Source organism: Acanthochromis polyacanthus, chromosome 3 (assembly GCF_021347895.1).
Source record: "Acanthochromis polyacanthus isolate Apoly-LR-REF ecotype Palm Island chromosome 3, KAUST_Apoly_ChrSc, whole genome shotgun sequence".
In the NCBI taxonomy this organism is placed as follows: domain Eukaryota; kingdom Metazoa; phylum Chordata; class Actinopteri; family Pomacentridae; genus Acanthochromis; species Acanthochromis polyacanthus.
In genome coordinates, this window is record NC_067115.1 from 38,726,591 (window position 1) to 39,014,948 (window position 288,358).

Sequence of the window (288,358 nt, forward strand, 5' to 3'; positions counted from 1 at the left end):
TTGTTTTTGCTTCTATCTAGACCACTTGTGAAGGCTCTGAATAGAATAGAATAGAATAGAATAGACTTTTATTAGCATATGAGAAGAAGTAAAACTGCACATATTTTGTGGCATACAGACGTTATATTGCATATGTTGGTTTGAAGTAAAAGTGAAGTTTTTCTTTGGTTCATTGCACAACAGTAGTTTTCTATTCAGATAACTGTTTACATTGACTAGTAGTTGGGAGAAAAAGTGCTGTTTACTGGGCACAAGATGAAAGCAGAATTTGCTTGAAGAAAAAAAAAACAGGATGACAGGCTGCACAACTGAGTGCACTGACCAGTACTGGCTGTGGGTGTTTGGCTGCTGACGGCTCAAAGACAGCTGTACGATATGAAAACATGTAATCAAAAAAATCATACAAATTTGCCTAGTGGTGGAAGTCTATAGTATATAAATCTGTGTTTCAGAAACAGGGCTAAAAATAGGTCCAACATAGCCAAAGGCTTGTTTTTCTCAGAACCGCCGAGCTCTTGTGTTGTGGCTCGCCACAGTCGGTTTAATATCAAAGCTGAAACCTGTTTTGATAGCAGCCGGTCATGTGGGGGAGACAGCAAGGTCGTCTGGGTTATAAGTGAATCCAGTGGAGATGCAGCAGTTTGGGGTTTGTTTGTTGTCAGCCAGGTCCATCTGGTGGGCAGCGGAAGGACTGCTCATCGTACATGTTTTGTTGTTGAAACGCTCACCTTCATCGGTTATGCTCCATTTACCCCTTAAGCCATCTCATGACACACTTTCCCACTGCATTAAGGAAAGTGTGTAGTGTTTATATATACATGTGTGTGTGTGTGTGTGTGTGTGTGTGTGTGTGTGTGTGTATGGCAAAATATCAGGACAACAGGCACCCAGGGGAAAATCTTACAGCTCAAAGTTTGCTCTTCTATAGCTTGAGAGACAACATTATGATTCTTATATTAGGTTTGATTTTGTCTGTGTTTCTCGCGTTTTTCTCTGAAAATTCACCAGGAGATGTAGATGAGAAGGGAGGAGAACAGGTGTCAAACTTGAGAGTTAAAGGAGATAAATCAACTAATGGATAATTTTTTTTCCCTCAATGGAGCTACATGTGAGGTGCATATGAGCTTTATTTTATACAAAAGAGGAGTTTGATGAATGTATTGACAGAGGAAGTTAATTGGTGTGAGAGAAAAGGATGCAGAGGACATGGTTAGTTAGAACAAAATTGAAATACTTTATTAATTCCTGTGGGAAAATTTGGTTGTAACAGCAGAGTACAGTTCCCACCACCATACATACACATAAATAAACAAAAATATGCAGTAAATACAAATAAACAAGAAGAAAAAATTTAAGCCTAATATATATATATATATATATACTGTATTTTCACTACCAAAAGGCGCACTGTACCAAAAGGCGCAGTCTCAGTTATGTGTGCCATGACTGTATTTAACACACACATAAGGCGCACCTGATTATATGGCGAGGGTTTTATATACAATCCCACACTTTCCCCTTTAACGTTCTCATGGTGTCCTCTACTACGTCGGCCTTACAACAACAACACACACACAAGCATACAAGTGTGCGTATTTATAAATAGAGCTGGAGCAAAACTGAGTTTGGTTGTGCTTTAAGTATTGATTACAAAGTACTCAATTTTTTTTAAATCATCAATAGGCGCGGGCATGGTAAAACACACGGATAAAACAAGCACACAAGTGTGCATATTTAAAAATAGAGCGGGAGCAAAACTGAGTTTGGTATTCACATTTTTTTTACCGGTAATCGTCATCAATCAAACCCATGGAAGTCCTCATCCTCTGTTTCTGAATTGAACCGCTGCGCTAAACCTCCATCAAACATGCCAGGTTCACTTTCTTCACTGTCAGAGTCACTTTTCGTGCCGTGCGGCGCCTCGGAAATGATGCCGGCTTTTGCGAAAGCTCGAACAACAGTGCCAGCAGACACGTTAGCCCAAGCATCTACAATCCATTCGCAAATTGTGGCGTAACTCGCCCGGCGCTGCCTTCCACTCTTAGTGAAACTGTGGTCTCCATCGGTCATCCATCGCTCCCACGCCGCTCGCAGCCTTACTTTGAACGGCCAGTTCACACCGATGTCCAGCGGTTGGAGTTCCTTTGTCAGGCTTCCCGGAATGACAGCAAGCTCAGAGTTCATTTGCTTCACTTGTTTTTTCACATCGGCTGTGAGATGGGCACGCATAGAGTCACAGATCAACAGCGATGGTGATGCGTGGAAAAAACCACCTGGTTTATGTCCGTCTTACAACAACAACACACAGTACGCACTGCACCATAGGGCGCGCCGCACAATTTGAAGAAAATCTAAGACTTTTATGTGCGCCTTATAATCGTGAAAATACGGTATATATATATATATATATATATGTCAGGGTAGAGACTGCGATTTGGTAGAATTGGAGTTTCTACCAGTAGAGATTGCGATTGGAGTCTCTACCAGTAGAGATTGCGATCGCAACCTCTACCAGTAGAATTGGAGTTTCTACCAGTAGAGATTGCGATTGGAGTCTCTACCAGTAGAGATTGCGATCGCAACCTCTACCAGTAGAATTGGAGTTTCTACCAGTAGAGATTGCGATTGGAGTCTCTACCAGTAGAGATTGCGATCGCAATCTCTATCAGTAGAAACTCCAATCCTACCAGTAGAGATTTGTCAGGGCTAAGGTTAGACTTTTAAGGTTAGGGTCAGGGGTCAGGGCAGGGGTCAGATTTAAAGTTCCATCTCTACTGGTAGGATTGGAGTTTCTACTGGTAGAGATTACAATCGCAAACTCTACTGGTAGAGACTCCAATCGCAATCTCTACTGGTAGAGACTACAATTGCAATCTCTACTGGTAGAAACTCCAATTCTATCAAATCGCAGTCTCTACCCTGACACATATATATGTATGTATGTATGTATGTATGTATGTATGTATATTACAGGCGAAATTAGAATCCAGGCAGATTTAAAATCCGCCGAGGCAGAATTAGAATTTAGATTTTTTGATTTCGCCTACTCGAGATTGAAATTTGAAGGCTTTTGAATATGATATGCTCTGTTAATGTAATTATTTGTTTTCCCTAACATTATGTACCTTGATATTTGGTTTTAGATACAAGGTAAATAATTACTTTAGAAGTAATGTCAACTTTTGTCCTCAACACTTGGCAAAATAAGCAAGGAAAAAATTCTGTTGTCAAAGTAGTTTCTGGGTTGTTTTTTTCATATACTGTATACCAAAATCCTGTTAGAGGGTTAGGGTTAGGGTTATGCTTTCTAAAATACAGGCTATTGATATATCAAGATTGAAATCCATACAGCAACCATGGTAGGAGAATTTTGATTTCACCTAGGCGAAATCAAAATTCTAATTCTGCGTAGGCGGATTTTAAATCTGCTCAGATTCTAATTTGGCCTGTGACATATATCTATATATATATGAGTCAAAATCAGCTAAGGAGTAATAATGTGTAAAAAATCATCTAGACATTCAAATTCTTTTATTGATTAATCAAAGGACATTTTATTATACTTTGACGATTGCCTTAAAGGGGCACCGAGGACCATGTAGCGTTGCCTACATTTCCCGTGAGCCTTGGCGCGCACTGTCGCAAACCGTCATAAACGAGTGAGCGAGCCTCAGGAAAGCCAGCAGAGTTGAAATCATTGTTGAACAATAACGTGTGTAAATGACTCTGCGGTCTAATGTTGTAAAACCGAGTTGTCAAAGCTGCTCCGAGCTACGGAGTTAACCGAACGTTAGCTCGAAGCTAACGTTCGGTTAGCTCCGAGCTAACGTTACATTAGCCAATACCCACACAGTGATTTTGCCACAAAGTTAGTCAACTTACCCATTCACAGTCAAACGAATCCCATAGTCTACTAACCACACATTGCAAGCAACACACACAAAAGACAAAAGAATTGTATCAAACTTACAAAGAGCTAAAGTTACGTACCTGTCTAGGAGAAGCACAGCCAGCTCGGCATCTGTTTGATTCCTTTTTGCTCCCGGAATTCTCTCCACCTCTGAAATGCCTGTCCAAGATGAACTTTTCTTTTGCTTCGTTGTCGATCTGACAACCTTTTTGCTTGCAGACTTTGCTCCATTCACTTCCTTTTGCGCTCTATGTGTGCCGTCTTCTCAACCAACTCTCCACTCTGCTACTGCTAAAAACAACTAGCTCCACTCTGCTACGCTCCGTCAGCGCACGCGCGCCGTATTTGCTGTAAATCGCTCTGTCTCTCACAGGAAATTCTGGACGAGTCGACAAAATATTAATAAAATACAAATATTTACAAAACCAAAATGATTCATGAATTGAAAATGGGGGCATTAATAAGTGTAAATAAAGAAGATTCATCCACATTAATATGAGACTTTGTTACGAGCATAAAAATCTTCCTCGGAGCCCCTTTAACAATAGAAACATATGAAAAGATAGTAAACTAGGCATGTTTTTGACAAATGGCCTATCAAGTTTCCAAAATTACGCTTATGTATTTTACTTTTGTATGCTACTTTTGACGGAAAAAAAGTTCACTTTTTTCTGTCAAAAAGTAATATACATAAGCGTAATTTTGGAAAGTTGATATGCCATTTGTCAAAAATGTGCCTAGTTTACTATTTTTTCATATGTTTCTATTGGTAAGGCAATCATCAAAGTGTGATAAAACGTCCTCTGATTAATCAATAAAAGAATTTGAATGTCTAGATGATTTGTCACACATTATTACTCCTTTGCTGATTTTTACTCATATACATATATACATATATGTATATATATATATATATACATATATATATATAAATGTCACAGGCCAAATTAAAATCCAGGCAGATTTGAAATCCACCAAGGCAGAATTAGAATTTTAATTTCGCCTAGGCGAGATTGAAATTTGAAGGGTTTTGAATATGATATGCTCTGTTAATGTAATTATTTGTTGTATATTAGAAAGAATAACCCTAACCCCAACCCTATCCCTAACCCTAACCAGGCGTGAACTAACCGTGACGTCACCCGTTGGTTTCAACGCTGAGAAAATGAAGCCCAGATTTTGCTACTTCCTGGTCGCCATTTTGGATATTTTGGAGCCAGAGACGTAAAAAGCGTCATCAAACAGGCTGGAAAGAGAACAACTAGGGGCAGGACCAGTCAATGGGCAGGCCAGACTGAAGCCAGACTGCTGAAAGCCTCGCCCTAAAGGATCTGTCAATCATTCCAGACAAGACTGTCTATCAAGTATAGCCATGCCTCCCGGCTCCGCCAACTTTAACGATTTATTTAAAATTCAGTATTGATTTATTTTAAGATCAGCCACCTGATCTCTCATTTTGACCATGAAACCTAACGGGAAAAAAATCCTGAGCTGTAGAAAATCAGTCTATCAAATTTTATTTTTCCAGTGATGAATTGGGGTCTATGGAGCAAAACCTTTTTGGAGTCAACCCTAGCGGACGGCGTGATATTGCAAGTTTTTGACACTTCCAGGTGGGCTTCATTTTTGGAGCCAGGTGCTACGTTCATCTTTATATACAGTCTATGACCCAAACCCTAACCCTCTAACAGGATTTTGGTATACAGTATATGAAAAAATAACCCAGAAACTACTTTAACAACATATTTTTTTGCCTGTTTATTTTCCCAAGTGTTGAGGATAAAAGTTGACATTACTTCTAAAGTAATTATTTACCCTGTATCTAAATCCAAATTTCAAGGTAAATAATTTTAGGGAAAACAAATAATTACATGAACAGAGCATATCATATTCAAAAATTAAAAATTTCAATCTAGCCTAGGCGAAATCAAAATTCTAATTCTGCCTCGGCGGATTTAAAATCTGCCTGGATTCTAATTTGGCCTGTGACATATACATAATATATACATAAGCATACACACGTGGACAAAATTGTTGGTACCTCTCAGTTAAAGAAGGAAAAACCCACAATTCTCACTGAAATCACTTGAAACTCACAAAAGTAACAATAAATAAAAATTTATTGAAAATTAAATAATCAAAATCAGCCATCACTTTTGAATTGTTGATTAACATAATTATTTAAAAAAACAAACTAATGAAATAGGGCTGGACAAAAATGATGGTCCCCATAACTTAATATTTTGTTGCACAACCTTTTGAGGCAATCACTGCAATTAAACGATTTCTGTATTTGTCAATGAGCGTTCTGCAGCTGTCAACAGGTATTTTGGCCCACTCCTCATGAGCAAACAGCTCCAGTTGTCTCAGGTTTGATGGGTGTCTTCTCCAAATGGCATGTTTCAGCTCCTTCCACATATGTTCAGTGGGATTCAGATCTGGGCTCATAGAAGGCCACTTTAGAATAGTCCAACGCTTTTCTCTCAGCCATTCTTGGGTGTTTTTGGCTGTGTGTTTTGGATCGTTGTCCTGTTGGAAGACCCATGACCTGCGACTGAGACCAAGCTTTCTGACACTAGGCAGCACATTTCTCTCCAGAATGCCTTGATAGTCTTCAGATTTCATCGTACCTTGCACACTTTCAAGACACCCTGTGCCAGATGCAGCAAAGCAGCCCCAAAACATTACTGAGCCTCCTCCATGTTTCACCGTAGGGACAGTGTTCTTTTCTTCGTATGCTTGGTTTTTGAGTCTATGATGTGAGTTGATGTGCCTTACCAAAAAGCTCCAGTTTGGTCTCATCTGTCCAAAGGACATTCTCCCAGAAGCTTTGTGGCTTGTCAACATGCATTTTTGCAAATTCCAGTCTGGCTTTTTTATGAGTTTTTTTCAGCAGTGGTGTCCTCCTTGGTCGTCTCCCATGAAGTCCACTTTGGCTCAAACAACGACGAATGGTGCGATCTGACACTGATGTACCTTGGCCTTGGAGTTCACCTTTAATTTCTTTGGAGGTTGCTCTGGGCTCTTTGGATACAATTCGAACGATCCGTCTCTTCAATTTGTCATCAATTTTCCTCTTGCGGCCACGTCCAGGGAGGTTGGCTACTGTCCCGTGGGTCTTGAACTTCTGAATAATATGAGCCACTGTTGTCACAGGAACTTCAAGCTGTTTAGAGATGGTCTTATAGCCTTTACCTTTAAGATGTTTGTCTATAATTTTTTTTCGGATGTCCTGGGACAATTCTCTCCTTCGCTTTCTGTTGTCCATGTTCAGTGTGGTACACACCTTTTCACCAAACAGCAGGGTGACTACTTGTCTCCCTTTAAATAGGCAGACTGACTGATTATGAGTTTGGAAACACCTGTGATGTCAATTAAATGACACACCTGAGTTAATCATGTCACTCTGGTCAAATAGTTTTCAATCTTTTATAGAGGTACCATCATTTTTGTCCAGGCCTGTTTCATTAGTTTGTGTTTTTAAATAATTATGTTAATCAACAATTCAAAAGTAATGGCTGTTCTTGATTATTTAATTTTCAATAAATTTTTATTTATTGTTACTTTTGTGAGTTTCAAGTGATTTCAGTGAGAATTGTGGGTTTTTCCTTCTTTAACTGAGGGGTACCAACAATTTTGTCCACGTGTGTATATAGCTTACAAGGAGAAAAAATAAATCCATTAGTCGAATCTCACTTAAATCTCAAGTTTGATTCCTATTGCTAATTGTTCTTCTCATTTCTCATCTATATCTCTTGGTGAATTACAGGAGAAAATATGACACAAAATAGGAGCTAAAATAAGTATCAAAAACTTGTCCCCCAAGCTGTAGAAGAGTAAACTTTGACCAGTAATATTTTCCTCTGGACGGTTAGCTAGCTAGCTAGCTGCAGAGTAAACAAACTTTCCCCCACTTGTAGGCTAACTGTTTTTTTGCTAGCTGCTGCATTAGGGTAGGCTACACCACTCGGTAGCTCACATTAATTTGGTTATTACTTTCACTAATTATCACTTCAGTGTGGTCAAAGTGCACCTACCTCATTTATTTACCACTACATACACGAGTTGTGTGACTGGTGTTGCCCACCCGCAGAGCTTGTCACTTCTCACCGAAGCGTGTGGAACCCAAGCCCACCGACGGCCGTCGAAGAATAGCGGTCGTTAAATATTCATCCTCGGCTCCCGGCTGGTGGCACAGTTCCCCTCCCTCCTGACCGACCCCTGCTGCTCTGAGCCCGGCCAGAGGAGCAGCAAAGACGCGGGAATATGTGAGTGGTTAGGATTAAGGACATGTAAAGGAGACTTGCTGGTGTTTTTCCTCCTATTTTGCAAGGTAAGAAGATGGGGAAACGTGACTATGGAGCTCCAGTAACGTGAGGACTTCTATAAAAAGGTAGGTATTGCAGGAGCACAGATCAACCCATTCTCCCTCTTCTTTCTTTACATTCAGTGCACTGTCTGTCATCTGCATTTGCTTAGCTTGCCTCTCCTCATGCAAGCTAAATGTTTCTCATCAAATGGACTGCCTGATGAGTCTCTGAGCCACTCATTATGAGACTATTTTAATCCAGAAAAAAAAGAAAAACTTGCAGAATTGTCAGGTAATTGCTGTGTGTTTTGCACCCTATGTGAATTTCTCTTTGGAGATTAATAAAGTATCTATCTATATCTATCTATCTATCTATTGTGCTGCAGGCCTGTAAACCCACCTGATCCAATCAAACTATTAGAAGTGCTGCAAATGTAATGCTGCTCCACTAGATAGCAGCAGATTACTGTGTGTGCGTGCATGCATGCACGCGCGTGTTAGAGACAAAGATGGTCTGTTGCTTCCCCCTCAGGATCTGAATGCTTTTGATGAGCATGATCAAGTCCACCTCTGTTATAAGTCTACTATTTTTTTCTGCCGGGCATGTATCCTAGTTTCCCTCTGTTGTCTCTCCTCTACAAATTCTATCAAAAAATGGAGGACCACCTGCCAGCAGCGATTGCTTTGGGAAGAGGGAAACTGGCTGCAACTCAGAGCTTTTTAGCATTTGATAGGGTCTTTTCATTCCCCTTCAAAGGCACATGGAGACAAACTGTATGAAATCCAGGGAAAAACACTCTTTCATTGCACTCTCCAGTCTTTTTAATGTACACGTGTGCCCACTCAAAGATGTCTTTATGAATGCACTGCACACGCACATACTCTGCATGTGCTCTGATCAGATAGACTTACATGCGAAGACTAAAAGATCATGATCTGGCAACCCAACACCTTTACCCTGTTGTAGGACAGATCTGGAAATCTGACCTGTTCCCTCAGGAAGAGGAATAATTTGGTTGATGGCACTAATAATCACAGCCCTGTTACTGATCCGTCACTGGCTTGTGTGTTTGTGAGAGTCATTCCTCTGTCACTGATACCCAGAGGGAAGACGTCATATATCTTAGTCGTGGGTGTTTCTCCTGCCTCTGCTCCTTCTCCTGCTGTTATGTATGTGAAAGTGGGATGCCTACTTTGCTTATTTACACATACGCAACAGCTTGTTCAAAAATTATTTTATCTTCAGATCTTCACTCATGTAAACACACCTGATACCATTTGTCACTCTGTAGAAAGTAGATTTAAGGTCAGACAGCCTTAATGTGTGTCTTCTCATGCACCAATGTAGAAATTTGAGGATGTTGATTATTGGGTATTTAGAGGTGTGATGACGACCTGCTACCATTCAAGCTTATCCATCTTCTGCATCCCGTTTCTTTCTTTCTTTCTCTCTTTCTTTCTTCTCTCTTTCTCTCTCTCAACCTTTTGTATTATTTATGCCCCGCCCCCTCAGCCACCCAGAGATCTCCAGTTTCACCTGTAGAGCCAGATGACAAATTAAGACTCCTTCTACGAGCCACCGCAAGGAGCTCTTCAAACACGAGTACGCACATTCACATACATATCCACACGCAAACACACACGAGGGGGCGACTCATCTCTCTTTCGTCCTCACACACATACTCATATACTCGCGCACACACACTCGCTGTCACATACTCTGAGGAGGCTGGCGTGAACAGAGTGTCGTGTTGAGTGAGTGAATGTGTTGTAGTGAGCAACAGAGGACAGAATAGGTCAAAGGAAGAAGCTCTGTGACCTAGAGACACTGGCATAGTGTTTTTTTTAACTGCTGAAGAAGAAAACTGGCGCGTGCGACGAAAGAAATTTTGAAGATTGCAGGCCACGAACACCACACTTCCTCTTTTGTTCCATTTGTCATTGCAGCTGAGGTGACTATGATGGAACGCTGTCCTGAAGAAGGAATTCTGTGTTGCTTTCTGCAGGAGAAAGACTGGACCGTAGCACTTGAGCTGGAGAAAGAGCTGCACATTGTGTTTGTGTGTTTTCAGTGCTTGCATCCACTTTTACAGATAGCAAATGCTGTGGAGATCATACTGTGATGGAAATTAGCAAAACCAACACAGTAAAAATATCCTGCGAGAGCTTACTGTGGAGTTGAGCTTCACCATGCTGTGCATACAAAGGCAAATTTAGATTTATAGAAGGTGTTTGGAACTCAGACTCCCTAAACCCACTGACCCCCTAGCCTACTGCTGAGCTGGGCATTGAGGGGTTGAGTTTTGTAATCTTCTGCTATATCTATGCAGAGATCAGAACTCTCAAATAAGAGACTGATGGATAGAAATTGGACATTTCTGGGTCATCTGTATGCATTGCAAATACGTCAGAGCTCTGACAGTCAAAGAACTGTGTGTGGGATCTGGAGCAGGAAAATGGGATTTAGTAGCAGCTTTGAGATCTCTGGATAAGGTAGTAGTTGAACCTGATATGTATAAGACAGTTTGTGGTGCTTAGCTATGGGTTTTGAGTTTTCGTACTGTTCCTGAATGGAGCAGAGATATAAAATGCCAGAGTGAACAGTGCTTAATTTGTTATATTTGTCTGGACAGAAGTCTTCATGGGGACCGGATTGAGGCGGTGTAGAACTGCATTGGCCAAGTGTCACTACACAGACACTGAACCTGCATGTAGTACCTGCACAAAGTCAAGCAGGCATATCTGAATAGGGAATCATTTAAAGGTCAATTTTTTTTCTTTCACTTGAAATCCTACTCTAGCATTGCCTTCAAAGCACTGTAAGGGTAATATCTCTGTGTTTGTGTGTTTGTAGGTTAATTGCATTGCATCCTGTAGAGAGGGAATGGTGTGCTCCTAGCCACTCATCAAAATGCCTGGCAAGAAAGACGCCAAAAAGGACGTAAAGAAGGGTGGAAAACCTGAACCAGAGAAGAAGAAAGAGGAGGAAAAGAAGGGGAAGGAGGACAAGAAGGGAGGAAAAGATGACAAGAAAGCTGGCAAGGATGATAAGAAAGGTGGAAAAGATGATAAGAAAGGTGGAAAGGATGATAAGAAAGGGGGAAAGAAGGGAAAAGAGGAGCCATCCAAGGGGAAGGATGATGGAAAGAAGGGAAAAGACAAAGGTAAAGGTAAAAAAGTAGAGTCTGAGGAAGAAGAGGAGGAGCTCCTGAGTGACGAGGACGAGGATGAAGAGTTCAGTGATGAGGATGAGGAAGAATCTGAGGATGACAGGAGAGGGAAGGGGCGAGGAGGCAAGGGAGCTAAAGGAAAGAAAGGAGGGAAGTCTAGACGTGGGGAAGACTCAGAGGAGAATGAAGAGGAGGATGAAGATGAAGAAGAGGATGATGAAGATGAAGAGGTTTACAGCAAATCCAAGAAAAAATCCAAATATGACCACCACTATAAAGGAGGGAAATCTGATGCTGATACAAAAAAGAAAAAAGGCAAAAAGAAAGAAGAAGCTCCACAGATTCCAATAAAGGAAATTCCAAAGAAAGGTCTGAAGAACATGTCCAGGATGTTCATGAAGTTTTCTGGTATTAAGAGGCGCAGAAACAGCAGGAAGAAGCTGAAAAGTACATCACGTTTGTTCTTGGGTTTAGGGAAGAGAAAGACCCGACTTGCCAAGAAGAAACGGCGGAAGTCTATGCTGAAGAACACATCTAGATTCATGATGAGGTTTAAGGCCAGCAAAAAGAGGAAAAAGGAGAAAGAGGCCAAAGACAAGGAAGCAGCAAATGGTGGGAAGAAGCCAACCTATATGCTGCTTCGTCTAGGGGGAGGGAAAGAATCAAATGACAAGAAGGGTTTCTTCAAAAGTTTGTTTGGAAAAAAGGATAGTGACGGGCCTGCTGATGACTTCAAGAACAGCAGCCTATTACTGGGTAAGGTTGCGGCGGCAACTAATTGGCTGACCAAGCGCTTCCTATCCACCAAAATGCGAGGAAATTCAAGACATCATGGCTGGGGTGGGCGTAGAGCACATAGCCAACAAGCTAGCTCCAGAGGTCACCTCCATGGTTACCATAATGATGGTTTTGAACATGGAGGGGACATGTATGGATATGGTCATTCAGGCCACCAGAAAGGGTATGGAGGGTATGACAATGGTTATGGAGACGAGGGTCAGTTTGATTACTATGACGATAAGGCAAGGGGGGCAGACTATCAGGACCTGGGTTACTATGAAGAAGAAGGACTGTATGATCCAAATGCAGAATATTATAAGGGTGATCTTTATGATGAGGGGATGGGGGATTACTATAACCCTTACTCCCCTGCCCAAAGTTACTATGACAACCAGGAAGCTGATTACTATGATTACCAACAACAACAAGCAATGTATGGTGAGGAGGGTCTGGACTACTATGCACAAATGAGTGAGGACCTCATGTATGGAGGAGAGGTCGATGAATTCCTTGACCCTCAGGCTCATGGTTACTATAATGAAAATGGTGAGACAGTTTACTATGGAGATGGTCAAATGGGTTACTATGACAGTGGACAGGAAGGTTCTTATGAGAACCCTTGTGCAGCAGGTATGGGAATCCAAGGTGTTTTATCACCAGACTATCAACTTAGCTATAACGATGCTGGCATGCCCTACCAAGACTTCAGCTCCCAGCAGACAGTTGGATTCCAATCAGGAGGCCAGCAGTTGTTTGGCTTTGAAGGGCAAGGACTAGGTCAACCACAGGGACTGTTTGGGGATCAGCGTGCTGGACAGTTGGATCAATTTGGGTATGATACTGGTGGAGTTCAGGGAGGGGACGTGACATTCAGAGTTCCTAGACCACAGGTGCGTCTGTTTGGGAGAGAGCGTCTAGATGTTCCCTTGCCTCCTCCACCTACTTTGCCATCAGATCCAGAATTTGAAGACATGTCAGAAATCCAGTATGAAGACCAGTTTCCTCTTGCACTGGGTCAACCTGGTGGCATGATGTCATTACAGCAGCAAATGGCAATGTCACAGCAACAACAACTAATGATGTCTCCTCAGCCGCAAATGATGATGTCCCCACAGCAAACTATATTGCCCCACCAAGAACCAATGATGATACCCCCTCAAATGATGTCACCACACCAACAGATAGTGTTACAAGAGCAAAACATGTCCCCCCAATTGATGCCATCACAGACTTTGACACCCCAGCAACAAATAATGTCACTACAGCAACAGATTTTGCCCCAGCAAATGATGTCCCCACAAGAGCAGATGATGGCACAGCAAATGATGTCGGCACAAGAGCAGGTGATGCCGCAGCAAATGATGTTGCCACAGCAACAGATGATGTCTCCACAGCTGATTTCACCACAGGTAATTCTAGCTGTGCTATGTCACTAATTCTGTTTAACCATACTCTTCAGAGCTGGAGTGAGTTACATGCCTTGTTTTAAGAAATCCCAACAAATGTGGAAGGACACTGTATCTCTACCAACAAAGAAAATCTTGCTTAACATTGGTACCTCTAAAGTAATGAAATCCAAAACTATAGTGCAACACAATTAATGACAGTAGTGCTGGAGTAACTAAAACATTTCTATAATATACTATTAAATAGGAATAATCAGTGGATATTCTTGCAGATTAGAAAATCTCCAAGTTATCTTTTATAACCATCTAATCATTATACTTTTTATTTCTAATTTTCTCCTCAACCACTCACTGTATCTATGACTTGAAGGGAAGAAAAAGTTGGAGAACAGAGGAGTGGTTTAATACCTGTGAAGCTGGAGTATTACTTAAATTCATTTTTGACACAACACACCTGACATCCAGCTCACTTCAGGAACCAACTGCTAACAAACTGCAGCAGATTATGAGGATCGTTTTAAGCATCAGTTGGTTATACAATGTGTAGCAATGGAAGAGTTGCACCTTCTACAGGTGTTTCTCAGCAGCATGGTAATAAATAGTTGGTTTATTAAAATAGTTAGGTACACAATAGTATTTCATCCACTTTCACTCGTAGATGATAACTGCATCCTTAAGCTTGCTAGATTTTTCTGTTTTCCATTTATCATACACTATTTTGTTTTTAACAGCAGCAAATGATGTCTGACCCAGTGATGATTTCGCAGCAGGGTTATGGACTACCATCAATCCCTACTCCAACTGCCATGATAATTAAGCAAGCAAGCATGTCCCCCCTTCCTGCACAGCGCCTGCAACCCTCTCCAACTCCATCCCGCCATTCTGTTATCATGCCCTCCCCACAGATGCAGCGCCATCCTTCTGCAATGGCTTCCCCAATACTCTCTCCTATGCTTGTTCAGAGACACAGACTCTCCCCACAACCATCCATGAGGAGTGGATTCATTAATGCCCAAAGACAACCCTCTGTTATGTCAAGACTGATGTCACCTCCTTCCTCCGCTATGGCCTCCCCACTCGCTCGTCACAGAATGCAGCCTCAAAGATTACCGTCTCCCATAGCTCAAGGATCCTCAACCACCCGCCCCCCCCGTACCTCTGTGATTCAACGTAGTCTTCCACACTCACCAGTAGCATCAATGAGGCAACGCTCTCCACCTCCGTCACCCCGTGCTTCAATGAGGAGGCCAAGTCCCTCAGCATCACCCACTCCTGCCAGCAGCCCATTTGTAGGGAGAAAGATGCATAGGTCTCCCTCCCCTCCTCTCTCCCCTGGTCATGCATCCCCCCCTCACTCTCCACAGCTCAGCAGAAGACCATCTCCCTCTCCTTCCCCATCTCGCCGTAGTTTATCCCCTGCAGGGCCCAGGCCTGCACCAACATCTCCAACCCTGTCTCGACGGTCAACTCGGCTTCTCAGGGACCCCACACCATTGGCCAGGCCTAGATTTGGGGGGAATGTTCCTTTAGGCACTGTTAGACCCTCTCCAATGGGTCTCCGAGGGCGTCCAGTGCCTCCACCGACCCAGAATGTGCGGCCATTCCGTGCCTCCTCTGTAAGAAGCAATAGGTCTTCTGTTCTTACAACTGACTCCTCCCTTAACGCCTCTCCTTTCCACTCACCTCACATGGTCCACCGTGCTCCCCTGAGGAGGAGAGAATCTGGCAGACTTCCTCCACGTCCAATAGCTCGAGGACGCCCCCTAATGGCCCAGCAATCCATAAGAAGGATGCCTCCGGCCTCTCCACAACTCTGTCTTAAACACATGCCCCATCCTGCATCCCCACACCTCTCTCCTCAAGTTTCTCATCAGTCCTCCCCCCAACTGCCCCCTCGTGCTGTCCATCCACCCACTTATAAACCAGAACCTTATGTGTCTGGACAATATGCTGATCCTTACACTGATCAGCCACAACAGTTTGTTGTTTCCTCTTCTCCCATGCTATCTGGTGCTTTACAGAACCAGGCTATCCGACAGGCGTCTTACTCTTCCACCCTTGGACCAGCGTCAACCCAAATTGTAGGTATAGATGACATGGGTACAGAATTAATAGAACCTTATGTTCCCTTGTCTCCTACACTGTCTGGTGCAATACAAAACCAGGTAATTCGGGATGCATCCTATGTTCCTTCACTACAGAGACCAGTGTCTCCTTATGAGCAACCTATGGCCCCTTCATCTCCCGCATTGTCTGGTGCTCTGCAGAATCGCACTATACAAGATGCATCTTTTGCTTCCCATTTACCTAGGCCAGTGTCACCTTATGAGCAGCCTTTGCCCCCCCCTTCCCCAGTGCTGGCCAGTGCTCTGCAAAACCAAGCAGTAAGAGACGCATCCTATGTGTCTCCTCTTCAGAGACCTCAGTCACCATATGCCCGATCTGTACCTTCTACTCCAATACTCTCTGGAGCTATGAGACATGGTCAGGCGCTAAGAGGCATGGCTTCTTATCAGACTCCACAGCTCCGTTCACCGTATGGGCCAACTGTTGTTACTCCATACGATTATATCTCTGAACCTGGCCCAGCACCACTGCTCCACGATGCACTGCAAAACCAATCTGGTTTGCAGAATGTCTCAGCTTTAAGATCCCCTATGATGCAACATCGTAACCCTTATGCACCAGCTGGGCCTCAGCTCCACAGTGCTCTTGAGCAGAGCCCAAACCTTCGCCAAGCATCTTATCAGGCACCTATGCAAATGAGACGGTCCCCATATGGGCCCCAACCACCCTCTTCACCAATGTTAGGAAGTGCCCTGCGAAACCCCCAGTTAATGCAGGCATCATACCGGTTGCCAGATGGAACCTTGGTGTCACCTTATACAGATCCACGCTCCTCCCCTTTGCTTGGTAGTGCATTGCAAAACCAACAAGTCCGTGGAGCCTCATACACCCTGCCTGATGGATCAGTTATTAGGGTCGGTATAAAAGGAGTGTGTCATTCTTACTTTCTCATTTATGTTTGTCTAAAGCAATAGTAACTGTCTTATTACAATAATAATATGACTTTGTAACCCTACCTACATAGGACCCTCGAGTACCCCAGAAGCCAATGTCTCCCAACCTGTCCAGAGCTCTTCAGAACCAGGACCTCAAGTCTGCAACATATACTCTTCCTGATGGCACCATTATAGATCCCAGACAGCAAGTAACCCATAGCTCACAGTCCTTTACTTTAATTGAATTTACCTCTCATTGCAGTAAACCTTTTTTCACTCTACTCCTACCATTGTTAACCATGTATTAGTTAAAACTAATGAATTTTTTTCTCACTTTGTTATGTCTGCTCATTTAGCAAACCATTTCCCCAAACCTGGCTAAGGCCCTAAACAACCCACTCTTGCGTGAAGCCTCCTACTCTCTTCCTGATGGGACAATTGTGATCGACCCTAAAAAACAGAAGTCACCAAACCTTGCAGCAGCGCTTCAAAATCCTTACCTAAAAAGTGCATCTTACACCCTGCCAGATGGCACTATCATCATTGATCCACGGAAGCCTGTCTCTCCAAACCTATCCAACGCCCTTCAAAACTCTGCACTGTGGAGTGCCTCCTTTACACTTCCAGAGGGCGTTCAAGACCCCAATGTACCTGTATCACCCAACCTTGCTAAGGTTAGCTGTGGATTCAGAAATATAAGTGTGTTATCTTCCTCTCCTTCTCCCTCAAGCAGTATGGATTGTGTACATAGGTATGTGTTTGGGCATTTGAAGAAGTCCCCACATGTTGACATAGCTTTGGTTTTGCTAATCACAGCTAGTAACCTAAGCTGCTGCTTTAATTCACTAGAGACTAATTAACTTGCGCTAGTTTAATAATATCACAGGGCGTCCTTAACTGAAACCAGCTGTTGTAATCCTTAGGCTCTCAACAATGCAGCCTTGAAAGGAGCTTCATACACCCTCCCAGATGGAACTATGATCGTGGACCCAAGGAAACCAAAGAGCCCTAATTTGACAGCTGCCCTGCAGAATCCCTATCTAAAGGGTGTGTCCTACACACTGCCTGATGGAACCATCATAATTGACCCACGAAAACCAGTTGGCCCTGACCTGTCTAAAGTATGTACCTATACTATAGTTTACCTTTGCTGCACTATCTTTTTTTGTTTTATTTTCTCTGTTTTCAGTAACTGGGTCCCTATGTTTGTTTAAACTCAAGCATAGCATTCCAACCTACGTGAACTGTACAATCGTAGTTTGCACATTTAAGTGAATTATAGTCATCATAGACTTGAAAAGGTACCTGGTGTCTTTCTCTTGCCATCTCTAGGCTCTTCTGAATGAGAACCTTCGTAATGCGACATATCAGCTTGCTGACGGTTCCCTGGTTATCCCTGGCCAGAAGCCATCATCTCCAAACCTAGCAGCTGCTCTAAGGCAAAACCAGGCACTTCGTTCCGCAGGTCTCTATCATCTGTCTGACAACTCTGTACTGTCAGGTGTGCCTAAACCCACCCCTCCCAATCTTGCCTCTGCACTGCAGAAGGAGGACTTACGGGGTGTCAATTACAGGTAGGAAACTACACTATTAATGGAAGCTAGGACATATTACCCAACTGGCTGCTCTGGGAGTTGCACAGAATTACGTGTTAAGAAAGCCACTATCTGGACATTAACTTTTTACCAATGTAGAAAGAAAAACACAGTAAACCTATCCCAGAAACAAAACAAGATTGTTTGTCTCCAAAGGACTGTAGATGATCCATTGCATCCTAAAGCGGAAATTTCACTATTGAGCAATGTTTGCTGGGAATGTAACAGTGTGCATATTCATCCTGAACCCTCTTGTACACAATAGTCATTTTGGTATGAAACACTCAAATACTTATGCAGTGCTTAATTTGTAAATCATAAGGTACCGGAACACATGGTGCACATGACAGCGTGGTAATGTCAAGACAGATACAGGTCCCGGAATGCATTCAGAAAACAGTGCTGAAAACAACACGCAAATGCCCACGTACCATGCTGTGGCACTTACAAGCCTAAATTTCAAATAGCAACCATAGTATAAATGTTCTGACAATTATTTACTATTATTATTATTATTATAGGGCTATACGCTGCACAGAACAGACACCGTTGAAAGAATGCCCACTTCACCAGAGGTGGGACTTACAGGATATGGTCCGCAATTAACATGAACAACAACACATTAACAGGTCTAACTTGTAAAACTTTTTTTTTTAAAGTTCAGAGCTTCAGAGCTAACAATGGATCACACAAATCTTCTATTGTTATCATTTAAAATCTGGCATGGCGGCCTAATAATAGACAGTGTGCTTACCATATTTAACAGTCCAAAACACCCCACATCACGGCCATGTCCGGATTCTCCTCCTCCTCCCTGTTTCGACATCGACTGCGTGCGTCTGTGGCATCTCTGCGTCCTTTGGCCACCCATGACCTCACATATGGGACCGGATTAAATGTAGCCGGGGGGTCCAACAAGATTTATGAAGAGTAGAGGTGATATGGTGGATGTGAGCAATGAGGCACGGTTAGGAGTGCAAATCAAGTTCATTTGAGAAAATCCGCGCTCACACTCAGCACTTGAAACAGGAATGCTGTTTACAGCAACAAGTAATTCCAGCAGTTCATCAGGGATGTCTTTTCCATCAAAGTCTCTGTACATTCTGTAGGCCCTTATGACTGAGCGTGGGTCTGCAATGTTAAAGCGCTGACACAGCGACTCAACCTCAGTCTCTCCATACAGCGCTCCTGCATCCTCAGGCCAGTACTGAGGGTAAAGCACCTTTAACTCCTCAATAAACTTGTTGTATCCAGTTTTATCTAACAACCGGCCTCCTTGTGATAACATGCGGTCCTCCAAATTTTTAGCCACAGTTAGGAAAAACTGCTTTGGGTCAAGTGTTCTGTCACTTGATTTTCCTTCGTTCAGTGTGACTCTATGGAAACAGTTATCCTCAATTCCTCTCTGGCTGACTGCAGTGTAGCGCCCTGGTCGATCTGACATGGCCTCAAGTACCCTGATTTCCCGACAAATTGTCTTGTGTCCCGAGATGATGGTGATGTCTCATTTTTGAAGCTCAACGGAAAGCTCCGATAATTCTTGCAATGCATCGCACATGATGCCCAAGTTGTTCACAAATGCATGTAAATGGTAAATGGTTGTATTTATATAGCGCTTTTATCCAAAGCGCTTTACATGATACATCACATTCACCCATTCACAAACTGATGGCGGGAGCTGCCATGCAAGACGCTAACCACGACCCACCAGGAGCAATTAGGGGTTAGGTGTCTTGCTCAGGGACACCTCGACATGAGCACGACGGGCCGAGGATCGAACCGGCAACCTTCCAGTTACAAGACGGCCACCCTACCCACTGAGCCGAGCCATGCCATGCACGTGATGATATGCGCATTGCAAGTCCACTGTATATTTGCTTGGTAACACTATCATGGGATGAATCTTCCAATGCAGTTTTGAAATGCTTGTAAAGTGCTGGGTAGTTCTTCCACACTGCTTCAACTGTTCTAAAACTTGATGCCACCCATCTAGTGTCTAAAATCAGACCTATTTTGCATAGCTGGACATCTAGGCTCTCTGCAGACTCTCTCAGCTCCATTCGGTTTATGTTAGATGTGCTATACAGCGCATATAATTTGTCCATCAATATTTTAAAGTGATTTACAGCCCCCATCTCTTTCACTACATCCGCGACAGCGAGCTCAAGTCTGTGGGCTGAGCAGTGCCACACAGTAATGTTGGGGAAAATGGCCTGGAGCCGACTTGCTACTCCGCTTTTGCGTCCTAACATGACAGAAGCACCATCACACGTTATTCCAATTAGGTTTTTAGAGAGGAAATCCTGAGTTAAATGCAGGCTCTCTAACACAGACAATAGTTTATGGACAATACCTTGAGCAGTCAGATCATCTAGCTCTGCGAGATCAGTAAAAATGTTTGTTGGCTTTTCCATATCTGGCAACTGAACTCTGAGGTATATTATCAAGCAACTCTTTTTGCTTAAACTGGTTGACTCATCCAGCATTAGACTGAGTTTGGGTGCGCACTGTACTATTTTTTCAAACAGTTTTTTTTCATTTCTTCAGAAATGTGTTTCGTATGTTTGCACACGCAACGTTGGAATGTAAAATCCTTCCCATATCAAGTCCATTTAACTCTTGACAATCAATCTCATGTTCAAGCCATATGCGGGACGGTGGCGTTTAGCCTCCTTGTACGCAGTGTGAAATATGCGAGCTGTAGTGGCTATCTGTTCAGACTGACTATTAATTAAGACCTGTCCTAAAGTGTCTGATTTAGCCTTCTCAAGAATACTTGCTGCTGCTAGGTGAGCCTTGGTACGGGCATGTTCAAATACTTTTTTTCTGAGTGTGCGCTACTTTTTTAAAAATATCCGTAGCAGATGACGTGACTGTGCATGAGACCCATTCTTTTGCAAGTTTTATCCCCCCTGTCTTCTCTGGTCCCAGAGTTCCCACAGCCTTACATGTTGTGCAGCCCAAATCTGAAGTTTCCATAAGAAGCCAGGGGTAGCAAGTCTGCTTCAGCTTGAACTGAGCTTCTGTCCAAATTGTTTTGTAGCCCATCCCTGACACGTTGCTGGACGTCCCACATTCTTCTCCACTCAATGCGCACTCCTCTGAATCTTCCTGTGGCAAAATTGAGCTAGCTGATGCTGTGGTTCCCGACTCTTGCTCCAGCTCTTCTTCTGCCCTGGGGTTAGCCACGTTAGCCTCCTGAAGCAGTCGGTCAGCATGACCGCTGCAACTGCCCTCGTCCGACTCGGCGTCACTTGCTGGTGTTATTCGGACTCGTTTTGAGTCATCATCGCGTACCCCTTCCTTCTTTTCAAAAAATGACAGTAAATTTAACTGTGATATGTTTGATTAGCCCTTTGCTTACTCTCTTCATGAATAATCTCAGATGCGACAATTTTCTGTCAGAGGCGGGGTTTGATTCAGTGCGTCAGCAGATCTGCGACTCTTTTAAATGACTTTTATTTTTTGACTTTTAATTGTATTAAACAACGTGAAATTAGTAACATTTGTTCTGTGAATTAATATGTTTATATATATATATATATATATATATATATATATATATATACATATATTATTTCATGCAGTTGACATGATGTTTTTTCCTGTGACGGAGGTACCGGATCTGCTCATATAAGTCCCGGAACACAGACAGATCAAAATCAAGAGGTGCCGGATCCTGTTCCGGCAGGATCCAGCACAAATTAACCCCTGTACTTATGGCAATAAATCACAAAAATTTGTGTTTTTGAAAATGAATTTAAACAGTGTTTTTCATTTTTCTGCTTTCTCTACTGTAACTTTTGTTTACACTTACACTCCTAATGTTCAGCCTAACAGACTTATTTACATCTTGGACTAAGTAACTGTGTCCGAAGTTTGTCCAGTTAAAATGCACGTTTCAATTTCAGAGGGTCTCAAAGATTCTTTTTCCCATATCAAAGCTTGTGGACAAGGCACGTGCATTGCAATTGAAATTACATTGACAAAATTGCACAGAGCTATTTAAGCATCATATTTTGCCGAAGTAGTACAACCATGTTAGAATTATTTTTTGTTCACAGGCTGCCTGAGAAGTCTCTTCTCACACGTCGGTTCCACAACCCAAGCCTGTCTGATGCCATCCAAAACCAGCACCTCCGTTATGCCTCATACTTGGTGCCAACAGGACTGCAGGGTGAGGACAATCGCTATGCTGTGATTCCTCCATATGGGCCACGCTCAGGCCACTGGGCCAGGAATGCCCAAGGAGGTGGGGAAGGAGGCGAGGATGTTTGGGCAGCTGAGAGGGTTTTACCACATGGGACGGTCCAGAATTTGTCTAAGTGGTCCATGTACAGAGAAGATGGGGTGTTAGAAAGATATTCACCTACATCTCGAGTTGACGACAGACAGCCTCAAGATCCAGACTGGACTCCTGACAGAGAGGCAATACCAGGTCATAGCTGGCATGACAAGGTATGAAATCATGTGTTTACTAATATGTGTCTGTTCCCTATTTGTAGGAGGATTTATGACCTCTTTTAATTTGTGACTGTTGTTGTGGACACTGGAGAAGTCTGGTTTCCACTAAAGAATTCTCCTGACAAATTACTACTCAGAGTCGTCTCTCAAGTCAAAGCAAAGTTTTACTTGTGCAAGGAATCGACTTGCACAGAGCACAGTCTGGGCAAGTGACTGGTGAAGGGTGAAAAGAGCACAGCTTTTATACAGACACATAAACATGAGTTACACATCTTGGTATGTGTTATCTCTTGGTTGCTACAGGCAGGCGGGTATGACTGGTTTCTTATTCTTCAAACTCCTGTGCAAGCAGCTTGTGTCCTTGTTCCTCTTGTAGAACACATCACACAGTATTACAATGAATAAGAACAGTCAATCATCAAATACAATAATTTTCATAACAGACACTACATTGGAATAGGAATGAGTGCATTATAGACAGTGTGCGAGCAATAACTGTGAAGTATACAAGCTGCATGCCCCACAAAATGTTTTTCCTGTAGAGTTCAGAATCTGTATGTATTACAACAGCTCTGCATCAAGTGTTGACAACATGCCTCAAGCTTTGGCATTGCTACTCGCCAGTGTTGGAGTAATTACATGCCATTATGTGTTTGTGTCCAGATCTACTCTATTTTAAGCATGCCTACAACAGGCCACAGGGTTAAACGCTGGGCGGAGGGAATGGAGGATATGACACAGCTCCCGTAAGCATAATCCACTATTAGCAAACAGCCTCACTGCTCATTCACTCATGTCACACCCTCACAAGCATTTTGTTGCTCCGACACAGAGTAGCACAGTTCATTTCATGGCACTTTCTTCAAGCAGCAATTTGCTGTGTGTCCCAGTGTACCTGTAGGCTTTGGAAGTCTTCAAAAACTGGTGGAGTTCAGAAAGAAAGTTTTATCATTATGTCTGTTAAGTATGAGTATTTTATGAAAATGCAACACTTGCAGATCTGTGTGCAAGTATCATCACTTCAATACCTGAGGAACCCTTGCATTAGATATTTGTGTCACTTCATTGGCTTTTTAGAAATCAGAAAGATCATGATTGCCTTTGAAAAGTAATTAATACTGGATGTCAAAGAGAATGTGGAATGCTATTCCAGTCTGGGAATACATGCTTTACCTTCCTGTCTGTTTAATTTCAGTGAGCTGAATGAGACCACAGTTCTGATGAACCTGAAGAAACGCTATGACCAGGAGCTTGTATACGTATGCTTAATTTCTAATATGCAAACTGATACCATGAAATGACACCGACACTGTCAGCTGTATCCCTTTACTTTCTGTCTTTCCTCTCAGACCTATATTGGCAGTATCCTTGTGTCTGTGAACCCGTACAAGTTGCTCAACATTTACGGCACAGATATGGTGCTTCAGTATGAAGGCCACGGTCTGAATGACAACCCTCCGTAAGTGACACCTGTTCGGTCTTTCTTATGTTCAACAGGAAAGTAATGTTTTCAGTCTTGTTTCTTCTGTTGATAAGAAGAGCATCTAAAAAAGATAGAAACATTAAGACATAAGTTGTTCTCACTTTTCATAGACTGCTGAGCACACTTTAATGGATGCATCTGCTATATTTAACTTATAATGATCTAACTATGTGTGTTTTCGAAAAGAAGGGCCAGATGCTGATTAAGAGCTTCTAATAATTTGGGCTCAGTAAAATGACACGTTTAGAGAATTATGCAGCTTTAGTAGGACTATGAGCTCTCTGAAAGGTTTCTAGTTCTTTCCAGAGACATGATTAATATAACTCTCTGACTGACTGTGTGCTTGTGTATGATTGTGCTGCTGTACAACATCTGTCTACGTGTGTCGTAAGCTGTGCTCTGAGATACAACATCGCGGTGAGTAAAGGTGTAAAATGCCAGCACTCTCAGTAGTAGTGAGGACATCCATAGGCGTAATGCATTTCCTAGAGCCTTACCCTAACCTTAACTATCACAACTGATTGCCTAAACTTAATCCTTACCCTAACCCTAACCAAACCTCAATTCATACCTGTTCTCTAAAAACAAGTCTTCACCCTCAAACATGGCTGTTTCAAAGTGAGGACCAGCCAAAATATCCTCACTTTGTAAAAATGTCCTCACTTTGATAGTTAAATGCAGAAAATGGTACTCACCATGTAGCAAGTACAAGTACACACACACACACACACACACACACACCAGACATGCACACATCACAAACGAGAAAAATGTTTTATTGTGTTGCAGTCATCTTTTTGCCATTGCTAATCTCTCATATACCACCATGATGGATGCCAAAAAGGACCAATGCATTGTGATCAGGTATGAAATTCTGTCACTGTTATAGATCAGCCATTTAACTTGATTTGCAGCTGAAGGCACAAGTGCAAAAAAGGAAAATACAAAATGTTTCCTGTATATACACTGCATAGAGCAATTAAATGCTAAAAGTACTCATGCAAGTTAAGCAAGGTTTTTGCAGAGGAGACTTCTTACTGCTATTGCACTTAGACCAAACTCCAAGTCATTTTTTTTCTTTTCCTGAGATTACTGTTTTAACAACATCCATGTTCTTACCATACTGATTTCCTGCCCAGATTGAATATTTACAAGCACTAAAGAAAATTAAATGAGTTAAAGGCTCATGTTAATGGTCTTTGTTACTCCAGTGGAGAAAGTGGGTCAGGAAAGACTGAAGCCACTAAACTGATCTTGCGTTACCTGACAGCCATACATCACAAACGCAACGTCACACAACAGGTAGATATCCAGTATCTGCTTGTACGTACCTGCAGACACACTTAACTTTTTTGGTTGCAATTTAAACTAATGCTTTGTTCTGTTCTTTTTTGTCATATCTATCATTTGCTTTCAGATCGAGGTAATATGTTCCTCATCTCATGTTGCTCCCATGACAACCTCCAAAGGTTGCAATGATAACATTTCTGTCTGTGATGATTGGTCAGATCCTAGAGGCCACGCCCCTCTTGGAGTCTTTTGGGAATGCCAAAACAGTGTGCAATGACAACTCATCACGCTTTGGCAAATACACGCAGATCTACATGGACGGGTGAGTAGAAACTCACTGACAGCAGCAGTGGAGCTTTTATGGTATTGATTTTAAATGATGTTTAAAGAGTGGATTCCACAATATACAAAAGAAAACACATGAAACTAGATGGGAATCCAACCTTTATCAGGGTCCGAGCACCAAATAGTGCGAAAACCTAAACATACTGCTTAAAAATACTTAAAAACGTGTGAAACTTTGCACACACAACAGGACTGCTGAAAAATTTGATATTTTAGGGGAATTGCATAAAATGGGATTCTACCGTCAAACTTTAAAAGTGTTTAATAAACACCTTAAGTACATATATATTCCATTCTTTCTTGAGTCTTGAAATGTGATTAAAATAGATTAAAAATGAATGATATTTAATTGTGATTATTTGAAATTAATCCACGGCAGCCGTGTGATTAATCTGAGTAATTAATCTGTGTTTTCAAGAATGGTGTAACATTCGAAGCAACACTGTAATGCTATATTTGGATTGTGAATTAGATAAATATTACAGAAATTATATGAAGATCAGTTCGATGTTTTTGTGGGTTAGACCACCCTGCTTCTAACTCCCTCACTTATTCCTATTAAGAATATGTTTTATTCATCTTAATTTGATCACGTGATATTTAAAAGTCATCTTCTCTTCAACCTAAATTTCAAAACACTTAATATTCATTAAATATTCAACCTATTCTTGGTAGGGACAAGAAGATAATCACATTCAGTATTTTCTTCTCTGGTGACATCAGTTGGTTGTGGCTATGGCAACGTGTGACATCATGGATTTCAGCGATATTTCCATTAAAAACCCAGACGCCATTTTCTACATTAGGATGGAGGTTTGCTGTAGTTTTCATTCAATAAATGTGGACCTCTTCAACAGCAACAAACAGCCTATATTTTAGCTAAACTGTGACTAGTCTTTCTCTCGCTCTCTCTCTCTCTCTCTCTCTCGTTCTCTCTCTCTCTCTCTCTCACTCACACTCTCACACACACACATAAACACACACACCTTGATATGCTAACATGTAGCACAGTTTGATAATTAGTTGATTTTCCATTAGTACTATGACAAAGAACATCCAAACACATTAGAAATGCATGACCTGTTACTTTAGAATAGAATAGAATAGAATAGAATCAGGGCTGTAGTACTCGAGTCCGGACTTGAGACGTTTTGTTGTCGTCTCGGACTTGTCTCGGACTCGTTGGTATTTGACTTGGACTTGTCTCGGACTTGGCCATCGGACTCGCAAAATATTTTAATCGTCTCGACCGAGTCCAACCTTGTTTTTATTCCAGGAATTAACTTCCTTCCTTAAAACAAACCTGAAGCCAACTGATTCAGATTTTCAAAATAGACAGGCATTGACATCGGCTGCCCGGTAACCATGGCTACCGGGCAGCCAGGCATGTGATTGGTTTACCTGACTGCAAGCGCCAGAATGCCACTACGCACGCGGTCTTTTTTACTGAAGTCATGTCGGTGATCCAATTTGCTTTTATAAATCACAGAGAGCTGCCGTTAGCAAAAATGTCTTTGAAAAGGAGGAAACATGAAGCAACTTGTAAATTTTGCAGCATAACTATATCGGAATTGTACGGAACAACATCTAACTTTGTGAGACACCTGCAGAGACACCACAAGGAGAGGTAAGCCACCGCCCACTGGTATTCTTTCTTTAAACAGCAAACTCCATGTCTTCATATTTTTACATTTTGATGAATGGAACAAAAGAACAGTTTCACGGGTGGGAAGATTAAACCTCGTGACGGTAGAACTGTGTCCCTGGGTAGATATTTTGCTATAGCTATATTCTTTCCTTTTGGGAAGTGAAGGTGTATTTTCCCAATTTTAGCTATTGATATGTGAGACGTTTGTGAGAGGCAATGACAGTGATTCCAACTCTGGCCCTCAGGGCCCACTGTCCTGCATGGCGTGGATGTTTCCCTCTTTCAACACAACTGATTCAAATGATTAGCTCGTGGTCAAGACGAAGCCAGATAACGACCCATTCATTTTAATCGTGTGTTGAAAGAGGGAAGCATCTAAACAGTTTGCACTGCTCAGTGGCATTGGGCCGCCAAGCCAGACCACGCCAAGCATCTGCCTCCAGCCAACCGAGTTTAATCTCCAGGTAGACTGCAGGCATCCCACACGTTTACCTCTTACCGTATCGGCCTGGCTGCTCAGTAACATTAATTTTTACTATGTTTCACAGTACCAGTCATTTATTTTTGTCTGAATGTTGTTAGCTTTGCAGCAACAACTTTAGCACAGTTTGCTAATCCACAACCGAGCCAGTAGTAGCTAGCTATATTACTGACTGTGTCAGTTTTGTAATTATTGCATTCAACTGTCACTAGTTTTTCCTGTTTTGTTTTTGCATGCTGTGTTCGTATGCTTGCATGTCGGTCGTGTGTTGAGGTTTTATACTAATGTTTGTGCGGCTTCAGCTCTGATAAAGAGACTGTAACTAGGCCAGCAGAATACGGCCATGTTTGTCGTTGCCAAGGCGGTGCACGGAAATTGACAGTTTAAGTGCACTGCACCTACCATGTGGTATGAAACAGAATAGAAACGGTTATCAGCTCCCTCAAAGGTCTACAAAGTGATTTTTAATCAGCCGGTAATACCGTTTACCGTGAAAAAAATGTGCAGAAGGCTTAGGGGTGTTAACGATTGCATACAATCCAAAGCCACTATGTACTAAAGTACTGAATTGTGAAATACTGTAAATGCCTACTGTTACGGTTTACCATTTTTAAGTAAAATGAATTCCTTGCCTATTGTTTGATTCCAGTACTAATAGATTATACTGTATTTCATTCTTCAGAGTGCAGGAGTACCGGACAAGCCAGCAACAGACATGTTCACAGCCGACCATTGAGTCCTTCCAACAGCGGACACCGCAAGTTCAAGTGTATAATATTTCTTCATCAAGGCAAGCTGCCATCAACCAAGCCATCCTCCACGACCTTGTCATTGGCTGTTGCCTGCCCCTATCAATTGTGGAAAATCTACGTTTTCGACATTTTCTATACACCATTGATGAGAGGTACATCCCAGTCCCCAGATCACTATAACTTACAAGCAGATACCTCAACTAGTGACCAGAGTCAAGGCGTGTATCAAGTCCAGTCTGGCAGATCAGAAATTCATCTCAGTAACTGCTGACATCTGGTCAGATCGCAGACTGAGGTCTTACCTGGGTGTAACAGCTCATGCTTGTAGCGCCACAGCTAATGAATACACTCTGAAGTCCTTCCTCCTTGACTGCAAAAGATTCAAAGGTTGTCACACAGCAGAAAACATTGTAGCTGCATTTGACGAAAGAATACAGTATAAGTGACAAGATAGACTTCATTATCACAGATAATGCATCTAACATGAAAAGCACTTTAAAGTGGTGATGACAGACTACTCAGATGAAAGTGAGGATGAGGAGGACATAGCTGGTAAACCACTGGATGAGGACTTTCCCCAAGGATCCCGGCAACAGCTGTCCTGTTTTGCTCACAGTCTTCAGTTAGTAGTGGGTGATGGATTAAAAGAGATGAAGTGCCTTTCTCAAGTAATTTACAAAGTGTCAAAGCTTGCAACTCTACTGCATAGCAGCACAATTTTCAAGGACAAGTTTGAGTCAGTGTTTGGTAGTGGCAAAAGCATCCCAGTGGCCAGTGCAACTCGATGGAACTCAACCTTTAAACAAATACAGGCTGTCACAGAATTGGATCATACTGCTTTGACAGAGATGTGCTCTGTGGACTTTAAGAACGTTGTTATCACATCAAAAGAGTGGGCCCAGTTGAGAGAACTCTGTTTGATTTTTGGACCTTTTTCTGAAGCAACATAATTAAGAGAGGGAGAAAAGATAATCACAATAAGCACGGTTGTTCCAACAGTGCTTGAACTTAACACTCATTTAATTCAGTTGGATTCACCAAAGAGTCTCTGCAAGCCGTTGATCAGGGCGCTTCAAGAGTCACTCAAGCGAAGGTTCTCAGGAATCTTCTTTGTACTTCATATGGCTGATGAGGACCATAGCCATGATAAAGCCTTCAGTCATGACATCTATATGCAAGCTGCCATGCTGGATCCTCAGTTTGGAATGAGCTGGGTTGACATGGATGTGAGGACCAGTGGCAGCACATTCGCCATTAAGAGAGAAAAGTCAAGAGTGCAATCAAAAATAAGACTGAAGACAATGAATTCAAATACGAAAAATGTTTTAAAGCATAAAAAATATACTAATTAAAATCAATTTGTTCAGGGCTGCTACTACTGTTAGTACTATAACCACTGCAGTTACTGCCACATCTAAAATTTGTATTCATATTACATTATATTTTCAAGGTGCCTATGAAGTTGTGTATTTGTTTTCTTTTTTTCCAGAGAGCTTGATAGCTGAAGCAGAAAAGATTGACCTTAATGACCTGGACAACAACCATGCTGGAGAGGAGTCCAGTGCAGAACCATGTCAGGATTCTCCTCCTAGTTCCAAGATTCCACGACTCCTGGCAAAGTATAACCCAACTCAAATCAGCCGTTGTGAAACCGAAAACTCAGAGTTTTCTATCTCAGAGTAGATCAACTCAGAGTTGCGGAAGAAACTCAGAGTTTCTTGAACCTGCTTCGTGAAACAGGCCCCCGATGACTTTAGAGGCACCCTTTAATTTTGAGGTATTCTGTGAGTACTGTTGTGTTCATTTTGACAGACACTTTTGTTTAGCTTATTTTGTTAAAATATGTTTTTGCAAACAAATTTATATTTGAGAAATATAAGATGATTAACTCCATTAAGAAGGCTCTGTTTTCACCTGCCTCTGTTTGTTGGTTTGTTTATGAGGATTACCGAATTTCAACTGATTTTCACTAAAGTTAGTAGAGGGCTGAATGTCATTTCACTTTCTTGCAAACGCTGCAAGATTAGTAATGTTAATTTATCAGTGAATACTGCATGGATCTTGATTTTGAAAAAAAATTACAAACTGACACATTTAGGATGTTATATTAGGATCTATAAAGAAGTATAGTGTGATGTGGGTCCAGATGACATCCTTATATAGCAGATTTGTTTTTGTTCTTTTTGTTTTTTTAAAGATGTTTAAGAGAAATGCTTAATAAAGTAACATTTTGTTTGTATGTTTTTGTTGTTTATCTGCACACACAAGATTATTGTTACATTTTCAATAATCTATTCGGAGTGAGGATTGCATGCTGTCCAAGGAGAGTGAGTACAGTAATGAAATTGCTCTAATTTGATCCTTTTTACACTGTACATCCTCTTGGATAACTATGAATTACAGTGCAACTGAAAACAGATTGTAGCATCACAAAAATTACAAGTGGTCAAGAAAATATATTTTTTTCTGTCTTAGGGTTTAATCTTGATCTCTTGGACTTGGACTCGGACCTTGTGGACTCTGACTTGACTTGGACTCGACAAGTCCAGACTTGGACTTGTCTTGGACTTGATAAAAGTGGACTTGACTACAGCCCTGAATAGAATAGAATGAATTTATTTATCCCCGAAGGGAAATTCAATTGTCTGGTCTCATCTTTTTGCTTTTGAATTAAACAGTCTGATTGCTGATGGCAAGAAAGATTTCCTGAATCTTTCAGTCCTGCAGTGCAGGGATAGGAGCCATCCACCGATGTTTTGTTGTTCACTGAGGCAGATGTGAAGTGGATGATCCATGTTTGTCAGAAGTAATTTAGAAATTTACTCAGTGTGTGTGTGTGTCTATTTTAACCATATTTCTTACATCTCTTTACTTACTATTTTATATTATTTTATCTGTACTTGCACCAAGAGCACCAGAGAAAATTCCTTGTAAGTGTAAAAACCTACTTGGTAATAAAAACCGATTCTGATTCTGATTCTGACATTTACCAGGGGTGTAATCAGCGGTGCCATAACGTCTCAATACTTGTTGGAGAAGTCCCGCATTGTCTTTCAGGTGAAAAACACAAGAACACACTCAGACACACACATGCACAACACAGCAGGTCAGGTGGAGTCTCCTTACACCTGATCCATAGTGAGAAATAAGGGATTGTAGCAGCATCCTTCATTCGAGTCCCTCAGTTACCAATTACTTGGTCAACAGAAAATTCACAAACACGATTCTGATTTGATCACTGTAGCTCAGAAAATAGAATAGAACAACCGCTTTATTTCTATTGATACGGTACAGTAGTTGATGCACATTGGAACAAAATTTCAGTACCTTAGTTTGCCATGGGACTGGAAAATAAAATAATTCCAAAATATATTTATAAATCACAATATATACAATATATAGATTATGTGCATACGGATACAGATCTATACATACAGTACATATATATTGTACATATATGTACACCCATACATATATGCTTACACATATGTATGTGTAAGTGTGTATGAATATGTATGCACGTACGTGATTTGTCTGTCTGTTGCATTATTTATTGACAGGCCAAATCGGAGAGAAACTACCACATCTTCTATGAGATGTTGGCAGGTCTTCCTAATAACGAGAAGCGGTCACTGTATCTGCAGGAGGCTGAGACGTACTACTATCTGAATCAGGTGAGAGAGAGAGAGAGAGAGAGAGAGAGAGAGAGAGAGAGAGAGACCAGGAAACGGAGTTAGTACTAACTGGTACTAACTACACTTCACTGATACCAACGTGTTTTAATACGAAAATTATTAGACCACCCTTGTTTTCTTAAGTTTCTTGTTCATTTTAATGCCTGGTACAACTAAAGGTACATTTTTAGGGACAAATACAATAACAAAAAATATAGCTCGCAAGAGTTTCTTTGTAATAACCAAAATCACCTAAGTTCTTACATCAAAAGCTCAATAGCTATGGCATTGTACTGCCTGAATGTAAGCAGGAAACCACTTTGCATGTGCAGTCCTGCTTATTGCATGAAATGGCCTCTTGTATATCCTGAGAATACAATTAAGCTTGAACATGTCAAATAGGATATAAAGAATTTTGCTTTCAGCTGCATTGTTTGTTGTGTTCATTGTATTCTTCAGGTAATATACCTTTAGTGGGACCAGGCATTGAAATGTCTACATGTTATATATATATATATATACCGGGCTTTGCAAAAGTTCTGTTACACTCAGTTTTGTGATCTTTAGAGACGTTTTCATGTCGGAGTGAAAAATTCCATTAAATAAACTGAAAGTTCTACCTTATAGGCAGGTGTCCTTAATACAAATTTTTTTCTCCGGTGAAGTTGTATCAAGATGGAAGTCAAAAGAGTTGAGATATCTGCTCTCCTTTGTGCTGAACATCAGCCGGATGACCGTCCACAGAGTTGCGGAGAGGCTAAAGAATGGTGAAGATCTTTCAGGTCTTCACCATTCTTGAAAGATCACTGAAAGATCTTCACCATTCTTGTACCTCTCCGCGACTCTGTGGACGGTCATCCGGCTGATGTTCAGCTGCTTGGCTCTGTCACACTTGTTGTGGCCAGCATGAAGGAGAGCAGATATCTCAACTCTTTTGACTTCCATCTTGATGCGACTTCACCGGAGAAAAAAATTGTATTAAGGACACCTGCCTATAAGGTAGAACTTTCAGTTTATTTAATGGAATTTTTTACTCCGACATGTAAACGTCTCTAAAGATCATGAAACCGTGTAACAGAACTTTTGCAAAGCCCGGTATATGTATATATATATGTATATATATATATATATATATATATATATATATATATATTCTCATACACTCTAGAGGCAAGAACTTTTTTAAGAACACCACTGTGAACTCTATTCTCAGTGTCTTTGTTAAAAACCAGTATTAATTCTGTGGATTTTGGGATGTATTTACTGCATTATCAGACTTTGCTTTTATTGATATGCACCATTTTCCTCATTTTAGGTATAATTGATGTTACCAGACAAAAGAAAAGAAGGGCTTAGTTATGGGATTGAGAAGATTTACAAAAGTCACAACTTCAGTACAAAAGTAAAAAAACAAATCTAATCATAGTTTGCATTATTCAGTTTTGCTCTTTGGCTTTTGAGTGTTTGAGGGGCGGCATGGCTCAGTGGGTAGAGTGGCCGTCTTGCAACTGGAAGGTTGCCGGTTCGATCCTTGGCCCGTCGTGCTCATGTCGAAGTGTCCCTGAGCAAGACACCTAACCCCTAATTGCTCCTGATGGGTCGTGGTTAGCGCCTTGCATGGCAGCTTCTGCCATAAGTGTGTGACTGGGTAAATGTGACATATCATGTAAAGCGCTATATAAATACAACCATTTACCATTTAGAAAAATCTCAAGTCTATCTCTTTAACAACCACAGAAACGACTGGAAAGAAACAGCTGAATAAAGAACCAAGAGTACAGATACCAATAACTGTTAATTAGTAGATAATAGTAAAAATGGATTCTGGTGAGTGACCCTTTATAGAATAATCATGTTTACTTTGTTGCAAAGCACACCAATGGAATGATTTTTTTTTTTTTTACAAATTAGATATATATATATATATATATATATAGCTATATATGTATTATGAACTAGAAGAAAGGAACTAAAACTAAGGCAGACATAAAGCTGAATTGAACAATAAATAAAACCCATATAACAATAGCAGCAATAGCCTTAAGGTGGTCAGTGCAGCAATGGCAATGAAGTTTGTGTTTTCAACAGTTTTTTGTTATGGTGTGGGGAAATTTGAACCCAAAGGGAGAGCATTCACAGAGTGCACGGCAGGCAGATCTGAAATAAACAGGTTTTTACTCAGAAATAATCATCAATGCCACTCAGGTCAAACACTCATTACTGGTGAGGGAGGGGAGAAGCCAGGCTCCCAGGGAGCAGCAGTCGAGGGGGCACGCCCCAGTGCTCACGGCCTCCAGCGGAGGCATCTGCAGTGGCCAGAGATGATGCTGGATCCTCTTCGGGGAGTGGGCCGGGTCACCTGGAGCAGTTAGGAGTATACGTCCTCTCACCTGGAGAATGGCGGGGGTCCCAGTCCTCTCCTCCAAGAACTATCGGGGAAGGTCCGCGTTCTCTCACCTGGAGGATGGCTCGGTGAGAAAGGCAGGCTACTCTGGTGCTATATTGCACACTGTGGTCTCTGACAGTGAAACCAACAAGCAGGCAGGATGATCTGCGTGCAGTGCAGCGCCGGCCTTATTGGCAAGTTGATAGCGAGATGAGCTGCAGCTGTGCAGGTCCTGCAGCTGATCTACATCCCTGCTCATCGGGTTCCATGACATTTTTTTATTTGCATTTTTTGGCCTGCTTTTAGCTTATGCAATTATTGGCAATGCTGGATTAGCACCTTTCCTTTAGGACTTTCTACCATGTCATTAAACTTTCCACCATCTGAAGGGAGATGCATGCATGTCAGCATTTTTTGAACGGCCAACTGAAACGAAGGTCTCAGCTTAAATGATCTAAGTTTGGCCAAGTTCTGTCCTTATAGCCTAGATTTTCTGAAGCCACAAAACGGAACCAATAGGAGATGCAGAAGTCTCGCTTCTTCTTCAACTTAAGCAGTTAATATTGTTTCCCCAATGCCAGAAAATAATTACTGCTTACCCCATCTTTGAGCCAAATTTTCTACCTAAAATGTAAAGATTATGCTAAAGACATGTTTTGAAATGGAGTAAATAATTTGTTTCTTGCATAAAAAAGTTTATTCATGTTGTTGGGAATTTTTACAGTAAAATGGCATCCGTGAACTTCCGGCTCAGCGAAGCATGGGGTAGGACGTGTGTAGGGGAGTTCCTGCAAAGAGAATTTATTTAAGTCATTTAGGGTGGGGTGCCCTGGATCTTGGGCTGCGGCGGGGGCGTCGGCCTATGCCGGGTGGCCGTCTGGGGTGGCTGGTTCCCCTGGCGATGTTGACCCTCTGCCTGGGGGGGCGGGGGTTGCCTCTTGGATGCCTGGGGCCCGGGGTCCTGTGCTAGCTTGTTATCTGTTGTGTCAGTTTCAATTGAAAGATAATTGTATTCTTGCACTTTTCCTTTTCTCTTCACTATCCCCCCCTTGTTGTTTTTTCTCCTTTTTTCGTTTCTCTCTTCCTGCCTTTCCCCTGTCAGGTCCGGCAAATTTATGTCTATTTAACTAATCAACAAGTATTCAAACTAAATAAATTACTGTACAGTATCAAGGGGAGTCTTATACTTACGAACTCCCCTTGGAAAAGCAAACTTGTATGGCACAATGCAGCAGCCAGATCCTCATTCTGCCTGCTCTGTTGCCGGACAGGACAAAAAAAAAAAAGGAAAAAAAAGTCATTTAATGGCACAGTTTTCATCACTCCTACAGCTTGGGCTTGGGCTAACCTTTCTTTGACTGTTTAACATCGGCTTTCTACTGTGAATATGCCTCCGAAGAATGCCAAAGCAGGAGCCAATCCGCAGTCTAACCTGCAGCCTGCTGCACTTGCTGACCCCCCGCTCCACAGTGGTTCTCATCCCCCAGAAAATACCTGCTGCACGCCGCCTCCTACTGCAGATTTCACCGTACTCAAATTGGAACTACTTTCCACTCTTCGTAATGATGCTGCAGCTATATTCAAGATGGAGCTTCAAGCAGCACTGAGGGACAATTTAACGTCTATTAAGTCCGAACTGCTCTCTCTTACAAAGGATCTATCTAGCAGCATTTCATCCATGAAATCGGAAGTTGCGGAACTCAAAACTACAGTTACTGAGATGGAGCAACCTCTTTCTACCTGTTCTGATGACATTGTTACTTTTCAGAACAAAGTTGATCATTTGTTAAAAGAATGTGTGAAGTTGGAAAACAGATGTGAGGATCTCGAGTCGAGGGCCCGCTGTGAAAACATACGCATCATTGGTGTCCCGGAGGACGATGCTGCTCTGTCCGCGACCAGTGTGTCCAAGCTGCTGATGGAAGCTTTCTCTAACTTTGAAACTCAGTGGATGATCTCTTACATCTAAGATATATGCACAATTAATGACTTTTGATGGCGGGGTAGCTGGTAAAGCTCGGGTTGGTCGGTCCTGAGAATTGGGTCTGGATCTCACAGATGAGTTGTGCGAAAAACTGTTCTTAGCTGTCCTTAGTTCTAGTCTAGCACACCTTGTGCTAGACTAGAACTCATTCAATTCAAAGTGCTACACAGAGCCCATTTATTGAAATCCCGATTATCTGAAATCTATTTGAATGTTGCAGACCTATGGATTACAGATGCCATGCCTATTCTTGTAAACTAAGCCATATGTTTTTCTCTTGCCCGAGGTTATATAAATTTTGGGGCAATTATTCAACTATCATGTCTACGGTTCTGGGGAAAAACATTGTTATGGGCCCATTCACGGCAATATTTGGGCTATTTGTCGACTCTTTACATGTCAGCCCTTTACAGTCAGATGTATTAGCTTTCACATCTCTTTTAGCAAGATGTCGTATTCTACTTTCATGGAAAGATCCCAGACCTCCATCCATCTCCCTCTGGCTTGGGGATGTTATGTTCTTTCTCAAACTAGAAAAGATAAGACACTCTGTCAAAGGTGCTTCCTCTAAATTTGTACATAAATGGCATTCCGTCATAGATTACTTCAATTTGATGCAAGCCTTACACCCAGACTGATCCTCCTCACCCCCCACCCCCCACCCCTTTTTAAAAAGAAATTCATTAATTTATTCATTTTTTCTGTTCTATTCAATTTTATTTATGTTACATTTTATTTAACTGTACAGAGATTCTGTTCTATTGTTCCTGCCATTGACCCCTCTTGTGAGGGTCTGGTGTTGTTCTGTAAGTTGGGGGAAAAAAGAAAAAAGTGGGAAACATATATTATGTATAACCTCATTTTTTCTGTATCACTATTGTATTTCCACAAAAAAGATAAATAAAAAAAATGGCATCTGTGCCTTCTCCCATACACAAAATATATATGAGCAAAATTTATTTTTTAAAATACTGGATAAAAAAATGGCTCCAGGATCTCTGAAAGATCATTGTCAGTGCTTGTGCGTCATAGTTTTCTAAAGTTTCCTTTTGGACCAGGATTCCAAACTGTCGCTACACACCTGAACCTCAGAATTTAGCTTTGGTCTTATAGAAGCTTTCCGCTTTCAGTAGAAGAGTATGAGAACAGCCTTCTAGCATCAAATGCTGCACATCAGTCTGTACAGTGACGGTCACACATCCAGGTCCTTAGAACATGAGTGATGTTCACACAGGATTGGTAACTGCACTCAGTTTTACGGTCGTTTTTTTTTTTTTAATTTGTGACAGGTCTTTTACAAAGGGATTAATGACACAAACATGAAACTCATGATACAGGGTGAATCATGTGGACATGCATCTTCTTACTGTGTGTGTCTTCACACAAAATGTTTAATCAGAAACCAATTTTATTTTCTCTGATTTAAGAGAGAACGGGCAAAAATCTGAAATAGTTTGAGCTATGCATCAGCATAGCGATGCGTCTCAGATTTCAGCAAAGTGAAATATCTCAGTAATGACCAGAGGTAGGTAGTAACAACTTAAATTTACTTAATTAACTTTTTGAAAAAAAAAAAGTACTTCTGAGAGTGGTTTCTCTGCCTTACTTTTTACTTGAGTAGATGTATGAAGAAGAAACGCTGCCCTTACTGTTGGTTATATATTATAAGCTGTATTGATCAATAAAATAATTACATTAACACACATTAAACAGTTTTCTACCAGCATTCCTGTCATATCATTTTTAGTAGCAGCACTTTTTATCAAATCAAATCAAATTTATTTATAAAGCACCTTCAAAACAACCACAGTTGACCAAGGTGCTGTACATAGGCATAAACAAGATTAAAATAAAAATAATAAAAACAAAGATAAAACATTAACTAGGATAAAAACAAGAAGTAAAAGCAGACTGCACAATAAAAACAAAAACAATAAATAGACTAAACAAACTGGACTGCCCCTCCCAAAAATATATACATGCACATGAAACAACAAACCTATGTGGTGTGAAATGCCAATGAGAAAAGGTGGGTTTTAAGAAGAGTTTTAAAATTGGACAACAAGGAGGCCTGTCTAATGTGCAGTGGCAGCTCATTCCAAAGCTTTGGAGCTGCCACAGAAAATGCTCGATCCCCTCTGAGCTTCAGCCTTGTTTTGGGGATCCTCAGGAGCAGCTGACCTGAGGGAACGGCTCGGAGTATGTGGATGAAGAAGCTCAGACAGGTATTGGGGGGCAAGACCATGTAAAGATTTAAAAGCAAATAAAAGCATTTTAAAATGAATTCTAAAAAGGACAGGGAGCCATTGTAGTGAAGCTAAAAAAAAATCGGTGAAATGTGCTCAAACTTTCTCGTAGCAGTTAAAAGACGTGCAGCGGCATTCTGGACTAGCTGTAGACGAGCAATGGAGGACCCACTAACCCCCATATAAAGTGCATTGCAGTAATCCAGCCGTGTGGTTACAAAGGCATGGATTACGGTACTGTTTCAAATTACTGTCTCAGCAGAATGGGTTTGATTTTTGACAGCTGCCTTAACTGAAAGAAGCCATTTTTCACCACAGCTTTAATCTGGTTGTCCAACTTCAAGTCTGTGTCCACTTTTACCCCTAAATTACTAACAATAGGTTTGGTGTACTGTGCCAAGGAACCCAGATCCATTGAAGGAGTCACAGAACTACCACCAAAGACCATCACTTCAGTCTTTTTTTCCATTAAAACTCAGAAAATTTAGGGACATCCAGGCCTTGAGGTCATCCAAGCAATTTAACAAAGGTTTGAGGGAAGATGACTTGGCCTTACTGAGAGGGACATAAATCTGACAGTCATCAGCATAACAGTGGAACGAAATGCCATGCTTCCTGAGGATTGACTTTTTACCATCATACATTTTTCCATTCCTCATTGTTCTCCATTACAACAACCTGTTGACTGAAGGAGCTGTACAAGATGGTTTTATTTACTGCAGAAGAAGAGTCACGTCTCCATTTATGTGAACAGAGTCTGAAGCAGAAAGTCTGACTTAAAGTTGTGTTAAGATTTCTCAGGGAGGCTCAGGCACAGGAAATGAACGTCAGACAGAGTGCATTTCAATGGGTTTATTAACAGAATCTAAAATACTACAAGCTCAAGTCACAAACTCAAATCTTCCAAACTCAGTGAACAACTAAGTCAAGCACAAGGTGGCTCAGGGAAACTAACTATGAAACAAAGTACACAAATGTAGAACAGGATTACTAGGAGCTTGATAAATCAATTAGGCTAGAAAGCAAAACTCAGATTCAAAGACAAGGCAACAACTAACAATGAGACAAGGTACACTATTGCAAAAACTATAGTTAACAGCTTTAGGTAATTCCAACTTAGCTAGAGACGACTAATAACGGGACGCTTGGACTGGGCTCGGGACTTGGCAGGTGAGGATCTCCAGCTCTGGGCAGGTAGGTGCAGTGGAGGGTGCCTGAGGAAGGAAGACGTCTTCAGTGAGGCAGCCTGCGGCGGTGGTTGTTAGCCAGGGAGGCTGGCTGGCCAGGCAGAATCCAAAACCTGAACGAAGGAGGACAGTCAGAATTAAAAGCTGGCCACACTGACCAACAAACTAGTGAGCACAAGAGGCATTACTAGGTGTGCAACAATCCAGCACTGGGAGATAAAAGGAGTCTGGCTTATATTGTGTTGAAGAGGACTTGATTGGATGCACTTCTCCAGCTGCACCTGATAATGAGAATGAGCCACACCTGCCGCTGTCAGCCTCCCCTGATGATCCTGGAGAGAGAGAAAGGAGGGAGGGAGAGAGAGAGAAAACTAACCAGGCCCGGCTGCTGCCAGCCTGACAAGTAGAGAAGAACCTTCGTTTTTTATTCCCTTTATCTCTGACTGAGATTTAAGTTTTTGTTGAGCCAGTTCACACAAAGTCTGGATGTGTTCAACTGGCTTCATAGTTCATTCACTGCCCGGTGTGATTGAAAGTTTGATCAGAAGTCTGAGCTTTCAGTCCCAGCAGTGATACCACAGTGTACCAACACACCCTAAGATGAAGCTTCAAAACCCTAGAGGTCAACAAAAATATGGCTTTAAGCTACCAATAAGTTCTTTAATTTGAGCTAAATTAGGTGAGGGCAAGCGTGTTGTTGTTGATAACGGGGCTTTTTTGTGTGTCCATGTGTTGCAGGGAGGTAACTGTACCATCGATGGGAAGGACGATGGGGAGGACTTTAGGCGCTTGCTGAGTGCCATGGAGATCCTGTGTTTTACCCCAGAGGAGCAAAACAGTATCTACAGACTTTTGTCCTCTGTCCTTCATCTGGGGAACGTCTACTTCCAGCCACACCAGGTCTCTCTAAAACCAGTTAAATTGCATCAGGTTTCTGAATCATGATGAGTGATAGATGATGGTGATAACAGTTGTGCATGCGTCCGCCTGCAGGCCGAGGGTCAGGAGGTGGCATCAGTGGTGAGCACTCAGGAGATCAGGGTGGTAGCTGAACTGCTGCAGGTCTCACCTGACAGCCTGCAGAAGTCTGTGACCTTCAAACTGATGGTGAGCAGAACACCAACATTAGAACTGTTTCACTATATTGTTATAGCAATGACATCCTCCAAGCGAGAGGAGAGATGTTAGACATCTGATGCATTTGATCCCCAGGATACAGTGCGGGAGAAGATTTACACTCCTTTGACAGTGGAGAGTGCTGTGGATGCCAGGTAAATGACTACATAAAAGCCTCAATATAACCTGTGTTAAATTAAATACGATGCTCCCATTTCTGATCGGAATAACCTGAAATAAAAGCCCATCTGACAGTCTCGTCTGAGGCCCTTTAATGTCCTCGTTTTTTGCTTTACCCTTTCTTTAAAATCACTTCAGAGGACTACCGAGAGGGAGTGAAGAGTCTTTGATATTCTCTTCCAATCTTTGATGGAGGCATGTGAGGACAAAGGACGTCAGGGCTGGGGAGAGATTTTTCGGATGTCCTCTGTTTCCATAGGAACCGGGTTTTCTGTTTCCATAGAAACCTTATTGTGTGTTTTTCATAGAGATGCCATTGCCAAGATCCTGTATTCGCTGCTGTTTAGTTGGCTGACGGAGCACATCAACGGACGAGTTTACCCTCGCAGCGAAGCCCTGTCCATCTCCATATTGGACATATATGGATTTGAGGTCACACTAAAGAACAGTCTCACTTAGTAACATCGTAGCAGTGATATTCAACTTACCAACATGACCCCTTTCAATGTCTCCTCTCTTTACCTTCCAGGAGCTACAAGTGAACAGTTTTGAGCAGCTGTGCATAAACTACGCCAATGAAACTTTGCAGTTCTTCTTTAACAGAGTCATCTTTCAGGAAGAGCAGGTCAGGGAAACACCACTGTTGTCGTACATGTTTTCATTTACACCAGAAAAATAGACCACTTATAGGAGAAATTCAGCAGCATACTTGATTAGAAAAACCTGGTTCCCCAATTTCTGCTGCTGCTCATGTGTATGCATGATCCAGTTTCTGAATGTAAACATTTGCATGACAAACAGGAACAGTTTAGCTTTGACTGCTGAGTGGTGAGATGAAACATCCATTCATGAGAAATCACTTTTATCCAAAGACTGAGTAAAACTTAAAATGACAGAAACAAAACCTTTTAAAGTATAAATGACTCTGCTTCCACACATCCATCGCTCACTGTTGGTAAAAATCCATTTGCGGTGTGAGGAAATGCTGCATGCTGTCACTACAGAGACTTTTACAAAGTCAGTACAGACTCGCAAAGACAAAAAAATAAAAAATAAAAAAAAAATCAGAAAGCAGCATATTGTAGCTGCAAATAAAATATTTAAAACGGTGATACAAAGTGAGGTCAGTAAGAAAACTGAATACTGACATGCTGCAGGTTCAGTAAAAATAGATTTGATGTAACCAGATTTCTACAAGTTATGTAAACATGAGTAAATTCTGACAGCAGATGTTCTGAATGAAACGCTGCTGAAACAGCTGAAATATCTCTCCTAAAAAACATCTTAGTGAATGAAACTTATATATTTAGAAGGTTTTTCCATGAAAATTTCTATGTCCAGCTCAACAACCCACCAAGGACTCCGCTCAGACACTATAAAACTACTCTGTAATTCAGTCTTACATGTTTTTACCAGGGCTGCACAGTACTGTAGTGGTTAGCACTTTCGCCTTGCAGCAAATAGATCCCTGGTTTGTGTCCCACCCTGAGCCTGGGATCTTTCTGCATGGAGTTTGCATGTTCTCCCTGTGCATGCGTGGCTTTTCTCCGGGCACTCCAGCTTCCTCCCACAGTCCAAAAATATGCTAAGGTTGATTGATTACTTTAAATTGTATGGAAGCAAATCAGACTCATCAGATTCTGAATTTTAAAAGCTGCTGAATTTCTTACTTTTAATTTTTTTTGCATCAAAATTATGTATGTGAATTTTCTATGCCTGAATTTAGCTCATCAAAATTCTAAAAAACAGTTAAAAATTCAATGTGTTTATAATTTGCCATCAAAAAATTCAAGGTAAGCCTGACTTTGTTAAACTGCCTTTGTAGTTCAGTCCTCTGATCTGCTAAACGCCATAAACACTAGAAAAGCTGCACCAGTTATATTTGAAGTGTCCCGTCAAATTTAAAATCCCCTTATAATTTATTGATTATTGGTCTGGTTCCATATAGGATGAAGTCTGTGTCCGGACTCAGACCAGTTAGTGACCTGGGGTCTCGTATGTAGTGGATTAAATGAAGCTTTGATTCAGAGAATTTTGCCTTGAGGAATTTTAGTAGTCGAATTACTCGAATAACTCGAGGAATCGTTTCAGCCGTAATCTAATATGCAGTCTCAGTCAAAAGATGGGACGCGCATTCTCCTTCATTTCTCCTTATGCTATATGGAGAAATTAACATTTGCACTCAGACTGAAATCAGACATGTTTGATGAATGTTGGAATGGTTGAACTGAGTTTATCAGCTCGTATTGATCAGATTTTAAATGACATAAAATCAGCTATACTGTGATGCCTCTGGATCTCTGCTACACACATTTTTTACTTATTTTTATTTATTTTTTGAGTGTGTATGAGTGTGTTTGCTTGTTCTGTATGTTTTTTTATGATGTGCGTTTCTAAGGTATATCTGCTGAAAGAAAACCAGAAACAAGCAGAGGTGAGTTGTCAGAATTTTTTGTGCACCAGCCTGGTGAACTTTACAGTTGTTTGTTATGCATTGTGTAGGAAGAATACATGCGGGAGCAGATTGAGTGGCAGCAGCAGCCCTTCAGCCACAACCAAGCATGTCTTGACCTCATTGCTGCTAAACCTCATGGGATCCTGCGCATCCTGGATGACCAGTGTGGTTTCCCTCAGGTATACCAACCCCCTTTATTTCTGCAGTCATAGGAAATAACTACATTTCAGTAGTAACCACACATACATGTATCATGGAGTGAGCAAACCTGAAATACTACAGATGATGTTTAATTAAAGCACAATGAGCTAATATTTCACAACTTCACTTAAAGACTTTCTGTAAGTTTACAAAGAGCCAATCAGCTGAGACGGACTCCTGTGGAGAGCAAACAAATGGAGTTAGATGAAATTACAACAAACTTCTCAATATTATTTAGACACACTGTGAAGAAAAGGCAAATGGACAACAATAACTCAAAATTCAGATGCCTTGTACTTCACTTTTCAGAAGAAACTGAGTTTTAAAATCTCACTGTTGGATTTCTCATTAAGCAGCAGACTGTATTGTTGCCCTCCTCGATCAATAGAAAACTATCCCTGATGCTAGCTTAATCACCGACCTACTACTGTCATTGTTCCCTCCTAATGTGAGATGCTCATATCGAAATAAACGCATTACACATTGCTGAGGCAATCTGCCGAACAGGCAACATTTGTTTGTAGCATAAAGGTTTGGTTTCCATGGCTCACGAACCGCTAACCCTTTCCGATCACTGCTAGGCAACAGATCACACCTTCCTACAGAAGTGCCACTATCACCATGGAAACAGCACACTTTATGCCAGGCCAAAGATGCCGCTGCCAGAGTTCACCCTGAAACACTACGCAGGGAAGGTCACATATCAGGTACTTTCTCCATATATCCTCTTCCTTTGTTTTCCTTCTTCCTTTTTCCTATTCTTTTCTTTCTTTTCTTCCTGTTTTTTCCTCCTTTCTTTGTTTACCCTGTTGCTGCTTCTAATTTCTTTTTCATCCTTGTGTCTATCTTTTTCTGGTGTTTTCTGTTGTTTTTATTTATGGTCAGGCTAGCTTGTCCTTGTTAATCTTTTGTCACTTTTATCGCTGTTTCTTGTTCTGTAGTTTTCTTATCTATGTTTCTGGCTGGACGTTTCAATACAGGACAAACGAGCTCCAACTTTTCTTTCTTTTTTTCTTTCTTTCTTTCAAGAATGAAATAAATCCAATCTCTCATGACCAGTCCACAGCTCATATGTTAAAATTAATTGTAATTAAGAGAGGTGTTTTATTTTCATTACATAATAATCTTTCAAGATACAATTCCTCCAATTTGCTTGTGCTCTGTATAACCTAATATGAACAGAGCTGTGGCACTTCTGTTTGTGCACTGTTTGATATTACAAGTCTCTGCTTGCATTTTTGTTTTAATATTTTTCTTATCATCTGCGCTGTATGCAGGTGCACAAATTCTTGGACAAAAACTTCGACATGGTCCGCCATGATGTTTTAGACCTCTTCATCCAGAGCAAGAACAGAGTGAGATATCCAAATACAGTCTTTTTCTAATGATTTTCTCTATACTTGTGCTTGTTCTGTGTTTTTTTTTACTTCCATTCTCTAATAAATCACAGCTATTCATTCAGATTCAAACGTATCAAAGTCGATGAACATAAATATCTCCTACAATTATCCCCTGTGTCGTATTTGAGCCGGTTCCCTGTGTTAGTTTTTTGCTTTTGGTTAAACTCTGGGTCTTCTGTGTTCACATGGTTTTGTGGTTTTGTGTGTGCAGATGGTGTCGAGCCTCTTCTTGAAGCACTTAGAGTCTGTGTCTCAGCAGCGCTCTAACTCGCAGCACAACAGCACGGGTCGGCGTTATCAGGCCAACACGGTCAGCGCGAAGTTTCAGAACAGCCTACAGCAGCTGCTGGAGAAGATGGAAAGGTTCTCAATAAATTGTCACTCAAACTTTTCAAAACTAGAAATATGGAGTAACAAATGGGCTTTGAATTTGCCAGAGTTGCCCTTGGATTCCCCATGTGGGACAGTGGAAAGGAACCAAAAAAGTCCCTGTAATCGGGAGGAAAAAAATAATACCTTAACCCTCAAGCGACAAAGCTATTTTAGCAACTAAAATGACCGACTGGGGTCATTTATGACCCCACTATATTTTACACAGGAATATGTCTACTTTAGTGCCTCTTTTTGTGCTTTCTTACCTATTCCACTCCTCTGCATTTCAAGATAGATATTCTAAAATAACCTTCTGTAATTATTCATGGATTTTAATCATTTTTGACTCTGAGCTAAAGTTAAACCATATGAACAATATGATGAATTGTAAGAACGCAATAACATTTATTTAGACACGCTTTGTCTGCCACTTCTTCTAAAACTTTTCTCCTTTTGTTTCCTCAATAGTAAATCAAAAGTACAATCTACACAAACATCTTGTCTGTATGTGTGCAATGTAACATGCAGAGAGGTATTTAGATTAGGGGCAGCTGTGGCTCAGGTGGCAGAGTCGTTCGTCCAATGCCAGACAGTTTACCCACCTTACCTCCAGTGCTGCCACTTACACTGGTGTATAAATGTGTATGCTATGTAATGTTGGTGGTGGTCAGAGGGGTTGTAGGAGTGGATTGGCAGCCAGTCAGTCTGCCCCAGGGCAGCTGTGGCTAAAAATGTAGGTCTACCAGCTATAGTGCACAGCAAAACACTGAAATACAGCGATTAGAGGTAAAAATAAATAAATAAAACTAAGGCCTACAATAGTGAAAAACCTATGCATCTTTCTGGGGTCATAAGTGACCCCAGACAAGTTTCCATTATCCTTGTCACACCAGTTGTCACGGGCGGAGCTGGTGGACCAGAGCAGAGAACCACACTACCAGGGCTGGCTGAGTGCAAATGGTTTATTGTGTGGGGTGAAGATGGTGGCTAGGTGGGGGAAAACCAGGGCGTGGGAGCGGGGGGATCCAGGCAGGAGTGGGGGTCCAGGCAGGAGTGGGGGGATCCAGGCAGGAGTGGGGGGATCCAGGCAGGAGTGGGGGGGATCCAGGCAGGAGTGGGGGGGATCCAGGCAGGAGTGGGGGGGATCCAGGCAGGAGTGGGGGGGATCCAGGCAGGAGTGGGGGGGATCCAGGCAGGAGTGGGGGGGATCCAGGCAGGAGTGGGGGGGATCCAGGCAGGAGTGGGGGGTTCCAGGCAGGAGTGGGGGGTTCCCGGGCAGCCGAACTAAACGAAAGCAGGAGGAATAAACAACGTCAAAAAACACGGCAGAACTCAAAATAAAAACTGTTGAAAGCGGCTAGAGACCAAACCGAACTGCATGGTTTCTTGTTCAATACTCTGGCAGGGAGTGGAAGGTTGAGCCGGTCTTTATTGCAGTGGTGAGTCATTAGTGAAATGGTTGTCAGCTGCCCGGGAGACGTGGAGGGAGTTGATTGCCTGAGTGGAGTCAGCTGGAGAAGCTAGACTCCACTCAGGCACCGAGCTGCAGGGGAAAGACAGGACAGGGGAGCAGATGAAAATAGACAGGCCAGGCAGGGCAGAGGAACAGATGAGACAGGTGGGGCAGAGGAGCGGATGAGGGACAGGCAGGGCAGAGGAGCGGATGAGGGACAGGCAGGGCAGAGGAAACAGGAGAGGGGGGAGAAAAGCATATGGGAAAAGGGATATTTTGGGGATGTCAGGTGGGAAGGATGGGGGTGAGGAGGGAGCCCTGACAGCACCCCCCCCTCAATGGGCGCCTCCTGGCGCCCTACGGAACCAGCCGGGGCGAGAACCCACGGCCACCAAGGGCAGCCAGGAGCCCCACAGGAAAAACTAGAAGGGCCCACAGGGGGAAACTGGAAGGGCCCACAGGGGGAAACTGGAAGGGCCCACAGGGGGAAACTGGAAGGGCCCACAGGGGGAAACTGGAAGGGCCCACAGGGGGAAACTGGAAGGGCCCACAGGGGGAAACTGGAAGGGCCCACAGGGGGAAACTGGAAGGGCCCACAGGGGGAAACTTGACTGGGGCAGGATTGGGATTGGGCAGGACTGAACTGAGGGCCGAACTGGGACTGGGTGAAGGGAAGGGCCGGACTGGACTGGGTGAAGGGAAGGGCCGGACTGGACTGGACTGGGTGAAGGGAAGGGCCGGACTGGACTGGACTGGGTGAAGGGAAGGGCCGGACTGGACTGGACTGGGTGAAGGGAAGGGAAGGGCCGGACTGGACTGGACTGGGGGAAGGGAAGGGAAGGGCCGGACTGGACTGGACTGGGGGAAGGGAAGGGAAGGGCCGGACTGGACTGGACTGGGGGAAGGGAAGGGAAGGGCCGGACTGGACTGGACTGGGGGAAGGGAAGGGAAGGGAAGGGCCGGACTGGACTGGGGGAAGGGAAGGGCCGGACTGGACTGGACTGGACTGGGGGAAGGGAAGGGCCGGACTGGACTGGACTGGACTGAGTGAAGGGAAGGGCCGGACTGGACTGAGTGAAGGGAAGGGCCGGACTGGACTGAGTGAAGGGAAGGGCCGGACTGGACTGAGTGAAGGGAAGGGCCGGACTGGACTGAGTGAAGGGAAGGGCCGGACTGGACTGAGTGAAGGGAAGGGCCGGACTGGACTGAGTGAAGGGAAGGGCCGGACTGGACTGAGTGAAGGGAAGGGCCGGACTGGACTGAGTGAAGGGAAGGGCCGGACTGGACTGAGTGAAGGGAAGGGCCGGACTGGACTGGGTGAAGGGAAGGGCCGGACTGGACTGGGTGAAGGGAAGGGCCGGACTGGACTGGGTGAAGGGAAGGGCCGGACTGGACTGGGTGAAGGGAAGGGCCGGACTGGACTGGGTGAAGGGAAGGGCCGGACAGAACGAGCAGGGCAGTAGCTCTGGGGGTCGGCCCGAAGGCTCAACTGGCCGAGGATGGACAGGGCGGAGGGTCCGTTCCGGTGGGTGGCCCGGGGGTCGGGCTGGCCGTGGATGGGCAGGACGGAGTGTCCGTTCCGGTGGGCGGCCCGGTCGAGGCTGGTCAAGTAGAGATAGGACAGGGCGGAAGGCACGCTTCAGAGGGAGGCCTGGAGGCGGGGCCGGCCGAAGCTGGACTCGCCGGAGGGTCCTCCTCTGAGGACGGCCTGGGGCCCAGACAGACATGCGGGGACGGCCCAGGGACTGGGCAGGTAGGGGCCGGACAGACATGCGGGGCCGCTCCGGCGGACGGCCCAGGGACTGGGCAGGTAGGGGCCGGACAGACATGCGGGGCCGCTCCGGCGGACGGCCCGGGGGCCGGACAGACAGGCGGGGCCGCTCCGGCGGACGGCCCGGGGGCCGGACAGACAGGCGGGGCCGCTCCGGCGGACGGCCCGGGGGCCGGACAGACAGGCGGGGCCGCTCCGGCGGACGGCCCGGGGACTGGGCAGGTAGGGGCCGGACAGACAGGCGGGGCCGCTCCGGCGGACGGCCCGGGGGCCGGACAGACAGGCGGGGCCGCTCCGGCGGACGGCCCGGGGACTGGGCAGGTAGGGACCGGACAGACAGGCGGGGCCGCTCCGGCGGACGGCCCGGGGGCCGGACAGACAGGCGGGGCCGCTCCGGCGGACGGCCCGGGGGCCGGACAGACAGGCGGGGCCGCTCCGGCGGACGGCCCGGGGGCCGGACAGACAGGCGGGGCCGCTCCGGCGGACGGCTCCGGGGCCGGACAGACAGGCGGGGCCGCTCCGGCGGACGGCCCGGGGACTGGGCAGGTAGGGACCGGACAGACAGGCGGGGCCGCTCCGGCGGACGGCCCGGGGGCCGGACAGACAGGCGGGGCCGCTCCGGCGGACGGCCCGGGGGCCGGACAGGGCAGAGGGGCCGCTCCGGCGGACGGCTCCGGGGGCCGGACAGGGCAGAGGGGCCGCTCCGGCGGACGGCTCCGGGGGCCGGACAGGGCAGAGGGGCCGCTCCGGCGGACGGCCCGGGGGCCGGACAGGGCAGAGGGGCCCCTCCGGGGGCGGAGCCGGGTCCGGTGGGTCCTCCGGGGGCGGAGCCGGGTCCGGTGGGTCCTCCGGGGGCGGAGCCGGGTCCGGTGGGTCCTCCGGGGGCGGAGCCGGGTCCGGTGGGTCCTCCGGGGGCGGAGCCGGGTCCGGTGGGTCCTCCGGGGGCAGGACCGAACACTGGGCCAGGGGCCCCTCCGGGGGCGGAGCCGGGAGCCCCTCCGGGGGCGGAGCCGGGAGCCCCTCCGGGGGCGGAGCCGGGAGCCCCTCCGGGGGCGGAGCAGGGTCCAGGGGCAGGTCTGGAGGGGAGGCCTTAAGCCCTTCGACGGCTGCCGAAGTCCTGGGGGCCGGAGGCGGTGCGTCGACCACCGCGGGAACTGGAGGCGGTGCGTCGACCACCGCGGGAACTGGAGGCGGTGCGTCGACCACCGCGGGAACTGGAGGCGGTGCGTCGACCACCGCGGGAACTGGAGGCGGTGCGTCGACCACCGCGGGAACTGGAGGCGGTGCGTCGACCACCGCGGGAACTGAAGGCGGGTGGCTGTCATGGGGGAGTGTGATGGAGCTGTCCAGGAAGTCCCGTAGTTCCTGGGGTAGGCGGCAGGCTAGCTCGGGCCTCTGGGCAGCTAACCTGCGCGCCAAGATTACTGAGCTCTCCTTCCCAGACTCCTTCCACTCCCTCCAAAGGTCGCTTACAGCATTAAAAAAAATGCTGTTTTCCTTGCAGGAAAAGAAAAAAACATAGCACGCACCTGCATCCTGGGCCGGCACCTGGCTCAGGGGTACCGAGGACTGGATCGGGGTCCGGTTCTGGGGAGCTGAGGTCGGGGTCCGGTTCTGGGGAGCTGGGGTCGGGGTCCGGTTCTGGGGAGCTGGGGTCGGGGTCGGGGTCCGGTTCTGGGGAGCAGAGGTCGGGGTCGGGGTCCGGTTCTGGGGAGCAGAGGTCGGGGTCGGGGTCCGGTTCTGGGGAGCAGAGGTCGGGGTCCGGTTCTGGGGAGCAGAGGTCGGGGTCCGGTTCTGGGGAGCAGAGGTCGGGGTCCGGTTCTGGGGAGCAGAGGTCGGGGTCCGGTTCTGGGGAGCAGAGGTCGGGGTCCGGTTCTGGGGAGCAGAGGTCGGGGTCCGGTTCTGGGGAGCAGGGGTCAGGAAGATGGCTCCCGTGTGGACTGGAGACGGAGGGCTGGAGTCAGTCATTGACATGGTGGCTGGGAAAGGACTGACGGTGACCAGACGAGGAGCAGAGCAGAGGGATTCCAGCTACGGGGACGGCGAGGGTTGTGAAGGGGAGAGGATGGGTCCAACCCCGGTAGTGGGCTCTCTGGGTCCGTTTGTGGCCAGAGTATTCTGTCACGGGCGGAGCTGGTGGACCAGAGCAGAGAACCACACTACCAGGGCTGGCTGAGTGCAAATGGTTTATTGTGTGGGGTGAAGATGGTGGCTAGGTGGGGGAAAACCAGGGCGTGGGAGCGGGGAGCTCCGGGCAGGAGTGGGGGATCCAGGCAGGAGTGGGGGTCCAGGCAGGAGTGGGGGGTCCAGGCAGGAGTGGGGGGTCCAGGCAGGAGTGGGGGATCCAGGCAGGAGTGGGGGATCCAGGCAGGAGTGGGGGGGTCCAGGCAGGAGTGGGGGTTCCAGGCAGGAGTGGGGGTTCCAGGCAGGAGTGGGGGTTCCAGGCAGGAGTGGGGGGTTCCCGGGCAGGAGTGGGGGGTTCCCGGGCAGCCGAACTAAACGAAAGCAGGAGGAAAAAACAACGTCAAAAAACACGGCAGAACTCAAAATAAAAACTGTTGAAAGCGGCTAGAGACCAAACCGAACTGCATGGTTTCTTGTTCAATACTCTGGCAGGGAGTGGAAGGTTGAGCCGGTCTTTATTGCAGTGGTGAGTCATTAGTGAAATGGTTGTCAGCTGCCCGGGAGACGTGGAGGGAGTTGATTGCCTGAGTGGAGTCAGCTGGAGAAGCTAGACTCCACTCAGGCACCGAGCTGCAGGGGAAAGACAGGACAGGGGAGCAGATGAAAATAGACAGGCCAGGCAGGGCAGAGGAACAGATGAGACAGGTGGGGCAGAGGAGCGGATGAGGGACAGGCAGGGCAGAGGAGCGGATGAGGGACAAGCAGGGCAGAGGAGCGGATGAGGGACAGGCAGGGCAGAGGAAACAGGAGAGGGGGGAGAAAAGCATATGGGAAAAGGGATATTTTGGGGATGTCAGGTGGGAAGGATGGGGGTGAGGAGGGAGCCCTGACACCAGTTGGCCGATCTCTACAAAAAACTATGAGCAGCCGTAGGACAAGTAGATTGACAAATTCATGGTAGGAAACATTTTACGGATAAAAGATATAAAAACGGCAAATATAATTATATGGCTTATGGAAGGTGGCCATCTGCCTCATGGTTGGCGTAAGACTGGGAATGCAGGGGGTGAGGGGATAGCATTAAGTTATTTTTATAGAATGTCCACTTTCATATAATTACTTAATTGAGTTTAAGTAAACATATGAATCAGTTAACAGGAATAAATTCAAAGCTTATCAAAGCTACAACCTTCCCATCCCCTCTTCACCCTCCACCCAAAAAAGACTGATTTGAGATCACTACATCTTGCATTACAGAATTTCTATAAAATATTCACTTTCATGTTCAATAGTGAAAAGTGACATGAAAAAATTAACAGGAATGAATGCAAACCTCATCAAAGCTACCAGACAAATCATTGCATGTAATTCAATTCAATACAGTTTTATTTGTGTAGCGCAAATTCACAATGTGTCATCTTGCAGCACCTAACATACTGTAGTGAAGTAAAGACCTTGTGAATTTTAAACAAGGAACAGAGAACCCAACTATCCAAATTTGATTTTCAATTCCCTAGGAGCGACGGCGGGAGGGAACGCTGGGAGGAAAAACATAAAAACTCTGACAGAACCAGACTCAGGGAAGGCCTAATTTTAATGTGGAGAAGGTGTCTGCCTCCAGAACCCTACCTGAGAGCTATTTCCACAACAGAGGAGCCGATAACTGGAAACTCTGAAACTGCGCACAATCGATCACCGTCATGACTTCCCACATTAACTGTCCACTGTGCTCCTGAAATGTCAGACTTTTGTGACAATACGACTGTCAGTGGTGACACAAAACAATGATTGAGTCACACTGTAAATGTCAAAAACTGACTGTGATGAGATACTACAAGAAACAGAGAGCACATACGATGTGGAGGACAGGAAATGAATGAAAGAGCAAGTGATTTTGTTCAAAGTCGAAATCAGTACTGCATAATAGCTTTCTTCCTACATAGTCACAGATCTGATCAGTTTGTTTGGCCTGGACGTACCATTAAACTCAAGTGATTAGCTCTGACTGGCCTGGCTCTGACTGGCCTCTATCCCGTCTCTAACAGATGAAAACAGAAATCTCTAAAACTGTTAGCATGTGGAGCTGGCTATAAAATGATGCTTTTCCAGTATCATTGTAATTCAGCTTTGATTTATTGATTCATTGCTTATCTGTGACAGGTGTAACCCATATTTTGTGCGATGCATCAAGCCAAACCATCATAAGGTATATTTGCAATTCAATATGATTTTTGCAGTGTTTTTTTCCCTTTTTAATTCATATTTAATACACAGCTGATATATTGTGTGTATATTTGTGCGTCGGTGCAGGAGTCAGGAGTGTTTGATATGGAACTGGTCAACACTCAGCTGCATTATTCTGGGATCATGGAGACCATCTACATCAGGAAGGATGGTTTTCCAGTCAGACTATGCTTTCACAGCTTCCTATCAAGGTTGGTTACTCACTGATTTTCATATTTAGAGTGCTCGAAGAGAAAAAAGCTCATCGTCCTCAACAGTTTCTGCTACCCTCTCCATTCACTGTGTTCAGCTTGTCAAAACTGCTGGAATTATTAGCTTTTTCTGGAGAGAATACATTTCACACACCAATTTTTCTTCGTGCTGAAATAGCCATCTGGCATTTGTCAGCTCCTGCAGTAGGAAAGCAGTCAAGACCAATTGATCTCACAGCACCTCTCACCACTCACTGCCAAAGTAGTCTGACTTACAGTATAACAGAAAGAAAAAAAACAAAGTCAGAGCCCAACATTCACAATGAGATTTTAGAGTGAAACTCCCGAATCCAAACAAATACATTGGAAAAATGCCCCTCTCAAAACAAGAAAAAAATAACTTATTTCAAGGAACTTTTACCTTGAAATAAGTGTAAAAAAAAAAATCTGCCAATAGAGCAAGTGAAAAATGGCTTCATAAGATTTCTTGAAATAAGATAAGATAAGATAAGATAAGATAAGATAAGATAATCCTTTATTGATTCCCAGAGGGGAAATTCAGGTATTGCAGCAGCACAGGGCAAGTACAAGGATACAAGGAATACAAGGCTAATTACACATAGTTTTTAGGACAAACCAAGGGTGACAAATAATAAACAAACAAAATGGGGAAACAATAAACCTACCAGTAGCAGTAAACAGAATGAGGTATTCACAATGTCGAAAAAGTGTAATCCAGGACAATTGAGCTATGCAGTGCAGTGAGGTAAATTGACAGTGATATTAAGTGACAGTGTGAGGGATAACAAGAGTTAAATACAGTAATCAACAGGAGTTATGTACAGTAATTACCGGGGGGTCAGTGCAGTGATGTACTGTGGCCTCCGCTGCTGTTTAAGAGTCTGATGGCGGTGGGCACAAAGGAGCGCCTGAAGCGCTCAATTCTGCTTCTGGGTGGGATGATGCGCTGGCTGAACGAGCTGCCCATGTCCCATAGCTCCTCGTGGAGAGGGTGAGAGGGGTTGTCCAGGATTGCCCTGATTTTGTCCATGATCCTCCTCTCTGCCACGGTCTCCAGATTGTCTAATTGAAGGCCCACAACAGAACGGGCCTTCTTCACCAGTTTGTTAAGCCTGTTGACCTCAACAGTCTTGATGCCACCCCACCAGGACACCACGGCAAAGAAGAGTGCGCTGGCCACCACAGACTGATAGAAGGTCTTCAGGAGCCTGCTGCAGACACCAAACAACCTGAGTCTCCTCAGGAAGAACCACCTGCTCTGTCCCTTCCTGAAGAGGGCGTCCGTGTTGTGGGACCAGTCCAGTTTATAGTTGATGTGGACTCCAAGGTACCGATATGAGTCCACCCTCTCCACTTCCTCCCCCTGGATGATGATGGGGGCAGGGGACCTCCTGCTCCTCCGGTAGTCCACAACCACCTCTTTGGTTTTGCTGATGTTGAGCTTCAGGTTGTTGCTGTCACACCACGTGACGAAGCTCTCAATCAGTCCTCTGTACTCCCCCTCGTCATCATCAGTAATGCATCCAACAATGGAGGAGTCATCGGAAAACTTCTGGAGGTGACAGGAACCAGAGTTGAACCGGAAATCAGAAGTGAAGAGGGTGGAGAGGAAGGGTGCCGGGATGGTTCCTTGGGGTAATCCTGTGCTGCTTGTAACCACCTCAGAGATGCAGCCGTCCACCCTGACATACTGAGGCCAGCCTGTGAGGTAGTCCAGGATCCAAGCTGTGGTGTCGGGGTGCAGTTGCATCTCCAGCAGCTTCTCCCCCAGGAGGCAGGGCCTGATGGTGTTGAAGGCACTGGAGAAGTCAAAGAACATGACTCTCACAGTGCCCCCAGGCCTCTCCAGATGTGACAGGGCACTGTGGGTGAGGAAGATGATAGCATCCAACACGTCGATGTGCTGCTGGTATGCAAACTGCAGGGGGTCCAAGAAAGCAGACAGCAGAGTCCTCAGGTGTTGAAGAACCAGCCTCTCAAAGGTCTTCATGACATGCGACGTCAGTGCCACAGGTCTGTAGTCATTGATGCTTCATTTCCACCAAGGGAACCGGATGAGAACCATTGGTTCAAGGTAACGACTGGTGCGGGTCTGGCTCAGGTCTCTTGCCGCCGAAATCCCCGTTTGCTTTTCCACCGGCTATGAGCTGAGTTGCGGCAGCGTCGTTGTGTCACCGCAAGACGTCAGTACGTCACTGCATGCATAGCCGTTCCGCAATGGTGGCCAACCGTAAACATTGTGGTGCTGTTCCTGAGTTTTACAGCCTACAATGCGATCCAGACACAAATAATCTGGCTGTTAGTAGCTACTTATCTTTGTCGTAGTCACAGGTGACGGCGATTACGTTTGAGATGACAGGTAACTGTCAGAGATGTTTTGATTCTTAACAGTGAAGGTGTTAGCGTTAGCTTAGCTACTTAGCCTCAAATACATTTGCATCCATTACATAGCGGTTAAACAAACGCAATAAATTGATGATAGTATCTATATTTACCTTTATAGATGTTCTTAATTAAGAGATAGAGGTCAGCTGTTGTCTGGGAACATCCGTGATCACCCTACTGGTGGGACACAACTGTACTGGATTTCAGCTGAAGGCTGCTGTTCTATGCAAACTGTCATGAGACATTTTTATTGTGATATACCCTTCACTGCTGTTAGCTTTTGTTTCAATAAATTGTTTAAGATGAGGAAATCACTATTGCATGTTTCTACTTAAATGCCCTACTTTCATGATTTAATATCACCACAGCATTAATTTTTACAATTTTCATACATTTCACCTAAAGTTGAGTAACTTCTTGTGAGTAGTGTATGTAGACATGTAATGTAAGCACACTTAAATAATACATCTGCTGCAGTAGTGCAGTTTATCTAGCTTGGTGTGACATATGTTGTAAGAAACAATATACGTTGCTGATATGTTTCAGATAGAAATCTGCTTGAAAACCACAACTGATTATCTGTCAAAATGTGTGTATGTAGAAGTGTGCACTTAACACTGAATAAAATCTCTGTAGATTATAGACAAAACACGCATCTTTCATCACAAATATATTTGTATTCACCTAAAGTGCAAGAGTAAAATACCAGTGTACTTAAATAGCTAAGAAGGAAAAGAATTTACAAAAAATTATTATTTTTTCTAAAAAAAAAAGGCAGAAATAGTGGACAGTGCAGTTTATTTCTGTGACAGTCCCTCCAGCACCGACACCATGCGTCCCATCAGTCCAGCCAAGGTGTTTGAATTTTCATCCGTCCTCTGGATGTTCTGGAGCAGGGCAGTGGTCGGGTCTCGGTGTCTTCAGATCTGTTCCAAGAACCGTTCCTCTGACATCTCCAGATACTGCAGCAGATCCACAGTAGCATCCTGCTTCCTTTATCCTGCATAAAGCACCCAAGCAGCATTAGTTGTCAGTAATTATTTTCTATATTCATGAAGACAGTTAACTTAAAATAAATGTTGAACTTTGTGATTTTAGGATGGGCCACAAGATAACATATTGATCATGTTGATGTCTGCATAGTCTAAAAAGATCTTACTAGATTTAGTCTGTTGAGAGGAGGACGGCGTGGAGGAGCTGCAGGACGGAACCAGTAAGCTGCAGAGTAGTGATCCTGGTAACCTCATCATCCAAGGCCGACAACTAAATAAAATGAACAAGACATGTTGTTGATAGCATCTGCAATTTCAAACCATTTTCTCAATTAATTATTAATTTGTCCGTACGATGTTAGAAAATGTTACAAAAAAATGTCTGTAATAATTTCCAGCAGTGCTAAATGCCTTGTTATATTTGAGCAACAACTAAAACCATCAAAGAAATCTGTGTATAAGAAATGCATGCATTGAATTTCCACATCTGCAAAGCTGGAAAATCACAGAACAATCAGCATTTTACCTTGAAATTATAAAAATAGCTGCACATTATCAGTACTCCTCACTTCATTGTGTTAATTTGATCTTTTGAATAAGTTTTAGACTCGGATTAATAATGTTAAACAGTTTATTGGTTCTTCAAGGGAAATTTCAATGATTATCATATAGTTCAGCAATATGATTAATGGGTCATTGTGTAACAACGTGGGAGGTTCTGAATACAGGTCTGGTAATGAAATATTGCTGCTGCTTTTCTCAGGTTTTATAAGACGTTTTTCATAGCTTGTTAGCTTAGCAGCGGCTAACTGGTTAGCAAACAATAGTCGACCTCTGATCACTGATCCTGTGTCCGGAGCACGTTAGCTGGCGTAACGTTCATAATATTGATGTGGGAGTGTTGTAGCTAGCGTATTCATAGTCGACTAAAAGCAGGGTGTTTAAGAAATAAAACTTACCAGGATCAGGATCAGTGTACAGCGGCCTGCATCAACTCCTGCTCAGCTGTGGCCGGTTGGACCCGGTTGGAATCACGGAATGCAGCCGGTCAAAATGGGGGCTCTTTTTGGCCAAAAACTGCTGCATCCCGGCTGCCTTTTCTGGTCCTTGTAGTAATTTATGAGCTTTTTAGTTGTTGAGGAGTTAGTCAGGCTCCGTTCGTACAGCTGTAGCCATCTCTGGATTGTTTCGAACACTGGTGTAGTCCAAAAGGCTCCCTCTAACTTCCACTGAATTTCATATGAAGACCACAGTTCCAGGAAGCTTTGGGTCTCCTCCTCAGACCGTTGCTGCTTGGATTCTGCTTCTATATTTACCGGTTTTTAAAACAGAAACACTGAACATTACTGCTGCTCGCTCGGCTGTTTAAAAATGGCGCTTCTGTGTTTCCGCTGTTGACGGTCAGTCACTGTAACACCGCCCCCAGCCCCTGACATACTGGGCTCTCACCTCAGTCCACCTCCAGCCCAACAACGACTTGGGGCCAGTGCGAGTCCCAGTTTTTGGAGCCCGGAGGCGGCCCACCGCCTGTCGAAAAACAAAAACCCGGGGCCGAATCGGGCGCCGACTCCAATCTCGGACCGGAACTGCCTCGGTTGAAAAGGGGGTTGAGAGCGCTGGGATGTCCTTTCTTAGGTACTGGGACAATGCGGGAGGTCTTCCACAGGTTGGGCACCTTCATCAGCCTCAGGGAGAGGTTAAAGAGGTGCTGAAAGACTCCAGCAAGCTGCCCGGCACACGCTCTGAGAACCCTGGGGCTGATGTTGTCCGGCCCGCTGGCTTTGTTGGTGTGGAGTTTGGAGAGCTCCCTCTGTACCTGGCTGGACGTGAGTGTGAGGCAGGGAGAGAGGGAGGGGGAAGGGTGCTGGGTGATGTCAGTGTCCAAGGCGAGTGTGTGGAGGGGTGGGGGTGAACTGTCTGTAGGAGCCACCATAGACATATATAGGTAGACGCCTCATAGGCTGTCGAGAGACGTGCTTACAGCGCCGCCATCTTGGACCGGGGCCAGCCGAGGCAGCGGTGCATAGAAGTCTATGGAGGAGAGAGGTACTGCTGAATCTAAAAGTGGAATTATTCGCCGAATTTTGAACCGATTGCCAAACTGTTTGATTTTTAGAAACGTCACACGTGTAGCTACTATACAAAGTGCTCGGATATTTTTTTACAATGCTGGTTTTGCCACTCAACACTTAGATGCCGGACTTCTGTTCAGCCTATGGATGCTCTAATGAGCGCTGTAAGGAAACAAGAGCTCGTGGGATTACTTTTCACATGTAAGATGTATGTAAGGAATAATATATTGTTAGCAGGTTGTCATAGCTAGAGTGAAATAAATGCCGAGAAGATGGATAGAACCCCTCAGCTCCGTGTCTGGCTTCTACTACCCATGATCTAACCAGCTCTCTGCATCATCCTGTGTATTACACAGCTGCTTACCGGTGAAATAACTAATCTGAGACATTTTTTTGTTTAAAATTCGATGTTATGAATCTAGCGTTCCTAGCAACTTACTGCAGTAATTGGTGGGTTAGAATACAGCATCTGATTGTTCTAATAGCCCTGATTTATGATGGAACTATTTTTGTTGTAGACAATTCTTTATCTCTAGCTACTTTTCTCACATGTTTAAGCTTTCCCAAAGAACGTGATTTATACACGTGATATAATAGTAATAATAACAGTAATAATAATGATAAAAATAATAGTAATAATAGCAGTAATAATAGTAATAATTGATATAATATTAAGAGTAGTAATAATAATAATAATTATTATTAACAGTAGTAATAATAGCAGTATGGCAAAACCTGCATTGTAAAAAAATATCCGAGCACCTTGTATAGTAGCTACAAGTGTGACGTTTCTAAAAATCAAACAGTTTGGCAATCGGTTCAAAATTCGGCGAATAATTCCACTTTTAGATTCAGCAGTACCTCTCTCCTCCATAGATGTCTATGCACAGCTGCCTCGGCTGGCCCCGGTCCAAGATGGCGGCGCTGCAGGCACATCGCTCGAGTGGGCAGCCGCAGTCAATGAGGCGTCTACGTATATATGTCTATGGGAGCCACTAGCCAGCTGAGGGAGGGGGGTGGAGATGTGTCCATGGTGGGGGAGGGGGCAGAGGCAGAGTCTCCAGTCGAGGTGTGAGTGGGGGCTGGGGTGGGGTGTGAAGACCCAGATCCACTCTCTGAGCTCAAAGAGGTGGGGGTTGTGTCGAACCTATAAAAGAATAATTTCTGCTCAGAAGCAAACTCTGGGTCTCCCTCAGTTCTGGGTGCAGGTCTGTTGAAGCCTGTCATCCATTTTATGCCACTCCACAGCTCTCTGGAGTTCTCCTGCCTAACCCTAACCCTATCCTGTAGCTGTTCTTGGCCTCCCTCAGTTTAAATAAGGTATGATATTTAGAATCTTGAGATCTTAAAATTAGCTGCGAAGATTTATTTTCTGCTATATTTTACCAGGATTGTCAAGCTTAGGTGTCTTAACCCTCCTGTTGTCCTCATTTAGGGCACCAACAAATATTTTGCCTTGTCTGACAAAAATCCAAAAATTCAGCAAAAAATTCCCCAAATATATAAAAATTTGCAAAATCTTCAGGAAGAAAATTCCTTAAAAGTTTCCCTTTTATTTAAAAAAATCCCCAAATTAGGCAAGAAATAAAAATTTAATAAATACATAAATAAAATTGCAAATATTTTCAAAAAATAAATAAAAATCTTCAAAAAATCCAAAACAATATCTAAAGTGATTACACATATATCAGTAAAACTTTAATATTTTCTATCTATATTTTCAATTCACTGGATTTTGGTTGATTTTTTTCACGAATGTTCTTAAAGAAACATTTTTTAACATTTCTTTTTTCCGTTCAAGAATTTCCCAAAAATGCTGAAAATGTAAAAGTTTCACTGTGAAAATATATTTTTTTCCCCACATTTTCAAACTTTAAAACGGGTCAATTTGACTCGCAGGATGACACGAGAGTTAAACAAGATAATTTCAAAATTGTTTGACTTAACAAAATATTTAAGATGCGTTGTCCTTAAACAAGTCACTCCATCTTGCTGAAATGTCACTTGTTCAGTGAATTTCTCTTAAATCAAGTGGGATGAGACATTTTGACTAAAAATAAGACAAATACACTTGGCAAGATTTTGAGATTTTGCAGTGTAATACACAGTGAATACTGTGAATACACAGAACTCCAATTAACCTCACATAAGCATTTTCAAGACTTAAGAGATCAGACTCAGAGGTAAGACACAGCTTTAGATTCCACTGATAGTTGTTCACGTTTACTTGAAGTTTCAAATTGAACTGTTACATGTGGAAACAGGTATAAACCCCTGCTCTGCCTGAAGGATTCTCCACCTGCAGATGGAGAGAATTGTCTTGTCATGCTCCACAAACTCGGTCCAGTCAAGAGCGGCTCGTATCAGCTGGGAGTCAGTAAAGTGAGCGTTTTCGGTAATCTGCGCACATGAACAGAATGCACAGTCATACGTAGCATGTCTCTGAATGAGATTTTTGTTTTTAGATTTTCCTGAAAGAGGAGCTGTATCAGCTGCTGGAGGGGAAGCGTGACCGTGTGCTGCACCTCGCCGCCATGACGCTGCAGAGATACGCCCGCATGTGTTTTGTACGAAAGAACTTTGTGAAATTCAGACGCCGTGTGACCCTGTTTGAAGCTCGTTCCAGAGGCTACCTGGCCAGGTGAAGTGTTTATCTGAGTTTTGTCAGCAGCATGCATTTGATGGCTCATAAGTTAAAAAATCTGAAACCCAACCAGCAATATAGAGTTCAGCACCTCTATGGTGACCAGAAGTAAAGATAAATCAAACATGTCTTCTCTTCACCCAGTCCCTTACAACCTCCACGAGCATCGAGTTCAGTTGAGAATGCTTTTTCAACTTTTAATGTTTGGTTTTATAGCTCTTAACAGTCTTGCTCCACTTTATTTATCTGAGCTTTTAACTTTAAGGGACCAAAAAAGAGCTCTGAAGTCATCCAATCAGTGGCTGCTTGAAGTACTGAGGTCTAAATACAAACACTGGGGTGAACGGGTGTTCTCTGTAGCTGCACCCAGGCTCTGGAGCAAGCTCCCCTCTGACATGCACACCATCACTGACCTAGGTCATTTTAAATCACAACTCAAAACTTTCCTCTTTACTCTCACACAGGTCTCATACCAGCGGTGCCTAGGACCCTATTGTAACCTTAGGGTGTTTTATTATTAGGCTCCGAGCACCGAGGGTGCCAAGGACAGGCGGTGCAAGGGCACCAACTGTCCAAGGCACCAGCGGTCCCTCGGACCCTATTGAAACCCTACGGTTTTTTCTTATTATCATTATTAGGGTCCGAGCACCGAGGTTGCCGAGGACAGGCGGTGCAAGGGCACCGACTGTCCAAGGCACCAGCGGTGCCGAGGACCCTATTGGAACATTAGGGTTTTTTAGGTACCGAGTCCCTATTGTATTTGCTCCGTTTCTTATTAGGGACCGAGCCAGCGAAGCAGGCCAGCGGAGCTGGGCAGCGGAGCTGGCGAGTCCCTATTGTATTTGCTTCGTTTCTTATTAGGGACCGAGCCAGCTGGCGAGACCCCATTGTATTTGCTCGGTTTCTTATTAGAGACCGAGCCAGCGGAGCTGGCAAGTCCCTATTGTATTTGCTTCGTTTCTTCTTATTCTTATTATTATTAGGGACCGAGCCAACGAAGCAGGCCAGCAATGCTGGCCAGCGTAGCTGGCGAGACCCTATTGTATTTGCTTCGTTTCTTATTATTAGGGACCGAGCCAGCGGAGCAGGCCAGCAGAGCTGGCCAGCGGAGCTGGCGAGTCCCTATTGTAATTGCTTCGTTTCTTCTTATTATTAGGGACCGAGCCAGCGGAGCTGGCGAGACCCTATTGTATTTGCTCGGTTCCTTATTAGGGACCGAGCCAGTGGAGCAGGCCAGCAGAGCTGGCCAGCTGAGCTGGCGAGTCCCTATTCTATTTGCTTCGTTTCTTAATAGGAACCGAGCCAGCGAAGCAGGCCAGCGGAGCTGGCGAGACCGTATTGTATTTGCTCGGTTTCTTCTTCTTATTATTATTATTATTAGGGACCGAGCCAGCGAAGCAGGCCAGCGGAGCTGGCGAGACCCTATTGTATTTGCTCGGTTTCTTATTAGGGACCGAGCCAGCGAAGCAGGCCAGCGGAGCTGGCCAGCGGAGCTGGCGAGACCCTATTGTATTTGCTCGGTTTCTTATTATTATTAGGGACCAAGCCAGCGAAGCAGGCCAGCCCCCCTAAACGTGCATAACTTTTTGAGAAATTTGGCACGCACGTCGGGTCACGCGAAAAATTCGATATTCTGAAAAAAAATATCTGCAAAAAGTCTGTAGCGCCACCCAGGGACACGACAAACGGCAACAAACCACAAGGGCAACACAAAAGGCTTCAGCTCTTCGCACAGGAATGTCGTAGAGACATGCAACCACCACTCACGTTTGTCCGCTCGAGCTCTTCGAAAACGCGCCTGAACGATTTGAGCTATCTTCAATCTAGGGGGCGCTATAACCCCAAATATGAAAACCCTTAAAACATTATCTCCTCCGAAACCGTACAATATTTCGGCTTCATATTTGCACATATTATAGTGAATATCCAGCCAAACAAAAGTTATCAAAAGAAAAAGGCGAACTTGTCTAGTTTTTCTTTTATAAGCTGTCAAAGTTTGTCTTCACCTGAAACCATGTTTCGCTTCAATTTTGCCGCCTAAACGTGCATGTATTTTGCTGAAATTTGGTACGCAGGTCCGGTCTGCTGAAAATTTCAATATTCTGAAAACAAATTCTGGAAAAACTCTATAGTGCCGCCTCAGGACACAAACAAAACTGTATAAATCACAAATAACCTCAGCTCTTCGCACAGGAATGTCGTAGAGACATGCAACCATCACTCACGCGTTCGTCTACTCGAGCTCTACCAAACCTGTTGGACCGATTTGAGCTATCTTCAATCTAGGGGGCGCTATAATACAAAATATGAAAACCCTTTAAAGATTATCTCCTCTGACACCGTATAATATTCCCACTTCATATTTGGACAGGTTATAGTGAATATCCAGCCAAACAAAAGTTATCAACAGAAAAAGGCTAACTTGTCTAGTTTTTCTTTTATAAGCTGTCAAAGTTTGTGTTCACCTGAAACCATGTTTCGCTTAATTTGACCCCCAAAACATGCATAACTTTTTGTGAAATTTGGCACGCATGTTCACCCACTCAAGCTCTACGAAACACTGTCCAACTAATTTGTGCTATCTTCAATCTAGGGGGCGCTATAATCTGAAATATGCAAACCCTTTAAAGATTATCTCCTCCGACACCGTTCAGTATTCCGGCTTCATATTTGGACAGATTATAGTGAATATCCAGCAAAACAAAAGTTATCAAAAGAAAAAGGCCAACTTGTCTAGTTTTTCTTTTATAAGCTGTCAAAGTTTGTCTTCACCTGAAACCATGTTCCGCTTAATTTGACCCCCTAAACGTGCATGTATTTTGCTGAAATTTGGTACGCAGGTCCGGTCTGCTGAAAATTTCAATATTCTGAAAACAAATTCTGGATAAACTCTATGGCGCCACCTAGGGACACAAAAAACTGTATAAATCACAAAAAAAAAACTCAGCTCTGTGCACAGGAATGTCGTGGAGACATGCAACCACCAGTCACGCGTTCGTCTGCTCGTGCTTTCCGAAAGCCTATAGACGGATTTGAGCTATCTTATACCAAGGGGGCGCTATGACCCAAAATATGAAAACTTTTTAAACATTATCTCCTCCGAAACCGTACAATATTTCGGCTTCATATTTGGACAGATTATAGTGAATATTCATCCAAGCAAAAGTTATCAAAAGAAACACAGTAACTGCTCTAGTTTTTTTAAAATAAGTTGTCAAAGTTTGTCTTCACCTGAAACCATGTTTCGCTTCAATTTCAATCCCTAAACGTTCATGGATTTTGCTGAAATTTGGTACCCAGGTGCAGTCTCCTGAAAATTTCAATATTCTGAAAAGAATCTGGAAAAACTTTATAGCGCCACCTAGGGAAACAAATACTGCAAACATCACAAATGGCCTCTGCTCGTCGCAGGGGAATGTCGTAGAGACATGCAACCAACATTCACGCTTTCATCTGCTCGAGCTCAACACAATCCTGCCTGACTGATTTGAGCTATCTTCAATGTAGGGGGAGCTATAATCTGAATATGCAAACCCTTGAAACATTGTCTCCTCCGAAACGGTACAATATTCCGGCAGAGGAACTCCTCTGGCTTTCATCTTCAGTCATGGATTGGAGCTGCTTGCCGACCGCGTGGGGGGGCGGGGCGAGGTCCCGCCCAATGCTGCTTGCAGCTTTAATTATTAGGGACCGAGCCAGCGGAGCTGGCCAGCGGAGCTGGCGAGACCCTATTGTATTTGCTCGGTTTCTTATTATTATTAGGGACCGAGCCAGCGAAGCAGGCCAGCGGAGCTGGCCAGCGGAGCTGGCGAGACCCTATTGTATTTGCTCGGTTTCTTATTATTAGGGTCCGAGCACCGAGGTGCCGAGGACAGGCGGTGCAAGTGCACCGGCTGTCCAAGGCACCAACGGTGCCGTAGGACCCTATTGTAACCTTAGGGTTTTTTATTATTATTATTATTATTATTATTAGGGTCCGAGCACCGAGGTGCCGAGGACAGGCGGTGCAAGTGCACCGGCTGTCCAAGGCACCAACGGTGCCGTAGGACCCTATTGTAACCTTAGGGGTTTTTTTTATTATTATTATTATTAGGGTCCGAGCACCGAGGGTGTCGAGGACAGGCGGTGCAAGGGCACCAACTGTCCAAGGCACCAGCGGTGCCTAGGACCCTATTGGAACCCTAGGGTTTTTTATTAGGGTCCGAGCACCGAGGGTGCCGAGGACAGGCGGTGCAAGGGCACCGACTGGCCAAGGCACCAGCGGTGCCTATGACCCTATTGGAACCCTAGGGTTTTTTATTTTTCTTCTTTATTATTAGGGTCCGAGCACCGAGGTGCCGAGGACAGGCGGTGCAAGGGCACCGGCTGTCCAAGGCACCAACGGTGCCGTAGGACCCTATTGAAACCCTACGGTTTATTATTATTATTATTACTATTATTATTTGTCTCTCAGAACAACTGCATTTTTGAGGGCCTTCTGGAAAATGGTCAGCCCAGTCTTCACCCCCTGACAATGCCAAAGTGTGAAGATTTTAGCGTTTGATAAAATGCTGTTGCCGTGGCAACGTGTTGTTGTTGTTGTGACAAACAAAGTACTTTTTGACAGGGTTAGAATATTCAACAGCTCACCAAAATTTACACACACATCACAGTCGTTTCAAGGAATAACACTGTATGCATCTCTGCAGGGCATGTGCTATAGCGCCCCCTGCAGTATGTTTAATAAACAGCCCCGGCAGCACGTTTCACCAAGATCCACAAAATTTGGGAGGCCTACAGAGCACACCAGGACACACTAAAAAGCCTCTTGGAGCCATCCCCTAAACTCCACAGGAAGTCCGCCATTTTGAATTACGTGGATAAATTTTCTCTATTTTTTTAATTTTTGAGAGCGAACTCCTCCAAGGAGTTAACTCAAAGAGACCTCAAATTTTCCCAGGATATACAACACGATGTCATGATCAAAAGTATTCTTCCAGAGTCAAAGGGTGTGGACATGGTGGCCTCCCGAATTTTGATGGTTCGCCATGAAACATCAAGTGTTATCTAACTATCCTCTGCATGCTCCAATCTACCTCAGACCTCACATGATTGAACACAGTCCTGTCCTGATCATATTTATAGGCCAAAATACATTCACAGCATGTGCCACAGCGCCCCCTACAGCATTTAAATAAAATAGCCTCCACATAGACTTTCACCTATGACTATGAAATTTGGCATGCATATGTAGCACGTCAGTGTAAACAAAAAAGTCTCTTGAAGTCATTCTCTAAACCCAACAGGAAGTCCGCTATTTTGAATTAAATGTCAGATTTTTGGTCATTTTCCACAATTGATTTCTCACAGGTAATAGCTCCAAAACACCTGAAATTGGGACAAAATATAAAACACGCCTTCAGGTTGCATGTTTGTGAAAATTGTTCACAAAACTCAAAGGGTGTGGCCATGGCAGCCAACTGAACTTTCATGTTACGCCATGACGCAGGGCGTCTTGTGGAAATCCCCTGTACATGCTGCAATCTGCCTCAAAATTTACGTTTGAGCACAGTCCAGTCCTGATGAGTTTCATAGACCAATATACAGTCACAAAGATAGCGCCACCTGGTGGATGGACAGAAAGTGCTGCATAAATAGCCTGTACATGCTCCAATCTGCCTGAAATTTGACCTGTGTGTTCAGAATCCAGCCCTCGTGACATTCATGGGCCTAAATACACTCTCAGTCGCAGCATTGCCTGGTGAAAATGCTTGGGGTCGCCGACCAGCAAGGATGCGAGGACCCGTTCAACGCTGCTTGCAGCTTTAATTATTATTATTATTCTGCCAAAACAATTGCATTTTTCAGGGCCTGAACATGCTCGAAAAGTCATGAAAATTTGCACACACATCAGAACTGGTGAAAAATTTCATATTTTTTAGGGCATGTGGAGGTGTGTGCCAAAATAGCTCCATAGCGCCCCCTACAAAATTTTAAAAAGTGGTATTAGGCCAACTCAGAGGGAATTTGGTCTCGACTTATAAAATTTGGGAGGCATATGCAGCACATCAGGAAACACAAAAAAGTCAATCACAGTCATGCTCTAAACCCAACAGGAAGTGCGCCATCATGCGTTAACTGTACAAAATCTATGATGAACTCCTCCTCGGGGGAAAGTCGTAGCGATCTGAAATTTGGCCAGTACATACAGCAGGCCTTCCTGAGAAAAAGTTATCAAAATCTTCCTCCATAGTTAAAGGGTGTGGTCGTGGCGGCCTGTCGAAATTTGATCCTTCGCCATGAAACAGGAAATGCTGTCTAACTCTCCTGAACATGCTCCGATCTGAATGAAACTTTACATGTATGATCACAGACCTGCCACGATGACATTCAAATAGCAAGATTCATTCACAGTCACAGCGCCACCTTGTGGTATCAAGAATTTGACATTTTTTACACTTTCATGTACTATTCCTAGCCTGTTGCTCAGATTCACCTCAGATGTGGTGACATGAGCCTGAACACATTGATGATGAATCACAGAAAAAATGGTGACGTGTCATAAAAAAGCGTGTCTGTGGCGGGACGGCAAACTTTGATGTTTCGCCATGAAAATTGAAGTGTTCATATCTCAGCTGCAAAGGATCCTATCTGCCCCAAACTTCATGTGCTGGACACCAGAACCAGTTTGAGGACATCCACACTGAAAAATTTAGAAAAAGTCATAGCGCCACCTATTGGTAACAAGCAGTTTAGAATTTACATTTGCGTGCATTGTTGCTCCAAACTTTGTCATATCCTTCTGGAAACTGGTCAGCTCAGTCTTTACCCCCTGACAATGCCACAGTGTGAAGATTTTAGCATTTGATAAAATGCTGTTGCCGTGGCAACGTGTTGTTGTTGTGACAAACAAAGTACTTTTTGATAGGCTTAGAATGTTCAACAGCTCACCAAAATTTACACACACATCACAGTCGTCTCAAGGAATAACACTGTATGCATCTCCACAGGGCATGTGCTATTGCGCCCCCTGCAGTATATTTAATAAACAGCCCCGGCATCACGTTTCACCTACATCCACAAAATTTGGGAGGCCTATAGAGCACACCAGGACACACAAAAAAGCCTCTTGGAACCATCCCCTAAACCCAACAGGAAGTCCGCCATTTTGAATTAAGTGGATAAATTTTCTCTATTTTTTGAATTTTTGAGAGCGAACTCCTCCGAGTTGTTAAGCTCCAGAGAACTGAAATTTTGCCAGGATATACAACACGATGTTATGATCAAAAGTTATTAAAAGATTCTTCCAGAGTCAAAGAGTGTGGACATGGCGACCTCCAGAATTTTGATGGTTCGCCATGAAACATCAAGTGCTACCTAACTATCCTCTGCATGCTCCAATCTACCTCAGACCTCACATGATTAAACACAGTCCTGTCCTGATCACATTTATAGACTAAAATACATTAACAGCATGTACCATAGCGCCCCCTACAGCATTTAAATAATAGCCTCCACACAGACTTTGACCTATAACTATGAAATTTGACATGCATATGTAGCACGTCAGTGCAAACAAAAAAGTCTCTTGGAGTCATTCTCTAAACCCAACAGGAAGTCCGCTATTTTGAATTAAATGTCATATTTTTGGTGTTTTTAGTCATTTTCAACAATTCATTTCTCACAGGAAATAACTCCAAAACACTTGAATTTGGGAAAATATATACAACATGCCTTCAGGTTGCATATTTGTGAAAATTGTTTGCAAAACTAAAAGGGTGTGGCCATGGCGGCCAACTGAACTTTAATGTTACGCCATGAAGCAGCACATCTTGTGTAAATCCCCTGTACATGCTGTAATGTACCTCAACCTTTACACATTTGATCAGAGTCCAGTCCTGATGAGTTTCATAGACCATTATACAGTCACAGAGATAGCGCCACCTGGTGGATGGACAGAAAGTGCTGCAAAAATAGCCTGTACATGCTCCAATCTGCCTGAAATTTGACCTGTGTGCTCAGAATCCAACCTTTGAGACATTCATGGGCCGAAATACACTCTCAGTCGTAGAATTGCCTGGTGGACATGCCTGGGTTCACCGACCAGCAAGGATGCGAGGACCCGTCCAACGCTGCTCGCAGCTTGAATTATTATTATTATCCTGCCAAAAGAACTGCATTTTTCAGGGCCTGAACATGCTCGAAAAGTCATGAAAATTTGCACACACATCAGAACTGGCGAAAAATTTCATATTTTTTAGAGCATGTGGAGGTGTGTCGCAAAATGGCTCCATAGCGCCCCCTCCACTTTCCCACGGCCATCATGTTTCACCTACAGCTACCAAATTTGGTACACATATGAAGCACGTCAGACTGAACAAAAAAGTCAGTGACAGCCATATTCCAAACCCAACAGGAAGTTAACTATTTTGTGTTGAATGTCAGATTTTTCCCATTTTTCATTTTTTTCCAGAGCGAACTCCTCCCAGGGGAAAACTCCAATTCGCCTCAAATTCGACCGGTACATACAGGAGGCCTTAATGAGCAAAAGTTATTAAAATCTTTTTCCAAAATCAAAGGGCGTGTCCGTGGCGGTCTGTGGAATTTTGATCCTTCGCCATGAAATTTCAAGTGCTGTGTAAATGCCCTGAATATGCTCCAATCTGCCTGAAACTTTATATGTATGATCAGATTCCTGCCCTGATCACATCCATATGATGAAATCCATCCACAGTCAGAGCGCCACCTGCTGGCAACAGAAAATGCCATTTTTTACACTTTGATGTATTATTCTTTGTCTCTTGTTCAGATTCACCTCAAATGTGGTGATATAAACCGAAACATGTTGATGATGATTCACAGTTAAAATGGTGATGTGTCATCAAAAGGCGTGTCTGTGGCGGCACGGCGAATTTCGATGTCTCACCATGACTTCTAAAATGCTTATATCTCAGCAAATCCTCATCATATCAGCCCCAAACTTCATGTGCTGGACACCAGGCCCAGTGTGAGGACATCCACGATGAAAATTTTAGAAAAAGTCATAGCGCCACCTATTGGTAACAAGAAGTTTAGAAATTACATTTGCACACACCATTGCTCCAAACTTTTTCATATCATTCTGAAAATTGGTCAGCTGATTCTTCACCCCCAGACAATACCACAGTGTGAAGATTTTGATATTTGATGAAATGCTGTTGCCGTGGCAACGCGTTGTTGTTGTGACAAACAAAGTACTTTTTGACAGGCTTAGAATGTTCAACAGCTCACCAAAATTTACACACACATCACAGTCGTCTCAAGGAATAACACTGTATGCATCTCGACAGGGCATGTGCTAGAGCGCCCCCTGCAGTATGTTTAATAAACAGCCCCAGCAGCACGTTTCACATACATCCACAAAATTTGGGAGGCCTATAGAGCACACCAGGACACACAAAAAAGCCTCTTGGAGCCATTCCCTAAACTCAACAGGAAGTCCGCCATTTTGAATTACGTGGATAAATTTTCTCTATTTTTTGAATTTTTGAGAGCGAACTCCTCCGAGGGGTTAAGGTCTAGAGAGCTGAAATTTTTCCAGGGTATACAACACGATGTTATGATCAAAAGTTATTAAAAGATTCTTCCAGAGTCAAAGGGTGTGGACATGGCGACCTCCAGAATTATGATGTTTCGCCATGAAATATCAAGTGCTACTTAACTATCCTCTGCATGCTCCAATCGACCTCAGACCTCACATGATTAAACACAGTCCTGTCCTGATCACATTTATTGGCCAAAATACATTCACAGCATGTTCCATAGCGCCCCCTAAAGCATTTTTAAGAATAGCCTCCACCGAGACTTTCACCTATGACTATGAAATTGGGCATGCATTTGTTGCACCTCATTGCAAACAAAAAAGTCTCTTGGAGTCATTCTCTAAACCCAATAGGAAGTCCGCTATTTTGAATTAAATGTCAGATTTTTGCTGTTTTTGATCATTTTCAAAAATTCATTTCTCACAGGCAATAGCTCCAAAACACCTGAAATTGGGACAATATATACTACACGCCTTCAGGTTGCATATTTGTGAAAATTGTTCACAACACTCAAAGGGCGTGGCCATGGCGGCCAACTGAACTACAATGTTACGCCATGAAGCAGGACATAATATGTAAATCCCCTGTAAATGCTGCAATTTGCCTGAAACTTTACATGTTTGATCAGAGACCGGTCCTTATGAGTTTCATAGACCAATATACAGTCACAGAGATAGCGCCACCTGGTGGATGGACACAAAGTGCTGCATAAATTGCCTGTACATGCTCCAATCTGCCTGAAATTTGACCTGTGTGCTAAGAATCCAGCCTTTGTGACATTCATGGGCCTACATACACTCTCAGTCGTAGCATTGCCTGGTGGAAAGGCTTGGGGTCGCCGACCAGCAAGGATGCGAGGACCCGTTCAACGCTGCTCGCAGCTTTAATTATTATTATCCTGCCAAAAGAACTGCATTTTTCATGGCCTCAACATGCTCGAAAAGTCATGAAAATTTGCACACACATCAGAACTGGCGAAAAATTTAATATTTTTTCGGGCATGTGGAGGTGTGTGCAAAAATGGCTCCATAGCGCCCCCTACAAAATTTTAAAAAGTGGTATTAGGCCAACTCAGAGGGAATTTGGTCTGGAGCTACAAAATTTGGGAGGCATATGCAGCACATCAGGAAACACAAAAAAGTCAATCACAGCCATGCTCTAAACCCAACAGGAAGTGCACCATCATGCGTTAACTGTACAAAATCTATGATGAACTCCTCCTCGGGGGAAAGTCTGAGCGATCTGAAATTTGGCCAGTACATACAGCCGGCCTTCCTGAGGAAGAGTTATTAAAATCTTCCTCCATAGTTAAAGGGTGTGGTCGTGGCGGCCTGTCGAAATTTGATCCTTCGCCATGAAACAGGAAATGCTGTAGAACTCTCCTGAACATGCTCCAATCTGAATGAAATTTTACATGTATGATCACAGACCTGCCTCGATGACATCCATATAGCAAGAATGATTAACAGTCACAGCGCCACCTTGTGGTATCAAGAATTTGACATTTTTTAGACTTTCATGTACTATTCTTAGCCTGTTGCTCAGATTCACCTCAGATGTTGTGACATAACCCTGAACACATTGATGATGAATCACAGAAAAAATGGTGATGTGTCATGAAAAGGCATGTCTGTGGCGGGACGGCAAAATTTGATGTTTCGCCATGAAAATTGAAGTGTTCATATCTCAGCTGCAAAGGATCCGATCTGCCCCAAACTTCATGTGCTGGACACCAGAACCAGTTTGAGGACATCCACACTGAAAACTTTAGAAAAAGTCATAGCGCCACCTATTGGTAACAAGCAGTTTAGAAATTACATTTGCACACATCATTGCTCCAAACTTTGTCATATCATTCTGAAAATTGGTCAGCTGATTCTTCATCCCCAGACAATACCACAGTGTGAAGATTTTGATATTTGATAAAATGCTGTTGTCGTGGCAACGCGTATTTGTGACAAACAAAGTACTTTTTGACAGGCTTAGAATGTTCAACAGCTCACCAAAATTTACACACACATCACAGTCGTCTCAAGGAATAACACTGTATGCATCTCTGCAGGGCATGTACTATAGCGCCCCTGCAGTATGTTTAATAAACAGCCCCGGCAGCATGTTTCACCTCCATCCACAAAATTTGGGAGGCCTATAGAGCACACCAGGACACACAAAAAAGCCTCTTGGAGCCATCCCCTAAACTCCACAAGAAGTCCGCCATTTTGAATTACGTGGAAAAATTTTCTCTGTTTTTTACTTTTTGAGAGCGAACTCCTGCTATGGGTTAACTCCGAGAGACCTCAAATTTTACCAGGGTATACAACACGATGTTATGATCAAAAGTTATTAAAAGATTCTTCCAGAGTCAAAGGGTGTGGCCATGGCGATATCCAGAATTTTGATGGTTTGCCATGAAACATCAAGTGCTATCTAACTATCCTCTGCATGCTCCAATCTATCTCAGACCTCACATGATTGAACACAGTCCTGTCCTGATCACATTTATAGGCCAAAATACATCCACAGCATGTGTCATAGCGCCCCCAACAGAATTTTAAAAATAGCCTCCATAGAGACTTTCACCTATAACTATGAAATTTGGCATGCATATGTAGCACGTCAGTGCAAACAAAAAAGTCTCTTGGACTCCTTCTCTAAACCCAACAGAAAGTTGGCCATTTTGAATTAAATGTCCAATTTTTGGTGTTTCTTCTGATTTTCAACAATTGATTTCTCACAGGCAATAACTCCAAAACACCTCAAGTTGGAACAATATTTAAAACATGCCTTCATGTTGAGTATTTGTGAAAATTGTTCATATAACTCAAAGGGCATGGCCATGGCGGCCAACTGAACTTTAATGTTACGCCATGAAGCAGGACGTCTTGTGTAAATCCCCTGTACATGTTGTAATCTACCTCAAACTTTACATGTTTGATCAGAGTCCAGTCCTGATGAGTTTCATAGACCACTATACAGTCACAGAGATAGCGTCACCTGGTGGATGGACACAAAGTGCTGCAAATATAGTCTGTACATGCTCCAATCTGTCTGAAATTTGACCTGAGTGCTCAGAATCCAGTCCTCGTTACATCAATGAGCCAAAATACACTTTGTCGCAGCATTTCCTGGTGGACATGCTTGGGGTCGCCGACCAGCAAGGATGCGAGGACCCGTTCAATGCTGCTCGCAGCTGTAATTATTATTATTATTTTACAAATCCACCACGTTTTGCTTAATTTGACCCCCTAAACATGCATAACTTTTTGAGAAAATTGACACGTATGTCGGGTCACGCGAAAAATTCGATATTCTGAAAAAACAATCGACAAAAACTCTATCGCGCCACCTCGGGACACGACAAACGGCAACAAACCATAAGGGCAATACAAAAGGCCGCAGCTCATCGCACCAGAATGTCGTACAGACATGCAACCACCACTCACGCGTTCGTCCGCTCGAGCTCTACGAAAACCTGTCCAACTGATTTGAACTATCCTCAACGTAGGGGGCGCCAGAACCCCAAAAATGAAAACCCTTTAAAGATTATCTCCTCCGAAACCGTACAATATTTCGGCTTCATATTTGCACAGATTATAGTGAATATCCAGCCAAACAAAAGTTATCAAAAGAAAAAGGCTAACTTGTCTGTTTTTTTTTTATAAGCTGTCAAAGTTTGTCTTCACCTGAAACCATGTTTCGCTTCAATTTTGCCCCCTTAACGTCCATGTATTTTGCTGAAACTTGGTACGCAGGTTCAGTCTGCTGAAAATTTCAATATTTCAGAAACAAATTCTGGAAAAACTCTATGGCGCCACCTGGGGACACAAAAAACCTGCATGAATCACAAATAACCTCAGCTCTTCGCACAGGAATGTCGTAGAGACATGCAACCACCACTCACGCGTCCATCTGCTCGAGCCCTATGAAAACCTGTCCAACTAATTTCAGCTATCTTCAATCTAGGGGGCGCTATTACCTGAAATATGAAAACCCTTTAAAGATTATCTCCTCCGAAACCGTACAATATTTCAGCTTCATATTTGCACAGATTATAGTGAATATCCAGCCAAACAAAAGTTATCAAAAGAAAAAGGCTAAGTTGTCTAGTTTTTCTTTTATAAGCTGTCAAAGTTTGTCTTCACTTCAAACATTGTTTTGCTTCAATTTCGCCCCCTAAACGTGCATTTATTTTGCTGAAATCTGGTACGGAGGTTCAGTCTGCTGAAAATTTCAATATTTTGCAAACAAATTCTGGAAAAACTCTATTGCGCCACCTAGGGACACAAATACTGCAAAAATCACAAATGGCCTCAGCTCTTCGCACAGGAATGTTGGACAGACATGCAACCACCACTCACGCGTTCGTCTGCTCGAGCTCTACGAAAACCTGTCGACACATTTCATCTATCTTCAATCGAGGGGGCACTATAACCTGAAATATGCAAACCCTTTAAATATTATCTCCTTCCTAACCATACAATATTCCGGCAGAGGAACTCCTCTGGCTTTCATCTTCGGTCACGGATGGCACTTGCTTGCCGACCGCGCGGGGGGGGCGGGGCGAGGTCCCGCCCAATGCTGCTTGCAGCTTTAATTATTATTATTATTATTATTATTACTATTAGGGACCGAGCCAGCGAAGCAGGCCAGCAGAGCTGGCCAGCGGAGCTGGCGAGACCCTATTGTATTTGCTCGGTTTCTTATTATTATTATTATTATTATGAGGGTCCGAGCACCGAGGGTGCCGAGGACAGGCGGTGCAAGGGCACCGACTGACCAAGGCACCAGCGGTGCCTGGGACCCTATTGGAACCTTAGGGTTTTTTATTTTTCTTTATTATTATTATTATTATTCTGCCAAAACAACTGCATTTTTCAGGGCCTCAACATGCTCGAAAAGTCATCAAAATTTGCACACACATCAGAACTGGCGAAAAATTTCATATTTTGTAGGGCATGTGGAGGTGTGTTGCAAAATGGCTCCATAGCGCCCCCTACAAAATTTTAAAAAGTGGTATTAGGCCAACTCAGAGGACATTTGGTCTAGAGCTACAAAATTTGGGAGGCATATGCAGCACGTCAGGAAACACAAAAAAGCCAATCACAGCCATGCTCTAAACCCAACAGGAAGTGTGCCATCATGCGTTAACTGTACAAAATCTATGATGAACTCCTCCTAGGGGGAAAGTCTGAGCGATCTGAAATTTGGCCAGTACATACAGCAGGCCTTCCTGAGAAAAAATTATCAAAATCTTCCTCCATAGTCAAAGGGTGTGGTCGTGGCGGCCTGTCGAAATTTGATCCTTCGCCATGAAACAGGAAATGCTGTGTAACTCTCCTGAACATGCTCCAATATGAATGAAACTTTACATGTATGATCACAGACCTGCCTCGATGACAGCAAGATTCATTCACAGTCACAGCGCCACCTTGTGGTATCAAGAATTTGACATTTTTTACACTTTCATGGACTATTCTTAGCCTGTTGCTCAGATTCACCTCAGATGTGGTGACATAAGCCTGAACACATTGATGATGAATCACAGAAAAAATGGTGGTGCGTCATGAAAAGACGTGTCTGTGGCGGCACGGCAAAGTTTGATGTTTCGCCATGAAAATTGAAGTGTTCATATCTCAGCTGTAAAAGATCTCATCTGCCCCAAACTTCATGTGCTGGACACCAGGACCAGTCTAAAGACATCCAGACTCATAAATTTGGAAATAGTCATAGCGCCACCTATTGGTAACAGGACATTTAGGCATTACATTTACACATCCCATTGCCCAAAACTTTGTGATATCATTCTGAAAATTGGTCAGCTCAATCGTCATCCCCTGACAATGCCTCAGTGTGAAGATTTTGACATTTGATAAAATGCTGTTGCTGTGGCAACGCGTTGTTGTTGTGACAAACAGAGTTGTTTTTGACAGGCTTAAAATGCTCAACAGCTCACTAAAATTACCACACACATCACTGTCGACTCAAGGAAGAACACGGTATGCATCTCGGCACTGCGCATGCTATAGCGCCCCCTACAGTATGTTTAACAAACAGCCCCCCCAGCACGTTTCACCTACATCCATGAAATTTGGGAGGCTTATAGAGCACATCAGGACGCACAAAAAAGCCTCTTGGAGCCATGTCCTAAACCCAACAGGAAGTCGGCCATCTTGGATTAATTGTGAGATTTTTGATGATTTTTCTCATTTTTGAGAGTTAATACCTCCTAGGGGATAATTCCAGGAGACCTGAAATTTTGTCAGTCCACACAGCAGGACTTGGTGATGAAAAGTTATCAAAAGTTTAACCAGAAGCCAAATGGTGTGGCCATGGCGACCATTAGAGTTTTGATGCTTCGCCTAGAAACATCAACTGCTGTATCACTCTCCTCTGCATGCTCCAATCTGCCTCAAACTTTCCATGTGTGATCACAATCCAATCCTGATCACATCTACAGGCCAACAGACACTCTCAGTTGCAGCGCCACCTGTTGGATGGACAGGAAATGCTGTATAACTGGACTCTACATGATCAAATCAGCCTGAAACTTTACATGAGTGATCAGAGTCCAACCCTCATCACATCCACTGTTTGAAATACACTCTGAGTTGCAGCGCCAGCTGGTGGTGAATGGGCAGGAAATGCTATATAACTAGTCTGAACATGCTCCAATCTGGCTGAAATTTTACGTGTGATTAAACTCTGGTCCAGATGTGATTCAGAGGCCGACACACACTCTCAGTCACAGTGCCACCTGGTGAACGTGCATGGATTCGCCGACCAGCGTGGATGCGAGGACCCGTCCATCGCTGCTTGCAGCTTTAATTATTATTGTTTTTTTTTTTTTCTCCCGTAAAGTAAATTGGCTTTTTGGCGGCCTTATCATACTCCAAAACGCGTGAAATTTGGCATGCACATCAGGACTGGCGAAAAATTTGATATTTTATGGGAGTTGCGCATGTGCGTGGCAAAATGGCTCTATAGCGCCACCTGCAAACTTGAAAAAGTAGTCATTAGGCCAACTGCCACAATGTTTCATGTACAGCTACAATATTTGGTGGGCATATGCAGAACATCTGGACACACCAAAAAGTGAATTACAGCCACGCCCTAAACCCAACAGGAAGTCGGCCATCTTCAATTTGCTGTAAATTTTTCAAACTTAATGACTCCTCGGGAAATGAATTGCTTTTTTGGGGGCCTTATCATGAACCAAAACGTGTGAAATTTGGCGTGCACATCAGGACTGGCGAAAAATTTGATATTTTATGGGAGTTGCGCATGTGTGTGGCAAAATGGCTCTATAGCGCCACCTGCAAAATTGAAAAGTGGTCATTAGGCCAACTTCCACAATGTTTCATTTACAGCTACAATATTTGGTGGGCATATGCACCACATCAGGACACACCAAAAAGTCAATCACAGCCACGCCCTAAACCCAACAGGAAGTCGGCCATCTTCAATTTGCTGTAAATTTGTCAAAATTAATTTCTCCCGGCAAATGAATTGCCTTTTTGGGGGCCTTATCATGAACCAAAACGCGTGAAATTTTGCGTGCACATCAGGACTGGCGAAAAATTTGATATTTTATGGGAGTTGCACATGTGTGTGGAAAAATGGCTCTATAGCGCCACCTGCAAAATTGAAAAAGTGGTCATTAGGCCAACTTCCACAATGTTTTATTTACAGCTACAATATTTGGTGGGCATATGCACCACATCAGGACACACCAAAAAGTCAATCACAGCCACACCCTAAACCCAACAGGAAGTCGGCCATCTTGAATTTGCTGTACATTTGTCAAAATTTATAGCTCCTAGTGGATAAGTCTGAGAGAACTGAAATTTGGCCAGTACCTGCACCAGACCTTTCTGATGAAAAGTTATCAAAAACTCAACCAGAAGCCAAAAGGTGTGGCCATGGCAGAGCCTCAAACAACTGATCCTTCGCCATGAAACAGGAAGTGGTGTCTAATTCTTCTCAACATGCTCCAATCTGCCTGAAACTTTACATGTATGATGACAGTCCTGTCCTGATGTCATCCACATCGGGATATTCATTGACAGTCATAGCGCCACCTTGTGGTTTCAGGAAATAGATATCTTTTACACTTTCATGCCCTATTGTTACCCGGTTGATCATATTCACTTCAAATGCAGTGACAACAGCCTAAACACATTGATGATGCATCCCAGTGAAAATGGTGACTTGTCATCAAAGGGCGTGTCTGTGGCGGCCAAACCAATTTCGATGTTTCGCCATGAAAATTTAACGATTCATATCTCAGCTGAACAAGATCCTATCTGCCCCAAACTTCACATGATGGACACCAGGTCCAGTCTAAACACATCCACACTCATAAATTCTGAAAAAGTCATAGCGCCACCTGTTGGTAATAGTAAGTTTAAGGCCTTATATTTTCAGGTACAATGGCCCCAAACGTGGTGATATCATGCTGGAAATTGGTCAGTCGAGTCTTCACCTCTTGACAATCACACACTGTCAAGGGTGTGACATTTCATGCAACGCTGTTGCTGTAGCAACCAAATATCGCCATGCAAAACAAAGTGCTATTTGACAGGTTAGAAATACTCCAATGCTCACTAAAATTACCACACACATCACCATCGACCCAAGGAACGACACCGTATGCATCTCGGCACTGCACATGCTATAGCGCCCCCTACAGTATTTTTAACAAACAGCCCCCCCAGCACATTTCACCTACATCCATGAAATTTGGGAGGCTTATAGAGCACATCAGGACGCACAAAAAAGCCTCTTGGAGCCATGTCCTAAACCCAACAGGAAGTCGGCCATCTTGGATTAATTGTGAGATTTTTGATGATTTTTCTCTTTTTTGAGAGTTAATACCTCCTAGGGGATAATTCCAGGAGACCTGAAATTTTGTCAGTTCACACAGCAGGACTTGGTGATGAAAAGTTATCAAAAGTTTAACCAGAAGCCAAATGGCGTGGCCATGGCGACCATCAGAGTTTTGATGCTTCGCCTAGAAACATCAACTGCTGTATCACTCTCCTCTGCATGCTCCAATCTGCCTCAAACTTTCCATGTGTGATCACAATCCAATCCTGATCACGTCTACAGGCCAACAGACACTCTCAGTCGCAGCGCCACCTGTTGGAGGGACAGTAAATGCTGTATAACTGGCCTCTACATGATCAAATCAGCCTGAAACTTTTCATGAGTGATCAGAGTCCAACCCTCATCACATCCACTGTGTGAAATACACTCTGAGTTACAGCGCCACCTGGTGGATAGACAGGAAATGCTCCATAACTGCTCTGAACATGCTACAGTCTGGCTGAAATTTTACATGTATGATTGGACTCTGGTCCAGATGCGATTCAGAGGCCGACATACACTCTCAGTCACAGCGCCACCTGGTGGACGTGCGTGGATTCACCGACCAGCGTGGATGCGAGGACCCGTCCATCGCTGCTTGCAGCTTTAATTAGGGTCCGAGCACCGAGGGTGCGAAGGACAGGCGGTGCCAGGGCACCGACTGTCCAAGGCACCAGCGGTGCCAAGGACCCTATTGAAACCCTAGGGTTTATTTATTTATTTATTTTTTCTCCCGTAAAGTAAATTGCCTTTTTGGCGGCCTTATCATACTCCAAAACGTGTGAAATTTGGCATGCACATCAGGACTGGCGAAAAATTTGATATTTTATGGGAGTTGCGCATGTGTGTGGCAAAATGGCTCTATAGCGCCACCTGCAAACTTGAAAAAGTAGTCATTAGGCCAACTGCCACAATGTTTCATGTACAGCTACAATATTTGGTGGGCATATGCACAACATCAGGACACACCAAAAAGTCAATTACAGCCACGCCCTAAACCCAACAGGAAGTCGGCCAATCTTCAATTTGCTGTAGATTTTTCAAACTTAATCGCTCCTCGGCAAATGAATTGCCTTTTTGGCGGCCTTATCATGAACCAAAACGCGTGAAATTTGGCGTGCACATCTGGACTGGCGAAAAATTTGATATTTTATGGGAGTTGCGCATATGTGTGAAAAATGGCTCTATAGCGCCACCTGCAAAATTGAAAAAGTGGTCATTAGGCCAACTTCCACAATGTTTTATTTACAGCTACAATATTTGGTGGGCATATGCACCACATCAGGACGCAATCAAAAAGTCAATCACAGCCACACCCTAAACCCAACAGGAAGTCGGCCATCTTGAATTTGCTGTACATTTGTCAAAATTTATAGCTCCTAGTGGATAAGTCTGAGAGAACTGAAATTTGGCCAGTACATGCACCAGACCTTTCTGATGAAAAGTTATCAAAAACTCAACCAGAAGCCAAAAGGTGTGGCCATGGCGGAGCCTCAAACAACTGATCCTTTGCCATGAAACAGGAAGTGGTGTCTAATTCTTCTCAACATGCTCCAATCTGCCTGAAACTTTACATGTATGATGACAGTCCTGTCCTGATGTCATCCACATAGGGATATTCATTGACAGTCATAGCGCCACCTTGTGGTTTCAGGAAATAGACATCTTTTACACTTTCATGCCCTATTGTTACCCGGTTGATCATATTCACTTCAAATGCAGTGACAACAGCCTAAACACATTGATGATGCATCCCAGTGAAAATGGTGACTTGTCATCAAAGGGCGTGTCTGTGGCGGCCAAACCAATTTCGATGTTTCGCCATGAAAATTTAACGATTCATATCTCAGCTGAACAACATCCTATCTGCCTCAGACTTCACATGCTGGACACCAGGTCCAGTCTGAACACATCCACACTCATAAATTTTGAAAAAGTCATAGCGCCACCTGTTGGTAATAGTAAGTTTAAGGCCTTATATTTTCAGGTACAATGGCCCCAAACTTGGTGATATCATGCTGGAAATTGGTCAGTCGAGTCTTCACCTCTTGACAATCACACACTGTGAAGGGTGTGACATTTCATGCAACGCTGTTGCCGTAGCAACCAAATATCGCCATGAAAAACAAAGCCCTTTCTGACAGGTTAGGAAGACTCCAATGCTCACAAAAATTACCACACACATCACCATTGACCCAAGGAACAACACTGTATGCATCTCGGCACTGCACATGCTATAGCGCCCCCTACAGTATTTTTAACAAACAGCCCCCCCAGCACGTTTCACCTACATCCATGAAATTTGGGAGGCTTATAGAGCACATCAGGACGCACAAAAAAGCCTCTTGGAGCCATGTCCTAAACCCAACAGGAAGTCGGCCATCTTGGATTAATTGTGAGATTTTTGATGATTTTTCTCATTTTTGAGAGTTAATACCTCCTTGGGGATAATTCCAGGAGACCTGAAATTTTGTCAGTCCACACAGCAGGACTTGGTTTGGAAAAGTTATCAAAAGTTTAACCAGAAGCCAAATGGCGTGGCCATGGCGACCATTAGAGTTTTGATGCTTCGCCATGAAACAACAACTGCTGTATAACTCTCCTCTGCATGCTCCAATCTGCCTCAAACTTTCCATGTGTGATCACAATCCAATCCTGATCACATCTACAGGCCAACAGACACTCTCAGTTGCAGCGCCACCTGTTGGAGGGACAATAAATGCTGTATAACCGGCCTCTACATGATCAAATCAGCCTGAAACTTTTCATGAGTGATCAGAGTCCAGCCCTCATCACATCCACTGTTTGAAATACACTCTGAGTTACAGCGCCACCTGGTGGTGGATGGGCAGGAAATGCTGTATAACTAGTCTGAACATGCTCCAATCTGGCTGAAATTTTACATGTGATTAAACTCTGGTCCAGATGTGATTCAGAGGCCAGCACACACTCTCAGTCACAGTGCCACCTGGTGGACGTGCATGGATTCGCCGACCAGCGTGGATGCGAGGACCCGTCCATCGCTGCTTGCAGCTTTAATTATTATTATTATTATTATTCTGCCAAAACAACTGCATTTTTCAGGGCCTGAACATGCTCGAAAAGTCATGAAAATTTGCACACACATCAGAACTGGCAAAAAATTTCATATTTTATAGGACATGTGGAGGTGTGGGCCAAAATGGCTCCATAGCGCCCCCGACAAAATTTTAAAAAGTGGTATTAGGCCAACTCAGAGGGAATTTGGCCTCGAGCTACAAAATTTGGGAGGCATATGCAGCACATCAGGAAACACAAAAAAGTAAATCACAGCCATGCTCTAAACCCAACAGGAAGTGCGCCATCATGTGTTAACTGTACAAAATCTATGATGAACTCCTCCTAGGGGGAAAGTCTGAGCGATCTGAAATTTGGCCAGTACATACAGCAGGCCTTTCTGAGAAAAAGTTATCAAAATCTTCCTCCATAGTTAAAGGGTGTGGTCGTGGTGGCCTGTCGAAATTTGATCTTTCGCCATGAAACAGGAAATGCTGTCTCACTCTCCTGAACATGCTCTGATCTGAATGAAACTTTACATGTATGATCACAGACCTGCCACGATGACATTCAAATAGCAAGATTCATTCACAGTCACAGCGCCACCTTGTGGTATCAAGAATTTGACATTTTTTACACTTTCATGTACTATTCTTAGCCTGTTGCTCAGATTCACCTCAGATGTGGTGACATGAGCCTGAACACATTGATGATGAATCCCAGAAAAAATGGTGACGTGTGATATAAAGGCGTGTCTGTGGCGGGACGGCAAAGTTTGATGTTTCGCCATGAAAATTGAAGTGTTCATATCTCAGCTGCAAAGGATCCGATCTGCCCCAAACTTCATGTGCTGGACACCAGGCCCACTCTGAGGACATTCACACTGAAAAATTTAGAAAAAGTCAGAGCGCCACCTATTGGTAACAAGCAGTTTAGAAATTACATTTGCGTGCATTGTTGCTCCAAACTTTGTCATATCCTTCTGGAAACTGGTCAGCTCAGTCTTCACCCCCTGACAATGCCAAAGTGTGAAGATTTTAGCATTTGATAAAATGCTGTTGCCGTGGCAACGTGTTGTTGTTGTGACAAACAAAGTACTTTTTGACAGGCTTAGAATGTTCAACAGCTCACCAACATTTACACACACATCACAGTCGGCCCAAGGAAGGACACTGTATGCTTCTCAGCACTGCATGTGCTAGAGCGCCCCCTGCAGTATTTTTAATAAGCAGCTCCCGCAGCAAATTTCACCTACATCCACCAAATTTGAAAGGCATATAGACCACACCAGGACACACAAAAAAGCCTCTTGGAGCCATCCCCTAAAACCCACAGGAAGTTCGCCATTTTGAATTAACTGGATGAATTTTCTCTATTTTTTTAATTTTTGAGAGCAAACTCCTCTTTGGGGTTAAGGTCTAGAGAGCTGAAATTTTGCAAGGATATACAACATGATGTTATGATCAAAAGTTATTAAAAAATTCTTGCAGAGTCAAAGAGTGTGGACATGGCGACCTCCAGAATTTTGATGGTTCGCCATGAAACATCAAGTGTTATCTGACTATCCTCTGCATGCTCCAATCTACCTCAGACCTCACATGATTAAACACAGTCCTGTCCTGATCACATTTATTGGCCAAAATACATTCACAGCATCTACCATAGCGCCCCCGACAGCATTTAAAAAATTGCCTCCACACAGACTTTCACCTATGACTATGAAATTTGGCATGCATATGTAGCACAGTGCAAGCAAAAAAGTCTCTTGGAGTCATTCTCTAAACCCAACAGGAAGTTGGCCATTTTGAATTAAATGTCAGATTTTTGGTGTTTTTGGTCATTTTCAACAATTCATTTGTCACTGGCAATAACTCCAAAACACCTGAATTTGGGAAAATATATAAGAAACGCCTTCAGGTTGCATATCTGCAAAAATTGTTCACAAAACTCAAAGGGCGTGGCCATGGCGGCCAACTGAACTTTAATGTTACGCCATGAAGCAGGACGTCTTGTGTAAATCCCCTGTACATGCTGCAATCTGCCTTAAACTTTACATGTTTGATCAGAGTCCAGTCCTGATGAGTTTCATAGACCACTATACAGTCACAGAGATAGCGCCACCTGGTGGATGGACAGAAAGTGTTGCAAAAATAGCCTGTACATGCTCCAATCTGTCTGAAATTTGACCTGAGTGCTCAGAATCCAGCCCTCGTTACATCCATGGGCCTAAATATACTCTGTCGCAGCATTGTCTGGTGGACATGCTTGGGGTCACGGACCAGCAAGGATGCGAGGACCCGTTCAACGCTGCTTGCAGCTTTAATTATTATTATTATTATTATTTTACAAGTCCACCACGTTTTGCTTAATTTGACCCCCTGAACATGCATAACTTTTTGAGAAATTTGGCACATACGTCGGGTCACGCGAAAAATTCGATATTCTGAAAAAAAATCTGCAAAAAGTCTATAGCGCCACCTCGGGACACGACAAACGGCAACAAACCACAAGGGCAACACAAAAGGCTACAGCTCTTCGCACAGGAATGTCGTAGAGACATGCAACCACCACTCACATGTTTGTCCGCTCGAGCTCTACGAAAACCTGTCAGACCGATTTGAGCTATCTTCAATCTCGGGGGCGCTATAACCCCAAATATGAAAACCCTTAAAACATTATCTCCTCCGAAACCGTACAATATTCCGGCTTCATATTTGAACAGATGATAGTGAATATCCAGCCAAACAAAAGTTATCAAAAGAAAAAGGCTAACTTGTCCAGTTTTCCTTTTATAAGCTGTCAAAGTTTGTCTTCACCTGAAACCATGTTTCGCTTCAATTTCAACCCCGAAACGTTCATGGATTTTGCTGAAATTTGGTACACAGGTGCAGTCTCCTGAAAATTTCAATATTCTGAAAAGAATCTGGATCTGGAAAAACTTTATAGCGCCACCTAGGGAAACAAATACTGCAAAAATCACAAATCCTCAGCTCGTCGCAGGGGAATGTCGTAGAGACATGCAACAACAACTCACGCGTTCGTCTGCTCGAGCTCTACGAAAACCTGTCGACGGATTTCAGAAAACCTAGGGGGTGCTATACGCCAAAATATGCAAAACCTTTAAACACTATCTCCTCCTAAACTGTACAACATTCCAGCCGAGGAATTCCTCTGGCTTTCATCTTCGGTCACGGACGGCACTTGCTTGCCGACCGTGCGGGGGCCAGGGCGAGGTCCCGCCCAATGCTGCTTGCAGCTTTAATTATTATTATTATTATTATTTTACAAGTCCACCACGTTTTGCTTAATTTGACCCCCTAAACGTGCATAACTTTTTGAGAAATTTGGCACGTACGTCGGGTCACGCGACAAATTCGATATTCTGAAGAAAAAATTCGGAAAAAGGCTATAGCGCCACCTCAGGACACGAAAAACTGCAACAAACCACAAGGGCAACACAAAAGGCTACAGCTCTTCGCACAGGAATGTCGTAGAGACATGCAACCACCACTTACATGTTTGTCCGCTCGAGCTCTACGAAAACCTGTCTGGCCGATTTGAGCTATCTTCAATCTAGGGGGCGCTATAACCCCAAATATGAAAACCCTTAAAACATTATCTCCTCCGAAACCGTACAATATTTCAGCTTCATATTTGGACAGATTATAGTGAATATCCATCCAAGAAAAAGTTATCAAAAGAAACACAGTAACTTGTCTAGTTTTTTTTTTTATAAGCTGTCAACGTTTGTCTTCAACTGAAACCATGTTTCGCTTCAATTTCGCCCCCTAAACGTGCATGTATTTTGCTGAAATTTGGTATGCAGGTCCGGTCTGCTGAAAATTTCAATATTCTGAAAACAAATTCTGGAAAAACTGTATACCGCCACCTAGAGACACGAAAATTGCAAAAATCACAAATAATCTCAACTCTTCGCACAGGAATGTCGTAGCGACATGCAACCACCACTCACGCGTTCGTCTGCTCGAACTCTACGAAAACCTGTCGACGGATTTGAGCTATCTTCAATCTGGGGGGTGCTATAACCTGAAATATGCAAACCTTTTAAACATTATCTCCTCCGAAACCATACAATATTCCGACAGAGGAACTCCTCTGGTTTTCATCTTTGGTCACGGACGGCACTTGCTTGCTGACCGCGTGGGGGGTGGGGTGAGGTCCCGCCCAATGCTGCTTGCAGCTTTAATTATTATTAAAATGGCTTTTAATACCGAGCAGCATGGTGACATTTTACTACTTTTATTTCTTTTGGATGCATATTTTAGTGCTGTTTTATTTCTGTTTATTTTATCGTTTTGTAGTATATTTTTTGGACTGGACAGTGGCATGGTGGTCAGCACTTTGGCCTTGCAGCTAGAAGTTCCGTGGTTTGTCTCCTGGCCTTCCCACGATCTTTCTGTGTGGAGTTTGCATGTTCTCCCTGTGTGGGTTTCCTCCGGGTACTCTGTTTTCCTCCCAAAGTCCAAAAATGTGCTGAAGTTAATTATTTGATTATTCTAAATTTGCCCATAGTTGTGAGTGCGAGTGTGATTGTTTGTCCTGTCTTAAGTTACTGTCTTGTTTACTCTCTTCTTTTTTCACTGTGAAGCACTTTGGTCACCCTTTGGGCTGTTGTAAAGAGCTATAGAAATAAATTGATGATTGATGAATGATTGATTGATAGTTAACAAACTTAGAACAAAAAGTAGAATTTCTTTGATTATCTATTTAACAAAAACATGAACAAAAACTGAAATCAACATTTACAACCTTGTGCCCATTAGTTTTGGGAAGAAATGCTGGTTCCACCTCAGGAATGTCAAATATCTGGCATATGGGTTAAAATCGGCCCATCAGACAGTTCAATGCCATCATGGAATGACTTTGCAAAGTGTAAATATTACAGAGAAGACATCAACTTCAGACTGTAAATTTGTTAGACCATATATTTAGAGTAATTTCTGGATAGCAACAAGTTGTTTTAAACATAAAGTAAAATACTATGTTGTTCAGTTTCAGATACTTGAGACTATGTTTTTTGTGCCTTTTTTCGATAAATTGGGATCTGTGAGTTCCTCACAAACTGAGGTATAATATTGTTGAAATTGAACTTGTTTTTCTGAAGAAATTTCAGGTTGTTCACAATGTGTTGTAGAAAGATAGCTCCTTAAATGTAAATGATTTCAGAATTTACTTTTTTTTTCACTAAAACAAAGGGAAACATTTGGAGTTGTGGTTATTTGTGGGTTATTGTGCTCTGATTTACTGGTCTTGTATGTGGCACCTGAACTAAAAAACGAGTTAGCACCCCTGCTCTACATACTATACATAATTTACGTCTAGCCTTTTTGATTCCTAACAGCCTGCAGTTCAGCCAAAATGTCCCTGAATGTTTGTCAGTTGGGCATCAACAGTGAAGAATTGTTTTCTTCTTGCAGAATCTGTTTAGTGCAAACTCTTAATTTTTGGTAAATTTGTAAATGTTTATATGTAAATTTGTAAATGTTTATATGTAGAATAAAATTATTTTGATTGTATATATGTGTATGGTTTTTAGCTTAGATTTGGTTCATTTTCTAGACAAATCTGAAAGTCAGACATTTTAGTGATTTAAAAACATAACAATAATAAACCTACCAGTTGATTTTGGGGTTCAGAGGGTTAAATTATTCAACCAAAAATGTGATGCTTATTTATAGCATACTGACTGTATAGAGTGGTAAACAGCTCTGCTAAATGTTCTTTTCCTCTTTAGTGAGTTACACACACTTATGAACTGGAAATTTACTTTAAAAAAAAGAAAGATATGATTTTGTTCTTCTGATCCAAAAACCACCCTACAGTGCTCAGACAGGAAACCAGCATCGGTTTCATCCTGGACTCTTCTGAGCCTTAGCTTTCTTTAATGGGCAACACATCGCCCTACTTGAGTCTGGAGTTTCAGTCCTGAGCACAATTTAGGCTTTAGTGTTTGGTTTCACAGAGCCAAACGGGTCAAACCTTATCGCAGTGAGCCTGTTTCTTTTTTCTTGATGTCAAAAGAGAAGGCCAGAGGGTTGAGGCCATGTGCATCCATCAGAGGTGATACATTTCTTATTCACTGCCAGTTCAACCAGGCCTGTAGATGTGATTTGCATTTTATGCAAGTGTGTAAAAGCTCACTAAAAGGAAGACATTAAATTCAAGGTTAAGAATGTGTAATGACATTTCAGAGATTGCTGGTCACACTCCAACAAATCTGGGTAAATGACCCATTATGAAAAAACATGCTCCAAAACTATAAGTAGGACTTTAATTGTGATTAACACGAATCTTCTATTTGAGTTACAGTGTTCTTAGTTAAAGGGAAGAGAGAGAAGCTTGGAAACATTATTCATGGGGAATTTATATGCCACTGAATGTATATGCACACAAGGTCTTAGTTTTCCACTGCTCTCTGTATCTTTATGAATGATCCATCCTTCGTGCTCTTTGCACACAGAAAAAGGTTTGCTCTGAAAAGGAAGTACCTCATCAGGCTACGCTCCACCGTGCTGCTCATTGTCAACTGCCAGCGTTACATGAGGGTATGCACACAGAGTTTGAGTCGATAGAGAAACTGTCAGAGACATTTACAGTGCGAAAATAAACAAATGTGTAACATGTGATGCTGTTGTCTTTCTGTCAGACAGTGGTAGAGACTGCAAGGAAGGCAGAGGAGGTGAGTGAAGGAGGGAAGTAGGATGGAAGTTGGTTGGGTTATGAGTCGAATGAAGATGTATTGTTAACGTGTGTGGTAAGTGTTTGTGTGTCTGTTTGCAACATGTGCAGGATCGCATCAATCGAGAAGTAGTGAACGTGACAACACTGCCCATCCCCGCTGAGCTGGCTGGACTGCTGCAGGCGGCTGCAGGTGCACGCACACTCACACATTAATACATAGTTTACAGCACACACTGAGCCAGTCTATGCTATAAATATACTTCCATCAAAAGATGTGTTCCATCCTGTTTGCAGGTGGGCTCCACAATATTTACCGTCGCATTTCTATGTTGACACGTAGCCTGCTGTGTGTGTGTGTGTCTGTCTGTGTGTATTTCTTATTTCTTGCAGGTGGTGAGGAGCTGCATTGGGACTGCTTGGCGGTGGTTCAGGCTCCAAAGGTCCAGGTTGACCCTCAGCTGACTCTGCCCTTGGATATCAACAACTACCTCATAACACACTACATCCGGGCCATATTTAGGGTACAAACACACACAGAGGACATCACATTAATTTTATTTTATTTTCTGGACACTTACCCCGAAGTTAAGTAACTTCAGATTTAAGGACTTATATTGTGATCTGTTTTCGTATGGAACTGGCTGAAGCATTAAAATATTTTGTACACTTTGAAATATTCTATCCACTTCGCAAAATTGTCTTAAAGAGCTGATCTCAAATGAATTCAAAGCCACTTCACATGACTCAGAGGTATACCTATATTGGCTGACTCATATTGGCCATCTATGATTATTGACACTGAAGACTTGTACCATATACTTTTACAATTTTAGGATTCATTTTTCTGTAAACCTCAAATCAGTTGTTATTTGTATACATGCCTGTAACCTGTTAAATCGAGCTGTGTGTCTTAGCCAGGGGTTCAGATAAGATAAGCTAAGACAAGACAAGACAAGACAAGACAAGCGACAAGGATAGTTTGCATAATATGACTGAGAGAACAGACTTTAGTCCCCATAATATAACTGAGAGAACAGACTTTAGTCCCCATAATGTGACTGAGAGAATAGACTTTAGTCCCCATAATTCCGAAACCTGCGCCTGTGAAAGTGGCTGCAAAGTTTGGTGTCTCTTAACTGTTTTCAGTTTTTGCTGTATTTTTGCTATTTTTAAAAAAATATTTTGTCGTGTTTTATTGAGTGCTGATAGAGGTTTCTGCTGGGAGAAGAATTTATTCAAGAGAGGAGCTTTTCTCATTGAGACAGAACAAATCTGGACATCAACATCCAATGTCAGTGGACATCTTGAGGCGTTTTCGTGGTTGCCGTGCTGGTGCAAAGGTGAAGGCTAGGAAATGGAGATACAAGCCTTTTCTTCCATCAATCATCATGGGAAACGTCAACTCTTTGCCAAACAAAAGTGACGAGCTGGAGACATTGGTGAAAACGGACAAAACATACCGTGAATGCAGTCTCCTGTGTTTTACTGAGACCTGGTTGAATCAAAACAACTAAGACTCAACTGTGGATCTATCTGGCTTCACCCTCATAAGGTCAAACAGAGATGCTAAAGCTAGTGGCAAGAAGAAAGGAGGCGGTCTGCCTTTATTTGTTAACCAGAGATGGTGTAACTCCTCACACATAACGGTTAAGGAGAAGTTGTGTTGTCCAGATATTGAACTGTTGGCAGTTGGACTTCGGCCATATGATGTTCCAAGGGAGTTCAGTCACATCATAACAATACTTGTATACATTCCACCCAAAGCAACTGACTTGGTTCCATGTGATGTGTTGCATGATACTGTTGCTAGGATACAGACTCAACATCCTGAGGCACTTGTAATAATATCAGGAGATTTCAATCATGTCAGCCTCTCCTCTCACCAGTTTGTTAACTGCCGTACCAGAGAGAATAAAACCCTAGACCTGCTGTATGCCAATGTCAAAGAAGCTTACAGAGCTACTGCCTTACCACCACTGGGCAGGTCAGATCATAACCTGGTTTATCTGCAGACCTGTTACAAACCTTGTGTGCTGAGACAGTCTGCAACTAAAGTCAAAATCAGAAAATGGACTCCTCAAGCTAGTGAACCTCTAAGGGACAGCTTTGAATCAACAGACTGGAATGTGCTTCTGGAAACAGATGAGGACAGTATGAACATTGATAGACAGGTTGATTGTTTTACTGAATACATCAGCTTCTGTAGAGACACAGTCATACCTGCAAAGAATGTTCGCTGTTTCCCCAATAACAAACCATGGATCACAAGCGACATAAAGGCAATCCCCAACCAGAAAAAACAAGCTTTTAGAGATGGTGACAAAGAACAGCTCAAAGAAGTACAACATGAGTTGAAGAGGAGACTGAAAGTAGCAAAGATGGAATACAAAAAGAAGACAGAGGAATTTTCAACACAGTAACATCCGTGATGTGTGGAGAGGAATCAATACCATCTCTTTACACAACAATAAAAAGAGGAGGGAGCCAATAGTGGGTGATGTAGAAAGAGCTGATGAACTCAACTTGTTCTTCAACAGATTTGACACTGTGGACACACCTACTTCCACTGCTACTCCTCCTTCTTCTCCTCAACATATGGAAATCCCCACTATAGCTCCTCCTTCTTCTCCTCCGTCTCCTACATGTCTCCACAGCTGCAGCCACTTCCGTCCCAGCACCTGTATCCATCTCTGTCACAGAGACAGGGGTGATGTTGGAGCATCAGAGACTTTGCTCTGGGAAGGCAGCTGGCCCAGATGGTGTATGTCCAAGACTGCTTAAAGACTGTGCTGCACAACTGTGTCAACCTCTCCACAGGATCTTCAACCTGAGTCTACAGCTGGGGCGGGTGCCTGCTCTATGGAAAACATCCTGTATTGTACCGGTACCAAAAATCAAATGTCCGGCTGAACTAAATGACTACAGACCGATTGCTCTGACCTCACACATCATGAAAACTCTGGAGCGGCTGGTTTTACGTCTACTGAGGCTTGAGGTCAAAGACAAACTAGATTCTCTACAGTTTGCTTACAAAGAACACATTGGAGTGGATGATGCCATCCTCTTCATGCTTCATCGTGCCCTGTCACATCTGGAGGAACCTGGAGTTCATGTGAGAATCTTGCTGTTTGATTTTTCAAATGCATTCAACTCCATCCAACCCACCTTCCTCAAAGACAAGCTCACAGAGATGGGAGTGGATCCTTCTTGTGTTTCATGGATCACAGATTACCTGATAGGAAGGCCGCAGTTTGTCAGGCTGGGAAACTGTGTTTCTGGGACATTAATGAGTAGTACTGGGGCTCCACAAGGAACAATTCTGGCTCCATTATTGTTCACTCTGTATACATCTGACTTCAAATACAGCACTGAGTCCTGCCACATTCAGAAATACTCTGATGACACTGCTATCGTGGCATGTATCAGAAATGGACATGAAGCTGAATACAGAGATCTGATAAGTGCCTTCAGTGACTGGAGTCTCAAAAAGTACCTGCTACACAACGCCTCAAAGACAAAGGAAATGATCATAGATTTCCGCAGATCCAAACCCCCTCTTCAGCCAGTGAACACTTGTGGCGTGGACATCAAGATGGTGACATCATATAAATATTTAGGTGTCCACCTTGATAATAAGTTGGACTGGTCTACAAACATAGACATCGTCTACACAAAGGGCCAGAGCCAACTTTATTGCCTCAGAAGACTGTGATCTTTAGACATCTGCAGTAAGATGCTGCAGATGTTTTATCAGTCTGTGGTAGCAAGTGTCCTGTTTTATGCTGCAGTCTGCTGGGGAGGCAGCATAAAACAGAAGGATGCAAGGCGTCTGAACAAACTGATTAAAAAAGCTGGCTCTGTGGTTGGAATCACATTGAACACATTGGAGGATGAGGTGGAGAGATGGGCACTGAGCAAGATGGAGGTCATTCTTACAAACATGGATCATCCACTTCACATCTGCCTCAATGAACAATGAAACATCAATGGACGGCTCCTATCCCTGCGCTGCAAGACAGAAGGATTTAGGAAATCTTTCTTGCCATCAGCAGTCAGGCTATTCAATTCAAAATTAAACTGATAAGAACCCTGACAACTGAATTTCCCTTCGGGGATGAATAAAGTGATTCTATTCTATTCTATTCTATTCTATAATGTGACTGAGAGAACAGACTTTAATCCCCATAATGTGACTGAGAAAACAGACTTTAGTCCCCATAATGTGTCATGATTCCTCCCTCTCCTGCTCGGCAATCAGACTAATTACCAGCGGCTGTGACTGAGCGCGGCTGCGCTCAATCAATGATCAGCGCAGTATTAAGCCTGGATCGGCCGACAGCTCGATGCTGCATCATTGACCCATCCTCCCCGCTACACAACGCACCATGCTACTCGCTGTTCACCGTCTTCTGCACGTCACTCCCTGGACTCTGTTTTATCCCTGGATAACCTCCGCTACGTCCCCGCTCCTTGGACTCCGTCACCCCCTCGGATGATCTTACCTGTTTCTCAGCCATCGCCACACTCCCCGACCGGCTCTGTCAGCTCTGTCCTTTCCGCCTTCCATAACTCTGGACAATCCATAAGCCACCTTCCCGTTTGATTTAGTTTAGTGTTGTTTTTGTTTTACCTCGGCCTTCGGGTCCGCCCTTTGTTAGTTCAGTTTAGTTCTCCTCTGCCTTTTCCCCTCTTGCTTTAATTGTTAAGAGTTCTCTGTTTTCAATTAAATAATTTAATTATAAATCCACCCTCCTGTCTGTGCCTGCTGCTTGGGTTCAACTCTGCCTGTTCCGTGACAGACCGTGACATAATGTGACTGAGAGAACAGACTTTAGTCCCCATAATGTGACTGAGAAAACAGACTTTAGTCCCTATAATGTGACTGATAGAACAGACTTTAATCCACATAATGTGACTGAGAAAACAGACATTAGTCCCCTTAATGCAGTATTTCTCAAATAGTGGGGCGCGCACCCTGGAGGTCCGTCTTCATGGAATTAATTAGCTGAACTATTGTTTTAATGTTGGCTCGGTTCTCACGGCGCACAAATTGCGCTGGCCGTTGTGAAAGTCCGTAGTTATCAAGTAAGCAAGCACAGACTTGCACGAGAATTCCCGAGAACGGGAGAACGCATCGTTAATGTGCAATTGGAACAACAGCGTACTTAATTTCATCACCACCTCGGCTCATCTATTCTGATTATTTTTACCAGGGGTGTAAAAGATATGGTACAGTTGGTACAGCACTTTGCAAAGTGTAAAAATTCCAAAGACATTAACTGCAAATTGTAAATTTGTAAAACTGTAAATTTTAAATAATTTCTAGACCATGACATGTTGTTTTGATCATACAGTGAAATAATAGATTGTTGAGCTCCAGATACCTGTGACTACACTGTGATCTGTAAGTTGTAATACATCAATAATAAACTGAGGCATCATGTTGCTGAAATTGAATGTATTTTTCTAAAGAAATTTCACATTGTTCATGATGTTTCTAAAAAATAGAATACATTAAACGTGATCATTTTCAGATTGCACTTATTTAAAACTAAAACAAAGGGAGTTGTGGTTATTTGTAGATTATGATACCATGATTATACTGGTGTACTTGTGTGGCTTTATGTGGCCCCTGGACTAAAATGAGTTTTACATCCCTGATCTTTACAGTGAAGAAAAACAAAATGGAATCAGTTAAAATAACACAGCCCTTCATATTCACATTTTGATAATACATTATTACACATTATTATACTATACATACATACATATATATATATGTGTGTGTGTGTGTATATATATATATATATATAGATATATATAGATAGATAGATAGATAGATAGATAGATAGATAGATAGATAGATATAGATATATATATATATGTCAGGGTAGAGACTGCGATTTGGTAGAATTGGAGTTTCTACCAGTAGAGATTGCGATTGGAGTCTCGACCAGTAGAGATTGCGATCGCAATCTCTACCAGTAGAAACTCCAGTCCTACCAGAAAAGATTTGTCAGGGCTAAGGTTAGACTTTTAAGGTTAGGGTCAGGGGTGACGGCAGGGGTCAGATTTAAAGTTACATCTCTATTGGTAGGATTGGAGTTTCTACTGGTAGAGATTACAATCGCAATCTCTACTGGTAGAAACTCCAATTCTACCAAATCGCAGTCTCTACCCTGACACATATATATATATATATATATATATATATATATATATGTAGAGATTGCGATTGGAGTCTCTACCAGTAGAGATTGCGATTGTAATCTCTACCAGTAGAAACTCCAATCCTACCAGTAGAGATTTGTCAGGGCTAAGGTTAGACTTTTAAGGTTAGGGGCAGGGGTCAGGGCAGGGGTTAGATTTAAAGGTCAGGGTCAGTTAAGGTTAGGGTCAGGGGTCAGGGCAGGGGTCAGATTTAAAGTTCCATCTCTACTGGTAGGATTGGAGTTTCTACTGGTAGAGATTACAATCGCGAACTCTACTGGTAGAGACTCCAATCGCAATCTCTACTGGTAGAGACTCCAATCGCAATCTCTACTGGTAGGATTGGAGTTTCTACTGGTAGAGATTACAATCGCAATCTCTACTGGTAGAAACTCCAATTCTACCAAATTGCAGTCTCTACCCTGACATATATATATATATATATATATATATATATATATACATATATATATATATATATATATATATATATATATATATATATATACATATATACATATATATATATATATATATATATATATATATATATGTAGAGATTGCGATTGGAGTCTCTACCAGTAGAGATTGCGATTGTAATCTCTACCAGCAGAAACTCCAATCCTACCAGTAGAGATTTGTCAGGGCTAAGGTTAGACTTTTAAGGTTAGGGGCAGGGGTCAGGGCAGGGGTTAGATTAAAAGGTCAGGGTCAGTTAAGGTTAGGGTCAGGGGTCAGGGCAGGGGTCAGATTTAAAGTTCCATCTCTACTGGTAGGATTGGAGTTTCTACTGGTAGACATTACAATCGCGAACTCTACTGGTAGAGACTCCAATCGCAATCTCTACTGGTAGAGACTCCAATCGCAATCTCTACTGGTAGAGACTCCAATCGCAATCTCTACTGGTAGGATTGGAGTTTCTACTGGTAGAGATTACAATCGCAATCTCTACTGGTAGAGACTCCAATCGCAATCTCTACTGGTAGAAACTCCAATTCTACCAAATCGCAGTCTCTACCCTGACATATATATATATACCGGGCTTTGCAAAAGTTCTGTTAGACTTGTTGAGACATTCACGAAAATGAACACAAAGATTTTTGGTGCAATAAGATAAAACTTTTGGGTGGCCACATTTCTGATTATCATTATCATTATCATTAACACATATATTAAAATATTTGGAAAATAAAAAAATATCTTATTGCACCAAAAAATCTTTGTGTTCATTTTGCTTGCATTTTGCAAGTGTGACAGAACTTTTGCAAAGCCTGGTATGTATATATATATATATATATATATATATATATATATATATATATATATACAGTGCCTTGCGAAAGTATTCGGCCCCCTTGAACTTTTCAACCTTTCACCACATTTCAGGCTTCAAACATAAAGATATAAAATTTTAATTTTTTGTCAAGAATCAACAACAGTTGGGACACAATCGTGAAGTGGAATGAAATTTATTGGATATTTTATATTTTTTAACAAATAAAAAACTGAAAAGTGGGGTGTGCAATATTATTCGGCCCCTTTACTTTCAGTGCAGCAAACTCACTCCAGAAGTTCAGTGAGGATCTCTGAATGATCCAATGTTGTCCTAAATGACTGATGATGATAAATAGAATCCACCTGTGTGTAATCAAGTCTCCGTATAAATGCACCTGCTCTGTGATAGTCTCAGGGTTCTGTTTAAAGTGCAGAGGCAGGTCCCAGACACTGTTGTGGAGAAGTTTAAAGCCGGATTTGGATACAAAAAGATTTCCCAAGCTTTAAACATCTCAAGGAGCACTGTGCAAGCAATCATATTGAAATGGAAGGAGTATCAGACCACTGCAAATCTACCAAGACCCGGCCGTCCCTCTAAACTTTCACCTCCAACAAGGAGAAGACTGATCAGAGATGCAGCCAAGAGGCCCATGATCACTCTGGATGAACTGCAGAGATCTACAGCTGAGGTGGGAGAGTCTGTCCATAGGACAACAATCAGTCGTACACTGCACAAATCTGGCCTTTATGGAAGAGTGGCAAGAAGAAAGCCATTTCTCAAAGATATCCATAAAAAGTCTCATTTAAAGTTCACCACAAACCACCTGGGAGACTCACCAAACATGTGGAAGAAGGTGCTCTGGTCAGATGAAACCAAAATGGAACTTTTTGGCCACAATGCAAAACGATATGTTTGGCGTAAAAGCAACACAGCTCATCACCCTGAACACACCATCCCCACTGTCAAACATGGTGGTGGCAGCCTCATGGTTTGGGCCTGCTTTTCTTCAGCAGGGACAGGGAAGATGGTTAAAATTGATGGGAAGATGAATGGAGCCAAATACAGGACCATTCTGGAAGAAAACCTGTTGGAGTCTGCAAAAGACCTGAGACTGGGAAGGAGATTTATCTTCCAACAGGACAATGATCCAAAACATAAAGCCAAATCTACAATGGAATGGTTCACAAATAAACGTATCCAGGTGTTAGAATGGCCAAGTCAAAGTCCAGACCTGAATCCAATCGAGAATCTGTGGGCAGAGCTGAAGACTGCTGTTCACAAACGCTCTCCATCCAACCTCACTGAGCTCGAGCTGTTTTGCAAGGAAGAATGGGAAAGAATTTCAGTCTCTCGATGTGCAAAACTGATAGAGACATACCCCAAGCGACTTGCAGCTGTAATTGCAGCAAAAGGTGGCGCTACAAAGTATTAATGCAAGGGGGCCGAATAATATTGCACACCCCACTTTTCAGGTTTTTATTTGTTAAAAAAGTTTAAAATATCCAATAAATTTCGTTCCACTTCACGATTGTGTCCCACCTGTTGTTGATTCTTGACAAAAAATTAAAATTTTATATCTTTATGTTTGAAGCCTGAAATGTGGCGAAAGGTTGAAAAGTTCAAGGGGGCCGAATACTTTCACAAGGCACTGTATATATAGATATATAGTTGTTTGGGAAGGGGGTGAAAGTTTCTTTGTCCTCCAAAAAAAAATTGTCTTCCGCAAAATTTGAAAGCCACTGCCTTAATATGACTGACAGAAAGACCCCATAATGAGACAGGAAGCAGACTGAAGTCCCCATAATCTGACTGAGACAACAGAATTTAATCCCCAGAATGTGACCTACAGAACAGACATAAGTCCCCATGATGTGTCTGAGAGAAGAGAGAACCGACTTTAAGTCCCCATAATGTGACTGAGAAAACAGACATAAGTCTCCATAATGTGACTGAGAAAACAGACTTAAGTCTCGATAATGAGACAGAAAACAAACTTTAGTCTTGATAACATGACAGAAAACACTTTGGTCCCTATAATGTACACAAAGTACACAAAGAAAACGCAGTATCTGAATGAGACATTGTGTGAACATGTGAATAGAACATAAAGTGATCTTCACAGGACTAATCTATGTTAGCACAGTAAACAAACACTGTGTGAAATCATTTCTCAGCACTCTGTCTTTGTGTGTGTTTTAGGAGCCGTTGTTCGGGATGCTGACCACGCCACTGGAGAATTCCTTAATTCGACTGGAGGAGGAGCTAAAACATGGAGCCCTCAACATTTTCATTCTGGTACATGTTGCATTTACAGTCAGGTCCATACATTTTTGACCACTGACAGTTTTCAGCATATTAGCTGTGTCCAAAACCACAATGGATTTGAAATGAAACAATCAAGATATGCTTTAAGTGCAGACTTTCAGCTTTAATTTGAAGATATTTACTTCCAAATCATGTCAATGCTGGAGGAATTACAACACATTTTAGGTGTACCTTTCACCTTATTAAGGGACCAAAAGTAATTGGACAAACTAGCATAATCATAAATCAAACTGTCAATGAAGCCTGAAGTCTGGAGCCCATAGACATCACCAGACACGGGGTTTGGTCCCTGGTGATGCTCTGCCAGGCCTCTACCACTGCCGTCTTCACTTTCTGTTTGTTCGTGGTACATTTTCCTTTTGGTTCTGTCTTCAGCAAGTGAAATGCAGAACATTCCACTTTGTTGTTTGTTTTGGGTTAGGGTTAAAATGACAAAAATGATGCTTAAATAACAAGAATGACACAGAAAGACACAAAAATGACAGACAGATGTCAAAACAACGCACAAATTGCACAAAAAGACACAAAAATGACAAACAATACTTAAATAACACGAAAAAGATATAAACCAATGCTTAAGCAACACAAAAAGACACAAAAATGGCACAGAAGTATGCTGAAATAGCCCAAAAATGGTAAAAGAAGAAACAAAAATAGCACAAATTGAGGCTGAAATAACAAAAATTACATAAGGATGCTAAAAAACAAAAAACACAAAAAGCACAAAAATTACACAAAATGATGCTGAAATAATACAAAAATGACACAAACACACAAAGATGGTAAATTAAGAATGACAACATTTTAAAAAGCACAGAAAAATTATGCTAAATTACCACTAAATTACAAAAAGATGCAAAAAAAGACACAGAAGGATGCTACAATAACAAAAAAATGGCACAAAAAGACACAAAAATGGAAACACAATGCTTAAATAAAAACAACACAAAGAGACACAAAAATGACACAAAGGGATGCTAGAATAACACAAAAAGACACAAAAATTAAAAACTTAAAATCTTTGGTTGCTTTCTCAGTATGGTTTGGGTCATTGTCCATTTTCAGAATTCATCCTGCTGCTTTTTTCAGCTGTTGCATCATTAATTAAAGCTGCAAGCAGCATTGGGCGGGACCTCGCACCATCCCCCGCGCGGTCGGCAAGCAAGTGCCGCCCGGGACCGAAGATGAAAGCGACAGGAGTTCCTCTGCCGAAATATTGTATGGTTTCGGAGGAGATAATGTTCAAAGGTTTTGCATATTTTGGTGTTTTGCTCCCCCTAGGTTGAAGATAGCTCAAATCCGTTGACAGGTTTTCATAGAGCTCGGACAGATGAATGCGTGAGTGGTGGTTGCATGTCTGTACAACATTCCTGTGCGAAGAGCTGAGGCCATTTGTGATTTTGCAGTATTTGTGTCCCTAGGTGGCGCTATAAAGTTTTTCCAGATTTTTTTTCAGAATATTGAAATTTTCAGCAGACCGGACTTGCGTACCAAATTTCAGCAAAATACATGCACGTTTAGGGGGTGAAACTGAAGCGAAACATGGTTTCAGGTGAAGACAAACTTTGACAGCTTATAAAAAAACAACTAGAGCAATTACTGTGTTTCTTTTGATAACTTTTGCTTGGTGGGATATTCACTATAATCTGTCCAAATATGAAGCCTGAACATTGTACGGTTTTGGAGGAGATAGTCTTTAAAGGGTTTTCATATTTGGGGTTATAGCGCCCCCTAGATTGAAGATAGCTCAAATCGGTCAGACAGATTTTCGTAGAGCTCGAGCAGACGAACGCGTGAGTGGTGGTTGCATGTCTCTACGACATTCCTGCGCGAAGAGTTGAGGTCATACGTGATTGTTGCAATTTTCGTATCCCTTGGTAGCGCTATAGAGTTTTTCCACAATTTGTTTTCAGAATATTGAAATTTTCAGGAGACTACACCTGCGTAACAAATTTCAGCAAAGTCCATGAACGTTTAGGGGTTGAAATTGAAGCGAAACATGGTTTCAGGTGATGACAAACTTCGACAGCTTATTTAAAAAAACTAGAGCAGTTACTGTGTTTCTTTTGATAACTTTTGCTTGGATGGATATTCACTATAATGTGTGCAACTATTGAGCCGAAATATTCTACGGTTTCGGAGAAGATAATATTTAAAGGGTTTTAATATTTGGGGTTATAACGCCCCCTAGATTGAAGATAGCTCAAATCAGTTGGACAGGTTTTCGTAGAGCTCGAGCGGACAAAAGCGAGAGTGGTGGTTGCGTGTCTCTACGACATTCCTGTGCCAAGAGCTGAGGCCATTTGTGATTTATGCAGTTTTTTGTTTTCCTTGGTGGCGCTATAAATTTTTTCCAGATTTTTTTTTCAGAATATTGAAATTTTCAGGTGACTGCACCTGCGTGCCAAATTTCATAAAGGGTTATGCACGTTTATGGGGTCAAATTAAGGAAAACATGGTTTCAGGTGAAGACAAACTTTGACAGCTTATAAAAAAAAAAACTAGAGCAGTTACTGTGTTTCTTTTGATAACTTTTGCTTGGTGGGATATTCACTATAATCTGTCCAAATACGATGCCGGAATACTGTACGATCTCGGAGGAGATCATCTTTCAAGGGTTTTCATATTTTGGGTTATAGCGCCCCCGAGATTGAAGATAGCTCAAATCAGTCGGACTTTCGTAGAGCTCGAGCGGATGAACGCGAGTGGTGGTTCCATGTCTGTACGACATTCCTGCGCAAAGAGCTGAGGTTATATGTGATTTTTGCAATTTTCGTGTCCCTAGGTGGCGCTATAGAGTTGTTCCAGAATTTGTTTTCAGAATATTGAAATTTTCGCGTGACCCGACGTGCATGCCAAATTTCATAAAAAGTTATGCACGTTTAGGGGGTCAAATTAAGCTTAACGTGCGGCGTAGAATAATAATAATATAAGAAACGGAGCAAATACAATAGGGACTCGCCAGCTCCGCTGGCCAGCCAGCTTCACTGTCTCAGTCCCTAATAAGAAACGGAGCAAATACAATAGGGACTCTCCAGCTCCGCTGGCCAGCTCCACTGGCCACTTCGCTGGCTCGGTCCCTAATAATAATAAGAAACGGAGCAAATACAATAGGGACTCGCCAGCTCCGCTGGCCGCTTCGCTGGCTCGGTCCCTAATAAATGTCAGAGAACCAGCTCCATTGGAATTGTACAGAGTGGAAATGCTGAAATTGTGTCAGTGTCCAAATATTTATGAACCAAACTGTATATATGGCAGGGAAAGTCAAACGGTCTGAATGAAAGTTTGTGATTTTACCATCATCTAATCTCTTCAGAACTCCAGTAGTGATATTTTTTTTGGCCAAGCTTGTACATTTGGAGGAAATAATTTATAAAGCCACAGTGTGTGCTATAAATAAATTGCTATTTTTGGTAGATTCTCCGGTTCATGGGTGATCCAAACCTGAATGGGGCTCAAGAGAACTTGTTTGGGAACTACATCATCCAGAGGGGACTCGCTAATCCCAGCCTCAGAGATGAGATCCTGGCTCAGGTAGCCAACCAGGTAAATGACAGCTATATTTTTAACTAGTGTGGCTTATTAGTTAAACATTTTTTATTTCAGTGTTGTCTGTTTCATCACTAGGTGTGGAGGAATCCTAACATCCTGAATTCAGAGCGTGGTTGGCTGCTCCTCTCCTCCTGCCTTTCTGCCTTCCTGCCCTCACAGAGGATGGCTAAATACCTGCTGAAGTAAAACACACTTAAATGTGACAATTAAATGTGAACAGTACTGTGTACTGAAAGAACATTTTAAGTATCTTCAGTTTGTGAATTTCTTTTGCTGCATACCTGACACCTGTTCTATGAAGTCACTTCAACATATTCAGGCTTTCTTTGTGTGAATTGGCTTGACAAATCCTCAGTCAGAGTTAGCCGGTATCTGAAGGGGGTTATCAACTTTCTTTGTTAACTCAGACTTTCTGCTTCATACTCTGTTCACAATAAAGGAGGAGTTAAAGGCTTCATGTGACTTTTCTGCAGTAAATTAACTGATTGTGTGCAGCTGCTTCAGTCGACAGGTTGCTTTAATGGAGAACAATTAGGAATATAAAAATGTATGATGGTAAAAAGCTGCAACTGGAAATGATGTGACAGGAATGCTGGAAGAAAACTGTTAAATGTTTGTTAATTTATTTATTTTACTGATCAATGCAGCTGTTTATTGCTCAATGAAAGCTGTGCAATATAGTTATTAAACTTTAAACTTCACCAGTGTTCTATCAGCTGCAGAACCAGCAGAGTAAACGGACCAAACATAAAAACATATTTATATGATTTCTGCATCACGTTGGAGTAGCAACACGATGCACACAGTGCGTGATAGTGTAGCTACACAGTTTCATATAGTGGTTTTAGTATTGTACAGATCAGCATGTTTACAGATAAAACATTTTCCCTCAGCTGAAAATCTGTATCGCTCATAAATTATTTGGTTGAATTGAGATGCTTCTTACAGCCAATTTCAATCTGAAACTCTGAACAAAACCTGGAGCAGGTAAGCTCCACAGCATCAGTTACCATGGAGATCTATACTACCGTTACCATGGAGATCTACACTGCAGGCCAAACGTTTGGAAGCAAGACCAAATTTGTAGAAAAAAAAATCTTTCACTGACATATTTTGCAACAAATTAAACATGATTTATATGTAAGCATTCGCTCATCAGAATATATTTTTCATTATCATTATCAGGTATTTGTATCTGTATACTTGTTTCTTTTACTCAGCTGTTTCTTTCTAGTTACTTCTGTGACACTTACAGAGATATGGACATTTATTCAACAATTGTATGGTAACATCAATGTATACCTAAAGGTACATTGAGGAAAATGGTGCATATCAATGAAAGTAAAGTCTGATCATGCAGTAAATACATCCCAAAATCCACAGAATTCATACCGGTTTTTAAGAAAGACATTGTGAACAGAAACTTGAAGTCGTTTATAAATGTTTGGCCTCCCCAGCATCAGTTACCCCGGAGATCTAGCAGGTAAAAAGAGAGACACCTTCTTGATACTGAAGATTCAGACTTTCGGCTTAACATACCTGCTAAAACACTAATCTTGCTTCGTACTGCACCCCTCTGTGCTCCTTTGAAAAATTTGCAGTAGTTGTGCAAACTTGTGCGTGTGTCTGTTCATGCTTGTTGTTGTCGCTTTAGGTTTGTGTCTGACTACGGCCCAGAGGGCTACCGCTGTGTATGTCAGCACCGTCTGCTTCAGGCTCTGCAGCAGCTCAGCGTCAGGCCAGAGTATGCGCGGACCTACCCACCCTGTCTGCTGGAGTGGACGGCCAATCGCAAGCGAGCTCATACTGTTCTGCACATACACTGTTTTGATGGTGAGTAAACAAACAAAAGCACACGAGGCACAATGGTCACGGACGTGAATTTAACAGATTGTAAATTCCAGTACAGGCCTGATAAATTTTGAGTGCAGTGAGAGAACAAAATTACCTCTTTCTTTAGAATCTGCTATTAAATTGAGCAATACACAAGGCCAGCAACTGCATTTGTAGTTAGCACCTTAAATTGCTTTGAATTCATTTCAATTCGCCATCATCATAACTGCATGCACAACATGTCATCTGAAGATATGGCAACTTGCTAAGAAAAGCAAATTAAGCAAAATTGCTGTATTAAGAAGCATGTTGCACTTGAAAGCATTTTTACTCCATCTATTTTGCATCACATTTATCTCAGGATATGAAGTCATCTCCATAAATGTTTGGACCTGACCGGTTTTTCTTGACCAGGGAAAGGATTCTTCTGTCGTCCACCACATTTGAAGGGTTTGGAAGCAGAGTGGTTTGACCCACTTTCTGTAGTTTCTGAGAAAAATGGGTTCAGAGTTTTGTGTTTTCAAGAATGGTCTAACATTCAGAGCGCCACTGTAACACTACAGCCTATTTAAAGTTATTATGCAAGTATGACATTTGAGTAGTTCATTAGGTTCTGATGGAAGGAATTAAAAGCAAGTTTGATTGTAGCATTGTATGATTAGAGTCAGTATATGATTCGATTATTGAGTAATTTTATCCAATACTCCGAGCAGTATTACTACTTTTATGACAAGCTATATAAAGCCAGTGTTTAAAGTTATTATGCAGTCACTTCTTAGACGCAATATGGGGAAGAAGAAAGACTTGACGAAAGACGAAAAGGACAGAATAACCAGGGAGTTGTCGGAAGGGAAGACATTAGTCCAGATTTCGCACCTACTCCACCGAGATCCCCAGACTATCAAGAAGTTTGTAGCTGCAAGTCAGCAGGGTCGAAAGAAGCGGGTTCAGAAGAAGTTCGCGAAGCTCACTAACCGCCAGTTGCGACAGATTCATCGACAAGTGGTCAAGACACCCCTGGCTTCAAGCAGAGCCATCTTCGAGGCTTGTGACTTACCCAATATGAGTCGCGCAACAAGGTGCAAGGCCCTTCAATCAGCATCAAACATGAAGTCAGCCACGAGAAAGCCACCTCTGAACAACAAACACAAGTCTCAACGGATGGAATGGGCCACGAAGTATATGAAAACAGACTTTTCGAAGGTGATCTTCACAGACGAGTGCCGGGTGACACTTGATGGTCCAGACGGATGGGCGCGAGGCTGGGTCAGCTCACAGCATGCAGCACCAACACGTCTCCGTCGTCAACAGGGAGGCGGAGGTGTCATGTTCTGGGGCGCCATTGTTGGGGACAGTCTGGTGTGTCTTGCCCGAGTAGAAGATGGCGTAAAGATCAACTCAGAGGGGTACTGCAAGTTTCTGGAAAAAAACTTCTTCACTTGGTGGAAGAAGCAACCAGTGAGGATCCGGAAATCACTGATGTTCATGCACGACAACGCTCCATCACATGCTTCTGCATATACCAAAGACTGGCTCAAGAAACACGGCATCAAAGATGAACAGCACACCCCATCGAGAATATGTGGTCCATCATCAAACAGTCTGTGTCCGCAAACGGAAATCAGTACACCTCCAAGGATGAACTCTAGCGCACGGTGAAAGCTGCCACAGATGGAGTAAGCAAAGAGACCATCAAAGAACTGACCAGTTCGGTTGACAGGCGTCTGATAGCTGTGATCCAGAAGAAAGGTGGATATGTCAGCAAGTGATCTCCTGAACATTGTGTACCAGTAAATGGGACTTGTTGCTGAATATTTATGGTTATTTGTTGGTTAATAAATATATTTTGGTTCGTTTTCAGTAGTTTTGGTTTCATCTTCGCCCGATAAATATGAAAACTCTGATCTGCATAATAACTTTAAACACTTCTTATATAGCATTTTCCTTAAATTATTCTAAAATACCTTTAATTTTTGCGTATAAATATCACTGGGCTTTTTACAGTTTTAGTTCTTCAATATAAATCAAACTTCCAAATTTGAGCGAATGAACATTAATATTTCCTTCGATATTCTCTTATGACATACTTGCATAATAACTTTAAACAGGCTGTATATTTGTGTTGTGGGTTAGACACCAATCTAGACCACAAAATATTGCAGAAATTATATAAAACTCAGTTTGAATTTTGTGGGTTAGACCATTCTGCTTCTAACCCCCGTATTTGTTTTCCTGGTTTTCCAGGGTTTTTTTTTTGTTTGTTTGTTTTTTGTTTTTTAGCTTTGCTGTGTTCGCCAGGTCGTTCTTTTCTTTTAAAAATGTACCAAACAGTTGATTTGGCCACACCTCCTGTTTTTCTGTCTTTCTGATGGGTTTGTTTGGATTTTTCAGCCTATAATGTCTTGCTTCACTTATAGTGACAGCTTTTTAGACTTCATACTGAGAATTGGCCTCACCAGATTCCAGATACCACACTTGAAATGAACTCTAGACCTTTTATCTTCTTGTTTTCCTTTGGGTTTTTCTTTTCAGGGATCCCCACAGCAAATCATCTGCTTCCATCTAATACTATCCTCTGCATCCTCTTCTCTCACACCAGCTAATGTCCTCTTTCAGTACATCTATAAATTTCCTCTTTGGTCTTCCTCCAGGCCTCCTGCCTGGCAGGAGGTATGTGAAAGTCTGGATGTAAATACCCTCAAATTAAAGCTGAAAGTCTGCACTTAAAGCACATCTTGATTGTTTCATTTCAAATCCATTGTGGTGGTGGTGTACAGAGCCCGAATGCTGAATATTGTGGCCAAATATTTATGGGCCTGACTGTACTTCAGACTGAGTTCTCTCAGTCTGTAAGTACATTGAAGTACCTCATTTAAATCTTGACTTCGACTCCTTCTTGCTGACCCAACCTCACCTCTCCCTTTATTTTTCTTCGCCTAAGCCCAGTTAATGTGGGCACTATTCAGCACCAAAGACTTATCTGTCCTCTCTCATCCAGCTAATCTGTCCTGTGGCCTTTATGTAAGTCCACTCAGGATTAGACAACACCTGATACTCACTCTGGTTCACTAGCTGTGTTTGTGTTTGTTTGTGGTGCTGTGAAAATCCTCATAGACCAACCAGGTAGACTGCCACCCACTTTGTTTACATGACGGAGTAGAGAATCATGTCATAATCTAACTGAAATGGCTGTTAATGTAGTATTGTTGTAATGTTAAAAACAAACCGCTTTACAACCATAGTTATTGTTGAGTTGTTTTTGTACTGACATATTGCTTCCTCCTTCAGGTGTGTCGTTCCTGTGTCCTCTACACTCATGGACGACGGGAGAAGAGATGGCTAAAGACATCTTACAACACAGGTATCATTATTACTGAATGTATGGATTGCAAGGAGATGGTATGACAGAAGTGTTAAGTTTTAGACAACAAACGGGCATACCATTGTGACCACTGACAGGTGAAGTGAAAAACACAGATTATCTCTTCATCATGGCCCCTATTGCTGTGTTGGATATATTAGGAAGCAAGTGAACAGTTTGTCCTCAAAGTTGATGTTAGAAGCAGGAAATTGGGCAAGCGTAAGGACTTGATCCAGTTTCACAAAAGCCAAAGTGTGATGGCTAGATGACTGGGTCAGAACATCTCCAAAACAGAAGCTCTTGTGGGGTGTCCTGGTCTGCGGTGATCAGTATCTATCAAAAGTGGTCCAAGGAATGAACAGTGGGGAACCAGCAACAGGGTCATGGGCCAAGGCTCATTGATGCACGTGGGGAGGAAGGCTGGCCTGTGTGGTCCAATCCAACAGATGAACTACTGTTGCTCAAACTGCTGAAGAAGTTAATGCTGATTCTGATAGAAAGGTGTCAGAATACACAGTGCATCACAGTTTGTTGTGTATGGGGCCGCATAGCTGCAGACCAGTCAAGGTGTCCATGCTGACCTCACCACCAAAAGACCAACAGTGGACATGTGAACATCAGAATTGGACTACGGAGCAATGGAAGAAGGTGGCCTAGTCTGATGAATCATGTTTTCTTTGACATCCTGTGGATGGCCTTGGAACACATGGCACCATGATGCACTATGGGAAAAGCCAAGCCGGCAGAGGCAGTGTGATGCTTTGGGCAATGTTCTGCTGGGAAACCTTGGGTTCTACTATCCATGTGGTTGTTACTTTCACATGTACCACCTTCCTAATCATTGTTTTAGACCATGTACAAAATTTTGTGGAAATACTATTCCCTGATGGTTGTGTCTCTCTCAGCAGGATAATTTTACCACAAAACAAAAATGATTCAGTAATGGTTTGAGGAGCACAACAATCAGTTTGAGGTGTTGACTTGGTCTCCAAATTCCCCAGATCTCAATCCAATGGAGCATCTGTGGGATGTGCTAGACAAACAAGTCCGATCCATTGAGGCCACATCTCGCACCTTCCAGGATTTAAAGGATCTGCTGCTAACATCTTGGTGCCAGATACCACAGCACACCTTCAGGGGTCTAGTGGAGTCCATGACTTAATAGGTCAGGGTTGTTTAGGTAGCAAAAAGGGACCAACCCAATAATGTTTTGCCCGATCGGTCTATATCTGTGTCAACACATGTCAACACGTTTGAAAATGTTCTTGTGCTGTGTTGTGCATATGTGTGCAGGGGTGTGGTGGAAGGGCGTCGAGGCTGGTCGGTGCTGCTGAAGGAGCCGGCTCAGTGGGCGGAACTCGAGGGGTCAGACTATGTTCTGGACTTGATGTCGGACCTAGAACTTCCTGCTGACTTCCCCAAACACAGCAGCTACTTTATCATCTCTGCACAGGAGCCAACTAAAGTGCGACCTAATGCCAGCATGTGAGGCATACACACACACACACACACACACACACACACACACACACACACACACACACACACACACAAGTTTGGGCTCCTATCTTCATGGGGACTTACCATTGACTCCCATTCATATCTAACCCCTAACCCTTACCCTAACCCTAACCTTAACCCAGACCAAAACAATGCCTAACCCTAAAGAAACGTTTTTGCACTTTTACTTTTTCAGTAACAACACATGGCCAAGAAAACACTGTTTCCCCTCGTGGGGACCTCATTTTTGGTCCCCACCGTGACACAAGTCTCCACCGGGTTGTGTGTAGTCATGTCAAAGTCCCCACCGAGTTAGCAGAAACACGCCCACACACACACACACACACACACACACACACACACACACACACACACACACACACACACACACACCACACACACACACACACACACACAGATTTCATGAACCCATTCAGCCATTAGTGTCACGCCCCTCTTGCTGCAGCGAACCGGCTCATCAGTCTGATGACACCCGGCTGTGCGGAGAAGCACAGCCGGCTGAGATTACAATCAGCGCTGCATAAAGCCTGATGCTCTCCCTCACTCCGATGCTGCATCATTGACTTTTCCTCCCCGCCACAAGACGCACCCTGCCATATGCAACACGCCGTTTTCTCCATCTTCTGTGTATTACCCCTTGGACTCTGTTTTCCCCCCCTGGACTATCTTCGCGATGTCCCGATCCTCGGACCCCGTTGCCCCTCCAGGAGAACCTTGCCAGCTCCCGGCCATCACCACATTCCCCGCCGGCTTGGTCAACTCAGCCTTTTCCCGTCCTACATAACCCGGACAATCAGTAAGCCACCTTCCCCTCACTCTAGTTAGTTTTATGTTTGGTTTAATCTCGGCCTTCGGGTCCATCCTTTGTTTAGTTCAGTTCTGTTTTATTTTATAGTTTTACCTTGACCGTCTGGTCCTCCCTTAGTTGGTTTAATTCGGTTTAGTTCTCCCTCCTGCTCTCTCCCCTCCGCTTTGTTTAAGATGAGTCTTTGTTTATCTGTTTTCTTTAATTAAATCATTATTAATTCACCCTTCCGTCTGTGCATGCTGCTTGGGTTCTACTCTGTTTCATGACTGAATGATGCAGCCACCTCAGAACCCAGCAGGCACCTCGCCCAGTACCCTGAGCTCTCCCCTGGAGGTTTTTTCCTCCAGTGTGGAGAACCATACTTATTTTAAGATAATTACAGACTTATGGCAGAAATGGAGGAAGGAGAGAGAGAATATTACGGTCACCTTGGGTCGCAGAGTAGCAGCCCAGCGTTCCTGGTTGATGTGCCATCTACCGGTAGAGATTAAGGAGTTCTTGGAGACTCCCTTACCCTACTTGACCGTTCCGAGTTACATATTTCGCCATCCCAGCTCCGAACCCTCCAGTCCGCCTGTCTCCGGGCTGGCCAACCCTTTGGGCGCTAGCATATCAACCAGCATTCAATCAGAACCTGTTTCCCTACCAGCCACAGCACTACCTGCAAAGAAGCCAACCCAGAACCCAGCTGGCTCTGGAATTTTTTTCAAATTTCCCTCCTCGCCCACAGAGACACTCGCGGGCGCCTCTGCAATAGTGGAGAGAATGGCGGAGTGTCTCGGGGTGATGGGGTCTGAGGCGCCCTCCGCAGCCTATGAGATTTTCCACGCTGCCTCCGGAGGCCTGAAGCTCCTTAGCCTGGACTGGCTGTGACAGGTCCCGGGATCTCTCTCGAGATCCTGGAGCCCGAGAATCATTCATGGGGTTTCTCGAGTGGCTCGAGACTCCTGGGGCAACCTTAGAAGGGCTCACCGCTCCATTCTCCGACGGCTCCCTTGGCAGCCAATCGGGCCCTGTTTCCCCACGAGCCGCTGAACCACCTGCCCGGAAGACGCCGTAGCTCCCCTACGTCTGCCCTGAAGGAGCCCAGTGTCGCCTCCTCTGCGGTGCTGGAGGGGCCCTGTGCCTCCTCGCCTGCAGTGTTAGAGGGGCCTTGTGCTGCCTCATCTTCCGAGCAGGTCGACGCCGCCACTATCTCCGAGCAGGTCGATGCTGTCTCACTCTCGCCTGAGGAGAGGCCCCGTGCCGCCTCACTCCTTGCTGAGGAGAGGCCTCGTGCCGTTACACTCCCGGCAGAAGAGAGGCCCTGTGCCGGTTCTACTCTGTTTCATGACAATTAGATGGATGAGTCCGTCTCGGTTTCAGTACTTTCACTCAAACCGTAATAATAAATATCATTTTAAAGTACTCATATCGTTTTCTGTTACTTATTGCTTCTACCCACTACATCTCTGTCAAAAATAATCGATCTTTTACTTCACTAGTGCAGAAGCTCTTATGAAAATGCAGCGGCTACTTGAGCCCCTTGCCAGGAATCCTTGCATTTTGACGAATCCAAACTATTGACGAATCCCATGGATTCAGATATTTGTTGTTAGCAGTTCTGCTAAATGGTAATGTCCCCTCTAAGCTTCTCAGACATTCCATTTAAAAGAGCTTTTCAAGAGGGAATACAATTAAATACTTCACAAAAGCAAAGATCAGAAGAAACATCCAAACAATGAACACAGATTTGTGGAGCACTATTTAGAGTTCCTTGTTTACTCTCCTATTAATTATCCCACAACCGCTCAAGTTTTGCTTGAGACCACTTGAAGGGACCATGAATCTCAGCTTGGGAACCACTGGATGAAGCTACCTGGCTGTAAATAAAGTAGTTAAACCTTTGTAGCTCTTGTGAAATTATATTATACATGATGTATGACATGAGCTACAGCTGTTATTTTACATGTGACAGAGGATATTACTAAACTCTTTCTTTATTCTTTGTCTTTTTGTCTACTTTCATTGCTCCTACAGGATTGTTTTCAGTGGCAGAAGGCAGCTATTTTCAGAAAAAAAAAACCAAAATCAATTGAAAAACTGTAAAATTCCACTGTACGCTACCTGCTTAACATCATTCAGACATAGTTAAGAACTAGTCGCTGAGCACAAAGGAGCATTTAGCAGATAAAACGATCAAAATCACTGCTAAAAGACAGCAAATATTGGGCTCGCATTGATTGTCACAAACACGACACCAACTCAGTGGTAATGTGTTGGATGTTTTCAGGTTCAGTACATATTAATATTATGTTCATATCTTGTTTCTACAGCTTTCAAAGTGGCCAAAAATCAGTTATTTGCTGGTTATGTTAAATCCTTTGAGTATGTCTTCCACCCCTGCTTGGTTTTTGGCGCTACTGAAGAGTCTGTTTTTTGTTTGACAGAAGCCTGCTGGGAGGTAGGTTTGATATGAGCGATGATGTCATATCTTCCGCCATACCTGGGTCTGATGGATTCGGTCAAGGTAAGTTATTAACGCTGATTCTGATCAGAGTAGACCGTAGAAGTCCTCACTTCATGTCCCCACCTCTCCTTTCCCTCAGATTTGGAGCCTCAGAGAGGGATGGATCACTATCTTGACAGCCTGTTTGACCCTGTACTGTCCTGACAGAAATGGGTAAGTTACAATAATTCCACCACTGTGACTTACTTGGCCACATTAACCAACACTCCTCCATCAAACCACTTAATGTCAGTTACTGTAAAACTCTGTAGGGCCCTGTATTTTTTAAAGAGTTAACGTGGAGGCATGAATGCTAAATAGCAATTTCAATTATACGTTGATAGATTGCATGGTTTTGCCACTAACATACATCATATGCAGCCAGTTATACAACCTTATATCTAGTCTAATGCCTCAAATGGAAATCAATCTTTTCTGTAAGTAAAACTCTGAGATTAAAGAAAAGAGAAGTCTCCTTCAGTGCTGAAGGGAAAGCCTCACAGAATATTTGTCAGAGTCTGCAGCTATGATGTCAGATTTTTGGACACAATGCACAGTGTGACAGGGTATGCAGTAGTTTCAGTAGTAACAGACCTATCCTGGCTTGCTAGCTGCACATTTAAGCACAGATTGTATAAATATGTACCCGGCAGCAGATGTAGTGTTTACTGTCAGCTTCCTTCAACACCTACTAATTCTCACATACATTTACTCTACGGTATTGCCTCCACCGCATATATTACACTTCTCCTGTGATAAAAAAAAAAAAAAAAAAAAAAAAAAACTGTGTTGGCTATCTGAATGATTGAGTTAACTCCCTGGCATGTTTTAGCTGGGGCATTGATGTGGTGAACAGCGGCTATGTTGGATCTATCAGTCCTCAGCTGTGATGGCGACGTGGGTAAATGTTAGCTCTGCTATCGGTGTGGCTGACAGGAATTAGCAATGTTATCAGATGTTGTTTCCTACAGACCTCTCCCATCCCCAGCACCTATTACGTTACCCAGTTACCGTAACTGTCACAGCCACCAGATCGCCACGGTGGATTTTCCCACCTGGGCAACGTGGGGATCTGCCTTACAGGCGGACTGCCCACTTTGGCAATGAAGGGCTTTACTATTTAATTGAGACATGGCCTACAAACACCACTCTCCTGAGGATTTACGGGTCAGCAGCTGATTTCTGATGGAACGGCTGCACATTCCTCTGATTGGATGCCCTGAAAGTCACATCTCCTTGTGAGATGCCACAGAGCAAGAATACATGAATCAAATATATAGAACTCCTTTTAGGACCAAATATTTGCTGCCTGTCGCAACTCCTGGTTGAAATTTTGTGATAGTGGTGATGCAATACTTCATCTTTAGAAAGCAAACTTAAAAAACCTAAGAATATAATGACTTTATTTATATAGCATCCTTAAAAATAGTATTCACAAGGTGCTTGACATTCAAAACAAGCAGAGACAATCAAGACATAAGGAGGCAAGGCAGAGCAATCAAATAAAATAAGTTAAATGAGAATTTGCTAGATTAGGATGCATATGCAAGAAAGGAACTAGACAGTTTAGAAAGTTAAAAATAAGAGTTAAGATTAAAACTTTAAAATTTAAACTCCAAAAATTAGAGCTGGCTCACAAACAGCTGACCCACAGCAGGTAAAACCTGAGTAGGAGAACTAACCTGAGAAACAAGGATAACTTTAGACTATAGTATCTTCACTAGGATTCAACAAGAGCTAAATAACAAACTAATAAGCAAAAGAGCTTTAGCGCTCACCAAGTAATCTACAGAATAAACTCTAGATTGTAGTTTCCAACTCTAGGATTCAACAACAGCTAAAGAACTTTCTACAAGGCAAAAGAGCTTTTAACACTCAAAGACATCTGGTAACAATTATAACCAACTAGAACTTCAAATAAAACCTAAAACAAGCCTACTCGGACTGGAGCTCAGCTGAAGACTGGAGCTCAACGTGTGGCTGAAGCTCAGAAGAGGGAAAGGTGACTCAGACAGGTGTCTGCAGGCAGCGACGGTAGATGAGGGCAGAGGTAGGTACTTTGGAGGACGGCGGAGGGAATGGTTGGATATGGACCAGGTGACTTTTCCAGAGGGTGAGGGGTGGCTGGTGAGTCCGAGTCTGGGAGGCAGCTGAACGCAAACGGGTAGCAGTTGGTTGCTTCTTTACAAGCCGGCATTGAACTGAGGAGTAGAGTCAGGTTACATTGTGCAGGAGAAGCGAACTGATTGGCTCTGAAACATCTGCTCCCACTTCTGCTGATTGTCCTGAAGACTGTCCACACCTGCTGCTGCCATCTCAACATCACACACATTCCTAAAAAGGAAAAAACACACACAATGGAGAACGGAACATAGCCAGAGCCTGCAGGGCAGGCCTGAACACTAAGTAAGAAGAGGCCAAGTCTTTGTTAAATAAATTTTCTTAAATTGCCATAAAAGCTTTATTAAATCGAGAATCACCTGATCAAAGAAAATGTGATGAACTAAGTAGATTTTTTGGTAAGAGTTTTGCTTGATCTGTTTTCTTTTATTTCGCTTATGCCTTCATCGTGTAGTTAAATGTCAGTTTTAAAAGTCTGCCTATTTCTTCTCACAGGACACTGAATCAGCTGCAGGACTGTCGAGCCGGATGAAGGGGCTGGAGGAGTCGGTGGGGCCTGGCAACAGCAAGGCCAGTCCACCGGGCCTCCACTTCCACCTGGAGGGTCTGTCACCAATGCAGACACACATGGCTGAACATTTACACTTCACTCTTCTCACAGATAATAGTGAGCATAAAACAAACACGCTTAAAACCTGGACAGGAATTTGATGTCTATGTGCATTTGTGTCTGCAGCTGTGAGAGTCCTTCCTGTGGGAAGGTGTGATGTCGCCTCTTGTTGCCGCAGTGGCACCTGCAACACCTGGTTCGTATTGAACATGAATGACAAATGTGAGAAAGAGGAAGAAAAAGCATACAAGCGCAATTGTCCATCTCTGTTTCCTGTTTACTGTGTTTCTCCTCCAGATGCCAGCAGGCTGCTTTGGCCCAGCAGCAGCAGGCAATTGTGAACCAGCAGGCCATCATCATGGTGACTCCTCAGTTTGGATTCTGTTTGTCTGTTCCAATTCTCTTGTTTTGGGTGTAATGCATCGATTTCTTGTTTCTCAGGCTCAGCAGATGACCATGCAGGCCATGGCCATGGTCGGCAGCCCGTGACGAGTCCCCAACGTCCCCGATCACAAGCCCTCCCATGAGTCCTCTGCTCCATCACCCTCCGAGCCATATGCCCACTAGCCATACTCCATCATACCTCCAAGTCCATATGCGAACATTCGCCGAGCCCCTATGCTAACTTCACTCCTTCTCCGTACGCTGCAGCAGACACCGCGCCAGCCCCTATCCCTCCTTGGTCAACAAGTCCATCGCAGTCTGCAACCTCCAGCTGGTCTCCAGACTCAGCCTCAGGCCTCCCAAACCATCCTCATCAAACTCCACCAAAAGTGACAGAGCTGAGCCAGCACAGCTGTAGCTAACCCCACTGCACAGGTCAGTAACTCGGAGACATGTGAGGTAACAGCTCACACTGGCACATTGCATAATGATTCTGCACTGCTGAGACTATGAAAGATGTTGTTTTTGTTGTAAGCTCCAAGCGATATACAAAATATGTACACAAAATGAGATGCAGTTTTCTTTTTTTGTGGAAAGAATAAATAGTTTGTAACAATGCAGCTTGAATAATGAGTAGTAGCTGGTTGAACAAAAAATCCAGAATTGGAAACAGACTAATTTCTACACCTAATCACTGTAGTGTATTAGGAAGGGGAACAAAAATCCTCAGACTAGAGTAGAACAGGCCCAAGGGGTGATGTGATGAGTCTGGTGCAACTTTTTTGGTCTCAATCTTAGTTTTCTTTCCTTTAAGTACTCAGTAGTCTTCAGTAATAAATGTTTGCTGATTGCAGCAGCGGCTTTCTTCCAGAGCAATAACAATTTATCTGATGTATTAGTTTATTGAAGCTCTCTGCTATGCAGAATTGGCAAGTGATCACTTGCACATTTGTCAATAGGGGCGGCCTGGCTCAGTGGGTAGAGTGGCCGTCTTATAACTGGAAGGTTGCCGGTTTCGATCCTCGGCCCGTCGTGCTTATGTCGAGGTGTCCCTGAGCAAGACACCGAACCCCTAATTTGCTCCTGATGGGTTGTGGTTAGTGCCGTGCATGGCAGCTTCCGCTATCAGAGTGTGAATGGGTAAATGTGACATATCATGTAAAGCGCTATATAAATACAACCATTTACCATTTTGTTGTCTGTAACAGAATCGGTGTTATTTTCTTTGCTCCTACACTGACCTCTGCAGGCAGAAATCCAGGAGAACAATGTCTGCTGAATCTCCAGTTCAAACTCTCTGCTCTTTGTGTGACTGTTTCAGGGTCAATCAGGTAAGGACAGCATCACTGGGAAAAAGGCTCCAGACATCCCATAAACAAGGACAAACCAGCGAAGAAATTTGGTAAGAGAGAGGCAGAGAAAGCCTGAGCAAGTGAGCAAAATAGAAACAGAAAGTCCCTCCAACTGAAAGCCTTATTTAAGACATCATCACACAGCAGAGAAGAGCTTACTGTGCTTTGTGGGTCCTTTAGCTCCAGTGGCGATGTCTCCTCCCCGCCCCCTGCTGGTGAGATGGTGAATACTCAGCTCAGGCTCAGATCACATTGTCCCCAGCCAAGATATCCAAGGTAGCTGCACTTAACAGCTTAATAATAGTGGATGTCATCATTTACTGAACATGAATGAATGATCCTGTCTGAATGTGTGTCTCCTGCCAGGGTTATTCAATTCCTAGATTGCACTTGAAACATACGAAGAAAATGTAATGTGTAATACTCATAATTATTTTAAAGAAATCATCAAAGGTACAACTCCCCACCACCACCACCTGAGCCGCTGCCACTTGGAAAGAGGTGAGGACATGAAAACACAAAGACAAACTGATCCGGGTTGAAGAGTCAGATCAGAAATCATAGTTTCTCCAGAAGCATTACAGTAAACTTTTTTGTCTGCAGCACAGCAGCTGATGCAATCTGCAGCTACAGAATTAACTGTGCAAGCTGTAAAGCCCAGGCTAAAACAAACTGCCAACAGATACTGACAGAATGATTTTATTTACACATAAAACAAAAGCACAAACATGGATCATGCAGTACATTACGTCTGTTGTAGAAAAACCCTGCTGATGTTGACACTGTATGAGTGTGTTTAGGAGACCAGAGGGGAAGTTTAAGAGAAGCAAACACCTCGTGATGAAGCTCTACAGATCCTCAAACCCCAGATGGGACAATCCTCCTGCTCCTCAGGTAACCACACACAATGCTAGATCACAGAGTCACAGATTACTGTTAACAGCATGTTATGCAATGTGGACGTCAGCCAACATAGATGTTTTTGTCTCTCCAGCCAAATGTCCTGTTACCCCTTCACCCTCTGCTTCTGCAATTAAAGAGGCAAGTTTTAAACCGGCCAAGACCACAAAGATAAGGGTGTCTAATCGTCCCCCTACTCCTCTTCCTCCAGGTATTCACAGCCACACAGCATTTTCAAGACAAAGCTAAATCACTTTGCAGAGTAAAGAATCTTGTGTAGTTTCCTGGTTTGTTTAGATCACTCTTTCCCTGTAGAACAGATAGCGTGAGGCGTTATGTTGAATGTGTTTACTTCCTCACAAAAAGCCCACAGAGCCTTGTTTTGAAGATGTCAGTGTTTTCATTTATGGTTTATTCTTTTCTTTTTCCTTTTAACCTCACAGCTCTGAAACTCGGAAAAATAATCCACAGAGCGAAAGAAAAACAGCGTATATTAGTTTATGAGTTTACCTGTTCTCTCAATCTCAAGCAAGTCTGTTTATTATATGGTTATTTTAAAATCAAACATATACTTCAGGATATGCTTTGTGTTCTTGAAGAATTTTTGTAGTTTAGACCCAACACAAATTAAGTCATCCTTCAGCAGTTTACAGCGCCCTTGTGCTGCCTGGTCAGCCCTGTTTTACCTGCTTTTGTCTTGATATAATCTGGGAAGCACTGATGTACTAAATATCACTTTGCTGGCTTCTATCTGGGCTGCACAGTGGGTAGTGGTTAGCACTTTTGCCTTGCAGCAAGAAAATCCCCAGTTCAAATCCCGGGGTGGGCCTAGGATCTTTCTGCATGGAGTTTGCATGTTCTCCCTGTGCATGCGTGGGTTTTCTCCGGGCACTCCGGCTTCCTCCCACAGTCCAAAAATATACTGAGGTGACAGTCTGGTGTCTGCTGGTGACTCACTTTGTTTATATTCTGGCCTGTTCTATCCGCCATTCTAAATAGTTGGATAACTGTGTAAGTTTGTCATCAACTGCTCTCAACTATGCTGGGCTAGTGGAATTTAAACTGATAAGTTTTATGTTCTCTCTTTTCATTCTGTGCATATCTGTTTATTGCACATTATACATGTCCATCATGACATTCACCTTGTCTTGCATTTATGTTTACTGGTTTATATAAGCAACGTGGACTGTGATAGGTTAGTCTACAGACCTGTTAAAAGGGGAAGATAGCTACACCAAGTTCGGGGAGGTGTACGGGAGGGAGGGAGTTTTATATATTTTTTCTATTATGTTTGTGTCTCTACTTTGACTTCTGTATGCAGACTTAATGTGCTACTTGGCAGTGCTTTCTACATCTGGTGCCGACGTTGACAATGGTAGTCATAATTTCAAGCATATATGGCTTCGGTTAATCACAACCTGACTTCTGGAACAGCGGGGATGTCTGTGACATTTGCTAGCTGGAATGTTAGGGATCTAGGTAAGCCCACAAAGCCTTACAAAGTATTATGTCACCTCAATAGCCTGGGCGCACAGATTGTGTTCCTCCAAGAAACACATCTGAATATAGTTGGCCACACTAGAATTCACAGACAATGGGTCTCTCAGTCCTTCCACTCACTATTTAACAGCAAAGCACGAGGTTTATTCTCATTCATTGCTCCATTCCATTTATTTCTTCAAATATAATAGCGGACCGCAACGGGCGCTACATTATTGTGACAGGAACACTATACAACATCCCACTGATTTTAGCAAGTGTGTACGCTCCTAACCATGATGATGAGCAGTTTTTTACTTTGTTATTTTACTCCTTACCTAATATTGACTCACATCATCTCATTATTGGGGAGACCTGAATTGTTATCTCCAAAATTTGGACACATCTTCAACAAAACAACCTGCTAATTCTAGATCTGCAAAGTGATAAATACATTCCTCAGAGACTATGCTATTACAGATGTGTGGTGCTGCCTGAACCCCAACACTCAAGGATTTCTTTTTCTCTCCTGTCCACATTCTCCCGTATAGATTACTTCTGGCTGATAACAAATTACTACCATTTATTCATAGTTGCAGTTATCATGCCAGAGTCATTTCTGATCACTTACCCTGGTAATGCACATGAAGATTACTAACAAGTTTACCTCCCGCCCACCCTGGAGATTCAATACACGCCTGTTATCTGATGTTAATTTTGCTGAATTTGTATCTAAACAAATAGATTTTTTTATTGAAACCAACACAACGTCTGAAGTAAATCATAGCACACTATGGGAGACCTTTAAAGTATACATGAGAGGTCAGCTAATATCCTATGCATCCCATGAAAAGCAACAACGCACTTTCAGTCTTACTAACCTTACCAATCGCATTCTACATTAGAGAATGAATATACAACATCCCATCTCCTGACTTATATAAAGAAATACTTCTCCTTAAAACAGAATTCGACAACCTCTCTACTGTCAATGCAGAAGAAATGCTTTTTAAGTCCAGACACACCTATTATGAATATGGTGACAAACCAAGTAGACTTTTGTCACACCAACTCAGACAGTCTTCTGCTTCCCAGCTAATTTCGGAAATTAACACTAGCAGTGGTCTTACTCGTGACGCCCAGGAGATCAACGATGCATTTCACAATTTCTATGCCTCATTTCTATGAAAACAGGTTTTCATTTTTCAATGTGAGACGGCTGTTTAATGTCATATATCACCCATCGCACCATCCTATTCCTGAGGTAGTTGTCTCCTTAGACGCCGAAAAAGCTTTCGATAGGGTTGAATGGAGCTACTTGTTCTGTGCCCTTGAAACCTTTGGCTTTGGCAAGAAGATTATGTCACTTATGAAGCTACTGTACACATCTCCAGTCTCCTCGATACACACCAATCATACCTTTTCTAGGTATTTCCAGGTAGGCCGTGGCACAAGACAAGGGTGCCCTCTTTCACCCTTACTTTTTAATATCGCCATTGAACCTCTCGCACTTAAACTCCATCAAAACGCACAAATAGCAGGTATCATTAGGAAAGGACAAGAACAAAAACTCTCCTTATACGCAGATGATTTGCTGCTACATATCTCTGATCCGGCGAACTCCCTACCGCACGTCTTTCATATCCTTGACCAGTTTCATGACCTCTCAGGCTACAAGCTAAATCTACAGAAAAGTGAGTTGTTTCCCATTAATGAGGCGGCCCGCCAATACTCATTCTCATCTCTTCCATTTAAGGTAACGCATAAGTTTATATATGCAGACAAATTTTCCAATCTTTTCTCAGCTAATTTTCTCCCTCTTATAGGTCAGACAGAGCTCACTCTTCAACGTTGGAGGCCTCTGCCACTCTCTACTGCAGGTCGCATCAACTCAATTCGAATGAATATTCTCCCTAAATTCACCTATCTATTTCAGACTATCCCAATATTTATACCTAAATCATTCTTTTGTAGACTAGATTCCACTTTATCCTCGTTCATTTGGAATGGTAAAACTCCCCGAATAGCAAGAAACATCCTTCGTGTTAGGGTTTTTCAGAGAGGCTCAGGTGCAGGAAATGGACGTCAGACAAAGAACGTTTCAAAAGGGGTTTATTAACAGAATCCAAATACTACAGGCTGAAGTCAAAAACTCAAATATTCCAAACTCGGTGACAACTAAGAGTGAAGCACAAGGTGGCTTTGGGACTACTCAACTACAAGACAAAGTACGCTAACGTAGAACAAGATTACTAGTTGCTAGATTCATCAATTAGGCTAGAGAGCGAAACTCAAAGTCAAAGACAAGGCACGCTATTGCAAAAACTATAGTTTGAAGCCTTATTAAGCCTTATAAATTTAAACTTAGCTAGAGACAGCTAAATGGGACGCTCGGACTGGGCTCAGGGCTTAGCAGGTGAGGATCTTTCGGCTCCAGGTAGGTGCGGTGAGTGTGCCAGAAGTAGGAAGAAGTCTTCAGCGAAACAGCTTGAGGCAGCGGTTGTTTGCCAGGGAGGCTGGCTAGCCAGGCGGAATCCAAACTAGGAGTGCAACGATCCAGCAATGGGAGATGGAAGGAGTCTGGCTTATACTGTGGTGAAGAGGGCTTGATTGGATGCACTCCTCCAGCTGCACCTGATAATTAGAATGAGCCACACCTGCTGCTGTCAGCCTCCCTTAATGATCCTGGAGAGAGAGAGAGAGAGAGAGAGAGAGAGAGAGAGAGAGAGAGAGAGAGAGAGAGAGAGAGAGAGAGAGAGAGAGAGAGAGAGAGAGAGAGAGAGAGAGAGAGAGAGAGAGAGAGAGAGAGAGAGAGAGAGAGAGAGAGAGAGAGAAAACTAACCAAGCTCGGCTGCTGCCAGCCTGACACTTCGGTGGTATGGCAGCGCCAAACTTCTTAGCATATTACTGGGCAGCTAACATCCGTCCCATCGTGCACTGGCTTTATGAAGACCCCGGTGCAGATGCACCATCATGGTATACTCTTGAATCCTCGTCATGCCTACCCTCCTCTCTGCCAGCTTTAGTGTACGGCCCAGTCGCTACTCCATCGGCAGGATTCATCAAAAACAAAGTTGTAAGGTCAAGCATTAAAATCTGGACACAGATGCGACGTCATCTTGGATGGCTGTCCTCCTTGAAATCCCTTATTCGCTCAACTCACTTTTTTAAACCTTCTTTGTTAGATAACACATTTACACATTGGCAGACAACAGGTATCAAATCGTTCATTGACTTGTACTCAGATGGTGAGTTCTCCTCGTTTGAACAACTCTGCAGTAAATTTAACCTCCCGAGAAGCAACTTTTTCCTTATCTCCAAGTCCGTGACTTTGTACACAAAACGATATGCCAGTTTCCTGCCCTACCTCCATGCAACCCATGTGATGTGCTCATAGAGCGCCCTCTGTCATTCAGAGGCATAATCTCTAAACTGTATAGTAGGATCACTCAAGCACATCACTCACATCTCCCTCACATCAAGACAAATTGGGAACTGGATTTGGGCGAAGACATTACAGAGAAATTATGGCAGTCTATCTTGAAAAGAGTTCATACTTCTTCAGTATGTGCCAGGCATGGTGTAATACAATGTAAAATCTTGCATCGTGTTCATTGGACAAAACAGAAACTGTCTGAATATTTCCCGGATGTTAATCCTTCATGTAATCGTTGCAATTTATCTCCCACTACACACGCCCATATGTTCTGATCCTGTGCTAAGCTTCATGAATTCTGGTCTCTCATCTTTAAAACAATTGCAGAATGTCTAAACAGAACTATTGACCCATGCCCATTCATAGCCATCTTCGGCACTCCTCCAGACCCCCACATGCTGTCTAAGTCTGAAGCAAACTGCATTGCTTTTGTCACCCTGCTCGCCAGGCGCCTAATCTTACTTAAATGGAAAGATGCACACCCACCTACCTTTACTCACTGGATAAGGGACCTATTGCACTTTCTAAAATTAGAGAAAATAAAATTCTCATTAAAGTGTGGAATCTCTTCTTAAACCATATTAAAGAGAAGGTCCACCTACCCGCTGTTCCTTAACAATAATTTGAAAGGAGGGCAGATATGGAAGCGAATGTTACTCAAAACTCAAATTCAAAAGCATTAGCAGAAATGCTTTTGCATTTCAAAGTCATGGCTGCACTTTTTGACTCAAAACTAAAATGAAAAAGCAATATTCCAAAATGCAATTTCATTTTCTTCTTCAACACTGCTCGTTCTGTGACTAAATGAAAAAGCAAAAGCAAACTCAGAAATGCTTTTTCATTTTCAAAACATTCACCAGCAAAAAGGTAACAAAATTCAATTTGAAATGTCAAATTCGAAAATGCAAAAGCATTAGCAGAAATGCTTTTGCATTTCAAAGTCATGGCTGCACTATTTGACTCAAAACTAAAATGAAAAAGCAATATTCCAAAATGCAATTTCATTTTCTTCTTCAGCACTGCTCATTCTGACTAAATGAAAAAGCAAAAGCAAATCACATTTGACATTTAATTTTCAAAACGTTCACCAGCAAAAAGGTAACAAAATTCAATTTGAAATGTCAAATTCGAAAATGCAAAAGCATTAGCAGAAATGCTTTTGCATTTAAAAGTCATTGCTGCACTATTTGACTCAAAAATGAAATGAAAAAGCAATATTCCAAAATGCAATTTCATTTTCTTCTTCAACACTGCTCATTCTGTGACTAAATGAAAAGGCAAAAGCAAACTCAGAAATGCTTTTGCATTTTCGTGTTCCCCCGCAAAAAGTGTCTCATAATTCAAATGCAAATGCATTCTCAAGTGGCGCAGGAAAGTGACGTCACGGACCCCCCTCGTTCTGGCCCCTTCTGCATTTTACGGCATTTTAAACAATGTCGGCTCATTGCGCTGCATTTAATTGCACACTACGTCGAACGCTGGAGACAAGGAAACTTGGAATAACTTTCCATAGGTAAGAATTTTTTTTGGTTCTTTTTCATTGTTAAATCTTGTTCAGAGTCTATGAGAGCTAACCAGTTAGCCGCTAGCAAAACAGGAACGCAAGCTAACAGCTGGATAACCAAACACCAGACGATTATTAGTAGCTGTAGTATAGCTGTACAAGCAGTAGTAGTAGTAATACTAAAAGTACACGCAGCAGTAATAGTAATACCAAAAGTTCAAGCAGCAATAGTAGTATAAATAGCTGTTAGAGTAGTAGAAGTGTCAGCATTTGTAATAGTATTACAAGTTGTAGTAGCAGTGACAGTATCAGCAGCAGTAGTTGCTGTATTACTACTGCTACTAGTAGTCGCATTACTATTAATACCACCAATACTACCAATAGTAGTTATAAAGCCTAACTCATATATATCCAGATTAGCATCTATGTTCTTCCTCCAAACCCATTTTATGATTGGGATTTCAGGCAATTCTTTAGGACTGCTCTCACATAATTGAAATGTTACCAAACAATGTTATACTGATCAAATTAAATAACTGGTCTCCAGAATATTGGCTACTTCTGTTCTTTGTCCTTAATTTAGTAGCATGATTTATTTTTAGATATGCTGTTGTGTACAGACATATACTTTTTTGTCTATTGTTTTTACTCCATGTAGGTTTCCCAAAGACTTTCCCCTGAGGAGGAAGTCACATAGTGTCATAGAGTCATATCCACCCACTTACTTAAAAATACAGACAACTGAACATCTGACTGTAGAATAGTTTGCAAACAAGGTTATTCACAGTTTAAGCAGTTTTGGTTCATTATCAACAGATATGCATCAAAATAGGAGTTTTGTTGAAGAAAGGTTGTAAGAAATTTGAAGGAAGAAAACCTCTTGACCTCTTTTTCCGTTTTGATTTTGAAGGTGATTGTGATGTGTGCCGTTCAAGCTTGGTCAGAGATGCTGTACCATCATTTAACGAAAGCTCCCACCTTCTAGCTCTGAAAAACAATGGCGGCCTACTGATTCCATCACAAGGCACAGTGTAGGTTTGATTTTATAATCTTGTATTATTTTTTTATCTTTGCATGTTAAAGTTGCTTTGTTCTTTGTTATTTTCTCTGTACTGTAAACTGTCTTTTAGCACTGTGTAAAGCGCTATATAAATATAATTATTTTTACTATTGAGAGTTGCAGAGAGGGTGATTCGCCAGGCATCAACAAAACAAGCTCCAAAGGTGTCAACAGTCACACACATCGTCCGGGAGGAGATTGGAATGGAGGATGTTTTTCTGCTTGGGGAGCACATTGAAGAAACACATCATTCCAGCTTGTTGTCATTGGTTGTGTTTGCCAAACTTACCTGTACCTTGACCTGCAGAAAGGGAGCACGAGAAAGAAGCTCTGCAAAACAGTCCTCTCTCTTCGGTTTTAGCTGTAAAACGTTTGTACATGTGTAAATGTGGTTTGGGGCAGGGATGTCATGTTCTTAATACAATAACATCATCATCAAACAACAAAGCCTTAAAAATTTCAGACTTGTTTGTTAAAGTACTGTTTGAGTTCATTTTCAAAGTATTTTCCATTTGGTTTTTCTTTGCCCATTTCGTTTTGTGAATATGAAATTTGCCCAGCATGATGATAGTCTGCAACAAAAGGGAAAAGCTGTATGGTATGGAGGGATTTTCAAACTGAAAGAGGATGTGGCTCTCCTGGAGGCTGATCCTGTGTTGTTATGGATTACGTTTTGTATATGATTCCAGAGGTTTTTACTGTATGAGCATTGATAAAAGAGGTGAATGATGGTGTCTGGTTCTGTTTGGCAAAAGTCGCAGTTGTAGTCTATATTTAATTTAAACCTCTCCAGGTTTTTTTTTTGCCAGATATACATTGTGACAGATTTTGTATGATATTTCTTTGACCTTATTGTGAATGAGCAGTTTCTCTCCAACCAGCCATGCTTCTCTCCAGTTTATTTCCCCATACAGTGAACTCCAGTAAGAGTTGGCTGCCGGTTGATTTGAAGGTTGAATGAGATTCCTGATAAATTTATTTGAGCAGACTTTGGTTGTTATGTCTATGTTATGGATGAATAATTTGGCATCATTTTTCTGAGTAAGAGGGTGGAATTGGGAACCTTTCAGGAGCTGCAGAATTTCTATTGGTATTGCGTTGGAAATTGTAGTGTATTCTATTTGTGAGATGGTATTTGTTAATAAATTGGTTGTACGGTAAGATTTGTCCTTATTCATCGATTAACTGATTGACCCATAATACTCCCTGATCAAACCAAGATTTGTAAAATATTGTTTTGTTTCTGTGCTGTATATGTTGGTTGTTCCATATGTAGCAGCTGGATGGCGAGAAGCCGCGTTTGCAGATCAGCCCCCAGGAGAGCAAAGCCTGTTTATGGAAGTTTGATAATTGAATTGGTATTTTGTCAATTTTATAATTACATTTAAGTAAAAAATGAATTCCTCCTAATTTTTTGAATAAATAATTTGGTATTGCATTCCACATTTTAACATTTTCTCTTATGAGGCGACATAACCAATTAATTTTGAACATATTATTCATTGTTTCAAAACTTAAAACTTCCAGCCCTCTATTTCCCCTCTGGGTACAGAGAATCTCTTTTTTTAGATTATAATTATATATTTATATATATATATATATATATATAACAAGGAGCTACACTAGAACAGGATAGAGTTTATTTACATTTACCATACACAGGTATATATCATTGTTGTGTTTCCCTGAGTAAGTAACACTTCACACCCCACACTGTCAAACTCATCAGGTTTAAAATGTTTGCTGCAGAGCACCGACTCATCACTTGCAGCAAACCCCACTCTCCTCAAAGCTGCTTCCTACTTTCTCCTCAGCCGAAAGTCTTTGGGAAACCTACATGGAGTAAAAACAATAGACAAAAAAGTATATGTCTGTACACAACAGCATATCTAAAAATAAATCATGCTACTAAATTAAGGACAAAGAACAGAAGTAGCCAATATTCTGGAGACCAAAGTTATTTAATTTGATCAGTATAACATTGTTTGGTAACATTTCAATTATGTGAGAGCAGTCCTAAAGAATTGCCTGAAATCCCAATCATAAAATGGGTTTGGAGGAAGAACATAGATGCTAATCTGGATATATATAAGTTAGGCTTTATAACTACTATTGGTAGTATTGGTGGTATTAATAGTAATGCGACTACTAGTAGCAGTAGTAATACAGCAACTACTGCTGCTGATACTGTCACTGCTACTACAACTTGTAATACTATTACAAATGCTGACACTTCTACTACTCTAACAGCTATTTATACTACTATTGCTGCTTGAACTTTTAGTATTACTATTACTGCTGCGTGTACTTTTAGTATTACTACTACTACTGCTTGTACAGCTATACTACAGCTACTAATAATCGTCTGGTGTTTGGTTATCCAGCTGTTAGCTTGCGTTCCTGTTTTGCTAGCGGCTAACTGGTTAGCTCTCATAGACTCTGAACAAGATTTAACAATGAAAAAGAACCAAAAAAATTCTTACCTATGGAAAGTTATTCCAAGTTTCCTTGTCTCCAACGTTCGACGTAGTGAGCAATTAAATGCAGCGCAATGAGCCGGCATTGTTTAAAATGCCGTAAAATGCAGAAGGGGCCAGAACGAGGGGGGGTCCGTGACGTCACTTTCCTGCGCCACTTGAGAATGCATTTGCATTTGAATTATGAGACACTTTTTGCGGGGGAACACGAAAATGCAAAAGCATTTCTGAGTTTGCTTTTGCCTTTTCATTTAGTCACAGAATGAGCAGTGTTGAAGAAGAAAATGAAATTGCATTTTGGAATATTGCTTTTTCATTTCATTTTTGAGTCAAATAGTGCAGCCATTGGACAAGGTACGTTTTATCCGTTTGATTCCTGGCTATAAAAGACACAAGCAGAAACAAAAAATCAAGCCGTTTTTTCGTTTTTTCGTTTTGAGCAAAAAACAAAAAAACAGGAAACGGTTCGTTTTTTCGTTTTTTCGTTTTCACCCCCAAAATGAAAATACGACTCAATATTCCGTTTCATTGGTGGGCGGGGCTTCGGAGCCTGCCAGTGCACAATAAAGCTCCTGCCCATCACAATAAAGCTCTTGCGCTGGCAGGCATAGACAGACTGACTTTCATTGTATTGCCTGCCCCCACTGCACTTCCCCTAACTCTAAATCAAAGCAAGTCGTGTACACAGTAATGACAGTCATAACCAGTGGTGTAGTCTAGTTTTTTCTACTGGGTATACTCCAACCTCATAAACCAAAGCCAGGTCAGGTTCTCATATATGTGCGCGTGCACTCACATGTACACACACACACACACACACACACATACACACGCACGCACGCACGCACGCACGCACGCACGCACGCACGCACGCACGCACGCACGCAGCAGCTCCTTTATTTCAAACTACCAATTAGATACTTATAGACATTATAGCGTCAGCAGCTCCTCCTCCTGCCATCAGGTAGACCTGATGTTTCCTCTTCATCAGGTAGAGCTGATGTTTCCTCTTCATCAGGTAGACCTGATGTTTCCTCTTCATCAGGTAGAGCTGATGTTTCCTCTTCATCAGGTAGACCTGATGTTTCCTCTTCATCAGGCTCCCTTTCCTAAACGTTAACTTTAGCTTCAGCTGTAGTGTTCCCTAAAGCGGCAGTATTCACAGGACAAGCAACAGGCTTATTAAAACACTGAAATGGTTTCATTTAGCTTTGCTTTCTTTTTCTTATTTTTTCTCCACTGACTGATGTTGGGTCATTAGAAGTTCTAGACTCATGTCCCTCTTCTTCTAAGCCAGGGGTATTCAGCTAAAATTCAGAGAGGTCCAGTCAGCAAAGGTCCAGAACATCATAACGTCTAACTTGAGTTACTGTGATCTATGCTGATGTAGCCTAGTAGTTTTATTAGAGTCTGCCTGTAATCAAAAACTGACCGTCAAATAAATTCAGTACGGTTCAAAAACATTTTGACATTTATCAATAAATAACTTATATATAACTGTATATCTTAAAATAAAGTGCAGAACTTAAAAAAGCATGACTGAACAACCTGAATTAACTTCTATACATCTTTAACAATAATTAAATTTCATAAATGTAAACATTTGAACACTTTTACATTTTTGTCTGTCTCATATCACTCCCCTAATATCTCTGCAGCTTAATGGGAGAGCTGAGCTGCTGCTTGTTTGAGCCGTTCTCAAAACATATTTTGATTATGTTCATAGTTGAGAAAGCTGCCTTACAGCTGTTTGCTGAGCCAAACATGGTCAGCATGTGACCACAGTCTGTCCTCTAGAGATGTATAAGGCACAAAAGATACGACTCTCACAGCCGATGCTTTGTAGTGAATCTGAAGAGCCGACTCCTAACGTATTTAATGGAGTATGGAGTTTAACACTGTCCTAGCAGAAAACATGTTACTGGATCCTAGATTAAAGAAGCTTGCCTTCAGTGACAACAGAGCTGTTGATGAGACACTTCAGAGAATAAGAGCAGCAGCAGCAGTCTGACACCTCCACCATTAGAGGACCAAGTGGAGGAGGAACCTCAAACTTCTGCTGTGTGGAGCCTCTTTGATGGAAGAGCGACAGGAGATGATTCAGGAGAAATCCTCCAGCTGATGTGGTAATGGAGGATCATATCTAGAGGAAGCCCTCATCCAACCAGCAGACGACCCACTGAGCTGGAGCAGGACAAGGCCTCAGTCTGCCCCACCTGGTGAAGGTGATGGAGGAGAGACAACTTCTTCCATCTGAGAGAATCTTCTCAAAAACACGGCAGATATTCACTGAAAGAAGAAATGTATCAGCCCATCCAAGCTCAGCCATCTGATTTTTGTGAATGTCAGCCTGCTCTGAGGACATTTATACTGTTTGAATACTGAGTCTGGTTCTGTTTCTGTTCTGGTTCTGTGGGTTCATGTGCAGAGTTTTGTTCATTTGTTTTTGTGCAAAAAAGTTTGGTTGAAATATTAAACAAAAGCAAGAATACCTGTTTTTGTAACAGAGCAAATGTACAAAATGAGTCAATTATAAGGCTTCTCATAAAAACACTGAATGAAAAAGAGTTTGTCAAAACACAAACGATTCATATTTGCCAGGTTAGGATAAAATATGAGGCTACAAAGAATAATAAATTAGGAGCCATTTGGGAGCCGAAAGAACCGGCTTTTCTTTGGAAGCAGTGCCAAAAGCTCTCTAAAAAAGAGCCGAACTTGCATCACTACTGTCCTCTCTGTCCCTCATCTCTCAGCTGCTTATTGAAGGCAGAGCTGCGATGCGATTCAGCGACGTCATTGGCTGAGTAGCGTCACGTGGAATGCCTGAACTCGTACATAATTGGTCTGTGCGTTTCTGAGCCGATAGACCAATGATAAACACTGGAAAGCTGCCCCGGTAAAATAGAAGCGACCTGTCAAATTTACACCCGTATAGACGGCGTCTGGGTCCGGATCCGGACCGCGGTCGGCCTTTAGTGAGCCCTGTTCTCAGCCAGACACCTTCCCCGTCCCATCCAGCTTCACCGCTTCCTGACACAGAGAAAAGTGAACGTTATGTCAAAAAAACATACTAATACATGTGTTTGCGCATTTTTAAGTGGTTATATGGAAATTCGGACCGTATCTTTTGTGCCTTATACATCTCTAGAGGACAGACTGTGGTCACATGCTGACCATGTTTGGCTCAGCAAACAGCTGTAAGGCAGCTTTCTCAACTATGAACATAATCAAAATATGTTTTGAGAACGGCTCAAACAAGCAGCAGCTCAGCTCTCCCATTAAGCTACAGAGATATTAGGGGAGTGATATGAGACAGACAAAAATGTAAAAGTGTTCAAATGTTTACATTTATGAGATTTAATTATTGTTAAAGATGTATAGAAGTTAATTCAGGTTGTTCAGTCATGCTTTTTTAAGTTCTGCACTTTATTTTAAGATATACAGTTATATATAAGTTATTTATTAATAAATGTCAAAATGTTTTTGAACCGTACTGAATTTATTTGACGGTCAGTTTTTGATTACAGGCAGACTCTAATAAAACTACCAGGTTACATCAGCATAGATCACAGTAACTCAAGTTAGACATTATGATGTTCTGGACCTTTGCTGACTGGACCTCTCTGAATTTTAGCTGAATACCCCTGGCTTAGAAGAAGAGGGACATGAGTCTAGAACTTCTAATGACCCAACATCAGTCAGTGGAGAAAAAATAAGAAAAAGAAAGCAAAGCTAAATGAAACTATTTCAGTGTTTTAATAAGCCTGTTGCTTGTCCTGTGAATACTGCCATTTTAGGGAACACTACAGCTGGAGCTAAGGTTAAAGTTTAGGAAAGGGAGCCTGATGAAGAGGAAACATCAGCTCTACCTGATGGCAGGAGGAGGAGCTGCTGACGCTATAATGTCTATAAGTATCTAATTGGTAGTTTGAAATAAAGGAGCTGCTGCTGCTGCGTGTGTGCGTGTGTGTGTGTGTGTGTGTGTGTGTGTGCGCGCGCGCGCGTGGACATGTGAGTGCACGCGCACATGTATGAGAACCTGACCTGGCTTTGGTTTATGAGGTTGGAGTATACCCAGTAGAAAAAACTAGACTACACCACTGGTTATGACTGTCATTACTGTGTACACGACTTGCTTTGATTTAGAGTTAGGGGAAGTGCAGTGGGGGCAGGCAATACAATGAAAGTCAGTCTGTCTATGAATGCCAGCGCAAGAGCTTTATTGTGATGGGCAGGAGCTTTACTGTGCACCGGCAGGCTCCGAAGCCCCGCCCACCAATGAAACGGAATATTGAGTCGTATTTTCATTTTGGGGGTGAAAACGAAAAAACGAAAAAACGAACGGTTTCCTGTTTTTTTTGTTTTTTGTTCAAAACGATAAAACGAAAAAACGAACCGTTTCCTGTTTTTTTGTTTTTTGCTCAAAACGAAAAACGAAAAAACGGCTTGATTTTTTGTTTCTGCTTGTGTCTTTTATAGCCAGGAAACAAACGGATAAAACGTACCTTGTCCAGCCATGACTTTGAAATGCAAAAGCATTTCTGCTAATGCTTTTGCATTTTCGAATTTGACATTTCAAATTGAATTTTGTTGCCTTTTTGCTGGTGAATGTTTTGAAAATGAAAAAGCATTTCTGAGTTTGCTTTTGCTTTTTCATTTAGTCACAGAATGAGCAGTGTTGAAGAAAAAAATGAAATTGCATTTTGGAATATTGCTTTTTCATTTCATTTTTGAGTCAAATAGTGCAGCAATGACTTTTAAATGCAAAAGCATTTCTGCTAATGCTTTTGCATTTTCGAATTTGACATTTCAAATTGAATTTTGTTTCCTTTTTGCTGGTGAATGTTTTGAAAATGAAAAAGCATTTCTGAGTTTGCTTTTGCTTTTTCATTTAGTCACAGAACGAGCAGTGTTGAAGAAGAAAATGAAATTGCAGTTTGGAATATTGCTTTTTCATTTTAGTTTTGAGTCAAAAAGTGCAGCCATGACTTTGAAATGCAAAAGCATTTCTGCTAATGCTTTTGAATTTGAGTTTTGAGTCACATTCGCTTCCACAGGCAGAAAGATAGGACGAAAGGAAAAGAAGTCAGAATTATCCATGCTCACTTATGCACTGCCATATCTTTTATTTTTTTTCTATATCTGATCGCCTACTATACTGTACATATGTATATGAATGTGTGTGCATATGTATATACTTAATCCTGTTTTTTTCTTTTTCTTTCTCTCTTTTTTCTTTTTCTTCATCTTTATTTTCTCTGTTACTGTGTTCCATTGTGTTGTCTGTCTTATTTGTGCTCATGTTGATAGCAAATATGTCACAAAATCCTGTTTTATATGTTAAAAAAACATAATAAACAGAGTCATAAAAAAATATACTGAGGTTAATTGGTTACTCTAAATTGCCTGTAGGTGTGAATGTGAGAGTGATTGTGTGTCCATATATGTAGCCCTGCGACAGACTGGCGACCTGTCCAGGGTGTCCCCTGCCTTCATCCGCTGAGATACAGCTGAGATAAGCTCCAGCACCCCCTGCGACCCTAGTGAGGATAAAAGCGGTGTATAGAGAATGGATGGATGGATGGCTTCTGTCTCACATTATCTTTAATGTTGAGAAAGAAAAAAGGGAATGTTCTAGATGAGATGAAGAGGGCCAATAACATTCATTCAACCTCTGCTTATACTCGAGATTATCACACTTGTTTTCAGTAATATCAAATCAAAGTCCAAAAGAAGAAAAATAAACAACAAAAAGAGATGTGCAACAGAGAAAAGACATTTTTAGCCACAAATACTCAGATATGGAAAGATGACTATAGCCTCATTTTTCTCTGTAGCATAAAGTCCTGCACCTCCCTGGAAATAGGAACAGTCATGGCTAGACTAAGGAATGTGCAGAATGACAAACTTATGACATAAATCATTAAAAAAGAAAAAACAAAAGCAAAAAATCTTTATTTTATTTGAGAAAAATCTGCAATCAACATGCAGAACACTAAGTTATTTTTTGTACAGTAAAGGAGGGAGAAGAGTCAAGGGGGGAGACATGCGGTAAAGGGTCGTGATTGGGAATCGAACCCAGGCTGCTGTGTCGGGGATCAGCCCGGGATCAGTTTAGGTGCACTGAATTTTAAAGCAATCTGTCCAAGTTTTTGAGTCTCATGTCTCTTTAGGAGGGAGAATCACTGAAACTTGCCATATAAATTAAAATGATGACACCGTAGACATTACCGGTAATAAACCTCAAGGCAGAGTGACAGATAGGGTCTACAAGTTTAAGAGTGCAAGAGGATGCATGACTCTAAATCACATCTCCGTTATCCTACACAGACATTAAAAGTGCCAGTCAGTACTCAGTCAATCAATTAATCAATCAAATGGGAGCGATGCTTATATTTCAGGAGAAATAGCCATTTATTTACAGAGAAGATAATTTGTGATTGTCAAAATTTTTAATTCATTTGTGGAAGAAATATGAAGATGATCATAATCCCTATCTGCACAAATCTTCTATCTTTAAAGCTGCTGTCCAGAGTTTGAATCGCAGCGTCTCCCAAAACACTGTTGGTCCCTCCCTCCCTCTGATTCCGCCCCTTTATTTGTGCACGCGCGCAGTACCTGAGACGAGTGCCCGGAGTGCTGCAGCATCTTGCCTGTTTTGCTGTTTTCCACTCTTCTACATTTAGTACATTTAGTAAATAATAAAGGAATTACGTTAGAATGCTGTATTGAGTCTAACTTGTCCTAATACCAAAATAACATGAATCTGCTAGGACGAACGAGTAAAGTTTCAATATGTGATTACACTCGTGTATCCCTCTCGATGACGTTGTTTATCAAACTTAGTGCATTTACGCGTGTATATGTGTTAAATTGTTTATTTATTTCTATCTAGAGTTCAGAATTGCATGACTCCTCTGACGAAGAGTATGTCCCAGATGCCCCAACATCTTCCTCCAGAGGTCGGGCATCTAAACGAAGCCATCAGGCGGGCTATGGAGGCCGTGGTCGGGGAGCGAGGCGAGCACCCCGAGACAAAAAACGTCCTGCAGTCTCTTGGCCTGACAAGCCGTGGGATTGGTAACTTTTCTGGAAGCTGCTGATCCCTGATGCTCTCTCCTCCACAAGCAAAACAAATGTGCTCGCGGTTGTGTAGTGCGTAGCTCGCCCACCTCTGCATGGGCTTGCTTGCTGTGCGCGTAACCGTTGATTGACAGCATGACAAAGCTGAAGCTCGAACTTGATTGGTCGGCAGCGACCGGCGCTTTTTGGAATAACATGGGGGTCTATGAGAGGAAGGCGGAGCTCAGGAATAAATTTTCATATCGCGTCATACTAACATTATATTATAGTATCGAACTAGACTAACACATTTAAGCTTTGTTAAAAAATGATACATAAATTGAAAACAAATGGAAACTCCGGACAGCAGCTTTAAGGATGTCTTGCAAAATTCTTGCTTACTGGCATTTTAGCATGTTGACACACTGAAGTTAGCAGCATAGCTTAGCTGTGCCTATAAATGAAACCTCTTTAGATCTTCTAAGTCTCTTTGGGACTGTCTTAATCTTGTCTCTAAACAAGAGCGTTGACTGAAACTTAACGTGACTTATTTGGTGCAGTTTCTCGAGAAGTTCCAGTGGAGACGAAGACCATCCAGACGCAGCTCCATCAGAGCACCAACGAGGAGCACTATACCTACACCAATGTTCCCTGGAGGCTGTATCTCAGGAAGGAGGTGTGCACAGACTCACATGTCAACCCGATCTCACAAGGATTCGTGAAACTGTCACGTAAATTAATCTATGGTTTCGTGTTCACCAACACGATTTTCTCATGTATTTCGTGTTGCTCACAGCGAAATTCAAACCAATCTTTTTCGTGTTGCTCACAACGAAATTCAAACCAATGTTTTTCGTGTTGCTCACAACGAAATTCAAACCAATGTATTTCAAGCGGAAGACTTTTCATGCCACTCAGAATGTATTTCAAACGAATGGGTATATTATATTTTTAATGTGAAAGCGTTGCGAATCCAACGCTATATTTTGCATTACATCGTCCCATATTTATAATGTAATGCAGGGGTCGGCAATTCGATGTGGCTTCGGGCCAAAATTTGTGTAAACATCATTCGGCCGTTTGATCGAAGGGCCGGTGCACTGGTATTTATTAAATAATTTTGCTTACGGGGTATCCGATGCCCATATAGCTGAGAGGGTTAAGCAGGCGGCTCATGTACAGGAGCTGGTCTCCGACGCAGCGGCCCGGGTTTGATTCCGGCCCGCTGCATACTAGGGAAATTTTTCATACACAAATGCAGATTTCTAAAATGTAAACCTATTTTTAATATGTTTCATGAAGAAATGTCTCTATTCTTCTCATCACTGAAACATATGAAAAAACGGACTGCTGTAAAATTTTGACTATTATTATTATTGTTATCTATTATTCCCGCTATGAATATTACTATGTTCAGCACCCCATTGATTTACACCTGCATTTTGTGCTTCATGGCGCTAGGGGTGTGCTGTTTGCATGTTGGACATTGTTTTGCACAGACACCACCGAAGAAGAAAGGTGCCGAAGTGCTGCACGTTTTGTTTTTTGTTGTTGTTGTTTTTTAAATTGAAACAGGAGTCTGTCCGCATGAATGTCCAATGGGTTAGGTTTTGTCCATGAGTTTGAAATCTTCAATCATGTTAAAAAGTTTTACAGCAGTCCGTTTTTTCATATGTTTCAGTGATGAGAAAAATAGAGACATTTCTTTATGAAACATATTAAAAATAGGTTTACATTTTAGAAATCTGCATTTCTGTATGAAAAATTTCCCTAGTATTATAATGCAGCGGGCCGGAATCAAACCCGGGCCGCTGCGTCGGAGACCAGCTCCTGTACATGAGTCGCCTGCTTAACCCTCTCAGCTATATGGGCATCGGATACCCCATAAGCAAAATTATTTAATAAATACCAGCGCACCGGCCCTTCGATCAAACGGCCGAATGATGTTTACACAAATTTTGGCCCGAAGTCACATCTAATTGCCGACCCCTGCATTACATTATAAATATGGGACGATGTAATGCAAAATATAGCGTTGGATTCGCAACGCTTTTACATTAAAAATATAATATACCCATTCAAAATGCCCTAACTCACTTAAATATGACCGAGGAGAAATATGACATACGAGGAATATTTGATTTATTAAACGTTCTATTCAGGTGTGATTAAGATTCAGATATGAAAATAAAATCAAACCCGTTTGCAAACAAACACTAACGTTTTTTTAATCTCAAATACCCAAATCCTGCAGCAAAAATAAAGGCATCACATTATAAATACGGGACGATGTAATGCAAAATATAGTGTTGGATTCGCAATGCTTTCACATTAAAAATATAATACACCACATCCATAAACCTCCTCTTTGGTCTTCCTCTAAGCCTCCTGCCTGGCAGTGGGAAACTCAGCATCCTTCTACCAATATATTCACTCTCTCTCCTCTGGACATGTCCAAACCATCTCAGTCTGGCCTCTCTGACTTTATCTCCAAAGGCTCTATCATGTGCTGTCCCTCTGATGTACTCATTCTTGATCCTATCCATCCTGGTCACTCCCAAAGAGAACCTGAGCGTCTTCAGTTCTGCTACCTCCAGCTCTGCCTCCTGTCTTTTCCTCAGGGACACTGTCTCCAGACCAAACAACATGGCTGGTTTTGCAAACCTTTCCTTTCATTTTAGCTGAAACTCTTCTATCACACATCACATCTGACACAAACGGAACCTAACCATTTTAATATAAGACAAAGATAACCCAAGAAAACACAAAAAACTGTTTTTAAATTATGATTTTATTTATTAACAGAAAAATAAGTCCAGCCCATCTTGCTCTTATGTGAAAAAATAATTGTCCCCTCAGCTACCAATCATCCAAATGACCAAATTCATTCAGCAGTTGGGTTCAGTTTCATCATCCACACTCACATATGATTACTGCCAGGCTTGTTGAATGTAAACATCACTAAGTAGAACCTGTCTGGCATTGTGAAGTAGCTAAAGGGTCTGAAAAAGCAGTATATGATGCCATGTTCTGAAGAGATTCAAAAACAGATGAGAAATAAAGTCATTGACATTTATCAGTTTGGAGGGTTACAAAGTCATTGCTACGACTCAGGGACTCCACAGTGAGAGGCATTATTCACAAATGAAGAAACATGGAACAGTAGTGAACCTTCCCAGGAGTGAACAATGATCAACATGTCTCAACGAGCATCAACATCTAATCCAGGAGGTCACAAAAGTACCCAGACGAACGTCTAAAGATCTGCAGACCTTAGTGGCCTCAGTTAAGGTCCGTCTACATGATTCCATCATGAGGAAGACTCTGGAAGAAAATGGATCCATGGGTACTCTTCCATGTATGGATGGATGGATGGACGGACGGACGGACGGACGGACGGACGGACGGACGAACGGACTTGTGTTACAAGGATCAAACCACTACTGACCAAAAAGAACATAAAGTTTTGTCTGGTATTTACAAAAAAATATCTGAATGAGCCCCAAGACTTTTGGGATAACATCCTGTGGACTATTGAGTCAATGGTGGAACTTTTTGGAAGACATTGGTCAGTTACATCTGGTGTAAAGCTAATACTGTATTCCACAAGAAGGACATGATACCAGCATTGAAACATGGTAGTGGTACTGTGATGGTTTGAGGACATGGATGACTTGTCATCACTGATGGAGCCATGAATTCTGCTCTCTATCGGAAAATCCTCCTGGAGAATATCCACCATCAGTTCATGACCTAAAGCTTAACAGAAATGACCCAAAGCACACAAACAAATCCACCTCTGAGTGTCTCAAAAAGAACTACATGAAGATTCTGGAGTGGCCGAGTGAAAGTCTGGACTTGAATCCAACTGAGATTCTGTGACAAGACCTTAAAAGTACAGTTCATGCTGCAAAACCGTCTAATTTAACTGAATCAAAACTATTCTCCAGAGAAGAGTGGACCAGAATTCCTTCCTTGTGATGTAAAAGAATGATCAAAAACTGCAACAAACATTTAACTGCAGTTGTTGCTGCCAAGGGACCAACAAGTTATTAGGTTAAGGGAGGCAATTACTTTTTCATAGGAATGATGCAGGTTTTAAATAAATCACTATTTAAAAATTGCATTTTGTGTTTTGTGTGTTATCTCTGTCTAATTTTCTATGAATAGGAATCTTAGTTTGATGATCTGGAGCATTTAAGTGTGAGAAATGAACAATAGAAGAAACCTGCTTTTGCACGTACCACATAACCACCACAGTTCCTTACCTGGATCTCTGCAGTCACAGTCAGATCAACAAAAAAATCTGCAGGAAAAACATCATCATCATTGTCATCATCTGCTGTCAAAGTGTTGGTTTTCTACTGTGTTGTTTTTTCTTCACAGGTGTTCTATCCCAAAGACAGCTTCAACAATCCTCTGGTGCTGGATCTCATTTTCAAACAGGTAGCTCTTTTCTTCATTCATTCTTTTTTTTTTTTTACTTCTCACCAATTTGTGCTCTGTATGCATTGCTCATAACAGGATGATCAAAGAAAGAACCATTTAAATTATGTCTAACAATTCCTCTTTCCTCTCCTTTTTCCTGTTCTCTAGATAGTGAATGACACACTGTCGGAGGCATGTGTTCGCATCACGCGGGATGAAAGGCAGAAAATGAAAGCTCTTTTCGGTAGCCTGCCAGTTCTTCTTGGAGATGCTTTTCTCTTAGACTGTACGCTTTAATCCACGCACGTCTCTTTGACATTCGAGTGTCTGTTTATGTGTTCAACAGTTAAACACGGTGTTGAACAGAATATGGATCCAGTGGAGGAGCATGTGAAGAAAACCATCGTCATGGCAGCCAGAGAAACCTGGGAAATATACTTCTCCCGACTCTTCCCTGCGTCGGTGAGGGTGGCGGTGAATCCATGCAGTTATTTCAATTTTTTAAAGCTGTTCTCCTTTATATGTGTTTCTGTGTGTGCAGGGTAGTGTAGGAACAGGTGTGCAAGTACTGTCAGTGTCTCACAGCGGCATTAAATTGCTGAAGACTGTAAGAAGCAGCGCTGCAGCTCCAGATTACTTCAGGATTCTTCGACCCTATACGTATGTGCTGTTTCTTGACTTTGTTTGCAAACTCTTTGTAGCATATTCTGTGTTATCTGATAAAGCAGGAAGTGTTTGTTTATTTAGTTCTCAATTACAAATACAACAAATTGTGTCGTAATCTTGATTTTCTTTTAATAGCTGAGAAGAATTTTGATTTGACACTTGCTTCGACATTCTGATATTACTGCACGTCTTCTGTTTTCCTTGAGACTTTCGTCTTTTCAACGTGCTTCAGTGCTGCGTTGTTTGAGTGGAATAATCTGAATCCAAAAAAACTATTCAATTGATGTTTCATGACTGTACACGGTTTGTTAGCACCATTCATTTATAATGTACCTCTAAACTGAACTTATAAATACCCACATTGTACACCACAGCACAGTAATTTCAGGCTTCAGGAAATATGAATCAGTTTAATCAACAGAATTGCAACACATCAGCCTCAGTTAGCTACTAACCTTGTGTCATCATCTCTAACACTTTTTTTCTGCACTTTACAGATTGAACCCCATCTTTCCATTTATATTGAAATCATCCATCCATTATCTATAAGGTTTATACAGGGTTAGTGGCTGAAGTCTATCTGACTTAGGAGGAATGCAGGGTTTACCTGGGCAGAACACCAGTCTATCACAAGGCTACACAGAGAGATAGACAACCAAGCATACACACATTCACACTGACAGACAATTTAGAATCTCCAGTTGACCTCAGCAGGTTTTGAGGAAGCCAGAGAACCCAGCGAAAACATGCAAACTGCACACAGAAAGATTCCAGAAAGGCTGAGATGCCAGGGAACTTCTAGCTGCAGGTCATGGGGCTAACCACCAAGCTGCCCATACTGAAAACAATTTAACCCTAACACTTCCTAGACACTGCTCGTGCTGTTTATATTAGCCTAACTACACTTGTGTAGCCAGGGAATAGATCATTACATGTTAACTAGCCTAACTTCACTCAAGAACTAAATAAAGGTTCTGGAGTGGCCAAGTCAAAGTCTGGACTTGAATGTAATTGAGATGCTGCATCACACCTTAAAAGGGCAGTTCATACTGGAAAACCATCTAATGTGACTGAATCAAAACTATTATCCAGAGAAGAGTGGATCAGAATTATTCCATGGTGATGTCACAGACTGATCAAAAGCTATTGCTGCCAAGGGACCAACCAGTTATTCAGTTGAGGGAAGCAATTACTTTTTCACAGGGCTGATACAGATTTTCAATAAATCATCATTTATAAATGGCATTTTGTGTTTTGAGAGTTGCCTCTGTCTAATATTAAATAAATATAAATATTAGTTTGCTGATCTGGAACATGTAGTGTGAGAAATATCCTCAATAGTGTCTCAATATTTGTTTTCTTTCAGGATCTCATAGAGCATTTGGACCCTAAAGAGACAGTTAAATATCACTGAACATGCAGCCTGATCAATCAGTACTGGACTTTTGAGACTAATAGAAATATTTGAGAGACAAATTTAAAAAGACATCAATTTAAGTGCAAAACTGCTAGTAGCCAGTATACTGACTAATGCTGTCTGTGTGGTCCTAACTTCCTGTTTGTCCTGCATTTTCTCAGTTATGCAGACATCCTGTTTGTGACCATCCCATCTGAGAACATGCTGGAGTTCAACCTGACCAATGAGAAGCTGATCCTGTTCTCAGCCAAGGCTCCGCAAGTCAAACATCTCATAGACACTTTCATCAACGAGATCAAAAAGGCACAGTGGACACACAAACGCACAATTCCTTTCAACCATGACACCGTCTGTCAGTTTTGATAAGAAAAACATACCAGTTAATTTGTTAAATGGCAGATAAGTAACAACAATCACACACAACATACACTACCATTCAAAACTTTGGGGTCACTTGGAAATGTCCTTTTTTTTTTAAAGAAAATCTATTTTTTTGGCTTTATTAGAGAGGCAGACAAGAAGGTAGGGAGAAGAGTGAGGGGGAAGACATGCAGTAAAGGGCCGTGAGCAGGAACTGGACCCAGGGCTGCTGTGTTGAGGATTAGCCCCTGTTCATGGGTCACCCGCTCAACCAGCTATCTGGGCGCCCCAAGAAATGTCCTTATTTTTGAAAGAAAAACTGTTTTTTCCCATGAAAAAATTATTAATCAGAAAAACAGTCTAGATATGACTATTCTAGCTGAAAACGGCTTATTTTTAATGGAATATCCACAGGGGCCCATGTCCAGCAACCATCACTCCTGTATTCTAGTGGTTACGCTGTGTGAGCTAATTGTGTTGAAAGGCTAATTGATGATTAGAAAACCCTTGTGCAATTATGTTAACACACAAATAAAAGTGTAAATTTTCATGGAAAGCAGGAAATTGCCTTGGCAACTCCAAACTTTTGAACGGTATTGTATACCATGGGAGTTGAATCGTGATTTCAAGAAGATTTCCTTTACTGAACAATGAAAAATGGACACTTTGGACAGTCTCTGAATTACCTCAGTGCAACAAAAGAGAATCCACCTCTCGTCATCCTTACTTAAAAACCCTATGATCACTAAAACAAGATGGAGTCCACCTGTGATTTCTAATCAGTTAAAATGCATGAACATGATTACAGTCTCCAGAATCCTGACAGAAGAGGAATATTGCAGCATGATAGTCATCCAAAGCACACTGCAGAAGTCACACGTTTTTCTACAGAAGAAAAAAATGAAAACTATGACCAGGACCAGTACGTTGTCTGACATAGGTCCAGTGCAACACCTTTGGGGTGTTTTAAAGAGAAAGGAAGAACAAAACAAACCCTCTAGCAAAGAGAAGCTGAAAAATACTGTCATCGGGACATTTTTTCAGAAATTGACTAACCTCAGTGCTCATAAAGTGTAAAGATAAAGTTTGACATCCACTAGCAGTATTGGGGGGGAAAGTATCTGAATCTCAGAAATGAGTACAGACAGGGTCTGTACTCATTTTTATTTCTATAGCTTTCAAAGTGTTTCACAAAGTCAAACAAAACATCACTAGAAACATCAGCCTTAAAAATATCAATAACCAAACATAAAAATGTATAAAAAGCCTGTCTATAGAGATGTGTTTTTAAAAGCTTTTTGAACTGAGAAACTGACTGAGATGTACTGACTGTCAGTCCTATTCTGTAATGTTGGGGCTAAAACACCCCTTTCGTTTTGATCTCATGGAGTGGTTAGCAGTAGCTGGTTTCAGATCTCAGGCATTAAGGTGCAGGATAAGATATTAAAAGTTCCCATATGTAGAGTGGGGCCAAGCTTTGTAGAGATTTAAATGCTAGCAACAGAATTTAGAACTGAATTCCATAATGAATGGGGAGCCGGTGTAATTATGAACCAGAGTTATGTGGACCTGTGTCTGTTTGTGAGAAGTCTTACTGCTGAGTTTTGAACAAACTGTAATTGTGTGATTGCCGAGTTGTTGGTGAACAGAGAGTTGTAATACTCCAGGCAGGAGAAAATGATGGTGTGTATAAGTTGCTCAGTTATGGTTTTGGAGAGAAATGATTTAATCTTTGCAATATTAATGGTGTTCAACTTATTTAAGCTGAACATCGATCAGGCATAATGTTATTACCACCTGCCTAATATTGTGTTGGTCCCCCTTTTACTGCCTAAACAACCCTGACCCATCAAGGCATGGACTCCAGTAGATCCCTGAAGGTGTGCTGTGGTATCTGGCACCAAGATGTTAGCAGCAGGCAGGCCAGATAGCTCAAGTGGTTGAGCGGGCGAGCCATGAACAGGGGTTATAATTCTGGGTTCAATTCTAGCTAACGACCCTTTGCTGCAGCCTCTTTGCTTCCCCCATTCTTCTCTCTACTTTCCTGTCTGCCTCTCAGCTAAACTGTCTAATAAAGCCAACAAAAGGCCAAAAGAATGACTTTTGCTTTGTGGCAGAATACATTATCCTGCTGAAAGAGGCCACAACCATCAGGAAATAACATTTCCAAAGAGTGTACATGGTCTGAAACTATGCTTAGGAAGGTGGTACATGTCAAAGTAACATCCACATGGATGGCAGGACCCAAGGTTTCCCAGAACATTGCCCAAAGCATCACAATGCCTCCACCTCCTCTCTTCTTCCCATGGTGCATCCTGGTGCCATGTGTTCCCCAGGTAAGCACACGCACCCGTCCATCCACATGATGTCAAGAAAACATGATTCATCAGACCAGACCACCTTCTTCCATTGCTCCGTGGTCCAGTTCTGACGCTGGGAGAGATACATAAGACGATTTAATCTGTCTTTCTGAGGTGCAAAGGGGTCAGCATGTTCACCCTGACTGGTCTGCAGCTATGCAGCCCGATACGCAACAAACTGTGATGCACTGCTTATTCTGACACCTATCAGAAGCAGCATTAACTTCTTCAGCAATGTAAGCAGATCTGAGCAACATTTCCTCATCTGTATGCACCACCCGGGTGGGCCTACCTCCTCACGTGCATCAATGAGTCTTGGCCGCCCATGACCCTGTCACTGGTTCACTACTGTTCCTTCCTTGGACCACTTCTGATAGTGATAACTACAGACCAGGAACACCCCACAAGAGCTGCAGTTTGGAGATGCTCTGACCCAGTCATCTCGCAGTCACAATTTGGCCCTTGTAAGCTCACTCAAATCCTCATGCTTGCCCATTTTCCCTGCGTCGAACATATCAACTCTGAGGACAAAATATCCACTTGCTTCCTGATATATCCAACCCAGCAATAGGAGCCATGAAGAGATAATCTGTTATTCACTTGTCAGTGGTCACAATGTTTTGTCTGATTGGTGCATGTGGCACGATTGCACTAAGGTCTTGATGTGCTGGTTAAAGTTAAGGTTATGATTGACAACTCCCAAGTTTCTTGCTGTGTGTGTTATGTTGGTTGAAAGCAGTCCAAGGTAGACTGAATAAAATATCCTACTTGTTACAGTGGGTGCAGAGGCTCAGATGCAGGAAATAAGATTGCAGACAAGACTTTAGAATACTTTTATTTACAAATGTTGGGATAATGACAAACTACAACTACAAACTGGAAGTTAAACACAAAACTCGAAAGTACAAACTGAACCACCAAAGGCGGACTAGATCGTGATACCCTCTAACGCAGTGGTTCTCAACCCTGTTCATCAGGACCCACTGTCCTGCATGTTTTAGATGCTTCCCTGCTCCAACACACCTGATTCAAATGATCAGCTCGTCATCAAGCGTCTGCAGAAGCCTGATGACGAGCTGATCATTTGAGTCAGGTGTGTTGGAGCAGGGAAGCTTCTAAAACATGCAGGACAGTGGGTCCTGAGGAACAGGGTTGAGAACCATTGCTCTAACGGACAGGAGGACAAACTACACGAGACAGAAAACACAAATCTCAAACCCACATATGGTACTGCCAAGGTAGGAATACTAAAGTACAAGTACACAAGACAGATAACTCTACTGGAATCCTTGATTAACAGTAATGCAAAGCCGCTGTGCCAACGCACACCTAGGAGAGAAAGAAAACCAGTGCTGGATCAGGGGAGAGCACTGCCACTAATCACAACCTGTGGCTGTGAACATAACACTACTATTCAATAAGAATTAATTTTATTCCTGTATCGTCACACAGTTTAGAATAATTTTACATTCAACTGATATTGTAACTTCTACTGTATACTTTATGAACACTGTTGTCAACAATGTGTTTTGTGCTCTTCTAATTGAAAACACAAAGAGACAAACAAACAAATGTGGGTTTTTCCTCTTCCCCTCTCAGGACTCGGATTATGTGATTGCAGAGCGTAACTTTGTGACGGACGACCGCTCCATGCTCAGTTTCCACAAAGAAGACATCATCAAGCTGCAGGTTATGGATGGGCTGGAGAAAGGTGAGTCACTGCTGTAGTGGAAATTCTTTTGTGGATGAGTCCTGATCCTGGCATTTGGATGTTTATCATTGTGTGTCCTCCAGGTTACAGCTACGGTTGTGTGGTGAAGAAGAAGGTTGTGTTTCTGGAGGAGCTGAAGAGAGACACTCAAGACTTTGGTGAGTGTTTATTAAATCCCTTTAGTTTTATTGAAAACAGAAACACAAACATGGTGGCAATTCAAAATGACAGCTCTGAAAGATTTACTAACCTGAGTACCCTGGAGATATGACAGTTTCTTTAAGCCAAGGAAAAATAGGTGCAGTGATGCTGACAGCACCCACGGCCATCTTTAAATGCAATATTGTATTAGAAAATTATTTTCTAGATGGAAGATTGCCATGCAATTTGAAAAATATTGATTTATGTTGTTTTTTGAGGTCATAAATTATGAAATGGCACAGATACTGACTAAGACGGACTGCCATGAAAGTGCACCTGCACACATTTGTAATTTACTGTGATATATTTGCTTTTTTGCTTTGATTTTCCCTGAAATCTGGACATAAAAACTGTCCATAAATGAAGTACACAGAGCGCTCTATACTCAGGTTTCGTCTGTCCTGCACCATTCAAACCACTGGGATCTGGTTTCATGTTTAAGATACAACAATACAAAAACAGCAATTGCACATATTTCTTCAGTGTGAATTTAAGATATGACAGTACATTTTACATCAACCACAAAGATCACAGGGTTTTGAGAAAATCGCGTGTGTGTTTATACATGCTGTTGCAGAGGTAAAATGCTTTATAGACTTTTGAATGCTTGGTTGCAGCAGGAACGCTATTAAAAAAAAAAGCAAAAATGACACCTATACCACTTTATAAAGTTTTATTGTATCTCAGAGCTCTCTTAAAATGAAATGATGCATCTTATCTTTTTAATTACATTTGAAATATGGGTTGTTATTGCATTTAATCACGACTAACTTGTTAGCAGATATTTGCTTATTTACAGATCCAACAGACAGAGTCGTGGTTCTGCAACCACCTATTAAATAATCTTAAGCAGTTGCATGCTTCACTGCTAGCTGCTTTTCCTATCAGCTGTTTGGTGCTGGCAGGTACTGTAGCATGAGATGAGAGTGTTGAACCCTGACACCCAAACAATGACCTACAGAGTGAGCTGATCATTCTCTTCAGAGCTACACACATTATATGTAATCATGTAGAATAAAAAACATGATGATTGCATTTTCAATTTTATGAGTCAACATAAAATGACATAATGTTATGGCCACCTATCTAATATTGTGTTGGTCTACTTTATGCTACTAAAACTCCTCTGACCCGGTGAGGCTTGGACACAGGACCTCTGGGGATGTCCTGTGGCACCAAGATGGTGGCAGTGGGTTCTGTGGGTCACAGGCAGTGGCGCCTGCAGAAATTTTTCATAGTGGTGGCCAGGTGGGGCCACTTAAAATCTTGGGGTGGCACACCAAAACTAAATCATCATAATTTCAGGAATTTTGTTTTACTAGTACTATTATTACTGTCTTTTTTAATAATACTGTAGTATGTAGGCTAGCAGAAAACTATCAGAAAGACTTGAGGAAGCACCTATTAAAAAAGTGTCTTATTTTGTTATATTTAATGTTACTAATGATCTAATGTGCAAAGACTAATAACAGTACAGTTAACATTTTGAGTTAATTTCCTCCCTTTCTTCCTCCTCCGTCTCCTCATCACTATGCCTCTGCTGCTCAGTCGTCGGCTCTCTCTCTCCTCCTGTGCTAATTTTCTTCTTGAAGTAAGAAGAAATGTTTGTTGACTTTCTCTTCATGGTCTGCAAACTGAAACTAGACAAGCACTCAGAGAGCACAGTACTCCGCCAAGGCTGCTGAGTTGATGTATTATTTCCAACGGATGAAATGTTTAATAAAAAAATGACCTTGTGCTGAGCACAGGCATGTGTTTTGCATGTGCATGTTATGTATAGATATGAAACTGCGTGTAAATTACACTTATGAAGGTGTGTTGATCAGTTCATCACTTTTGGCAAGCCTTTGTTTTGATAGTGGTAAAATAACCATTCCCTCAATGCTTTTATTTTGAAGATGCATTTTTATTGTTGCAGGCTTTTATTTTGTCATTATTCCAGTGGCACAGGAAGTGTTGTCAAAGAAGCAGTTTCTTGACATGACGAAGATGCTGTCAAAAAGTCCGAAAATTCACATAAAGATGACAGAAAACAGTTCCATGCTGTTGCTGTCTATTAAAGGATGTGTTTAAACTTATAAGCACCACGCGGGGACAAGGTGTTACGGTGAAGAAATGAGGGAAGGACAGAAAGGTGAATTTGTGTTCAAATAAGGCTGACTGCTGAACTTAACTGTCTGGCTGGGGTTTGCTACATGGCGTGGCCAAAATATGTAGCAGTCGGCAGGAATTGATGGGACTCTGAAGCACCCCACAGTTTAATCATTTGTTCCTGGTATCATTTCCAACTGATAAATCACAGTCAATTTGTAGGAGGATCACAATCATGTGATCGCCAGCAGGTAGCAGACAGTGTTCACATCATGGTTACAGCCACGCTGTGCAGGCTGCTGTATCTGGCAATGGGGAAACATTTAACAAAGTCGCATCAATGCTAAAATTTAATCACTTGGTCCTTGTGTCATTTCTGACCTGAAAATTTCATCCAAATATGTTGCTCCGTTTTTGAGTAATATTTCACACGGACAGACAGATTCACAGACTAACAGAGTCACAGACAAATGTACACTGATCGTCACATAACTCCACCACGCCTTGGCGGAGTAATAATAGCAGCAGCTAACGTTTGCTGACTATGCCTGTAACTCAAATAAGTTTAAAAGCACAGCAGTGCTGCTTTAACAGGCTGCTGTAGCAGCACCTTTTGGCACTTACAAAGCACATGTCATGATGAATATTACTTCTCCCACTTATTTTTACAAAAGAAATTATGACTTACTCATAGTTCTCTATTCAGATCGGTGCTGCTGATCGATGCGGATCAATGGCGATGCTGTCAGAATTTGCAACCTACTCAGAACCAATGGAATGGATGAGTGATTGACATCACTGTTAGACAATGAGCCAATCAAGGGGGAAGGAACAGTCTTTGTCGCCTCTGATTGGCTAAGTGTGTACAGTATGAGCCTTGTCCTTGCTGCGGTGTGAGCTTATCTGGCAGTTGAAATTTGTAACTGGCCAGTAGGATGGCCAGTGGGGTGGCCTGGTGGCGTCATTGGTCACAGGGTGGGACCTACCTAGATCAGGCTTATTCTGGCACATCCTACAGATACTCAATAAGATTTGGATCTGGGTGTGTGGAACTCGGGTGAGCAGCTTAGCTCTGTCTTGTTCCGCGGGTCACTCCTGAGAAGTTTTTGCGGTGTGTCCGGGTGCATTGTTCTGCTGAGGGTGACAACTGGCAGTAAGGACTGCTGTTGCCATGGGGGGTGAGGGGTTAGGCGATTGCTTGACCTGCAGAGTTTAGGTCGGTGGTACATGTCAAACTTCCACATGAATATCAGTACTCAAGGTTTCCCAGCAGAATGTTACATTATGACAAGATGATCGATCTTATTTGTTTCACATATCAGTGGTCATAATATTGTGGCTGATCAGTGTGCAGTGACCGAGTTACGGTGAAACTTTCAAGTCCTCACACGTGACAGAAATAGCCATGTGTGGTGTATCTTTAATTAGCCCAGAGGTTGTGTTCTGTGCAAGATTACAGCTGAGTCAATGATAAAGAAAAGCATGCAGACAAGGATCTGACTTGTTTAAATGAAAGGGTGACCTGCTCAGAAGACCCCAATGAAAACAGTCAATGGTGAAGCCGCTACATCGCCCGGGTTAGGGAAACCGGGGGCCTTCCCCTGGAGCCAGGCCTGGGGGGGGGCCGAGCCTTGGGGTCCCGTGGCACAGCCCGAAGAAATAACACGGGGCCACCGCCCAGCAGGCCCACCACCTACAGGGCAGGAAGTCGGGGTTGGGTGCTGTGTTCATCGGGCAGTAGGCAGGAGCAAGCGCCTTGGCGTGCCACCCCCTGGTGGCATAGACTAGCTCTGGGGATGTGGAACATCACCTAACTGGCGGGGAAGGAACCTGAGCTGGTGCGGGAGGTGGAGCGATACCGGCTAGATATAGTTGGGCTCACCTCCATGCACAGCAAGGATTCTGGAACCAGAATCCTGGAGAGGGGTTGGACTCTCTCCTACTCCGGAGTTGCCCAAAGTGAGAGGCGCCGGGCAGGTGTGGGGATACTCACAAGTCCCCGGTTGAGCACCGCTTTGTTGGAGTTCTCCCCGGAGAACGAGAGGGTCGCCTCTCTGCGACTTCGTGTTTCAGAGGGGAAAACTCTGACTGTTGTCTGTGCTTATGCACCGAACAGCAGTTTGGAGTATTCAGCCTTCTTGGAGTCTCTGGGTGGTGTCCTGGAAGGGGTACCGCCCAGGGATTCCATAGTTCTCCTGGGAGACTTCAACGCTCACGTGGGCAACGATGGAGAAACCTGGAAGGGGGTGATTGGGAGGAACAGCCTGCCCGATCTGAACCCGAGTGGTGTTTTGTTATTGGACTTCTGTGCTAGTCATGGTTTGGCCATAACAAACACCATGTTCGAGCATAAGGTTGCTCATAAGTGTACTTGGTACCAGAGCACCTTAGGCCAAAGGTCGATGATCGTATCGTCAGACCTGCGGCCATATGTTGTGGACACTCGGGTGAAGAGAGGTGCAGAGCTGTCAACTGATCACCACCTGGTGGTGAGTTGGATCCGATGGCGGGGAAGACTGCCAGACAGACCTGGTAAACCCAAACGTGTAGTGCAGGTGAACTGGGAACGTCTGGCGGAGGACCCTGTCCATAGGGTTTTTAACTCCCACCTCCGGAAGAGTTTCTCCTGCATCCCGGGGGAGGTTGGGGACATGGAGTCTGAGTGGTCCATGTTCAAAACCTCCATTGCAGAAGCAGCTGTTAGGAGCTGTGGTCTGAAGGTCACTGGTGCCTGTCGTGGTGGCAATCCAAGGACCCGCTGGTGGACACCAGCAGTGAGGGAGGCCCTCAGGCTGAAAAAGGAGACTTTTCGAGCCTGGTTGGCTCGGGGGTCTCCCAAAGCAGCTGACAGGTACCGGTTGGCCAAAAGGGCGGCAGCTGTGGCGGTTGTGGAAGCTAAAACTCGGGTCTGGGAGGAGTTCAGGGAGGCCATGAAGAAGGACTTTCGGTCGGCCTCGGGAAGTTCTGGCAAACCGCACTTTGAGTATGCCTAAATAGAAAAGCGCTATATAAATCTAATCCATTATTATTATTATTATTAAACCGTTCGACGCCTCAGCTGTGGGCAGGGCTTCGCTCAGGCTGTGTACAGTTGGAGTGGAGAACTGTTGACCCGTACTGGGGATATCATCGAGCGGTGGAAAGAGCACTTCGAGGAACTCCTGAACCCGCTAAACAAGTCCTCTATGGAGGAGGTAGAGCCTGAAGACTCGGGGGGATCTTCGTCCATATCTGTGGCAGAGGTCGTCGAGGTAGTTAAGAAACTAGCTCTGGGGATGTGGAACGTCACCTCACTGGCGGGGAAGGAACCTGAGATGGTGGCAAGGCACCAGGTGTGGATGAGATTCGCCCTGAGATGCTGAAGGCTCTGGTCATTGTTGGACTGTCCTGGTTGACACGTCTATATAATGTCACGTGGGCATCGGGTACAGTGCCTGTGGAGTGGCAGACCGGGGTGGTGGTCCCTATTTTCAAAAAGGGGGACTGGAGAGTGTGTGCCAACTACCGTGGTATCACACTTCTCAGCCTCCCCGGGAAAGTTTACTCTCGGGTGCTGGAAGGGAGGATCCGACCGATAGTCGAACCTCGGATTCAGGAGGAGCAATGCGGATTCCGTCCTGGTCATGGAACAGCGGACCAGCTCGTACCCTTGTGGAGCTGCTGAGGGGGTCATGGGAGTATGACCTGCCAGTCTACATGTGTTTTGTGGATCTGGAGAAGGCCTATGACTGTGTCCCTCAAGGGGGTTTGTGGGGGGCACTGCGGGAGTATGGGGTCGTTGCTACGAGCCGTTCGGTCCCTGTACGACCAAAGTGAGAGCTGTGTCCGCATACTCTGCACTAAGTCAGACACGTTTCCGGTGGGTGTTGGACTCCACCAGGGCTGCCCCTTGTCTCCAATCCTGTTTGTGGTTTTCATGGACAGGATTTCAAGGCGCAGTCATGGTGGGGAGGGTTTTCGGTTTGGGAACCTCGGGATCGCATCTCTGCTTTTTGCGAATGATGTGGTTTTATTGGCGTCCTCAGACCGTGACCTTCAGCACGCACTGGAGAGGTTTGCAGCTGAGTGTGAAGCGGCAGGGATGCAAAACAGCACCTCCAAGTCCGAGGCCATGGTTCTCTGCCGGAAACCGGTGGATTGCTCCCTCTGGGTTGGGGGGAGTTGCTTCCCCAAGCGAAGGAGTTTAAGTATCCTGGGATCTTGTTCACGAGTGATGGGAAAATGGAGCGAGAGACGGACAGGCGGATTGGTGCGGCGTCAGCAGTAATGCGGGCGTTGTGCCGGTCCGTCATGGTGAAGAGGGAGCTGAGCCGTAAGGCGAAGCTCTCGTTTACCAGTCCATCTACGTTCCAACTCTCACCTATAGTCATGAGCTTTGGGTAGTGACCGAAAGAACAAGATCGCGGATACAAGCGGCCGAAATGAGCTTCCTCTGTAGGGTGGCTGGACTCAGCCTTAGAGATAGGGTGAGGAGCTCAGACATCCAGAGAGAGCTCGGAGTAGAGCCGCTGCTCCTTTGCATCGAAAGGAGCCAGTTGAGGTGGTTTGGCCATCTAATTTGGATGCCTCCAGGGAGACTTCCTTTGGAGGTTTTCTGAGCACATCCGCCTGGGAGGAGACCCCGGGGTAGACCCAGAACTCGCTGGAGGGATTATATATCCCGTCTGGCCTGGGAACGCCTCGGGATCCCCCAGGAAGAGCTGGAAAGCGTCGCTGGGGGGAGGGACGTCTGGAACGACCTGCTTCGCCTGCTGCCTCCGCGACCCGGCCCCAGATAAGCGGAAGAAAATGGATGGATGAATCGTGACCTGCTCTCGAAGGGTAGGCAGATAGTGACCAGGGCTCAGGGTTGTTTAAGGTCACAAATCAATCTGCTGTAATCCTCTCCTCTGTGTTTGTACACCAGGTTGGAAGTTTGGTGCCGTGTTCAGCCGCTCGGGCGCCTTCCCAGCTGAGTGTGTCCACCCCATTGCTCCTCCTGACTTCCTATTGCTGCCGCTGGACCGCAGGGCGGAGCCTCGAGGTGGGGCGGGACAGTTTGCTGTGTCATCGGCGGTTGCTGTTGCCGTGGCATCGACCATGGCTGCACATGAAATTGATCAAACTATTGAGGTTCACATGCACAGACACACACTCACATTGGGATTTGGTTTCTTTATGTCTGTCAAGCTCATTGTTTTTCGCTGTCACTCTTTGCCTTTAAGAAGGTTTCCCTTGATGGCTTTGGTGATGGAGACTTGGATGAGAGGACCCTGCAGGACAGTAGATATGACATGCTGGAATTTGCCAAGAAGTACTTCAGACAGACAGCCAGCGGGAAGGGGTGAGATGCAAACACTTCTCATGCTTGAATCCAGGGAGGAAAATAATAAAGTACATTCATACAAGTTTGATATTAAAGTACAGTTGTGAGATCCTACTTTATTTATTTCCACATACAGGACCAGTAAAATCAGAGTAAAATATCATATAAATAATCACAACTCCAAATGTTTCCCTTTCTTTTAGTGCAAAAAGTACATTCTGAAAATCTTCACATTTTATTGAACTATCATTTTACAAAACATTATGAACAACCTGAAATTTCTTAAGAAAAGTAAATTTGATTTCAACAATATTATGCCTCAATTTATCATTTACACAATATAACTTACAGATCATAGAGTATCTACAAAGGCATAAAACATTTAGCAGCAGGTATCTGAAACTGAACAATATAGTCTTTTATTTTATGATCAAAACTACTTGTCAAGATCTAGAAATGAATTTATATTTGTAGTTGTAGAAATTGCAATTTAGAGTTGATGTCTTTGCAAAGTCGTCCATATATTTGACATGCCGATTCTAATGCAATTCTACTATTTTTTTTTTACTGAACTCTGTTTTACTTCACAGATTTACTTCTTTGTTTATTTTACAGATTTTACATGCAAAATATAATTGTCTTAAAAATAATGAGGTATTATGATGCGTTGTTGAAAACTAGCATAGTATCTGCAGTATAATTCAAACCTCTTGACCACCCCTACCCCTTGATGACACCCAAAACACCCATAGAATTTCTGCCCTTAATCCAAAATACATCAGACTCGATGCTACTCGATGCTCAGCAAAATCCTTGCTAAGTTTGAAGCTATTTGCAGATTTCTTGATATACAAAGAACAGAGATGCATAGAAGAGATTCCTGTAATTTCACAGCGAAATGAAACCACTCAGGTGTAAGTAAAGTAGTTGAATGAGTCTACGTAATGAATACATTAAAATGCATTTTGCTCAAAATACCTGTATACTTTTATTGAACGGAGTTATTTTAGTGTGTTGTTGCTACTTTCCCAAATTATCAGAATACGTTCTTTGAATGTAACGCTGCACACTGTGACTGATTCTCTTGTAGAGATTCCCTGAAGAGCAAAAGCAAGAACAGAGACTCCAGGGAACCCACTGAAATGATAAAGTTCTCCAAGGTGAACTGCTTCTTCTTGCTATCAGCCTGTACAGCTGTGGGCATACTGAGTTGTTCATATTATACTTGTATGATTTTCTCTTTTGCAGACTCCTTTGACTGAGTCTCTGATAGAGTTCACCGACTCAGCCATGAACAGAGTGGCAGCTGATCTCTTCTTGTGTAAGTTCTGAACTTCTAATTACGTCATCTCATTTCCGACTCATACTCTGCTGAAACGAGGAGTTCTTGGACCTTCTTACATCTATTGCATGCCCAGTCTTGAAGAGGGATCCTTCCTCGAGACTGGTTCCATTTTCAATAAAGTAGACATCTCAAGGCATTTTCTCTTCAGCTTATGGCATATTGCCATATTTTTAGACATTTATGGTGTACTTTGCTGATTTCATGAATATGTCGAGCTAAATTTTGGCTATGTTGCCCTTGGCAATGGATGTAAAAACATGGCCAACGGATCAAATGCAACTTTAGCACCCAATGGTATTACAACATACAGAATTTTTTGTTGCGTAGTTGTCTAAAATGTAAAAATATCATTAAAAATATGTATCCATGCAACAGCAGTAGGAATAATTGGCAGGAATAACTCATCATCATGTTGAGTTGTTAGGCTCACCTGAGAAAAGGTGTGAAGAGTGGTTAAATCTTCGGGGAGAGTTCTTAAGGCAGCTTTGTATGTTGCTGAGACACATGATGATGAGTCATAGGTAGGAGGCTACTTAGTGGGCCGTTAAATCAACGACTCTCATCAGGCCCCCCTCTATTAGTATATTAATACCTTGTTGGGATTCAACACCTGTTGTTGAAAGATTTCTTTAGTCTTTTTATAGATACCATCAGCCCCACCTCCACTTCTAGTGCTTACCTGGGACTCTCCAAACTAGTTTTAGAACTGAAGAAGCCACTCGGATGAGAGGCGAAACGTCTTCATGACTGTACTGTTGTAGTTTCTCCGTGAAGTGCAGGTGGAGAAGAAACGTCCGTTGACACTGACTTTCTTAATAAGATTTATTGAAAGAAAGCACAGCATCGATACAGACAGAAGTTGCCTGGGAGGAGACCGCCGATTGATTCCTCATCAAACAAAGACCAGCCACACTTTTATACCTTTTGGTAAAGGATAGAATTACAACATCTGGTTCATATTTGAAGACCCCTCCTCAAAGACAAAATCACCCTTGAATAGAACCCCTCGTCTCTACTATCCCAAAGGACCACATCCATCTTCTAGCTAGACTGGGGTGCCCCAGAATCAACATTGTATTTACATTTCTCAGAAAGGTCCATTCTGCAAAAATTGGTAACACATTTGGTTAGATGACATTATGACACACAACTCACATCAGGACTCATATCAGAGCAGATACTACAGTACCAACATGGCCTCTTACCCAAGCTCCTTTGGCTATTCACTGTCTATGAGTTCCCCATGACAGTCGTAGAGGTCACTGAGAGGAAGACCAACAAGCATTACTTGGGCATTCCCCCAAGTTTCCCCTCAGTGGGCAGTTGCAACTTCCCCTGTCATCGATTGTAGAGGAGTACAAGGTGGCAAAGTGCAGAGTCTTGTTAACCATGAGTGATTCCAGTGACAACTTGGTAAAACAAGCAGCTGTGGAGCAGGCAGTGAGGTCTCTGAAGCAGTGAGACATCATCAACAAGGCTTCGGCTCCACTCATTTCCAATCTTGGGGAGATGCAAATGCAAAGTCCAGATGACACATGCTGCAGGCGGAAATCTGGAGCAGAGGCGGGGAGAAACAGATAGCCAGGACAGTGGAACAAGGTTCCCTGGGAGCTTGGATAAAATAGGATCTGCCCAAGTGCAAGGTCACATGACCAGAGCTGTGGCAACTGGAGCCTTACTCTCCTTCCTCATGATGTCTGTATATGACACTCTTCCTTCACTATCACATCTGCACACATGGGGGCTGAGAGCGGATCCACTCTGCAAGCTCTGCAGCCAGAAGGAGACTGTCGCACACACACTGTCTCAGAACAAAACAGCTTTAACCCAAGGGTGGTATAGATGGCGCCACGACAAAGTTCTCTTCTCAATCGCTGATAATATAGAGTGAGAGAGAGGCAAAAGAGGCCAGCCGGCACAGTCATAAGGAGAGCGATCTCTTTCCTTCAGGAAGGAGCTTGGCCTATTAAGACCATGAGAACAAAGCCCAACATCCTTCAAACTGCAAGCTCTTGGGAGATGAGTGTTGATGTCGGAAGGAGGTTGCAGTCCCCAGAGGTGGATCAAACAACCCTCTCACCAGACATTGTGCTGTGGTCAACCAATGACCAGAAGATAATTCTGGTCAAACTACCGGTGCCGTGGGAAAAAGGCTACGAAGAGGTCCACAAGAGGAAGGCCTCAAAGTACCAGCCTCTTATCCAAGAGTGCAGAGACAAGGGCTGGCAGGCGTGGTTGTTCCTGGTGGAGACTTTGTGAAGGGGGTTCCCAGCCAAGTCAGCATGGTGTTTGCTGTCAGCTCTGGACCTGGATGAGCGGAGCAAGAAGCGAGTTGGTCGTAGGATGGGGGAGGAGGCGAAACACACTTGGTGTTGGATTTGGAGTCAGCGAGAGGAGGAAGGCTGGAGGCCAGGAGCAGGTGGGCAGTCAGCTGGCCTCTCACTGCCAGTCCATCAACTGGAGAGTGTTGTGGTTGAGGGCCAAAACACTCAGTGTAGGTTGTGCACCACCTGACGACATCTGCTTCTGGCCAAAGGCTACAGCTACAGTACCTGTTAGGGTAGCTGAGGACGGCACCCATGAGTGTGTGCAACAAGTCAGTTAATGGTTTTTCTTTATTTTCATGACTGTTTACATTGTAGATTCTCACTGAAGGTATCAAAACTATGAATGAACACATATAAAATACCTTATGAACCTCATCCAGAGAATGCCAAGAGTGTGCAAAGCAGTAATCAAAGCAAAGAATCTAAAATCTAAAAAATGTTTGACTTATTCAACACTTTTTTGCTTACTACATAATTCCATTTGTGTTCATTCATAGTTTTGATGCCGTCAGTGAGAATCTACAATGTAAACAGTCATGAAAAAAGAGAAACTATTAAATGAGAAGGTGTGTCCAAACTTCTGACTGGTACTGTACATCAACTGCATGCAACAAGTGTGATGCTCATTTGTGCTTCACAGATCAAAAAACTTGCTTCCTTCAGTTTCACATATAAGGAGACGCAAAGGAGAATGCCATCCACCAATGAAGAGTCCTCAGATACCAGAAATCCTTATGATGTTCAAGCAAAGTCCAACATGTAAATATGAATAAATTGTAAAGGACTGATGTAATAAAATTCCACTTTTGCAAGTCAAGAAAATCAGAAAGTTGTAATAACATAATTTTCTTAAAGTTTTTTATTTTGTGGAAGTGCATTGCAATTACAGTTTTGACTTGTTAAATTAATTTGCATTTTATTGTGCCGTATTCAACAATTGCATATCAATAAAATTAATTTTAAGATAATATTTTAAGATTATTGAATCATCAATGCCTAATCATCTGTGAACTTTAAGAATGAAGTGGTAATATTTGTTTACACCAAGACCCACTGCTACAATTTTATGTTTTTACAAAATCAAAAAATTCAAAAAATAAAAAATCTAATTAGTTTCTTGAAATATGTGTGTTTGTTTGGATGTGAATAATTTACTCAAAATTGTTGAATTAATGGGTGGTTCTTGACTCATTACCCTTGTATTAAAGCCTTATTGTCCGCACAGCCAACATTTTGAATATTTAATTATAACTCGCAAACAACATAAAAATTCATCCAGCATTTTCCAAAAATGGATCATGCATACACAAATCCTTTGGAGCAGTCATTGGAACATTACGGAAGAGAAATGCATTACACTAAGCCCTTTCTGGGAAATGGAAACAGTCTACTCTAAGAGTTTTTGTTTAGTTAAAGGGATTTTTGGGGGCAATTTAAAAATCTGCTTTTTAAAACTTTAATGCCGTTGACGTGTGTGTGTGGGGGTGTCTGCGTGTGTGTGTCTCTGCGTGTGTGTGTCTGTGTATTTTGTGTAGGCGTTATGCGTTTCATGGGCGACTCTTCCCCAAGAGGACAGACAGAGCAGGAAGTGGTGAGCAATTTCCTCAAGGTAAATAAGCACATAATGATTTCTTAGTGCACTGATTTCTCTGATCTATAGACTTAGTCGATTGTATTATTCCAAGGAGGGATATTAAGTCATTACAGCAGCATGGGTCACCCTAGACATGTAACCAGTCTATCACAGGGCCACATATACAGACAAACAGTCACACTTACATTCACATTTTCGGACAATTTAGAATCACCAATTAACCTGAGCATGTTTTTGGACTGTGGAAGGTCGGAGTACCCAGAGAAAACCCACACATGCGCAGTAAGAATATGCAAACTCCATGCACAAAGATTCCAGACCAAGGCCAGGATGCGAACAAGGGATATTCTAGCTGCAAAATGAAAGTGCTAACCACCAAGCTTGTGTCTCCTCAGCTCATTGCAGATTTCGCCTTGATGAGGGATGAGGCTTACTGCCAGCTCCTCAAACAGCTTACCACCAACACAAGCTCCAAACCGTAAGTCTGCTGGCCGCACATTACCAACGACAAACGCACGCACGCACGCACGGCGTCAGAATCGATTCTAAAAGCGTGCGCGTCTATCAACTAAACGTGTCACACACGTGTGCTTTGTCGCCTGTGCAGCAAACCGCGCCTGACGCGTAATGTAGTTTCCCCATTGACTTATAATGGCCTCTTGTTCACGCGCACGTTCACGTGTGATCATTGCTGCACGCCGGCAATCACACGATGCGGAGCGGCCATGCGTAACATTCATGCGTTTTTTTTTACAAACGCATGCATTAACGCTCACATGAAGATAATTGAATATTTCGGTCACGCACTCACACGTACGCGGAAATGACGTGTGTGTGAACTCTGTCACACATTATGGTGTCAGAATCGATTCAAAACAATCAAAGCAACTCGCAGCAACGTGTGTGTACATGCATGATTATTATGCTACGCGTGCGTGCGTGCGTTATAACGTGCAGATTGTATTTCACGCGTAACAAGAAGCTGCGTACCTATGAAGCAGCGCGTACACGCCTGTCTGTCACTGTTTGACAAATACTGTTACGCGCTCACACACACATGCGGTTGCAATTTCTGATCGTACACAATAGAAAGTTGATCTGCACCGTGCGCACCACTCTGCGTAACATGAGCGCGTAGTGCAGTTGGCCTTTTCATTTTAGTCAGCCAGGGGAGGCAGCAGTGAGCCATACTTTACCTGGTGGAAAAGAAGAAGATGATGAAGAAGAGTCTCGCTGACAAGTAGAGCTTCCGACAGCTTCCAAGGCCGGCGCCCGAAGACAGTGTGACAGCAGTGGTGGGACTGGTGTTGGCCCAAGGTGACTTTGAACCAGTGCTTTAAGTGGGCCGGTACGCACCAGTACGGAGTACCAGCACTTCTCAATTTTAGTCTCTTGCGTACCGGGACTTTTTACAGCATACTGGGACTTCACATGAGCCCATCGTACCCTCTATTGCTCTCTTTCTCTTGCACTTGTGATACTCCTGTGGCTATACTACATTACCCAGAGTGCACTGGTACATGCCCCTCACGAGACGTCACTTGTAAGGAGATCTCGCAAGTCGAGTGTGCAGAAAAAGGACGTGAAGGAGAAATCTCGCGGAAGTTGAATGTAAACATTAGAGTGCGGTGAAAGCAGTCTGGGTTACCGGTTGGCTTCAGGTGGTTTTGTGACATAATTACTAATGTTGGCGTGGCTCCAAAAGGGCCAAAAGAGAACCCAGACAGGTAATGTGCCCGGTGAAGACACAGGACAACAGTAAGTGAGGACCAGCCAGCTAGCAGTAGCATTAGCGCTTTAGCTGGTGACTTCTGATTCACTCGTTGCCAGGGATGTCAACAACGATATAGGACAAGAATGGCCAGACTGCTGGTCAAACGATCAAATAAGGTATTTTTGTTCACAGAATGAGTGGCTTATAAGTAAGGAAAAAAGGCTTGGATGCAAAGTAGATAGTAAAGTCAGCTCCCTTGCTACCCAAACACAGCAGGATCTGAGGTTGTCACATGAGTGGACTACATGTTTAATCTCTGCATTTGGAGCTGACAAAGCAACACAACTGTTGTCTTTGCAAAAGAAGATTAAAGCGCATCGAGATTCTAAGTCACACATGAAAGCAGCAGAGATGGAGAAAATCTCATCACGCAACGAAATACAAAAACACATTCAGGATATGCACAAAACTGAGCATGAGACAAGTTGCAGAGTGTTCCGAACAGCATACAAAATTGGCAAGCATGGACATCCATTTACGGATATGCCAGCTGATGTGAGACTGCAGGAGCTGAATGGAGTCAACATGGGTCGAATTCTGCACTCAAATAACACGTGCTGATGTAAGAATTTTCCAAACGCCGAGGATCAAACTCATATAAGCACTCTCTCTCTAATGTTGAACTTCGTTCCCCCATTCCTGGAGGAAAGCCGGGGACAGTGAATTTCTATGTGTTTTATTCACAGGAACAGGACATTCAGATCTTTCACTTGAGGATGGAGCTCCTGTAATCATTTCTACACCTGGAAGAACCTTTCTGATGGACAAGGATTCTCAATTATATGCTATGGATGTCTTGTTAATGAACTTTTATGCAAAAATCCCTTTTCAGCTTTAGGAGACCCTCAGCCGGAGCCCTTTCTGCATTCCACAGGATCAGATAACAAGCCATAAAACTTTATGACTTGGAGGAGCACAGGGGAGACTGGAACAGAGAGAGACACCTTCTGAACTGGAACAAAAGAACACTTGCCAAATTAATATTTCTGATATGTATTTTTGTTTTTCAGGTTTACCAAAGTTACTGACTGTGGTTCATCTCTGACATATCCGAAAATCTCACTTCTATCTTTCACAGAAGTGGATTTATTAAAATGTGATGTTTAATAATTTCTTCAATAGGATACTATGATTTGGAATGAATTCCATTATTAACCTCTGAATTTACTTTCTATTTAGGTTGAAAGGTGAAATTTGTATTTACCTGTTACCAAATCTCTGACTTGTCATATTTTCACTGTGATATATAGGTTTAATGTCCTAAACATAAACATATAGTTATGAATGAAATAATTCACATAATATGATCATATGTATTAATCCACACGTTTCTCTATCACACAACTGAGGCATGGTGGAGGAATAGACAGATCGTGTTTTGTGCGTTTGAGACTATATTTTAACAAATTCCTGATCATTCCTTTTTCTCTGCCCGTCTCCTCTTGAGAACAAAAAGAATCAAATTCCACCAGAGATTCACGCCGAAAAAGCTCCCCTCCGCCTTGAGGTCCTCCCATGACCCTCTTGGCCTGATATAAGCCGGACAACGCCCGGTCCCAAACTTACTCTCTTACTCTCTTACCCTCTCCTTCCGTCTCTGGGACCCATGTCTGGGTCTCTCCTTATTTTCCTTCTAAAAGCACGTTTTTTTCTATCTCGTAAAGTTCTAAGTTCCAAAGTTTAACTATTTTATCCTTTTACTTTTGTAACGTAAGTAGACATATTTGCTCACGTTCAATGCCGAATTTATTCTTTTATTCGTGATTTTTGACAGAGAACCGATTAAGCACCAGCATTTATTTTTCTTAATTTTGGCAGGTTGCAGGTTGCACCAACATCCGTTTTTCTTGGCTAAAGCCTGAGAACCATCATTTTAATTCAAGTGACTCTTCATTAACCGGGCTCCATTCAGCTGTGCACACCGGAAATCTTCTGGACCAGATTTCCGGGTCCGGAACCAATCACTGACGGCAGGACATCAATGCTTTGCCATAACGACGATACTACGCACAGAACCAGCAAGTCCAGTGCGTTTGAAGCGTCCGCTGAAGGCTAGCAAGGTCCCAGCCAGGAGTTAACTCCGACAGATGGTTCTGTTACAGTAAGACCCAGCTGACTTCTCTGCCTGAGCAGGGGTTTGATGGACTAACTGCTAGATTAATTAAATCCGCCGTTTATTCTTTTACAAATCATTAATTTTAATCCAAATTACCGTTATCTAGTCAGGGTAGCGATCTGGCTTCTCCTCACCATACTATGCTTTGAACACACACAAACCTCACTCCACTCGCCACACACTCCCACATCTCTCACACACGCGCACACACCACACACACTATGGCGTCAGAATCGTGTCAAAACAATCAAAGCAACTCACAGCAACGTGTCTGTACACGCATGATTATTTTCTTACGCGTGCGTGCGTTGTCGTGTGCAGATTGTATTTCACACGTAACAAGAAGCTGCGTGCGTATGAAGCAGCGCGTACACGCCTGTCTGTCACTGTTTGATAAAAACTATTACGCGTTCACACACGCGTGCGGTCGCCATACACAATAGAACGTTTCTGCACCGTGCGTACCAGTCCGCCTCACATGAGTGTGTCGTGTAGTTGGCCTTTTCATTTTAGTCAGCCAGGGGAGGCAGCAGTGAGCCATACTGGCGGAAAAGAAGAAGACGAAGAAGAGTCTCCCCTTTTCGACCGAGGCAGTTCCGGTTCGAGGTTGGAGTCGGTGGCCGATTCGGCTCCGGTTTTTTGTTTTTCGACAGGCGGTGGGCCGCCTCCGGGCTCCAAAAACTGGGACTCGCACCGGCCCCAACTCCTTGCTGGGCCAGAGGTGGCCCGAGGTGAGAGCCCAGTACGTCAGGGGCTGGGGTTACAGTCCAACCGTCAACAGGGGAAACACAGAAGCGCCGTTTTTAAACAGCCGAGCGAGCAGCAGTAATGTTCAGTGTTTGTGTTTTCAAAACCGGTAAATATAGAAGCAAAATCCAAGCAGCAACCGTCTGAGGAGGAGACCCAAAGCTTCCTGGAACTGTGGTCTTCATATGAAATTCAGTGGAAGTTAGAGGGAGCCTCTTGGACCACACCAGTGTTCGAAACAATCCAGTGGGAGATGGCTACAGCTGTACGAACGGAGCCTGACTAACTCCTCAACAACTAAAAAGTTCAGAAATGACTACAAGAACCAGAAAAGGCAGCCGGGATGCAGCAGTTTTTGGCCAAAAAGAGCCCCAATTTTTTCCGGCTGCATTCCGTGATTCCAACCGGGTCCCTGAACGCAACAGCTGAGCAGGAGTTGATGCAGGCCGCAGTACCGATCATGATAGGTAAGTTTTATTTCTTAAACACCCTGCTGTTAGCCGACTATGAATACGCCAGCTACAACAGATCCACATCAATATTATGAACGCTACGCCAGCTAACGTGGTCCGGACACAGGATCAGAGGTCGACTATTTGCTAACCAGTTAGCCACTGCTAAGCTAGCAAGCTATGAAAACCGTCTTATAAAACCTGAGAAACAGCAGCAATATTTCATTACCAGACCTGTATTCAGAACCTCCCACGTTGTTACACAATGGCCCATTAATCATATTGCTGAACTATATGATAATCATTGAAATTTCCCTTGAAGAACCAATAAACTGTTTAACATTATTAATACGAGTCTAAAACTTATTCAAAAGATCAAATTAACACAATGAAGTGAGGAGTACTGATAATGTGCAGCTATTTTTATAATTTCAAGGTAAAATGCTGATTGTTCTGTGATTTTCCAGCTTTGCAGATGTGGAAATTCAATGCATTCATTACTTATACACAGATTTCTTTGATGGTTTTTAGTTGTTGCTCAAATATATCAAGGCATTTAGCACTGCTGGAAATTATTACAGGCATTTTTTGTAACATTTTCTAACATCGTACGGACAAATTAATAATTAATGGAGAAAATGGTTTTAAATTACAGATGCTATCAACAACATTTCTTAATTTTATTTAGTTGTCGGCCTAGGATGATGAGGTCCAGTTACCAGGATCACTACTCTGCAGCTTACTGGTTCCGTCCTGCAGCTCCTTCATGCTGTCCTCCTCGCTACAGACCAAATCAAGTAAGATTTTGATTTAATTAATAAACACCATACATTTACAATAAAAAAAAATCAAGTAAGATTTGTTTAGACTATGCAGACATCAACATGATCAATATATTATCTTTTGGCCCATCCTAAAATCACAACGTACAACATTTATTTTAATCAATCAATCAATCAATCAAAGTTTATTTCTATATCACTTTTCTTACATACAGTAACACTAAGTGCTTAACAAATTAAAAACAAACAATTAAAAGACAATGTCCCACATCCCTCCCAACTCAGCTCCCATCATACTCCCTATCAACACACACACACACGCAGACAGTCACACAGCCACGCACACACACATACAACACTTCTACAACAGAAACTAGAGAAGCACTCGGAGAGCGCATACCTCCGCCATCCCGTTTGTCTGTCTGTCCGTCTGTCTGTCCGTGTGTGTGTGTGTGTCTGTCTGTCTGTCTGTTGAGAAATGGCCACCTGGCAGCCATTTCTCAATTGTCCTTCGACCTTCAAAAAATTCCTGGATCCAGACGGTGATTCGGATCACCTCCAAAATCTAATTGATTCTTACTCGTGCTCTTCTGGACATCCTGTAAAAATTTGGTGAAAATCCGTCCATGACTTTTTGAGTTATGCTGTTAACAGACAAACAGACAGACAGACACACACAGACAGACGGACAGACAGACAAACAAACTCCGGTGATTACATAACCTCCTGGCGGAGGTGATAATAATAACTAGAAAAGCATGCAGAGAGCGCAGACTTCCGCCAGGCCATCTGTCTGTCTGTCTGTTAACAGCATAACTCAAAAAGTTATGGACAGATTTTCACCAAATTTTTACAGAATGTCCGGAAGAGCAAAAGTAACAATCGATTAGATTTTGGAGATGACCTGGATCACCGTCTGGATCCAGGAGTTTTTTGAAGGACTCTATACAATTGAGAGATGGCCGCCAAAATCCGTCCATAACTTTTTGAGTTATGCTGTTAACAGACAAACAAACTCCGATGATTACATAACCTCCTGGCGGAGGTAATAAATTAACTGTGTTCATGAATATAGAAAATAATTACTGACAACTAATGTTGCTTGGGTGCTTTTATGCAGGATAAAGGAACCAGGATGCTACTGTGGATTTGCTGCAGTATCTGGAGACGTCAGAGGAACAGTTCTTGGAACAGATCTGAAGACACCGAGACCTGACCACTGCTGTGCTCCAGAACATCCAGAGGACGGATGAAAATTCAAACACCTTGGCTGGACTGATGGGACGTATGGTGTTGGTGCTGGAGCGACTGTCACAGAAATAAACTGCATTGTCCACTATTCCTACCTTTTTTAGAAAAAGTAATCATATTTTTTATAAATTCTTTTCCTTCTTAGCTATTTAAGTACACTGGTATTTTACTCTTGCACTTTGGCTGAATACAAATATATTTGTGATGAAAGATGCGTGTTTTGTCTATAATCTACAGAGATTTTATTCAGTGTTAAGTGCACACTTCTACGTACACACATTTTGACAGATAATCAGTTGTGCTTTTCAAGCAGATTTCAATCGGAAACATATCAGCAACATACCAGTATGTTGTTTCTTACAACATATGTCACACCAAGCTAGATAAACTGCACTACTGCAGCAGATATACACACGTGGACAAAATTGTTGGTACCTCTCAGTTAAAGAAGGAAAAACCCACAATTCTCACTGAAATCACTTGAAACTCACAAAAGTAACAATAAATAAAAATTTATTGAAAATTACATAATCAAAAACAGCCATTACTTTTGAATTGTTGATTAACATAATTATTTAAAAAAACAAACTAATGAAACAGGCCTGGACAAAAATGATGGTACCTCTATAAAAGATTGAAAACTATTTGACCAGAGTGACATGATTAACTCAGGTGTGTCATTTAATTGACATCACAGGTGTTTCCAAACTCATAATCAGTCAGTCTGCCTATTTAAAGGGAGACAAGTAGTCACCCTGCTGTTTGGTGAAAAGGTGTGTACCACACTGAACATGGACAACAGAAAGCGAAGGAGAGAATTGTCCCAGGACATCCGAAAAAAAATTATAGACAAACATCTTAAAGGTAAAGGCTATAAGACCATCTCTAAACAGCTTGAAGTTCCTGTGACAACAGTGGCTCATATTATTCAGAAGTTCAAGACCCACGGGACAGTAGCCAACCTCCCTGGACGTGGCCGCAAGAGGAAAATTGATGACAAATTGAAGAGACGGATCGTTGGAATTGTATCCAAAGAGCCCAGAGCAACCTCCAAAGAAATTAAAGGTGAACTCCAAGGCCAAGGTACATCAGTGTCAGATCGCACCATTCGTCGTTGTTTGAGCCAAAGTGGACTTCATGGGAGACGACCAAGGAGGACACCACTGCTGAGAAAAACTCATAAAAAAGCGAGACTGGAATTTGCAAAAATGCATGTTGACAAGCCACAAAGCTTCTGGGAGAATGTCCTTTGGACAGATGAGACCAAACTGGAGCTTTTTGGTAAGGCACATCAACTCTATGTTCATAGACTCAAAAACCAAGCATACGAAGAAAAGAACACTGTCCCTACGGTGAAACATGGAGGAGGCTCAGTAATGTTTTGGGGCTGCTTTGCTGCATCTGGCACAGGGTGTCTTGAAAGTGTGCAAGGTACGATGAAATCTGAAGACTATCAAGGCATTCTGGAGAGAAATGTGCTGCCTAGTGTCAGAAAGCTTGGTCTCAGTCGCAGGTCATGGGTCTTCCAACAGGACAACGATCCAAAACACACAGCCAAAAACACCCAAGAATGGCTGAGAGAAAAGCGTTGGATTATTCTAAAGTGGCCTTCTATGAGCCCAGATCTGAATCCCATTGAACATATGTGGAAGGAGCTGAAACATGCCATTTGGAGAAGACACCCATCAAACCTGAGACAACTGGAGCTGTTTGCTCATGAGGAGTGGGCCAAAATACCTGTTGACAGCTGCAGAACGCTCATTGACAAATACAGAAATCGTTTAATTGCAGTGATTGCCTCAAAAGGTTGTGCAACAAAATATTAAGTTATGGGTACCATCATTTTTGTCCAGCCCTATTTCATTAGTTTGTTTTTTTAAATAATTATGTTAATCAACAATTCAAAAGTGATGGCTGATTTTGATTATTTAATTTTCAATACATTTTTATTTATTGTTACTTTTGTGAGTTTCAAGTGATTTCAGTGAGAATTGTGGGTTTTTCCTTCTTTAACTGAGGGGTACCAACAATTTTGTCCACGTGTGTATTATTGAAGTGTGCTTACATTACATGTCTACATACACTACTCACAAAAAGTTACTCAACTTTCAGGTGACATTTATGGAAATTGTAAAAATTAATGCTATGGTGATATTAAATCATGAAAGCAGGGCATTTAAGTAGAAACATGCAATAGTGATTTCCTCATCTCAAACAATTTATTAAAACAAAAGCTAACAGCAGTGAAGGGTATATCACAATAAAAATGTCTCATGAGAGTTTGCACAGAACAGCAGCTTTCAGCTGAAATCCGGTACAGTTGTGTCCCACCAGTAGCATGGTCACGGATGTTCCCAGACAACAGCTGACCTCTGTCTCGTAATTAAGATCATCTATAAAGGTAAATATAGATACTATCATCAGTTTATTGCGTTTGTTTAACCGCTATGTAGGTTAGCCACAGCAAGACGGAGTATCTGTGTGTGAATGAGAGGGACCCAAGTGGAAGAGTGAGGTTACAGGGAGAAGAGATCAAGAAGGTGGAGGATTTTAAGTACTTCGGGTCAACAGTCCAGAGCAATGGAGACTGTGGAAAAGAGGTGAAGAAGCGTGTACGTGCAGGCTTGAATGGCTGGAGAAAAGTGTCAGGTGTGATAGAAGAGTTTCAGCTAAAATGAAAGGAAAGGTCTACAAAACTGTGGTGAGACCAGCCATGTTGTTTGGTCTGGAGACAGTGTCGCTGAGGAAAAGACAGGAGGCAGAGCTGGAGGTAGCAGAACTGAAGATGCTGAGGTTCTCTTTGGGAGTGACCAGGATGGATAGGATCAGGAATGAGTACATCAGAGGGACAGCACATGTTAGAGCCTTTGGAGATGGTTCAGACATGTCCAGAGGAGTGAGAGGGAATATATTGGTAGAAGGATGCTGAGTTTCCCACTGCCAGGCAGGAGGCCTAGAGGAAGACCAAAGAGGAGGTTTATGGATGTGGTTAAAGAGGACATGAAGGTAGTTGGTGTGAGAGAAGAGGATGCAGCAGACAGGGTTAGATGGAGGCAATTGATTCGCTGTGGCGACCCCTGAAGGGAAAAGCCGAAAGGAAAAGAAGTTTAACCGCTATGTAATGGATGCAAACGTATTTGAGGCTAAGTAGCTAAGCTAAATGAATTATGGAATAATAATAAACGTCAGAAGAACTGCAGCCTAGTGGCTTGGGGCTGTGAAGCCTGAGAACCTAATTTATATAATAATAAAAACTGGGTAAGTTTATCCCCGTGTTTTGGAACAATAGCGCCATCAGCTGGAACCGAACAACTACATGACGCGCTCATGTTACGCGTTATGCTGCGCACGATGCAGATCAACAACTATTGTGTACAATCAGAAATTGCGACCGCACGCGTGTGTGAGCGCGGAAAAGTATTTGTCAAACAGTGACAGACAGGCGTGTACACGCTGCTTCATACGCACGCAGCTTCTTGTTACGCATGACAGAATTCGCGCACGTCATTTCCGCGTACGTGTGAGCGCGTGACTGAAATGTTCTATTATCTTCATGTGAGCGTTAATGCGTGCGTTTGTAAAAAAACGCATGAATTTTACGCGTGACCGCTCCGCGTAGTGTGATTGCCGGTGCGCAGCAATGGTCACGCGTGAACGGGAGGCCATTATAAGTCAATGGGGAAACTGCATTACGCGTCAGGCGCACAGGCGTCAAAGTACGCGCGTGTGTGACACATTCAGTTGATAGCTGCGCACGCTTTTTGACACGATTCTGACGCCATACACACACCACACTCCACAGACACACACACCGACACGCACGCACACACACGTAGACATGCACGAACGCACACACACACGTCATATCTGCGTTGTATATAGTTAACTTGTCATTATTTTAATAGGAAGTCAATAAATGCTTCATTTTAGACCAAATTACGTTTTGAGTGTTTCATTGTGCAAGAATGTGGTCTCTTTAACGAGGATTCAAACCTTTAAGATATGAGCTTGATCAAAAAATTTTATTAATATTACTTTTTTTATTAATGTAACTAATTAATTTCCTTACATAAGTAAGGTGGTGCCCCTATTAATAACAAGAGCAAAATCATAAAGTAGATCTCCTACACTGATATCATTGATCATGTTTCAACAGAGATGAAGAAAAAAGTGTCTGATGAAATAGTCAAAAACAGACGAAAATTGTGCGTGTTGATTGATGAATCCACCACAATCAGTGGAAAGTCTGTGTTGGTGGTGTGTTTGCGGTCAGCTATTGCCAACGCAGAGCCAGACACCATATTTTTTGACCTGGTTGAGTTGGATGGGACCACACCAAATGACATAACAGAGAAACTGCTAGCATATCTACATAAAAATGTCTTTGATGACCACTTTTTGGATGAGTGTTTTGTGGCATTTGTGTGTGATGGAGCGTCAGTAATGCTAGGCAGGAGAGCCGGGATTGCGTCACAACTTTGTGCTCGATTTCCAAACCTGTTTGTTTGACACTGCTCCAATCATCGTCTGGAATTGGCAGTTGGGGATGTTCTCAAGGAAGTGAGTGGACTGAACCATTTTAAGATTATTTTTTGACAAGCTTTACACTCTGTATCATGCCTCACCCAAAAACAAAAGAGAACTGAGTCATTGTGCACATAGTATTGGCAACATCTCCTTACAATTGGACAAGTTTTGTCAGTAAGCTGGGTTGCTTCAAGTGAGAGGACTGTGAAAGCAGTATGGGAAAGCTACAAAGCTCTTCAGGCACACTTTTCCAGTGCTACCAGTGATGTTTCAAGAGATTCAGCAGAGAGAGCAAAATACAAGGGACTCAGTGATGTTTTAACCTCAGTGTCCTTTGTTCTCAATCTTGGTGTGATGTATGATGCCCTCATAGAACTCAGTGATCTGTCAAGGCTGCTCCAAAAGAGAGACATGATGCTACCTGAAGCAGACAAGCTGTTGGCTTGCCAGGTTCGAGTCTTTGAGTCAATGGTTTCTCACCAGGCCCAAACACAAAAAGAGTTCTTGAAGCTCAAACTGCGGGATCCTTAAAGAATATAGCCCTGCATGACAATCCTAGAATTGTGAAGATCAACGCAGCACAGTTCTTCCGCAGCATGGCTGACAATATTAAATGCAGGATGTCTCCAAGAACTTCCTCTCATGTCAGTACACAAGAGAGCTCCTCACACAGAGGTGACAGTTAGCTGATAGCAGATATAAAGGCTCTTCAGCCAGACACTTGGCCTGAGGGAGAACTGGACATACAACATGGTGATGAAGAGGTGCTCCGCTTGTGTGACAGATTAAAAGTGTAGATGAGACGTAGTATACAAGGATTTCGGGAATACAAGGAACTGAGGGGATCCCAGACACCAGAAGCTCTGAAGCCTCTGCTAAAAGCTGTCCACACCATTGCTGTGTCTACAAGTGAATGTGAGCGAGCCTTCAGTTGTATGAACAACATTCTAACTGACAAAAGGAACTCCCTTGGTCTTACCAGACTTTCAAACCTGATCTTTCTGAAATGTAATGGGCCATCATTAGAACAGTTCAGTTCGCAAAGCTATGTGATGTCATGGCTGGCAAAGGGGAGACGAAGCGCAGAAGAGAGGGAATGTGAAGCTCCAAGCCGTTCAAGCAAAGAGACCTGCTGGAGCCTTTTCTAAGTAAGTTTAAATATAATCACAGTTGTCTTATATAATCACAGTCCACTTCTTTTGACACATCTGTACTATATAAAATAAACCAGAAAAACAACACTGCCATGAATTCTGATATAAAAAGCCTAGTAGTTTTTAACATTTATTGTCTGAAAAATGTTAACTCTTCTTTGTGTTTATTATGGGTCTGGGTGTTATTTTCTCCATCATACTGTCCTCATCTTCTATATATTTCTCTTGTGTGTGTCTACAGGGTGTGTTCTGTACCAGTTGCCTTGTTTGAGGGTCAACCTGCTGTTCAGAATTTGGTTGCATTTGTGTAAGTACATGGAGATTTTATTCATCAGTAATATCATGTTGTTGGTCCTCCTAAGTTTGTGAATTTGCCCAGTTAAGTTACACTACAATCAAATATTTAGGTCTAAAATATTAAACATTGTCTATGATTTTGTCATGATAGAAAAAAACACAGGAGTTTGTCATTTAACCTCATTGATATACTTGTCAACAGCATAGCTTACTTCTCCAATTTTCTCCATCATACTGTCCCCATATTCTATATATTTCTCTCATGTGTGTGTCTACAGGGTGTGTTCTGTACCAGTTGCCTTGTTTGAGGGTCAACCTGCTGTCCAGGATTTGGTTGCATTTGTGTAAGTACATGTAGATCTTATTCATCAATAATATCATGTGGTTGATCCTCCTAAATTTGTGAATTTGCCCAGTTAAGTTACACTACAATCAAATATTTAGGTCTAAAATATTAAACATTGTCTATGATTTTGTCTGGTACAAACAAACACAGGAGTTTGTCATTTAACTTAATTGATATACTTGTCAAATGCATAGCTTACTTCTCCAATTTCCTCCATGTACTGACTCCATCTTCTATCTATGTATTTCTCTCATGTGTGTGCCCACAGGAAATTTTAGATGCCAGTTCACCAGTGCATCAGCCTGCATGCCGTTTGAGGGTTGCCGCCCTGAAGACCTCTTTTGGGCCAATATGCAAGTGAAAAAATATAATTTATCTGGAAACTCAAAAGTTCAATAAAGACAAATTTCCTTTTAAAAATCTGTATCATGTCCTAGTATTTAAATATATTGTGGCGAAGAAGAGGGAGACACAAGCTAGTTGCTGGTGAGTGAACTTTATTCTTCTCTAGCCACACACGAAATGCCGCCAAAACAATGTCAACAACAAACTATGGGGGTCTCAGGCACGCCCCCTAAACCACCACGTCCAATGGGTGAGAGAACCAGTATAACCTGTACACTACACAGCCCCCCCCCCCCCCCCCCCCAATACCCAGAAGGGAACATGGCATGTAAATTAACATCTCAACGGGGGCCTAATAGGCCTCCCATAGCGGCTGCGCCGGACCACCGTCGAGTCAGTGGAAGGAACTTGCAAAACAAGGCGCTCGTCAAAACAGTGGGCAGGAACAACATCGTCCATTACAGGATGAGGAACACAATCAGTATGATCGGACAGAGCCGGAGGCCGGGAAGGAGGACGGCCGCGACGAGGAACCTGGCCCAGCAACACAACCTCGCCTGCCACAGCATAAGCAGGCTTAAGTCGATCCACAGACACCAGCTCTCTGCGCCCGCCCACATCCAAAACACAGCCTTTGGCACCATGCTCAAACACTCGGAATGGACCATCGTAAGGAGGCTGGAAGGGCGAGCGGTGGGCATCGCGATGTACAAAAACAAAACGGGCAGACATGAGAGCTGTAGGCAAAAAGACCCATGGGAAATAGTGGTGCATAGGGCCTGGGGCTAAAGAACCGCCGGACGAAAAGGGGTCCACCGCAGAACGGAGACACGGCGCGGCTGACTCCAGCAAAAACTCACCCGGGACACGGACCGGCTGGCCAAACACCAACTACGCAGAGGACACGTTAAGATCCTCTTTGGGAGCCATGCGCAACCCGAGCAAGACCCACGGTAAGCGATCCACCCAACTGTCACCCACGAGCGTAGTGTGCATTGCTGCCTTGAGCGAACAATGGAAACGTTCACACAACCCGTTAGCCTGAGGATGGTAAGCCGTAATACGGTGTACCTGCACCCCCAAGGAACATGCCATCCCTGACCAGAGCTCCAAAATAAACTGAGGGCCCCTGTCAGAAGTAACGTCTGACGGTACACCAAAACGGGCCACCCAAGCAGACAGGAAGGCACCAACCACATCGGTGGATGCAGTGGAGGACAGGGGAACCACCTCGGGCCACCTGGTGGTCCGATCCACCATAGTGAGCAGGTGAGTGAAACCTTTGGAAGGCGGCAGGGGCCCAACTAGATCCACGTGCACATGGTCAAAACGCCTGGCAGGAATTGGAAAAGGTTCAAGAGGGGCTTTGGCATGCCGGTGCACCTTGGCACACTGGCACGCAGCACAAGATGCCGCCCACCCCTTAACGTCTTTACGAAACCCAGGCCATACGAAATGGGAACCGACCAGCTTAACCGATGCACGCACACCCGGATGCGAAAGCGAATGAACAGAGTCAAAAACGCGCCGCCGCCAACCTGCCGGAACCACAGGTCGAGGCCGCCCTGTGGAAACATCACACAGGAGTGTAGGACCCCCTTCCTGCAACACAACCTCCTCAAGCTTAAGGCCTGAACCGACGGAACGAAGAGCAAGGATATCCGGATCCCCGGGCTGTTCAGCGGCCATGGCTGAAAAATCCATCCCGAGGAGCACGGGGCAAACGAGCACGCGTGAAAGACAGTCCGCAACCGAATTGGACTTCCCTGCGACATGACGTATGTCAGTAGTGAACTCAGAAATGGCCGCTAGGTGACGCTGTTGACGTGCCAACCAGGGTTCTGTTACTTTAGCCATGGCAAACGTCAGTGGCTTATGGTCCACATAAGCCGTAAAAGAGCGACCCTCCAGCAGAAAGCGAAAAATGCTGAGTAGCCAAAAACAGGGCCAACAACTCACGGTCAAAAATGCTGTATTTACGTTTGCAGTCCTGTAACTTGCGGCTAAAAAATGCGAGAGGCTGCCACGCGTCTGCCACCTGCTGCTCCACAACAGCCCCCACCGCTAAATCAGAAGGATCAGTCGTGAGGGTGATCGGAGCACTAGGGTCAAGATGAGCTAGGAGAGCTGCATTAGCTAAAGCAGACTTAGCCCCCTCAAAAGCAACAATCCGGTCTGGAGTCCAGACGACAGCGTCAGCAGCTTTCCTGGAATGCAAGGCATCGTAAAGCGGCTGCAGGAGATGAGCGGCAAGGAGAATGAACCTATTGCAGAAGTTCACCATGCCCAAAAACTCCTGTAGGGACTTGACCACCACCGGGCGGGGGAAATCCGCCACAGCCTGAACCTTAGCCGGCAACGGAACAGCACCACATGCTGAAATGCGATGAACCAAAAAATCGATCACCGGCAACCCAAACTGGCATTTGGCTGGGTTGACAATCAGGCCGTGGGCATCCAAGCGTTGGAAAACCTCTTTGAGGTGCGTGCGGTGCTCTCCCAGGGATGAGCTGGCCACCAAAATGTCATCCAGATAGACGAACACAAACTCTAAGCCGCGTGACACCGAGTCCATCAACCTCTGAAAAGTCTGCGCTGCACCTTTAAGGCCAAAGGGCATATGGAGGAACTCGAAAAGCCCGAACGGGGTGATCACCGCTGTCTTTGGCACATTCTCCGCGCGTACCGGGACCTGATGATAACCGCGCACCAGGTCCTCCTTAGAGAAAACTGAGGCACCGGACAACCGAACTGAGAAATCCTGTATGTGAGGAACAGGGTAATGGTCTGGTGTTGTCGCATTGTTCAGACGGCGAAAGTCACCGCACGGGCGCCAAGAACCATCTGCTTTAGGCACCATGTGGAGGGGCGACGCCCAGGGACTGTCTCACAATCCCCAGCCTCTCCATGGTAGCAAACGCCTCCTCAGCGCAAGCTAGCTTTCCCGCGTCAAGACGCCGCGCGCGCGCAAAAACCGGCGGACCACTAGTGGGGATAAAATGTTCCACACCATGTTTAGCGACTGTGGAGGAAAAGGAAGGAGTGGTCAAGGATGGAAATTCAGCTAGGAGACACTGAAAAATATCTCCAGACGCCGAAAAACTTGCGTGCATCACCGGCCCCCCTCCCCCGGCCTCACATGGAACAGTGGCAAAAGTTACAGCGTCAATAAGTCTGCGGTTAGCAACATCAATTAACAAACCATGAGCACATAAAAAATCAGCACCGATGTTTGGAACAGTCACAGAGGCAACTATAAAGTCCCACTCGAACTCACGTCCGTGGAAACAAACAGTTGTCCGTTTCGTGCCAAAAGTCTCAAAAGGGGGGGCCGTTAGCTGCACTTAGCAGTGGTCCGCCTCCACGATCTGACCTCCCTGGACCGGTGGAGTGCACCAAACTCTTCTGAGAGCCAGAGTCAACCAGAAAACACTGTCCTGACAGAGAGTCTTTATTAAATAGCAGCTCACCTCGTTCATCAGCGCTCAAAGTGGCCACTGCATTTCCCGACACCTCAAACGCACATGGGGGTACACAGCGCTTTGCTTTGTTGCCAAACCTCCGGTGGTAGAAACACAGGGGACTCTCACGGCAACGAGTCCTCGCACCGACTGCAGACACCACCGCCGGGTCCTCCACCGTCCTCTGCCGGGCCTCCACCACCGTACTCTGCACCGCGAAACGTCTGGTAGCCAACAGGATCTGGTCAGCTTCTTCCGCCAGGCCGCGGTAATCGCCGGTGGCCAGACGAGGAGAGTTAGCCAAAGCCGCTCGAACTTGTGGTGGGAGCTGTCGCAGGAAAATGTGCGGGAAAAGGAACCCGCCGTCATCCGAACCCAGGAGAGACAGCATATCGTCCATAAGGTCCACGGCTGTACCGTCCCCCAAACCAGGCAGGCTAAGGATTTTATCCGCTCTCTCAGCGGAGCTGCTTCAGAGCCGCGTACATCCCGCTCTGAGGGGGGTTACGGAGCAGTGACATAACCCTGCGAGTGGACTGCTGGTCTAGGGCCACGACCACCAGATAGTACCTGGAGACATCTGCGTAGATGGAAAAGAGCTTTGACGTGTTGGAACCACGACGCTGGGTCGCTGTACCAGAATTCTGGAAGCTTAATGGCGGCTGGGGCAGCGGAGAACGAAGCCAGCTGTGGGAGCTGGAGAGACGAGGAGGCCGAATCCGTGGCCGCAGTCGAAGACAAAACACTCCCTTCTGCCGGTTCAGTCATGCTCAAATCAGGGTCACCAATGTGGCGAAGAAGAGGGAGACACAAGCTAGTTGCTGGTGAGTGAACTTTATTCTTCTCTAGCCACACACGGAATGCCACCAAAACAATGTCAACAACAAACTATGGGGGTCTCAGGCACGCCTCCTAAACCACCACGTCCAATGGGTGAGAGAACCACTATAACCTGTACACTACAATATCACTTAATGATCTGAGGCTACCCACCGCCTAATTTACCTGGGAACAGTCGAATAAGGGGAGTACCGGCACTTATTTTTTTCCACTTAAAGGGGAACTTTGTTTTTTTTCAACCTGGGGTCTGTTTTCATATGTCATTTCATGCATGTGAGTGATGGAGAAATGAATTTTCGACATAGCTCCAGTATTTAGTCAGGCAGGCAGCTTCGCAGCTCAGCTAGCGAAAAGTATTGGGCAACTTGCCCCCCCCCGCGTCAAAGTCCGCCCTAAACGTGCTTTTTTTCCCACACTGACAGGCTCGGATAGTATCAACGAGTGTCCCACAACATACTAGAGATGAGAAGTGAACGAAAACCTCCACATTACTTGGCGATCGCTATTTGTTGTGGTCTGTATCCAAATCTCAGGTCGCTAGAAAGCAAATCTTGTTCCAAAATCGCACGATAGCTCGCGAGCTATCGCATCAGTAAAAGACTGAAGGTGGCTGGGGTTAGAGATTAGCCTCTACATTGGCACATCTGTCAAGATGCAAAGACCACAGAGAGCCATTTAACCATTTATTTCTTCTGCTTTGAATCTGATTGTCTCATAGATGATGAAGGTGCAAAGGACACATGTAATAAATGGAAACAATAATTAACAAAAATAGGTGTTATCAAACACGTCAAAACACATACAGTTAGTGAAGAGTCCACCTTAACTAGCTGTCTCAGAGAGAATCATGCAAGGCTGTACACATGACCAACTCAGATTTTTTTATAATTTGGCATATGCAGAGGTCCAACCCCTAAACCATCATAGCTGCAATCAGAAATGTCATATCTCTTTTATATTTTCTTTTACAGACTTTAGAAGATAGGGTGATTTTGAGCTGAGATCAGCAAAAAAAAAAAAAGCTTTCTGGGGCAAAAATTGTACTTTTTCCAATTCCTAGAAAAGCTGTATGTTGTATTTGCAAGCATGATATCTGGCAGTATTGTGGAAATTTAGTCCCTCCTCGACTGAAAAAAGGTAAAGTTTGCTTGGATATACTACTTCATGGACAACCCGGTCTCACGGGGATTCGTGAAACTGTCACGTAAGTTTTAGTTTCGGTTTCGTGCGCACCAACACGATTTCGTCATGTTTTTCGTGCCGCTCACCACGAAATGTTTTTCGCCGTGGTAATCACATCTGAAAGTGGTTTATACCGGCGGATTCATGACGATCTAAGCTGTCCATCGGCGTATACTGCTTGTGTGATCGCGTTTGCGGCCGCCGGCCGCCAGACATTCTTGAAATTCCTATGCAAATTGGTAAGTGTACCACCGGCTTATGGTTAGGTTATGGTTATGGTTATGGTTATGGTTAGGGTTATGTTTAGGAACGATGTCATGCAAAATATAGCGTTGGATTCGCCACGGTTTTACATTAAGAATATAATATACACATTCTTTTGAAATACGTTCTGAGTGGCACGAAAAGTCCGCCGTTTAAAATACATTGGTGCGCATTTCGTGGTGAGCGGCACGAAAAACATGACGAAATCGTGTTGGTGCGCACGAAACCGAAACTAAAACTTACGTGACAGTTTCACGAATCCTCGTGAGATCGGGCTGTCATGGAATATTTGGCACCATGCCAAAAATATGATATCTCCCAATATTGCAAATCATGGAAAATAGCAACAAATATAAGACAATATATTTCCGATGTGGTCACCTTTATTTCAAATATCTCAGTTCAAACCACTCACAGTACTGATATTGTTCACAGAAAAAGGGTATTTACCCAAGGATGTTGGGACAGAGAAATTTTTTTTGATTTTCTAAATTTAATATTTTCATGGCACATACGTTTGAAAACTTGAGTTTTGAAATCAATGATATTCCAATGAAACAGCCTAGTCTGAATAAATTCCAATGAAAATTTTATATTTATCAAATTTTGTCAATATATATTTATGTAGAAGTTATTATATATATTATATATCATATATCTTTATATATCCACATGTATTCAATTCAATTCAATTTTATTTATATAGTGTCAGTTACAGTCAAATTGTCTCAAGACGCTTTACAGAACCCATATGCCTGACCCCCAGAGCAAGCCCAAAGGCGACAGTGGCAAGGAAAACACCCTTTTAACAGGGAAGAAACCTCGAGCAGAACCCGGCACTATATAGGGGGGACCCATCTGCCTGCTGGCCGGGCGGGTTGAGAGGGACAGAGGAGGGCAAGGGGGAAGGATGGGAGAAGAGGGAGGGGTAGGAAAGCAAGGAAAATACAACACACATTTGGATACATGCATGACAGGATATGTGACACAAACAAAGCATAAGCTAACATTGAAAACTGATTCATAGTTTACTCTTATGATGTACGGCTCTGACATTAAACATACTCCATATATAGCTAGCAGTAAAATTCAAGCAGTATGTAAGTTAGCATAACAAGTATAGTGAAAGCGATGCAGAGTTGACTGACATGTATACATACATATGCCATCTACGTCATGGTAGTCCTGTACTATAGCAGCATGAACAAAGAAATTGAGAAGAAAGATACTGCATGTTCTGTAATCATTAAATGTACATGACAACATGGTTATGTTTTCCATATCCAAGGAAGATGAATTCAGTGCAAAACATATATATGTATATATCAAGTAGTGAGAGTTAGACATCCACTAACAAACAGATCTTCAAAGTGAACAGGTGTCTGGAGGTGTCAGCATCACATGAAGAAAGTGAAATTGTATGCCCACCACAGTCTTTCCCATAAACCCCTTCAAAAATACAGGCCATCTTCTGATCTTCACCAAAAAAAAAAAACGATTAGGAGTTGTCTGCAAATTCGTTGACAGTTGACAGCTGATCTTGAGGTCTGTCTGCAGCTGAAGGAACGGGGCCGCACCAAAATAGCAAACAATAATTTTTTTTCCCCATGCTTATTTACTGCTATCAAGGTAGTATATATTTTTACGATTAAAGAGTTTATCACAATTTTCTGCCCAAGCATAGCAGATATTTCGCACCATATGTTATGAATTATGACTTGCAGCCAAGAGTACCTGGCTGCAGACCTCCAACCTCCACGGGTGACAGGAAATATGTCACCTCCATGGGAGACAGGAAGTTGTTCGTATTTTATGTTTGGTTCTAAAAACGTGCAATTTTAAAAATAAATAAATGTATTTATATAGCATTCAGTTTTCTGTCTTGTGCTCGTTCTCTCCTTGCAGCTGTCGCCCTCTGGTGAGAAATGGCGACGCTACGCGCATCCAAATCTGTATGAAAAAAATATCAATTTTTGGTATATTTTACACCATATCCTTGGGTAAAATTAGCAGAAGGCAACTTCAAACTGTCTTAGCGGTAAGTTCAGCTTAGTTTTAAGAAACAGGAAGTGTCCCCATGAGAGATTTTGATTGTCAGAGTGAAAGGATTTTCCCTATTATTTCAATGTTGAACAGCCTGAACTGACTTCAGAAAGCTCAATTTTCAAAGTGACAAAAGTCAAAGAATAACCAAAACACAACACTCTTTTTTTGTATAGAATCTATTTTTTTGGTCAACTGAACATTTGGGGAAGTTTAGAACAAAATCGATGATGGTCATGTGAACAATTTTCTGGGTTCTGCATGATTCTCTCTGAGACAGCTAGTTAAAACATGTTTTGATTTAAAGCAAGCTCTGAAGAGCAACTCGCTGTTTAAAACCAAGAAAGTGCTTGGACAGTGTGAAGGGCATATAAAACAATATTTATTGACAGAAATGATGGAATGGGACCTGTGGGGGAAGAAAGACGGTTTTGTGGTGGTTGGCAACACTGATCCTCCACGACAGCACTGGTCTTCCACTTGGACACTGTCCTCTGTCAGGCACAAGCTGTGAGGGAAACAAGATGGCAGTCCCTGCACTTTTAGAATAATATTACTATTATTACTATACTATTATTAATAATATTATTCATAAAATGAGGCAGAGTATCAACGCAGCCTGTGTTCACAGTCACCTTGGGCCAACAATAGTCCCACCACTGCTGTTACACTGTCTTTGGGCGCCGGCCTCGGAAGCTGCACTCCTCTTCCTCTGTCTGCTTGCTGCAGATGTAACTGCTGTGTTCTGGTGTAGAATCAGACACTGGCAACTCTTGTCGAACCCTGTTTTAGCACTGTCTCAAAAACACATCTAACATGAAAAAGAACAAACTTTGTGTATAAAAAATGGTGAAAACCAGACACGTTACAGGCAACACTATTTTTTTAAGCTCTCAAAACTTAGCTCTACAGTTACTTTCCACCAGTGACGTGTCTAAGTGGATCTGTTGTTAAACTACAATGGTAGAAGTTTACAATCATCATTTGGGTCCAAACATCACATAAAACTTGCTTATCTGACTGAGAATTGATGTTAAGCCTGATTAGCAGCACTATCAATAAACTCACCTGTTCCACTCTGCAGAGGCTCTTTTTCCACAGCAGGGGAAGCAGGCTGTATTCAACTGCAAACACACCGAAAGAGTTATGAGAAGAACAAAATAAAAATAGTTATTTTTCTTAATATAAATAAACTTATTGTAACCTTACAAGTTTTACTCAATGAAATTAAACATATATTTTAAATGCTACAATTGATATAACAATCATGAAAGAAAATTCACACAACTTCACATAGGGTGCAGTATATAAAATACTATTTATCATGAAATTAACATTTAACCGTCCATTTTAAATCAAATACTCTGGTTTAACCTCTTGAAATCCTACACAAAACACACAAATACATTTTACTACATTATCAGAGGGGTGTACTACGAAGCAAGATTACTGGTTTAGCTCTGATGAGTCTAAAGGCATGAAGCTGGCTCTCTTTTAACACGGCTATATCACCGCGGTAACTTATGCTTAACTCATAACCAGGGACCCGTTTCACAAAGCAGGTTTAGTGAAAACTCAGTCTGTTAACTCTGAATGAGCCTTCATGGACGGACTTCACAAATCAAGTTGATAACCACGATCGTGCCTCCAGTTGAACATGGGAGCTAATTGTGACTGGCCAGCTAATGCTAATTAGCGCTCGCGCGAGCTGGAAACAGCCATTTAACATCACATGAAAGGCAACAGAAACAAACCCACATCAGCCAGGTGCTCATGACACAACAGTAACACATTTCCTTCTATTTAGCAGACACACACTCTTACCTGTGTTTCCACTGCCAATAACAGTCCAACTCCAGAAGCTGTAGTTGTCAGCGAGACTCTTCTTCGTCTTCCTCTTCTTTTCCGCCACGCAAAGTATGGCTCACTGCTGCCTCCCCTGGCTGACTAAAATGAAAGGGCCAACTACACGATGCGCTCATGTTATACGGAGTGCTGCGCAGGGTGCAGATCAACTTTCTATTGTGTGCAATCACAAGTTGCGACCACACGCGAGTGTGAGCGCGTAACAGTATTTGTCAAACAGTGACAGACAGGCGTGCACGCGCTGCTTCATAGGTACGCAGCTTCTTGTTACGCGTGAAATACAATCTGTACGTTACAACGCATGCACGCACGCGTAACATAATAATCATGCATGTACGCATACGTTGCTGCGAGTTGCTTTGATTGAATATAATCAATTCTGACGCCAATACGTGTGAAATACAATCTGCACGTTACAACGCACGCATGCACGCACGCACGCACGCACACACTGCAACCTTCTTTCACCCCTGAGCCTGTGATCCAGAGCATGCCCTCTTGTGCTCTGCAGCGATAGTTGCCAACGAGGCTGGAGGCTGCTGTACATTCTGACTGCTTTCCATCGCTGCTCTGAAGTCCTCAAGCCCTTCCTGCTGAAATATCTGCAGCAGGCCTCTCGCAGTGCAGGGACACAGTATCAAGGTGAGAAAAACAACGAAACCACCACATTAACACCAAGTTTAAATCTGCTGAACAGATTACCAAAGCATACAATGTTTCTTTGAAATGCGTCAGGCATAGCTAAGGCGTGCGAGCAGAATCTGAAGAGGACGTACCAGTTTGGAGGTCGCACGGTTGCACCAAACAGCATGGAGCTGAAGGCTATGATGGTCAGTGCCTCCATTTATTCATTTGCATTGGTGAGAAACATATTCAGATCTTTTAAACTAAACCAATAGCAGCCATAGTGTAGCATACTGAATTATGCATAAACATAGTGGAAATATTAGTAGCAAAATGTCCCTAAATGTCCAAAGTAATGGTTTCATCATATCGGAAATTACTGCTGTCAAAAGCTGAAGTCAACTTTATTGACAATTCTGCCATATGTAGACTGATCAACCATATCATTATGACTACTGACAAGTGAAGCGAATAGCATTCATCATATTGGTACTATGTGGTGTTCTGCTGGAAAACCTTGGCTTTTGGCATCCGTGTTGACGAGGCTTAGACACCAAAATAAATATTGTCTCAGAACAAGCACGCTCCCTCATGCAAATGGCAATCCCAAATATCACTGGCCTACAATTGCAGGAAAATACATCCCAACACAACGCAAAAACACCAATCAACAATCAAGAACATCTTAAGGAAAATGGCCATGATGATTATTTGACCTCCAAACTTCCTACATTCCATTCTGATCAAGCATCAACAGGGTGCAATGGAACAAGTTTAATTCACAGAGGCCTCTCCGCACAACCTAGAATGCCCAAAGGATCCACTGCCAACGTCCTGGTCCAGACCCCATAGGACACTCTGAGAGGTCCTCTGGCTCAGGCCCCAATGGTTCAGAGCATTTTAAGGGGGACCAACACAATATTAGACAAGTGGTCGTAATATTGTGGCTGTGTCTCTCAGAGCCCAGTGTAATCCTGCAAGGCACAGTAAACAAAAACAGAATAGACAAAGACAACTTCTGACTATACTTAACTCTAAACATAAGTGAACATATAGACATGCACTTAGAAATGTTTAAAAACACTACATGGTTGAGACTGTTCTGCTCTTGTTGTTATTATTCATATGCTTTCATACAACATGTGCTCATGAATATATTCTACTTGTTCATCTTTTTTTTTATTTCCCACTCATCACTGTTTGGTCTCAAATAACAAAAAGCTCACTCTGATTAGTTATCATACTGTTATTGATGTAATGAGCTGATTAATGTGGTTGTTCAGGAGCAAATTTTGAAGGCTAAGTCTGATGATGAGTTATTTTCTTCCTGTCAGATCTCTTGAAATGGTGAAACTATTGTCTGTGTATTCAGAGTGTGACTGAGCTTTTCCCTCTGTGCCCAAGGTGCCCATTGTTGTAACATTGTAGTCAGAACATCAGTGTTGCAGTGGGTGACCTGGGGACTATAGTCTGTCAATAGCTCGCAGCCAGAGCACAATTTAATCCTGTCGAAGCATTCAATACTTAGCAAAAAGTGCAATTTGCAGCTATTTTAGCAAATAAATTTTAAAAAGTGCAATTGTAGAGTTTGCAATTTATTTTTCAAGATTTATTTAGGAAGCAGTAGGCTTGTGTCACAATCAAAGAAAATCTTTTTTTTTCTTCTTTTCATAGGATTTGTAGAAATAACTATTGAATATTGCAATTCTTATTTTATGTAGTTTGGATGGTTTAATCTGTAGCTAAGCATCATGTTGTGATTGTATCTTCAGACACAAGTATCTCAAAATTACACATAGTAGAGTCATTTTTGGGGGTTTCGTGACCAACCCCTCCGAACCTTTTTTTCTTTATGGATTTGGCATTCTAGACCATTTTGAAGGAAAATTAGCTTCGATATACCTGCCAAAAATGACGGCTAACTTTTTTACAGCCCAAAATTCAAAATTACCGCCAAAGTCGCTGCCACTGCCTATATCTCAGTAACTAATTGAGCTAGGAGGTTGATTTTGGTGTCTAGACATGGGTTTTTGGGGTCAAGCATTCCAATACTGCCATTGCTTTACTTGTAAAACATGTCCATTACAGCGAAATCAAATATGGCCGCCAATATGGCCACCGATATACATTTTTTTTTGTTTCTCGACTACCATGTGGCCTAGAAAGCTGTTGTTGGAGTCAAAGCAGAGGTTTTGGGGCTCAAGATATCTTTTCATGTCAATTGTAGTCTGTTAAACTGATTACATAATCAAGAAATCCAAGATGGCCGCCGGCTGCTATTTTCAAATGCAATGAAATTCATCATATCTGGCTCCAAATGAGCTAAAATGACCTGTGAGGTGTCATTTCTTGCTATTCTCACCCTGATATGAATCCGTAGTGGCCACTACTGTCCAGATCAACATCAATTTTGAAATGGCCACCGGCCGCCATCTTGGATTACACTATAAATTTGATATCGCCAACAAGTTTTTTTTTTTCCACATCTTGACTGGTACAGTTTACTTAAAAGTCCCACCTTACTTCATTTCATCACCACACCATTTTTTTTACTTAAGTCCAACTTCAATAGTCTGCGACATCACTACCACTACTGGAGTCACTAACACTGAATGAGTCACTATCAATGTAGTCACTGCATGAACTCACACTAGCAGAGTCACTCTGTGCGTCATCGCCGCTCTCATCACTGTTGACGTCTGTGTTCTGCTTGGGCGGTTTTGGCATGGACAATGGAAGTGGGGGTTCTGTCGATCGTACAGGTAGACAAAATCTGTTGACCAGATGCCATCCATGTCCTATCGGTGAAGGGTGTCTTTGCAGCTGGTAATGCTTCTGCAAATATGCTAGATAGTTTGCCCGAAGCAGGTGCTGATACAGACTGTCAGAGTCTGGCATCAATCGCATAGTGCTCTTCTTCTTCTGGGCCCTCCACTTTGCGGCCCTTGCTTATCCAGTCATTTTTGGCAGGTATATCGGAGCTAATTTTCCTTCAAAATGGTCTAGAATGCCAAATCCATAAAGAAAAAAAGGTTCGGAGGGGTTGGTCACGAAACCCCCAAAACTGACTCTACTAACAGCACTTCGGAGCAATGTTTTATTCCATTAAATATGCAGATTTAGTTGTGTTCCTAAATGTTAATCACAGTCTGTGACATCTGGTGTATGTTCAGTAGCAATCTTATGAGTGTGTGTTTGTGCTTTTCCAGGCTGGACGAAGTTCCAAACGTCAGCTGTTTCTCTTTCCTGGAGGCATTGAACGTCATGTGAAACTCAAAACGTGTTCTGTAAGTGTTCAGCTACTGTTGTCAGTTCACGTGTGTGTGTGCAATTGATTTGGGTAAAGCAATTTCAGTGACAAAATTAACAAAACAAAGGTCATAATACAAATAAACCAGAGGACTGTAGTATGAAGCCAGTTCAACATATCCAGACTTTCTTTGCGTGAGTCAGCTCAACAAAAACAAAAACCTCAGTCGGAGTGAACAGGTGGGAAAGTGTTTATCAACGTTGTTAACTCGGACTTTCTGCTTCAAACTCTGTTCACATTAAAGGAAGAGTTTAACACGTCATATGACTCTTCTGCAGTCCCATAATGCAGAACATCACTTTAATTTGTGAACAAGTCAAAATGAAATAATATTACTGATTGAATATTTTCTGTAATAAATGCCAGTAGAATAATCAATGCTCTAATCAGTGTTCTATTAGCTGAGTAAATGGACCGAACATAAAAATAGGTTTATACGATTTCTGCATCCAACTAAAAAGTCTTGTTTTCTGATGAAGTCCTCCCTTGATGTCACCCACCAAAACAGCACAACATCTGTCACATGATGCATATGGTGTGTGATACTGTAACTGCAGGCTTCCTTCAGTGGTTTTAGTAACATACAGATCAACATGTTTACAGATAAAACATTTTCCTCAGCTGAGAATCTGTGTTGGTCATAAGTGATTTGGTTGAATGGATCTCCATTTCTCTGTAGCTCCTTATAGCCAATTTCAATCTGAATTTCTGAACAAAACCTGGACCAGGTTAGCTCCACAGCATCAGTTACTATGGAGATCGAGCTCCATAGCATCAGTTACCATGGAGATCAAGCTCCATAGCATCAGTTACCATGGAGATCTAGCTCCATAGCATCAGTTACCATGGAGATCTAGCTCCACAGCATCATTTACCATGGAGATCTAGCTCCATAGCATCAGTTACCATGGAGATCTAGCTTTTAAAAAGAGAGAGACACCTTTATAATACTGAAAATTCAGACTTTCGGCTCATCATACCTGTTAACATACAGACAGTTAACACCGTCTGTCCTCTCCTGTCTAGAAAGTTTTGGATTTCCAACACTAAAACCCGCTACTACTCCAGTATAATTTCTGCAAATAAGGAAACGCCAAGTCACTGTTCTCCCTGCTTAACACTATCATCCAATCCCAGGACTCTCTCCCCCTTCACTTGTATACAACCTCTTTCTGCAATTCCATAATGTCCTTTTTCACAACAAAATTCCAGAAAGTCCACCAGCACCTTGGTTCAAACCCTCACTTCAGCACCTCAGCCGACTTTTACCCATCCACACACTCATTCTCCTCTTTCCAGCTCTTCACTCTCTCAGAAATCAAAGAACTCATACATAACTCCAAGCCATCCACCTGTGAACCGGACCCCCTCTTCACACAACTGGTCAAAACCTGCCTCCTCTCTCTGGCCCTCCTCATCTCTGCCAGCATCTACTCCTCTGTTAACACTGGAACTGTTCCTACATCCTTCAAAACTGATGCCATCACCCCAATTTTGAATAAACCTGGTGTCGACCCCTCCAACTTTCACAACTTCCGTCCTATCTCCACTTTACCCTTCATCTCCAAAATCCTTGAAAAAACAGTTGCCTCCCAACTCCACTCTCATCTATCCCACAATAACCTGTATGAACAGTTACAGTCTGGTTTTTGCCCACTCCACAGCACTGAAACAGCTCTTATCAAAATCACTAATGAGCTCCTCATGGCAGCTGATTCTGGGCTCCTCACCATCCTCATCCTCCTCGACCTGAGTGTGGCCTTTGATACCATCTGTCACACCACTCTCCTCAACAGACTAACATCAATTAGCATCTCCTGCACTCGGGTAGCCCTATAAGGTACAGTCAATTCCAGCCATTTTCAGTACAAAAAATCGCTAATATTTTATTTGTAAATAAAAATATGACGAGAAATACAGGGAATATTGGACGCGCATCGCGAGGTGCATTTCCTCAAAAACGATCTATTCGTGGATTATATACCGACTTCAAGACATGTTTTGGACAAAATATTTTACTGGCTTGTTTCGTCTGGATGTCCAAGGTTGGATTATGGCCGTGTTATATCCCCCTCCGTGCCTACGGCCGGCGGGGGATATTGGCGTGGGCACGTCCGTCCGTATGTCCGTACGTCCGTACGTACGTACGTCCACATTTCGTTTCCGGAGCATATCTCAGAAACTACTTGAGGGATTTCATTCATATTGCACCCAGGCCATCTCTATATAGTATAGATGTGCCTTTTGGGGTGCATGACCTTGACCTGATTTTCAAGGTCATATTGAGGCACTTCAAATATTTTTTGGTTTCCAGAGCATATCTGAGAAACCAGTTGAAGGTTTTCCTTCAAATTGCACACACTAAGCCTGTTAGTAATGTAGATGTGCTTTTTTGGGTGCATGACCTTGACCTTATTTTCAAGGTCATTGTGAGGCCCTTCAAATATTTTTTGATTCTGTTTCTGGAGCATATGTTAGAAACTACCTGAAGGATTTCATGCATATTGCACCAACGCCACCTGTGTATAATGTAGATCTGCCTTTTTTGGTGTATGACCTTGACCTGATTGTTATTATTGTAGTGAAGATGTATCATTTTGTAGGTGTATCGTCTGGTATATATTATTATTTCTTGCACTTAGAGGCACTATATATAAGGCGGGGGATGTTTTAAGTGAAGCGTGTTTATTTGTGGAATATTGTCATCTGTGTGTAATAATGAACCCGCAAATGTGAGTCGCGCTGTGTACGTTAAAGCCGTGTATAGAGAACGGATGGATGGATAATCGCTGTTTGTCGGACAAATGTGTTTATATTACCTGCTGTGGTAATCACATCTGAAAGGGGTTTATACCGGAGCTTTCCATCGGTGTATAATGTTTCTATCATCGAGTTGGCAGTGTCGTTCTATTTCGAAAAATGCTTATGCAGAGGGGGGGCGCACATGAGTGACTAGACGTGTGTGCAGTGCTCTCCTCCAACTAATCGAGCTTTATACACTTAAAACACTTTAAAAGCCAAGGCACTTATTGTATAGAGTTGTTTGTGAACCTGGCTACTGAACATTTTTGGAAAATGCCTCCGAAGAAAGCCGGTATACCTATAAAAGTTTCAGAAGAAAACGAGGAGGAAACGCACGGGAGTGGCATGCTAAGTGGGCTAGCTGCTGGCCCCTCAGCTGATACTGCTGCTGTGCTCGCTGCTATTGGGGATATGAGCCGAAGAATGGATGAGAGATTTAATGCTTTGCAGTCCGCACTGTCTGAAAACCAGGCCATGTTGGAAGAACATGAGGGGCGCTTATCTTCGGTGGAAAATGCCACTAGTGGCCATGACGGCAGGCTAGCCAAGCTAGAGCAACGGGCCGCGCGGTTGGAAGAGGCTAACAAGACCTTGCAGGACAAAGTCACCGATTTAGAGGCTCGATCCAGACGACAGAACATAAAATTCGTAAATCTGCCAGAAAATATCGAGGCTGGAAATCCAGTGGACTTTGTGTCAAAGCTATTGCCCTCTCTTTTTGGACCTGAACACTTTTCTAAGCCCGTCGAAGTGGATCGGGCTCACAGGCTGGGTAGCCTGGCGGCTAGGTCGGCTAACAGGCCTCGTATCCTGATAGCGAAGATTCACAACTACCGCGTCAAGGAGCTCATAATGCGGATGGCAATCGAGCAATCTCCTCTGATGTACCAGGGACATCATATTCACATTTTTCCGGACTTTCCGGCTGAGATCATGAGACGTCGTCAACTTTTCGAGGACTCAAGGCAGAAACTAAAAGCAGCTGGTCACCGCACAGGTTTCATCTATCCGGCTCGTCTCCGGGTTACCCATGGCAACGAGACAACTACGTTCAACACACCGGAGGAGGCGAGGATCTTTGTGGACAGTCTGAGGAGAGGCGAGGAGGATTAAAGAGAACGCTGGTGCTGGTCACCATTACATCCGCTTCTATGACGTTCTGCACTTTGAACTGTAATCTCAGGTAACATTTTGTAATGGTCTATAAAGGTCGTTTTATTTTTGCACACTCTTGAGAGTATGGTTCCCCTACGTTGCCATAAGAACATTTTTGTGCCTTATATTTCTGAAAATAACATACATCAGGTGTTTTACGTAACTGATGCTTTTTTTTCCCATTCTTTAGGAGGAGGAGTAAACTTTAAGTAGTAGTTAGTTCATTGTGTTTAACAGCTTAGTTGGTTTGTTACTAAGTACTGTTAGGAGTACCCCCTAAGACATATGTTAGTTTGGGTTTTTTTGACCCTTCACGTGGGGGGATGGGGGGAGTGTTGGGTATGTTCTGTATGTACTGTATCTTTGTGTGTTTTTATATTATTTGAGTTTATGTAGAGCACTAAATCGGTCCACTTACCAAAGAATGAGAAGCACAGTTTTTGATGACAATGGCTAATAAGAAAGATAGGGGGGTCAATATGATTAGCTGGAATGTGAGGGGTTTAGGTAACCATATTAAAAGGGCTAAGGTTTTTGCACACTTAAAATCTTTGTTTGTCGATATTTCATTTCTACAGGAAACGCATATTAGACCAAAAGATCAGACACACTTAAAATGCAGCTGGGCAGGGCATATATTCCACTCGACCTTTTCAAGTAAAGCACGAGGGGTAACTATTGTAATAAAGAAAAATATTCCATTTGTGCATATAAGAACTATAAGTGATGTTAACGGAAGGTTTTTAATTGTAATTGGCAAACTATATTCCATGCATGTCACTCTAGTAAATATTTATGGCCCAAATGTGGATGATGCAGGTTTTTTTTGCCAAATTTTTGATAAAATTCCAGATTTTGCAAATACTACTTTGATAATTGCTGGGGATTATAATGTGGTCTTGGACTGGCACTTGGACAGATCGGTGAGAAGACAACCTGCACCATCTAATGCCTCAGTAACCTTGAATAGTCTTATTTCGTCAACCAATTTAGTGGATATTTGGCACATACAGCACCCTACAGATAGGGATTACTCCTTTTTCTCAAAATTACATAATTCTTACTCTCGAATTGATTTCTTTTTACTAGATTCTAAGCTTTTACCAAATGTCATTGATAGTAAATATCACAGTATTTTGATTTCGGACCATGCACCTACTAGTGTAACTTTTGATTTTAATATACCAAAACAAAGCTCAACCTGGAGGTTACAACCATGTTTACTGAATGACTCCAACTTTTGTAAACATCTGTCACAGAAAATTGAGGAATTTTTACAGACTAATGACACAATGGACACATCGGACTCTGTTTTATGGGAGACATTTAAGGTGGTCTTGAGAGGACATATAATTTCATATGAGGCCTCTCAGAAAAAAATGAGAGATATTCGACTAAAGGATATCGATGATAAAATATCAGAATTAGAAACAAGTTATAGACAAAATAATTGCAATCTTATTCTACAAGAAATTACTAATCTTAAATACGAATACAATACAATTTTAACAAAACAAGTAATCTCCCAAATGTCACGTCTGCGTGTACGTTATTTTGAACTTGGAGATAAGCCTCACACTCTCCTGGCTAGACAACTTAGAGGTCAACAAAATATTAGGGCTATACATAGAATTAAATCCAGTACTGGAGACAACATTACTCTGCCAAAGTCCATAAATCAATGTTTTGCCAATTTTTATAAGGAGCTGTACAGGTCAAAAGCACAAGGAGATGTAGATTCCTGGCTCAAGGAGATCCCCATTCTAAGATTGGATGATTCCTCACGTGACACACTGAACCAACCTCTGTTGATAAAAGAGGTTTTGAATTCCATTAAATCATTTTCTTCGGGGAAAGCCCCAGGTTCTGACGGGTATGGGGCTGAATTTTATAAGAAATTTGCAGTACAGATATCCCCACTTCTACTTAGAATGCTCAGACATTCAATAGAAACTAAAGCCCTCCCTCCTACGTTATATGAAGCAAACATAGCCCTACTACTAAAGCCTGGTAGGGAAGAGACCAATCCTGCATCTTACCGTCCAATCTCCATGTTAAATCTTGATTGTAAAATATTTACTAAAATACTTGCTACTAGATTAAATGTATGTATTGAGTCAATTGTGCATGGGGATCAGACTGGGTTCATTCCTAACAGGTATTCTTTTTTCAATACGAGAAGGGTGCTAAATATCACATACTACAAATTCCCAGCAGGCTCTAAACAAGCAATTTTATATTTGGACGCTGAAAAGGCATTTGATCAGGTTGAGTGGGGATATCTGTTCAAGGTGCTAGAAAAATATGGTTTGGGAGAATCTTTTGTGTCCTGGGTCCGTTTAGTTTATGCACAACCATCTGCTGCAGTTGTTACTAATCAAGACAGATCACATCCGTTTCCACTGGAGAGAGGCACTCGCCAGGGGTGCCCATTATCACCATTGTTATTTGCTCTGGCGATCGAGCCCCTGGCTATTAGCATCAGAGCAAATCCACTTATCAAACCTATAACAATCGGAAGAGTTGAACACAAAATATCACTCTATGCTGATGACGTCGCCATTTTCATATCAGATCCCGAGCATTCTATTCCCATTTTGTTAAAATTGATTAATGGTTTTGGGATGGTATCCGGTTATACCATAAACTGGCAAAAGAGTGATCTTATGGTGCTTACAACAGACTTGGATCCTGCATTTGTAGCTTCAATTCAGTTCAAAATTTCAGATACTGTTAAATATTTGGGAATTACAGTCACAAAGAATCCAAATTCTCTATTCAAACTTAATTTTACTAAAATATTAAACTCTCTTAAAGAAAGTGTTGAGAAGTGGAGAACATTACCACTATCATTGATTGGTAGAATAAATACTATTAAGATGGTTTCCTTACCTAGATTTCTCTATTTGTTTCAGAATATCCCGGTATATATCCCAAAATCCTATTTTAAGCTGATTGACTCGGTTATTCTACCTTTCATATGGGGCTATAAGGCACATAGGATATCAAAACAACACCTGCAACAACCTAAGGAATATGGTGGCCTAGGCCTACCTTGTTTTTTGCATTATTATTGGGCCGCCAATGTCAGTCATGGTATATTGGCAAATAAATCAAGAATCTTCATCATTAGATAATATCCCCTCTTGGTTGACAATAGAACATACTTTGGTTTCAAAGACTTCTCTCCGTGCAATTCTTTTCTCATCACCTAGGTCATTGGTCTCTCAGAGGGGAGAACACTTTATTATAATGCATTCTCAAAAAATATGGTTGCAGATCCGAAAATTTTGTGAACTCCCAAATACGGCAGTACACACTCCGGTATGGCATAATCATGCTTTTCTCCTCTCATTTACAGATGCTGTTTTCAGGGACTGGAATCAGAAGGGTATTGAGACAATTAAAAATTTGTATATTAACAAAAAATTTAGCTCATTTGAGCAATTACAAACAAAATACAATTTGCCTAAAAGTCATTTTTTTAGGTTTTTACAGTTAAGAAACTATGTTAGGCAAAATATTCCAACCTTTGACTCCCTTCCTATGGAAAATGATCTTTTTAAAATATTATTGGGGCCTCCAAAGTCCAAAAATTTGATCTCTTCACTGGTAAAATTCTTTAAAAAAAAATATTCTTGTCCTACACTGACAAATAAACAGAAATGGGAGGAAGATCTAAATATCTCAATTAGGGATGATATCTGGCAGAGAGCATTGAGTAACATTCATCATTGTTCTGTGAACTCAAGACTTCAGACCATTCAGTATAAAGTAGTTTTCAGATTGCACTACTCAAAAGTGAAGCTGCATAAGTTTTTTCTACAGACATCACCCTTATGTGATAGGTGTAAGATTATGGACAGTACATTGGCACATCAATTTTGGCTTTGCCCAAGGATTCGGGATTTTTGGGTCGCAATATTTGAATGGTTTTCCCAAGCGTTTAAAATCACTATTAACCCTAACCCTGAAATGGCTCTTTTGGGCTTCTCAGAAGTATTGCAATCACTGGGTCACGATGTGACTTCACTGATTGCATACGGTATGGTCATAGCTAAAAGGTGCATCCTGAGACTATGGAAGGCAGATGTCCCACCTCAATTTGAAGCCTGGCTTAGAGAATTTGTGGGAGTGCTGCACATTGAAAAACTGAGATTTGAAATATCGGGTAATCCCCAAAAATTTTATGATGTATGGAAACCAATTTTAGATAAATTGAAATTATAATGTACCCCTATACTTTTTTGTGAACTTGGTGATAATTTGATCTACAATATGTGGACTGTGGTATTGGTTTAAGCACTACACTTTGTGCTGTTCTTGGTGTTTTTGAATGTGTTTCTTTGTTTTTTACTTGTTTGTATTGTATGTAAGTCAAGTCATAATTTAAGTAATTTTCATTGTAATTAATTGTAATTGTTACTGTTTTGTGTAAAAATTGATAAAGTTAATAAATAAATTGGGGGAAAAAAAAAAAAAAAGAAAAATGCTTATGCAGATATCAAAACAGCCCGCCCGCGGGCCGCTGAACCGCAACAGGTTAAACTGCTTCACTTCCTGCCTCTCTGGCCGCACTCAACTCATATCCTTTAAATCAGGGATGGGGAACGTCCGGCCTCTGGGCTGTATACGGCCCGCGAGACCATTTCAAATGGCCCGCAATGCAATACAATTTTTATATTTTATATCTTCATTTATGCATATATGAATAAATAAAAAATTATGGGCGGAAAAATTGCCAGGCATTAGTTTTCTGAGAGAAAAACAGACGTCAGGGTCAGTAAATACAACATGCGATGTACGTGTCATTGCATTGGGCAATTGTGATTGACACAAGACAAGTGATGCATCATGGCGACTGTCAAGAAAAGGAAGGTGGATGCAGAGTGCCGCGTATTCCAGGAAAAATGGACAAATTACTTCTTTTTTTTTCTGTGTTGAAGTGAAAGGCAAGCCAGTGTGCCTTGTGTGTGGTGAGGCGCTGGTGGTGATGAAAAAGGCAAATGTTGAGCGCCATTACAGCTCGAAACATGCTGAGCTCCAGGAGTTGAGAGGACAAATGCGTTTGGATAAAATTATCACTCTTCGTCGGAGTTTGGATGCGCAACAAGCAGCTTTCACACAACCACAGACTGACAGAGAGAATATTACGCGTGCAAGTTTTGTGGTGAATGAATTAATAGCCAAGAAGCTGCAACCTCATGCTGAAGGAGAGTTCGTGAAGGAGTGCCTGGTAGCCACCGCGGAGCTTCTTGCGCCCGACAAAGTGAAATTATTTAAAAGCGTCAGTTTGTCTCGAAGAACTGTTTCAGACAGGATTACTGATATGGCGCAAGACATTGAAAAAACATTGAAGAACACTGCAAGAGACTTTGAGTATTTTTCTCTGGCTTGTGATGAGACAACAGACATCACAAACACAGCGCAGCTTGCCATTTTTGTGCATGGGATTACGACCGAGTTTGAAACGAAGGAGGAGTTGCTGTCTTTGCAAGCCATGCATGGCACTACTAAAGGTGAGGATTTGTTCAATCAAGTTATTGTGGCCATGAACAATTTCGAACTGCCATTTGAGAAGTATAGCGGCATCGCCACTGACGGAGCTCCCGCAATGGTTGGCGTGCAAAAAGGATTGACTGCATTAGTCAAAAAAGAAATGAGCCGTCTGAGTCTGGATCCAAGTGATTTAGTTGTATGCCACTGTATCATACGTCAAGAGAGTTTATGTGTACATTCCCTGAAGCTTACCCATGTGATGAAAACAGTTCTGTCCACCCTAAACTTCATTAAAAGCAGAGGGCTGAACAACCGCCAGTTCATGGAGCTACTCAGCGAGCTTGAGTCAGAGTATGGTGATCTGGTGTATCATTGTGAAGTGCGATGGCTGAGTCATGCAAATATGCTCGCGCGGTTTCATACACTGCGGGAAGAAGTCAGACGCTTCATGGAGATGAAGGGGAAACCTGTCGGGGAGCTCAGTGATGGCAAGTTCCTCTGTGAGCTGGCCTTCATGGTGGACATCAGCAAGCACCTGTCAGAGCTAAACATGAAGCTGCAAGGTCCCAATCAGCTCCTCAGCTCTCTGCTTTCAAATGTGAAATCATTTGAAGTGAAGTTAAGGTTGTGGCAAGGACAACTGGAAGGGGGAAACACTGTGCACTTTCCCACCCTACAAGAACAAAAGCCTGATGTTACAACTGAATATGCTGGTGAGTGTGCAAAACTCATCCAGGCATTTGATGAGAGGTTTCATGATGTGAAAAATATACAAAAGGAACTCGACATGTTTGAGACGCCATTTAATGTGCAACCATCTGATGTGCAAAATGGAAATAATTGAGCTGCAAAACAACAACGAGCTCAAAGCCAAGTACAACAACCTCTCTCTGCTGGACTTTTACAAACTGTATGTCCGTGCTGAGGATTTTCCCATCCTGAGGAGACATGCCCTGAAGTTTGCATCTCTGTTTGGCAGTGTTGTTTTCATTAACGATGACAATGACGAAATTATTTTGTTGATGACCCTTTTTTTTCATGACGAAAACAAAACGATGACGAAATAAACGCGGCTCTCTGATGACCAAAACATGATGAGAGCCGCGTTTAGTTTTCGTTCAAGAGACGAGACTGGATGAAAACGTTAATGGATGGTTTCGATCAACTGGTGATATTCAGTGAGTGAGACAGCTGTTACAACGGCAATGCATAGCATAGGTGACTGTACTGATGCCAGTTCAAAACACACAGACGTCAATAAACTTGAAATGTTCTTGTTGTCAGCTTTAACATTGTCGTTATTGCTCTGTTTGGACTCACGGCTGTTCAGTCCACCAGTGAAATACTCGGTTTAATGAGGACTTCCACCTAACGGAGAGGAAATATCGCTTCGCTGCGGCAGAGTGTGACGATCTACATCAGATTAACTGGTGACAGTCTGTGGTCTCAGTCCGACGGTCAGACAGAAACGGCAAGAGAAGTTCTAATACCGTTTTCAAAGCTTACTGCGATAAACCAGTTGGACCTGAGTTGTTCTACTTTTAAACAGATTTTAAGTAAAACAATGACATCATATAAACCATCTGACCACATTCTAACCAGAGATTTCACTTTCCAGCCTTCAGAACGTCAGTATGCATCATCTAATTTTTCCCCCGTTATTCAGGATTTATTTATTTTACTGGGGCATTGCAAGTTAATCAACATTGTATTCTATAGAATCAATGCATTGTAAATTAAATGCACTGACTTTATAGAACACAGAATTAAAGTTTTTTTTTAATTTCTAAAGATCTAGAACAATAATAGAGACAAGGATATTTATTCTACAAAACCTTAACCTTAACATACTACTCTGAACTGACAAAAAAAAGCCCCGCAAGTCCTGAGGAAGGAATATCTTTGTTGGCTTTTTTGTAGTAATGAACATTGATTCCACTGCCATTTTGTCAGTGAGGTTAATAATATGTAATTTGTTAAAAGGATAATACGTCTAGACTAAAACTAGACTAAAACCTTTTGAGTTTCCATTGACTAAAACTGGACTAAAACTATCACTTATAGAAATGACTAAATTGTGACTAAATAGAATAAGGATTTCGTCCAAAAGACTAACACTAAGACTAAATCTAAATTGGCTGCCAAAAACAACACTGCTGTTTGGGACAACGTACCGCTGTGAACAGTTCTTTTCAAAACTGACTCTTGCAAAGACTCGCCTCCGCTCAGGACTGACTGACTCAAACTTGGAAAACCAGCTTCGAGTAGCATCATCATCACTGCCAGCTGACATCAGACGCCTCGTTAAAGAAAAACAGTTCCAGCCATCGCATTAGGTGAGTCTACAAATGCAGCAATCATGAGGCTTAGTAACACAGCAGTTATAGACTTTCTTCGTCTTTTTTCATCACTTGTTATGTGTTCATAATAGTATGGCCCTTGGAGGACTTTATAAAAATTGAAATGGCCCTTGATATGAAAAAGGTTCCCCACCCCTGCTTTAAATCCATAACATTTTCCGGTCTGCCTATTTCCACTTACAAAACATCAATCATCTCCGCCCCTCCCTCACCCCCCACACCGCCACCATGCTTGTCCACAGCCTTGTCACTTTCCATTTGGAATATTGCAACTCACTCCTCTTCAGTCTTCCTCACAAATCCCTCCATAAACTTGATCTGGTCCAGAATTCAGCTTATTCTTATTCTTATTCTTTATTCGGATCCCCATTAGCTACCACTGTCGTGGTCGCTAATCTTCCTGGGGTCCACATAAAACATCACAACATATACATAATCATACAAATAAAAACTGATGTCGTCAGGATAAAAACTACATTACATTAATATACCTATCTCTGTTAAAATTCAAAAACAAACAAACAAACAACAAAATACAAATATACAAGGATTGATTATTCTAATTGTACTAATTGTGTGGTCTCACTCATAAATACTTTTTTAATAGATTGTTTAAATAAGTATTTGCTTTTAATTCTTTTCATATTTTCAGGTAGTAAATTCCATTGCTGGATAGCTCTATAAAAAATGTTTTTTTAAGCAATTCCGAATTTGGTTTTGGAAGTTTCAAATACCCCAAACTTACTTGTCTAGTTTTATGACTATGTTTAAGACCTGCATTTAATAATCGATCACTAAAAAAAATTGGCGTCCCTTCCATAATTGCATTTCTAGAAAACTTTATAATACTTGATGTTAACTTGGCCTCTACAGGTAACCATGCCAAACTGTGATGCATCCTAGCCACATTGGTTTTAAATGAGCAATTGAGTATTAATCTAGCGGCTCTATTTTGAACTAATTGTAGTTTTTTAATGTCCATTTTAGCAGCAGAGAACCACACAACCATACAGTACTCCAAATGTGAGAGAACTAATGCCTGCATTACCTGCTTTCTAATTAATGGTGTGATATAAGGAGAACATCTACACATGACTGCAATGCCCTGCCCCATTTTTACAACAATAGCATCAATATGATCCGACCATGTCAAGCGCTCATCAATTGTGACTCCCAGTAACTTAATTTTATTAACTTGCTGTATTGAAGTGCCTGCCATAGACAGACTCAATCTGGAATCTCTGGCCAGCATATCTCTAGTACCCAAGACAATGCACTTTGACTTGGACACATTCAAGATTAATTTATTTTCTTTGACCCAATTCGACACTAATTGTAATTCACTAGATAGTACTTCATTTAGTGTGTTACACGTAGTAGCAGCATAGAACATGGTTGAGTCATCAGCATACATTATCATATTGGCTTTCTCCAGAACATAAGGCAAATCATTAATAAAAATGGAAAATAAAAGAGGACCTAAACAGCTTCCCTGAGGGACACCACATATAACATCCTTACTTGTGGATAGACTGCCATTAAAAAACACTCTTTGCCTCCTCCCAGAGAGATAACTGTCCATCCAACCCGGTCTCACGGGGATTCGTGAAACTGTCACGTAAATTTTTGTTTCGGTTTCGTGCGCACCAACACGATTTCGTCATGTTTTTCGTGCCGCTCACCACGAAATGTTTTTCGTGTTGCTCACAACGAAACCCGCTGTGGTAATCACATCTGAAAGTGGTTTATACCGGCGGATTCATGACGATCTCAGCTGTCCATCGGCGTATACTGATTGTGTGATCGCGTTTGCGGCCGTCGGACATTCTTTGAATTCCTATGTAAATTGGTAAGTGTACCACCGGGTTATGGTTAGGTTATGGTTAGATTATGGTTAGGGTTATGGTTAGGGACGATGTCATGCAAAATATAGCGTTGGATTCGCCACGGTTTTACATTAAAAATATAATATACACATTCGTTTGAAATACGTTCTGAGTGGCACGAAAAGTCCGCCGTTTAAAATACATTGGTGCGCATTTCGTGGTGAGCGGCACGAAAAACATGACGAAATCGTGTTGATGCGCACGAAACCGAAACAAAAATTTACGTGACAGTTTCACGAATCCTCGTGAGATCGGGCTGGTCCATCCAAAAGAGAGCCAAGGATAAAAATCCATATGCCTTCAGTTTGGACCTTAGCAGTTCATGATCAATGACATCAAATGCCGCACTAAAATCAAGCATGACTGTTCCAACCATTTTCTTGTTGTCCAATTCCTCCAGCCATTTGTCAGTCATATGAACAATAGCAGAGTTAGTTGAGTGACCAGCCCTGTATGCATGTTGAAATTGTGTAATTAACTGATTACTTAAAAAATACTGCTGAATTTGATTAAAAACTATCCTCTCCAATATTTTGCTGAGTACTGGTAGTAGACTTATAGGCCTACTGTTAGCCCCACAAAATGAAGCTTTTTTTTTGTCTTTGAGCAGTGGTATTAGTTTAGCTTCTTTCCACAATGCAGGACACAAGGAACTGGCCAGACATCTGTTAAAGATATGATATATAGGAATAGCTAATTCTTTAGCTGACACCTTAAGAAGTTTACTTTCCAAATTGTCAATACCTGGAGATGTATCATCAGAAAGTTGCAAGAACATTTTCTCAACCATAAAGACATCAACCAGCCTAAACTCAAAAGTGCAATCTTTCTCTTTCATAATTTCTTTTTTTATTATATTAACTGACATAAGACTAGTTGATGAAGGCATGTTCTCTTTTAATTTTACTATTTTGTTGGTGAAAAAAATATTAAAATAATCAACAATTTCAGGAGGTTTTGTAATATAAATACCTTCACAGTCAACATAATTGGAACTTAACTCAAATTTCCTACCCATAATTTCATTTAATATTTTCCACATTTTCTTGCTATCATTCTTAGCATTACGATTTTCTGTTGATAATATACTTTTTTGTGTTCTTATTCAATTTAGTAGCCTTATTTCTTAATTTACAATATTGAACCCTATCATGTAAACATCCTGACTGATTAAAAGCGTTTTTGGTGTTATCACGCTGCATCATTAAAGCCTTTAGCTCGTCATTCAACCATGGAGCACTGTTATGCTTTACACTATGCTTCCTCAAAGGGGCATGCTTGTCAACCACTGTATTTAATTTAAACATGATTTTTTTTAAGGCAATTTCAGGGTCGTTTTCTAAACATACATCTGACTATTGCACATTACCAACATCTGCCACAAATAAATCTGGATCAAACCTCTTAAAGGACCTCCTGAATCTGACCTTATTTCCAGCCCTGGGAATTTGCCTAGTAATAAAAACCAGATTGTGGTCACTAAAACCTACAGGTAAGGATTTCGATTTTGAACAGTGCTCGGGAACATTTGTCAAAATGTAGTCAATGCAGGTAGATGACTTACTACCCACTTTATTTATGAACACTCTGGTTGGAAGGTCCACCAGTTGTGACAGGTTGCAAGCACTTATGACTGAGAGGAGCTTTTTCCTTAAATGGCAGTTTGAAGAAAAATAATCAATATTCAAATCACCCAAAATAAACACTTCATTATTTGAATCAGACATTTTATCTATCATATTACATATACCATCTAAATATTTAATATCAGTACTTGGTGGCCTGTAGCAGCAAGCTACTGTTATTGGGTTTGAGTTTGGTAAGTGAATATTCACACAGAGAGCCTCTAAGTCGCTAACCAACAGATATTTACGCTCTCTAGCTGGCAACTGATTCTGAACATATATAGCCACACCACCTCCGTATTTATTTCTATCCCTCCTAAATATAGTATAATTATTTATTCTCAATACTTCATCCTGAAATGAGGAGTCCAGATGAGTCTCACATAGAGCAAGTATATTGATATTATTTGATTGCACAATTTTACCAATCTCCTGAATTTTGTTTCTGAGACTGCAAATATTCAAGACGGCTATAGTCAAACCCTTCATGAATGTTCACAAGACGTCTACAGAAAAAATAAATAAAAACTAAACCAAATGAAGAGCCACATAGCTGTTCAGCTCGTCACGTCTCTTCTCCTAGGCCTCACAATGAGGCGGTCATAGCTGATAACAGCATAATCTCCCCTGGCTCTTGCTTCCTTCATTGCAGGCAGTAGTTCAGCTCTCCTCTTCCTCACCCGTTTGGAAAAATCCTCATTGATATACAGTGAGGTTTTTTTCAGATGCAATCTTGCACGATCCAGGATGTGCTGTTTGTCCTTAAAACGCAGCAGTTTAACCACCACTGGTCTTGGCTTCACACTATTATCCCTGAACTTTCCATTCCTATGAGCTCTCTCAATTTCCACGGGAACTTCAAGCTTCAGTTTTGATGTAAACAATTCTTGAACTTTAGACTCAGTTTCAGCCCAGGTTTCCTCAGCATTATCTGGTCCAAGTCCACTGATCACCAGGTTATTTCTCCTGCACCGGTTTTCTAAATATTCAATCTGCTCGCAATATGCCTTTACATCATGTCTAGATGTCAGATCCTGCACCTGCTTATATATGTCCTTGGAATCACTTTGTTGGGCTTTTTGATCTTTCTTCAACTCATCAATATCCTTTTGAGAGTAGTTCAGGCTCACCTTAAGCTCTTGTACATCAGCCAGCAGTGAGTCCACTCTTTTGTTGGCCGAGTCCATGATCATTTGAGCAAAACTCGAAAATGCAGTCTCCTGCCTCTTCAACAGATCCACATAAAAGGTCTTCTGCTGGTCCAGCAACTCCTTGAGAACATCCATTGTCACGTACTCAGCATCATCAGACACGGTTGTTTTATTTCCATTCCTATTGTTGCGACCCGCCATCATGTAGCATTCAAATTATTTCTGTTATGTAACTTGAGGCAGGTTATCTTACCAAGATGTAACTGAGATGTGAAGTGTGATTAATGTTTGTAGGCCTCTCTCAGCTTAGCTGTGAAGATGGCTGCAGCAGGGCCTAGTGAAAATGGCTTCAGCAGGGCCTGGTGGAGATGGCTGCAGCAGGGCCTGGTGGAGATGGCTCTAGCAGGCCTGGTGGAAACTATAGCAGCCTGGCTGTAGCCTGGTGGTGGAAACTAGGCCTGGCAGCCTAAGCAACTAAGCCCCTCGAGTTGGCTCAAAGGAGACAGCAGGCCGATGCCAACAAATTCACAAAATATCAAAGTCTGGAAAAATCATCCATATATTTCAAAATGATTTTCCCTCTTGTTGGTTAACTAAAAATATGTCAAGCAAATATGAGCTTTACAATGAGACATTACCATCCAACGAGCACTGAAAAGCTTCAGCTCTGTCTTCCCACCTGTCTGACATGAAGTGATAAGGAGGACATGATGCCCGTATCATCACTCGAACCCCTTCCATCCGCATCACTACTGTCCTCCAACAGCTCCACTGGCTCTCAGTGTAGTTCAGCGTCCAAAACAAAATCCTCCTGTTAATATTCAAGGCCATTCATAACCTCTCCCGCCCATATCTGTCCGACCTTGTCCGTGTTCCCACTCCATCCCGCTCCCTCAGATGGTGAAGAGGTTCATCTATACACCTGTCTGTCCCCTCCGCCTGTCTCACCACCTTGGGGAGCAGGGCATTCAACCGCTCTGCTCCCCATCTCTGGAATTCATTGCCACCCCAACTGAAAAACATGGACTCATTTCTCCATTTCAAATCACAGCTCAGAACACATCTGTTTAAAACTGCATATTCCATCTGTTGCCAAATGATTCATTTTTTAATGTTTTTAAATTTGTAATGTGTATACATGGAAATGTTGTTTGTACGGTGTCCTTGAGTGCTAAGAAAGATACCTTCAAAAAATGCATAATTATTATTATTAATCTGACTTTGTAGATCAGCCCTCTAGTGTGGAATTCCAGATTAATTTTCTATTGTCAGTCAGATGGGCCAATTTCATGCAGGCCACTCAGAGTCCATGTGATAATGATGCACTGACTGTTTGTGTGTGTGTGTAAATACTGTTGTGTTTTTCAGGTTGCTCTGGAGGTGATTGAGGAGCTGTGCTATGAGATGGGTGTACACAGACGGGAGGCCATTGAGGAGTATGCTGTGTTTTTAGTGACAAACAGAGGTGTGTTCACAGACCTCCTTTTTCTCTGTCACACACACACACACACCAACTTTGCGTTTATGTTCACGAGTCCCGATGAGTCTGTCACGGTAACACGAGAGCTCTTTGCTTTTTAAAACGTGGACTTCAAGGCTCACTGCCAGCAATAATCCAGTACTTGGTTTTATGTGTTTATTGTCGACTAAGACGGTTATTCTTTTGCATTTACAAAGATGATGCACTAAAATGCTCATAAACCTTCCTATTTTGTCATATTCCTTCACTCTGTGCTCCGGCTGCTTCTGCTTTGTTGAAGGTTCAGTGTTTAAATGACTCACACACACCTCGTACACTTTGCATTCGGCTGCACTTGGCATATGTTTTTTATTACTGTCATGGACCAACAGGTCAAGCATAAAAAACACAGATTTAAAGTTCCAAAAAAGGATGGATTTATTTCCCAAAAAAAATAGCTTTTGCAAAACAAATGACTCAAGGTAATGAAATCAAAGTTATTGGGCCCTTAAAAGAGGTCAAGAAAATATAACTCTATTGAAAATAAGGCTGACAAAAACTAGACTCCAGCTCAACTAAAAAACCTGGGCATTGGGCAACAAAACTTCTTCTTCTTCTTTTCCTTTCGGCTTTTCCCTTCAGGGGTCGCCACAGCGAATCAATTGCCTCCATCTAACCCTGTCTGCCGCATCTTCTTCTCTCACACCAACCACCTTCATGTCCTCTTTAACCACATCCATAAACCTCCTCTTTGGTCTTCCTCTAGGCCTCCTGCCTGGCAGTGGGAAACTCAGCATCCTTCTACCAATATATTCCCTCTCTCACCTCTGGACATGTCTGAACCATCTCAGTCTGGCCTCTCTGACTTTACCTGCAAAGGCTCTAACATGTGCTGTCCCTCTGATTTACTAATTCCTGATCCTATCCATCCTGGTCACTCCCAAAGAGAACCTCAGCATCTTCAGTTCTGCTACCTCCAGCTCTGCCTCCTGTCTTTTCCTCAGGGACACTGTCTCCAGACCAAACAACATGGCTGGTCTCACCACAGTTTTGTAGACCTTTCCTTTCATTTTAGCTGAAACTCTTCTATCACACATCACACCTGACACTTTTCTCCAGCCGTTCCAGCCTGCCTGTACACGCTTCTTCACCTCTTTTCCACAGTCTCCATTGCTCTGGACTGTTGACCCTAAGTACTTAAAATCCTCCACCTTCTTGATCTCTTCTCCCTGTAACCTCACTCTTCCACTTGGGTCCCTCTCATTCACACACAGATACTCCGTCTTACTGTGGCTAACCTTCATTCCTCTCCTTTCCAGGGCAAACCTCCATGCCTCCAGCTTCTCCTCCACTTGTTCCCTGCTCTCACTACAGATCACAATGTCATCTGCAAACATCGTAGTCCATGGAGACTCCTGTCTAACCTCGTCTGTCATCCTGTCCATCACCATAGCAAACAAGAAGGGGCTCGGAGCTGATCCCTGATGTAGTCCCACCTCCACCTTGAACTCCTCTGTTACTCCTACAGCACACCTCACCACTGTCTTACAGTCCTCATACATGTCCTGCACCACTCTAACATACTTCTCTGCCACTCCAGACTTCCTCATACAAAACCACAGTTCCTCTCTGAGCACCCTGTCCTAAGCTTTCTCCAGATCTACAAAGACACAATGCAGCTCCTTCTAACCTTCCTTGTACTTCTCTATCAACATCCTCAAAGCAAATATTGCATCTGTTGTACTCTTTCTTGGCATGAAACCATACTGCTGCTCACAGATGTTCACCTCTGCCCTTAGTCTAGCTTCAACTACTCTTTCCCATAGCTTCATCGTGTCGCTCATCAGCTTTATTCCTCTGTAGTTGCCACAACTCTGCACATCTCCCTTGTTCTTAAAGATGGGCACCAGCACACTTCTCCTCCATTCCTCGGGCATCTTCTCACTATCTAAGATCCTGTTGAACAACCCAGTCAAAAACTCTACTGCTGCCTCTCTGAGACACTTCCATACCTCCACAGGTATGTCATCAGGACCAAGTGTCTTTCCACTCTTCATCCTCTTCAGTGCCCTCCTCACTTCATCCTTACTAATCTTTGCTACTTCCTGGACCACAACAGTCACCTCTTCTACTCTTTGTTCTCTCTCATTTTCCTCGTTCATCAACTCTTCAAAGTACTCTTTCCATCTTCCCATCACACTATTGGCACCTGTCAACACACTTCCATCCTTATCCTTTATCACCCTAACCTGCTGCATGTCCTTCCCATCTCTGTCTCTTTGCCTTGCCAACCTGTACAGATCAGTCTCTCCCTCCTTACTGTCCAACCTAGTATACAAGTCATCGTAAGCCCCTTGTTTGGCCTTTGCCACCTCTACTTTCACCTTATGCTGCATCTCCCTGTACTCCTGTCTACTCTCTTCAGTCCTCTCAGTGTCCCACTTCTTCTTAGCTAACCTCTTTCTCTGGATCCACTCCTGCACCTCCTCATTCCACCACCAAGTCTCCTTATCTCCTTTCCTTCCAGATGATACACCAAGTACTCTCCGACCTGTCTCCCTGATCACATTTGCTGTAGTTGTCCAGTCATCTCGAAGCACCTCCTGACCATCCAAAGCCTGCCTCAACTCTTTCCTGAAAGTCATACAACACGCTTCCTTTTTCAGCTTCCACCATTTGGTCCTCTGCTCTGCCTTTGCCCTCTTCATCTTCTTCACCACCAGGGTCATCCTACACACCACCATCCTATGCTGTCTGGCTACACTCTCACCTACCACTAGTTTGCAGTCACTGATCTTCTTCAGATTACACCGTCTACACAAGATGTAGTCTACCTGTGTGCTCCTACCTCCACTCTTATAGGTCACCCTATGTTCCTGCCTCTTCTGGAAGAAAGTATTTACTACAGCCATTTCCATCCTTTTTGCAAAGTCAACCACCATCTGTCCTTCTGCGTTCCTCTCCTGGATACCAAACATGCCCATGACCTCCTCATCATCTCTGTTTCCTGAACCAACATGTCCATTGAAGTCTGCACCAATGACAACTCTCTCACTTCTAGGGATGCTCTGCATCACTTCATCAAGGTCCAACCAGAATTTCTTCTTCTCCTCCAGCTCACATCCTACCTGTGGAGCATACCTACATTGAACATCACACCTTCGATTTCCAGCTTCAGGCTCATCACTCGATCTGACACTATTTTTACCTCCAGGACATTCCTAACAAACTCCTCCTTCAAGATAACTCCTACTCCATTTCTCTTCCTATCTACACCATGATAGAACAACTTGAACCCTGCTCCTAAACTTCTAGCTTTACTACCTTTCCACCTGGTCTCCTGGGCACACAGTATGTCCACCTTCCTCCTCTGCATCATGTCAACCAGCTCACTATCTTTTCCTGTCATAGTTCCAACATTCAAAGTCCCTACTCTCAGTCCTAGACTCTTGGTGTTCCTCTTTTCTCTCTTCCTACGAACACACCTTCCTCCTTCTTCGACCAACAGTCGTCCATTTTCCACCGGCACCCTGTAGGTCGACAGCACCGATGGCGGTCGTTGTTAACCCGGGCCTCGACCGATCCGGTTTGGAAGTCATACATTTGATTCACATGATTGATGTGGCCAAAGTTTTACATCGGATGCCCTTCCTGACACAACCTGTATCTGTATTTATCCGGGCTTGGGACTGGCACAATAAGACACTGGCTTGTGTCCCCTTGCGGCTACAAAACTGAAGGTGCAATCTGGGGCTGGGCGATAAATCGAATTAATTTGATTAATTCACCTTTTAAAAACCTGACGATTTGAAAATTTGCCAAATCGTAAAATCGAGGCGAGCTTCAATATATAGCAATACAGATTCTTCTTCTGCCTTTTACGACTTGTGCACTGGTATTTGCTTCCGCCTCTCATCTCCTTCTGCCAAAACACTCACACGGCCGTCATGGCGGACAGAACAGCAGACGAAGTTGGTCGCGAGAAAAGGACCTCATGTTACATCGATTATATGGAAGTGGTTTGGCTTTGACAAGACTGACACAGAGCAAACTACAGTCATGTGCAAGGTTTGCAAAAGTACTGTGAAAACGAAGCGTAGCAGCACAACTAACCTCTTTCAGCACCTCCGGCAGAGGCATCCTAAAGAATGGAAAGAGTGCCCGCAGCTATGGGAGTGCGGCATGGCTAGCACTAGCCATAGCAAACAGACCACAAAGAAACAACAAAAATCGATTAAAATCGTGATCGTCCAAGATGACTAAAAAAAATCGAGATTTTATTTTTTGGCCATATCGCCCAGCCCTAGTGCAATCCTTCTGTAGGTGTCGTAAAAAAATACATTAGACTGAGATAAAAAAAAAAAAAGTAAAAATGAGAATAAAATAGGGCTGCACAGTGGTGTAGTGGTTTGCACTTTTGCCTTGCAGCAAGAAGATCCCTGGTTTGAATCCCGGGGTGGGCCTGGGATCTTTCTGCATGGAGTTTGCATGTTCTCCCTGTGCATGCGTGGATTTTCTCCGGGTACTCCGGCTTCCTCCCACAGTCCAAAAACATGCTGAGGTTAATTGATAACTTTAAATTGCCAGTAGGTGTGAGTGTGATTGTTTGTCTGTATATGTAGCCCTGCGACAGACTGCCGACCTGTCCAGGGTGTCCCCTGCCTTCGCCCAAGTCAGCTGAGATAGGCTCCAGCACCCCTCGCGACCCTAGTGAGGATAAAGCGGTGTATAGACAATGGATGGATGGATGGAGAATAAAATATAAAGGAAATAGAAAGAACAAAATGTCTAAAGTGCCCTGGAGTGCAATTGAGAATAAAAAAGGAAAACAAAAACAAAACATTTCATTCGCACCAATCATCATTCATTTCAAATCATCAAATTATTGCACATTTATATTGTGGTAATATTTGATATCGTTTATAGCAGTAATGGCAAACACATTAGCTTAGCACAGATCAGACGCTGAGTGTTAAATATGCATTTCTCTGTGTGATGACAAACACTGGGTGCGTTCAGGTCAGAATGTGCGTCCACTGAACAAACATGAGTACATCCTGGATGTGGCCACCGAGGCCGAGCTAGTCGACTCCAACTACAGCTTCTGGTTCCGACGAGTTGTCTGGACTCAGCCACTCAAGTTTGAGAATGAGCTCTGTGTGGCCATGCATTATAACCAGGTATGACAGGTTTCACATGCTGCAAGTAGGCTTTATCCATCATTTGCAGGTTTATGTGTATTTAACTCTGTCTGTGTGAATACTTAGATACTCCCAGACTACCGTAAAGGTCTGCTGAATGTTCTTCCACATGGAAAAGTGAGCGACCAGCAGTTCCACCAGATCTCCAAACTGGCAGCTTTGCAGCACCGAGCCAAAGACATCATCTTCATCCCCAGCATGTGAGGAAGTAGTTCAACTTTATTATGGTCCATAAAAGGGAACAGTTTGCAGATTTTATCCATGCTGGGTTCATGACTTTACACTGCTATGAAGTGAAATACAATAAAAGTAGAATAATGTGGTTGTAGAAGTGCAGTTAAGACACAGAAGTTAATACACAGCGGGCTTTGTTGCTGTTGAATCGAGAAACAGTATGTTTGCTCAGCGACATATCTGAATCATAAATACACGCATTTAACTTTTAGGTACATTTGATGAATTCATTTGCAAAAACGGATAACTCCGTTTTGATCAATTTTCAGAAAACTTTTTTTATTGTTTACTTGAGATAATATCAATCAAACTGAAGTTGAGTGGATTTGACCCAGTAGAAAATTACATGACAAAATAGAGAAAAAAAAATTATTAGTGTTATTATTATCTCAAGTAAACAATAAAAAAAAAAGAGTTTTCTGAAAATGGAGTTACCTGTTTTTGCAAATGAACTCTTCATTTAACTTTTAGGTACATTTTTTCATTAAGTCCAAACAGCTTCAGATAGTCTGTATGTTTGTCCTACTTGGACTTTACATTCTTGTAATTACATTTCTAGCAATTATTTCCAATATTCTAAGTCAAGATTCTGCATCTTATTCAGCATTTTTAAATTAATTATGCCATACAAAATAAACTCTGGCCCCATGAAAACTTTTAGAATATGCTCTTTTTCTCTTTAGCCCTTTGGCCCCCATGTCACGCCCTCTCCCTCTCCAGTGCTCTGGCTTCGCTGATTACGAGCAGCTGTGGACGAGCCCAGCTGTCGTGATCAGCAATCAGCGGCTGATAAAAGCCTGGCTCTGCCTCAGCTCTGACGCTGGGCCATTGCAGGCCGCACTCCGTTCCATGCGCATTGCTCCCCGGACTGTCTCTGCTCATGTGGAATACCTTGTCTGCCTCTCACCCCGGGATCCTTCGTCTGCTCATGTGGATTACCTAGCCACGCTCCCTCCACTGGCTCCCTCAACTCTGCCTCTGTCCCGTCTCCCTAACACCGGACATTCTGTGAGTCACCTCTCTCCCATTTAGTTAGTTTAGGCCCCACCATGGCCAAGAGCCGCCCTCTTAGTTTCAGTTTTAGTTTCCCCGTTCTGTTAATTCCCTGAGACTCCTCTGTAGAGTGATTTTGTGTTTGTAATTAAATTCTTTATTAATTCACCCACCTGCCTGTTTTGCCTGCTGCTTGGGTTCACATCGCCCGTTTCGTAACAGAATGGCCCAGCCACCCAAGAACCCAGCAGGCTACCCAGATTATCTGGACCAGCCCTTGTCCCCCATCGGCCCCTGGGAAAATTTTTTTTAAACCCCCGAGTCCTATGATTTTTTGATGACCCTGTATGCCCTGTTGCAGGCATGGAAAAGGCCGGCTAGGCAGGCTTATAAGGATGCAGCGGTGTCTATGGGACGCAGGATGGTGTTTGAGAAACCAGAGTTGGTTCCCTACCTTCCCGGCGACCTCCTGTGTTTCCTGTGCATGCCGAATAGCCTGCCCAGCCTGCTGCTCCATTCCTCATCCCTGGTTCCTGCCCCGCGCCACCTCACCTGCAGTGCTGGAGGGGCCTTGTGCCACCGCACCTGCAGTGTTGGAGGGGTCTTGTGCTGTCTCCGCTCCCGAGCGGGTCAACGCCATCTCAGTTCCCGAGCAGGGCTGAGGAGAGGTCCCGTGCCGCCTCCCTCCCGGATGAGGAGAAGCCCCGTGCCGCCTCACTCCCTCCGGCTGAGGAGAGGCCCCATGCCGCCTCACTCCCTCCAGCTGAGGAGAGGTCCCATGCCGCCTCACTCCCTCCGGTAGAGGAGAGGCCCCGTGTCGCCTCACTCCCGGCAGAGGAGAGGCCCCGCGCTGCCTCACTCCCTTCTGTCCTTGTGGGGGCCGCTGCCCCGTCACCAGTCTGTATGTGGGTCATCACCCCGTCTTCAGTTCCTGTGGGGCCCAGTGCCCGTCTTCAGTTCCTGTGGGGCCCAGTGCCCCGTCTTTGGTTCCTGTGGGGCCCATTGCCCCGTCTTCGGTTCCTGTGGGGCCCATTGCCCCGTCTTCTGTTCCTGTGGGGGCTGTCGCCCTGTCTTCTGTTCCTGTGGGGCCCGTCGCCCCGTCTCTCGTCCATGTGGGCCCTGCAGCGATGAGGCTCCCAGCCTCCCCTGCAGTTTTAAGAGAGCTAGAAGCTCTCTTTGCAGCTTTGAAGGAGCTTAAGGCCTCCCTTGCAGCTTTAAAGGAGCAAGAAGCTCTCCCTGCAGTGTTCAAGGAGCAAGAAGCTTCCCCTGCAGTGTCTGAGGAGCAAGAAGCTCCCCCTGCGGCATCTAAGGAGCTAAAAGCTCCCCCGCGGCCTTGAAGAAGCTAAAAGTTCCCCCTGCGGCCTTGAAGGAGCTAAAAGCTCCCCCCGCGGCCTTGAAGGAGCCGAAGGCTCCCCCCACGGCCTTCTGCAGCTTTAAAGAAGCTAAAAGCTTCTCCCGCAGCCCTGAAGAGGTATGAAGCCTCCTCGGCAGCCTTGAGAAGGCCCAAGGCCTCCCCCAAGTCCTTGATGAGGCAAGACACCTCCCCTGAGTCCTTGAAGAGGCGAGATGCCTCCCCTGAGTCCTTCAAGAGGCAAGATGCCTCCCCTGAGTCCTTGAAGAGGCAGTATGCCTCCTCCGAGTCCTTGAAAGGGCAGTATGTCTCCCCCCAGTCCTTGAGGAGGCGGAGAGCCTCCTCGGGAGCCTCAAAGGAGCATAACGCCTCCTCGGCAGGATTGAGGAGGTGAAACGCCTCCCCCGAGCCCTTGTTGAGGCATAATGCCTTCCTCGAGTCCTTAAAGAGGCGCAACGTCTCCTGCAGCTTTAAGGAGACGAAATGCCTCTGATGAGGCGAAATGCCTTCTTGTGTCCTTGAAGAGGCGTTGCGCCTCCCCCGAGCCCTGAAGAGGCATTACGCCTCCTCTGAACCCTTGAAGAGGCATGGCACCTCCCCGGCAGCCTTGAAGGGGCATAGCTCTTCCTTGGCAGCCTTGAGGAGGAGAAGTGTCTCCCCCCGAGCCCTAAAAAGGACCAACGCCACCCCAACAACAAGTGGCGCCCCTGCAGTGGTCTCCTTAGCCTCTTGTCCAGTCCAGCTCCCTGAAAGATCCCCAGTTCAGTCCTCAGTTTTTTGTTTCGTTCAATCCCCAGTCCCGAGTCCAGTCCTGTCCTCAGTCCTTCCCTCCGAGAGGTCCTCGGTCCCGCATCCAGCTCTGTCTTCAGTTTCACCCCTGGAAGGGTCCCCAGCCCCAAATCTAGTCCTGTCCTTCCTGTCCCCCAAGGGGTTCCCTGTCTCATATCCAGCTCAGTCCCCAGTCCTGCCCCCTGAAGAGTCCCCAGTCCAGTCCCCAATTCCGTTCCCCAAGGAGTCCCCAGTCCCAGATCCAGCTCTGCCCCCTGAAGGGTCCCCAGTTCCAAGTCCAGTCCTGTCCCCAGTTCAGCCCCCCGAGGGGTCCCCTGTCCCGGTTCCAGCTTCACCCCCGGAGGGGTCCCCTGTCCCAGATCCAGTTTCAACCCCGGAGGGGTCCCCAGCTCCAGCTCTGCCCCCGGAGAGGTCCCCAGTCCTGGCTCCAGCTCTGCCCCGGAGGGGTCCCCTGTCCTGGCTCCAGCTCTGCTCCTGGAGGGATCTCCTTTCCCGGAGTCAGTTTCACCCCTGGAGGGGTCCCTGTTCCCAGTTCCTGTTCTGCCCCTGGAGGGGCCCCTGGCCCCGGATCCTGTTCTGCTCCCAGAGGGGCCTCCAGTCCCAGATCCTGTTCGGCCCCCAGAGGGGTCCCGCCACCGCCGGTTACCAGTCCATCCACCGGCCAGGCCCCCGGAGGGGTCCCGCCGCCGCCGGTTACCAGTCCAGCCTCCGGAGGTTCACCGTTGGATCAGCTGCCGGTTCCCAGTCTGGCCCCCGGAGAATGGTCGTCGGTCCAGCTGCTGATTCCCAGTACGGCCCCCAGAGGGTCCCCGTCAGATTATCTGCCGGTTCCCAGTCCGGCCCCCGGAGGGTCAGCTGTCCGTTCCCAGTCCAGCCCCCGGAGGATTCTCATTGGTCCAGCTACCGGTTCCCAGTCCGGCCTCCTGAAGACCTCCATCGGCCCGGCGATCAGTTCCCAGTCCGGCCTCAGCCTGTCCAGCCCCCGGGCCGTCCTCCGGAGCAGTCCCTTCAACCTGCCCGGCTCCAGCCCATCCTGCCCCGGCCTGTCCATCCTCCGGGCCTTCTTCCGGAGCGGTCCATTCAGCCTGTCCGGTTCCAGCCTGTCCAGCCATGGCCTGTCCAGCCCCCGGGCCGCCCTCCAGAGTTGTCCCTCCCACCCGCCCGTCCCTCGGGCCATCCTCCGAAGCAGTCCCTTCAGCCTGTCCGGTTCCAGCCTGTCCAGCCCCGGCCTGTCCAGCCCCAGGGCCATCCTCCGGAGTTGTCCCTCCCACCCGCCTGCCCCTCGGGCCGCCCCCTGGAGCGGTCCCTCTTACCGGATCCCTGCCGGTCCCCAGGATGCCCCGCCGGCACCCCGACCGGCCCAGTGTGCGCCAGAACGCGCACCTCGGGGGGGGGGTACTGTCACGCCCTCTCCCTCTCCGGTGCTCTGGCTCCGCTGATTACGAGCAGCTGTGGACGAGCCCAGCTGCTCGTGATCAGCAATCAGTGGCTGATAAGAGCCTGGCTCTGCCTCAGCTCTGACGCTGGGCCATTGCAGGCCGCACTCCGTTCCATGCACGTTGCTCCCCGGACTGTCTCTGCTCATGTGGAATATCTGCCTCTCACCCCGGGATCCCTCGTCTGCTCATGTGGATTACCTCACCACGCTCCCTCCACTGGCTCCCTCAACTCTGCCTCTGACCCATCTCCCTAACACCAGACATTCTGTGAGTCATCTCTCTCCCATTTAGTTAGTTTAGCCCCCACCACGGCTGAGAGCTGCCCTCTTAGTTTCAGTTTTAGTTTCCCCGTTCTGTTAATTCCCTGAGACTCCTCTGTAGAGTGATTTTGTGTTTGTAATTAAATTCTTTATTAATTCACCCACCTGCCTGTTTTGCCTGCTGCTTGGGTTCACACCGCCCGTTTCGTAACACCCCAAGCAGTTTCTGATTATTATTTAGTCCTGTCACATTTGTATTGAGTGTGGATTCATTTTTTCACTACAATATAAAGTCCTGGACCTCTACGGAAACAGAAGAGACATGGCTAGACTCAAACTTGTTTTCTGTGCAGAATGCTTTAAGTCATAAAAGAAAGAAATGCATTTTTACAAAGTGCCCTTAATTGTTCGCAATACCAGAAAAAATGGTTGGCTCCACATATTCTAGATATATTACTGCTTACATTTTTAGTTTGTCAACTTTCTTGACTCCTGTTTGCCCTGCAGTAACACAACCTGTAAGTCATCACAGCCAAGTCAACAATAGTTTCAAGGTTGCGTCAAGGAGCACAGATTGTTTCTTCTTTCTACAGTATCTGGTTAGTCACTCTAAATTATATATTTTGGGTGAAATTTTAAGCAAGACATGCAGAATAATGTGATTTTTTATGGAACTTTTAAGGTCACATTGATGAGTAATTCAAGAACCATCACTATGTTGAAAAAATCAGACAGTTCTTTCTGGTTTCTGCCTCCAATAAACTGTGTGATTTTGTAATAACTTTCTAAATACAAAAATAGATTTTATTTGCAAGTCCTCTGAGTATAAAGTGAGGATTTTGACTTTCCTTAAATAGAGCAGTTTGGTAAATACAAGTCCGAACTGCACTTGTTGTGTCTAAAGGACATGACTTTTTTTAGAACTTTCTCAGCTGTTAAAAACTCTTACACAATTTATTGCCACTGTTATCAGAGTCTCTTTCCTCCCACACACACAGCCAGAAGCAGAACAGCTCACTGGGTTGTGTAAAATCATTTCCAGAAGTGTATGTCGACCTGCATTTATCTGACTGTACTGCTCTTCCTCTCTCTTTCAGACATGACTTGTCCGAGTATGTTGCCACACCTCTCTTCAAAAAGCAGCCGCCGCGGCAGTGGGTCACCATGGTGACGCAGCACATGCAGCAAATACAGACACTGAACCCACACCAGGCCAGAGCACAATTCCTGGGTAGGACAGATGGATGCATGGATGGATGCATGGATGGATGATGACGGACGGACGGACAGACAGACAGACAGAAAAAATTAACAATGTAACAGAAAAGGAGTGCTTGCTATATAAATTACTGTGTAAAATACAAAATAAGATTTTATTTCTGTGTTTGTGCTCACAGGGCTGGTCAGTGCCTTCCCCATGTTTGGCTCCTCATTTTTCTACATTCACAGCAGCAGCTCCACAACCTTCTATGCTCCCTGTATCCTTGCTGTCAGTCAACATGGTCTCCACTTCCTGCACAAAAACACACATGTAAGAAAGCGCACACACACATTCTGTCGCAGTATGACTCGGCTCTTTGTGACTGGAACATGAGCCCAGAGCTACAGTTGTGTGTTGTGTTCGCTGCAGGAGCTGATGGTGGTGGTCCCTCTAGTGGAGGTGCAGTCCAGCCGTACGCAGAGGCCCACCGCTGGAGCCAGCTACCCATATGTGGACCTCACCTTGGGGGACACGAACACACATCGGGTCATTCAGCTACAGCTGGAGCAGGTAAACACAGACAAGGACAAACATCAGGGGTGAACATGTAGTCATCTTTGCATGATGGTATCACTGCGTCCACAGGGCCTGGAGCTGTGTCGAGTCATCGCCATGCAGGTGGAAAACATGATGTCTGTGCGGGAGAAAAGGCTCGCTCTGCCACCCAGTGAAATCACCATGCTGTAACACACTCATGCCCCATGCACAAACTCATGTACATTCACACATGTAGATGAAACCTCTAGAAATAGCATACCTCTCTTTACCTGAAGCTGTTTGTTGTATGAATCGAACACACACTAACTGATTGTTTCTTTTTTCAGTTTGACACCTTGATATTTACCCTCACTGCTACATTTTTAACAGGTTTCAGCGTGTTTATTCTGTACAGAGGTTGCTAATGAACAGTGAGGAAGCTTTACAGGTCTGTGCCTTGTCATTGCAAAGTTTTATAGCCTATATGTACTTTTTTTTTTTTTTATTACTGCGGTAAACTGTAAAACCTGATGTGTAAACAGTTGTATTCAACCCATGTTAGTGTGTACTTGGTCAAGCGTATTTTATCGAAATAAATGATGAGTTTTTAAAATAGAAAATTGTGAGCTCTTCTGCGCCGTTTCAATAAAATGATGAATATATAATACTGTAGATTATCAATATAAACTAGTCAAATTAAACATTTTGATAGATAACAGTGGGGAAAATACATTTTTTTATTGTTTTGATGAATCCACTATCTATTAATCAATACACAAACAAAAATAGAGAAAAACATTAATCAGATTTTTTTTCCAAATCAGGATTTCATTTAGGCCGTTTTTTTCATATATGCAGTGTAAAAATGCAGGTTGTGGCTATTGTTGTGGGGACCTAATGTCCCCACAACCATAGGAAAACCAAAAGAAATGTCATTTGTGGGGACCTCATTTGGGTCCCCATGAGGGACCCCATGTTTTCTTGGCCATGTTGTTGTTACTGAAAAAAGTAAAAGTGCAAAAACATTTCTTTAGGGTTAGGCATTGTTTTGGTCTGGGTTAGGGTAAGGGTTAGGGGTTAGATATGAATGGGAGTCAATGGTAGATCCCCACAAGGATAGGAAAACACAGAGTGTGTTTGTGTGTGTGGGACTGTGTGCGTGCGTGCGTGCGTGCGTGTGTGTGTGTGTGTGTGTGTGTGTGTGTGTGTGTGTGTGTGTGTGTGTGTCAGAGAGAGAATGTATGAATGTATGTACGTGTGTGTGTCAAGCCAAATATTGGGTTGGTTACAGTGTTGGTATGATTTACTGTTTTTTTTATTTTTATACTCTGGTTAGTCGTTTTTGGAAGAACCATGTATTTCACAGTTGGTCTTAGGTTTTGTTAAATCCTTCATCACTTCATCCATTCAGCTGGTGGCAAATATGTGCAGTGGAGTAAAAAGCACAATTATCTACTGGAGTTTAGTTAAAAGTTTAGTTTTACTCAAACACACGTGCACAGTATTTGAGTATAAATACTTCATTGCTTTCCGCCACTAGTTGTGCAGAGTGTCTTTCATTACAGAACATGTCAATAAAGTACTTTTTATGATTGAGTTTATTAGATAAGTATAAACACCCAACAGTTAAAACCGACATAGTTCCCTAAATGAGCAGTGTGAAGCTCCTGGAGGTAAGCAGGAGGTTAGTGTGCCAGATTTAGCAGCAGTGGACTGAAATGCGTCCTCAGGGCTCCGGAGTGGTTTTAGTCCCTCCCCAAACTGAAGAATCACAAATGAGCATGCGCAGATCCTTGGCAGGTTACACGAGTTTATTTTCAGCCTTTCTCTTGGAGACGTTGTCGGTGGCGTAAAATTAGACTCTCCCGGTCTTCGTGGCCTCCTAACAATGTGTTTCTTGGACTACTGGAGGTAAAAACCTGAGTGGAGACGTCTCCGGAGCGCCAAGGATTTGAATTTAGCGGTGACATGTGAAATGTTGCTGCGTGGTTTGTCGGTATTTCCGGGCAGCAGCGGACAGACCGAGCCAGGCTAGCTGAGCTAACCAGTTAGCAGCTCGGCTAACATTGTTTGCCTCTCCGGTGCGGTGTGGTCCGGTCCGGTACCGACCCTGTGGTTATTACGGCTCTGTTTGGTTGTGAGTGTCCGGTAGTGTCACCTGCACACCGCCCAGTGTACCACCAGGCTACCGCCTCAATGAACAGAGGGGGCGGCGGAGGGACTTAGCTAATGTTGGCTAGTTCTGTGCACTGGACGCCGCTGTGAGAGTCTCCGGTCCCGTGAGTAAGTGATATCGAACCGTCCCACGTCTTGTCTATTCAGGTTAACCGGACTGTGTTACGTTGAAATGCTGCGCTGATCCGTACTGTCCGTTAGCTAGCAGCCCACGTAGCAGCACACCGACCGACATGGCAGCCGGCGGATACTCGGACCTGAGGGAGAAGCTCAAATCCATGACGCCGCACAGGGACGACTACAAAAATAAATACGTGGACGGGACGAATAACGGCGGTGGGAAGGGCCGAAAGAGAAAGTACCGGGAGTCCGACGACGATGAGTACGAGCACAGCGACGACAGCGCGGAGCTCCGGGAACAGGAGGCCCGCCGGGTGAGGAGCAGCATCCTACAGAAGAACATCTTCAGCCCGGAGGAGTGCGCCCTCATCGAGGAGAAGATCGACGAGGTGGTGGCCAAAGGAGAGGCTGGACTTTACAGGGAGCACACCGTGGACAGAGCGCCCCTCCGTAACAAGTACTTCTTCGGTGAGGGCTACACGTACGGAGCCCAGCTGGAGAAGCGTGGACCAGGCCAAGAGCGGCTCTACCGCAAAGGAGAGGTGGACGAGATCCCGAGCTGGGTGCATGAGCTCGTGATCGAGCGGCTGGTGTCCAACGGGGTGATCCCGGAGGGGTTCGTCAACAGCGCAGTCATTAATGACTACCAGCCCGGTGGGTGCATCGTGTCACACGTGGATCCTCTGCACATCTTCGCTCGGCCCATCGTCTCAGTGTCCTTCTTCAGTGACAGTGCGCTCTGCTTCGGCTGCCGCTTCCAGTTCAAACCGATCCGGGTGTCTGAACCAGTGTTCGTCCTGCCCGTGAGGAGGGGGAGTGTCACAGTACTCAGGTGAACAAAGCTGCTGTCATGGTGTTGACTGAGCTGCTCAGGCCTCTACTAAAAGCTCCTTTTCCTTCTCCCTCAGTGGCTATGCTGCTGATGACATTACCCACTGCATCAGACCCCAAGACATCAAGGAGCGGCGTGCAGTGATCATCCTCAGAAAGTGAGTGAGCATACGAGCATCCATCCATCATCTATACACCCATAATTCTCTGTAGTGTCTGATTTCATTTAATTTAATTTCTGCTTATTGGGCACCCCACTGACTGAACCACATCTTTCCATTTACATTGAAATCATCCTTCCATTATCCATTATAGGTTCATACAGGCTTAGGGGCTGGAATCTATCCCATAGAGAAATATAAACAAAAGGAGGAAAAATATGTCTTAAAAATGCAAACATGAGGAGAAAAATTTGAACAAAAACAAAAAAGTATGTCTTCAAAATATAAACAAAGGTAGAAAAATACCTTTAAAAATATTTTCAAAAGTAGAAAAATATATTTTAGATATGCAAGTAGAAAAATATGTCTTAAAAATGTAAGCATAAATAGAAAAATATCACCTAAAATGTAAACAAAAGTAGAAAAATGTCTTAAATATATAAACATGAGTAGAAAAATCTGTCTTCAAAATTATAAACGGTAGAAAAATATGTCTGAAAAATATGAGTACAAAAATGTGTCTAAATATTAAAATAGGTAGAAAATATGTCTTAAAAATGTAAACATAAGTAGAAAAATGTATCTTAAAAATATAAACATAAGTAGAAAGATGTCTTTAAAATATAAGCATAGGTTGAAAAATATGACCAAAAAATGTAAATATAATTACAAAAATGTCTTCAAAGTAGAAACCAAAGCAGAAAATGTGTTTAAAATATAAACAAAAGTATAAAAATATATAAACAAAAGTATAAAAAATATATCTGAAAAATATAAATAGACAAATGTTTCAAAAATATATTCATAAATAGAAAAATGTCTTAAAAATACAAACATAGGTAGAAAATATGTCTGAAGCCATGCAAACTCCACACAGAAAGATCCCAGGCCCAGGCATGCTAGCATTTAAAAAGTAATGATCCAGTAATGGAATGTCACCCTAGTGGACACTAGATGCAATTTTCTTGCATGTAAACACGTCGCATCTGAAAATCGCACAGATGGTGGGTGGTCACTAGCGGGTAGGGCTGCAACTAACGACGCATCGACGAATCGTCTGAGCACGATACGTCATCAAAAGCGAAAGTGAGCGCGCAATGCAACAGAAATCACCGTCCGACCAGAGCACGGAACACGGACGGACATCGACGCTGAATCGTGCATATATTATGTATGCACGATGCAGCGCAGACATCCACGATCTATCGTAAACACGAATGTCAGTGTTTACTATACAGCTGTATCTAAATGCGGACATTGGCGTTGCATCGAGCATACATGTCCGTCCGTGTTCCACGCTCTGGTCGGACGTGGATTTCTGTTGCATTGCGCGCTCGCTTCTGCTTTTGATGACGTATTGCGCTGAGACGATAGTCGACGCGTCATTAGTTGCAGCCCTACTAGCGGGCCACAACATTGACACATGGCAGCACTCGAGCAACAGTGGGCCACTACGTGGTCACATGACAGCGCTTTCAGCTTGACGGTCTGGCAGACGAGTTGGATAAACGAAGTGGCTCGACTGCAGACTTTCCCTTTTATTTATTTATTTATAAATTTTCTCTTTAATTTCAAAAACACTTCAGCGCAAAGTATTTCTGAAAGCATTCGAGAAGAGAAATAACCTGTGCAGTGGCTGTTCTTTTAGGTCAACGATCGCTAGTTGTTGTTTGAGGACATCACGATGCGTGGGATCTCTGCACGCCACATTGAATTTGCATAAAGTAGAAGTGCAAATGAGCTTTGGGTAAGCACACCGGATCACAGCTGGAAACGCACCGCAACTGGACCAGCATACCACATGCGGTGCGTTTCTGCCTGCAATCCGTTGTGTTTTCAAGAATGGTCAAACATTCAAAATGCCACTAACGCTATATTTGGGTTGTTTAGACCATTAAAAATCCAGAAATTATATAAATCTCAGTTCGGATATTTGTGGGTTAGACCACTCTTCTTCTAACCCCTTCAGTTAACCTCAGCAAATCTTTGGACTGTGGGAAGAAACTGGAGAACCTGGTGAGAACATGCAAACTCCACAAAGAAAGATCCCAGGCCCAGGCATGCTAGCATTTAAAAAGTAATGATCCAGTATGGAATGTCACCGTGCTCTCCTCTTTTTGCCAGGACCAGACCTGACGCTCCTCGACTGGACTCTGACAGCCCTTTAAGTGCTTCTTCTGCAGAGAGACCTGCTCCTCTGAAGGCCAAACGCTCTCATCGCAAAGCAGACCCTGACGCCGCTCACAGGTATAAAATCACACGTACAGACACTCTACGGGTCTTGATCCTTCCAAACCAGAGCTGCAACTAATGCTTGTTTTCATCGTCAATTAATTTGTCAACTTTTTTCTTAGGCAATAAAATGTCATAAAGTAGTGAAAAATGTCAATCAGTGTTCCTTAATCCCAAGTTGACGTCAGTGTTGCCAACTCCTCAGTAACGAAAGTCACTATTGGCGGTTCTAAAAGTCGCTAGAAGTTGCTAAATGACATCATTTCCTAATTTGCATATTTTCCAGTTTGCATGTAATTGTAATCAACGTTGTAGGAGAGAGGAATAACGTTGTGGAAGAGACCAAAAAGTGAGTATAAAACACCCAAAATATGTTTTTGAACTAGAGGCTAAATGCTGTGGTTTATTTTAGTATGACAGTGAAGAAACATTCTCATTTATATTCCGCTCCATAAGTCTGGATGGGATCTGTAGTGACTTTGCGCATGCGCGATTCATCTGTCGTCTGGCCGCGGAGTGATGTCGGTCTCCCCTAATCAGACACTGGGACTGCTGCGGGGTTACTGGACTGACAGCCTGTGCTTTGGGACAGGGAGGAGCTCACAGCAGGACCTGCTGCTTGTTGAGGACAGTAACTGCAGAATGATCCGAGTTTTCTTATCAGAGTCTCCAAAACGGCAGAAAAAGTCGCTAGATTTGTCGCTAGTCGCTTTTGACAAAAAAAGTCGCTAGGACGCTTTGGAAAGTCGCTAGATTTAGTGAGAAAGTCGCTAAGTTGGCAACACTGGTTGACGTCCTCAAATGTCGTGTTTTCTCCACAGTCCAAAGATATCCAGTTTACTGTTATAGTGGAGTAAAGAAACCAGCAAAATATCCAAATTCAAGAGGCTAGAATCAGAGAATTTCTTCTGAAAAAATTACTTAAATCGATTGTCAAAATGGTTCACAATTAATTTAACCCTCCTGTTCGGTTTGTTTTTCAGGAATAGCCATGATCTTCCCAGTGTATGTTTAATTATACAAAAATGGCAGAAACCAAAAAGTCCAAGTTTCAACTCCTGTACAAAACCATTTCAGTCAATAGTGCAATAGGGTTCTTTACCTCTTACAGATCATGGTTCAATGACGATAATTCTCTCGTTTTCAGAAATAATGCATGTTAAAACTTTTTTAATATACATTGCAATGACCTACATGTATAATACAACCGTTTTACATGGCATTGATTTAAAAAAAAAATTTGTATTTTGAATTTTTCCTTTTCATGGAGTTGATAATGATAAATCAAACCTAAATCAAGTGCTTCATAATTGCTATGTTTGTTGTATCCAACACAAAAAATTGGAATAAGTGAGCTGCCTCTGTAGTCGAAGTGTAGTTCGCAGAAAAAGTCAAGAATTTGGGGATTGTAAATGAGCAGTACATCATAATTGAACCTCAAGTTGGTATTCTTGTCATTGCTCTGGAAACCTGACTCATTCCAGCATGGAGAGATGTTTTCCATTAACCCTTTACGCTTCAGTGCGTCGTAGGTGTACCGCCGGCAGTACACTTACTAATTTGCATAGGAATTTCAAGAATGTCCGACGGCTGCAAACACGATTATACAAACACTATACGCCGATGGAAAGCTTAGATTCTCATGAATCCGCCGGTATAAACCACTTTCAGATGTGATTACCACAGCGGGTGTCCGACAAAAACAAATATTCATCCATCCGTTCTCTATACACGGCTTCAACGCACACAGCGCGACTCACATTTCCGGGTTCATTATTACACACAGAAAAAAGATTTCACAAAAAAACGGCTATAATCCAACCTTTTACATCCAGACAACAGAAGCCAGTAAACTATTTTGTCCAAAACATGTCCTGAAGTCGGTATAAAATCCACAAATCGGTCGTTTTCAAGGAAATGCACCTCGCGATGTGCGTCCAATATTCCCTGTATTTTTCGTAATTTTTTTTATTTAAAAATAGAATATTAGCGATTTTTTTGTACTGAAAACGGCTGGAATTGACTGAAGCTTAAAGGGTTAAAGTCAGGCCATGTGAGACCAAAGATGATGTAGGGCTGGACCCAAATATCCGAATATTCGTTCGCTACGGCGGTATCCGGATATTAATTTTGGTATCCGAATAGTCGCCCTCCTATGTGATCACCCCCTCCTCCCCCCAGACGAAAATAGGAATATTCGGAGCTCGTCTCCTCCCTTCGCCTTTGGCCCACTTCGGCTCATCCCGCCGAATCGCCAGGTGGCTGCCGACTCTGACGTCATGCTTCACTTTGTTGCATAAACACAAGACAAGATGCCAAAGACCTCCGCTGTTTGGGAATTCTTCAGTTTAACTGAAGACAAAACGAAGGCAGTGTGCAAAATTTGCGTCCGGGAGACCAGACGAATGGATGCAAGTACTCCGGTCCGGAAGACCAGACAAACAGATCCGAATATTCGGGCCGTCTCTGCCACCCCAACTCGGACGTTACGAGGCAGAACAAATATTCGGATATTTGTCTTTAATAGGGCCTGAATATCCGGAGGCCAGAAACCACTATTTGGGACAGCCCTAAGATGATGTAGGACAGCTCCCCATGTCTGCCCAGCAGTAAGGCAGGGGTGTCAAACATACAGCCCGCCAGAAGGTCCAATTGGACCTGTTGGACAACTTTGCAAAGTGTGAAAATTGCAGTCGAGGAGTGTAAGAGTAGTTCCTTCGCTTCGATGCAGTAAGTTATATCTTAAGCAGTTTTTTTTTAAATCTAATATCCTTTTAATTTGCTAGGTGAAGCCGCCACCAGGTTGCTGTGCCTTTCTTGTGAATAATTTCATTTGAATGGATCAGTGATACGCAAAGAAAAGAAATTCCAAATTGTAAATATGGAAAACCGTAAATTTAAAATAATCTCTGTATCTTGACAAGTTGTTCTGATCATGAAGTAAAACGCTATATTGTTCAGTTTCAGATACCTGTGACTAAATGTTTTCTGCCTTTGTAGATTCACTGTCTTCCTTAAGTTGTAATATGTAAATGACAAACTGAGGCATAGTATTGGTGAAAGGACATCAATTTCAAACTGTACATTATTTTAAAAAACTGAATTTAAAATAATCTCTAGACCTTGGCAAGTTCTTTTCATCATAGAAAGGTTATTTTACTCTGATTTTACTGGTCCTGTATGTGGTCTCTGAATTAAATTGAGTGTGACATCTCTGAGTGAAGGGGTCCTGCTTCATCTTCTGGTTTTACATGGTTGTAATTAATAGTATTTGGGCAGGACTGAGTTACCTTGTACTGAGTAGATGCAGTAAGACCTCCAAGAGTGCTGAGCTGATTGTCATGTTTGTCTCCACCAGGCCGAGGGTTCTGGAGATGGATAAAGAAGAGAACAGACACCCTTCGCTCTCCCGTCATCGGCGTCACAGCATCAGGTCTGAGAACTACTGGAGGCGTGGTCAAGACTACGACAAACACCGTGAGACTTCAGGGCGCAAAGTAAAAATGAGACGCCATTGATTCCTTCTTTCACGTGCAGATGAATATCTGTTCTTCTGTGTATTTCAGTTTTGTGGTATGATTTGACCGGTCAACGTTCCCTTGGTCCAGTTCTAGTCTGGAACGAGGAGCTCAGTCATCACATTGTCTGCATTTTAGTTTGAGTCTGGATCAGTTTGAGTGTTTGTTTCTGTCAGACAAAGCCAGTATGTCTGCTTCATATTACAAAGTAACTAGTTACATAATACAGTTAGGCTCTACTGTAGGTATAAGGTATAATTCAATTACCTTAAATTATACTTTTTTGTTTCTATGTTCATAGATGCTTCAAAATGGCATGTATTTTTTTGTAACCAGGATGTACAGAACCTAAGAACTAAAAGGAAGATGTACGTATGGACTTGTACAAAAGAAAAATCTGACCTGTAATCTAACTTGTTATAATGTACAATATGTTTGTATAGTCTTTGATTGGGGGACTTTTATGGAGAATGTACCTTTTTTTTTCTTGCACCTACACTACTGCTCCGTACCTTTACTTTCCCATGTCAGATCTTCATACTTTGTTCTCTTTGGCCTCAATATCGCAGTTTAAGTTACAGTAACAGGCAGACATGTAGCCGTGCTTTCTGTGTTACGATTGTACTCATCTTGGTGGAGTTCACAGTATGACGTATCGACTAAACTGATGCTTTATGGAGTGATGGAAAACTCAGGTCTTGTTTTACACTCCAGCATCAGTCTAAAGTTGCTTTACCTCATATGGTGACAGAGGCCATGTTGTTCTGTATTAAATCTAATTTCTCCTAATTTAAATCAGATGAAATGTGGGTCAGTCAGAACATAGTTTAAGCAAAACCCATCTCCGTTGTATCCCGTTTTGCTTTGGCCTGAGAAGAAGCTCGACTTCCAGAAATCTCTGGCCTCGCCGTTTGCTGTGTAAACACACAAATGTGTTGCTTTCTTCCAGTCAGCCATATTTGGCAGAGATGCTCATTAGCTGTCTGCTAGGTTGGTCTGGAGTTACACATGAACAAAAATAACCTACGTTCAGAGGAGAAGTTGCTTTCCAAAAACAGGATGAGTGGTGTTCACTTGAGAGCTTAAACATGTTAGCAACTGCAATGCTGGACAGCAAATGGGAAATTGATTTTGTGTACAGTAGTTTCATGACTCTTAGTCATCACTTTTGATTTGACGGAGAAGGTGCTGATGAATTAAATAAACCTACAAATTGTCTTTTCAGAGTTGATTCTTTAAAGCTGCTCAACAAAAGTTACATAAATGAAGGAGCCATCCAGATGGGGATTTACACTGTTTTCCAACCACAGCGAACCTTTTTTAAACTTTTGACTCAGACATATGCCTTCATTTTCAATTAATTTCAAATCTAGAATATTATTTACAGAAAAATGTGGGAAGGCAACATGACCAGGTGAAGGCTTTAGTTAAGGCAACTGGATTTATTCTTGTGATCTTGGAGATATTTCGCCTCTCATCCGAGCGTCTTCAGTTCTAAAACTAGTTTGGGGAGTCCCAGGTATTTAACCACTAAAGGTGAAGGTGGGGCTAAGGCTGATGGTATCTACTAAAAGAAATCTTTCAACAACAGGTGATGAATCCCAATGAGGTATTAATATGCTGATAGAGTGGGGCCTGATGAGTCGTTGACTTAACAGCCCACTGAGTAGCCTCCTACCTATGACTCATCATGTGAGTCATTCGACTCACCTGAGGAAAGGTGTGAAGAGTAGTTAAATCTTATGGGGAGAGTTCTTAAAGGCCCTGACACACACTAGTGTATAGAGCCAGCGTATGAGGAACGTATGGACTTTTTGGGAATACGCTGAAACACGCTAGGGGTATGCTGGAATACGTTTCTAGTACGCTAGGGTACGTTGATGTACGCTGACGGCCAAAAATTTTTTTGAACATGCACAAAAATTTTCAGCGTATGCCGACGTATGAATTTTACGCTCCTCATACGTTCCTCATACGCTGAACACGCTAGAGGTACGCTGAAGGTACGTTACTCATACGTTGAGTACGCTTCTCATACGTTGAAATTGAGTGGGTCAGGAAACCTAGCGTTAGAGGAGCGTATAATGAACGTGTGTCTTAACGAATGGCTAACGTTATGATGGTAGTTCTAACGACAGTCTAACATACTCAACTTATGCCTAACGTGTTCTGAGTGTACAGCCAACTTATCCCATGTGTATTTCCAGCATATGGGGGGTATATAAAGTCTCACATTTCCAAATCTGTATCAGTTTGTACCAGCAGTTCAGAGATAGAGGTTGCTGTGCTGCAACATCACCAAGATTTGTTACAGTTAGCAGTTGAGTATGCTTGACACAGAAGAAGAAGGCGTAGAATGAGACGTGCAATCTGAGTGAAACCTTGGATTGGAAGGCGGCGTCAATTTGGCCTTTATGACCAGTTTATGGTTGAATTGAGAAATGAAGATCAGAGAGCCTTCAGGAACTTCCTATGCATGCCTCCAGAAATGTATGATGAACTGCTGGACAGGGTTGGTCCACATCACCAGCTGTGTACGCTCCTCATACATTAGGCTGACGTTCCTCATACGTCGGAGGTACGCTGATATACGTTACTCATATGTCGGTATACGTCCATCTCAAATACACATCACATCACATACGCTGACATACGCTATGCGTACGCTACTCTTACACTGACGGTACGCTAGACTCATGTTACTCTAACGGCCATTAACCAAAAATCGACCTCATACGCTGAAAAGTTGTGCGTATAAACAATTTTTCGAAATATTCGATACGTTCCTCAGACGCTGGCTCTATACGCTAGAGCGTGACAGGGCCCTAAGGCAGCTTTGTATGTTGCTGAGAGATGGTGTCAGAGGCCTCCCCCTCTGTTCAGAGTGGGTCGCTCTAGATCAGTGGTTGGCAATTGGCGGCCCGCGGGCCAAAACTGGCCTGTCAGGAATAATATCTGGCCCGCCAGATGATTTTGAAATTTTTTTTTTTTTTTCCCAATGTTTGAGATTATTAAAAAATAAAGAATCGATCGCACGCATATAACGTGTTTCCACCCGCTGGCTCCAGGAGCTAGTGGTAGTTCAGAGCTGAGTTGGTTCATTCTAAAAACCAGTTTGCGTTTCCACTGGCACGGAACCAAGTCAGTCCGTCACCGCAACACGAAACCTGCTTGGTCAGCTGCTGCCGGGCATTTCTGCGTTTGCGCTACTGGTCGGACACGGTTGTACCAGCCGGATTTCACTTGAGCAACAGTGTGTGCAAAATGTGTGTGTCTCGGGAGTCATTTTTAATACATCTGTGATCAGAATTGAGCCGTGTGTCCCAAGCAGCAGCCATCAGCTGTAGAAGCTCCGCTGCTCGCGGTATCGACTGACAACTCAAAACATCCTGGTTTGATCCCTGAATTGTTGCGAGATATTCTGTCCACTCTGAGCCACCTGTTTCTTTAAATCCTTGTCTCAGGTGGATTTTTCTTTTTCACAAACGGCTTCAGTTCAGACCCCTTCACTAAATGCGTTTGCATAGAGTTTAACTTTAACTTTGGTTGGGGCTCACTGATTCAAGTCTAAAGGTTTTGTCTTCGTTATAGATCACACTGAGCAGGAAGGTAGTTTGCAAACTGTCATCCACATTGAAGTCTTTGTAACTCTGGAATGGTTCATTGTACAGTATATTTTCCACATGCCCCATCAGTCAAAACTATGTTTTTACACAAGGGGAGAAGAGAAAAGGTCCTTTATTATCATGTTCAATATTTCTGTAACTGGTGCATTGGTTTATACAGTATGTATCCAGAAATTTAGTTATAATTCAGTAAATAAATGCATAAAATCCATCTCCTTTTAAATACAACACATTTCATAACAAATTCATAAAAATTTATGGATTTTTCTTCTCTTTGTGAAGAATATTTTTTCATAGAAAACACAAAAGAAACTTGTCTCTAGACATGGGATTGTAGTAATTGGGTTCTGGCTGCAGAAGAAAAGAACTGGAAATCTGCGGCTGTAAATAGAAGTGGGATGCTGTCCCTCCGGAGCCTCACCAGGGAGCGCTGCTGCACTGAGTCGATGAACAGTGACAGCAATTAAACAGACGAAGGAGACATCACGAGCTGTTAGCTGGTTGAGCTATATCTATGATAGACATCGACAGATAGCAGGCTTGTTTTCGGAAAATCGCATATTTTAAGAAGAGCTAATGGTTTTGGGGTAGATTCTTACGTTTCTCTCTGCACTGAGTGGTAAGTATATTTAACACTGAACAGACGGCCGGTGACTGCTAATCTAGCTCGCAAGCTAACCAACTGGTTAGCTTCACTACCTAACCTTAGCTGCTAGCAAAAGTTGTTGATTTTGGTTTGTTTTTTGGACAGTCGTCATGTTACTTTACTGTCTGGTAATTTTACTATTGTCTGTCGTTATATTCATATCCGTGACATTTATAGACGCTAGAGTGAAGCTAGCAGGTCAATGCTAAGTTATTGTGCAAGGAAAAATATTCAGCTGGTCGAGAGACGCCGAGATCCCAAAATGGCTTTTAGCCAGCCACTAGGTGGCAATGGCATATGGCAGAGCGGTTCTGTCATATGCCCTTCAGCAGTGGCTTATGACGGACTCGGGATTGGTATATGGCAAAATTCTGCCATATGCCACTGCCGCACAAAATATGTTTAAGAACGTTGTGCAAAAATATTTGTTTTAAAAAGTAAAATCAAATCAGCTTTATGAACATGGCACGTTTTAACTCAACCTCAGTTGACCAAAGTGTTGTAATGTCATCAGAACATGCAGCAACAAAAATATATGCTAAAAGCAAGACTGTCTAAAAACAAATAACTAAAATACATTTAAATTAAGATTAAATTCTAAAATAAACTAAAAATTATAACTAAAATATTATGAGCCACTGAAAACATGAATGTTCTGAGATTTTTCATTGAAGTGTCAATGGAGGAGGAACATTTGTTGAAACATCAAAATTTTTCCTTATCCAGTAGTCTCAATCGTGGGATAGTTAAAAACAGTTGTTCAGACTAAGCGGATGTTTAAAAGCTTTTTAGAAATGGTGAAATATTCCGGTGAGAGATGTGTATGCTGACAAAGCAAAACTAGATAGAAATTTTTTTTTTTAAAAAAGGGCATATAACCCAATCCATGATCAAGCAATTACCTTTACCAATAGGTCCTTATCGAATTGCAACATAGTATGAAACTGCTGGACAGACGTAGCTGACCACAAACATGAGAAGAGTGTCTAAAATGAGCAAAAGCAGTGTTTTCAGATGTGCTGTCTGAGCTGTTCTGCAAAAGCACAAATAAAAAGAAGGCAAGAAAACTGAGCAAATAAACTACATTAAGGCACCATTAAGCTGACTTCCCTCCAGAGATGTTCAGCGCTGCCATTAGAAACCAGTGGTACCCTGCTGCACCCGTCTTAGTCTGCAGGTAAAATCAAAACATGGTAAAAGTTCTTAATGATTCTGAACTGTATCCTGTACCCATTGAATATTTTGGTTCAAATTAGTGTTGGTAGTGCAGGTAGATTTGCATCTGTCACACAGCAGAATCGACGAGGCATCTGATAAGTCTCAGTGTCATTCTGCAGCATGAAGCATGCAGTCAATCTTCAAGAACTATCTTCAGCTACCAGAAAAACATCACAATAAATGGTTTGGCCACTCACAGATCTGATCTCATGCGAAAGTAGACACAAAAGGAAACTGTGGCAAGTTCTCCAAGATACTGGAACAACTGTTCTGATAAGTAATTTACGAAACTGTGTGCAAATGTATCAAAGAGAACTGGTTCTGTTTTAAAAGCAAACCCCCAAGTTTCATTTGGATTGGCTGCATTGCATTAATGGAACTTCTCATCAGTTTAGTCTTTGATAAAAGAGAATCCCACAAAGAAAACATTTACTGCATGATTCCGTCGTTACTGTCCAACGTAGAGGCTGGCTGTGCTCTTACTTGCAGCTACACCCTTGCAGGATATATTTTAAGGCAAAATTTCTCAGTAAGCATTAGAAATGTGGTTGTATGATGCAACACTATTGTGATGCCCAAACGTGACCCCATTTAGTTTTGGCTCTATAAATAGAGACTTCAGCCTTGGGCCCCTAAATGCCTGGCAAGGAGAGGAGACACGTTGTCAGTGGAAATGGTTTGGAGTAATGTCTTGCGACTATTTGCAGGGTTCTCGCCAGGATTTTTTTCAGCGTAACAGCAGGTTCTCCTGCACACGCGCACAATAAACGGGAACGCGCATGTGCGCATGCGCAATAGACGGGAACGGGTCAATCGACAGGAGAGTACGGCTGAGGTGGGGAGACATAAATTAACCTAGATAGGCACCCAGTCGATTTAAAACAAACGCACATGGCGTTATCTGTCAAAATAACAATGCAGCGGCCCTAATCACAGTGTTAACCCTTCCTGTTCGACCCGTGGTCAGGAAGCCCGGGGTTAACCTCCTTCACTTCCTCAGCAGCCATAGAGGCAAAGACACTGGAGCCCAGCCGTATCGAAGAACACTGCAGCCTTTATTGTCTATCGACAGTGGCTGAACCGCACAGTACCGCCAACCCAGAACTACACACCTCTCCACCTCTACCGACTGCCGTCTCGGGCTGCATTCAAGGTAGCTTGGACATCTCGCTCTCCCCCTCTCTCCCACACACACACACGCTGCTCTCTCTCCCTCTCTCATGACAGAGCCACACACTCTCATTACAACAGCGTAATCTTTGAAATGCGCTGGCGTAGCGGCCCTAATCACAGCGTAATCTTTTAAACTGAGCGTAACGGCCTGTTACACTGAAATGCGCTGGCGAGAACCCTGATTTGTGGATCTCAGGTGCCTGGAGCTAAACATGTGTAGCGCAGTTCGCACATTCAGTTTTGTACAGTTGAAAAATGTCTTTATTTTACGTCCGCTCCAGAAATGGGCAGGCTCGAATTCACGGAATTCCGCTTTTTTTCAGGGATGGGAATTTACCGCGGATCCGCGGATTTCCGCCGATTTCATTTCAAGTTTGAAGACTTTATTGTTACTGATACTCCCGCGAGATGGTAACGACGTTAACGATAGCTTGTTAACGACGATTGTAAACGGCCCAGCGATTGGAAGTTGCTGCGCCGCCGCAGCGCACCCCCCCCCCCCCCCCCCCCCACAACAACTTTCCGCTAGAATCAGAACTTGCTGATCCCATCCCTGTACTTTCCCATCATTACTAACGTTGCTGAAAGCTTTAGCTTTGAGAATCATACTGCACACAGTCACACCAGGAAAATCACAGCTGTCAGTAGCATTAATGATGGCCCAACAGTGTTAAGCAGGTCTGGGAGAGAAGTGTCGGTAGGAGGAGGCATTGTTGTGGCATTGTTTGTAGTCAGTAATATTCTGTATGCCTTTCCACATCAAACAGAGGTTGTTCTCCCCGAAGTTAGCCTCTATCTGCACTCTGACTGACTAGCCAAACCAATCAGTGACCCCTCATACCAGACATATAAACATGTGTTTTGGTTAAATTTTTCCAGTTTATCTGAGATTTATCTTTAATCACCTGTCTGGACATTTTTAAATATTACTCTGCTACATCTATATGCTGTTTTTACTCAGAATAAATGAGGCACATTGCATAGCAGGCATGCTTCTCTCTTGGATTATTCCAACTATTCATGTCAGTAACATTTTTAGGGAAAGAGAAATTCACAAATGCAGATCATTAGCCTGCATTTGCCTGAATGAAGCTGACAGCCCTTTCTCGTGTTGCTTTTTCAAAGGCTAACCGCAAAAGGAAGCAATGAACTTCCAGGGCAGTCGGAGGCGAGGAGAGGATGGCATTGCCATGGTGATTGACTTCCTGCTGTCTAACGCTCGACTGGTTCTGGGAGTTGGAGGAGCAGCTATGTTGGGCATAGCTACACTGACAGTGAAACGGGTGAGTTCTCTTGAGGTTATTAGTAGCCCATCAGTACGTCTTTACCGGGCACTCTATTGTGAAAATGGAAATTTATCTGTATCTGAAATATACTGCCAATATCCTGGCTCGGAAAAAAAACTCCTCAACTCCAGCTATCGTATCTTATTTTTTCTCTCTAGCCAATTTATATGCATTACCATTCAAATGTTTGGGGTCACTTAGAAATATCCTTATTTTTGAAAGAACAACAATTTTTTTTCAAAGAGGATAACATTAAATGAATCAGAAATGCAGTCTAAACATTGTTAATGTGGTAAATGACTGTTGTAGATAGAAATGGCTGAAAATTTTTAATCACATTATTCAGAGATTCAGAGGGTTGCTGTGGATTAATTTCAATTCATCCTGAGGAAATTTTCATTTGTGCAACACACTATATATACCGTATTTTCACGACCATAAGGCGCACATAAAAGTCTTAGATTTTCTTCAAATTGTGCGGCGCGCCCTATGGTGCAGTGCGTCCTGTGTGTGTTGTTGTTGTTGTAAGGCGGACGTAGACCAGGTGGTTTTTTCCACGCATCACTGTCGCTGTTGATCTGTGACTCTATGCGTGCCCATCTCACAGCCGATGTGAAAAAACAAGTGAAGCAAATGAACTCTGAGCTTGCTGTCATTCCGGGAGGCCTGACAAAGGAACTCCAACCGCTGGACATCGGTGTGAACCGGCCGTTCAAAGTAAGGCTGCGAGCGGCGTGGGAGCGATGGATGACCGATGGAGCCCACAGTTTCACTAAGAGTGGAAGGCAGCGCCGGGCGAGTTACGCCACAGTTTGCGAATGGATTGTAGATGCTCGGGCTAACGTGTCTGCTGGTACTGTTGTTCGAGCTTTCGCAAAAGCCGGCATCATTTTCGAGGCGCCGCACGGCACGGAAAGTGACTCTGACAGTGAAGAAAGTGAACCTGGCATGTTTGATGGAGATTTAGCGCAGCTGTTCAATTCAGAAACAGAGGATGAGGACTTCCATGGGTTTGATTGATGACGATTACCGGTAAAAAAAAAAATGTGAATACCAAACTCAGTTTTGCTCCCGCTCTATTTTTAAATACGCACACTTGTGTGCTTGTTTTATCTGTGTTTTACCATGTCCGCGCCTATTGATGATTAAAAAAATGTTAGTACTTTGTAATCAATACTTAAATAAAGCACAACCAAACTCAGTTTTGCTCCCGCTCTATTTTTAAATACGCACACTTGTATGCTTGTGTGTGTGTTGTTGTTGTAAGGCCGACGTAGTAGAGGACACCATGAGAACGTTAAAGGGGGAAGTGTGGGCGTGGATTGTATATAAAACCCTCGCCATATAATCAGGTGCGCCTTATGTGTGTGTTAAATACAGTAATGGCACACATAACTGAGACTGCGCCTTTTGGTACGGTGCGCCTTTTGGTCGTGAAAATACGGTATGTATATATATATATGTATACAGTGGTGGCTGGTGGTGAAATTTGTTGGGTGGGCTAACAAATACATAATACCGATTAAATGTTTAACACAGCTGCAAAAGCAACATCACCTATGATACACACAGTTACATCAATTACAGGTACACTATACTTTTTAAGTGCTCTACATCAACTCTCTCTCACTCACTAACTCACTCTCTCTCTCTCTCTCTCTCTCTCTCTCTCTCACACACACACACACCACTACAAAACGTGTTCCAACTGCAACGACTGCCCACAGATAGCCTGCTGCAACTGTCTTATTACAATTGTTTGGCGACATGTAGTGCAAAACACGCCTTCAGTACAACAGATGACCTCAGCAAAAACAAGGTGTCACAGTCCTTTAACAGGTCAACATGGGCCTACCTTATTTGAAAACAAGCTCACATCGACAACCGATGTGATCCCAGTCTCTTAACTTCCAGCTTTTCCTCCAAAGACATTGAGGAAAATGGACATGAAAGCAAATAATCCACCTCGTTCATGCTAATGCCCGCCATAGCTTAACCTTTTCTCGCTCCTTCCCAACTCTGGCACAAATAGCAGCACCACTGCGTCAACTCGCTGCTATTGGTCAAAGTCAAGGCATGTGGGCTGACTGAAGTTAGCTCAAATTATCAGTAAATCACGGGGGCGGGACATGACACCTGTCAATCACTTACAAGAACGAAATGAATGAAAGCGGACTGTATCTGCTGGGGCTGTAAAAAATAAGCCCCTTTAGAGATATTCTGTTTTTCTTTTGACTGATTGGTGCTGTTGCTACCTTTGTTTTCACCTAAACTTAAAACAATCTGTTGTAAGTTATTTAAAAAATAACTTTCTGATCTTTTTTGTGTTGGCCTGGGAGGGCTTAGCCCTGGTAGCCCATTTATACCAGCCGTCCCTGTGTGTGTGTATGTGTGTGTGTATATATATATATATATATATATATATATATATATATACAGTACCTTGTGAAAGTATTCGGCCCCCTTGAACTTTTCAACCTTTCGCCACATTTCATGCTTCAAACATAAAGATATAAAATTTTAATTTTTTGTCAAGAATCAACAACAATTGGGACACAATTGTGAAGTGGAATGGAATTTATTGGATATTTTATACTTTTTTAACAAATAAAAAACTGAAAAGTGGGGTGTGCAATATTATTCGGCCCCTTTACTTTCAGTGCAGCAAACTCACTCCAGAAGTTCAGTGAGGATCTCTGAATGATCCAATGTTGTTCTAAATGACTGATGATGATAAATAGAATCCACCTGTGTGTAATCAAGTCTCCGTATAAATGCACCTGCTCTGTGATAGTCTCAGGGTTCTGTTTAAAGTGCAGAGAGCATCATGAAGACCAAGGAACACACCAGGCAGGTCCTAGATACTGTTGTGGAGAAGTTTAAAGCCGGATTTGGATACAAAAAGATTTCCCAAGCTTTAAACATCTCAAGGAGCACTGTGCAAGCAATCATATTGAAATGGAAGGAGTATCAGACCACTGCAAATCTACCAAGACCCGGCCGTCCCTCTAAACTTTCACCTCCAACAAGGAGAAGACTGATCAGAGATGCAGCCAAGAGGCCCATGATCACTCTGGATGAACTGCAGAGATCTACAGCTGAGGTGGGAGAGTCTGTCCATAGGACAACAATCAGTCGTACACTGCACAAATCTGGCCTTTATGGAAGAGTGGCAAGAAGAAAGCCATTTCTCAAAGATATCCATAAAAAGTGTCGTTTGAAGTTTGCCACAAGCCACCTGGGAGATACACCAAACATGTGGAAGAAGGTGCTCTGGTCAGATGAAACCAAAATGGAACTTTTTGGCCACAATGCAAAACGATATGTTTGGCGTAAAAGCAACACAGCTCATCACCCTGAACACACCATCCCCACTGTCAAACATGGTGGTGGCAGCCTCATGGTTTGGGCCTGCTTTTCTTCAGCAGGGACAGGGAAGATGGTTAAAATTGATGGGAAGATGAATGGAGCCAAATACAGGAGCATTCTGGAAGAAAACCTGTTGGAGTCTGCAAAAGACCTGAGACTGGGACGGAGATTTATCTTCCAACAGGACAATGATCCAAAACATAAAGCCAAATCTACAATGGAATGGTTCACAAATAAACGTATCCAGGTGTTAGAATGGCCAAGTCAAAGTCCAGACCTGAATCCAATGGAGAATCTGTGGGCAGAGCTGAAGACTGCTGTTCACAAACGCTCTCCATCCAACCTCACTGAGCTCCAGCTGTTTTGCAAGGAAGAATGGGCAAGAATTTCAGTCTCTCGATGTGCAAAACTGATAGAAACATACCCCAAGCGACTTGCAGCTGTAATTGCAGCAAAAGGTGGCCCTACAAAGTATTAATGCAAGGGGGCCGAATAATATTGCACGCCCCACTTTTCAGGTTTTTATTTGTAAAAAAAGTTTAAAATATCCAATAAATTTCATTCCACTTCACGATTGTGTCCCACTTGTTGTTGATTCTTGACAAAAAATTAAAATTTTATATCTTTATGTTTGAAGCCTGAAATGTGGCGAAAGGTTGAAAAGTTCAAGGGGGCCGAATATTTTCACCAGGCACTGTATATGAGTTAAGCCATTCCTGTCCCGGGCAGATTTGGAAAAGGCTGCTCACGCTCTTATCAGCTCAAGACTTGATTATTGTAATGCCCTTTACGCTGGACTTAATCATTCACTCCTCCATAAACTTCAGTTGGTTCAAAATGCAACAGCACGTCTCATCTCCAACTCCTCAAAATACTCGCACATCACTCCGGTCCTTCAAGCGCTCCACTGGCTCCCGGTGTGCTTTCGAGTCCAGTACAAGGTCCTGTTGTTCGTGTTTATGGCCATAAACAGGCGTGCCACTGCCTACATCTCAGAGCTGTTGGCAATTTACCAACCTGCCAGGACACTATGCTCGTCTCGCCACATCTTCTTGGTTGTCCCCAGGGCAAGATATAGAAAGTTTGGTAACCGCTCTTTTGCCGTTCTTGGCCCTAAGCTCTAGAACTCTCTTCTATCGCACTTACAGGCCATTTCTGAACTAAATGTTTTTAAATGTCGTCTGAACACGCACACATTTTGACGCTTAGCTCCTTTTAGTGTTTCTTAAAATGCTTTTACTTATTTTATTTTACTCTGTTAAGCGCCTTGTGCTCCTTTTGGCTGTTGGAAGGCGCTTTATAAATAAAATTTGATTGATTGAGATATATATATATATCAATATGTAGAGTTTATTTGCAAAAAACAGATAACTATAAACTTTCAGAAAACTTTACTTAAAGCTCGTGTCCGGAGTTTGAATCGCAGCGTCTCCCAAAACACTGTTGGTCCCACCCTCCCTCTGATTTCGCCCCTTATTTGTGCACGCGCGCAGTACCTGAGAGGAGTGCCCGGAGTGCTGCAGCATCTTGCCTGTTTTGCTGTTTTCCACTCTTCTACATTTAGTACATTTAGTAAATAATAAAGGAATTACGTTAGAATTCTGTATTGAGTCTAACTTGTCCTAATACCAAAATAACATGAATCTGCTAGGACGAACGAGTAAAGTTTCAATATGTGATTACACTCGTGTATCCCTCTCGATGACGTTGTTTATCAAACTTAGTGCATTTACACGTGTATATGTGTTACATTGTTTATTTATTTCTATCTAGAGTTCAGAATTGCATGACTCCTCTGACGAAGAGTATGTCCCAGACGCCCCAACATCTTCCTCCAGAGGTCGGGCATCTAAACGAAGCCGTCAGGCGGGCTATGGAGGGCCGTGGTCGGGGAGTGACGCGAGCACCCCGAGCCAAAAAACGTCCTGCAGTCTCTTGCCATGACAAGCCGTGGGATTGGTAACTTTTCTGGAAGTTGCTGATCCCTGATGCTCTCTCCTCCACAAGCAAAACAAATGTGCGTGCAGTTGTGTAGTGCGTAGCTCGCCCACCTCTGCATGGGCTTGCTTGCTGTGCGCGTAACCGTTGATTGACAGCATGACAAAGCTGAAGCTCGAACTTGATTGGTCGGCAGCGACCAGCGCTTTTTGGAATAACATGGGGGTCTATGAGAGGAAGACGGAGCTCATGAATAAATTTTCATATCGCGTCATACTAACATTATAGTATCGAACTAGACTAACACATTTAAGCTTTGTTAAACAATGATACATAAATTGAAAACAAACGGAAACTCCGGACACGAGCTTTAAGATAATAAGATAATAATAACAATAATGTATTTTTTCTCTGTTTTGTCATACAGGGTTCTCCCCAGGATTTTTTTACAGCGTAACGGCAGGTCCTCCCGCACACGCATGCACAATAGCCTTCATTAAATCTCGCGAACGGCCGGCCCAGATGTCAGCCAATGAGCGTCACGCAGATGCTCCAAATGCTCGTAATTTAGGTCACTATTCACCATACATCACGAAAACAACCCAGACATGCTAATTGTAACCCTGAGATTGGAAGCGACTCTTAATTTTAGACGGGAATGAGTCAATCGACAGGAAAGTACGGCTGAGGTGGGGAGACGTAAATTAACCTAGATAGGCACCGAGTCGATTAAAAACAAACGCACATGGCGTTATCTGTCAAAATAACAGCGTAACGGCCTTAATCACAGCGTAATCTTTTAAACTGACAGCGTAACAGCCCGTTACGCTGAAATGTGCTGGCGAGAACCCTGTCATATATTTTCTACTGAGTCAAATCCATTCAACTTCAGTTTGATATCTCAAATAAACAATATAAAAAAGTTTTCCGAAAATTTTTAAAAAAAGGAGTTATCTGTTTTTGCAAGTAAAGTCTTCATATATATAAAGATAGATAGATGAAGACTATACACACACACACACTATATATATATATATATATATATATATATATATATATATATATATATATATATATATATTGCCAGTTGCATATTTTTGTGTTTTTAATTTGTAAGATAGTAAAATGGAAATCCCATGCTGCCTGTGGAGGGCAGGAAATGAGTGTAAAAATGCATTTGAAAAAAAGAATTAATAATGTGCAAAAAATGTGTCTGCGACAGTCTAAATTAGTTTGTTAAGCTGTGGGTTGTGATGGTGAGCACTTTGTTTTTGGGCACTACATGCATGACTGCAGGTCTGACGATGGGCATTCTTGTTTAGCTGATAGAGCGTGCAGGCCGTGCAGCAGATGATGAAAAGGTGGAGCAGAAGATGGCTGAGAGCTGGGAGGAGTTGAGTTTGGTCTCTGCTTCCCCAACAATGATCAGGAAGGGCATAGAGGGCATGGTGATGAAGCATGTTGCCAAGGCGACCAAACAGCAGAAAGGTATCGGCAAAATTGGAGCGACCAAAAGTGACCAAGCACCTGACCCACAAATACACAGAATTTATACTGTATTTATTTATACTGTTTTAATTCTAGCTCAACAATAGTAAATGACAGTTGTTGTTTTTCAATCAGCTGATCTCTACCAACAACCTCAGATGTCCTCTCTGGAGGAGCAGCCTAAACCTGAGTCAAAGTCCAAGAGGCTCCAGCTGTTCGTCCTCAGTTTGCAGGTAAACTCTGACACTTCATTACATACATTATGCATTCAGCCTTAGCAGCTGCTCTGTAAAACAGAGGTCTTGCATACATGAATGAGCCAATGCGCAGAGGCTCAGCATTGGCTCATTCATGTATGCATGTGTAACATGTTTTGTACAGCGCAGTGCTCGGGGGATGCACATTATTATGCACTGGTTAAGCGACACAGATCCTTGGGAGCCATGCATAATCAGAATACACTGTGTGTTTAAAGAGTGTAGAGGAAGTCAAAGAAGCTTTGAGTTAGAGTGCAGAACAGCCGCAGAAGCGTAAAAGTTGTGGGTTGTTTACGAGCAACACGGAATAATTTGTGAAGCAAATTTTGCAACGACCCGAGACTTGAACACAGAAGGAGATTTGAACGTCAAATTTTTTTGTTTTTAAAGAAAGCTTAAGCAAACTTTATGCTGCATTAAGTTGCAAATCTAAGAACCTTCATTTTCTGCCTTGCAAATCTAAGAACCTTCATTTTCTGCCTTGAATACCTGGAATGGTCCGTTTGCAATGGATTCTGGGTAGTGTAGGACCAGTGGAAACAAAACAGAAAAAACAGATTCCTCACCAAAACTTCCACATGATTTTTGCACATGTGAGTGTAAGAAATGTTCAGGAATTCTCAACATCTGCCTTTTTTTGTCACAAATACATACCAGCATTGTGAGAAAATTGATGTCAGAGTCCAGAGTCAGAGTATTTTTTTTTTATGCTCCCTCCTCAACAAACTGCAGTGTTCTTTTTTTTATGCCGTCGTTTGTTGGGGAGGGAGCGTTAAAAAGAGGGACGCTGCACAACTGGACAGACTGGTGAGAATCTATCTATCTAGCTATCTACCTCTTTAGCTATCAGTCTAGCCATCTATGGCTGGAGAGGCTGGATTAAGTTTTTAGACACTACAATGAGTTAAGCACATGATTCTTGTATCTAAGCTAAGTTACCAGTAGAATCAGTGAAGCATTTTCTGTTTTGAATACTTCTGTGGCCCACTCCTGTTTTCATTCGTCGATGTAACTGTCATTTTGATGTCAGTAGTTTTGCTTCCCTGTGTCATGTCTCTTAAACACCTACACAGCACAATCATGGTTGTTTTATGACAGCAGTAAGAAAACAGACACAGCATTGTTCCTCTGCTCTTAGCTGGTCTTCCCCCTTGCAGCAACTTAACAGGCAAATCATCTTCCTCTCTCTGCTCTCAAGTCTGCTGAAAAGCACGTAATGATTTTGAAGATCATGTGACTTGAGGGAACTGTATGTGTTCCCCAGTGAAGTGTTTAAACTTTTAGCTCTTCTATTTCCTTCATGGTTAGAGTTCTGTCTTATAGCAGCACTATGCCTGTCAACCTGAAGGGTAGCTGATTTGTTCTGTTTCAGTGATTTCATGCGTTGAGTGTCTGATGTGTGAAAGAGTGTTGAAGACCGTCCGGTTTTAAACTGTATTCAGGAGCATCTGCAGCAGTACTATCACACAAGGGCAGCACTTTCTCCACATGAGATCCGGAGGGCTCAGTCTCTGGCTCTGGACATCTGCACTGAGATCCAGGGCTTTCTGCACAGCCGCCACCCGGACATGCCGCTGGGAGAGATGAGCCTCGGAGGTTCTCTACTGGACGACTTACAGGTAAGCACGTACAAACTTCATTTAATTTCCCACTGATGACACATGGCGCCATCACTTGCACCACATGTTCTGCAGCAGGGTGTTGGATGAAGCCCAGCTGGGTTTACTTCCCTCTGTGTGTTCAGGTTGTCACTGCAGACCATGCATGTCTGCTCGTGCCTCTGCAGCTGGAAGCTTCTCTGTGGCGTCTCATACCAGGAGAGGAGACACTACTCACACACCCTCTGCACTGGATGGTCCAACGGGTCAATCTGGAGTATTTCCCCAGAGGCCGCAGCTACTGGGACAGGTAATCGCATGCAGGTTAACCCTTTAAGCTTCAGTGTACCGCCGGCGGTACACCTACTAATTTGCATAGGAATTTCAGGAATGTCCGACGGGTGCAAACGCGATTATACAAACACTATACACCGATGGAAAGCTTAGATTCTCATGAATCCGCCGGTATAAACCACTTTCAGATGCGATTACCACAGCGGGTGAGAAAAACACATTTGTCCGACAAAAACAAATATTCATCCATCCGTTCTCTATACACGGCTTCAAAGCACACAGCGCGACTCACATTTCCGGGTTTATTATTACACACAAAAAAAAGATTCCACAAAAAACGGCTATAATCCAACCTTTTACATCAGATGACACAAGCCAGGAAACTATTTTGTCCAAAACATGTCCTGAAGTCGGTATAAAATCCCCGAATCGGTCGTTTTCAAGGAAATGCACCTCCCGATGCGCGTCCAATATTCCCCGTATTTTTCATAATTTTTTTTATTTAAAAATAGAATATTAGCGATTTTTTGTACTGAAAACGGCTGGAATTGACTGAAGCTTAAAGGGTTAAAGACTTTGTCAGGAAATGTTGGACTCTGTTTAATATATGAAACCACAGCGACTTCCAATTCAGTGTGTCTGTGGAGTCGGTAACCTCTGTTAGCTCACTAATTCAGTTTTACATCATAATTAAGGAACACAATTCAGCTGTTAAAGTTGGATACTACACACCTACAAAAATGTCTTTATGTAAGCTTTCACATATTATACTGCGGCAACGTGAATAGATTTTGCGTTTTAAAGTGGGAGGCGATCACAGCTGAACGTAACCTCTCTCACCTCTTGTGTGTTGTAGGTACTTGGTAGGTGGTTATCTGTCTGCAGAAGCTGTTGTGAACATGTTCAATAAGTCCATCATGGAGACTGTGAACTGGCCGTCAATCAGCAGCACTCTGGACTGTCTCGTCAGACCTGTTCTGGGAGGACCCGACCTAAGACTGGAGGTCAAGTGAGTCTCCGTGTTCGATTGTTGCTTTGCAGTCTCTTGAGAATGAGAGTCCAGAAGCCTATTCCAACTGACTTGGGGTGAAGGCAGGGGACACCCCAGACAGGTCGCCAGCAATGTTCCCTCTAATTTTTCATGAGTGAGCAAACACACAACTCCCTGAGCGGTCCTTTGGACGTGTGCACTGTGGTCAGGCCAGCATTGCATCCATCCAAATTACATGGTTTATTAGAAGAATAAAATTACACCATTTACATTTCTGTAAAAACACATCAACAGGAGCCAGTTGAAGGCTGCAGTGATTCTGGTGACACTACAATGTATGAGTGAAGTTATTGGATATTTGTGTCTCTTTGCTGTTGCAGACTGTCCCTGTGCACTCCATAGACACCAATGGTCTTTGTGCAGCTTGAAAGACAGCTACTTTTGATAAAACTGGGCTTGTAGCACATTGTCCACCTTACAACAATGGGGGGAAAGGCATCGTTATGTTTTTTTTATTAACTTTTTTATTTTAATACACAGCACATACATGTATCATTTACTTTTGTGTACATACTTTATATACATATTGCTGTCTGATCATCAAAACGAAAGAGAGAAAAAAATACTAACAATAAATAAATACATAAATAAATAATACTAAAATAGAAACCTAAGTAGATAATATAAAATAATAATAGTAGTAATAATAATCGTAATAATACTAATAACAAAATAAATAAATAAATAATTTAAAAATAGATACATAATTAGAAATAAAATAGTTTAAAATAATATACATATATATATATATATATATATATATAAAATACTAAGAAATTATAATGATTAGAAAATAGCAGTAATTGCGGTAATGATACAAAAGCTTGCTGTCTCATATGCACTTTCCTTTATAATTTATCTTGCAAACAATATCTTATTATAAGGTGGTAACAGCGATGACAGGAGCAACAGCATCACAAATTAAATCTGCAACTTAAGTATAGATAGATTACTACCTACATGTATGGTACTGATTAAACTGGTTTGATTACTGAACCGAAACAACAAAATAGAACCTGATGAGTGAAGTTAAGAACATGGGGGTTTTAATCACTTTACCCAGACTTTTGCCCATGAGTTCTTAGAAAATGTAACCAGATTTCCAATACCTTTCAAATTTCTCTTGTTCAAGCCTAATAATAAAGGTTAGCCTCTCCATTGTAAAATATCCTGAACCACTGTGATCCAATCCTCGACTGTAGGGGAATCTCTTGCCAGCCATTTCCTTGTGATTGCTTTCTGACTAGCTAATATTAAGATATTGTACATATATTTGTTTTCAGGTCCCTTCACAGAGTCCGGTCTTAGTCCAAGACATAGGTTCATGAAATCTGAAGGAATCGCTATTTTCATAACTTTCTCCATGTTCAATTTAATTTCTTCCCAGAATTTTGAAATGACCGGGCAGTCCCAAAACGCATGGAAATGTGTTGCCTTGCTCTCGCCACAAGATCTCCAGCAGGATGTGGTCCCTCCAAGAGCTCTCCTCTGAGTCAGAACTTTAAAAATCTAACTATACTTTCCACCCAAATTCTCTCCAGGACATAGCAGATGTACTTTTCCACTGTTGGAGAATTATTTTCTCCCATATTTCCATCTGCATCTTGATGTTACTTTCCTTCTCCCATTTCTCCTTTATATATACAGTATCCTCCCTTACTAGCTCTTGCAACACTTGGTATATTTTTGATATGTTTCCATATCCAGGGTCTGACTTGTAGCTAAGTAGAAAAATCTTCACTAAACCCAGGTTTGTTTGTTGCAATTTTTCCTTTTCCGTTGCTTTCTCTAGATAATGTCTAAGTTGCAGAAATCTATAAAAAATCTTGATTGGTTAATCCAAATCGGTTTTTAAGATCCTGAAATTGTTGCATTTTGCCCCCTCATAAAGATCACTATGTTTCGTTAACCCTTTCTTTGTCCACTGCTTAAATCTTGCATCCATCCTATTTGGTAAGAAATCCAAGTCATATCCTATCCATCTTAAGACCCAGTATGGTTCCTTGGTCTTATTTTCACTGATTACCCTGTGCAAAATCCCAACTGATGTTTTTATCCATGGGTTTACATCTTTCAGACTGGAAAACAATCCACTGTCCCATGTAACTGCTTGCAATGGATATGGCTGGATATTTGACACTCTGTCTTTCCACTTCGCTTTATAGGAAGGTTGTAAATGCTAACCAAAATTTTTATCTGTACCGTATTTGGGAGAGAGAGGCTTTTGCTAGTTGAAGAATCTTATAACGAATTCTTGGCTTCTTCCCCTGCCATATGAATTGTGATATCATAATAATTTATGTTATTATTTGATTTTCTATTTGTCTAGTACAAGAGGGTACCGTAAAATACCGGAGTCAAATTCCTTGTATGTGCTCACATACTTGGCAAATAAAAGCAATTCTGATTCTGATCTAATTCCTGAAATTTCCCCTCTGGAAGTTCTGCTGGTATGTTTTGGAACAGATATAATAGCCTAGGTAGCACATTCATTTTTATTGTTTCAACCTCTGTCCCAATCCTAGAAATGGAACTAGATTCCACCTGTTCAGATCAGATTTAATTTTGAAAATAAGGGGTCATAATTCTCCGGTATAATCATGTCCAGGTGTTTTGGAATATTCACGCCAAGATGTTTAATTGACTTTGAATCCCAGCTGACTTTAAGTTCCTCTCTGATGGTTTGAATAGGAGAATAATTAAATGCTAAAATTTGAGATTTATGGGTGTTTAGTTTATAACCTGATAAAGTTCCATATTCCTTCAGGGTCTTAAGCAGATATGGAAGAGAAATAGACGGCTGTTCCAAGTATATTAATATATCATCAGCAAACAAGGCAATTTTGTGTTCTTCTTGAGACACCATAATCCCCTTTATATTCTCATTCTGTCTTACACATTGACTCATAGGCTTTATAAAAATGGCAAATAAGAGCGGGGTACACAGGACAACCCTGCCGACATCCCCTTTCTAGCTCAAAATTATTTGATAATCCTCCATTAATGCGAATTTTAGCCGTTGGTTTGTAATATAAGGCTTGGATAAATTAATAAATTGTTGTGGAACTGAAATCTCTCTGTTTTATATAGGAAGGACCAATCAGCAGAGTCGAAGGCCTTCTCTGCATCTAACCCTAATAGGACAGCCTCCAAATTGATTTTATTTATATGGTTGATAACATGTAATGTCCTCCTAACATTGTCCTGTGTTTGCCTCTGTCTAATGAACCCGCTTGATCCAATTGTATGATTTGTGGAAGTATTATTTCTAGGCGTTTTGCCAGAATTGACGTGAAGAGTTTATAATCTTGGTTCAACAAACTAATTGGCGGTAATTACAGCAGTCTGTCTTATCTTTACCATCTTTCGGTATTATACTTATGATTGCCTCCCTCCAAGATGGAGGTATCTCTCTTTTTTTAAGGACCCAGTTGAATGTTCTTAGTAGTAATGGTGATAAAGAGTCTCTAAAAGTCTTGTACCATTCCGCTGGGAACCCGTCAGTACCAGGAGACTTTTAATTTAAGTCTAGAAATTGGCTTTTGGAGTTCTTCAACGGTCACATTAGCCATTAAAAAATTATTCTGGTCTTCTGTAATTGTTGGGAGATTAAGTGACGCAAGCAGTGATTCCGGTGACTTGTCCCCCTTATTGGTCATCGGGCATATAAATTTTTATAATATTTTTCAAAGCAAGTGCGAATGTCCTGAAAGTCATGTTTCATTTGTTTGTGGTTGGGTTTTTATTTTATATACTACTCTCTCTGCTTGTCGCTTTCTTAGTTTATAAGCCAGAATTTTGGTTGACCTGCTTCACAATACCTCTGTTTCAGAAAGACTAACTTCTTCTGTATCTCAACCTCGTAAATTTCTTTGATCTGGTTTTTGACATCCTTAATTTTCTGAGTAATGTTCAACGGACATCTTTTTATGCTTTTTTTCCATATTATCTAACTCTTTTTCTAGTTTATTCAATTTTTCCTGTCTGAGCTTCTTTTCAAGGGCCGATTTTGCAATTATTTTTCCTCTCAGGACCGCTTTACCCGCATCCCACACCATAAGTGGGGACACTTCCCCATTATCATTTTCTGACATATAACTGAATTTCCTTTTCAAGTTCTTCCTTCATTTTTGCTTAAAGTACATTGAAATTAAGTCTCCAGGTGAAAGTATTTTTGCTGCTTTTTAGATTTAAATCAAATACACTGGGCTATGATCTGATAAATCCATTATCCCGATTTTACAAGACCTTACAAAACTGACATCTTTAAAGTACATAAAAAAAATCAATTCTTGAGTAAGTTTTATGTGGTGGGAATAAAAGGTATAGTCTCTAGTTGTGGGATTGAACTCCCTCCATACGTCACAAATGCCCATCTCTCTCATTATCTTTCGCACCTTATTGCTTACTGTATTATTCTGGTCTGAGTTAATCTTGATGCATCCCACTCTGGATTCAATCTCAGGTTGAAGTCACCACCACAAAACACCATCCCTGGGCTTTTGTAATCATTAGGTCAAATATCGCTCTGTAAAACCCCCATGCCGAACCCGGGGGTGCATATACATTTAAGAGAGTAATTTCTAATCCTTCTAGTTTTCCTACAAGCATATTAAACCTACCTTCTTTCCGCAATTTCTGTTATCTTTTCAAAAACTACTTTTCGATATAAGGTTGCCACCCCCTTCTATGTCCTGCTAATCTTTAGAGGATGAATAAACCTGATTAAAGCCCTGCCTTTTGAGTTTCGCATGCTAGACTCTGTTAAATGGGTCTCTTGTAGAAATATTATGTACCTGTCTTTTCACATTTTGCTCAGAATTTTACTTTTTTATTGGATTAAGTACACCCTTCACATTATAGAGGCCAACCTAAGTGTAACTTTTTGCTTTCCATTTTTAATCAAGTGTCACTTTTAGTCTTTCTACCCCCCCTCCACTCGAACTTTATAAAAACATGAACACAGAAAATAACATAATAGAACAGTCCCAGAAAAACATAACTTCATACATTTTACCAATATCACAGGTTGAACTTCCAGTTTTGAGGTCTATTGTGACCCTGGATGAGCTGAGATTTCTGTCAGCTCAGAGGGTAAGCCTCCATGTGTGTCCAGCTGTGGAGGGCCCTCCATGTTTTTAGCCTGTTCAGTTCTTCCCCAATCTTACATTATATAAGAAATGTCATTAACCTAAACCAGTCATTTCCCATGGCAGTGTTTTAAGTATAGTTTGTTTCACATTCCTATTACTCTAGGCCTCCTTACCGTGAGGTATTTGCATTGAAACAAGATCAGTTCACTGGTCAGAAGCGCCTGAAAGCATCCAGTCTTTTTGAAACCATCCGCGGAGACTCTGGCTGCTGCGCTGCTCCTCTCGGTGATCGGATTTTGCGCCACATCAGTTTCCCACTCTGTCAATCCAGCTCGTCGGTGGTTTATAAATCGTCACAGATAACCTCTCTTCACCATGTCCTTCGTTGCCTCTCTGCAGAGTTGTACAGGCATGTTTCTCCCTCATAAAACACCCTCATCCTGGCTGGAAAAGGAGTCTGGAACCTTATTTTATTCTCCCGCAGCACTTTCTTTGCCTCGGTGTATTCTCAGCGCTTTCTGAGGGTCTCAGGTGCATAGTCGTGGTCCACAAAAACTTCTCTCTCCTGATAGAGAAACCCCTTTTTTTGCCACACGAGTTTCAGATTTTTCTTTAGTTTTGCTGCTGGAGAACTTAACTACTATGGATCGGGGGGGGGGATCGGTCCCAATGCGCGATGCGCACGTTCTATCTTGAGGTCGTTGGTGGCAGACAGTCCAGTTTATCCCACAGATTTTCCACAAATGATATCATCGATGTGGAGTTGTTCTCCGATCCTTCCTCTGCGCCATGTATTCTTATATTCTCCCGTCTTGCTCTTCCCTTTGATCTGTGAGCTTCTCTTCCAACTTAGCCTGTAGCTTTATTAGCTCTCTCGTAGCCTCCTCCAGCCCCTGCACTCTCTCCTCTGACTCTGTAAGTCGCGTTTCGACTTCATCTACTCGCCTGTTAATTGCCTTAATATCCTCTCTTATCTCACGAAGAGTATCTCCATTTTCACGCCGAAACTCTGAGCTCTTGCAATATCACCTGCATGTTAGCCATGTCAGCGTCCACTTGTAGCTCCTCGTTGTCAAGATGGCTAGCTGTGTCGTCTTCGCTCGATTCTTTCTCGGCTGTTTGAGCCCTATCCTTCATCTGTGAAACACTTTTTTGTTTTGGTCTAGGCATGTTATAAACGCCACTTCTAGATTTCTTTTGTTGACAATTAATAATCTTTCAAAAATCTGGCGTTTGTGTTAAAGATTGGGGAGCTCTGCTCGTGTGCTGCCTATCTCATGGCTGCTTAAAGCAGAAGCCATCGTTACGTTTTTGACAATCTCTGTCTAACGAGTTATTGATGCTGGAAGTCTGAATCTGTCAATAACTTTCCAACTTTGCCGAACTTGGGGCCACTACCACCAAAGGAGTGGTGTATTTAATTTTGAAAAGAGCATTTAGCCATACTTAAAGCTTTAAGTGCTTTATGAACATGAAACTAAAAATGTTGTATTGTTTTATGATCACATCTTATGTCTGAAAATAAGTGGCATCATTTTAAACAGTGAAACCATACTAATAAAATGTAATGACCAACCAGTGTGTAATACTGCATTCTGCAAAAACATAAACAACTGAATGCAGAATACTGGGCAAAGAAATTCTCTACAGACATTTTTTCATCTAAATATTATCTTAACACAGTTAATATCTTAACTTATTTATATGCGTATGCATGTATTTATTACAGTTTTTCTCAATTGCTAAAACACTAAACTCTATTGTCTGAACCAAATTCTCAGTTGCCTGAACCCACTTATTGAATCAATCACTCTTTTGGCAAAACCGTAAGCCCTTTTCACCTGTTTAGACACATCTTGTCAACACATTGTCATTGTGATGCACGTGTTGCAAAATGGTGAGCAAAAGTCAAACACAGTTAAAGCTCAGGCATCACCGGTTGAACACAACAACTCAAAATTGGTCACACTTGTGGCTAATGATGTGAGGGTACATATAAGCCAAAGCACTGGTTTGTGAGACACTACAATGGATAGAAATCTAAGAAGAGGAGCATGGATACGGCATGCCAGGGTTTTTTTCCCCCCGTTGCCTGGCCAGAGAAAATTCTGCTTCACAAGTGCTGGTAAAATTACAGAAAGTGTACATGACTGACTTTTCCCTCTGTTTTGTGTGTGTTTCTTCCAGAGAGTTTTTCAGTTGGATTTTGATGATACACATAAATGCACCTGGGACAATGTTAGTTTTCATAGAGGACTATTGATTTGGGAATGGTTCAATATGAACCCTCCAGTCATTATGATTTTTCTGCCTCCATATTCTCCCTTTCTGAATCCTATAGAAGAATTCTTCTCAACATGGAGGTGGAAGGTTTATGAGCAGCAGCCATCGTTTGGGAAAATCTTTTGCCATCAATGGTCTTGACATGTGGTGATGTTTCTGTTGATGCATGTTAGGGCTGGATCAGACACACTAGGTCCTTCTTTCCAGAGAAAATGTGGCCTGATCCAGTACGGAGAAATGAGAGTAATGCACTTCTTTTCTTTGTACTTCATTTGTAAATTTTTGTTTTTTTATTTTACATACAAGTGCTACATGTAAATGCACAGGATTTCTGTGTTTTTTTGCAAATTCTTTTTTCTATGTACAGGTGTTACAAATGCCCAGGTATTTAGTTTTACACATGCATTTAGCCGAAATAAACATTTATTTCGACTGCTTCATGTCCTGAGCATTGTGTTTTCCTTTTTTCAATCACTAAACACTACGTTTAGTGATTGCTCAGTAGAGTATGTAATTTTGATTGACTTGAGGCATGATTTGACAGCAAAGTTCAGTTTTGAGCACAGATTATTTTTCAGGAAGGCACAATGTACAATAATCAACATTTAAACAAATGTAAATGCACCAGAATTAGCAGAAAAGCTAGTTTCCATGGGTTGTCCTTCTACCTCTTGTGAATTGGCATCCTAAAATAAATAAAACAATATCATTGAATTAGAACATTTGTTCTTTTTTCCAAAAACTAAGAGCTTGTCAGTGATAAGAGGTAATGTGTGTTCAGTGTTCTCCCTAATAGTCTCTTCTCCTGTTGGAATTCTTTAGGCCTGGAAGTGAAAATGTTGGAGCAGACAGCAGCGACCAATCCCTGTTTATCTCCATGCTGCCTCTGTTGAGGGAAGCTGACGTGGTCCTGACCGCCCAACCTGAGCTCACCTCCCCGTGGTTGAACGCCTGGCACCTTTCCCTCTACCCGTGGGAGACTCAGCGTCTGGCTCAGCTCGACTCAGCTGATGATGGCTGCCGCAGACACACACTTAAAATCCTTAAAGCCGTGTGCACACTGAACCCAGCCCTGCGACCTCTGGAAGCCGCCCCACTGGCCAATCTCATCTTACACCTCAGTGATGGCGAGGGCAACTGGTCTGAGAGCAACCTGCATGTCAGATTCCAGCAGTGCATCACAGAGCTGATCAGCTACCTCGAGCAAGGGGCGTTGCATAGTTACTTCAAACCTGCTGTCAATCTGCTGAGCAGCTTGTCAGAGGACCAGGTGGACCAGATGGGCTTCATGCTTTACTGCGCTGTGTCGGAGCCAGAGATACTGCTTATTTAACTCTTTGCACAAAAGCACCATTTCACACTTCTGCAGCCGTGACATGCACAGGACACTGGGGTAATATTTTTCATGATGTTTGGTTTAAAGGCTTCTTGTTTGGCTCCTCTGTCTTACTCTCTAATGCAAGGGAAAATGGGTTCAAAGTCAGGTGGACGCTGCAGATTTGTGAGCGTTAATGAAGTCAAACAAGAAGTGCCAAGAAGAAGAGCTGAGGAAGTGTTTATCAAAATGATGAAAACGTAGTTTCGGGATGGGCTGTGCTGCCAAGTCTGCATTCAGTGACGGTCAACCTGCCACATACAGTTAAGAGCTGAACAGAAGTGCAGTGTTTGACTTCAGTGCTTGCGTTCTTTCTGTCCTCTGGTAATATGCGCTCTGCATCATCTTCCTGAATCTCAACTAAATGTTTTATGTAGAATAATAATGACCACCAGGTTTTGCTGCACTGATTAAACTATTCAGTCTGTCTGAGTGAAGTTATCAAACTCAACATGTATATTGTATTATATTGGAAGTGGTGACCATTTTTGTTGGTCTTATTTAGTGTTCGATCTGTTGCCAATCTTATTTGGGTGAATTTTCACTTTAAAGCAAGCTTAAGGTTTCCCGATAATTTTATGCAGTTGCTTTTAAATCTGGTATGAATGTTGTGGACATTTATCAGCTGTGTGTTGGGATGGGGTAAGAGAAGGTTGGAATTTCTTGTGACTTGAGCAAAATAAAGATTAGATTTCTCACTCCAGCCGTGCAGCTGGGTTCCACTGCCAAGTGTTCTAAATTTGCGGCTGTTGGGAAGTTTGGATTTGAGCCATGGTCAACAATTCAATCACTTTGATTTGGGGGGAACAGCCAAGCTGGAATGTAGCAGTGGACCAACACAGGACTTTCAGACCTTCAATCAATCTGGATGTGTCCAAAAGAACACACACAACAGTTTACTGTTGCCATGACTACTAAAATGTTAATATCTCAGCAAATCCTCATCCTATCTGCTCCAAACTTCATGTGCTGGACACCAGGCCCAGTGTGAGGACATCCACACCTCAAAAATTTAGAAAAAATTTTAACGCCACCTATTGGTAACAAGAAGTTGAAAAATACATTTGCACACACCATTGCTCCAAACCTTTTCATATCATTCTGAAATTGGTCAGCTGATTCTTCACCCCATGACAATGCCACAGTGTGAAGATTTTGACATTTGATACAAGTTTTGCCGTGGCAACACGTGGTTTCCGTGACAAAGTACTTTTTTCACAGAGTTTACAATGCTCAACAGCTCACCAAAATTACCATACACATCTCTATCGACCCAAGGAAGGACACTGTATTCATCTCGGCAGCTGCATGTGCTATAGCGCCCCCTACAGTATTTTTAATATACAGCCCCCGCAGCCCGTTTCAACCTTACATCCACAAAATTTGAGAGGCATATAGAGCAAAGCAGGACACACAAAAAAGCCTCTTGGAGCCATACGTACACCCAAAAGGAAGTCCGCCCATTTGAATTAACTGGACCTCTCTGAATTTTAGCTGAATACCCCTGGCTTAGAAGAAGAGGGACATGAGTCTACAACCTCTAATGATCCAAACACCAGTCAGTGGAGAAAAATAAGAAAAAGAAAGCAAAGCCAAATGAAACTATTTCAGCAGCCTGCTGCTGTCCTGTGAATACTGCCGCTTTAGGGACAAACTACAGCTGGAGCTAAGGTTAACGTTTAGAAAGGGAGCCTGATGAAGAGAAAAACATTCAGCTCTACCTGATGGCAGGAGGAGAGTTGCTGATGCTATAATGTCTATCAGTATCTGATTGGTAGTTTGAAATAAAGGAGCTGCTGCTGTGTGTGTGCGCGTTGCACGTGTGACTGCACGCACACATATATGAGAACCTGACTTGGCTTTGGTTTATGAGGCTGGAGTATACCCACGAGACTCGACTACACCACTGGAGATAAGTATGGTAAAGAGGCATGCAGTTTTAAACTACATGAAGATATAGAGTACAATATAAAGCAAAATAGAAATACAAAGCTTACTTTCTTATACATGAAGATGTGCATAGTGACAGTGTGCACCATACAGTGGTGCAAAGGACAGTTTGTACACAATAAAAAGACATATATTAAGATGAGAATGTAACTCACACAATAAACCAGCAACTCATAGGAGCCTCAATGTTTACGTCCTTTAGACGCTAGATGCAGCACCTAGGCAACTGCAGAAACAGAGACCTGAGGAGGAGAGCAGAGATCAGTGATCGGGAACTTGATTGCTTTTATTGAATCAATTATAGCAGAAAAATGAACCATACGCCTGAACCACAATCTACCTGTTTGAAAACTGCAAAATACTGCTGGAAATAAACCACACCGCTTCACCGCTTCCACCTGAAAGTGAGGAGTAATAGCACAACATTACAGATATCTGCAATGTCATTTCGTCTAGTCAAAACTGTCATTCAAGATATCTTTAATTACATTCGCCTAGGCAGAATTGTAATTACAGATATCTCCAGTTTTAGATATATATATCAAAATTCATTAAAGATATCTCTAACGTAATTTAGATATCTGCAATCAAGTTGCCTATCCGTAATTCCCATTTGAGATATCTTACAACGTCATTTTGACTAGGCGTTACTTTATTTAAGATATCTACAACGAATTCCGCCTAGTCAAAGGGAACATGTAAGATATCTGTAATTGAGGAGGGGTGGAGATATCTCGAATTGGAATTTTGACTATCCGTGATTCAGTTGTAGATATCCGTAACTCATATTGCGGCTATCTACAACTGAATTACGGATAGGCGCAATGACATAACCCATACACATGAATGGCAAAAGTGACGTCATTTCTCCTCGGAAGAATGTATTTGTGATATCTGAAATGATAATTTCGGATAGGAGAAATAGAGTTGTTGATATCTCTAATGATCTTTTCGCCTAGGAAGAACTGAATTACAGATATCTGTAGCGAATATCCAGTCTGGGCATTAAATGTTAAAACGGCTTGCCATAGAGGACAGGCAGGAGGCTACGCTGGCGGAACCTCGAGACATGTTCCAAACCTCCAGTATGTTTTTGCCTTCTTTTTAAACATCTGAACAGCAGGTTTCAACCACCATCCCTCATCTTTTTTGTTCTAGATGAAGACAGAACATGGAATTTGGAAAGACGCAGTGAGCATTCATCCCATGTACAACTTGCGCTTCATAATCTGGGATGTGCACTCGTGACATTATGTCTGAATAAACACCATTGTGCCCTTAACAATTTCACTTGAATCAAAGAAATTCTAATTTCTGGAGAGCTACTAACTTCTGGTGAGAAAAGGCAAAAAGGTGGGCTCGCCACCACTGAACAGAATCTGTGCTAAGTGCAACAGCAGGGACTTTGAGGAGTAATGGGCAGACCAGGGTTCAGCAGGTCAGTTTAGACATGGGAGGCTACAAACTCATCAGAGTCACATTACACAACACACACTGAAGGTGACAGCACAGGAGATGGCATAGGGAGGAATTTGTGAGGAGAGACTCATAAGGTAATCGTAACATGCACTTTCAAACAAGAACTGAAAAGAAAAGTTCAACAATGCATGCCAAATTGTCACAGAGATACAAATTAATTCTCGAGGTTAGGTGCTGACCAAAAACAGGCAATAGAGCTCCGGACGTCACGTGACTCCGTTTGTTTACGACGCCATGTTGGCAGGAAACTCCGCTTCAAAATGAATGGCGCTGGTAGAAATTTACGCCGTCTGAGTTTACTTTTCATTTTAAATCAGACGATATTATAAAATATACAAACAAAACTGGACAAACTAAACATATCCGATCCATATCATGCCCTCGGTATCTTATTTAAGAATCTTGAGGTGGTCGGAGCGGACCTTTTACCGGACCTGCGGTACCCTGACATCTACAATTACCTGATAAATTTTCCTTCATCCTACTCCGGTGAATCTCTTAAAGCGTATTAAAGCCTTGAGGGTATAAATGGACACAGGGTAACTTTGTCACCAGGATTCAGATCTGGAGTCTTGTAGTGTAGTGTAGCAGTGTAGTGTAAGCAATCACTGTCTGTGCAAGCTTGAAACATACAAGTTTAATTCACAGTCAGTGGTTTAATACATCTCTGTATGATTTCTGAATGATAATAAAACACGTTTATTTATAAAAGCACAACGTCATACATAGAGCAGTTATCAGGCAAGTGCTATTTAATCTCTGTTACAGGTTAACCACTCCCAAAGACTGAATGACCCTCAGCTGAAGCCATGGGTGGTCATCAGGAATGATGGAGTTGTATTAGGAGCACACTGTAACTGTACAGCAGGGCTTGGAGAGTGTTGCTCCCATGTGTCAGCAGTGTTGTTCATGGTGTGGCAGTATAACATGCGAGAGAAGACGAGATAGCAGTCCAAAAAGTGCAAGTGGACCAGGCCAAGTGAGGAGTCATTGAAAAAAGTGGAGTATCAGCAAGGCAAGGACATCATTTTTAACAATTCCCCGCAAAGCAAAAAGGAAGATCTTCCAAAGGCCACACTGCCATTCCGCCAGCTTTCCCACCCCTGACCCCCACTTAGCAAGTGTAGTTCTACAGCAGCCTCTCCAAATGCAGCACACAAGAGGGACAGATAATAAAGCCGGCACTCCTCTCCGTTGTCAGAGAGTTTGCAGCATCATATGTCCCTAAAGACGTCACACTAGATCTCCCAGAACCCCTCACAAATCTGTATGACAGACAGGCAAGAGATGTCAGCGTAGAAGAGTTCGAAGAACGAGCAGAAACACTTTTTGAAGGCATTACTGTAACCAAAGAACAGGTAAATCATCATAGCATTAAGGTTTAAAATAAAGGCAAGAGCTGATGATAGTTTCACATATTTAGGTGTAAAGATCTCCCCAAAACTAAAAGATCTTTACAATCTGAACTTTAGTCCTCTCCTGCAAACTATTAAACGAGACTTAGAAAGGTGGTGTGGCTTACCCCTTTCTCTTCTTGGTCGGATTCACTTAATTAAAATCAACATCCTTCCGCGTCTCCTATATCTGTTCCAAATGCTTCCAATAATGTTATCAAAGAAAATCATTACACAGGTTAATAGCTCCATAATATCATTTATTTGGGTAAAAAAAGACCAAGGTTGCGATAGTGTTTTCTTTGTTTACCCACTAAACAGGGTGGTTTAGCAGCACCCTCAGTTACCCTTTATCAACTGACTGCACAGTTTAAATTCCTTATGGAGTGGTTCAGAGAGGACTTTAATTCCACCTGGCTTAGTTGTGAATCTGTAGCCTAGCCATGCTACACCCATGTTTCTGACGGCACAAGGGTCTAGGGAAGCTCGACAGGGAGGGAGGCGGGCTAAAAGGTTGTCTATCAAATCCCTCTGCAGCAATTGGGTAGGTATACAACCAATCAATGCAACGAATAGGCTGACGTAGTTCCGAGAGCACCGGCGGATTGTGGCTAAGTCCCATTAGCTTCCCAACCAGCGGAGCCGCGGAGCCAACTGGTATATTAAGGATTTGCCATATCCCGTGGGCATAAGTCCAAATACGTTTTTCTTCTCAATGAAACACTTAAGTGCCGTCCTTTGTTTATCTTTCAAGTTGAATTTTAGCTTCAAATCTTTAAGGGCTGTGGCCAAAGCCAAGATAAACTGTTTATTGTGCACTGGTTGTTTCTGTCAGAATCGTCACGCCTCTGTCGTCACTTCGTTACGCCCGCCTTCTGACTCTACACTTCATGGTGATTGCTCCGGCCAGTTTTAGGAGAATCCAGCCTCGAGCCTTATGGAGGGTAACTAGACCCACCCTGGCAGAGAATTAAATTCGTTGCCGTGGGTTGTCTAGCGCGGCGAGGCTAGTGAATCTGCTCTTTTAGATAAGATTCCCCTGCGTAATTTACTCTATATCTCCTCTGAAAACTTGTCTCCTCTAATAAAAGACAACATTATCCTTAAGACTATGGTGAATATTTGGCGATGAATTAGGAACTTAGAGGGGAATAACAAAAAGCTGTCCTTGTTAACTCCCCTCCATGAAAATCCAGATTTTTCCCCAGGCCTTCAGGGTGGTTTTGTAGATTGGAGACACCGTGGCATTAGAGTTATTGGTGACTTGGTTCAGGGAGAATCAATCCTCACATTCTCACAAGTAAAAATTAAGTTTGGAGTTCCAGATTCAGACTTCTTCAAATTTCTACAGGTCCGGAATTTCATTCAAACTAAGCTCAAGGAGTTTACTGGAGGCTTTGCAACTTCAACAATAGAGCCCTTATTGAAAGAAAATGCAAATGTTAAGCTTATCACTAAACGACTCTACAACAATCTCTGCTGCCATAGGGTGGAAAATTCTGATAAGGGTGAGAGGCAAATGGGAATCTGATTTGGGAACTGTAATAGATCCAGAGGCCTGGAATGCCCTGTTTAAAAGGCCCCAAGGTATCATAGCATCCAATTCTGCATGGGAGAGACAATTCAAGATTATACACAGACTGTATGTTATACCTGAAGCCAGACACAAAATGAATCCAAAAATGTCAGACCTGTGTACCAAATGCCAAGCTTCTGTTGGTTCACTGTTTCACTGTTCACTCCATAGACAACTATGGAGTTGCCCTTGTATTCAGCAATACTGGATCACAATTGTTCACCAGCTTGAAAAATTTTTAAGCACTCTCTCCTGTTAGGTGCTAGGACTTGTCTTCTGGGACTAAATGATGAGTTACCCGTTGATTTTCGTAACAGGAATCTTCTGCATATTCTGTTACATTCTGCTCGAAAATGCAATGTGGATTATGGATAAAGCTCCTACGCTTAATCAGTGGGTAAATGCGGTGACAAGCATTGTCCCACAAGAAGCCTTTAGTACAGCCCTTAAAGACAAACCCTTTCTATTTTACCGGACTTGGGATCCTTTCCTCGACTATCTTGGATGTACAAGATCTCAAAGGATGAGAATGGGACTGATTGACATGGCTTGGAGAAAGTGACTGTGATTCATAGCTTTAAGAGATGTGTTGTTACGGTACTCTCGTCTTGCTCTCTCTCTTTTCCTAACTGGTGATCTAAAATCTGATGTAATCCAAGACTCCCAGATTATTATTATCACTATTATTTTATTTATTTTTGTTTATTATTTTTATTTATTTCTGTCCATCTGTCGGTTATGCATTGATTTGTCTTGTTTTGATTTTAACTGTATACCTGCTGTATCCATCCTTACTTCAGTGTACTGTAAAAGTACGACTGCAAGATGTAGTTATTTTTTACTTTTGCTTTGTACTAAAAAAGTTCAATAAAAATATGTTTAAAAAAAAAGAAGCTGCTCATTCACAATAAGGTCAAAGAAATATCATACAAAATCTGTCACAATTTATATTCGGCAAAAAACAAAACCCTGGAGAGGTTTAAATTAAATATAGACTATAACTGTGACTTTTGCCAAACAGAACCGGAAACCATCATCAGCCTCTTTTATCAATGCTCATACAGTAAAAACCTCTGGAATCATACGTATAAAAAACCTAATCCATAACAAAACTGGACACAGGATCGGCCTCCGGGAGAGCCGCATCCTCTTTCAGTTTGAGAATTCCTCCATACCTTACGGTCTTTCCCTTTTGTTGCAGACTATCATCATGCTGGGCAAATTTCATATTCACAAAACGAAATGGGTAGCTTGGAAAATCCAAACTGAATCTCCATGTAATCTCCTATCTCCATGTTAGGAGATACAGGAGAGTCAGTTTGGCATTGTGCGAATTGAATCGCGTTTCCCTCCCGGTCCAGTTTGGTACGACCAATCATAGCACGGGAGGCGGGAGTTAATGCTGCGTCATCTTCAGCGCCTGGATTACCCATAAAGAAGATGCCGGAAGAGGAGGAGGGGGGCCACCGCCATAAAACAAGAAGTAGAGAGAGAGAGAGGAGGGGGGCCAAAGCGAATCTTTTTGTGGTCTCTTGGCGTTTTGGATGGCGTTAGTCGTTGCCTCTTTTCACTTGACGTTTCCGATGATGATGAGGCACTGGATGGCTCGTTACTTTCAGCTTTCTTGCCATTGTTTGTACAGAGGAAAATCCCGTTCCAAACGTGTGAGTAAATTTAAGCAACTTTTACACATAATTGGTTTGGCTCTGATTTAAAGTTATTCCTAACACCGCTTATCGTTTGGAAGGAGTCTTTTGTTGCGTAGCCTTTTCAAAAATAAGTATTGTACTTGAGAGTACCCCATGTATTCGCAGATTTTTGAGACAAAAACGGCAGTAATCATTCACCGCGACACTTTCTCGGTTGCATGCCATTGTTGTTTGGACTACATGGACTACAAGGTCGATTTGTTTGTGCGTCACATCCGTGTTATGCTGATTGGTTCTTTTCCGTTCAAGCTGCATTCGTTAGCCCCTCCTTTTTGAAATTGTCTCGTATCATCACAATGCCAGACTGCCTTTATTTGTATTGATATTAATACATAAATAAAGTCAGTCTGGATTTTCCTGGCAACGAAATGGGTAAAGAAAAAACCTAATGGAAAATACTTTGAAAATGAACTCAAACAATACTTCAATACAATAACAACATCATCAAACAACAAAGCCATAAAAATATCAGACTTGCTTATTAAATACTTAATCTAATATAAATCTGATCTAATATAAATTTGTTTATATTATTAATTATTAGTTAATTTCATCCTCTTCTGCTCACATATGGTTGGAAAACTCTTTGTGTTTACAATGTAATATGAATAAGTTGTTGTGTCCATTTTGTGTTATTCTCTATGATCATTTTCAGTTAACACCCTGTATCATTTTCAGACTGTCCATGCGGTTCCCTGTTTCTGTTTATTTTTGTTTGTTTGTTTGGATTTTTTAGCGAGTACAGAAGTAATTACCATTTGTGTTATTGTATTAATATTGTTATAGATATGTGTTGAAAACAATAAGTTCAAACCTTGTTTTCATGCCTTAAGATGCATAAACAAAAACAATTATTTTAAAAATCCTTACTGAGGTTATCATAATGTATGCATGGAAAGGTTAAATCCGTTAAAAAAAAAGAAAAAAAAGATACATGCATCCAGGGAGTCATCAATGTCCTTTCGCTTTTCCAACTTTTCCAGGGTATCCAAGTCACAGACTCAGCAGTCGCAGCAGCCACTCCTGAACATCTTCAGGATGAAGGATGATGTGTGCGAATGTACAGGTCAACACCACATACAGTGGGTACGGAAAGTATTCAGACCCCTTGAAATTTTTCACTCTCTGTGTCATTGCAGCCATTTGCCAAAATCAAAAAAGTTCATTTTATTTCTCATTAATGTACACTCAGCACCCCATCTTGACAGAAAAAAAAACAGAAATGTAGAATTTTTTTTGCAAATTTATTAAAAAAGAAAAACTGAAATATCACATAGTCATAAGTATTCAGACCCTGTGCTCAGTATTGAGTAGAAGCACCCTTTTCAGCTAGTACAGCCATGAGTCTTCTTGGGAATGACGCAACAAGTTTTTCACACCTGGATTTGGGGATCCTCTGCCATTCTTCCTTGCAAATCCTCTCCAGTTCTGTCAGGTTGGATGGTGAACATTGGTGGACAGCCATTTTGAGGTCTCTCCAGAGATGCTCAATTGGGTTTAGGTCAGGGCTCTCGCTGGGCCAGTCAAGAACAGTTCTTCTGAAGCCACTCCTTTGTTATTTTAGCTGTGTGCTTAAGGTGAACCTTCGGCCCAGTCTGAGGTCCTGAGCACTCTGGAAGAGGTTTTCCTCCAGGATATCTCTGTACTTGGCCGCATTCATCCTTCCTTCAATTGCAACCAGTCGTCCTGTCCCTGCAGCTGAAAAACACCCCCACAACATGATGCTCCCACCACCATGTTTCAATGTAGGGATTGTATTGGGCAGGTGATGAGCAGTGCCTGGTTTTCTCCACACATAACGCTTAGAATTAACACCAGAAAGTTCAATCTTGGTCTCATCAGACCAGAGAATCTTATTTCTAATAGTCTGGGAGTCCTTCATGTGTTTTTTTTGGCAAACTCTATGCGGGCTTTCATGTGTCTTACACTGAGGAGAGGCTTCCGTCGGGCCACTCTGCCATAAAGCCCCGACTGGTGGAGGGCTGCAGTGATAGTTGACTTTGTGGAACTTTCTCCTATCTCCTGACTGCATCTCTGGAGCTCAGCCACAGTGATCTTTGGGTTCTTCTTTACCTCTCTAACCAAGGCTCTTCTCCCACCATTGCTCAGTTTGGCTGGACGGCCAGGTCTAGGAAGAGTTGTGGTCGTCCCAAACTTCTTCCATTTGAGGATTATGGAGGCCACTGTGCTCTGAGGAACCTTGAGTGCTGCAGAAGTTCTTTTGTAACCTTGGCCAGATATGTGCCTTGCCACAATTCTGTCTCTGAGCTCCTTGGGCAGTTCCTTCGACCTCATGATTCTCATTTGCTCTGACATGCACTGTGAACTGCCAGCTGTGTGCCTTTCCTAATCAAGTCCAATCAGTTTAATTAAACACAGCTGGACTCCAATAAAGAAGCAGAACCATCTCAAGGAGGATCAGAAGAAATGGACAGCATGTGAGTTAAATATGAATGTCGCTGCAAAGGGTCTGAATACTTTTGACCATGTGATATTTCAGTATTTCTTTTATAATAGATTTGCAAAAATTTCTACATTTCATTTTTTTTCTGTCAAGATAGGGTGCTGAGTGTACATTAATGAGAAATAAAATGAAGTTTTTTGATTTTGGCAAATGGCTGCAATGACACAGAGAGTGAAAAATTTCAAGGGGTCTGAATACTTTTAGGCATGTGCAGCACATTAGGACACACAAAAAAAACTCAATGACAGCCATGCTCTAAACCCAACAGGAAGTGTTCTGTACATTTTGTATATTGTTGAATAGTATTTACCTCATCTATGCCACTGTGTCATTTGTGACATAAGAAAAATGCAAGCGAAGGTCTCACATCACAGATTGTTTGGTCTTTATTACAATAAAGTCACATAGACATATCAGATATTGGTTCCATCACCAAATACAATCGACAACCATTGACAACCACCGTCTTGAACACTTTAGTCTGTATAACCACCAGACTCCTGATGGGTAACGGTATCAGGGATGTCTTCTTGTCTTCTTCTTGATGTCTTCACATCATTGACTATTGCTTGGATCAGGTCATCAAAGGCAACGGCCTAAAGGTATACTTCTGACGGGAGCATGTCTTCTGCAGCTGTTGTCATCACAACCAAACAAAACATATATACACTGCTCAAAAAAATTAAAGGAACACTTTTTAATCTAAGTATTGCATCAAATCAATGAAACATGTGAGATACTGATCTGGTCAAGTAAGTAACTGAGGGGCTTTTTAGTCAGTTTCAGCTGCTTTGGTGTTCATAAAATTAACAACAGATGCACTAGAGGGGTAACAATGAGACAACCCCCAAAACAGGAATGAGTTTACAGGTGAAGGCCACTGACATTTTTTCCTTCCTAATTGTTTCTGACTGTTTTTCACTAGTTTTGCATTTGGCTAGGGTAAGTATCACTTCTGGTAGCATGAGGCGATACCTGGACCCTACAGAGGTTACACAGACAGTCCAACTCCTCCAGCATGGCACATCAATGCGTGCCATTGCCAGAAGGTTTCCTGTGTCTCCCAGCACATTCTCAAGCGCATGGAGTAGATTCCAGGAGACAGGCAGTTAGCTTGGGAGAGCTTGACAGGGCTGTCGAAGGTCCTCAACCAATCAGCAGGACAGGTATCTGCTCCTTTGTGCATGGAGGACCAGGATGAGCACTGCAATAGCTCTACAAAATGACCTCCAGCAGACCACTGGTGTGAATGTCTCTGATCAAACAATCAGAAAGAGATGTAATGAGAGTGGTCTGAGGGCCCAGCGTCCTCTAATGCCTGCGGTGCTCACTGACTGGCACCGTGGAGCTCGGCTGGCATTTGCCATAGAACACAGGAATTTGCAAGTCCACCACTGGTGCCCTGTGCTTTTCACAGATGAGAGCAGGTTCACCCTGAGCGCATGTGACAGGCATGAAAGGGTCTGGAGAAGCCGTGGAGAATGTTATGCTCTCCACACCATTACTGACCAAACCTTTCATGCTGAACAATGTTACAGGCAGCTATTGCAGTGCTCATCCTGGTCCTCCATGCACAAAGGAGCAGATACCTATCCTGCTGATTGGTTGAGGACCTTCGACAGCCCTGTCAAGCTCTCCCAGACTAACTGCCTGTCTCCTGGAATCTCCTCCATGCGCTTGAGAATGTGCTGGGAGACACAGCAAACCTTCTGGCAATGGCACACTTTGATGTGCCATCCTGGAGGAGTTGGACTGTCTGTGTAACCTCTGTAGGGTCCAGGTATCGCCTCATGCTACCAGAAGTGACACTTACCCTTGCCAAATGCAAAACTCGTGAAAAACAGTCAGAAAACATTAGGAAGGAAAAAAATGTCAGTGTAAACTCATTCCTGTTTTAGGGGGTTGTCTCATTGTTACCCCTCTAGTGCACCTGTTGTTAATTTTATGAACACCAAAGCAGCTGAAACTGACTAAAAAGACCCTCAGTTACTTACTTGACCAGATCAGTATCCCACGTGTTTCACTGATTTGATGCAATACTTAGATTAAAAAGTGTTCCTTTAATTTTTTTGAGTAGTGTATATACAGAGATGTTGTATTGATGTATTAAAGAATATGACTCTTACCTGTAGATAAGATCTTGCCATAATACACAGGAAGCCAGCGGAGCAGTCTGGTAAAAAAAAAAAAAAAAAGGAAAGGAAAGAAAAGTTTATATGAGTTTATAACTGTACCAGTTACAGTTCTTCGAAGTGTCCTTTTTATCATATGTTACACATTTCACGTAGAGGGAGAAAAAAACACACACAGAGACAGAGACAGTGATACACATCGACATGAGCTGAACCATAACAGTCTTACCTGTGAGAAAGTCACTCGCCCCGGTCCAGAGTGGTGTCGATGTGACGGCAAGAGACCACTGTGCTTTTTATAGGCCTGGGACTGCCAGGTCGCACGGACACACACACACACACACACACACACACACACACACACACACAGACACACACACACTGTGTTTTTGTATCATTGTGGGGACATACCATTGACTCCCATTCATATCTAACCCCTAACCCTTACTCTAACCCTTACCTTAACCCAGGCCAAAACAATGCCTAACCCTAAAGAAATGTTTTTGCACTTTTACTTTTTTCAGTAACAACAACATGGCCAAGAAAACACTGTTTAAACTTGTGGGGACCGAAATGAGGTCCCCACAAGTGACATTGTTTTCGGTTTTGGTCCCTACCAGTATAGCCAGCACCTGAGCGCGCACACGCACACACACACACACACACACACACACACACACACACACACACACACACACACACACACACACACACACACACACACACACACACACACACACACACACACACACACACAGAGCTATAAATCGTCCGGAAGCAAGTCAACAGAGAGAAGCATACAGGTGTCTTCTGTGTGTCCATGGAGAGGTGATGTATGGTGGTCGTGCAGCCCATAAAATGATCTCGAGTGTCAGCCACATAGAAATTTGTGTCCACTGTCACCTTTCGGTCAAACTGCATCTGGCCATGATGTTAGAGGTAAGTAAACAGAAGATCTGAGCTACTACCACAGTGTAAAGGTTTTTTCTTTTTCCCCCCCCTTTTGGTCTATTTGTTTTCTCATTTCTTAAATGTGGCATACAGAGTGTGCAATAGTATTTCACATATCTGAAATAAAACCGAATAAATGATTAAAATGACACCAAACACAATATGGTTATCTCATGTAGGTTCCTGAGATAAATAAAAGATGCAAACATGAGAATGAATGTACAATAAGTGTAGACTTTAGACATGCAGAGAGCTGCACACGTGAATGTGGGTTGCTCTACAATTCAGCCAGTGAAGGTGTGTTTCAAATCCGTGCTCCATATGCCATGGATACAGGATGTTTGTGTGTGTGTGTGTGTGTGTGTGTGTGTGTGTGTGTGTGTGTGTGTGTGTGTGTGTGTGTGTGTGTGTGTGTGTAAACTATGGTTAGTTCGTATGTAGTAAGATGAAGCCCTCGTAGCTCCATGGTCAATCAGCTGTTTGTATGACACTGTGGAATGCAGTTTAATTGTGTTGTTGTCAATTGTTATTCTCTTCAGTACACTGTAAAAAATTTCACTGTAAAATAACAGTAAAATACTGGCAGCAGGGACGCCAGTATTTTACTATTATTTTACAATGCACCTAATGTAATTTATTTTTACAGTCTAGTACTGTATTTTGAATTACAGTATATTACCATAGGATAACAGTGGGTGTTGTCGTAATTTTACAGCGCATGTACTGTTATTTATTTTAACAGTATACTACTGTATTTTGGATTACAGTACATGACAGTAGGTGTTATGGTAATTTTACAGTATACACCAGTTTATTCACAAAGGATATTAAATCTGCTATTTTGTATTTAATTTCTATAAATTACCACAAATTAAAAAACTAACTTATAACATCATACAGGGCTTTTGAAATTCTGGACTGAACAGCAAGTCAATCTGGACCCATGTCCATCCATACCTTATGTTTATCATGACAGCAGGTAACATCCACAGGTCCTACTATCAACACAGAAGACATGACTTTTCTTGTATTTTACTTAAATTGTGTACCTTCTTGTACTTGTGCTTCTACCTTAAGCCTATCACAAACATCCAGCAACATGCATCCACCACTATTCGCTTGTCTGTGCCAACTGAAGAAAAGTAGCAGGTTAAGCTAGCCGAGGAGACAGAGGAGAGTAACACAGAGTGAACAATGCAACGACCATCAGAGTGAGACTCTGATGCTGTTTTCAAGAATCAAGAACTGACAGAGTACAGAGCGCTCACACTAACACCGTTTCCCAGAATAATCATCAGTGAACTGATTTAATGTTGATTAAATGTTATTGCCAATCATTCCTGAACTCTGAACTTGAATAAAAATCAGATCAGACCTAGCAAGTTTGAGAACCCCAGGTATAAAACACAAGAGAATATATATTCCATAACATTGCTGTACTTTAATACAAACCCTCAGCAGACTTTGTAGTACTAATAACATTTAGAACATTTGTATTATAAAAAGAAAAGGTATTCCATTACCTGTTTGGAAGAAACTGTACATAATAATAAAATCCATAATGGCAGGCTTTACTAATAAGCATAACTTCAGATACTGCATGAAAATAGCATCAAGAACAGTGTAACACTGAATTAAAATAGCATCAAGAGCAGTGAAACAGAACAGTCTAGCTTGTGAACAAGTCTTTTGCACATGTAGATGTGAACAATAACAGTGAAAGTGGAGAGAGAGAAGAGAAGGAGAAAGACAGAGTGAACAGTGAGAGTACTTGACTGCAGCATTTGGCTGGTATCCTCAATCACTGATGAGTAGTGCCTGCAAAACAAACAGACAAACAAAAATTTAGCAACACAATGTCACTGGTAAAATATGAAACAGACTAATGGAGGGAGGGAAAGAAACATCAGTATGAGGGGAGAGAAAAGGGCCAGAGCAATAAACTGTTCAAGGGAGAGAGGAAATAAAAAGTGTGAAGAAGAGAGTAGGTTGGTAGCATGTTGTTAGAAAGTTAGGGCTAGTGAGAGGAATGGAGTCGAGCATTGTGTGCTTGCTTCCACTTGGAAAAGTAGAGCATTGAAATATTTTAAGCTTATCTTCAGCTTGATGCTGTTGAAGCAGTAGATGAACAGGCTGAAGCAATACTACTTTATTATAGTGAAACTAGGCCATTCCTATGATCAATGTTAAAAAACAGATGAAATTGTGTGCACCCATTCCGACTACAATTCTCAACCAAGCACAGCCAGCCTGTTGAGACCATGGTGTTCTAGGATGTTGCTTTGGCAAATTTATCATGTATACTGTATAATAAAAAAAGAGTGCTTAGTGTGCTGTTTTACTGGAGCTGAAGCAAGCATATAATGAAGAAGTGACAAGACAGCTATCCATCCATCCATTCTCTATACACCGCTTTATCCTCACTAGGGTCACGGGGAGTGCTGGAGCCTATCTCAGCTGACTCGGGCAAAGGCAGGGGATACCCTGGACAGGTCGCCAGTCTGTTGCAGGGCTACATATAGAGACAAACAATCACACTTACGGGCAATTTAGAGTTATTAATTAACCTCAGCATATTTTTGGACTATGGGAGGAAGCCAGAGTGCCCGGAGAAAACCCACGCATGCACAGGGAGAACATGCAAACTACATGCAGAAAGATCCCAGGCTCACCCCGGGATTTGAACCAGGATCTTCTAGCTGCAAGGCGAAAGTGCTAATCACTACGCCACTGTGTAGCCCAACAAGACAGCTATGACCTACCTAAATGAAGTCCCACTCATACTGTCTATTTTTTAGCTGGCTTCAATTGAGTCAAAGAATGTCCTAATGTTACCTTATTTAAAGAACTATTTCATGAAAGACTGAAAAACTGATGTACTGTTAATAGGCTGGCCTATATTTGTAAGAATTTATAAATGAATTAAATGAGTAAGTGATAAGATGCTAACACACCTTACAAAGGTCAGAAACAACACCAGACTGCTAACGTTAGCAAACCGAATTAAAGCTCGCTAAGGTACAGAACTTGCTTTGCCAATTTTAGCAGCCTGACCAGGTGAAACAGACCTAATGAAATAGGCTAATATTTATAATGTCAACTGTTTAATAATCATGCAGACAAAACAATGCTGGACACTGACAGTTTTTAGAGATAAAAATAACTTTACCTCTTTGGTTGAAGTCCACATGGACTGCTTGCAATGATGAAGAAGCTGTGCTGTCCAAAGTCAGGCTCAGGAATATCCTGTCACATCTTGTCACTCAAAAATGACCTGAAAAGTTTGATTAATAATGAAGTGGTGTCATCAAAACAGAAACATAAGCCCACAATTATCTGTAAGATGTTGATGGATAGTGACAAGACTTGTGAAGGAATCTGGTGCCTATCTCCACCACTTGACAGAAAATGCTGTTTTATGCTGTTAAATTACAGTTATCTACTGTTATTGTTAACTGACTGATTTAACTGTTAATTTACATGCTGTGGATGAATGTTTAATGTATTTTACATTTATTATAAAAAGCAGTAAGATACGGTTATAAATAGTAATATTTTCAGTGAAATTTTGTTAAATATACCACAAATTTCGTTCAGCTTCACTGAAAAAACCAATAATAAACAAACCGTTTTTCTGTAAAAATCTACAGTGAAAAATTGCGATTTAACTGAATTTTTCTGCTAAATTAACTGGAAAATTGAGTTTAATATACTTTAATCTTTTGCAGTTTTACAGTAAAAGCAGCATCTACATACTGTACATACTGTAACTAAAATTCTAATACTGATTAATTACATTTTAGGCATTCAAGGCATAAAATTCAGTTTTGACATCCTTATCCAATACATCTCTAAAATATTACAACTTTGAAGTTTTTTTCTTCTTTATTGCCTATTTAGTTTTCATTCTGTGAGAACTGAAAATAATATCTTTAAATTACAGGCAGATCTATTCTCTATACACCGCTTTAGATGGCACTTCTATTAACTATTTAAATTGCATTGCCTTTAAATGTTTATTTTTTACAAGAACCCTGAATAACCCGGTGAAAAGCAAAGTGAGATGTATCCTATAAGCAATTATGCCATGAAAAAAGCCAGATATAACTTGTCTTTCCAAAGATTTATTAACCACAAAGCAGCAACAATCTGTCCTCACTCAAAATATATATTAGTAATGTGTACTTTAGATACACTCAAAAACAGCATGTGGCATATACTGTAAGTGAAGTCTTAATAAAACTAAAAAGGGGAGATGAGGCAAAGACAAATACAAAAAATGGCAATTAAGAACAAAGCCACTTTCCTCCCAAAGATTTTTTTAGATTATTTTTTTCAGTTTATTACTTCTGAAAAAAATCACATTACAGGTATTCTGAACATGTCTTTAATTTAACTGTAATGCTTTTTATCAGATGTTATTGTTATACTTTTACCTGAAAAAAAAGTTTTTTCCCACATATCACATATTGTCTTAATTTCTGGGTTTCGTGGTTTCTTTTGAGTCACCACTAGAATAGGCTTACAGGCTTCAATGATGAAAAACAAATCAGTTGTCTTATACAACACAATAACATATTTTAGATGTTTGTGTCATGAACTTGACAAACATTAATGTTTATCCTATGCAGATCAGTGATCATCTTATTTAAACTATAACAGAGCAGGGGACCTGACCTCTCCTAAAATGTCTAAAGAACAACCTTTTTTGTTATGGTTAGCTGCAAGCATTTTAACCCTCCTTAAGGACTATGGCATGTATGTACCGTAAAACATGTCGATCACATTGAGTCACAGATGTGCAAATGACAAACACAAGGAAAATAACGCTCAGAACAATTCCAAACTTTGTACTCACAATCTGTGTAACAAGTTGAATAAAAACTTCAGATGGTGAGTGGGGCACCTAACATACCATAATCTTACTCAGGTAATTCCATGTTCAGACATCACGCCACTCATGATCTGAAAGTGCCTGGATCAAGGTGAGGACTCGAGGGTTCACATGAAATCGGGATGTGCTTGTCTTCTCTACTTTGGTGCCCTTCTCTAGGTTAATGGAGAAAAAACACCTAGGAAACAGAAGACCGAAGATTGTATTTAATAAAAAACAGCTTTGTTCACAACACAATACTTCTTTTTAAAGCTATAATTAAAAGCCATTAAAGCCTTAAAATAGATAAAAGTAAGTTACTGCAGCTGTAACTATGGCGAACTGTCACGAACTGCCTGCTGTCGGCTCCATTCTTTTCAGTCAGTAGTTCTCCATGATTCTGCTATCATCGTGCTATTCCATGCTCATCTCTGCCTGATATCCATCCATCCTCTATACACTGCTTTATCCTCACTAGGGTCGCGGGGGGTGCTGGAGCCTATCCCAGCTGACTCGGGCCAAGGCAGGGGACACCCAGAACAGGTCACCAGTCTGTCGCAGGGCCACATACACAGACGAACAATCACACTCGCATTCACACCTACGGGCAATTTAGAGTACTCAATTAACCTCAGCATATTTTCGCTGTACATAAAGCCCATTAAGAAGCACATACCTCTGCAGAAACTCCAGGGTTGATGCCACTGCTGATGGGTAATGGATATTCAGGCAATAGTAGCTCCTGAACAGCATGCACAGGGCAGAAATGAAATTGTCATGTACAATGTGTCGATCCACGCTGAGCATGAACCGTCTGGATGAAAAGCAGGATCGCCCTTAAGAAGCAAAAGAAACAAACAAACCAAAAAAAGAAGCAAACATAATTCAAACAACAGCAAAACATAATTCAAACATGAGAAACAGAAAACACTGAAAATTTAAATGAGAATTTAAACTAAACTAAAAAACATTAGAGGTTAACTTTTTTCTTAACATCAGTATAAAAATCAGTGTGTGCAGTTAAAGGGAGAGAACATCAAGGCTTTTTTTAAGACCACTTAACTAATCCTAAAAGATTACGCTAAAAAACATTGTGAAACATGAATTTGTGTCTAAAAAGACAGAAGAGAAGAGGAAAAATAAAAGGGTACGTTACATACAAAAAGGAAGGGAAGATCAGGAAGAAAAAATGTGAAATTACCACACACAACAATGGTGGGGGTCAAGTGAGGTTGATCCATCTGTACTTCCACAGCCAGGCAAGTGTCCTCCACATAACACAACATCAGGGTTCTCGCCAGCGCATTTCAGCGTAACGGCCCGTTACGCTGTCAGTTTAAAAGATTACGCTGTGATTAGGGCCGCGACCAATGACGTATATATATTGCTAGACCACTCACTGCTCGGCAGACAACAGCGGCGCCGTGGCAAATCGGCGCTGACTTCCGGTAGTGGCAAGAAGCTGTGGCACGTGTGTGATCCTGTGTGAATACACCAACTTCAAGGCCTGCTTGTCATCACTGGGACAATATGTGTTATGTTATGGCTTTTACTGTTAGCAGACAATAAAATCTCTGTCCTAGGCACGTTTTCACGGCAATCACAGCGTTGTTTAGCCCTCACAGACAAGAAAAAACAAAGCACAAGGCATGTTTCTATGGCAATCACACTCATATAATAGCAAAACACAGAGCCTCCATTCCAATATCCTTCATATTTAGCCTCTTCACACGTTCTGCCTACACGAGGCTACAACAAACAGAGACCACCACACAATGATAATGATTGCTGAATGCTGATGCAGTGATTGTGTCAATGAAAAATATTTAATACTTTCTGCAGCATTAGTGTTTCACTTACATGGGCTGTAGAAAATATTCAAACCAATGCCAAATAAGAAAATTAGTGTTTTAAACAATTTTTCTCCAATTCAAATTATTCAGTTGGACTTTGAAAAGCAGCACATGCAGTAGTCAAAAAATCTAAATTATGTTTTAGTGTAAAGAGGGATGGAAAATTCACAGGCCTGACAGCCTTGAGTACTGCAAATAGAGGTTGAAGTTGCAGTCAATCTGGAGATTTTTGAGTAGTTTTAGCCCAGCCAGACCAAATAATTCCAGAGATACAGCAAAAAAGTGTTACAAACAGGCACTATATAACGAAGGAAGCCATTGAAAGTATTTATTTCTTTTTACAGTGGAATATTGCTCCAACTTGTTAACAAAAAATATAAAATACACCACCCAGACAAAAGTTTGTGTTGCTAAATTGCATTACAATAGCTACACCACTTGTAGGTTCATTTGGAAATATCCATGTTCCAATAAAATATTTACAGGGTATCAAGTGCACTTGACAGATAGAAATATGACAATATAAAAGTCTTCTCTGAGAAAATATAGGAGTATTGTAGGAAATATATATTTCACAATAAAATTCCATGAACAATTTGCTATAAAACCCCAACTTTAGGGCAAAAACAAAATGGTTCAGTTTGAAACATATGAAGTTAGCCTATTTTCCCAGAAATAGTGTGCCAAAATTGTTTCGAGAAAAGCAATTTGACGATATGAAATGCATGGCTTTTTAAAAATCTCACCAAAAGTGTACTTTTCCACATAATTTTCACAAAGTGAACAAATTACTAATTTTCAGTGCGTCAAAAGGCTTCAAAATATATAGGAGTTTTTGCACAAAATACAGGAATTTATAGGCATTGCTGGAAATACTAAGGATATTGGGAAGTCACTGACTTCTAAATAGAACTGTTTTAGTAAAGTACTCTATGTCGATGTGCTGGTCAAATGCCACTGCTGCCTGTCTGGTTTGGGTTGTCCTCACTGTGATCTAAAACATTTGATAAAAGAATTAACATGGCAAATTCCCAAAAGATTTGTTTCTGTTTCACCAATACCCGAAAGAAAACATTATCACAGTGACTGGCTGCAAATCACTATGAAAGCCAAAAACCGATCCTGAATCATTTTCATAGCCACACAAATTGACAAGAAAAGAAAAGTACTAAATTGAAATAATGAGCAACCATTAACAATTAAGGAACATAACCTTTTTCTCTGGTTTCCCCAAACTGAGGTATACCGGTATAGCCCCTGGCCTGAGAAGCTTGTGTTGCGCATGTTTTGAAAGGATGAAGTCCTCCTCCCTGAAATGGTTGCTGCATACATAATTATGATCCATCTCCTCTTGGTCCCCACCGCTTCTCTACTGATGGCCTGTATCCATTGATCTCTCAGTGTGCTGTCCTTGGACTGCTTGGGAAACCTGAAATGTGTGGCATATTATAATACATCCATAGACAATGATGCACTGTGACTGTCATTGAATACTGATAGTCACACCAGCTTACACTGTACAGTTAGTGATTCAGCTAAACTGGGGTACTCAAGCCAAGGTCAGAAGGAGTTTCTGTTTGCAAACAAAGAAGCAGAGCAAATTTGAGGCAGAATGTCCCAAATAAAAGAGCCACTTACTTATGAAAGGAAATATTACAGCCACACACAAATCGATTGGTGCAGGAGATGGCAGCACACGATTTCACCATGGTCAGATATTAGCCACATCCACCTGAAACCATAACAACAGAGACACTTAAGTTTCCTTTCACTTACATTCCAGAGAAGGAATCACAAAACTGGTGGCATTGAAGGAGCTAGCAGAAGTGTTAACTGGTAAGTACTATGCAGTGACGTATGCACTTGTCAGTGTCAGATATGATCATGCCGTGCTGTTCACCTTCTCAAACAGATTTCTAGTTCATTAACACATATTTTCTGATGACAAAAGTAGCCTTGTCACCCGTCACCAGGTCAGAGTAAGACCACAGGCACAGGGGGAATGGCGAGCCATGTGCATACAGCTGAGGAGAGTCTCCTCAGCTGCAGTCACTGAAAAACCCAGCCAGTGCTGGTGTTCTCAACGTATGTCAAGTATTGTGACTTGATTCCAACACAGAAGTTTACTGTACCTTGGTAAATCACGAAACACAAAGTCACATACCGTGCTGCCGTTCCACTCTGAAACCACTTCTTGCCACTACCGGAAGTCAGCTCCTATTTGCCGTCTCTCAGCGGCCAGTGAGCGGTCTAGCAATATATATACATCATTGGCCGCTACGCTGTTATTTTGACAGATCAGGGTTCTCGCCAGCGCATTTCAAAGATTACGCCGTTGTCATGAGTGTGTGGCTCCGTCATGAGAGAGAGGGAGAGAGATCAGCGTGTGTGTGTGTGGGAGAGAGGGGGAGAGCGAGATGTCCGAGCGACCCTGAATGCAGCGCGAGCGAGAGAGACGGCAGTCGGTTCGGTAGAGGAGGAGAGAAGGTACTGTGCGGTTCAGCTACTGTTGATAGACAATAAAGGCTGCAGTGTTCTTCAATACGGCTGGGCTCCTGTGTCTTTGCCTCTACGGCTGCTGATGAAGTGAAGGAGGTTAACCCCGGGCTTCCTGACCACGGTCGGGGGCCGAACAGAAAGGGTTAACACTGTGATTAGGGCCGCTACGCTGTTATTTTGACAGATAATGCCATGTGCATTTGTTTTTATCGACTGAGTGCCTATCTAGGTTAATTTATGTCTCCCCGCCTCAGCCGTAGTTTCCTGTCAATTGACCCGTTCCCGTCTAAAATTAAGAGTCTCTTCCAATCTCGGGGTTACAATTAGCATGTCTCGGTTGTCGAGCATTTGGAGCATCTGCGTGACGCTCATTGGCTGACATCTGGGCCAGCCGCTCGCAAGATTTAATGAAGGCTATGTGTGTGCACGTGTGGGAGGACCTGCCGTTACGCTGTAAAAAAATCCTGGTGAGAACCCTGAACATTGCATCTTCCTTCTCATCAAAGAAGGACAAGAGAAGTAGTACCATTTCTTTGATGTCCTCTGAGCAACCACTCAGCTCACCCCTCGTCATCATTCTCAACTTTGTTGCAACCTGCAGGAACTTTTTACTTTTGTTCACACAAACAGTGTTCATGTAATCAAGGAGCCGCCTCCCCTTCAGATCAACATTCCGCATGAAAGTTTCTTTAAGATCAATGCCAGTCAGTTCCTTAAAGTGGACTCCCATTCCAAGTTCATCAAACAAAAATGGCCATTCTTTCAGGAGGTATTTTAGGTTCTTCGCATGTATGTTGACTTCTTTTCGTTGAATGTAGAATGTTGCCTTCATTGGAAGTTTGACTTCCTGTGGATTTGGATCACTTTGCTGAAACATCATCTTCAGTCTGTATTTCTTCTCCTGCTGGGTCTCCTGGGTCTCTCCCAGGGGCAGGAATTTCACATGCCATTTCACGCACCCATAGGTGTCCTGCACTGCAGCGTTCTGCTCTGGAGGGACTTCGTCTGTGTCGGAGTCTTCAGTGCGGTGCTTTCTTTTTCTTATCTTTGGAGTTGTGGATCGCTTCACATTGTCAATCCTGTTTTGCATTTGCTTGCCAAGAGAATGATAATCAGGCCCGATCACGTCTCCCTCTATTACATCTTGAAGCGATTTGGGATATGTTGCCACCATCTTTTTGGCAACTTCAGTCATGTGCTTTTTACTTACTCCAGCATTTTTTAAATAATTTCACGGACCACAATTTGAACCATCTCCCTTCTTAGTCTCGGACTTGGTCGTTTTCCTCACTGTAAAGACTGTGTTTGTTCCTCTGGAAATTTTTCCCAAGGGATGATAAAGTTATCTACCCAATCTATATCTGGGCTTGGAGAGCTGTTTGAAGACGCTGAGGGTGAACTTATAGGTGAAAGTGATGCCATAGATGCCTGAGATCCTGGTGAGGCACCACCAGATGGACTGCTTGTTTCAGCAGTCTGGCCTACAAAAACACACTCACCAAGAGGAACATTTGTGTTAAACGGATGTTTTCTGTAGACCTCTTGGGAACTGGTTACAAAACATTACTTACATCTCAGTTTCCAAGCTGCAAAACCTTTCGGGCTTGAATTGGCCTCAATGCTGACAGTAAATCTGCTTCCTCAATGAACTGAAAATCATCATAAGTCTCAACACCAAGGGATTGTAAGGTCTCCTCGAGAAAGTCTTTTGTCATCTCTGGAAGGTCAGATATGACCTCATTGATAGCGCTGCGCAGAAATGTTTGTTCCAAGTCCATTCTTCTTCTTTTCCTTTCGGCTGTAGGATTTCTGGATATATGTTGATATATGTGTTTAAATTGTTTGTAAGGGTTTTCTCCACCAATTATAACCGTAAGATTATAATAATGTTTCTCCACCAATATTAATGTAGGGATAAGGTTTGCTCAAATGGGGTTAAGAGTTTCATACAGAATTATTATATAGTCCACCTGATATTCGACCAGCGAAGTATTTAGATTAGACAAATATAATAATTAGCCTATGAAACACTTCTTGTTCCGCTGTCAAGAGGAGCTTCAGGAATCATAAGGGGAATTATTTAACTTGAAAGGTTATGTATAAAATTGAGGTAGCTGGAATCTATACAAGTTAGGGACCAAGATGTGAACAACAAAACAATTGAGGCACTTAACTTATATTTATGTACATTTATTAAACAAAGCTAAACAGTAACAACAACAATAACACACATTAAGACGAACAACAACAACACAAAACGAATAAGATGGTGAGATGTGAATGATGGGAAAAAGGAAGGAAGAGAACACAATATTTCAATGTAACACTGGGATTAATATTACACTTAAAATATGATGTTCTGAAGGAAAAGGTATAAATAGACCACACCTGAAAGCAGCCGTCAATTTGACAGTAGGCTAATTTGTTAGCCTGTAAATATTATCTTTGAAAAGATCATTTGAGAAAGTTGCACCAAGTTCCAGTGACTGAAAGGTACTTGCGTGCCGTGATAATGATGATGATGATGCTGCCTCGGTGGATGGTCCGGTCGGCCTTGGTTGATGTGGGTCGGAACAACGATGGACAGAGTGGAGCCTCAGAGTGATGGATAGCAAGTCGACTTCCAAATTCAGGAGAACTCAGAGTGGTGCTTTCAGGAGAACTCAAAAGATTCAGGAGGACTCACGAAATTCAAGAGGACTCAAAATGGTGGTTTCAGATGTGGTCTTTTAAAGTGTGCCTTTGCATATCATTAACTCAGCAGGGGTCTGGTACATCCCCTGTCAGGGAAGGCTGATGTCCAGATGTCCCACAGAGTTACATTTTCAGGAAATTTCTGTAACTTTCCAAAATATTAAAATTTGTTGAACATGGTTTATCTTGGAGCATTACTGATAGATAGCTGATTAAAATGGTACCAAACATGCTCATATGTGATCGGCAGACATGTTAAAAATTATTACATTGATACTAATCAGGAGGAATAAAATATTAAAGGTAAGACAAGAGGTAGATTTTTCACAAAGTCCTTGAAAAGTTCACTTGTTTGTTGAAATGGATGTGCATAAAAGGAGTTTTGTCCAGAATTGGGAGATGATTGTTTTTGTTAGCTTTGAGATGAGTCCAGAGTTCCTTTGTTTGTGAATGGAATGTCTTTGAAGTGTTTCTCCAGGTTTCTGAGCTTCCCCTCTTCTGTGATTCAGGAATCAGTCAGAATTTTATTGTCCTCAATTTGGTTCCTTTGAAGGCCTGGTGGTACTTGGGTGTTTTGAGCCAGTCTCTTGCTAAGACAGGTCCAATACACATCCTGGAGGTCTGTATTGGGGGGAATCCTTTAAAAGTCAGCTCTCGGCCTCGCTTCCTGCTGACTTGGTGCTTCAGGCCCCCATGCCAGACATGTCCCACATCTGGCGTGGTGTCCTGGTGTCCCTCTTGCTTCGCTGATCAAAAGGGAAGCCTCATCTCCACTCTGGCTGTGAAGGTGTTAAATCTGTTCTTGTCATGTTCCACTGTTGATAATGATGATTGGTCGATCCTACACGGCTTTTCCCTTCAGGGGTTGCCACAGCGAATCAATTGCCTCCATCTAACCCTGTCTTCTGCATCCTTTTCTCTCACACCAACTACCTTCATGTCCTCTTTAACCACATCCATAAACCTCCTCTTTGGTCTTCCTCTAGGCCTCCTGCTTGGCAGTGGGAAACTCAGCATCCTTCTTCCAATATATTCACTCTCTCTCCTCTGGACATGTCTCAGTGTGGCCTCTCTGACTTTATCTCCAAAGCATCTAACATGTGCTGTCCCTCTGATGTACTCATTCCTGATCCTATCCATCCTGGTCACTCCCAAAGAGAACCTCAGCATCTTCAGTTCTGCTACCTCCAGCTCTGCCTCCTGTCTTTTCCTCAGGGACACTATCTCCAGACCAAACTACATGGCTGGTCTCACCACAGTTTTGTAAACCTTTTCTTTCATTTTAGCTGAAACTCTTCTATCACACATCACACCTGACACTTTTCTCCAGCCGTTCCAGCCTGCCTGTACACGCTTCTTCACCTCTTTTCCACACTCTCCATTGCTCTGGACTGTTGACCCTAAGTACTTAAAATCCTCCACCTTCTTGATCTCTCTGTAACCTCACTCTTCCACTTGGGTCCCTCTCATTCACACACAGATACCCCATCTTACTGCGGCTAACCTTCATTCCTCTCCTTTCCAGGGCAAACCTCTAGCTTCTCCTCCACCTGTTCCCTGCTCTCACTACAGATCACAATGCCATCTGCAAACATCGTAGTCCATGGAGACTCCTGTCTAACCTCGTCTGTCATCCTGTCCATCACCATAGCAAACAAGAAGGGGCTCAGAGCTGATCCCTGATGCAGTCCCACCTCCACCTTGAACTCCTCTGTTACACCTACAGCACACACTGTCTTACAGTCCTCATACATGCCCTGCACCACTCTAACATACTTCCCTGCCACTCCAGACTTCCTCATACAAAACCACAGTTCCTCTATAAAGACACAATGCAGCTCTTTCTGACCTTCTCTGTACTTCTCTATCAACATCCTCAAAGCAAATATTGCATCTGTTGTACTCTTTCTTGGCATGAAACCATACTGCTGCTCACAGATGTTCACCTCTGCCCTTAGTCTAGCTTCAACTGCTCTTTCCCATAGCTTCATCGTGTGGCTCATCAGCTTTATTCCTCTGCAGTTGCCACAACTGCACATCTCCCTTGTTCTTAAGGATGGGCACCAGCACACTTCTCCTCCATTCCTCGGGCATCTTCTCACTATCTAAGATCCTGTTGAACAACCCAGTCAGAAACTCTACTGCTACCTCTCAGAGACACTTCCATACCTCCACAGATATATCATCAGAACCAAGTGCCTTTCCACTCTTCATCCTCTTCAATGCCCTCCTTACTTCATCCTTACTAATCTTTGCTACTTCCTGGTCCACAGCAGTCACCCCTTCTACTCTTCGTTCTCTCTCATTTTCCTCGTTCATCAACTCTTCAAAGTACTCTTTCCATCTTCCCATCACACTATTGGCACCTGTCAACACACTTCCATCCTTATCTTTTATCACCCCAACCTGCTGCATGTCCTTCCCATCTCTGTCTCTCTGTCTTGCCAACCTGTACAGATCAGTCTCTCCCTCCTTACTGTCCAACCGAGCATACAAGTCATCGTAAGCCCTTTGTTTGGCCTTTGCCACCTCTACTTTCACCTTACGCTGCATCTCCCTGGACTCCCGTCTACTCTCTTCAGTCCTCTCAGTGTCCCACTTCTTCTTAGCTAACCTCTTTCTCTGGATCCACTCCTGCACCTCCTCATTCCACCACCAAGTCTCCTTATCTCCTTTCCTTCCAAATGACACACCAAGTACTCTCCGACCTGTCTCCCTGATCACATTTGCTCTAGTTGTCCAGTCATCTGGAAGCACTTCCTGACCATCCAAAGCCTGTCTCAATTCTTCCCTGAAAGTCATACAATACTCTTCCTTTTTCAGCTTCTACCATTTGGTCCTCTGCTCTGCCTTTGCCCTCTTCATCTTCTTCACCACCAGGGTCATCCTACACACCACCGTCCTATGCTGTCTGGCTACACTCTCACCTACCACTACTTTGCGGTCACTGATCTCCTTCAGATTACACCATCTACACAAGATGTAGTCTACCTGTGTGCTCCTACCTCCACTCTTATAGGTCACCCTATGTTCCTGCCTCTTCTGGAAGAAAGTATTCACTACAGCCATTTCCATCCTTTTTGCAAAGTTCACCACCATCTGTCCTTCTGCGTTCCTCTCCTGGACACCAAACCTGCCCATGACCTCCTCATCTCTGTTTCCTGTCATGTCCAATGAAGTCTGCACCAATGACAACTCTCTCACTTCTAGGGATGCTCTGCATCACTTCATCAAGGTCCAACCAGAATTTCTCCATCTCCTCCAGCTCACATCCTAACTGTGGAGCATACCCACTAACAACATTGAACATCACATCTTCGATTTCTAGCTTCAGGCTCATCACTCGATCTGACACTCTTTTTCCCTCCAGGACATTCCTAACAAACTCCTCCTTCAAGATAACTCCTACTCCATTTCTCTTCCTATCTACACCATGATAGAACAACTTGAACCCTGCTCCTAGACTTCTAGCTTTACTACCCTTCCACCTGGTCTCCTGGACACACAGTATGTCCACCTTCCTCTTCTGCATCATGTCAACCAGCTCTCTACCTTTTCCTGTCATAGTTCCAACATTCAAAGTCCCTACTCTCAGTCCTAGACTCTTGGTGTTCCTCTTCTCTCTCTTCCTACGAACACACCTTCCTCCCCTCCTTCTTTGACCAACAGTCGTCCATTTTCCACCGGTACCCTCGGGCCTCGACCGATCCGGTATGGAAGTCATACATTTGATTCACATTTGATTTGGCCAAAGTTTTACGTCGGATGCCCTTCCTGACACAACCCTCTGTATTTATCAGGGCTGGGCACCGGCACAAAAGGACACTGGCTTGTGTCCCCTTGCGGCTACATTGTTTGTTCCAAGTCCATGATTTCTGTAAATAAAAGAAAAATGAATGATGTGATGGAAAATGTTACTTGAAATTGTCCTATAAAACAATTTGTCAGAAAAAATCAACTATCTGATTGTCAGTTTTATTTGTGTCACTGTATTTAAAAATAATGTGTTTATTTGCTCCTTTTTATTACAGTAATTTTAGTGAATTTTGTATGAACCTGCATCATCTTTCCCTAATATTCAGGATGCTGAAAATTAGAATGCACAGGCCAAGATTGTGCTCATTTGGCAAAAACACTGTGTTTCAGTGGAATGACTTGGTGCCCATTAACGATGTAAGATAGTAATGGATAAAAGTCGGCCAAGCTGTTTATCTTAAGACATTGCAACCCTGTACTCAGTTTTGTCACAGAGTATAGGTGGTATTCAGAATGATACTCAGCTTTATGAATATCCATCAAAAAAACACAGTAGGATCATCTTGAATTAATATAAGGATTAGTTCACCAAACTCCATAGACTTGTCATTTCTGGACACAAGGAAATGCCCTTTCTCATATGATGTGACTGTATCTTTGTGGATACACTAGTGTTATGTTCTGAAAAGCCAAACGGTCTAACTGCACGTTTAATGGTGTTGCTGTAAAGGCTGGCATAAAAAGTACAACTGTCTTTGACCTGCAGAATGGGACTGAATCCAGGACCAGCTGTCACGCTCCTCTGGCTGCAGCAAGCCAGCTCGTCAGCCAGATGACTTACGGCTGTGTGGAGCAACACAGCCAGAGCTAGTCAGTAATCAGTGCAGCATAAAGCCTGGCACTCTCCACCACTCTGATGCTGCATTATTGCCCCATACTCTCCACCACGCCATGCATTCTGCTACCTGCTCCACGCCGTTTGCCGTCTCTTAGACGTTCCCCCCCGGACTCTGCTTCCCTCCTGGATATTACTCTTCGCCCCGCACCTCGGACCTCGTTGCTTCTCCCCTGGATACCTTGCCAGCTCCCGGCCATCATTTCACTCCCCGCCAGCTCAGCCTACTCAGCCTACTCAGCCTTCTCCCGTCTTCCATAACCCGGATTAACTGTAAGCCACCTTCCCCTCACTTTAGTTAGTTTATTTAGCTTTACTTCGGCCTTCGGGTCCATTCTCGTTTTGCTAGTTTTGCTTTATTCTTCCCTACTTGACCGTTCCTAGCTACATATTTCACCATCCCAACTCTGAATCCTCCAGCCTGCCTGTCTCTGGGTTGGCCAACCCTTTGGGTGCTTGCATACCATTCAGCCATGAATTAGAACCTGTTTCCCCACCAGCCACAGCACTACCTGCAAAGAATCCAAACCAGAACCAATCGGGTTCTGGATTTTCTTTGAAATGTCCCTCCTCGCTCACAGAAATACTCGCGGGCGCCTCAGCCATTGTGGAGAGAATGGCCGAGTGTCTTGGGGTGATGGGGTCTGAGGCGTCCTCCGAGGCCTATGGGATTTTTCACGCTGCCTCCGGAGGCCTGAAGTCCCTCAGGGCTGCCTGGACTCGTTGTGACGGGTCCTGGGATCTCTTTCGAGACCGGAGGACTTTGCTTCCAACGATGTCCTCAGCGATCTCTGGAGCCTAAGTCCCGCGTCGTCTTCCCGTCTCTTGGGCAAAAGAGGAAGGTGAAGATTCTTCAGAACTCCGGTCAAGTTCCCTTTGCAGCTCTTCTTTAGCAGCTCCGGCGAACAACTCCCCGTATAATGTCTCTGCTCTCCCATTCTTATACTCTCTCCAGACACACAAAACTGGCTAGGTACGCCCTCTGACACCGTCTAACTTATGCAATCAACTTGTCATCACATACAGCAGTAATACAGAAGTCATGTTGTTACAGCAAATACACAGTGTCCACGTTCTGTTTAACACACACACATTTCAGCCAGCCCTCTTGGGTTTTTCCCAAACTTCCCTTTTTTCTGAGGAGGCTGCAATGTCATTGTGGCTGCCAAGTCATGGTGACTGTTGTTTACTGCACTTCTGCTTTCTTAAGGCCTGGACACACAAGCCTATGAGGCCTGTACGCACACACAGAGCCTAAACAAGGATTACTTCACACAGAATCACTTCTTAAATTATTCTTCTCAATCTGAACATAATAAATCATCTGAATCATTACTTTAATCAAATCAACACTTCACAAAATGTATATATATTTCAGCAAGCATAATCATATGGTTAACTTATAATGTTTCTTCTTAAAATCTTTATTTGTCTACTTCAAAACCTTTGTTACCTTAGGGCCATAATGAGCCTGAGTCCTCTCTGAGACCTCAACATCTGCATCTTACTTGACAACTTACCCAGCCAAATACCGAAGCGAATGCAATAATCCCACTGACGTACATCAGGCGTGGTTAATAAACACACATTGCGAAGAAAGGTCTCACTGAAATTTTGAGGCAAGTCAGTGCTTTCATTTGTTGTTGAATCATCTGAGCTCTGGGACTGCTAATGGGAGGCTGAGAAATAGTGTCCTTGTACATGTCACTTACGTTATCAATTGAGCATGCTCTGTGTTTCCTGGACATATGAGCAGTGAATGATGATTTCACAGTGAATGTGTTTTTACATCCAGTTACTGGACATATCACAGATCGTCCCTCCAGAAAATGCTCCTTTAAGTGGGACAAAAGTTCATTCACTGTATGAAACTGGCACTCACACATGGGAATGGCACATTTTAGATCACCAACCACTGCTGTAGCAGTAACAGAGGGTGTCTGGATGTTGTGAAGGCGATAGAAATGAGCTTTAAAAGCTGCATAAGTACAAAATGTCCGCTTACAGTCTGTGCCAACGCATTGAAAAAACTATGAGCTTCATTCCTGTGAACTCTACAGTGCAACACATAGCACCTCAAAATATCCAGCGTTTTGCTGCAAAAACAGCAGCGAAGCATTTCTAGCAAGCTAATTAGCAAACAAGGGGGAAAAAATCGGCCTCTCTGTTTTGCTGCAAAAACTGTATTTTTAAACTAACAACTACAAGTCGAAAACTAACAACTCGACCAGCTTTCAAGCTTGCACCTTTTTTTTAACAAACTCTGGGAAATCCAAAAGAGCACAGACTCAAAACGCTTCCGGTGACCGCCAAAACATTTCAAAAAGCACACAACGTCTCTGGGGCATTACGTGACTAGCAGGTGTGCCAATATATCTCTGAAAACTATACAGGAAAAATATGAACTTAGAAGAGTTCAGCAGTAACCTACCATATTAAAAAGCATCAAGAGCAACCAAAACTCACAAATATTGCAGTCAACGCCGCTTAAGCCACCTTTGCCCCGGTTTACGCCCTCCTATCGAGACTAATTAATTCTGGCAGTTAGCTTCATCACGATATGTCGGCAACAAACAGAGAGCAAGTTTTTCTGTCAACCGTGAGACAGTTAAAGTTAAGGAAATTGAATGTGTTTACTTACCACTGCTCCAGGTCGTATTCCTCCGTGCAAATTTAGCTCAGAGCGATGACAAAATTGAGCACACTTCCCGCACACCTCTCAACAGCGTAAACCCATGAACTCCGTCAGTTAGCAAACCAACCTCCTCTTGGTTTGCTCTGCCTGATCAGGCTGTGGCTCTGGAATGAACTAACCATGGATGGAACTAACGGCAACAAACTCTGCTGTCTCTCGATTTGAAGACACTGGTTATATTTAGGTTGAATATGCAGGCATTTTTTTTTGCACCTACCATTGCAGGAATAGCTTATGATGAGGAGGTCATGGGCAGGTTTGGTATTCAGAAGAGGAACACAGAAGGACAGATGGTGGTTGACTTTGCAAAAAGGATGGAAATGGCTGTAGTAAATACTTTTTTCCAGAAGAGGCAGGAACATAGGGTGACCTATAAGAGTGTAAGTAGGAGCACACAGGGAGACTACATCTTGTGTAGACGGTGTAATCTGAAGGAGATCAGTGACCGCAAAGTAGTAGGATGGTGACGTGTAGGATGACCCTGGTGGTGAAGAAGATGAAGAGGGCAAAGGCAGAGCAGAGGACCAAATGGTGGAAGCTGAAAAAGGAAGAGTGTTGTATGACTTTCAGGAAAGAATTGAGACAGGCTTTGGATGGTCAGGAGGTGCTTCGAGATGACTGGACAACTAGAGCAAATGTGATCAGGGAGACAGGTCAGAGAGTACTTGGTGTGTCATCTGAAAGGAAAGGAGATAAGGGGACTTGGTGGTGGAATGAGGAGATGCAAGAGTGGATCCAGAGAAAGAGGTTAGCTAAGAAGAAGTGGGACACTGAGAGGACTGAAGAGAGTAGACAGGAGTAAAGGGAGATGCAGCATAAGGTGAAAGTAGAGGTGGCAAAGGCCAAACAAAGGGCTTACGATGACTTGTATGCTAGATTGGACAGTAAGGAGGGAGAGACTGATCTGTACAGGTTGGCAAGGCAGAGAGACAGAGATGGGAAGGACGTGCAGCAGGTTAGGGTGATAAAGGATAAGGATGGGAGTGTGTTGACAGGTGCCAATAGTGTGATGGGAAGATGGAAAGAGTACTTTGAAGAGTTGATGAACGAGAAAAATGAGAGAGAACGAAGAGTAGAAGGGGTGACTGCTGTGGACCAGGAAGTAGCAAAGATTAGTAAGGATGAAGTGAGGAGGGCATTGAAGAGGATGAAGAGTGGAAAGGCACTTGGTTCTGATGATATATCTGTGGAGGTATGGAAGTTTCTCTGAGAGGTAGCAGTAGAGTTTCTGACTGGGTTGTTCAACAGGATCTTAGATAGATCTGAGAAGATGCCCGAGGAATGGAGGAGAAGTGTGCTGGTGCCCATCTTTAAGAACAAGGGAGATGTGCAGAGTTGTGGCAACTACAGAGGAATAAAGCTGATGAGCCACACGATGAAGCTATGGGAAAGAGTAGTTGAAACTAGACTAAGGGCAGAGGTGAACATCTGTGAGCAGCAGTATGGTTTCATGCCAAGAAAGAGTACAACAGATGCAATATTTGCTTTGAGGATGTTGATAGAGAAGTACAGAGAAGGTCAGAAGGAGCTGCATTGTGTCTTTGTAGATCTGGAGAAAGCTTATGACAGGGTGCCCAGAGAGGAACTGTGGTTTTGTATGAGGAAGTCTGGAGTGGCAGGGAAGTATGTTAGAGTGGTGCAGGGCATGTATGAGGACTGTTGTGAGGTGTGCTGTAGGTGTAACAGTTCAAGGTGGAGGTGGGACTACATCAGGGATCAGCTCTGAGCCCCTTCTTGTTTGCTATGGTGATGGACAAGATGACAGACGAGGTTAAACAGGAGTCTCCATGAACTATGATGTTTGCAGATGACATTGTGATCTGTAGTGAGAGCAGGGAGCAGGTGGAGGAGAAGCTAGAGGCATGGAGGTTTGCCCTGGAAAGGAGAGGAATGAAGGTTAGCCGCAGTAAGACGGGGTATCTGTGTGTGAATGAGAGGGACCCAAGTGGAAGAGTGAGGTTACAGGGAGAAGAGATCAAGAAGGTGGAGGATTTTAAGTACTTAGGGTCAACAGTCCTGTAGGAATTTAGCAAAGGCCTAAGACAAACTCAGATAGGCTCTGTCTCTCTCTCCAACACTGACCAACACCCATGACTACTGGAAGATTGGGACGTTTGTATTTCTGTGTGTTTTCATCCACAGAAAGATGGATCTCCCTGCTGAACCTGCACTTGGAGGAACCTTTGCTTTTTGAAAGACAATGACTTTCACTTTTATGCTATGGATATTTTGTTTAATGAACTTTAATGCTAAAATCCCCTACCCAGCTTTCGGAGACCCTCTCAGGAGACATCTTCACATTCCACCGGGATCAGATAACAGCCATAAAACTTTGACTCTGAAGGCTGGAGCACATGGGAGCACACTGGCCAAATTAATATTTCTGAGATGTATTGTTAAGTCTCAGGTTTACCAAAGTTACTGACAGTCCTTCACCTATAACATATTAAAAATTGACCATCCTATGTCATATAGAACCAGAATTATTGATTTTTGAGGTTTGATGTGATTTCTCCTTTTTCCCTCTTCCTATTTAGGTTGAAAGGATGAATTCTTGTGTTTATTCATTACCAGATGTATGACATGTTATCATATTTTCACTGTGACATATATTTTTAGTATAGCCAAAACATAAACATATGTATGGATAAAATTATTCACATAAGATGCCCATATGTATTACACACGTGGACAAAATTGTTGGTACCCCTCAGTTAAAGAAGGAAAAACCCACAATTCTCACTGAAATCACTTGAAACTCACAAAAGTAACAATAAATAAAAATTTATTGAAAATTAAATAATCAAAATCAGCCATCACTTTTGAATTGTTGATTAACATAATTATTTAAAAAAACAAACTAATGAAATAGGGCTGGACAAAAATGATGGTACCCATAACTTAATATTTTGTTGCACAACCT

General features: G+C 42.7%; 4 protein-coding genes and 3 long non-coding RNA genes across 11 annotated transcripts; 5 read left to right on the forward strand and 2 right to left on the reverse strand.

Moving 5' to 3' along the window:
- Positions 1–9,923: 9,923 nt before the first annotated feature.
- LOC127533163 (unconventional myosin-XV-like) lies at positions 9,924–25,468 on the forward strand. 4 transcript variants are annotated; one of them, XM_051945615.1, is made up of 14 exons: positions 9,924–10,171; positions 10,853–10,983; positions 11,074–13,578; positions 14,307–16,556; positions 16,667–16,786; positions 16,934–17,251; positions 17,501–17,698; positions 17,910–18,151; positions 22,237–22,630; positions 23,300–23,382; positions 23,832–23,895; positions 23,986–24,095; positions 24,909–24,983; positions 25,331–25,468. In XM_051945615.1, the coding sequence occupies exons 3-14, from the start codon at positions 11,131–11,133 to the stop codon at positions 25,464–25,466; spliced, it is 6,438 nt and encodes a 2,145-aa protein (XP_051801575.1). In that variant the 5' UTR covers positions 9,924–10,171; positions 10,853–10,983; positions 11,074–11,130; the 3' UTR covers positions 25,467–25,468. The 4 variants fall into 4 exon arrangements, with proteins under 4 accessions (XP_051801575.1, XP_051801576.1, XP_051801577.1 ...); XM_051945618.1 differs by lacking the exons at positions 9,924–10,171; positions 10,853–10,983; positions 11,074–13,578; positions 14,307–16,556; positions 16,667–16,786 and having other exon boundaries at positions 17,218–17,328; XM_051945616.1 differs by lacking the exons at positions 17,910–18,151; positions 22,237–22,630; positions 23,300–23,382; ... (2 more) ...; positions 24,909–24,983; positions 25,331–25,468 and having other exon boundaries at positions 16,934–17,328; positions 17,501–17,636.
- A 126-nt stretch (positions 25,469–25,594) lies between these two features.
- LOC110970391 (unconventional myosin-XV-like) lies at positions 25,595–217,403 on the forward strand. The gene is made up of 58 exons (XM_051945996.1): positions 25,595–25,731; positions 31,629–31,692; positions 32,196–32,309; positions 40,851–41,012; positions 41,106–41,219; positions 41,325–41,383; positions 41,717–41,840; positions 41,938–42,033; positions 43,911–44,042; positions 44,646–44,771; positions 45,342–45,419; positions 45,676–45,827; positions 53,345–53,390; positions 53,495–53,619; positions 61,354–61,471; positions 61,555–61,730; positions 89,676–89,760; positions 89,862–89,894; positions 90,005–90,086; positions 90,287–90,417; positions 99,582–99,677; positions 103,125–103,253; positions 103,335–103,441; positions 104,914–105,092; positions 108,381–108,453; positions 109,747–109,938; positions 113,212–113,291; positions 113,371–113,423; positions 115,887–115,995; positions 116,128–116,152; positions 116,299–116,362; positions 116,443–116,486; positions 117,918–117,952; positions 118,705–118,848; positions 136,216–136,331; positions 140,042–140,101; positions 140,252–140,327; positions 140,430–140,545; positions 140,625–140,743; positions 142,328–142,469; positions 146,486–146,597; positions 146,681–146,755; positions 153,796–154,001; positions 154,094–154,212; positions 155,285–155,354; positions 155,443–155,515; positions 159,402–159,475; positions 159,856–159,938; positions 183,419–183,549; positions 183,643–183,737; positions 186,741–186,818; positions 204,688–204,784; positions 209,798–209,958; positions 210,046–210,179; positions 216,143–216,276; positions 216,443–216,576; positions 216,676–216,816; positions 216,892–217,403. Exons 1-58 carry the CDS (start codon positions 25,595–25,597, stop codon positions 216,991–216,993), a joined length of 6,132 nt encoding a protein of 2,043 aa, XP_051801956.1. The 3' UTR covers positions 216,994–217,403.
- Positions 116,751–118,617, forward strand: LOC127533182 (uncharacterized). Its single transcript, XR_007940955.1, has 5 exons — positions 116,751–116,820; positions 117,707–117,787; positions 117,918–118,013; positions 118,104–118,238; positions 118,538–118,617. It is a non-coding gene; the product is annotated as an uncharacterized LOC127533182 (long non-coding RNA).
- Positions 217,404–218,412: 1,009 nt separating the features above from the next.
- Positions 218,413–227,038, forward strand: alkbh5 (alkB homolog 5, RNA demethylase). The gene is made up of 4 exons (XM_022220889.2): positions 218,413–219,910; positions 219,987–220,067; positions 222,195–222,317; positions 225,661–227,038. The coding sequence occupies exons 1-4, from the start codon at positions 219,192–219,194 to the stop codon at positions 225,818–225,820; spliced, it is 1,083 nt and encodes a 360-aa protein (XP_022076581.1). The 5' UTR covers positions 218,413–219,191; the 3' UTR covers positions 225,821–227,038.
- A 2,848-nt stretch (positions 227,039–229,886) lies between these two features.
- On the forward strand, positions 229,887–252,966 carry mief2 (mitochondrial elongation factor 2). 2 transcript variants are annotated; one of them, XM_051945654.1, is made up of 8 exons: positions 229,887–230,065; positions 233,609–233,766; positions 240,399–240,564; positions 240,700–240,797; positions 242,264–242,440; positions 242,608–242,729; positions 243,570–243,722; positions 251,963–252,966. In XM_051945654.1, the coding sequence occupies exons 2-8, from the start codon at positions 233,629–233,631 to the stop codon at positions 252,471–252,473; spliced, it is 1,365 nt and encodes a 454-aa protein (XP_051801614.1). In that variant the 5' UTR covers positions 229,887–230,065; positions 233,609–233,628; the 3' UTR covers positions 252,474–252,966. The 2 variants fall into 2 exon arrangements, with proteins under 2 accessions (XP_051801614.1, XP_051801613.1); XM_051945653.1 differs by having other exon boundaries at positions 229,888–230,065; positions 242,566–242,729.
- Positions 252,967–263,457: 10,491 nt separating this feature from the next.
- LOC127533210 (uncharacterized) lies at positions 263,458–265,761 on the reverse strand. The gene is made up of 3 exons (XR_007940990.1): positions 265,449–265,761; positions 265,214–265,260; positions 263,458–263,721 (listed from the first exon to the last, which is right to left on the reverse strand). It is a non-coding gene; the product is annotated as an uncharacterized LOC127533210 (long non-coding RNA).
- Positions 265,762–273,262: 7,501 nt separating this feature from the next.
- On the reverse strand, positions 273,263–275,404 carry LOC127533193 (uncharacterized). The gene is made up of 3 exons (XR_007940973.1): positions 275,061–275,404; positions 274,535–274,628; positions 273,263–274,325 (listed from the first exon to the last, which is right to left on the reverse strand). It is a non-coding gene; the product is annotated as an uncharacterized LOC127533193 (long non-coding RNA).
- Positions 275,405–288,358: the final 12,954 nt, after the last annotated feature.

Bases quoted from the DNA above. Each gene is read 5' to 3' on its own strand.
- LOC127533163 (XM_051945615.1), top strand. From the start codon at position 11,131: ATGCCTGGCAAGAAAGACGCCAAAAAGGACGTAAAGAAGGGTGGAAAA. The intron at 24,096-24,908 runs GTAAGTGACACC...ATTGTGTTGCAG, and splicing joins GGTCTGAATGACAACCCTCC to TCATCTTTTTGCCATTGCTA. The intron at 24,984-25,330 runs GTATGAAATTCT...TTGTTACTCCAG, and splicing joins GACCAATGCATTGTGATCAG to TGGAGAAAGTGGGTCAGGAA.
- mief2 (XM_051945653.1), top strand. From the start codon at position 233,629: ATGAACTTCCAGGGCAGTCGGAGGCGAGGAGAGGATGGCATTGCCATG. The intron at 240,565-240,699 runs GTATCGGCAAAA...TTTTTCAATCAG, and splicing joins GGCGACCAAACAGCAGAAAG to CTGATCTCTACCAACAACCT. The intron at 240,798-242,263 runs GTAAACTCTGAC...AACTGTATTCAG, and splicing joins TGTTCGTCCTCAGTTTGCAG to GAGCATCTGCAGCAGTACTA.
- alkbh5 (XM_022220889.2), top strand. From the start codon at position 219,192: ATGGCAGCCGGCGGATACTCGGACCTGAGGGAGAAGCTCAAATCCATG. The intron at 219,911-219,986 runs GTGAACAAAGCT...CTTCTCCCTCAG, and splicing joins GGGAGTGTCACAGTACTCAG to TGGCTATGCTGCTGATGACA. The intron at 222,318-225,660 runs GTATAAAATCAC...TGTCTCCACCAG, and splicing joins GACCCTGACGCCGCTCACAG to GCCGAGGGTTCTGGAGATGG.
- LOC110970391 (XM_051945996.1), top strand. From the start codon at position 25,595: ATGATAACATTTCTGTCTGTGATGATTGGTCAGATCCTAGAGGCCACG. The intron at 116,363-116,442 runs GTGACTCCTCAG...CTTGTTTCTCAG, and splicing joins ACCAGCAGGCCATCATCATG to GCTCAGCAGATGACCATGCA. The intron at 118,849-136,215 runs GTATTCACAGCC...TATTTGGTGCAG, and splicing joins CCCTACTCCTCTTCCTCCAG to TTTCTCGAGAAGTTCCAGTG.